This window comes from Manis javanica, chromosome 4 (genome assembly GCF_040802235.1).
Source record: "Manis javanica isolate MJ-LG chromosome 4, MJ_LKY, whole genome shotgun sequence".
Taxonomy (NCBI): Eukaryota; Metazoa; Chordata; class Mammalia; order Pholidota; family Manidae; genus Manis; species Manis javanica.
The window spans coordinates 14,025,474-14,288,503 of record NC_133159.1 but is presented as its reverse complement, the minus strand read 5'-3'; the positions used below and the strand labels follow the sequence as shown (position 1 = coordinate 14,288,503).

Below are 263,030 nucleotides of genomic sequence, written 5' to 3'. Positions count from 1 at the left end.
ATCTCTTTTAAGTCTTCATGCAAATGTCATCTCCTCTACAAGGCCTATCTTGACTCAACATGCACCTGCGTCTCCAGCCCTCCCAATACAATCAGCCTGCTCTAATTTTCCTTTTGTCCTTAGCATGTCAAACCTATCATATTAATAATTCACTTATGTTTATTTTCTGTCTTCTTCCTTCCTCCATCCACCTCCTTAGGAATATAAACTCTAGAAAGAAAGGGATCTTTGTTTTGTTCACAACTAGAATGAGGAGTGACACATAATAGTAACTCAGTAAATTGAATAAATCAACGAATAGAGAGCATGGTTGGTGGGCTGCACACAGTGACACAGCTCAGATCCAAGAACCAGAATCGGGCTCTGTTCTCAGTTGCTACTGACAAGCTGTGCTACCCATGGGCAACTCATTACTTCTCTTTGAGCCTCGGTTTCCTCATCTGTAACATGGAAGTTACAAAACCTATTTTACGAAGTTAGGAGGATTAAGTGAGCTAGTTAGTAAAGGGCCTGGCACCTTGCAGGTGCTTCATAACTGCTAGTTCCTGGACCCCTCCAGATCTGGAGAAAGCCACTTCCTCCTGTTGGCCCAGGGTCCCAAGGATGCCCGTAAAAAGGCAGGGCTCATGTCCCTCTTCTTTGTCCTGTTCCCAAAAAGGCTCAGAATAGAACCAAAGTCTCCCGGCTCCACTTGGACTTGTAGCCAGGAGACCACACGACCACTTTTTTCCTGTCCACTACTTTCTTTTGAGGTGGAAAGTAGTCATTGGAATAACTTACCCAGGGGCAGGGAAAGGAAAAAACAGCAAAAATTGTTTTAAAAGGGAGTTATATAAGCATATGCAGGAAAACCCCATTGAGGGACATAAATGCTGATTCAAAGGAGGAGGAAATATGAAATCTGACAGTTTTCCAGGCCTTCCCTGGTCCTGAATTTCCTCTCTTCCATCACACATTTTTCTCACCCACAAAATGGGCATTAAGAAAGATGACAGGTCAAAAAATAGACTGTGTAGAAAAGAGGAGGGAGCTTGAGGCTGTCGTTCAGCAAAAGCATAAATGCTATTCTCTATTAGCATCAGCCAGTTCTCTAAGTAATGATGGGGAAAGGCAGGCTTGAGAAGAAGCTGATGTCTCCCCAGGGAAGGAGAATGAATTCTGGATCATTAATGGAAACTGTTTTCCAGGGCTGCTTTGATCTCCTGCCCGATCCAGGGCTGGGGACCAGCAAGTGGGGACTCCAAGGAAAACTGGACTTCACAGCCGTCTCCAACAACTGTCTTCCCGCAAGGGCGTGTGCTTGCAACGTGGGTCAGCCCTGCTGTCCAGCCCAGATTGTGCCCGGCAACTCTGCCCTTGCCCTTCGGCCCCAAGGAGTCCTGCTTCCCCTTTTCCTCCCCATCCAAAACTGAGCTGAGTTGGCGTCTGAAAATGAGTAAGTGTGAAGCAACACTGCACACTAGTTTTTGTTGAGGATTTGTTTTTGCCAAGCAGCTTGGTGGAGAAGATTGCATTTCTCAGTTATTTTTAAACCTGGATTTCTGGAATTTGATCTGGAAAAAAAAAAAAGAAAAGAAAAACCACACACACACAACAAAAACCAGAAACTCAAGGCTCTGGGCGTCCTCTTCAGGAGGCTTCTCACTCTCTAAAGCAGCCAGGAGCCGTGTTAAACTGGCAGAGAACAGAGATGCAGTGGGGTTCCAGGCAGTTCCAGAAAGTGTCCCTGCTCCCCAGCCCAGGAGGAGAACACACCACACCTACATGATGCCTCACTTCTGGTACAGGCACATGGGCACTTGCTGCATGCCAGGCTCTGTGTTGGATGGTGATAGAAACACTCGGTCCCTGGTATGTGGGGCTCCCATCCTTTAGATGGAAAAATTGATGGTTGCAGTATATTTACAGTATGAACTTGAAAGGGGAAGGTACAGGGATGGAGGTGGAGCTGATAACATAGCCTAGAAGGATCCAGAAAGAATCCAACTATGAAACCTGAAGAATGAATTCATGGGAATTAGCAGGGATCAGCCAGAGAGGACTGTGTGTAGGAAAGGGGTGGGGTGGGGTTAGAGATAAGAAAACAGGGGCTTTGAAGGCAGACAGATATGACTTCTAGGTTTCTTCTGCCTCTGACAAGCTGTGCCATTTAGTCAGATTTGCTTATTTGACCTCATTTTCCTCATCTGTAAAATGGAGTTAAACTGAATACTTTACTTCCAAAAGCTAACACTTTATTTAGCCTGTACCGGATGCCAGCACTGTTCTCAGCATCTTACATATATTGACTCAAAGGATAATTTTCAAAAAAGATACAATTCTGACTCTCATACAGAAATGAAATGAACCTGTGTCAAAGATTTTATGGAACCCATTAAGTAATGAGGGAACCAGTAAGATGTTATGACTAGTTCAAAGAAGAAATCCAAGTATCCCACAGTTATAGTGAGACGAGGAACAATAAAGTTAATTTACAGACACAAAGCTGGAAAACCTGGTCAATATCTCCAAGACAATAAATAATAAATTGCATTCCACTGTGCACAATTTGCATTTCTATCGGTAAGAATCATCTACATTACTGTCAGTTTTTTACAACTTACAGAGCTGTAGGACAAAGATAATGAAACTGTAGAGATAACCCTGACTGGTGAGCCATGCAGACACTCATTACTTTCAGGGTCTTTCCAGTTTGTCCCTGTGGCCTCCCCAAACCCCTTATGATCATAATAGTCTCAAAGAAAAATTATTCTTGACCACAAAACAAAGACTACAAATCTAACCTAGAAAAAGCTGAGCATCTTTTCTGATTTAATGATTTGTCCCACTCAACTCTTCAAGAAAATCTAATTATTCCTAGCATCTTTTTTATTTTGGTATCATTAATCTACAATTACATGAGGAACATTATGTTTACTAGACTCCCCCTTTCACCAAGTCCCCCCCCCCACATACCCCATTAGTCACTGTCCATCAGCATATAAGATACTGTAAAATCACTACTTGTCTTCTCTGTGTCTAGCATCTTTTTTTATAAAGGAAAAGAACAAATTTTTTTTTGTTTCCAGGGATCCTGTGGGAAATCTGAAAGATTGTTTTATGTGTAACAGATATCTTGGAATTTTTGCTTTACTTTTTTCTATATTTAGGATCCAATCTGGGAAGGTAAAAATTCAGGAAAGTTATCAGAGAAGATTTGGACATTCAATTAAGATAGGATCCTGTACCTACCTATAAGTGTGATAATGAAGGATTTAAAAATAAGCATAGACAATTAAAAAAAGCATGGACAGTAGCAAGATAGTAAAGAACATTAGCTCTTTTGTAAGTGAGGAATCTTGGTTATTTTTTCTCTTAAATAATCAAGGATATAATAAAATCAAAATAAGTCACAGAAAACTATAAATACGTGGAGTATTTGCTAGTTAAGTAATTATACAGAAAGTAAATAATAACCTTTCATATGGCAGGTAAAAGCTTAATCAAAAAACCAAGGAAGCAAGCCCATCAAGATTGAGCACATTTTGCTGCAATTTTAAACTATTTCATAGCTTCTTTTCAGACTCAGGGATATAAAATTTACTTTGTTTATATACATACCCTTTTATACTGTGGATCAAACTGACACTTTACTTGAGGATCACATTTCTCTTTTGGGGGTCCATGGGGCCAAAACAGTTTTCATATTAATACTAAGATGTTATTTATGTTAACATGAAAGGGGTGCATTGTTTTTATCTTTAAGTGAATCAACAAATACATTTTTAAATTCATTTAAAATCTGTCCTGTTCAAATTCTAATATGGTAAATATTGAGGGTTAAAATTCACATAAACAAAAGCTGTTTGGGGTCCTCAATACGTCTCAAGAATGTGAAGAGGCCAACAGGCCAAAAAGCCCTGAGATCTTCTGCTCACAAGTTCTATTTCTCTGTTACCACTGCTCCTAGTATAATCTCCACCACTCATGGGAATTTTTATTTTTAACCAAACTTTTACTTTTCACTAAAGTAACTACTTTCTATTTCACAGATAACACTGAGGGGTGTGAAGGTAGCTAATTGAGACCTGCCTGCTTTACCCAAGTATCATAGCAGACAAGCAAAGCTTACAATGTGACTTTCTGCAGCCACACATATCTCTTTTGCAACTTTAAAAAAATGCTCATTGACATAACCCAGAATATAGCCTTTACACAGCAAAGAAGCAGAGTTAATTTACAATTAACTCTGGTAAATCACATTTCAGTATTCTTCCTTAGAAGTTATTTAGGTATCAATGATTACTCATTAAATAACTCAGTATCAGGACAAGGTTTTTACTCACCGGACGATCTTGGCAACTGTAATAGCTGACATACCATAAAACATGCTCACTGCTAAAAATGAAGTTTGTCAGAATAATGATTCAATCTAGTTGATATAAATTTATATTTCTTCATTATTGTAAACGTTACACAGGAGTAACGGTAGCTTATCTGACCATTAAACCTGAATAAGTTCAGGATAAACACATCAAGTAGTAGAAAATGTGTACTGTATTACATTCATACTGATAAATCAGACATAGCTATTTTTATTAAAGCAAAAGTATTATGCTAGCCTTATTGGCCAAAGGCTTATCTTAATTATATGCACTTAAATGCTTAAAACATTTCTGAGTTTCTATATTTTTTGTTTACCACACATTTAAAGCATTAGAAATTTAATTTCCTCATTTTATTCAAATTTTAGGAATATTTATAACCAATTTCAAAAGTCTCTAAAAGCAATTCAGAAAAGAAAAACTTCATAACCTAAATTATTAATATCCTCTAAAGATAGGAAAACTTTACACCTTTACACAACAAGAAATAAGGGCCTTTCTGTACTACAGGCATACAAACATATAGACCTACAACTTCAGATCTATGACTTAAACCAAGGATCAAATATAAACTCTAAAAATACAGAAAATTCACTGGCCCAGACATCAAGAAGCTGCTTTCTGTCCTGGTGGGCATTAGAGCCTTAACTGATTTGAGATCAAACAGACAAACAAAAAGACTAACATGCCAGATTCTTTGTCCCTCTCAATAGAGAATAGATCTCTATAATTCATTAACCTATTTACAGAGATGACTAAATGTTCTGACCATAAAAATCAAGTTCCCAGTCATTGCTGCCACTAAAGAAGAGTGATTTATCAACTATAAATGAACCAAAATGAAAAACAAAACACAGACTTAGTAAGGAAATAAAATAGAGAAGCATAGAGTTAGCAAAATTAAAGTTCTATTGCTACTTGGGATTTGCCTCTGAAAGCCCAGAAAAGACATGTGTGTACTTAAACCACCTGCAAATGCAGTTTACCTGGCTCTGTCTAGTCAATCTGTTGGATATCTCAGCGGAACATTAAAAGATCATTTTCAAAAAAGGATGACTCATGACTCTTACACAGATATAAATGAATATTGTCAGAAACTTACTGAATTCATTAAGTAATGAGGAAACCACTAAGATATTAGAAGTCGTTAAAGGAAAATTCAAAGTGTTAATGGCAGACACTAGAACATGGTCCTCTGTCTTGTCCTCCAGTATTGAAAGAATTTAACACCGGGAATTAGGAGTATGCAAGCAAGCAGTGCACTTTATTAGAGAAATAAGGAAACAGAAACACCTTGATAGAAGCAAGGTAGGCTGCTCAAGAGAGAGTCAGCCCTGAGAAGACAGGGTAGCTCCTATTATAGGGAGCAAAAATGCTTATTCATTAGTTTTTAGGTCACCTAGCATGAGCAGGGAGGGTTTCAGTTAGCACATACGCAGTTGGATTGCATACATACATGTTGCAACATCATTTCATGCAGCATCAGCATAAAAAATCTCCAGTGTTATAATGAGGAAAGGGCAACCATTGGACACCAAATTTACCTTATGTACATGTCACAAGTTGTTTGTGTCTTGGTCCATTGATTATCTGACCAAGGGGTCTCTAAACCTAGGACATGGTGACTATAGGTTGACAGGAAACAATAGGTTGACATGAAAACAAGACACATTGGAGCCTTATATTACCAGTGTTCTGAGTCACAAGGCACTTTGTCAGGACTTAGGTATGAAGGGTCAGACTGGTCTCTCCATTTTTTTCCCTACCTATCTCAAAAGCACTACTATTCACAGTCAGAAAAGGAATGCTGAAATGAATTTACAAATAGATGCAAAACTGAAAAAAACTGGTCAATATCCTAGGATGAAAACAATTGCATTGCACCAGATATTTTGCATTTCTATTATCAATGATTATTGCATTTCTATCAGTTTTCTAAAACTTGCAGAGCTACAAACTAACTCAGACAGTGAAAGGTAGCAATAACATTGGAAGTTAATCAGAGGCTCAGTAATGTCTGTCTTTCTTTCTCTCTTTCTTTCTCCCATTACAGTCTTTTACAAATTTTCTCTACATCTTTTACATAGGTATTATTATTTTCCCCATTTTAGATAGAGAGAACTCAAGACCAAGAGAGATTGAGCCCAAGGCCACACAGCTAGTAAGAGACTGAGTTGTTATGAAATGTACCCAAGCTTTTATTTTAATTAGGTACAATAAGATGACAGACATCGAGATAGCTACTTTTGAAAGAATTTAATTCTTATAATTCCGAAGGAGAGAGGAGCATGCCATGCTACACAGGGCCATGTGGGAAGGCACCAGGGTCAGTTAGACAGACAAAAAGGATGGGCAAAAGACTTTAGTGTGGTTTTCATGTGAAGGAATGAGAGATACAAGGTAAGCAGTTTAGGATTGGCTTGTTTGAATAATTTCAGCAGGCTCCAGGCTATGGAGTGATCCCTAGTTGTCTGGTACCTGACCCGGGGGTGATTTACAGCAGGGAGAATATTGACTTGGTGTGTGAGAGTAGATAAAAGAGATAGTTGGATTTTGTATCATTTGCTTTGCATATATGAAAGGCATTATCATAGGCAAGTTGTTTACTATAGCTAGGAGTTAGCTAGCTCTGGGAGGGGTGATCTCTCTGGGATTAGCAAGGCCCCAAAATGTCAAAGCATCATAAAATACAGAAAATAAAAACATGATTAATATATGACCCTGAATTTGAGCTCCAGCAGACTGACTCTGCAGTGTGTTTGTATCTCATACAGCTTACTGCCTTTCGCAGGGTTATTGTGAGGACTCAAGTGGGGTATATAATACACATATAAAGCTTACCACATTGCCTGGCACTTAGTTTTTTATAAATCACCAGGACTATTATGCAAAAGCCAAGAAGTGGGAGTGAGAAAAAGGCATAGTCAGCCAACTAAGCAATGCAGCAGGGCTTTACTAAGGAATGCTAGGGAGTGTGGGGAGAAATCAGCGGGGTGGTGAGGGGAGGCCACGTCCTGGAGGCCTTGTTAAGGAGGCTGGAATGTCCCCAAGAGCCAGGAAGAACCACCAAAGAGATTTTGGGGGATTTTTTTTGTTTTATTGTTTTCTTTTTCTTCCCTTTTTTTTAGCTGAAGTATAGTTGACATATATTATATTAGCGATTTAATAATTAGATACATTATGAAATGCTCACCACACAGAGTTTAAAACAAGTCTCAAATTTGTTTGTTTTGGAGGGCCTCTTTCTGGAGGCATAGTGACCAAGAGAACTGGATGAAGGATTAACTCTCCTGCAGCCACACAGCAGTCCCAGATTTTCATTAGGCCCTCGGCCTCTCCCCAACCTCCCTGACTCTCAGTCCCTGGAATGGGGAGTTGGATTCTATCCCATGAGGGGCGGAGCACTTGACCAACCCAGGCCCAACTCAGCCCACTTCTTGGGCCACAGTGACCCTGGTCAGTGACAGCTCCAATAAGAGGGATTATTGGGACTTTGGCCCAGACTACTGGGAAACAAACTGGCTTTTGTGTGCAGAACTTGAATCTGAGTGGATCAGAGGGCTAACCGTGCTGCGACCAACCTGCCACTAAAAAGAGAGAGCCTGGAGCTGTTGGGGACCATGACCTAGAACAACAGAGTAAAGCCAACCCAGTGGAAGACAGAAAATGAGTTCCAATGTCAGCATTTGAGCCCTGAATCCAGCCGTGCCTGAAGCCATTGATCTCACTTTCCAGTCAATTTTTTTGCATTTGAGTTTGGTTTCTGGCTGATACAATAGAAGTAAATGAAAGCAAAGAGTTCACTGTAATCCATCCTCTAATACTGATGAAATAATCAAGAAAAAGAAAAGGCGCACAATCCTGTTGTCACAGACTGAATGTTTGTTTTCCCCCACACGTTCATTATTGTCATCTAATCTCTAGTGTGTTGGTATTTGGAGGTGGGAATTGTGGATGGTGATTAGGTCGTGAAGGCAGAGCCCTCAAGAATGGGATTAGTGCCCTTATACAAAGCCCAGAAGCAGCCTTGTCCCTCCCAACATGTGAGGGCAGCAAAAAGATGGGGATATATGAACTAGGGAAGCAGGTTCTCACCAGACACCAAATCTATCAGTACCTTGCTGTTGGACTTCCCAGCCTCCACAGCTGTGAGAAGTGAACATCTGTTGTTTACAAGCCGCCGGGTCTATGATAATTTATTATAACAGCCAAACAATGTAACACACCTAAGGTTTTTATTAGTAAAAAAACCACGCTTATCCTCCTAAGCACTCTTATACACTATTTGTAAAAGCTGATATAACTTTTGTAGGGGAAAGTTAAACACTAGTTATCAAAATTTAAATGTTTAGACCTTTTGTCCCAGCAATTCCACACTTAGAGATAAATGCTACATGCAAACAGGAATACAAATATTGCATTGTTAGAGCAAAGATTAGAAATAACCCGAATATCCATCCAAAAGAGAACAGAAAAATAAATTATGGAATTTCTATACAATCAAAGCTATCACATGTTGGCAACTCAGACAACATACCTAGACCTGCACACAATCAAATAAGACGCAACCTTTTAAAAGATTGTGATAGTTCTTATGTAATGACCTAATGACTTGCCCATGATATAGCAAAGAGAAAAGTCACAAACAATGTGAATGGTATAATCCACTTGTGTCTAAGAACTATGTTTTAGTATATACTTAAATATCCCCTAAACTGTCAGTCATGGTCAATCTCTAGTCAGCTCATGGGGAAATTTATACATCTTCCTTTATATATTACTTAAATGCTTTTTGAAAAGACATTTATTACTTCACTAAGAAAAAAAATGATGAGATTTAAGTATTTTTAAAAAGTAATGAAGATAGTCAATAATATTGTTATATCTCTGTTGCCATATGGTAACTACACTTATCATGGTATTAAGCAACATACATAATTGTCAATTATGTTGTGTTGAAACCAATATAATATTGTGTACCAAATACACTTCAATTTAATAAAATTTAAGAAGTAAAAAAAAAAAAGTTATGAAGATACAGTCTAGATATGTGTCTACTTCTGTTGTTTTAACATTAAAAAGGAAAAATAGCTCAAAATACTCTAGAAACAATGAATCACTTAAGTAGATTAAGGGGGAGTTGTACCAGTATTTCAGCAAATGTATTTAGGGTCCTTCTCTCCCAATTCTGCACATTTGCAAGACTTCAAACAAATTCTAATGTCTTTCAGTTCTAAGGAGAGCATGAGAATCGGGCCCTTTGGCATTTACAGAGCTCCAAAATTACCAGATCAAAAGCTAGAAATTCTGTCTTTGTGTTGACAAGCATCCAAATGTTTGGAAACATGGGGAAAATGGGCTGACCTTTCCCCTGCTCCATCCATTTGTTTTGGCTTGGAGCAGGAAGTGCTTTTGTATCCTATCTCCGAGTTCTGTATCTGCCCTAAAGATACAGCTCTTACTAACAGAAGAGGAGCTAGAGGGGATGGAATGCTCAGTGAGTTGGGAGGAAGAGTGAATGAAAAAGTGAAGATCCCTTAGTGGCAAATAACAGGAAATCCAACTCAGGCAGCAGGTGTGGGTGGATCCAGGGGCTGCATAGTATCAGGACCAGTGTCTCTCTGTCTCTTTGCTGTGGAACTTCATACAGGAAGGCTCTGCCCAAGCTGTGGCACTAGCATCAGCAGCTCCAGGCTCAAATCCTGTTCTCTCTTAAAACCATCAAGAAAAAAATGCTCTATTTCCCCACAATCCCATTGACTTGATTTGGTCCTGATTCTCTTCTATTCGAACAGGGACACATGGCCTTATTCAAAGCAGGCACTATGGCGAGGGGGATAAAGTAGACTGACTACCATTGGTATGGTCCACATGCCCCTGCCTGAAGCTGGGTGAGTTATGCCAACTAAGTCATATGGCCTTAGAGTGGGGAAGGGTGGTGTCCCCAAGACGAAGTCAGAATAAGGAGAAAATTTCAGAAAGAACAGATGTAAAATACAAGAACAGCCAAGTGACTGGATGGGGCTTCAGCTCCATTTTAAATAGTGACAAATGCTATGAAGAAAAATAAAGCAGGGTGACAGGGATAAGAAAAAGAAACTCTTTGACTCTGCTGTGGGACTAGTACCCCATTCTTTGCTCTTGAGGCATTTTGGGGTTTAAAAGGTCAATGCCTTTAGCTTTCAGTTTTACAGTCTGAAGAATCCCCCAGTGTGAAGTGAGGGTACTCAAGCTCAACATTCTGAAGGGGGATCAGAGGTTCATTTCACACTATCGGGGGCTTCCCAGGATTTGATGCCCTTCCTGGGTCAGGATTCTTCAGGCAGGGTTCTCAGTGATACAGCAGCCCTCATGGAGTTTTCTCTCCAAGAGGAGGCACAAGCCATGAACAAATAAATGTGTGTAACATGTCTGCTGGTGAGCAAGGCTAGGATGAAAGACACAGGGCGGCGAGGGAGAGGGAGGGCCACAGGTGGTCAAGGATGCCTTCTTTCTCGAGAGGACATTTGAGTAAAGACTGAAGGGTTTGAGAAGTAGAGCCAGGCAACTGTCTGGGGGAACAGAGTTGCAGGTGGAGGGAAAGGCAAGATGAAAGGCCTTGAGGCAAGAGATCACTTATGTTCTTGGGGGAACAGCCAGGAGACAGTTGCGGCTGGAACAGCGTGAGCGAAGAAAAAAATGGTAGCACATGAGATCAGAGAGACAATGGGAGGACAGACGGTCCCCTGGCAGGCCGTGGCGATGGTTTTGGCTTTTACCCTGAGTTAGAGAGGAAGCCACTTGACAGCATGAGTGCAGGTGTGGCATGATGTGACTTTGAGTTTTAAAGATCATTTCACAAACAATAGAAGGAATTCTCTGACAGCTGTATGGAGAACAGAATGCAGTCAGCAAGGCTGGAAGCAGGGAGAAGGATTAGGCACTTGTTGCATTAATGCAGGGAAGAGATGATGTTCGCCTGGACTAGGGTTGCCGCGGAGGGAAGGGCAGGGGGTGAGAAGTGGCCAGGTTCTGAATTGTGGGGCATAACAGTGAATGAATGATCCAGTCATGTCTAACTTGATGGGTCATATGACAATGATGGTGATATTTGTATTTATGAGGACATTTGTAGACTTTTAGCCAGTCAGCATCTAACTCCCACCTTCCTCCTATTGGTACCTAAGCAACATCTCTAGGAACTCAATTGGAGTCTTATAGGAGGGGCTATTCCTGGCACCCTTACCAACCCTTGTAAGTATGCCAAGAGGACCAGATCCTTCCACCCTTTGTCCCCACAAGGATGGGCCCTAAGGATACAAAGGGATACAGGGGTTGGAAAGCCCAGATTCAACAGAGAGGCAGCATTTGAACCTGACCTGTCTTGTAGCACAGCCTTAACTATAGTTTTTGCTACCCAGTCTTCCTCCAGGCAAGGCCTCCAGTGCATTGCACAACTCCAGGGGGTGCCATTTCATTCTATTCCATATTAGTGGATGATAGGGATCAGCAAACTTTTTCAGTAAATATCTTAAGGCTTTTCAGGCCATATGATTTCTGTCAAAACTACTCAATTCTGCTGCTAAAGTGTGAAGACAGCCTTGGACAACATGTAAATTTGGGAGTATTCTAGGGGCAGTTATTGTTCTCTGCAGTCCTGATAAAAGAAATTAGCAATGTTGTAAGGGGTAGCTCCAATAAAACTTTATTTGCAAAACCATGGGTGGGCTAGAATTGACTAGAGGGCCATAGTTTACTGACTCTTGGTTTGGAGTACTGCCTTTTGCACCGACCTGGATGCACTGATGAGAGCACGCTTTGTTCCTGCTGATTTTCCAAGCTGACCTCACAGCTTGCTTCCCCTTGATTCTATGAACTCCAATAACCTTTGTCTTAGTCAACGCAGGCTGCCATACAAAATATCACAGACTGGGTGGCTTAAACTACAGAAATTAATTTTCTCATGGCTCTGGAGGCTGGGAAGTTCAAGATTAAGGTGTCAGCCATGTGGGTTTCATTCTGAGGTCTCTTCTCTTGGCTTGCAGGTAGCCTGCATCTTGTTATGTGCTTGTACCATGTCCTCTTTGTGTGTGCTAGCACTCTGGTGTGTCCTCTTACAAGGGCACTAATCTCATCATGAGGCCCCTACCTCATGAGCTCATGTAACTCTACCTACCTCCCAAAGGTCCAATATCCAAATACCATTACACTGGGCTTCAAAATATGAACTTGGGGGAGGCAGGTGGACACAAACATTCAGACCATAACATCTTTCTAATGAGTTTGGGTTTTGTTCAAGCTATAGTCAGTTTCTGTAGGTTGCAACCAAGAACACTAACTGATGCAGTATGTACTCAATGTCACTTAATTGCATGCTGTTCTTAGGAAAGGTGATAGCTCAAAGTCCCTCATTGCCACTACTGGAGGAACAGCTCAAAGCAGATCACAAGTAACAGAAATCATTCGCATCATCTTGACTTATGATACATCTGTGTGTTTAAGAGTTTCCTCACTGCATAGTTTTAACTACCTACCTCTTCCTTAGAATGCTGCTGGTTTCTTTAATCAGGACGGCAGTGAACAATAACTGCCTCCAGAATGAGTTCATTCTCACTAAGCCAGCCTTCCTCCCCACCTTCTCCCCACATCAGCTGCTTGGCTGTTAGAGCTGGTGTTTCCTGTTTACAAAGAGATATGAAACATATTAGTTGAAGAGTCCACCCCTAATGCTTCGCTGCTTTCTTCTGCCTTATTCAATGAATTTCACTTGGCCCTGGAGTCCTATTTGTCCTTGGAAGTAATGGATTTGATGATCGTTAGAAATTCATGACTATGCAAGACTGTGTTCATAAGGTGCTCAATTCACATTACGCATTTGTATTTTATTTATTTATAAACTCACCATGTTCCAAAGAGGACTTACTGAATGTGGGTTGCACAAAAGATTAAAAAAAAAAAGTAAGTGTGAAGCTGGGGTAAAACAAAAATTAGGGGAGGGAATAAATCAAATGAATTGAGAGGCAAATCAGAACACGAAGTTGCTTGAGCACGTATCACCTGAAGTTCTGTGTGGAAGTTAGAGATGTACTGCAAATCTTGTTCTGAGCTTCCTGGTTGGCAAAACAAATAGGGAAATACTTTCGATATACAATTGATAGTGCCTTTATGATCGAAACTAACTCATTACACAGACCGCATGGCTGTTTACACAATAAGTTGTAGTTGGGTAGCTGCATTTTGTTTGACTCGGAAAACTGAAACACTTTTAATCCCAGAAAATACTATATACTTTTCATGCCCTAAGAAAAGCAAGAAGAAATATTTAACTCTTTAGATCTGATAAATTAGAGTTGGCCACTCTTACTGCAAAATAATCATTTATTTCACAAAGAGTCCTTTTAAGACACTTAAAAGATTTAAAATTTAAATAGTAATAATATGGCATGTTTAAGTGTATACTTACAGACAGATTTCTAGTAGGATCTGGTGGGACCTGAAAAGCCTTTTAGTTCATCATTCCAGTCCAAGATGGAAAGATCATTAACTTTTTAACAAAATTGTAGTCAAAAACATATAACATAAAATTTATCATCTTAACCATTTTTAAGTGTACAGTCAGTAGTGTTAAGTACATTCCAATTGTTGGGCCACAGATCCCTTGAACTTTCTCATCTTGCAAAACTGAAACTCTATACTGATTAAACAACTCTCCATCTCTCTCCCTCCAGCCTCTGGCAACCACCCTTCTACTTTCTGTTTCCAGAAATTTAACTATTCTGGGTACCTCACATAAGTGGAATCATACAGTATTTGTCTTTTTGTCACTAGCTTATTTCACTCAACATAATGTCCTCAAGGTTCATCCATGTTGTAGCATGTGTCAGAATTTCCTTCCTTTTTAAGGCTGAATAATAGTTTCACTGTATGTATTTACCACATTTTCTTTATCCATTCATTTATCTATGGACATTTGGATTGCTTCCACCACTTGCCTACTGTAATAATCTTGCCATGACCATAGGTGTGCAAGTATCCTGCTCTTAATTCATCTGAGTATTAAATTGGTGACCTGTGACCAAATTCAAAAGTGGTGGGGGTTCCCCTCAATCTCCACATAATACAAGCAATCTGACACTATCTAGCTGGAGATAGCATCAGATTCCACAGGTTGAGGGCTCAGTTCTACAAGATTGCCCCTCTATCCCCCAATTTCAGATACCAGTTGCAAGCCCCAGGCAGTTACCTGTGCTTCTGATCCACCAGCTACAGATTGGAGGTTCCAATGTCCTACTCCTTAGGTTTGATTAATTTGCTAGAGCAACTCATAGAGCTCAGGGCAACACTTACTTATATTTACTAGTTTCTTAAAGATATGATAAAGGATACAAATCAACAGCCAGACTCAGAGATACACAGGGTGAGGTCCTGAACAAAGGAGGTTCTGCCCTTGTGGAACTTGGGGCCCAATTAAGGGGCATGTGGAAGTATTCTGATCCCCCAAGTGTGGAAGCTCTCTGAAAAAGGAAAAGAATAAAGGGCCAAAAAGCACTTCTTTGTTTTTTTATGAAGACTTCATTATATAGTCATGATTGACTAAGTCATTGCCCATTGGCTGATTCCACCTCCAGGCCCTCTCCCTTCCCCAGAGATTATGGGGGAAATCTCACAGGGGATAGAGGAAAGTTTCATCCCTTTAATCACATGGTTGTTCCTCCCAGGAACTCATCCTTGCTCTTGGGTGGGGCCCAAAAGCTACCTTCATTCATAACAAAACACCCATTTCATATTTATGGCTATAAAGCATTTTCAGGGGCCATGGATAAAGACCAAATATATCTGAGAATGATATTTTGGTCACCTGAATGACCAAACATATATGTCTTATAAATCATTAATATTGGAGGTATATGCCCAGAAGTGGAGTTGCAAGATCATATTGTAATTCTATTTTTAATTTTTTGAGGCGCTTCCACACTATTTCCATAGTAGCTACACCATCTGACATTCCCACCAACAGTGTACAAGAGTTCCAGTTTCTCCACATCTTTGTCAACACTTGTTGTTTTCTGTAGGATCATTAATTCTGAGGAACAAAGGAACAGAGATTAACACACTTCAAATTTTGTGTCTGACAGCAGAGTGCCTCAGCATATCAGCATTCCAGGTATCCCCCAGGTTTTAAAATGAAATATTTTTCGTAAAATAGTACCTTCATGAAATAAAAAGTAAACGGTATAAGTTGCACAGATTGGGAAAGAAGATATAAAACTTCCTTTGTTCCCAGATGATATAATTATCTACATAGAAAATCCCAAAGAATCATAAAAGCTCCTAGAACTAATAAGCAATTACAATAAGGTTATAGGATACAAGTTTCTTATACAAACATCAACCATCAGTCACCTTCCTATACACCAGTAATGAACAATTGGGATTTAAAAACATATATGTACCATTCACATTAACACCCTCCAAAATGAAATACTTAAATATAAAGTCTGACAATAGATGAACAAGATGTATATGAGGAAAACTATAAAATTCTGATGAAAGAAGTCAATGACTAAATAAACAGAGAGATAGTCTTTGTTCATGGATGGGAAAACTCAATATTGTTTAAGTGTCAGTTCTTCCCCACCTGATCTGTAGATTTGATTCAATCCCAGTCAAAATCCCATCAAGTTATTTTGTGGATATCAACAAGATCAGTTTATATGGGACGGCAAAAGGCCCAGAGAAATGGAGGGCTGACATTACCCAACTTTCAGAGGAATAGAGGGCTGACATTACTCAGCTTCAAGACTTAACTATACAGTACAGTAATTAAGGTGGTGTGGTATTGATGAAGGAATAGCTGGATTGATGGAACAGCATAGAGAGCCCAGAATAAGAGCCACACAAGATAGTCAGTCAACTGGTCTTTTACAAACAACAAAGTAGTTCAGTGGAGAAAGGATAGTCTTTTCAACAAATGGTGCTGTAACAACTAGACATCCACATGCAATAGAAATGATTCTAGATATTGACCTATACCTTTCACAAAAATGAACTCAGAATGGACCATACCCCTAAATGTAAAACACAAAACTATAAACCTTCCAGAAGATAAGAGAGGAGAAAATTTAGGTGACCTTGGGTTTTGGCAACGTGTTTTTAGACACAACACCAAAAGCACAAACCATGGAAGAAAAACTGATAAGATGATCTCATTTAAACTAAAAATTTATCTGTGAAAGACACTGTTTAAAGAATGAAGGGACAAGCCAAAGGCTGGGAGAAAATATTTGCAGAACACACACTGAGAAAGGACTTGTACCCAAAACATACAGAGTCAACAAGCAGAAAACAGGCAACCCAATTAAAAAGTGGGCTAAAGATCTAAACTGACACTCCATCAAAAAAGATATATATGGTGAACAAGCATATGAAAAAATGCTCAATATCATATGTCATTAGGGAATTTCAAATTATAAGCACAATGAGACACCACTGCCATCAGACCCTTATTGAAATGATTAAAATCCAAACACTGATAACATCAAATGCTGAGGAAGATGTGGAGCCACAGGAAGTCTCCCTCATTGCTGGTGAGAATTCAAAATGTACAACCAGTTTGGAAGACAGTTTGACAGTTTCTTATAAAGCCAAACACCATTTTACCATAAGACTCAGCAATTACATACCTACAATTGCATTTTTATCTACCCAAATGAGTCAAAAACTTATGCTGTGTAAAAACCAGCAGAAGAATGCTTATAGCAGCTTTATTCATAATTAAATTGCCAAAAATTAGATGGAACCAAGAGGTCCTTCCATAGGTGAATGGATATAAATAAAACAGAGGTACATCTGGGCAATGGCATATCATTCAGCATTAAAAGGAAATGAGCTGTCAAGCCACAAAAAGACATGGTGAAAGCTTAAATCACTTGTTACTGAGTAAAAGAACCAATCTGATTAACGCATGCTTTAAATATCCTTAATTTTGATCACTTAAAGGGTGTCAGATGATCGGCTATGGAGGTACACTTTTCTGATAATATTCCTTTCTCTTAATAAAAAAAAAAAAAAAAAAAAAGCAGTTCCTGTGTGGTGACCTCCAATGAGTTCTACACAATGGTATAAAGGGCATATCAAAGTGTGGGCAAAGGGTCTGTTAGTTTTTATACAGAAGATCAAAGCCTAATTTGGCTACCCAGATAATGAACTAAGATACGATATGAAGAAGAACTTCCAACATCAGCACTCTGTGGAAGACTCATACCAGAAGATGATCATCAAAAAACCTCCACAAAGATCCAGGCGATGCTGCAGTTGTAGCTGCATCCATCCCACCGTTTCCTGGATTTGCCATTGGAATGAAGAAGGAGATATCTAAGCTGGCCTGTACATACAGTAAAACAAAAAATTTGACTGGATCTATACTGTCAGAACTCAACCAAGAATTAGGAGAAGTGCAAGTTGCAGCGCTCCAATATGGAATGTGAACAGTTCCCAGAAATGGGTTGCTTTAATTTGTCTGATTTCTCTCAGACTGTTCAAGTACAGTTGGACAATATCCATCATATCATAGACAAATTTTCACAAATGCCTAGGGTGCCTAACTGGTTTTCTTGGCTTCACTGGAGATGGCTGGTAATTATAGATCTGCTTTGTTTATGTAACTGTATTCCTATTATGTTAATATGTGTGTGCAATTTAGTTAGTAGTTTAAAACCTATACATGCTTAAGTTACCCTACAAGAAGATATGTCAAAGAAATAATCAGTCCTCCCATGTTTTCTTCCATCTGCTACCTCTATAGTTTTTCTTCTTCCTTCCTAATTACAACCCTTAAGTAGAATTTGTGCCTCATATCGAATTCACCGAGTATCATAATTCCTCCAAGTAGTAAAGATACCTCAAGACAAATGCTGGGCATAGAAGCCACAGGGCATAAATCTGCAAAGAAGTAAAAAGCTAACCTTTTCAAACAATATGACTTCTCTCTCACTTACCAACTTTACATCTCCCTGTATGGCCCTGGAAGATGACTGGTTAGCCAGAGACGGGTAAGATTCCTCAAGGGAGGAACAACCTAAGATAGGCACAGTCGCAGGGGGGCCATCAGGTGAGAAATTGGGGATCAACAGTGGTGAAGCTTAGAACCTCACCCCCCCTGTCTTGAGAGAAATCTCCTGCATCTGTGGATGTTTTATTGCCCTTGTCTAGCTCGGATTAACACATAGTCTACAGGCACACACCTGATCATCTACAATTGCTCTCTTACAACACTAAACTATGTTTTCTACCTTTATCTTGCATCTACCTACCACTTTAGCATTTTATTAAAAATAAAAATAATGATAATATTAATAAAGGGAGAAATGTGGGATCCACATATAAATCAAATATAAAAATCAAATGAATATTCATATTTGACCTGATTGTTTATAGTTCAAAATGCGTGATCAAAACCGAAAGTTTCTGTGATGACTGCCCTTGCACTGTTCACCATATAAAAACTTATTCACTATGTAAGAATTCGTTCACCATGTAAGAACTTGTTCGTTATGCTTCAGAAGATTGGAGACTGATGAGAATTAGGCTTGAGATGGATTAATGATTGTGCATTGAGCATTGACTCCCCCATACAGAATTTTATTGTTGTTAACAACCATTTGATCAATAAATATGAGAGATACCCTCTCAAAAAAAAAAAAAAAAAAAGAACCAATCTGAAAAGGTTACATACTGTGTGATTCCAACTGTATGACATTGTAGAAAGGTGAAACTATGCAGACAGTAAAAAGACCAGTGGTTGCCAGGCCTGGTCATGGGGCATTGGGAAGTGAGTTCAGGGGGAGAAATGAATAGGTGGAACAGGTGGGATATTTAAGGCAGCAGATACTGTAATAGTGGATACATGATATTATACATTTGTTAAAACCCATAGAACTGGGTAACACAAAGAATGAACCCTACTGTAAACTACGGACTTGGAATAGTAATGTATCAATATTGGTTCATCAGTTATAACAGGTGTACCACACCGCAGCACGGTATTAAAAATAGAGGAAATTGTGTGTGTGTGGTGTGGGGACAGGGGCATATGTGGAAGCCCTCTGTACTTTCTGCTCAATTTTTCTGTTAAACTCAAACTGCTTTAAATAATGAAGGCTATTAATTTTTAAAAAAAGAAAAAGAAATAATACTGTGGCAGACAATGCCATGTGTCTTCCTAGGAAGATCACATTTCCCAGCTCTCTTAGCGTTACGTTGGGCCCCTGAGACTGAGTTCTGGGCCGCAGAATGTGGGTGGAAGCCATGTAAGCCATTTCCAGGCCTGCCTTCAAAAATATCCCACCCTACCCTTCAGCTTTTTCTTCCTTTTCCAGTAAGCTTGTTCCAGATAATGGAAGATAGAAGAGCGTTCCCCAGCCCACACTGGATCCTGTAAGAATGACGACAAAAACCTGTTGCTGTGTAAAGCCACCGAGACATTCTGTGGATTTCTTACTGCGCCATAGCATAGCAGAGCCCTACCCAAAGGCTGGTAACAAAAACAATGACGGCAACATAGCAGTTCCCCTACCTCACCTCTCCTCCCTCCCCAGTCTCATTCCCCAGAGGACCGCTTTCAATGTTCTAGCAGCTTCTTTTGGCATTTACGTCCATATTTCTCTATATGATTGTCTTCTATTTTTTTTATTTATCAATTTTAGGCATTTTCTATTAACTTCCTATTATGGCAGATGGTATTGTGGCATTCTTAAATCATCAACGACCCTGCTCCTCCCCCTTCCGTCTTTGCAATGTGCTAAATATGAAATTTGCAGGTTCAATCCACATTTGGGATGCACATTATTCAGAATATGCAAATACAGAACACCATGAGTCCAATAGTATACTATCATAGTGTGTTACTATGTTTTCTTTCCTGAACAACTTTCTATTTTATTTTTATTGGCATTTCTTTGTCTCATTGTTTTTTTTCATTTGCTTAGTTTTTGTTTCTGTTTTTGTTTTAATTTACATACCACCAGCTCTTCCCATGCCTCAACAGAGGATATTTGTCATTCTTCCTTGTTGCCCTGATCTTAAACCCTTCCTGTACGTGGGGAATTCCCCTTAATGAGACTTTCGGGAAGTAGAACTTCCACCAGAGAAGCAGAAGATTCTAGATGCTCACTTTTCTAAGCTCTTGCAGCTAGGACATGGGCACTTGGCTTGGACCCCACCCATCAGCTGCACACTTTTGAATCAATAACTAATGGCTGGAGAAGCTGAAAATGCAAGAAGCCTTGTTTGGTATAAGTTTCAGGGGGCAGTGATGCATGCCCAGGGACCTCTTGGTGGCAGTTCTGCAAGCTTCAGTGCCTGGTCCTCAAGGACAGCTACAGTGTCACTCTCACTCTGTCAGTTCACAGCCTGGTTTGAGGAGTTATTTCTAGGTGGGTGGCTGTGAACAAAGTGTTCCAGTCCTCATGGGATTTTATGGGCCACCTCATATCCTTTTAGTAAGTCCTCTTTCTCCTTATGTCACCTAAAGCTCCTTAAGTTAAGAAAAGCTATCAGTACAGTTTTCCACATGGTCACATGCAGAGCCAGCTATCTGGGTGTATGACCTGTGCAGTAGCACAAGACCCCATTTTCAAGAAAGCCCACCATTTGCTTTAACATTCTGCTTTCACACTTTTGAAGTTGTTAATAATTTTTAAACAAGAGGCCTTGTGTGGGTAAAAATGGAATATTTCCAGAATCTCATGCCTAGCTTTAGGGCATCTGCACATCAATAGGTGTTTTCAAGGGGCGGAGAGATTAGTTCATCTACATATCAATAGGTAATTACAAGGGCACACAAGGGTTTATTTGGTCTGGAGAGGTTATGTGGAGCTCTCTTCTGCTGCAGCCTGGTCAAGAGAGAGTTGAGACGACTGCTTGAAAGAAATAAATGGGTTTCTTAACTTTATTTCTCTCTTTGACTGATTTCGGTTTTAGAGGTATTTTGCCCCACGATTTCCCCCCTCCGAAGTTACATTTTGCACTGGGCCCTGCAAATCATGCAGGCTGTCCTAGTGGCATGAAGTAGGTAATGTGTGAATTTCCCTATTTTCTGGGAGATCGGAATCCCAGAGCCCTCTGCCCTAAATCCATCTGGACTGAGCCCTCTGCACAGGTGTCACTCTAGTCCCTTCTGCCATCAACTTGGAAGTCTTCCTTGCCTTTCTCCTGGGTCAGAGCCACTGTCTTCTGGATACATGCCTTTTTCTTGTGCTTTTCTCTCAAATAGTTGCATAACAGACAATTTTTGAGACTTTGTGTATCGGAAATTATTTATTCTACCTCATACCTGATGGATAGATTGACTAGATATAGAATTCTATGTTAACATTATTTTTCACACAGTATTTCAAAGGCATTGTTCCTTTGCCTCAGGCTTCTAATGTTATTACTTAGAAGTTCAAGGCCATTCTAATTCCCAAGTGTTTAAACACAGCCTGTTTTTTGGTTTTTCTTCTCTCAATCTCTTTCTGTCTCTGAAAGCTTTTTGACCTTTAGTCCAATGCCTGCAGGTTTCCTGGTGATGCCCCCTAATATCCCCAAAACATTCCAAACAGTTCAAGCTAGGAATAATAACTATAAAATCTCCCTGTTTCTTTCTTTCATTCAGCAAACTATCTATTTATATACTCAGCTTTTACTGAGTGCTGGACAGTCTTTTGAGCACTGGATTTACAACTGTCGATAAAGAAGCCGGGACTCTTGTTCTCAGTGGAGCTTGTGTTAGAATGAACAGATAAGTATGCGGAAATAGATCAAACAATTGCATATTTTGGTACTTGTTATGAAGAAAAAGGAGTGTTGTACTAGTGAAGTGTGAGGATGGTCAAGGAAAGTCTCTCAAAGATCTGAAAGATGGGAAAGTGCCAACAATGTAGAGAGTCAGGGTGGAATGTTCCAGGTAGAGCTTTCAATAGATGCCAATGTTCTTGTGCCAGCCTTATATTCAGATGAGCCTCTTAGGATCCCTGTTACCTCTCAAATCTCATCTCTACTCCCCACCAGCTCCTCTGGCCATATTGGGCCTTTGCACATGCTATTCCCTCTGCTGAGATGCTCTTCCTCACTTTATCTGCATGACTTGTTTCCTCATCCTCTTCATGTCTCAAATGTCACCTTCTGGTTGAGACCATCCCTGGCTACCATGTTGAAAATTAAAGACCTGTGCTCAGCTTTCTTTCTTTTGTCCTTATTACTGATTCCTACCCAATATACTGTATTTATTTACTTGTGTTATTTACAGTCTGTCTTCCTTCATGAAAATATAAGCTTCCCAAAGGCAAGGATATGTGTACATTTTGATGCCTGCTGTATCTTCAGCACTAAGAACAATGTCTAGAACAGAGAAGGTTCCTGACAAATACGGTTTTAATGAATGGATGGCTCTGAGTGGGAAAAAGCTTGGTATATTTGGGCAACACTAGAAGGCCAGTGCCTGGGACAGAGTGAGCAGGTGGGGCAGGGCAGGAGAAGAGCTTGGAAAGGTGAACAGAGGGCAGACACATGGGCCTGGTCAGTCATGGAAAGGACTGGGTTTTATCCTAATAGTAATAGAAGACCTTTCAAGGATTTTAATAAAGCAGGGGAGTGACATTGTCCAATCTGAATTTTTTTAAAGGGTCACTGTGGCTGCCATGTGGGACCTGGTTTTGGGGTAGAGATGGGGAGACTACTGCAATAGTCCAAGCAAGAGAGTATGTTGGCTGCAACCCAAGTGAGGGCAATGCAGATGGAGGAAGTGAGCAGATTTCAGATTTGACAAGAAATCTGCACTCAACTCTTATCTCAGGATCCTTGCAACAAACTGGTTGTGGATGTATGGATCTTGACCTCTTTTCATAAGATTTTCCTTTACATTTCAAGTTTAGTTTGATGGCTAATGTTTGAGCTACACTCTAAGAGGGATTGGAAGAGGATAAATTAGATCCCGCCAGCCCTCAGAAGTTATGACCAAGAATTTAGAGGAGTCCTTGTAGTAGTCTCCAAAGTCTTCAACCCATGATTTACTTCTCTTTGAATTTGGATCATGGCTGATTCTACCCCTGAATCTGTCCTGAATCTGTCCTGTCCTCTCCATCCCCAAGAAAGGAACCCTGCCTTGCTCTCTCCAGCTCTGTGCTCTAGTTCATGTGGTGTGTGGATAAATCTGAATGTACTTCTCTTAATCATAATTACTGATTGGTCTGCCTGTCTTTCCCACCAGGTCAAGAGGTCCTTGTGGGCAAGGCCTTGTCTACTCATCTTTGTGTCCTGGCCTTGTCTACAGTGACTGGCACATAGCAGGTGCTTAGTAAAAGACTGTTGAGCTTGATGGCCGTAGCCACACTGGCAGTGCCCTCAGGACAGCCTGATTTGTTTGCTAATGTCTTCACTGTGAAATTAGAAGAGCTGGTTTATCTTTGCTGGCCTGGAGCCCTCAATCTTGTCAGGCACAGATATTCCTTATTTTCCTTGCTAGGCAGAGACTTCCCAGACGCAGTAAGTGCAGAGACTTGGCTAGCCAGGGAAAGGATTCTGAAGTTGTCTCCAAATAAGGTGAAAGGATTAGCTGTTAAAACAGCATGGGAGCTATTAGTAAGGAAATAGTTTCTCTGAGATGGCCCCTCCTCTGAAATTGACAGTATAATGCTTCCAAATATGAGCTACTGACTAGATGGATGCCTGCTTGTCACGGAGCTCCACTCTTCCTTCCCGGTGGGGGATCTAGTATGGCCAATCCCATGGAGGACTGGTGTACGACCGGTGTCAGGATGCAACCCACCTGAGATCCTAGGGGGCATGGGGTGTTTAATTAGTTAGCAGGCATGGTCTAGCAGTAGTGATGTCATAAGTAAAGTGTAGATTCAGGCTTTCTGAATAGTGTTCAAATAGGGAGAATGAACAGTCAGAAGTCTCTGCATGCCAGTATTGTTAGAAAAGTATACGTTCAACCTCTTATTGAGAATATTCATACAAAGTGAATTAGTTATCTACAGCTGTGTAACAAATCATCCCCAAACATAGCAGCTTAAAACAATACTTACTATCTCACAATTTCTGCTGGTCAGGAAATTGGCACTGGCTCAGATGGGTGGTTCTTGCTCATGTCTCTCATGAGCTACTGAGGCTGCAATATTCTGAAAGTTTGACTGGGGCTGGAGGATCTGCTTCCATGGTACCTCGCTCACATGGCTGTTGGCAAGAAGCCTCAGTTCTTCATTACGTGCACCCCTCTGTAGAGCTGCCGGCGTGTGTTCATGGCATGGCAGCTGTCTTCCCCCAGAGCAAGCCATCCAGCAGAGAGACCACGAGGGAAGCCTCATGACTTTTAAGATCTGGTCTTGGAAGTTGCATGCTGTCACCTCTACGTATTTTGTTAAAAGTGGGTCACTGAGTTCAGCTCACAGTAAAGGGGGAGGATCTAGGGTCCATGTTTTGAGGGGAGGGTCAAAGTTGCGGGCGTATTTCAGACCACTTCATCCATTTAAGAGGAAACAAGAAAATTCAAAATCTTGAGGCTGCAAAAATTCCTACTGCATTAAGTTAAGGGGATTTGGCATCAAGAAGAGGCCTGGATTGAGAGGGATGGCAAGTTTGTTCAGTAATTCATCCATCCATTCCTTCGTTTAGTCATCCCTCAGCTATTCACTGATCATCTACTGTGTGCAGTTGGGAGACTGGACTATATGCTGTAGTGTCCACGAACAGGCACAATTATAATTCAAGTAACAATTGCAGACCTTTCTAGAGCACTTACTGTGTGCCCAGTGCTGCAAATAGCTTTTGATCCAATTACCTCATTTAATCTTCCCAATAACCATTTGACGTGGGCACTAGCTCTTATTCTGCATTTTACAAATGAGAGACTTGGAGACAAGAGGTCTTGTACTATAAGGGGTTGGAGCCGTGATTTGAACCAAAGGAGACTCTGAGCCCAAGGTCTTTATGCCTCTACTACCACACTGTAGTAATAGTGATCACAAGTATTATTCCTGCTCTAATTATATGTTCCTATTACCGAGGTGAGACCTCTGAGGTTCAGAGGGGTTGAGTCTGTACTGGCAGGGCTGGGCTACAAAGCCAGTTCCTGAGAGTTCCATGTGTCTGCTCTTTCTCCTACACTTGCATAAAACTGAACCCTTTCTGTCCTGCCTCCTGCAGAAACACAGCTAAGATGCAAATGGACTCAGGGGAGCAGGGAGGGGTGTGGGAAGGGGGGAAATTATTGCTGAGGCCTGGAAGCTTTTAAAAGCGTGGATCTCCCCCAGTTGGTTGAAGAACACATCAGAGTCTCTGCGGAGGCTGCTGTAAAGATGCTGTGGAATTCCTGGTGCACCTGATGAGGTGTCACCACACTGAGGCTGTCAGCCATCTGGCTCTTGTAGAGACAGTCCCTCTAGGTCTGGATGCTGCAGACCCTGCTGCTGCAAGAAGCAATGATGTCAGATGGAGCTGATCATTATGGAGGCTTTCCCGAGCATCAGGCACATTGCTAAGGTGTTGCCATGTCTACTCAGGGCAATCTCACAGTCAGAGACAAAGCAACACTGTTTATTATCCCCATTTTACAGAGGAGGAACCCGAGGCCCAGGAAAGATCACTTGTCTGAGTCCACACAGATATCCAGTCTTAACGTGGCTTACCCATGCTTCAGAAAGTCGGTAAGCTGTGATGGTTGAGGCCTGGTGGCTGGGAGTTAGGGGCCTGGACTCAGAGGTCCTGATGCCAGGGCCTTATGTACTCTTGCCTTGGGGGACCCCTTCCTTCCATAAAAAATATAAAACATTATATTTTATGAGTATGTGGTAATAATGACTCTAATCTAGATGAAATTCATTATTATTATATATTCACTATTGTTATGTTCATTTTTCTTCTGATTTCAAGCTAAATGAAAATTAAAACAATTTTGTGGACCCCTACAAGTATCACGGGTCCTAGACACTGTGCCTCCTACGCCTAGTGGAGAAGTCAGCTCTCTCTGGACATGAGCCCCGATTCCCTTGCTCACTCACCGTGTGGCCTTGGCAGAGTCATTTTCCCTCTGCGCCTCACTTTCCTTCCCTAGAATACAGGAACACATGGTAGGCTATCTGATATACGGTGGTAATGACACTGAAATGAAGTAACACCTATAAAATGCTCAGCACAGTGCCAGCTATAAAGGAAAATGTTCAAAAAATCGATAAATGTTAATTAATTTTTAACATGTATTTGACATATGACATTGTGTACGACATATTATATTGGTACATTTATATATAGCAACATGATTGCCATTGCAGCAATAATTAGTTCCATCATGCTACATAATTATTCTTTCTTTTCAGAGTTGAAACAATTTAGTTTGTTCCAGCAAGTTTGATGATTATAATACAATACTGTGCCCTGTATTCACTCTACTGTGCATTAGATCTCTAGGGCTTATTTATGACTCTAAGTTTGTACCCTTAGATAACATCTGCCCCATCCTCCAATGTTACTTGACATTTTTATGTTTAAGGAACTTGTGCTGGTCCCACAGTTAGCAAGTGGTAGGGTTAGGAGTGCACCGGAGGTTTGACTGTAAGACCTCTGCACTTAACCTTCTCAATGTGATGGGACAATACATGGCAGAACGGCCAGAGCTGAGTGCACTGCAGTGAAATCTGTCCCATGAGTAAAACACAGCCAATAGAGTGCGCATTTTCCAAGATAATCCTTTTTTTAAATATATTGTGGTAAAATAGTCATAACATGTTATCATTTTAACCTTTTTGAGTGTACAACTCAGTGGCATTAAGTACATTCACATTACTGCACAACCATCACCACCATCCACCTACAGAATTTTTCATCATCTCAAAGTGTAACTCTATGAGCATTAAACACAAACTCCCCGTGCCCTCCTCTCCCCAGCCCTTGGTAACCACTGTTCTACTTTCTATCTCTATGAAGTTACATCATACCAGTTTTCTAGGATCACCCTCAGCATTTCTGCCATTTCCTAAGTGTATGCAAAAGGCAAAACACCAGTTTTTTTGTCTACAACTACTCATGCCAACAGCACTTCTGACACCGAATATGCGAGTCTTCCCACACCAAGCAATTCTCCAGTTCTCAGGGGACCAACATTTTGAGGTGTTCTCAGTTCAGTTTGCACATTAACTGCCTGAGCCCAGATCCCACAAGTTAAGGGCTCATTCACACTGGACTACCCTCCCCCTGTCCCACTTTGGATTCCAGTTGCTCCAGTCTGAGCCTCCAGGACTTGACAGCCTAACTGTAAGTAGGGGAGTTCCTACTTACAAAACACCCGCCTCCTTGTGTTTTGTCGCTGCTGGAATGGCTCACAGTACTCAAGAAAACAGTTTACTTTCTGGGTTATCAATTTATTATAAAAGGATATATATTTTTTTTTTTTTTTGAGAGGGCATCTCTCATATTTATTGATCAAATGGTTGTTAACAACAATAAAATTCAGTATAGGGGGGTCAATGCTCAATGTACAATCATTAATCCATCTCAAGCCTAATTCTCGTCAGTCTCCAATCTTCTGAAGCATAACGAACAAGTTCTTACATGGTGAACAAATTCTTACAGAGTGAATAAATTCTTACATGGTGAACAGTACAAGGGCATTCATCACAGAAACTTTCGGTTTTGATCATGCATTATGACCTATAAACCATCAGGTCAAATATGAATATTCATTTGATTTTTGTACTTGATTTATATGTTGATCCCACATTTCTCCTATTATTATTATTATTTTTATTTTTAATAAAATGCTGAAGTGGTAGGTAGATGCAAGATAAAGGTAGAAAACATAGTTTAGTGCTGTAAGAAGGCAAATGTAGATGATCAGATGATCAGGTGTGTGCCTATGGACTAAGTATTAATCCAGGCTAGACAAGGGCAGCAAGACATCCACGGATGCAGAAGATTTCTCTCAAAGCAGGGGGGGTGAGGTTCTGAGCCTCACCTCTGTTGATCCCCAAATTCTCACCTGATGGCCCCCCTGCGACTGTGCCTGTCTTAGGTTGTTCTTCCTAAAAGGATATTTTTTTTGAAGGTTAGAAATGAACAATCAGATGAAGACTCACATAGGCTTTGAGTGCGGGAGCTTTGGTCCCTGTAGAGTTTGGGGTGCATCACATCACCCTCTTGGCATGTGGACGTGTCTTTGTTCACTGACCTGGAAGCTCTCAAAACCTCTTCACTTAGGGGTTTTTTAATGGAAGTTTCAGTAGGCAGGCATGATTGATTAAATCCCTGGACATTAGTGACTGAGCTCAATCTCTAGCCCCTCTCCCCACCCTGGAAGTTGAGGGGTGAGGCTGAAAGTTCCAACTCTCTAATAAAACGGTTGGTTCCCCTGGCAACCAGCCCTCCAACCTTAGGGGCTTTCCAAAAGTCACCTCATTAACATAAATTCAGCTTCATGCTGGCTGGTCTGAAAACAGATTGTATTAATGAGGTCTTTGCTCCTTTGTAGCAAAGGTCATTAAAGAAGCCACATCGAGGAACTGTGTTCTCTTGTGCCATGAGTGGTGGAGAAGATTTTGAGCAGTTTGGTTGGGATTCTTGGGTAATTAGAACCTTCCTTAATATGAACTTGGGGCCCAACATCCATTACATTGCTCCCTTATTGAGTGACAGCTGGGAAGACTCAGGGAATTGATGGCAATTCTGGACCTCTGATTAGTCCACCCAATCACGACAATCCCATGCCCTTTACCAATGATTGGTTCAAGGATGGCAGGTCTGAGCCATAAGGGTCAAAAAGATATCAGAAGATGTTTGCCAGATTCTCAGCCCTGTTGAACATGAACTGGGAACACATTGCTCTGGTTTCTACGGGAAGTCCTCTTGTAGCTATGAAGAAGCCAACCCCAGAACTAGATAATATATGTGCAATAGGATAGAGAAAATCCCAGGGTCTCGATTGCCCAGACTGTAGGCCTGTGCTGTCCAATATGGTGTCCTGGACACATGTGGCTATTGAGCACTTGCAGTGTAGCTAGGCCAAATTGAGATGCACTATAAGTATAAAGTACATACCAGATGTTAAGGACTTATGAAGAAAAAAAAGAATGTGAAATATCTTGTTAATAATTTTTATATTACAGTTGGAATGATATTTCAGATATATTAAGTAAAATTGTTATAAACATTTATTTCACCTGTTTTTTTTTTACTTTCACTAATGTGGGCTAGAAAACTGTAAATTGCATTTGTGGTTTGCATTCTATTTCTGTTGGAAAGTGGTGGTCCAGACTTTGAGTTTTGTGATCTGGGAGAATCACACTGATGTGCTCATTTATAGGTAAATGTGACTTTGAGATACAGAATTTCTGTGCTCTAGAATAGGTGATTCTTGGGGCTTACAACAGCAAGTTCTCATCCTTTTGGCTGGAGGTAGAGGTGAAAAATTGGACATTTTAATGGAAAAATGTAAACATACACAAAAGTAGAGAGAATAATATAATGATCCCCCACCTTTTAGCCCCAACAGCTACAAACATATGGCAGACCCACAATGTGTTGGGTTATCCTGAAGTAAAGCTGATATCAAACCCTTACATTTGTAAATGCCTCATTACATATTTCTAAGAAACAAGACTTCTTGTTTTAGAAAGGATGACCATAATTCTATTAACACATTGAAAACAAACCTTGATATCAACTAACACCTGGTTAATGTTCAGATTTCCAATTCTCTCATAAATACCTTTACAACTGGTTCATTCAAACCAGGATCCAAGCTTCCTCAAGAAAGGGGCAACTCTCCAGCAGACTGCCTTCAGACTGGAACTGCTCCATCAGCTCCACTGGGTCTCCAGTCTGCCAGCCCACACTGCAAATTTGGGACTCACCAGCCTCCACAATTGTGAGAGCAAATTCCTTGTAACCAATCAGTCCTAGTGATTCTGTTTCTCTGAACAAACCTGGCTAATACAGTGTCACAATAAATTTTTAAAAAAAGTATCTTCTGCTACAATAAGAGTAATACATATTAAAGAAAATACCCTGGAGGACATTATGCTCAATGAAATAAGCCAGGCAGAGAAAGACAAGTGCCAAATGATTTCCCTCATTTGTGGAGTATAACAACAAAGCAAAACTGAAGGAACAAAACAGCAGCAGACTCACAGACTCCAAGAAGGGACTAGCGGTTAGCAAAGGGGAGGGGTGGGGGAGGGCGAGTGGGGAGGGAGGGAGAAGGGGATTGAGGGGTATTATGTTCAGTACACATGGTGTGAGGGGTCATGGGGAAGATAGTGCAGCACAGAGAAGGCAAATAGTAACTCTGTGGCACCTTACTACACTGATGGACAGTGACTACATTGGAGTATGGATGGGGACTTGATAATATGGGTGAAATTTTTCATGTGAAACCTTCATAAAAGTGTATCTCAATAATACCTTAATAAAAAAAAAAAGCACCAAAAAAAAAAGAAAATACACCAAGACAACCACTGCTAACTTTTGGGTTTATTTCCTTTCCACCTTTTCAAAATAGTTGTTAAAACAGTTGAGATCTCTCTCTATAGTTTTGTCTTCTGCCTTTTAAATTTAACATAACAAATTCCATTTTCACATATCATTAAAAACCTTGTAAAAATTATTCTTTTCTGACTGTAAAATAGAAATAATACATGCTTATTGTTGAATATTTGAAGAATACAAAAAAGTGTAGTGTGAATGAAAAGTTTCCTAAATCTGTATTGTGTTTTTTCTAATATATTCTAGTCTGTTTTCTTTTCATATAAATCATTATAATAAATTTATTATATATTTTTAACTTGTTAATCCCATTAAATATTTTTCAAAACTTAATTTTAGATGGCTTCATAATAAAGTATCATATAAATATATCAGTACAAAAAATATTCTTTTGTACACATATTACCCTACTTTTGAACTGTAAATGTAATTTTAAACTAAATATATGACATATAAGCAGAGATTCCATAAATCATTTCACCCTTCCTCTCTGGTTGGACATTTAGGAAGACCCAGTAAATATTAAAAACACCAAATGATTTTTCCTCTCTACCAGTTTCCTGCAAAACTAGTCCATTTGTCCAGTTTACCCCCAATCTTTTTCCTTCTAATCCAATATTCCACACTTGCTTAGCTACACTTGTCTTAGTGTATATATGAACAGTTAACAGTGAGAGATATTTTGAATGCTGATCTGAGGATTTCAGATCTTGGACTTTATTTTATAGGCGATGGGGAAAACGCAGACTTTTGAATAACAGAGGGCCTTGAGCAGATCAGATCTGCTTTTCAGCAAGACCAGTCTCGTAGGAAATGAACAGTAGGTGTAGATGGGAGAGGATAAAGCAGGAAGTCTAGGTAAGAAGTTTTTCCAATAGTTTGAAAGGTGATGAACCTAGCAGTGAAACTAGAAATGAGACAGTGGAGAGAAAGAGCTTGCAGAGAAAGAAAAGACAAGGCTTGGCCGTCAGTGAGGAGAAAGGACCATGGTAGAGAGGCTACTGGTCATTGAGAAAGATGAGGCCATTTAAGTAAAAGCCTTATGCGCAGCAACCCCTAGCAGGGCAAATAGGCAGAGTTCACTCCCAGGAAGTTCCCTCATCTTATAGTCAGGTAACAACATGTTTCAAGTCGAGAGGATGGTGTAAAACATCTTCATTATCCCTGTGCTCTCCACGTGGGTACCTCTGTCCCTCTCTGTCTCCCTCTTTCATCTTCTACCCCTCTCCCCTCTCCCCAGGGCTTCTGGCCTCTAGCCACAACCCCTTGTGATTGAGGCTGTTTCTGTCTTTACAATATCGATAGGCTCTTGTCGACCTCTGGGGCAAAGATCTACCTTCTCATCTCCTTCCAGGGTTGAGAATGGGAAGGAGCAGAGACTGTAGGGCTGTCCTGCCACATAACCAAGAGAGGAAACATGTAAAGGATCAAATTTGAAAATCACAATGCTAAATTCCACACAATGCATTGCTTTTTTAGTAGCACAGGTCTTGTCTGCTGCATCTAGAAGGGAGATTTGGTTGGGCAGAGGGTGAAGTGTTCTCAGCAGGGGATGTCAACGGTGGTGACTGGGGCAATAATGGCAGCCATGCTCCTGAGTCTCAGTTTTCTCACCTATCATGTGGCCTGAGTATCACCAGTATTGCTGCAACTACGCCTGAAAGTAAACTTTCTCTTCAAGATCAAGTTCTGCTTTCTGATTCAAGCATCTGCTGTCTTCTTTGCTAAGAGGCTGTGCCTGGGGTCCCGGGGCGGGCTCTCAACTGGCCTCATCAAGCTGTCTGTTGGTGGAGAACTGCTTTTATCTGGCTTCAAGCTTCCATGTGGAGGTCCATCCCAGGAACATCCCAGCTGCTCTATGTCCCTTCTCTTACAATTCCAGAGGAGAAGGGCATGGATTGGTGGCTTTGGGAGAAGGAACTGGGTGTGCTCAGCCTTCTTTCTGGCGACACCCCGTTTCCTCTGCTCCTCCATGCCTCAAGTTCTCCAGGGACAGGCTCTATCCCTGCTGTCCTAGACCGGGCGGCTAAGCCTGCCTAATGCTGAGGTGAGGAATTAGAAGACCCCTTAGTCATACCCCTAAAGCCAACTTCTCTATAATCAGCTTTATTGGTAATAAGATGTCATTTCATTTCTACCTACTTGGTTCCTGTGTCTTCATTTCATTTTGTTCCAAATTCAAGCAGGAAAAAGTGGCGTGATGTTTACTGGGCTTTCTGCACAACCCAACAGTCCCAGTAGAGACAAATCTAAAACACTTATACTCAAATTAGAGAATTGGACTTCCCAGTAAATAGAAATAACACATAATTCATTTTCAGTCTAACAACAGCAACAACATATAATTCATTTATAAGTCTAGCAATGAAGTGATGGGATTTCAAAAAAAAGTTGTGTTCTTCCAATCTGTAGCTAAAATATTTACATGGGGCCCTGGTGATATGCAGGCGGTGGTTTACAGAGCACAGTCTGTTCAAACCAAACAGTTGCTCTGTTCCTGATTTTGGAAACTCGTCAAGGAATCAGTGTTTACTTAGACAACTTGGGCCCCGAGCGGCTCTTGTGTAGGCTGGATTCAATCCAAGGAGAAACCATGGCCGGGAACATTCCTCCTTCTTCCCTGACCATTGAAACTACAGGCCTCTCAGCTCTCCAGGGCCCTCTGGAGGGCATCTGGTCCAGCCTCCGGTCAACTGTCCAGTCCCCAGGCTGGGCTGAGTAGATTGAGTTCTTTTTGAGCATTGGCCCCCTGGCGCCCAAACTAATGAGTAATCCTATGTGTGAATGTCTTACTCTAACTCCCAAAGAGAGAGAGTAGGCTGCTAGGCAAAGGATTTGACGTTTAATACGTGGATGACTTGAATTAGTCTGGAGCACACAGCAGGGCAAGGGCTAGTTGTGAGAAACAGGCCACAGAGAACCTAGGAAAGTCAAGTCTGAGTGTCTAGGAAACAAAGTATTTCTATCCAAAGTAAGAAAACCAGCCCAATATTATTGAAGGACAACATGTACAAGTCTGAGAGTGAGGATCAACAAAAATGCACAGAACAAGCACATGCCATGGTACCTTGGCTCTCAATAAAAGATAGCAGTAATTGCTATTATATAATTTTGAAAACTAATGAGATCAGCATGTGGGAAGCCAGTGAAAATTATGATGATGAGGGTGAAACAGTGAATAGCAATTGTTTCAGTGGGCTCCACCCTTCTTTCTGTTCTGCCATTGCCTTTTCCTGATCTTAGGTGGTTCTAATGAGGAACAGTAGGGTAGGCGTGGCCAATCATGATAAAAATCTTTTCTTCCAACGTGATTGGTCCCAGGTTAGGCTTGTTATCCAAGCAGGGCCAATCAGAATCCTTCTATGAGTTTTGGAATCCCCCCCGACAAGATGTGCAGTGATGTAACAGAAAGATGTCTGAAGATATAGATTTTGGTTCATGAAAGTGGGCAAATTTATGTATTTATTTGGGCCTCAATATTTTTATTTTCACATATAGTGGAATAAAACCTCCTTTGTGGTGGTGTGAGAATTAACGGAGATAAAATATATACAGTGCTTAGCACGTAGTAGACATCAATAAACGGCCTCTATTGATAACATTTATAATAAAAAACAACAATTAACCCTTCCCCCTTTCTTACCCTGCCTGATCAATCTTCACTCTGTAAAGCATTTTTAAATCGGTATAACGGGGAGACCTCACTTTTTAGTGGGGAGAGGCCATCCTTAGTTTTCCCTGACCCTTGAACTTTCTAGAGAGTAAAGATGCAATGGGAGAGTAAAATCTTAGGGTGGGAAAGTCATGACCCAGCCAATCCACTGAAAATAAATGGTGGAATACGTTTTCTAGAGTTCAAGAAATGGTCTTCAGTTTAGATGCTTGATCAGTGCCATCTAACAGAAACTTCTGCAGTGATAGGAACATTTCATATCTGCACACTGTCTACCAACATAGCTACTAGCTGTGTGTGTCTCCTGAACACTTGGAATATAGTCGGTGAGACTGAGGATCTGAATTATTTATTTATTTAAATTAATTTAAATTTAAATATCCTCATGTGGCAATGGCTACCGCATTGGACAAAGCAGCTCTGGATTGAAGCATGGCATTAGCAGAGAGAAACAGAAGTGGATGATAATAATACCCAGTGGTTGCTTGGGCAGGAACTTGTGTAGGAAGGATGACTTGGAAGCTGGTGGGTCTCCTCAGTTGGAGCATTTGGTAATGGACAGTCAACTATCTAGTTAGCAATTTCAAACAATGCATGCTGGTTTATGTGTTTTATGTGCAGAGCTATAGGACTTTGTAAAAGAGTCTCATATACTTTTTTTTAATTTGTAAATTGCAAAGCGGTTTAACAGCATTGCAGAAAGATGAGTCATTAGAAGGGGGAAAGAAATCTCTCCAAATCCCACCACACAGATATGATCATATGTACATATTCCCTTGCAGTCTTTTGCACATGCATCTTTACACTTCACGTTTATTTATGAATTGTAGTCTCTATGGACATACATTTTATAGCCTAGATTTTCCATTTGTCATTAAGTACTTTTCTATGTCATTACATTGTTTGTATTATTTTCAATAATTGTAAAATATTACTGGCTATACTTACTATAATTCATATAACTATTCCCCTATTTTTGTATTTTTTAGGATGCTCCCAATTTCTTCGGAGTGATGCCGGGATAGGTGTCCTAGTGCATATAACTGGCACCCCCACTCCCATCCCATGTTTTCATGTAGCAAAGGAGCATGAGCTTCGAAGACAGACAGACCTTGATTTAAATCCTGGGCCTTCATCACTTAGTAGCTACATGACCTCCAACCCAATCATTCATCTCCCTGGGTTTTGACTTTTTCATCTATAAAATGGGAATTAGAACATCTGCCTTTCTGGGTTGTTGTCAGGATTGGATATTTGTAAACTGCCTCACACACTAACTGGAACTGAGATGTTCAATGAATTACAACACTATTATATATTTTAGAAGTTATTTTTAGGAAGTTCAATTACTATTAGTATTCATAGTCTAATTAGAGTTCTGAGAACCTCTGAACTATGAGAAATTTACTGATTCGTTTATGCTAATGAGTCTCATGGCCCATCCCACTCCGTTGGACCAGAATCCCCATCAGCTTAGATGCTGGAAGGCTGGAGGTCCCTGAGGCATTAGAAAAATGGGAGCTTGGGGAAAATTGGGAGAAGCCCTGGGAGAAGCTGCAGAATGGGCTGGTGGTGGGGAGCAAAGGGGATTTGTCCTTCACTTAGGAACAAAGTGCACAATCCTCTCCCCAGGTTCCTGTGTCCCTAGACCTCCTTTTTTCCCACAGCAATGGCTGTATGACAACTGAAAAGGCAGCATGTCCAAGCGAGAGTGGAGGGAGAATGCCAAGGCCCTTTTGAGATGTGCTTTCCTGCCAGAGTCACCAGCCTGGGGTGACAGATAAGGCACCATATTTGGAATTCTGCCCCAGGCAGTAGGGCGAGGCATTACTATCCCTATTTTAGAAGGAGGAAATCAGAGCTCTGGGAGGCAAAGGCCCATGCACCTCCTTGCTTTATAAAGCCCTGGGCAGTTAAAATTTGTTATAACCCCCTGGAGTTTTTCTCACTTATTCGCTGGAGATTTCTGCGAGGAAGTTCTAGATGATTGCAGAGTTCATTGAATGAATTGTTTTGTGATGTACTTATTGAGCACCTACTGTACGCTAGTGGTGCTAGGGACCCAGCAGTGAACCCCATAGACAAATTACTCTCAAAGAGGATACATTTTGTGTGACAAGATGGACACAAAGTATATAATAAACCAAACACAAAGTTGGTTTATTGCAGGGTGTAATAAACCATACACCCTGCAATGATAAGTGTTGTGCAGAAAACTTCAGCCAAGGAAGAGGGTTGAGTGTGATTTTATGTCCAATGGTCAGAGAGGGCTGCAAGAATGTAGTCTCCGTAAGGACAGGGCCCTGGGATCTTGTTCATCCCTAGCAGAAGTTCTGGTTGGAGTAGGTATTCAATAAGTATTTGTTGAATGAGTAAATGAACAAACAGTTGCTGTTTCTGACCTGCTGGAGAAATGGCCACTTTGGGGTAGGCACAGGATTTTGGATTCAGTTCCCAGCAGATGGCACTCATGGAGACCTTCAGCATGCCAGGCACTATTCTGCTCTCTGTGGCTGCAGAACAATCCTCTCCCTTGAGGATCTAGAGACAGTGGTGGGGCTTGTGGTTTAGCAGTCTAGAAGAGAAAGGAGCAAAGCGAATCAGGGAAGAACAAGGGGTTAAGCACAAAGCACAGAAGTTTCAGGGTCAGGAAGGAGTTCAGCAAGTGTATTGCCTGATTTTTTCTTGGTGCCAAAAATAGCTAGTTCTGCTTTTTGGACTAGGGCTTGCTGAGTCAGGGGTTCAAAGAGAACAGCATGAAATAGGAGTGGCAGATGTCATCTGTAGCAGATGATGTCCCAGAGGCAGACTGTGGCCTTGAAGATGCTTCTGTCCACTCCCTCTGGCCCAGGAATCAAGGCCAGGGGCAGACAACCAAGCTCAGTTCCCTGGGGTCCCATTCCCGGACTCTCCACGAGGCCAGCCCTTGCCGAGAACATCACCCATGTTCCACCCTTGGACTCGTCACCAGGCTCAGCGGAGTTTCAGAGGCCAAGGGTGCAAGAACAATCATCCCAGCATCTGTTATTAACCATCCTTTGGCTGTGGCTCCTCTTCAGCCCTGCAGACGCCGGGTCCGTGCTTCTTTCAGCACAAGTGACTGCTCTGCCAGGCCTTTGTTCAGCCTCACAAAAGGACAGGATGATTATTAAAAGAACAGCTTTTGCATTCCATGTTTACCCCAGATGACATTGCCTTGATCCCTAAAATAACTCCAGATCGCCTGGGTGGAACTTGCGCGTTCCTTTTCGTCTTGCTTCTTTGCAACTGTTTGTGGAGACCATCACCATAGTGATGTTATCAGCAGCAGTCAGATGAAACCCCAAACCCCTGGGCTGTTCTTGGTTTTTCCTTTGTACCTCAGAACATGACTTTTCCACCCCAAACCAGCTCTTTTATTTCTTTTAAATCATTTGAGTTCTCAGCTCCAAGTCAGCAGCAGCCCTTTCTGACAGATCCCCAGCAGCTAAAACCACAGAGGTGGTCTGTGCTGGGACGAGGGATGGAAGTGCTTGGGCTGTGTTTCCAAACTGGAAACCATATATTTACCAGAAATCTCCTTTTCTTCAGATAAAACTTGGGTCAAAGTTTCAGGGTGCTGAAAGCAGCTCTAAATAAACTAAAAGTCCGAAGGACTTTCAGTGTTTGGTCCAAGGAACATGTATATAGAGCTCAACAAATAAACACAGCTGGCGTGGGGTGAGCCTTCAGCAAACACTTATCTTTTTGATTATTTTTTTTCATAATCATCATCTTGGCCAAAAGCCTTTATTATAGCATTCTCATACACTGCTGGTGAGGTTGTGAACTTGTAATGACTGCTCTAATCGAAAACTTGGCAATGGGAGGGGAAAGCCTGGACAGTGTGCTCTTCTTTTGATGCAAAGTTCTACTTGTGGGTTCTGAGAAAACAATCAGGGATGCAAGCAGAGGAAAACATACAAAGATGTTTATTGCTAATAATGGAGAAAATTGGAATGACCGAACTGTACAACATGAGCAGATTGCTCTAAAAAAATAACGATCTATCCATACAAGGGATACGAAGCCATTATTAAAAGTTATGCCACAGGGGAATCCTGAATAACATGTAAAATATTCATGATGTGTTATTAGGTAGAAAAAAGGTCACAAAAATGTATGCAGTATGACCTCATTTTTGTAAATATCTACATATGTACAATAGAAAAAAGATTAGAAGGGATGGTTTTTAAAAAGTGATTATTTAAGTGATTATTTCCTGGGTATTTTTTTTTCTGTGGCACGTTTATCCATAGTTTTTCCACACTGAGCATGTATTTCTGTAATCAGATGTTTAAATGCTATTTTTAAGGAGAATGCTAAGCTGCCATGCCTTTTTAAATCATCTCTCTGATGGTCCTCGTGGGCAGAAACAGTCCTTAATTCAGGAGCCTCCTTGCATAAAGTTCATAGGATAGGAAGTGCTCAGTGATCTCTTATTGTGGTTGGAATAATGAATGAACAGGATAGTCATGGGACCCATAATATTTAGCAATCACATGAGTTTTTGCCTATTTGGTGCTTTCAGATCAAAGATATACAAGGATGACATAACAAGGTATAAAATATATAGACAAAATAATGAGACTGGCAAATGTATTTACAAAATACTGAGACTCATTTGATGTTTTGTAAGATAGTGAAGATTGTTGGTGGGGGGCACCATCCATAAAAATGAATGGTGTACTATATACCTTCAGATTCTTGCTTATCATATTTAAATGTCACAACTGCATGTGGTAGGTATCATATCCCTTGTAGAGTTGTGGAATTTAGGATATGGAGGTTCAGTCACCTGCGCTTTCAACACTGCAAGGAGAAAGAAGATGCACATATTCAGTTAGGAGAGGCATAGAGCCCAGTTTAGGACTGAAATAGTTGAGATCAGAAGGAAAGAGTGAATAGAGAAGGAGGACCTATACATCTATGGCATGGTCCCAAAAATCTTCTATCAGACTGGTGAACATTTAGGTTGATGGCTAGAGAAAATGATAATAATTCTAAGTACCTTCCTTTGAGCACTTGGAGATGATGTTGATATAAAAATGGGGATTTCAGGGTATCATTATATTCACCCTCACTGGCTTGTGGGAAGTGATGGAAGTTCTACAATAGTATATAGCATGAATGTGCCACAGAGTAAATTACACAGAACCTTAGCATCTATCATCATTACGATCATCACTCAAAACATCTAAAAACCTCTTTGAGGTCATGGGAGGAATGAAAAAACATAGGCTTTGGGATCAGATGGACCTCCACTCAAACCCTGGCTCACCATCCATGTAGTTATGAGATTTTTGTTCAGCCTCGCCAGCTCTACCTTGCGATATGCAGGGAATCTTCACACTTTTATGGAAATCCTGCTTCAGTTGACCATCCCAAACATTTCCTGCTACACTGCAATCGGGGGAAGCTCTTTGGATCTGTGTTAGGCTAATGCCTGCTGCTCAAACAGATAACCCCAACTTTTATTGGCTTACTGCAATACAGGTTTATTTTGTCCCTGAGACATAAATCTGATTAGATGTTTTCAGAAATTCTCCTGGAAGGGGATTCAGACTTCTCCTATCTTGGAGTCTTCCCTTGGGTCCTCTGCATTCAGCTGGCTGATGAACAGAGAGAGAGTATAGGGCAGGTCACAAGGGACATTTCATGGCCATGCCTGGTGGTGGCTCAAGTCACTTTGACCCATATTTTATTGGTCAAAACCCAGTCACATGACCACAATCTAATTCAGCTGAGGGAAATACACTGTGACCAGGAAGAGGAAATGGAAAAGGTGACATGCAGCCTGTCAGTGCTACATACCTGTAGCAGTCACAGGTAAGATGAAGCAGAAAATGAAAGGCAGTTGTCCAGGCAATGGTGCTTGGCAGAGAGAAATCTTTGGCAATTAAGAGTTTTCTTGACACATATAGGTTTTAAACAAGGTCAGACCTTACTGGATCTTAGATCAAGTATGTCTGATCCTGTTGGCAATTTTAAGCTGTCAAACGGGCAGCACCAGTGAATATTAGAAATGGGCTGCCTCACCACCAGCATTGATCAGGGCCTCTGTGCTGAATCACCCTGACCCACTGGGCCCTTTGCTTTCTTGCTTTGCATTTGTTCCCCATCTGCCTACCTTCAGACTTGATTTATTTTCTTTACTTACAGTTGCTTTACCTCTTGGACCAGATATTCTCGATCACTTTTCTGCTTTTGACCTCTGCTTTCCTTTTTGGCCAAAATCTGGAGTCTTTCTGACTATAGTGACATTGATTGCCCTGGATAAATCAGGTTCAGCCTGGTCCTGGGAGTTAACAATCTCAACAAATGTCCTTTTATGCTGTGTGCTCCATTGGTTAGCTTGAACAAAAAAAACAAAGCTAATATTTGTGTTTGCTTTTTTTGAAGACCTGCAGCTTATGTAATGGAGAGAATGTCATTTTCTTTCAAAAATTTTTAAAGTCCTATGTGAGTTTAAATAATGCTTTCCATGGCTCTGAAATCCTTTTCTTAAAAGGTATCTTTGAAAAAGCAGAATTTTTAAATTTTATTCAAATCCAATATATCAAATTTTTTCTTTCTTAGCTAGTGTTTTTGTATCCTAAGAAACTTTTGCTTACCCAATGTTGAGAAGACTTTCATGTTTTCTTCTGGAAGTTTTATAGTCTTAGTTTTTCTGTTTAGGTCCATGATTCATTTAAAGTTGTTTATGTACAGCATGAGGTAAGGGTCAAGATTCACATTTTCTAAATGGATCTTCAGTTGTTCCATCACCATTTGTTGAAAACACTGTTCTTCTCCCACTGGATTACATTGGCACCTGAGTCAAAAATGATTTGATTGCATATATGTGGGTCTATTTTTGGTCTATTCTGTTTTACTGATCTATGTGTCTCTCCTTCTGCCAATGCCATGCTATTTTGATTTTGGCAGCTTTATTGTAAGTGTTAAAATCAGGTGGTATAGGTCCTCTAATTTTTTTCTCCTTTTTTCAAGATTCTTAGATCTTTGCATCTCCATATACATTTTAAAATCAGCTTTTCAATTTCTAGTAAAAAAACTTGATAGGATTTTTTTAATTGGATTGCACTGAATTCAAAGATCATTTTGGGGAGAACGAATATCTTAAGAGTACTGACTCTTCCAATCCATGAGCAGGGCACATCTATTTATTTAGATCTTTCATTTCTCTCAGCAATGTTTTCTAGTTTTCAGAGTACACAGGACTTACACATCTTTCATTAACATATCCCTAAGTATTTTAAGTTTTTGATGTTATGGTAAGTGGCATTTTTTGACATTTGATTTTTTTAAATTGTTGGTTGTGATTTTTCATTTTAGCTTTTCACTAGACTGGTCTCTTTATTGGCTCCTATGGCAGTTCTGCATCTGGTTCAGTTTCATTTGGAACATTGCAATGTCTGATTGGAGTGAGGGATGAGAGCTTTGGGGGAGCTGAAGATGACCCAGGTGTGCATCCTGGATCATGGTGCTTGGAGCTTCTCTGGCTCACCATTTGACAGGTCTCTTTCATAGTACCATATCCCAGGCACTATACTAATTGCTAGTCAGCTGCCTCAAGGAGCCCAGGGAGCAGTCAGGGCAAATTACAAGTGAAAAGACCATTTGCTAAAGTATACAAAGTACACAGTTTCCATGGGAACACAGAGCAAGAAGCCCCAAACTCAGCTTTGAGGGGATTATCAGAGAATACCACTCAGAAGAGGTGGGACAATTCTTCTGAGTCTGAAGGGTCAGCCTGAGACACACTGTAGAGGCCATTCCAATCCCAGTGGGGAGCTGGCTCGCCAGCTTAATAAACTAAACATGTACATTCAAAACTCCAACAGCTGGTCTGCATGTGAGAGGCCTTTCTGTAACTCTGAGCAAGATCCCACAGATGGTCAGGGTACAAAAACTTCTGGTCCAGCAGAAGGCAGCTGTGAGTTCTCCCAAGTACCTATATAGAAAAGCGAAAACAAAAGCCCAGGGATGGTGGTGTCTAACCACAGATTAAAGTAACCTTTTGGCACTGAAGACTTTGAGGATGTATTTAAAAGTGGATTGCAGGTGATCTGTCTACCTCCCCACTTCTTGCTACATGTTCTTTGAAGATACTAAGAGGTGGAAAAAGTTGATCTAAGCTGTCTAGCCAAGGCTACCTCCTCTACAAAGCACACGGAACTTCTTCAAAGTGTAGTCTTCAAAGGAAATCAAGAGATTTTTTTCTTGCCTACACTCAGAGCTGCGTAGGGTTCCAATGACTATACATTTCTGAGACCCAAAAGGAGCCTGTTTTCATTCATTTATATGGGCTTACCAAGAATGGATGCCTGTAGTGACCTTCTGTTTTTTGTTTTCTACTCCTCAATATCCCCTTTTCCCTCTTTAGGTAACAGTACCCTGATTTCTTCTCATTACCAGGGAAACAGTTCCCCTCCTTCATTGTCCAGGAGTGGGCTCATGACCGAGGCCTGCTGGTAACTAAAGCCATGAGCATGGATGAGATTGTCTAAGGAGAGAACACAAAGAGGACAGAATCCATGATGGAACTTCAGGGAACCCCACCATTTTGCGGTTGTGTCAAAGAGAAGGAGACAGCAAAGAACACGGAGAACAGCAGTCACAGAAGTAGTATTAAGACCTGGAGAGTCACCAAATGTCAGGGAAGCTGATGGAGAAGGGTGGTTCCAAGAGCAGGGTGTGACCAACAGTGTCAAATGCTGCTGGAGACTTCAAGTTGGTGAGGACTGAGAATCGTTCACGTGGTTTTGACATGGAGGTATGGGCAGCCTCAGAGTCATTTCAGTGAAGGAATGATGGAGGAGAGCGGGAAGTTAGGAAGTGGGGAGGAAATCCTGACAATTCTGCAGCTGTGAACAGCAGGAGATGGGAAGATAGGCTCAAGGGAGTAGGGGATTCACAGAGGCTTTCTCTTTCCTTTTCTTAAGATGTAAGATGGGAGATACTTAGGCATGCTTAAAACCACAGCGATCATCTAGTTGGGAGGGAGTAGTTCGACAATCTGGGGAGACATGGGATAATTGAAGTATAAGTTTCCTGAGAACATGGAATCCCCAAAAGGGAATCTGTTTACAGCATCTCCCAAACTTACCTGATGGACCAACTCCCTTCATGCAGAGTTTATTTTGATTAGTGTTCTGCAAAAAGCACTGGGCCCCTAATTAAGTCAAGGGCCCATCCCTAAAATGAGTATGGCCAAGGCCATACTTTGATTTCAGCCAATCAGATCATTTCTTCTGGAGCTGGGGGTGAGATCAACTCCACCCAAACTAAGTGTCTGAGAATGAAGAAGGGCTAAGTTGTAGAAATGACAGGTTATTCCTAAGTGAGAGATACCCTAGAAGTGACCTCTAAACCAGTTGAATGATGGGGAAGATGGACTTACCAGGTGGTGTTCCTTCTCTCCTGCCACTCTTGGTAACAAAGATCTTTGAGTCCCACTGAAGCTTTAGTATATGGAGTTCAAAGAATATGGTTTAAACTCTGTAGAATTAAGTATAGCAAGGGGTTAAGAGCTGGCTAATTCTAGGGTTCTCCTTTTTCTCCAAAGACTCAGGGAAACATCTAAAACCACTGTTAGGAATTCAAGAAAATCCCCAACACAGAAGGCAGGCCCATGCCTGTTAAATCAGAGGTGATATAGCAGTTAAGCAAGGTCCAGTCTCCTGGGATAAGTGTGCATTTATTAGCCCAACAGATAGCTGTAGGGACCTAACTGGAGAAGGAAAGATAGAAACCATTCCATTCCAGGGTATGCCTGCTTTAATGTGTTAACGTATTAGCTGGGGAGCATCACTAAAGATTCAGCATACAGTGGAAGGCTCATTCTCCAGGGCCCTCAAGATTCCTTCTTCTTGCCACAGGTGATGGTACAATTTGGCTGGGGGTTTTTCCCCGCCACCCTGCCTCAATTCAGCAAAGACTTATGGGCACTTACCACATATAAGTTGCCATGCTGTATGCTAGAATGTAGTAGCATTGTCTTTTGCCATTCGTTTGATCTCAATTTTGTGATCCTTTCTGAGAATAGACTGAGTCAGAAAGATCAAAGTGAGGGTGGATTCATCTGCTTATTATCTGTGTGACTTTAGATAAGTCAGTTTGCCCAGGCCTCAACTTCCTCTGCTATAAAATGGTAATAGAAGTTCCTAGCTCAAAGGATTGTTGCGAGATATCAAGGAGATAAGAAAAGAGCTTAGTACATAGTAAGCACTTGCTTAAAAGCAGCCATTACTTTATTACTCAGTTTTGGTCCACTTATTCACACAATAATCCTATGATGTTGACACTATGATCTGATTTCACACAACTTCCTTGGGTACCTATTATGCTCTAGGTGCTAAAGATGCAAAGTGACCAACAGACCATTTAGACCCAGAAGAGAAGGAGTCATCATTAGAGAGAGAACTCAGAGGATGCCTGAGCACCACCAACGTGCATCAAGGAGGAGAGCTGCCGACTGGAATGAACACTGCGAGGCCAGTAAGGTAAGAAGAGGCCCCAGCGCAGTTACTGGCTTCTGCAACATGGAGTTTCCAGACTGACAAGAGAATGCAGAAGCCTGACCCAGACTGACTGGAGAAATTGGAGTTGATTGAACACCAACTGCAGAGAATTCGCGAAGTCTTGATACAAAGGGGAGCAAACAAAAACGGCTGGAGGGAGATGTGGAATCATAGAGATTCTTGTTAAAACTTTTTTTTAGGATAGGAGATAAAGGGACATGTTAATTTTAAGCTGGTGGGAATGATGCAGTATCGAGGGACGTTGGTGACTAAGAAAGCAGGCTCCAGAGTGCAAATACAGGAGTTAGCTCTGACAGGTGCACAAACCTTTCATTCAAAAGCAGGGAAGACCAAGAATGTGGGTAAGGTGTAGAGTTGCTGGTAGACAAGAGGGCTCCTGTCTGATTGATTCTATTATCTCTGTGAAGTATGAGGCAAGCTCATCTCCTTGGAGTGAAGGATGGGGAGGGGCAAAGGAGGAAGACTGAACATGTGGGGGGGTTGAATATAGCAGGGAAATACAGGATTGCTAGGATTGAAGGCTCTCTTGAAATTTGTAGACATCAACTTAAAGTGACAGCAGGCACTTTTAACTTGCCAGCAACATTCAGATATTCCAATGTAGGCAGAAAGTAGGGGAATAGTTGGGCTTAACTAGGTTTGGGAAAGTTAGGAGAAAAGAGAGGGGCAAAGGGGTTACAGGTTTTTGCAAGGAAGCAAGCACAGTGTTCATTACTAAGCTGAGTGAGGAGGGAAGGTGAGTGTGAGAGGGAAGACATAAAAATCTGGCACAAAGGTTTTCAGGTCTTGGTGAGGTTAAAGAAATTCTTGTGTGTGATACTACAGTAAGCAGGTTAAAGTCACACTTGAGATATCTGAGATTGTGTTTTCTGAGACACTGTGATTACTGGTGAGAGCAAGTCCAGGGTGAGACCATGGAGGTAGGTACCCAGTTTTGGGGGGTGGGGGTGGGAATCATTGGTCGGGAAGAAATAAGCAAGGAGTCAATAAGATTTCTGATGGGTTAGGCTTATGGATGCTGACATCATGAAGAAAGGTGCAGGAGAGGTGGAGGTCAGTTCATGAGAGCAGAAAAGAGGTGGCAGGTGGAAGACCACGATAGCACGAATTCAAGGGGTTCAGGATTTTGAAAGAGTTGGAGGAGAAACAGTACTAAAAACATTTATGGTTCTTGTCTGCCTACCCAAAGCCCCTTGTAAGCAGCCATGTGTAATGCCACGTGCACCCAGGCTCATAGCAACAGTTGATCAGTGAAGGGGTGGGATCTGACCTATGGGCCAGCCCATCTGTATCCTGGCCTGTGACCTGTCCAATGAGCTGTCATTATTAAAAGATAAGATGGGTCAATTGGATTCTTTGGGATTTGAACTTTGAAAGGCAAAAAGAATTTGCCTATTAATAGAGCAAGGTGATGCAGAGAATAAAGTGGGGGCAATGACCACCAGGATGGATCCCACCCACACAGGCTGAGATGTTGAGAGAGTAGTGCTAGGAGCAAGCTAAGGATGACAAGACAGTAAAAGAATGCAGCAGATTCATCTGCAGAAACAGGGATGTATGACAGAGATGAAGTAGCCTGACCCTGAGCCTCTTATTATGAGGTAACTTAACTTTCAAAAGTTTGTGAGCAGGGAGGCAACCTGATCACACCTGGGGTTATGAGTTGTGGGCCCTGATCCCAGACTGCCTGGCTTGGAACTCATTAGCTATGTGATTTTGGACAAGATACTTAAATTAACCTCTGTGTGCCTCGGTTCCCTCAACTGAAAAATGTGATGATAAGAGCACTACCTTCAGGGTTACAATGAAGATTAAATGAGAATACACAGGTAGTGTATTTTGAAAAAGGCTTCCTTTTAATCTTATTTTCTTCAAGTCAACAGTTATTTTGCCAAACTTTCCCTCATTCCCTCATCCCTTGGCTTCTGAGAGAATGTCTTGCCAATGGGTTTCAGCCCTGGGTAAGTTTGCTATGGATTCAATGTGACCAAAGAAGTGACAATAAAACGTTCTTGGGGTGAAAGAGTTATACCCAACTTTATTTCCAGGTGATAGGTCAGTCACTAAAATCCTGTTGACTCAGAGTGAGTCTGCAGGCAGCAAGCCGGTCTCTCCTCTTGCCTCTGGACGCCTCTGTCTGCACAGCCATCCTCTGGGCCTCTCTGCCTCTCTGTACAGCCGTCCCACACAGCTGTCCTCTGGGCCTCTCTGCAGTCGTCCCGCACAGCGGTCTCTGGGCCTCTCTGCCTCTCTGTACAGCCGTCCCACACAGTTGTCCTCTGGGCCTCTCTGCAGTTGTCCCGCACAGCTGTCCTCTGGGCCTCTGTCCTTAGCGCTGCCACCACTCCAGCCTCTGCTCTGCTCTCCTGCAGCCTTGCAGCCCTGCCCCCCTGTAGAGCCCAGAGCACTGGGTGGAGCTCTTTTTATAGAGTCAACAGCCATATAGTGCCCACAGGTGTTCAGTGAGCTAGTCAACCACAGCCAGGTGAGAATCCTGGCCACAGGAGCTCTCATTTTATCCACAGAGGAGCACAACTTTTCCCGTGCTCAACTTCCATATGCAATGACTTATCATCTCTATTTAATTCTCCAATAGGTGTCTCAAACATAATTTGCCCCAAATGATTCCTATCTCCCACTGACAAAAACAACAAAAAACGAAGCACACCTGCTATTCCTGCAGTCTTCCTTGGATCACTACCAGGTAGTTTTTCGGTGTTGATTAAGCTAAAAACCTTAGCGGCCTCCTTGACTCCTTTCTTCTCGTGCCCACGTATATAGTGCTTCGTATACAGTGGGTGTTCAATAAATACCAAGTGAAAGAATTCCAAGTGCCAGTCCCTTCTCCGAATTCCCCTAATACAAGTCTGAATCATACCTGCATCGTCCTTACAGCTGCTTTTACCAGACTACTCGCTCCCTGAGGATGGGAGCCTAGGATGTGGCCTGACTGTAGTAATTCCTGTCATTTGTGCAACACTTTACAACACCCTCACAGGTGGCCTGATTTGATTCTCAGAAAAGAGGGCAAGCAAGCCTGGAAAGGCAGGTATTATTAGCAGTGCTAGCATTCCAGGTCTCCTGCCTTCTAGACCAAGTTCACCAAGTATTGTTCAATGAGAGGGGTGGGATGAGAATTTGAGTCACTCTGTGGAGTGGGGCAGCCCCACAGGACAAATGGGCTGCTTTTCTGTAACACAACTTAAAATACTCTTAACGCCTAGCATTTATTGAGCCCAGGTTTCTAATCATTACCTGTGTGGTCTTCACAGCTATCTTGCTGCAGGTAGCCATGAAGGCATCTCTACGTCTTCTTCACCTGTTATCTTTTGGTACCTCACACAAGGCTTGGTATATAGTAGGAGCTTAATAAGCTCAATGAGTGGAATGGCCTGAGGTCCTTTTTTTAAAGATTGGGCTCAGGTGCAGCGTCGTGCTCCAGGTCCCCACGTAGCAAGTGGTAACGGTGCGATTCCCTCTCAGGTTCGCCCCACTAAACTCTCTCCGGGACGGGCCGGCTCACGTGCCACGCCAGTTCCGGGTCCGCCGCGGGAGGGAGCGTGTGCACCGGGTGTGGCGGGGAGACAGTGTCCCCTGCCAGCCCCTGTGCCTTCCGCATCCCCGCCCGGGAGGCCCGTGGGCACTGTCCTTCTGCCGCCATCCGCTTCTGCAGCCACAGAGCCATCAGTCAAGTGTATGTACGGGCGGAAGCCTCTTCCCGGCACTGACCCGCAACCCTGCCTAGTTTCCGGCCCCAAGGCTCAGGCCCCAGGCCGCGGGACCCTTCGCCCCCGTCACGCTCACCCGGCCGACCACCGCGCCCGGCCCCGCCCAGCCTGCAGGTCCCGCCCTCCACTTCCTCGTTTGGCGCTCCTCCCCCCGCGCCGCGCTCCATACTTGGCGATCGCCGCGGCCCGGCGCGTTCATTGGCCCGGAGTCGGCTGCGTGGGGGGCGGGCCTCGGCCCGGCCGGGGCGGGGAAGGAAGGTGGCGGCGGCCCGGCGCTGGGGGAGGGGACGCTGACCCGGATGTTCACTCCTGGGCACCCGGGGAAGTGGAAGCGCCGGGCCCTGCTGCGGGGGGGAGAGCCACGGACTCCGGGACCGGGACCGCCGCCGCCGCCGCCACCATGGTAAAGGCCAGACGTCACCCTCCCCCAGGGCCGGTGGCCCCGCCGGAGTTCGTGTCTCCTTCCCCCGTCGACTCCCGGCCCGTAAAGGGTGGGTCCCCTGGGTGGGGGAGGGGAGGGGTCCCGGAGCCCAGGTAGACACCGTCCCTGCCCACTCAGGAGCGAGCCCCCGGGCCCGGGCAGTTTGGGTGGGCAGCGACCCTGTCGCCCCCTCCTAGTCCCCGCCCTAGACTCCAGCTGGAGGCCCACTCTCCACATCCTCGTCTTCCTCATAGCCCAGGCGTAGACCATTCTGGACCCTGGTCCAGGCCCGGCACCCCCTCCGGTCATGCGGGCCTGGTTCCCCGTCCTCCTGTCCACGGCCTGGGCTAGGCATCCTCCCTCCGGTCCTACGGCCCAGTATTGGCCGTCGTTCCTACCTCCCATGGCCCAGGCTAGGTTCCCTCCCCGTGGTCCAAACTAGGCCTCTGCCCCCTTCCCCCTCTTCTCCATGGCCTCAGTCTGGACCCTCGTCAGCCCTTCCTCCAGTGGCCTCAGCCTAGATTTATTTCCCCGCTTCTCCATGGCCTCAGCCAAGGTATTAACCTGGCGCTCCCCTTCTTCCGCCCATGGCCCCCGCCTAGTCGCCCCCCGCCCTTGATCCCTTTCCCTTGGACTTCTCACGACTCTTACCGTAGCCTGCGTTAGCCCCGCTGTGTCCTGGGCATTACCTTCTTCCAGGGCACTGCTCCCTGCCCTGTCCCCGACCCAGGTCGTCCTCTCCTCTCAATCCCAGGCGAACCTTCTTTGCTGCCCCTGGGAAGCGAGAGGAGGTCTTCAGCCCAGGGAGCGAGTTGGGGGGTCAGTCCTGGGAAGGTCAGTCCTTCTTAGGTTTGAAGGTTGCCCTTTCTGGGGAGGCCGCCTGAGAATGAGCAAGGGAAGGTCGGGCTTCTGTGTCCGGAAGGCAGCGCGGTTCTCTGCGGCCCTTCCCACGGGCGCGGTGCTTGCAGAGCGACCCGCAGGGCGGCAGATTCCCGCGGCGCCGGAGCCTGAGTGGGAGATGACGGATGAGGGTGGGGAGCTGGCAGGACTGGGATGAACGCACAGTCGCCCTGTGAGGCCGCAGCCCTTGGCGGGTCCAGGAGGCCCCGAGGCCAACATACGGCCTGAACACCATGCACCCCAGCAGGCGCAGCCTCCCTTTCCCCCTGAACTGTCAGCTAGTGAGTGTTGGAACTGCTGATTATGGAGGTGCTTCGGATCAGGTGAGCCAGACTCGAGGGAGTGAGCAAGTTCCACTTGTGGTGTTTGTTTTGGTAATGAAGGCAGGTTCTCTGCAGCGCTCCGACTGTCCTGAGGTTTTCCCTAGGCCCCCAAACGTGAGCCTGCCCTCCGTCCATTTTGAGACCTTCTGCAGGGCAGGCCTTCTGCACATTGGAAGGGCTGAAGGGCTTTTGCCCACATGGCAAGGAATCTTTGGAGAGTGGGCTGACAGAGCTAAGGCTGTCCACCTGCTCCTCCTGCCCAGGACAGGCAGATATTTTTGCATATGGACTTTGGGCCCTGAAGGGTTTTGAGGATCTTATTTAAGGATTTACTTGTTTAATGAAAGGGATGTTGCTGTTGAACTAGGGTGATTAATTCAACTGATTTTCTTGATGCCTTCCTGTATATTGATTTAAAATGAATGTGGCATTGACATTTTTAATAGCACTTTTGGAGAACTGGCTGCATGGGGTGGTGGCCCAACCCCAGGCCTGGGTGGGGAAGACCTTCTCCAGGACAGTTTGGGGCGAAGACCTTTAAAGTGGAGTGAGGTTTTACAGATTTGCTCTCAGGCCAAAGGCATGGGAGGGTGGGTGGGTGAGCAGGTGTGGCTGCTTTAGGCAGCATATCCAGCAGAGAGGCATCTTGCCTTGGCCCTGGGTGCCTGCTTCTCCAAGTGTGATAGGGAAATGCCTATAATGACCCAGGAGGGGCACGATGACATATGAGGCTTCTCAAGGGTCTTGTATTTGGATCTGATTTGGAGAATCTGAAAGGACTAACTAACATTTCTTCAGGAGCCCCTAGGTGCCAGGCACTCTGCTGTGTGCCTCACCTGTATGAGCACATTTTATCCACACAGAGCCCTTTGAGGTAGTTGCTGTGCAAGGGGCTCGGGGTGTGGAGTACCGTACTCAAGGTGTTGCTCAGTGGAAGCACATCTGGGAGGTGCTTGCTGCTTCTTTCACATTGTCCCAGGCTACTTATGTGTTGGAAGATAAAAAAGGCACTTTAGAAAATAGTACTGGGGTACTTGGAGATGGCACGGGAAGAGCGGCATCTCTCTATTGCTGATTGTGCTGGGGCCTTTATGTAGGGGATTTTGTTTAGCAGAGAAATGGGAGTATGGGAATGCAGGCATATTTAGTGTGGGCCAGAATGGGAGCTCTTGGAGGGCAGGGGGAGTTTTTTGTTTTAAATGGTTGTCCTGTCTCTCTGGGGCCTAGAGTGGTCATGGCACTGAAGGAAATGGCTTAGAGTGTTCTCTTTCGGGTGTGTCTGTGTCTGTGAACCCAGCCACTTGGGTTTCATACTCATTCTCTCAGTAACTAGTTCTTAGTATTCCCTAAGTTTATAAGTAATTTCAGACTGCATATTGACAGGTGTATCCCCTACATGAATACTCTTGACCAGCATAGATAGTTGGGGTAGGACAGAAGTGGTGTTTGTTCTGGGTTGTGTAATGGGAAAACGAATTAAGACCACTAGAGATTTTTCAGTACGTTCGATGATAGCAAAAACAGATCTCCGTTATCCATGGAGGAAAGTAGCATTTTGAGAATCTAAAATGCACTGGCCATTGGAGTCAATTCCCTGATTTTTGTTGGCATCAGTTATGAATGTATAGGCAAATGGCATTCATAGGCAAATGGAATTCATTTGCACTCCCTTAGCAGGAAATAATCTTTACCACTGTAAGTGCTATACAGTGTCAGAGCACTTTTCCTGACACAGCTCTGGCTTCTAACTTAGGAATGATTACTCTAACCTAGAGTGCTAGATGGTGGAGCTATAGCAGTGAAGGGACAGGCAAGCCTCCTGAGGAGTTGTCCCTCCAGCTCACAGATGGTTTTGCCTGACAGCAGCTGAGAGGAGAAGCCTGTCATTGTTACAGGGTGAACAACTCTATTGACGCTAATGTGTCTTGGCTGGCTCCTGGTGTGGTGAGGTATATAGCTCAGCTCTGACCCCACCATATACAGCCTTGTTCTTTAAACCCAGCTGGCCTCTGGTAGAATGCTTGAAAAAAGTAGCCACCAATCAATAGCTTGAGATTGAGATGATAAATCATACATTTGAAAGCATATATTCCTTTTTATAGCTTGGAAGTTTATACTTCTTTTACATTCCATGGGGGAGGGCAGGGGACAGACTGACAGCACAGGGAAATAGGGGCTGGGCAGGTACATTGACCCTTGAGACTTGGGCTTCCCAGGCCGAGCAGTGGTTGCCAAATACAGAGGTGTGGTAGGGGGGTACCTAAAGCCACAAGATAACTTCAGTTCACTGTGTATTAAGTGCCTGTTTTACGTGCCAAGGATGCAGTGATGAGCAAGACAAACAGGTCTGTGCCCCTGCAGCTTACATTGTTGAGGGGGGCACACCACTCATACCTACAATTACAGGAGGAAGAGCCTCGTTTCATGTAACCGCAAGCACATTTACGTGAGATACAGTAGGAGACTCAAGAAAAGGTTGGAGCTCGTGCCACGCATCATTCCGAGACCATTCAGAGTGTGCCTGCGCTTGTCCCTGCCATTGCTGTGGCAGTGAATTGCCACACAGTCTGTCCCTCAGCAGACCAGGCACTCTCCCGCCCAGTAGTGTAACCTTGTGGTGCCACGGAAGTCCTGCCCATCTAGCCTGGCTAGCTACCAGTGATTGAGGATCCCCTGTGATCTGGAGACGTGAGTTAGATTATACTTCATCCCCCATTTTATTTACGAAAAAAACTGAAGCTCCAGAGGTTGAATGACTGGTGTGTGTGACAGGCCTGGGACTTGGATCTTGTCCATCTGACTCCTGTGCTGGATGGTCACTCTGTTTCTCAGATACTGAACAGTAGGGCCTGTAAGTACAGGATCTTGTCCCATTTCTCCTCCTTGCCGCAGCTCCCACCGGTGAGAGTGGGGTGTGGAAGTCCAGAGGATGCAATTGCAAGATCACCTGTATTAAGGCCAGTTAGAGGAATACCATTTCCAAACCTATGCTTTTAGAGAGTAATGTTTGAGTGTAAGGAGGTAGAGACTTAGTTTTATAGGGCACCAGTCATGTGCTCTGCACTCTGCTAACAGCCTGACCAGGAAGGTTCAGCCTTAGGAGGGAGGCACCATAGAATAAGAAGTTAGGACTTAGGAGCCAGCTGCGTTGTCCTCGTTAGGCTGTTAGGAGGAATAAGATGGTATGTGTCAAGGGATTCCAGTGGCATCTGGTGCATAATTATGTACATAACTATTATTGTCATTATTGCCATTGTACAGATGAGGTTCAAAGGGGTCCCTCTACAGGCACTAGGTGGGCTTTCTGACTCCAGAGTTAGCCCCCTTCCTCCACTCCTGACTGTCTTCTGAAGGCCTATTTGAAGTTTGCTTGACTTTGGATTATGCCTTGAAGGAAGAAGTTCCCTAAGGAAACCTGGGGCTCTACTTCCCTGCAAAACGTAAGGCTCCCTGAACACTGGACACTACATTTGCCACAGCTTGATGCTCTATCTCAGGTCTGGATTCCTGATCTGTGCCTGGTGGAACCCCTCAAGAACTGAGTCCTTGCTCAGAGGAAGCAGGGACAGGAGTGGGGACAGAGCACGTGAGTTTCCTGAGAGCAGGGACCTTGTCTGGTTTCTGCTAAGTACCCCTTCCCTTGCACTGGCCCCCTGGTGCCTGGTAAGTGCTTCATGTACTGAATGAAAGCATGATGCTGAGCTCGAGAGGTGGCTGCCTTCTGTTTCCTGCCTGCTCCGCAGAGCATGGGCTTTGGGGTCGGGTCAATCTGGGTTGGGGGCCTGTCTCTGCCACTTAGTATGTGACCTGAAGTGAGGATCCTAATCTCCTTTGACCTCAGTTTTCTTGAAGTGTAGCATGAGGATAACGTTTTACAGAGATACTAGGAGAAAGAAGTGAAAATTGTACTTAATCCAGTGCTTAGCACACAGTAAGTTGCAGCTGTAATTATTATCTTTCTCATGCTGCATACCACAGAGTTGGGGATACAAATAGAAGCCATAATACCTGTCCTTTGTTGTGGAAGGGGAGGCAAGATGTGTCAGAAAAGTTAAGTGGAGCAGGAAGGAAGTAGTAATAATAATAGAAAAGATTTAACAAGGGCCACATGTCTGCCCATCCCTCCAGGCTCAGCTTGAATGCTCCCTTCTCCACGAAGCCCTGCAGCTCGCTCCAGTCCGTTCGGCTTGGGGAGTGCTGTGTGTGAAGCACTCCAGGCAGAGAGGATGGGCGAGGGACAGAGAGGCTGTTCCAGGCAGGGGCCTGTGACAATAGCAGAGGTCAGGGGCACCGTCAGCCTTGTGAGTTTGGGGAACCACCACAGGGTAGACAGGTTGAGTGGAGTGCCTGATTCTCAAGAGAGAGTTGAGTGCCTGAGTTGCTAAGCTAAGGAGTTTGCATTTGATCTGGGACAGTGTGGAGCCAGTTATATTTCTGACAGGGCAGGTAAAAATTTGAGGAGGCTGGCAGAGAAGTGGCATTTTAGGAAGAGTCCTCTGGCTCTGGTGTGCAGGGAAGACCACGAGGTGAGAGAAATGAGCAGGAGGCATTCACGAGTGTCTGCCTGTGAGGTTACGGTTCCTGCTGCTGTACAGCTGAAGGTGTGAAAAGGAAGGGCTGGTTGAGAAAGATAAAGATGGGAAGACAGAGTGAAATGTCGTGATTTACCGCTTCTAGGGCTGACAGGGTGCTTCTGTCCCCAGAACTCCCACGTTGAGGCACTTGATAGGACGCTTTGTCAGTGATCCAGCCACCATTTCTGGTTACCTTAAATCCTAGATAGTTGTGTCTACAAAGCCTTGATATCCTATTAACAGCTGAGTGGGAATTTTTAGTCTGGTTAGCCTAGTGATGCATCCATCAGTTCAGCTATTGTCTGTGGGTAGGAAGAAGAGGGGGGCAAGATTGGGGATACCCAGTATCTGCAGGTTGCACCAAGTTCTGCTCAGCTTGCATGGCACTGGGCCCTGGGCAAACAAATGCCTAAGACAAACACCCCAGCTGCTGTGCAGAAGGGGCCGCTGCCTGGCACCTGTGAAAATGGGAGCTTGTTTTCACTGACTGCTTTTAATACCCAAAGTGCTCTGTGAGGCATGTTTTCACGTTCCCCTTGTTATGCAGGTGAGGAAACCTGCCCTCCCCTGGCAGTCTGACTCCAGAGTCCAGGCTCTGGACCCCAGGCCCCGCTGCCTCTAGTGCTTCTTTCCATTGGGTAATCCATTCCATGGCTGCTCACTGAGAAGTCACTTAAACCTGTTAGACGTGAGTCTTACAGGCAGTGGAGGAGGCAGATGGCAACAGATGAATCTAACTCTGATGACACAGGCATAGCAGAACCAGCTTGGCAGGAGTCTGCAACGCAGGCGGGCTTGGTGGGCAACTACCTTCCCTTCTCCCTGCTTCCTCCTGTTCCCACCCCTTGTATTTCTGACATCTCTGGAAACCTGTGAAAAGGAACCTTCATCTACAACTTTGGGGTGATCAGTCTCCAGGTCAGTAGTCCCATTTCTTCTAAGGCAGCAGCCCTGGTGGTAACCATCCACTTGCCCCTTGAGGGTTATTGCGAGGATTTGAGTGAGTTGATGTGTGGCAAGTGTAGAAGGTGCCTCGCACTTGGTAAGTGCAGCAGGTGTGCTGGCCGTCATCATTATTTTTTTAATATGAATGGTTGATAGGTGATGTTTCATTTAACCCCCCAGCCAGCCTGGAAAGCAAGTGGTAGCCCCCTGTTCTGCTGGACTCCAAGAAGTACAGTCCCTTGCCAAATGCTAGCAATCCTTACGGGCCAGTGTTTTCTGGCCACCAAGATCTTACCATGCTTGCAGATCGCAAGCAGTCATCACCGCTGGCTCAGACCTTGAACTTTTCCATTGACTGCTTAAACTGCTCTGTAAAGCTTCCTTTTCTGGCACCGAACTCTGAGCAGGACCCTTCTGAGTTAGGGTCTGCTCTGAAACCATTATGTTGTTTAGCATTATTTGGGCTTACTGTCTCTGAGATTTCCATAAGTTTGAGGCAAAGGACTTTTTATGTTTACCGAGTGAAATATCTTTAATTAAAAATACTAAGGTTGTGAAAAGATGCTTTTGCACGTACTCTCTGTATTGGGGTAGTGAATAGCAAGCAGCCTCCTGTTGGCACTGAGCGTTTTTCTTGGTAGTACCAAATGCCCAGCCTCTACTCATTTCTAGCCGTGATCAGTAGATGGAGAGTTCAGGTCTGGCTGCTCACATTTGATGTCACTACCAAGGCTTCTTCATCATGAGTCTCTGGCCCTGAAGGAGTGTGTCTGATTTCGTGTGGATGGGCTTTCCAAAGAATGGCAGTTTTATGCTCAGAAGTGGAGAGGCGGAGCTATTATCCCCTCTGCTCTCCTGGTGAAAAGTCCAACTTTAGGCACTATGGCCCCTGAAGGAGCCACTCTTTTGAGTTTCTCTCATCTCTGGCTTTGTTTTTATCAGTCCTGTGTTTCTCTGCTGAGCTCAGCTTGCCAGTGACCTCCTGGTCAGTGTGTAGTCCCTGGGGCTGGATGTGGATCCATCCTTGGGTGGGGAACACAGACCCTGACACAGCAGTGGCCAGGCGTGGCCTCCTTACGTGCTTTGCTCTATTGAGAATTTCCAACGTGATCTGTCCTTTCTGCAGAAGGTCCTGGCTTGAGATCTCTTGCAGCCATAGTGGGTATGGGCCCCCTGGCAGTCCTGCGATTTGAGGCATCTGACCTGGTCTTGGGGAGTGCACTCGGGGAACAGGACTTGGAGGTGCCCTGAGATAGTTTTCGTTCTGTAGATGATTGTTTCCTTCTGGGTTCTGTTAGGCTCGACAAAGCACCTTCTTCCTGCCGGTGTCTCTGCTGGACGCACACTCACTATCTCTAAATCTGTCACTCCAGTCCTATGAGGGCTGCTTCCTTGTGCAGATGAGGAAACTGAAGCCCAGAGAGGTTTAGTACCTTGCTGAAGAGTTCCCAGCTAGTTAGTGGCAGGGTTAACATTCTGTGGCAGGTCCATCCCTGTCACGCTCATGCTTCCTGAATTCTGCCCTCCTGCCTCTTGCATGGACTCACCAGGATGCTTATGCTCTAGATGAGGGAAAGGAGCCCAAGAGAAGTTCACCTGCAGGTGGCTGAAGAGGTCTGGGGTTAGGTTAGAAATGAGAAGGTTTCTTCGGTTCAGGCTGTTGAAAGCAGATGGAGCTTCTGTGCTGCAGTCTCGTGTTAGGTGCCTGCTAAACCGTGAGGTATTAGGTATGTCTTAGCCTACCACCAGGAGGGGTGTGCCTTGGCACTTGGGCACAGCAGTTGTTTTCTCTGCACATCTTTGTCATTCTGACAGCCCCTTGTTGACAGCGGTCAGTTGATGAAGCCTTGCAGGGTCCTCTTGGCTTTTCCCGTAAAGCCCTGTTGGCAGCCCCGGACACTACGTCAGCATCAGGTTGCAGGGCTTCTGAGGGGGAAGAGCATAATGCCTGTTTAGTCGTCCTGTGACCTTGAGCAGATTGAGTTGATTACCCCCATCATGCCTGGTAAGTTGTTTCTTATACTCAGGAGAGGACAGACTTGATAGCACTCCCACCCCCAGAGTGATGATACTGCCATAGTAGTGTTACCACTGTCCCTGGCACCCTGGCCATTACTCTGTGGTGTTTGTTGAATGAATGAATGTCCAGTAGGTGCTTAATAAATGTAAATGCCCCTCTCCTAGTTAAACTAAACTGTGTGAAATTGCTGTCTTCCTAAGTCAAAATGGCTGAATATCAGCATTTCATGTGGTTCAGCTTAATAGACTATGTACTATGTATGGCAGGGCGATTCTAGTATGAGATTTTCCAGATCTCCCTTTGGACTTGAGCTCTCCGCCAGACCGTGCTTCTCATGAAGTGTTGGGCTCCTATTCATTCCAAGTCACTTCAGGGAAGAGTCAGGAGAACTAAGGTGCTGAGCAGGGCCTGCCTCAGAGATTGGGTCAGGACTGACTTTCTGTTGAGGCCACTCCTGGCATTGAAGGCTGCCTGGAGGTGCCAGGAGGTGGTGGTAACTGAGCCGACATTCATTAGTGGCTGTGCACATGGTGGGTGCTGAGCACTTGGCCCAAAGTCACAGATCTAGCTTGGAGCTTCCGAGTGATCCCAGGCAGCCTTGGTTCCAGAGTTCAGGAGCAGTGAAAGGCAGATTGCCTGGGTTCAGGTCCAAGCCTGCAGACTTAGGCAGCTTCCTTCACTCTTGGATTCAGTTTCCTTGTCTACAAAATGGTGAATGAAGTATTTCTGATGGGTTTTATGAGAATTACATGAATTGATACATGTAAAGCTGGATATGGTAACGTTGTTAACATTAGTAATAAAACATTATCAGACAAGGACTCTTAGCACATGGATTCCCAGTGTGCTATTAGAGCGGAAAGAGACTTCGTATGTGGGAATTACCTTTGCTTTTTGTTGGAAGGAGTTTGGACGCTGTCACTGCTTTATTTCACAGAGGCAGCTTCACCTGTCACTCACTGGAGACCCTTGTTAGTTACGGGCCTTGTAGAGAGGACACCTGCCTCTCGGTGGACAAATTGTTTGAAATGGTGTTTTTGTTGCAGGTCATAACACAAGTTACTCTTGGAAAATGGTTTTATTTTTTTCTTTCTTCTGGCATGAGTGACCAACCCTGGAGTGCCAGTTACATTTCATCCCCAGGGCCTTTGACGGGAGCAGGGTATGGTGCTAACTGAAGAACCTCATTACCCCTTTCCCCTGCCCCATATTGTGCTTGTTTTCTGATATATTTTATTCTCATCCTCTACTAACCAATGTTGCATTTGTGAGCTGCCACAGACTTGCCAGACTTATTTGCCTTCGGAACCAAGTTGTATTTTGTGGGCATGTGCTTGATTTTAAGTCATGTAGAGTGTTGAGGTTTAGAGGTATAAGAAGGAGGCAAGATAAAGGAAAATGGAAAACAAGAAAATGATTGTTGGAAGGCAACCTGATAAAGTATAGTGGAGGGAGACTTCCTGGATCTGAATCCTAACAAGGCTGCTTATGAACTATGGGTTTGAACTAATTACTTCCACCCTCTGAGCCTCAACTTGCTGAGCCATAAAATGGACATAATATCCTCCTTTTCACTGGGTAGAGGATTAAAAATAATGTTCATGAAGTGCTATAGCTCAGGCTTCATATGTGGGCCCTTCATGCAGGCTTATTATTAGCTACAGGAATTTCACCATTCATCATGTAAATTAGCACCATTCCACAGGGGAGAAAATTGGGTTGAACCTAAAAAGTCCCTGTATTGAGGAATACTGTAAACCTAAAATGCAGGTGTAATGGTCATATTAAGGAGAAACCCTGACTTCCCAGCTTCCAGGGTACTTATTCTTGGGTCATTTGTCTCTGCACATTTGCTTAGAGGATTATCATACAAGGGGACTTGGATTGGACCTTGCATGGGGACAGCCCCAGTGTGCTGAGCATAATAGGTACCATCTCATGTGGTCTTTACCTTGGCCCTCATTTTGCAAATGTGGAAATAAGGCCTGAGGTTCAGAGGTGTCTTGTAACAAGGTCACACAGCTAGTAAGGGATGGAAGTGGCCTTTAAACTTGGTCCTTCTGATTTCAAAATCCACCTCTTGATACACATTGGAGGCTGGTCCCAGGATGCCATTTTTATATACAGAGGGAAGTGCTTTATGGGGTTGGTTCTAGCAGATGTTCTTCAGCACTTTCTATACTTTTTGCTGCTCAAAGCACACTATGTTAGATGGCTCTGATGACTTGGAGCCCATCTTAAAATGCTACAAGAACGAGCTTGCAGTAGTTGGAGTTCTTTATTTAAATGGGCACCTCATTTCCCACATAGTAACTTCCAACCTTCAGGCAGGATTTAGATCCACTTTTGAGGCCCTGAGTATAGTCCTGTATTCTTCCCTGCTCTGTCCCCTCTTCTCATCTGTGCTTAACTTGTAACTAGCATAGTATGGGGATATAGTAGCTGTCATTGATCAAGTAGCATTGAGACTTGGGACCAACTTACTCTATGCCCTAGCTGTGTCACTTGGGACCGATGTACTCCATGCAGCTGGGGCCAGTAAATGAGCAGAGAGGCCGTAGTTGTCTCCCTGTCTAGATAACCGATGGATAGCTATTCAGTCCAACCCCAAGCCATGCAAAGGTATGAAGGAGGTTCCTGACCTTAGAGAGCTTGGAGTGCTAGGCTAGAGATGTTAGCGCCTGCCCACAAATGGGAAGGATCTCCATGTCTCAGTTCATGGCAACTTGTTTAATTTTTATCTTATTTAGTACTGGATGGTATTTCTGGGCAGTTGATCCAGTGTTACATTTCCTCAACCATCTTGATTCTTCATTGTTTCCTTTAAATGACTTCCTCCAGATGCTATTATCCAACCTCTAGCCAGAAATCCCTTGTCCTTTCGCCTACCATAAAACTGGCTTCATAAGGCTTTTTCTCATGTTGACAGACTATGGTTTCTGAGCTTGCTGAATTCCAAGTGCAGAGCACACAGAAGGATCCTGGGAATTTTCCCAGGATCGTGTTGTTTTGATTCCACGGTATCTGTTGGTACTTATTGTTGATGAAGCATTTCTTGGAATAACAGAGAACTGGTTGCCATGACCCCAAGGAAGGGCCCTCCCATCGTGTGACAAATTGGTAGAACATGGACACATGCATAGGGTGTTGGACCTTTATATGGTGAGCTCAGAGTGCTTTGTGAGACTTGAATCTTATTTCAGCATCTTCGTGGGGCATTGCATTAACTGGTAAAATCCTCTGAACTACATGCTATTATATGCCACAATCTTTAAGGAATGGGAAAAAATGATTTCCAAGCCTTAGGTGATAGACTGTGTATTGGAACAAGTACAACTACATTCCAAATCATCTGAAGCATTCAGCAGGCCCTCATAACGAAAAGAAGGCAGTAGCATTGTTACTGCATGCTTAGTACGTAACATGCATTATCCTATTTAGTTTCCAGAATTCTCCTAAGCATGGGATTCTGTGAATTTAGGATTTTATGTAGATTATAAATTATGTAAATTTGGAGGTTTTATGTAAATTGCTAACAAGTGACAGAGCCAGGACTTGAACTCAGCTGCTCTGACTTTAAAGCCTTTGCCCTTAACCTCTGCTGTGTCTTGAAATTTTGCTGCACATACTGGGCTTGTGGGTTGTCCACATCCCACAGTAAATCACTAGGGCAACCGGGACTAGGGACCTGTGTCTAATACTCTAGAAGTTGGCTGCTACAGTCTTCAGTAGCTAATGTCTTTTCTCCTGCATAAACTTAGCTCATTTGAAAACTTATCTTCTGAATGTATTTTTCCAGTGGTGCATGGAAAGACCATGCTTCCAACATGACCTTGTGAAAGAGCTTCATGGCTGTTGGGTTGACCAATCCAGAAAGCCAGTACCCTGAGTCAAAGAAGAGATCTAGGGACAGGTGTGGATTCAAACCCAGTTCCCTTTGATCTGTAGTTCCTGTTTCGTTGCAGTGTACATAGGAGACATGGACTGTAGTAACAGGACACTGAAGAAGGTGGATGTCCAACAGTAGATTGGAAAATGGTGGTGCATCTGTACTTTGGGCTGCAGTGTAGCCATTTAAATGTGAAATATGAAGACCTTGTAGCAATATGGAAAAGGTTTATGGTAGTGTTGAGTGAAGTGAAACAGAGTCAGTCTGTCCCATCCTCACAACTTTGTAAAATGTTCAGGGTAGAATGTCATCCTCTGGGGTGGCTGAGGGTTAAATAAATGAACAGTTTGCAAGCCCTTTACTGCACCCTGTTAGTTGGAATGAATATCTGTTTCTGTCAGTTTATCTACACACAAATGTATGTGCTTTTCCCCCTCCTTCTGAGTCATGTTGTGACCATCAATCTCAGGAGTGGGATAATAGGGCCCAAGAGAACAAGCATTTTCCCTCCACCCGTTCCTCCCAGCACTTTGCTCTCATAGTGCCACCGTAACAGCCTCTACCTTGCTGGCTGACCTCCGGGCCCTCTGATATGACCCCGTCCTCCCTGCCTAGCAAGCTTCATTTCCTCAGTCTGGCTCCCTGTTCTGGCCCAGTTAAGAGAACTCCTTGCTTTCTTGCAAAAATGTTCTATTCTAGGGTTAGCCTTCATGTTTTCACCACCTCCATCTCCATATTAGAACCATTAATTAATTTTCAAATTGCCTCATTTTTTAACTTCAGCTACTTAGGAGGGATACTGTCCTTATCATCAACGGAAAAGCAGAATCCGTTGCCACAGTAAAAGTACACACTGAAATACACATATTGCTATTGATAAAAAAAGATGCTCCCCTGTGGGCTACTGACTCATCTGCTGATCACCAGTGTCTAGCTCATTCCTGTCGTGGGCTTCAGCTTGCAGCACCCCCCCTTGCCTTCCTCCCTTCTGCCTGAGTCCATCCATTTACCTTCCGGGGCCTGTTCTATGCCTGCTTTCCTCCAGGCCTTTGCTGATTATGGAGCCCTTCATAGCCTTCTGCGCAGCCATCCAGATAAACATTTAACAAGGGTATGTGCTCCTCTTGGGGGCAGGCATAAAAAGGTACCTCCCATATCTACAAGGAGACCATTCAGGTGGGGGACAGCCTGACAGAAGAACCTGTAGAATGAAGATAGTCGCTGTAAGGGGGTGAGTGCAGGTACAGTGAAGCAGGTGTCTGGCTGAGGGGAGTCAAGGCAGAGGTCCAAGGGGAGAGGGCCCCTGGGCCAGGAGGAACAGCAGTGGAGGTGTGGCAGGAGGACAGAGCACTGTGCGCCAAAACCCAAGAGGTGCAAGAGGACAGCGTATTCTGGGAGAAGTCATTGGAACTAAAAGGGCAGGGGTGGGAGAGCTTGATGCGACTGGGCAGGGAGGCAGGGACCACAGGCAGGGGCCACCTGGTGAAGGAAGTCCTGTCAGGAAGGAGGCTCCGATTCCGCTTTTACTCTTGTCTGTCCCGTGCCCTTTCTGTCCCTGACCTGACCTGCCGCTGGGCCTCATCCATGCAGTTAGCAGTGACGTTATTTCCTTGGGTAGTCACTGCCCCCTTTATGATGATTTGCCGAGTGCCTCCTGTGTGCCATGTTCTGTGACGGGTCCTGGGACACTGGGCTGAATAAAAGGGGGTCGCTGCCTTAAGGAGCTCACAGCCTCGAAGGAGATGCATGGCCATCTAGTTGGGTGTGATCACCAATGGCAGGGACCTGGGATGCCTCCTGACCCAATTTCCCACCATACAGGATTCCTTTGGAATCTGACAGTCTTATTTTTAAAAATTTGCCCATCATCTTACCCTCCTGTCAGCTACTGTTAACCTTTTGGTATATTGTTGTCTCAGCATCTTTATCTGTGCATAGTTTTTAGAGGTTTTTCATGTGACTGCATTCATGTTGTCTGTTTTATTTTCATATCTTGCTTTTTTCAAAAGAATTTTCTTGTTACAGACTATTCATGAGCATTAAATGACTAATACTTCTGGTTAGTACTGTCATTCTCTTAACCATTCCCCTGTTGGATAAGTAGGGTTTTCTGATTTTTCCTTATACATTTTTGCCCTGCAATGAGGGTTTTTTGTGCAACACTTTTTTTTATTCCTACTCTTATTTGTATACTGCCTGGTATCACTTTGCTCCTGTAGATAGTGGCCTAAGATCTGAACTCTCTCTCCCTGCCTGCCTATATGTAACCCATTTTTGTTGCTCACAGTTGTCATTCTGTATCTCCACAAACATTGAATTGGGGAATCCTGAACCGCTGCTCCGAGGGGAAATGTGGGCTAAGGTTCCTGGGATCCTCTGCCCACATTTATGTCATTGGATTAATACATAACTAGGAAAGACAAATACTGCAGGGTATCACTTTTATGTGGAATCTATAAACAACCCAAAGAATTCAAACAGTAGAAAAGTGGTTGCCAGGGGCTGGGAGGATGGGGAACTAGAGGTTGGTAAAAAAGTACAAACCTTTAGCTGTAAAATGAATAAGACCTGATGATCTGATGTGAAACAAAAAAAAAAAACCCACCTTGTTTTGTGTGTGTTTCTATTAAAAGCTCCTTATTTGATAGTATTGTTGATTCATTAACGCTGCAGGCACAAGCACCTCGACTCTGCCATTTGAATCGAGGCTGCCTGTGGTTCCTCCATAAGCCACATGACAGCCTTCCTGTGCTTCTGACTGCTAGGCAGCATTATGCTTTGTCCTTTTTATGCAGTGAAATCAACAGGGAAAAAGCACAAGAAGGGTGGAAAACATGTCACTAAATCGACTGTGAAAAGGACTCACACTTGCTGACAGGGTCAGAGCTGAAACAGCAAGGCTGAGCATTGCCTTGTTCCATCAGCTACGTGGGGCTGCTCAGATTTTTGCTGCTCTGTGCATGTCTGTGAGTGACCACGACAGTGCTGCCAGTACCAATTTTGGGGTTGCAAATAAATTGTAGCAAGTAGGTGGGTCTGCAAAAATGGAATCTTCAAATAAGAACTGACCACTCCCAGTAAGCCTGGTGTGTGGCTGTGTACCAGCCTCATGAGGTAGAGGTAGTCACAGTGCTGATGCTTTAGAAATAATAGTTTAGTAGAATCTTTGCACAGATTTTGATATTTTTTCTTGTTGGAGTTGTTGGTGGGGAGCATAACCCTTGTATTTGATTCATAGTTTTCTAGTAAGGAGTGGGTCTTCCTCAAAGTCTGGTAAGACTTGAGTGCTTTGGAGTCACCTTTTCCCTGTCTTAAAACACATGCTTCTGTCCCTTGGGGTGGGTCCGACTGCAGTGGGTCTCAGGCCTTTAGTGTCCCTGGTGATTTCAGAAGGGCGCTGCACTCAGGGTCTGCAGGGGTGGGGCAGGTGCCCTTGAGCGCCTTGCTACCTTGCTGTGTCTGGCTGCAGTTCCTAGCATCTGATGCTGCTCTGTGGAAACAGATGGGTGTTCTGGGAGCCCAAAAGGTGCTTTAAGCCAGAACAGCCCTGCTTGTGAACTGGGAGGCTTTGAGCAGGGACTTCTGGCCTCCCTGCCCTCAAGTTTAAAAGAAGCTTGCAGCAAAGTAGAAAGGAGAGTCTTAGTGTGACATCTGCATCACCGAGGCAGGGGAGTGGAGTACACATTTACAAGTGGCTCAAGTATGGGAATGGAGGGAGACCATCTTGGCAGCTGTTGGGGCAGGGGTAGGGAAGGCAGGACTCAGGCCATCAACCCCTCACTGGGCTGATGCATGGTGCTTGGGGTGGGAAGACTGTTGACCTAGGCTAGGTAAACTTGGGAGTGGGGAGCATTTGTCTGCATTTCTGTTGTACCTCTTGCTCACTCCATTCTCCCTTCTCTTTCCTTTTTTATTTCTTCCTTTAGTTTGATGCCAAAGGGAGCCCAGAATGGTGAAGGATATGTTTCCCTACTTGGCCATCTACAGCATATCTGCCATGAATTTATGCTACCTTTATTATTCATTATTTAATGTTTTCCTTAAATTAGCTCGAGCCTCATGCCGCAGTCTGTTTTAGCCTCTTCCTACACAGAAGCATCTGTAAAATTATGTCTCATGTCCTAGTTGTATTTTTTCTGTTCATTTTAAAAATAGGTAACCACTAAATTACATTCATCCATATCCCCTCTAAAATCTCTCTCACACCCCAGAGGTCTGCGTACCACACTCTGAGAAGTGTTGGAGGGGTATAAAGAGCACTGTTCCAGGAGTCTGGCGTCCTGAGTTCAAGGCACATCTTGGCCCCTGATGTGCTGTATGATGTTGAACAGTTACCTCCGTCTCTGGGCCTCCTCCTCTTCATGTTGGACTGATGAGCACCAGCGTCCCTCCAGGCTCCAGAATTCCAGGGTGCTGTGCAGGGGTACCTCTGCAGCGTTCCAGCCCCTCTGACAGTAGCTCAGGACTCTGGCCTTGACATGTAATTCATTTGCTCAAAGAAAGAGATTTAAAAATACTGCGGCTCAGGAACATTTTGTCGTCCCATGTGCTTTTTATTTTTATTTGGGTCTCAGCTCTCACGGCCTGGTAGCCAAGAAAACAGCTTGCTTGAGAGCAGGGAGTAGGGGTGGCAGCACCGTGAACCCTCTGTCCTTCTGGCTGCTGCTCTCTAAGGTGGGATGGGAGGCCCTCCTGGCAGGGCTCTCATGCTGTGGAGGGGCCCAGGAGTACGGAGCTACCAGGGTGTCTGATGTGGGTCCCTCTGCACGGAGTTGTTCTTGGACATAGATGTAAAGCTTGGCTTCTAGGGCCAGACTGCCTGGGTCTAAGTCCTCGCTCCTCTGTTCCAGCTGTATAGCTTTGGGCTTTGTTTAACTTTGAGAACTGGTTCCTTCTCATAGAGACTCTTTGAGGTAGGTAAAGGAAAAGCAGGTGAAGTGCCCACCATGGTATCTAGCATGTAGGGAGAGCTTCATGCATGTTGGTTTTACCATTATTATGAAATGACACATGTCAAATGTGTAGTAGCACCTGGGACATAGTAAGTGCTCAATAAATCGTGGCTATTGTTTTTCTAAGATAGTGGCAGGAGGCTCAGGACAGGGAGTGCTGGCTTTTGAGAGGAGAGGAGATAGATGGGTTTGTGTGTGCAACTCTGGTTGGATCCGGAGACTTTTCACCACCCCCACAGCCTTTAAGCTTTATGAACCGTAACTCACAAACAGGAATCTGGCACTGGATAACATTGCCCCAGCTGAGCCAGTACAGGGCCCTTCTCTGCATTTGCCTTTGAAGGAATTGTAATTTAGTTTTGGCATAGGCAATACAGTCTCAAGTTTCAAAAATCAAAATGAATGTATAAAACACTGTATGATGAAAACTTTCTCTCCCATTGTGGCCTTCATGTGCCTGTTCTCCAAGATGCCCCTCCCTTCCCAAATTCTGGATCCCTGGGTAACCACTGTTAATATTTCTGGAGTCTCTCTTTGTTCTGTTTTATCTATCAAGGCATTATTTACATACATTAAGATTCACTACTTTTAAGTGTACAGTAATACAGTAATGAGTTTTGATGATCACATTTTAGAATATGAATTCTCATCGTAAAAAGTTCCCTCGGGCCCCTCTGCACACGCTTATCCTCCCCATCCCTAGACGACAGCTGGTCTGCATTGTTACTATGGTGTTGCCTTTTCTGTAATTTCATAGAAATGGAGTCACAGTACATAGTCTTTTGTGATTGACTGGTTTCACATAGCATGTTTTTGTGATTCATCCATGCCGTTGCATGTATTGTTCCTTTTGATGTTTTGTTCCGTTTAATGATGGCTTAGGATTCTGTAGTACTCCATGGTTTGGGAATACCAGTTTGTCCATTCACCAGGAGGTGGAAATTAGGGGTTGCTCCAGGTTTTGGATGTTAGAAGTAATTCTGCTTTAAAATCTTCAAAGGTCAGTTTTTGTGTACACATTTTTTTACTTTCCTCATTTCTTCAGGCCTAACAAACAAATGCAAATAAATTCTATCCCCCCCTTTTTTTACTTGAAGGATAGAATATTATAAAAGTGCTTCTGCACCCTGGATTTCTTGAAAGGGCCTCACTACCAGAAGAGAAGATTCATATGGAATCCTTCATTTGGTTATGTGTCCTGGCATCCCAGGAGCTTAGGGTGTCAAGTGGCCTTCCTGGCTCCTGGAGGGGGTGCCAGCCTGCTAGGACCTCAGAAGTGGGGAATGGAGATGGGCATAGCTGCAGAGAGGGGGTAGGTCTTGCTCCATCTAACAGGGCTTCTGGTTCTGTGGATCATTTCAGCGGTGGAGGGGGGCAAGTGTGCTGGCCCAGGTGGGTCATTGTGACTAAATTGTAAAGGAAATTAGCTTGTGCAGCTATCACACCCTGTTGCACAATCACAGGTGCTTAGCAGAGGTAAGTAACTACTAGCCCTTTTATGGTCCCCCATGTGAGGCTTGGTGAGTGGGTCACTAGACCTGTTTTGAAGAATGTTCAGTTTACTGATGTGGAGGACAGCAGTACAAGTCACATGTTTGCTCAGAGCACATTTTATCGAAGTCCTATTTATTTTTACCTGTCCACAGTCCCCATTGCTTCTGGCTCCCAGTTACCAACATACACCCCCCTTCCCCCCAAAAATAATACACTGTTTTGAACATTTTGAGGGAGATTTGGCTTGGTAAGAATATGCAGATTTGCATAAAAAGGGAAGGCTTGAGGTCTCTTCCTGATCTTCTGGTAGTGCTGTTAGCGGACAATAGTATTTAGGAGCCAGATCCACTGTTGACAAAACTGTATGGTGCTTAAGGATGTCTTCTTTCTCCCATAGCTGTCCTGTCCACTAAACTCCATGATGATAGACATGCGACTATGTGACTAGTAGGGTCAAGGAACTGAATGTTTAGTTTTATTTAATTAAATTTTAATAAATTAACTTTAGATAACCATATATGGCTAGTGTTGGATAGTGCCAGTCCAGATGAAGGTGGACTCCTACTGAGAAACTTTCTCTAATCCAAAACATTGTTCTAGATAGGAGCCATAGGGAATACCATTAAGCCTGGCCTGTTTTAAATGATTTTTAAGCAGATTAAATGAGTATGTTGTATGTTGTTTCATGTGGGGTGTTATTTATATAGTACATTCAGTGGATGCCCATTGTTTATAAGGCACCATGGTAAGTGCTGTATTGGATAATCAGAAGTTATCTAAGTTAACTTCTGAGGGCCTCAGTTTTCCCATCTGTAATGAAGTGTTGAACCAGGTGGGCTTTTAAAAGTCCTTTCTTGTGCCCCCCTTTTTATGGTTTTGTCTATAATAGTAATAGCACTTGTTTATTCAGCACTCCTGTGTGCCAGGACTGGTATTCCAGACAGTAAGTAAATACTTGGTTTAAGTGTAGTGATCTTCATTTGTCCTAACGAGACTAGGTGGTGTCATCCTAGCTTTATAGGCGAGTACACTGGGGCCCACTGAAGTAATTTACCTGCCGTGTTGCTGGCTGTGTCCAGATTCCCAGTCAGGTCTGCTTCATTCTAAGCTTGTTTTCAATTAAATCTTTATTTAATCAGTGGCTGTTTTAGAAATGGATCCGTTTCCTTGAACATTTAAAACCTTTATAAGTTCAATCAGGTTCTTAAAAAATAGACTTTACAGTAGTGTTCAAGTCAGTAGTCAGGGGCTGTGACGGTTTAGAAGTAAGGTAAGCAGGTGCCATGGGTGGAGGCCAGCTCATCTGGCAAGCTCATGATCTCCATGCATATCCATGAAGGGCTTGCTTTGAATGCACTCCTACTGGAATGTCCTCTGAACGCCCATGCAGCTCAAGGCCAGGTGAAGCTCATCCTCTGCCAGGAACTCCAGGGAATGGTGGGGGGCAAGAGGAGAGAGGAAAAGGCAGAGCTTCATCCTACAAGTAGTTCTCGTGACCTGCAGCGAGGCTTCCTGGATTACAGCCTTAAAGCTGGTTGCTGGCTGGGCGACCTGTGCTCCTGTGCAAGCACTTGCCCATTGGAGCCTGTGAGGAGTCATAACCGCATCCGCCAGCAATACTGTGGGGGCTCCCCTGAGTCACGCACTGTTCTGGGTGCAGGGGCCCCAGCAGCGAATAAAGTTCTGCCTTTAGGAAGCTTGCACTCAGATTGGTGAAGAGCTCTCCTTTCTCATCCTTGAAACAGGGAGGCTGATCTCAGTAACCTACCTCATGGGGTGGTTTTGAAGAGTAAATGAGATACCCTACTAACACAGCTCCAGTGCCCCTCCAAGGTGTGTGGGTTGGTTCCTCAAGGCCAGTACTCTGGCAGTTCGTGGATCTGCAGCTAGAGTCCTCGACTGCCTGCACAGGGCTGTAGTAGCTGTTCTGAAGGGGTGGTCCACTCTACAGCCAAGCAGAAGGTGAGTGATCAGGTGAAGCACCCAGCACGGGGCCCAGCCTCTGGTGCTCTTCCAGTACCTGGTGTTTACCTCCCAACCCCTTCTCCCATTTTTGGATAAAGAAATTCCACCACATGGGAACTATGAAGTATTGGGGCTCGGAGGCTGAGTGAGGCATAGTAAGTTTCAAAAAGAAGTAAATCAAAGCAGATCTCCTATTCTTTCTTTTAAAAAACACTTTAATTTCCTTACTGTTTTTCTGACTTCAAAAGTAATACTTATTCTGTTTAAACAACATAGAAATGTGTCATTTGGAAAGTGAAAACACCCCTTAATTCCACCCCCAGAGATGTTGCTACAAGTGTGATATACATATTTGCCTAGATACCTTCTGTGCATGTGCTTTTATTTTTACAAAATGGTTCCACCTCTACAGACAGTTATTCAGTCTGCCTTATTCACCCTGTGCCTTCCTGTCCTTCAGATCCAGTTTTCTGGGCACAAGGAATCAGGGTGCTTCACTAAATAAAATTAGCCTTGTCCTGAGGCCAGAAAATGGAAGTAGACATCCTCTAAGAGCTAGCCTGGAAAAGTGGGTCCTGGTGGAAGATGAAGGAGGCCTTTGGAAAGGTGGGCAGAAGTGAGGGAAAACCCAGTAGGGTAGAACTTTCCCGCCACACCTTCCTACAAAAAAGATCCAACGTTTGACTTTGCATCCTGGCTTTCCTCACTGGTGAAGGGTTTCTGCCTTTTGAATTTATAGCGTAGAAGTGGCTTTTCCACATAGTTGTGGGTGGAGGGCCTGCCTGCATCTTCCAGAATTGGACTTAAATATCGTGTTAGGAACTGGCATTCATTGCTGGTGGGAATGCAAAATGGTACAACCAGTTTGGAAGAATTTGGCGGTTTTTAACAAAACTGAACACACAATATAGCCTAGCCATCATGCTCCTTGGTAATTTACCCAAAGGAGTTGCAAATATGTCCACACAAAAATCTGCACACAGATGTTTGTAGCAGTTTTATTCAAAATTGCCAAAACTTGGAAGCATCCAAGATGTCCTGCAGTAGGTGATGGATAGATGGCGCTATACCCAGACAGTGGAGTAGTAGCACTAAAAAGAAGTAAGCTGTTGAGCCATGAAAAGACATGGAAGAGCCTTTACTGAGTGAAAAAAGCCAATCAGAAATGACTCCATACTGTGCGATTCCAACTCTGACATCCAGAAAAAAAGGCAAACTGTGGAGACCTTAGGAAGGCTAGTGATTGCCGGAGGTCAGGGATGGGGGAGGATCGAGTGAAACTACTATGGTGGATGTGCTTTATTATACATTTGTCCAACCCATAGAACATAACCAAGAATGAACCCTAAAGGAAACTAAAGCCTTTGGGTGGCAATGTTATATGGATGTAGGTTCATCAGTTAGAGCCAAGGTACCACTCTGGTAGGGGATGCCAGTGATGGAGGAGGCTGTGCGGGGGGGTGGGAAGCGGGGTGGGGGGGGCAAGAGGCATATGGGAAATCTGTGTACCTTCTACTCAGTTTTGCTGTGAATTTTAAACTGCTCTAAAAAGTAGTTTATTTGACACAAGACTTGTTCTACATTACTAAAAAATCTCCATAACCATCATTCCTTACTGGCTCCTTAAGAGAAGATAAGACAACAGTAACTTCCTTGATAATCCCATCTCTATGTTACTTCCAGGTTTTTTGCATTATGAACAATATTCCAGTGACTCTGGTCCTTTATGCAGTTTTCCTTTGTTTGGACTCTTCTGTAGGATGGACTCCCTGGAGTAATACTGTCAGAGCGTGAGCACTTTCACAACTCTTGACAGATACTGCCAAATTGTTTTCAGAAGTGTCATGCCAACAGCAATAGGAGTGGCAGTTTATTGTTTCCTTATCAACCTTAATTTCCCTTAATTTTTAATTTAATAAGCAACAAATAGTACTTGCTTTTTCATTCGTAGGATTGAAATTTTTCGTTCAACAGGATTGAATATTTTTGTTCACATACGTGTTTGCTAGTTGAACTCAGTGTCATTTCTCCCTGCCTTTTGAGTTGTGCGTATATATGCTTGTACCAAGTCAGGGAATTACCAGGAAGTAGTGTGGTAAGAACAGAGCTCCCCAGTGAACACGTGGATGATTACACAGTGCCCTCTGGTCCATTGTTTGGGGAATTAGAGGTGCCTAATTAGTGCAGATCAAGACTGGAAGCAAGTGCTGTGGGCCTGGCCTGCAATCCCTGGGGCCCAGTGACGATTTCTGTGCTGTCTTCCACCTTTGGCTGTTCTGTGAACTCAGCTGAAATTTGATCACATTACAGTGTGGCCGAGGGGCCTAATTAGCTGGAAACCAAGGGAAATTCAAAAGTTAGAGTCCATTAATCCCAAAGGCCCTCTTTTTGTGAATGACTCTAATTCCTCTTTGGTTTGCTTGATTTTCCTGCTGTGCCTTATTTCCAACAAGACTAGGATGGAGTGACAGCCTTTTTGCTGGAACTTCCTGCCTTTCTGGGGTCAAATATAACCTTTTAAAAGCCTCCCCGCTCTTTCCTTCCTCAACCTGTTGAGCTAATCTTGAAGTCTGGAATGCTGGTCCATATTGCATTTCCTACATGAAAATCCTCGAGAGCCCCATTCATTGAGTATGGTGACCCTTACTCGTGCCGCTTCCTGTCTTGTGACCTAAGGGAGAAGGATGACCTGTGCACCTCTTGCTGAGGTTGTGTTTGAGACGAAGCACCCCTGTCCCCTTTCCCTTTAAAGTGTTAGTGGTTTTGTGTTGGCATTTTAGATCCCTGTGTTCTGAGCAGTTCTTGTCATAGACTGATCTGTTCCCCCTTCCTAAGTAGATCACAGGGGTAGCCCAGGTGAAATACAGCCTGTTTAAGGATGTCATATGGTTGAATGGGCTGATCTGAAACGCAGGCTGGGCCTGTGAGTTGGAGTAGGCTGTTCAGCATGGTGCAGCCGTACATGGGTGGGCACACTTCTGTGTTTCATCTAAGGCCGTTTATTTATGAACTTAGGGCACCCATGTTTAAGGGAACTCAACACTAGGTCCTTGAGGCTGGTGGCGTTGGAAAGATGTTCTTGTATACCAGTGTCTGCATGAAACTGGAGGAGGGGTGTGTGTGTGTGCGCGTGCATGCACGCGCAACTAGTTTCCTACAGAGTACCTGATCCCACCTTGGAATTGCAACTGACCCTCTTCTGAGAGGTTTTCTTAGGACTCAGATTATTTTTGTATTTCTTTTATTTCTCAAAGCTCTTGCTTCTCTTTTCAACTTCATTTACTATAGCAGCAGATTATTGGTTGTTTTTAAAATGATGAGCCTTGCATGTAAGAACCCTGTAATCAATGCAGGAAATATATCTCTCTTTTTCTCACATAAAAAACTTGCTCTGAGATAGTGCCCTCTTCATGGCTTGGAAAGAAAGTATCTGGTAGTCTCTGTGGTGCTGGGCGTGATGACCGTACTGTGTCTGTGGACTGCGGAGTTTGCCAGCCGTTTTGGAAGGGTTCAAGATGAGCAGCACATTTGGGCACTGGAGCACTTTTTTCCTCTAGCTCCTTAGCAACTTTTACAGAACAGCGTCGCAAACCTGAAGGCTCACCATAGCCAGTAGATGCTGTGAGTGAGTTGGCCAGGCCAGAGACCCAAGACATGGCAGGATTTGGACAGACAGGAGGGCATGTGCTGTGAGTGGCCCTGCTTGCAGTAAACCCCCAGTGCCTTACAGGATAAAATAAACCACAAATGTGGAAGAATAATGATACCTGCCCTACTGTGGCCAGTGGGGATCAGGGATTTCTGCTTGTCCAGACTCCATGACCTGCTTGGCAGACCCATTGAGGGGCATGCAGAGGTGCTCTCATATTGGCCTCTTGTAGAGAATAAAGCTTGCTTATTGAGTTGGAGATTAAAAATGGAAACAGAAATGGAAACAGGCTCTCACTGTAGCCTAATGCCAAAAGCCCTTGGAGTGTCCGAGCGCCCTGGTTAGCAGTTGGCTGGTGTTGAATGCTTTCGTTGCCACACTCCACTCCCATTAGCCCATTCTCAAACCCTCTTTGGCTCTTCATATTTCTTAGATGACCACCTTTGTTTCCTCTTCACCTGGGTACCCTTGCCCGCTTACTGGACAGAGGCGCTAATTGCCTCTCTGCCCCTCAGTTCTGGATCTTGCCTGCTCCTTCCTCCCCGTCTGGCTGCTGTGGTTGTCCTGTGAGGCTCAGAGCTTGTGGTTCCTGTGGGCCCTCTGCTTCCTAGCTGCTTGGTCTGCAGCTTAGCTTCCTCTTTACAGGACGGTTCTGTGAAGTCACAGCTTGAACTCACCCACTCCGCTCCTCCTTCTCTTTACCAAGAGCTGATCTTGATCTTCTCTACATGGTTTCTGCTGACGCCTGCAGTTTCTCTCCAGAGGAGCTTCAAGTGGTGGTAGGATATTTTAAAACATCACTTAGAGGAATAGTATGCTTCACCCAAGAATGCCTTTGTCTTACAGCCTCTAAGCGCTACTCCTTCATTGAGTATTACAAGTCATTTGGAGAGAATCGTGCCAACTGTGCAGCTTATGGCTTTACGGTAAAGTGTGCAAGTTTGCAGTCGGATGGCCTGGCTTTCCCACCTAGCTGCTGTGTGGCCTTGGGCATGTTCCCTCCCCTTGCCAAGCCTCCCTTATCAGTGGGGTGATTGCATGTGCCTCACAGGCTCGTAAGGATCAAATGAAGACTTTGTAAATATGTAACGTGTAGAAAACATTGAGTAGTAGTTCTTTGTAATCGTATGTAGCTTTCCAAAATAAAAGCCGGAGGAAACCCCCTCCAAATGCCATTTGCTTGATTTTCGGTGGAAAAGAGTTTTTAAAAATCAGGTATGACTGTCATGGTGAAATAGGAGGCCTTGTAGGGCAGACTTGCTCTTTGGGGGTGTCTTCTAGGGCCTGTCGCGGCTGAGGGCCACCTCCTGAGTGCAGTGGGGTGATGAGCTCGGCAGCGGGTGCTGCTCGGCACCGTGTTGCCTGTCTTCCACATGGCATTTCTAGCCAGGGCTTCCCTGACTTCTCCCTTTATTCCTAAGATTTTACCTGGAACCTCTTAGGAGGGTGCATGACCCTGGGGAAACTGATGCCACTTAAACATGGTGTATACTTTCCGGGAGCTCCGGTCCACTGTGAGAGGCAAATCCTCTCAACCCAGTAGAGCAACACGGGGCAGTGCCTGGTGGAGTGGGCAGCAGTGGAGACACCGGAGCTGGTGCCTGGGTTTGAACCCTGCATGTCCCATTGTCTTCTCTGTGCCTCACTTCCCTCAGCTGTAAGATGCAAATGTGGTTCTTTGGGGGCTGAGGTAATGCTTCTCACGTTCTGGACACTGGGAAGGGCTCAGTAAATTGTTTGCTATTAATATTGTAAGAGGCATTGGTTCAGCAAACATTCACCATGTGGTGCACAATGAAGCCCCTGCTTTCTCGGGATGCGACAGATCATAAATAACCTTTCCAGTAGTAAGTGCTGTGAAGAAACAGCCAGGTGATGTGCTGGGACCTGCGAGGAGGGAGGGCTGGGCGGGCAGGTGTGGTGAGACTGGTGGGGGAGCTGCCGTGGGGGCCATGAGGAGGGACAGCCGGTCAGGGCGCTGAGGCAAGGAATTGGAAGAGGGTCCACTAGTGAGCAAAGCCCATCCCGTTGCCAGGGTCAGCAGGGCCTCGCGCATGAGGTTTTATTCTAGTGGCAACAAGAAGCCATCAGGGTTTTAAGCAGAGGAGTACCGTGGTTTTATTTAACTAAGAAGAGAAAAAAGGGTTATTCCAACTGCTGTGCAGATAATAGATTCCAAGAGGCCAGAGTAGAGGTGGTGGGGGTGGGGGACGGGCAGTTAGGGTGCTCAGTGAGAGAGGGTGGGGTAGTGGAGGTGGGCAGAATGGGGTTTGTTCAGAGCCCTACGACTTGTAGGTTGATGTCAATTCCAGCCAGAAGGCACCTGGGTTTTGTCTGCGGTTCATTGATGCTCACCCAAAGGCATGGTCACCATCAGGACTCATGATATGGACATGCCCACTCCACATCCTTTCCCACACCTCCTTGTGGCCTCCCACCATCCTTACTGCATTCATGCCGTGGTGGAAGGCTCACCTGGGACTGGGAGCCAGCTTTCAGCCCTTGCTCTTGGTACTCCAGCAGATAGCAGGGTTATTGATGTATTCCATGAACTCTCCATTAAGTCACATGAGTTAAACACTGCCAGCTCCAGGAGATACAGAGGCGACCAAGAGGGACATTACCCTTGCTCTCCCAGAGCTTGCAGCCTAGTGGGGAGGATGGACACCAACCAGATAGTCATGGTGGCCAGAGGGAGTCATGCTTCCACAAGAGGCAGTGATAGGGGGTTTGACAGAGAGATGGGCACTGGGGGCTGGGCTTGAGCTGAGGGAATAGCAGCCTAGGCAGAAGGAACAGCATTTGCAAGGTCCTCTTGTTAGGAAGGAGCTTAGTAAGTATGAGGAAGCAGAAGAAGACAAAGGGGGGGTAAGGAGCAGGGTGGGAAATGAGAATGGAGAGATGGGCGGGACCCTCTTTGAGAGACCCAGTGGAGTTTTTTTGTCATTATCCTAGGAGCCTTTGAAGGATGTAAGCAATGAGAGGGAGAACACAATTGAGTCTTGAAAAGCTTGTTTTGACCCAGGTGTGAAGGGAGGACCTGCCGCAGCTGTGGGTCAATTAGCAGATGACTCTAAGGACCTCTTTTTTCTCTAAAGACTTAAAATGAAAGGAGGACCTGCGGCAGGTTTGGTTCAATTAGCAGATGATTGTGGTAGACCAGGTGAGATCTGGAGGGGGGTGAAGGGATGGATGTTGGTGCTGGGGATGAAGAGAAATAGTAATAAAATAATTATAAATAATTGTTTCCTAGTGTTATTACTGGCACATAGTAAGTGCTCAATAAATATTAGCTGTTATTTGTATGATGATAGGTTTTGGTGGGGGGAACCCTGAGGTTCATTTTGGATATGTTGAGGCCTACATATTTACAAGTCAACCCAGAGAAGCAGAGGCAACAGTAACTACATGATTTTGGGGTGCATTATTTGCTGCTGTTTCCAAACTCCTGTGCAGAAGTGTTCCACCTTCTTGCCCCAGCCTTGACCCTGAGTAGCTATGTGACTTGGGAACGCTGACCTCCCAGAGCCCCTGCTTGCTCTTCTGCAGAGTGGAGATGCCTCCTTACAGCTTTGTCTGAGGGTCTGGTAACTATGGTGGAAACACTTGGCAGGTTCTTAGGTGCTACACACATGTAGGGTGATATTAGTATGATTTTATGTTAGTGTATCTTCTTCTATTTACACTGGTTAGTGGAAGTAGGAAAAAAAGCATTCATATTTTGCCAATTACAGGATTGTCCACTTCCACTCTTAAGGCTTCTTATATGCCGTCTGTGGTGGTAAGTTCTTTCTCATCCATAGTCCTCCTTGTCTTGCCCATGGACTTCAGCCCCGGGCAAGTTCACTATGGATTCAGTGAGACCAAGGAATGACAATGGAACATTCTTGAGGTAAAAAGGCCTGTTTTCCAGGCAATAGGTCGAGCACTAGAATTACATCCGCACCCAACAGTGTGCAGGTCTGTAATCCTCCTTATCCCTGCCTCTGCCCAGAGGGCAGAGCTCTCAATCTAGTGACTCCGTCGTTACTGCCTACTGGTGTGAAGCTGTAGCCTAGCAGCAGGCCAGTTAAACCATCAAGTAGTTTAGGTTCAGGGGAGGATCCTGGCCATAGGAACTTCCATTTTTCCCACACTCCTGTTTCTGCCCTCTGGCTCCACCATGCCCCTGACTTGTGCTGTGATCCATCCTTCAGATCCCCTGGTAGGTTCTCCTTGGGAACTCATGCTGATTCTTTGGGCATTTTTTTTTTAGCAATTCGACTGCTGAGGTTGGTGAGTTCTTGAATTAAAATGTCATTAAGGCTTTAAAGTAAAATAGAAACAGCTGGTAATAATGAGACAAATAATGACAACCCCTCCACATAGCTGATTTGGTGTGTATCATTTTTCCCTGCAGCGTAACACATATTGATTGGGCAGTGATAATGTCTGCAAGCTTTATAATTTAGCAGTCTTTCCTTGGTACCAGTTGAGAGCAGCTAGCATGCAGGAATGAGTTACATGATAGCAAAGAGAATTCTTTCAAATAATAAACATCCCTCTCTATTGTTCCAAAAACAGATATTGGTGGTGGTATCACTGGTGTTTTTCGTGACTTTGTGGACTCTTGGTTGGCCTTTTCCAAAGCAAATGTGTCTGCATTTTAGATACTTCTTTTTCCTTTTAACCTTGAGAAGTACAAGATTTTCCAACACAAGCCTAACACCAGTTGACACTGCAAAAGTGTAACAGGATAGTTCTCAAGGTTCTTGTGCCAGCTTCTCTTTTTCTGGACTCAGCTTTCTTGTTTGTGAAGTGACGGAGTGGACCTTGATCATCTCCCAAGTGCTCTTCCTCCCGTGCCTGGACGGGTCCTGTCAAGGTAGCTTTTGCACTAGAGTGTAGAAACATTCCTGAAGTGTATAGTAAGTAAAATAGACTTCTGTATTAGCAGATCCACACCCTAAGGGACCATATAATGAACTTCTTAAAAAAATTTTTAAAAGTAAGAAAATTCTTCTGCCACATGTGATTAAACCTGGCAGGAAGTTTGTTTGGGAGGTCAGGGGAGGGACTAGAATACTCATCTGTTTGGGTTCCTGAAGCAGGTAGGGCCCACCGCTGCTGGTGAGTCGGGAGGCATCATCCACGCGAGGTCCACTGTCAGGATGGCTTACTGTCACACTCTTTGAGATGCCTCTCTGGAAGTGCTGGTGCACCTGGTTGTGCATGTAGATTCTTGTTTTCCACTGGACCCAACTAACCCACAGCAGTGCCATCAATGTTACCTACCCGAGTCTCCATTCAGTTTGGGAGGATTGAAACTAGGGTCTGCTGGCAGGGTGCATATTTTTAAAGACCACCGCTCTTGCTGAGAGCCTAATGTGCAAAAATGGCAATCATGATCTTTTCTCTGGAATTCAGTGCCAAAAAATAGAGTGCTTCTGTGTATGGCTGTAGGAGGGCTGAAGCTTGCTCCCAAGACTGTCAGCATCAATCTGTCTATGAGCTTAGACTGGTTCAGTTATTCCCCACTGTCCTTAACTCAGGTAGATCAGGTTTCGAGTGTGAACAAAGATACTGAGGACTGCGTTTTAATCATTTCAACATGAGGCTCTTGCTGCCTTCACCCCGGACCGTAAAGAGTCTGAAATAGTCTAAAAGAAAGGGAGCAGCACAGAGAGAGGAATATGGTGATACCCTGCCTGCCTGTCTGTCTGCACCTGGAACTTGATCTGAAAGGGAAGTGGGAGGATCATGAGCCTGGAGTCAGGCGAACCTGATCTGAATTCAGGTCAGCTTCTTCCAGGCACTGTGGCTCTGGGCAAGCTCCTGGGTATCATTTTCTTCCTTTTGTCTACCGGGGGGAGTTAGGAAGAGTTGACTCAATATATGTCATATGCCTAGTAGGGTGGGCATCAAAAAGTGGTAGCTGTTATTATGAATGATGTCTTGGGCCCTGGGAAAGGATGTAATTATTTTGGTGTCAGGTTCTGTGCCAGGAGCCCACCTGTGCTCTCACTGCATCCTAACAAGTCTCTGCGGTTGGGTAGAAGTGTTCCCATTTCACAGGTAGAGAAATGTGTGCGGTGGTGGTGTTATTTCAGTCATTTGTATGAAAGTTCCATTAGAATGGCCAGAGACTGATTGCTGGCAATCCCTAGTGCTAATTGGGTATCTTTTTTTCTCTAAGGACTTAAAATGATAATAGTCATGGTCTCCTCATTTTGTAAATCAGTGTTTTTCTAATTTTCCATAAAGTATAAGAAAATAAAAATTACCTCAATCCTACTACTTAGACAAAACATTTGTTATTTTGGAGTATTTCTCTCTGGCCTTTAATTATTTAAATTTTGGGTGGATATATACAAAGTACTGTTAACTGTTCTATTCTAGGTGGTGATGCATGGCAGTTAACCTGGCTTCTTGGACCAGGCTGTGTGGGTCCATATTCCAACTCTGCCACCTACTAGCTTTGTGATCTTTGCTAAGTTCCTTAACATCTCTCTACCTCAGTCCTCTCATCTGTGAAATAGGATTAATAATAGTGGTTACTGTATAGACATGTGATGAGGATTGAATGAGTTAACATATGTAAAACACTTGGCACACAGAAAACTCTTTGTCAGTGTGACTGCTACTTTATCATAACATCGTTTTTGTGTATCATTATGTTTTCTTTATAAACTCAGTTTTGGCTGTTTCATAATATTGCATTGCATAGATAGATCATAATTCACATCGAAGGCCTGTTATTCTGCTTATTCTCTCATTATCTTGAGCTTGCTAGCCAATGGCTTAGAGACAAGGGCCGATTTCTTGGCATCCTCAGTGTGAGACAAAATGTGTAGGATATTTAAGGTCCCCTCCCTGTTTTCCTCAGTGCCAGTGCCAGACTTTGACTCACATCTTGTCAGACCATGCATTTCTATTTTTTTGGCTGTCATCAGAGTTTTCAAGCATCAAGACCCCACTTGTTCTCTTACCACTGGTTCTGGCTTTGGAAAGCGTGGCCTTTCAGTTCCGCTCAGTGACATACAAATGTACTTTGTGCCTATCAACCTTACATCCACCCCAGGGTCAGGAGTTTGTGGCGGTAGAGCTGCAGGGGTTTCATCTGCAAATGAAAACCACCTGGCCATCTGCTTGGGTCAGATGGAAGCCAGATGGGAGAAGTTAGGAGGGGACTGCGGGCGGCCTGGAGCAGCATCCAACTACAGTGTCATCTTCCCGCCTCTCCGGCCTCTTCAGCCTGCACGTGGTTGTTTTTACCCATCATCTCCGGTTCCCAGATACTCCAAGATGCAGGGTTCTCTCATCCAGGCCACGGCCAACCCAGATGTGACCCTACAGAGGAGCAGCAGGTGGCGAAGTGGCCATCAAGGTAACGGGAGATAGTAAAGAGCAAAGCTAATGGAATCCACATGCGTACAGGTTGGAGAGAGTTCTGGATGTGAGCAATGCCAGTGATTAAACTGACAGACACTGAAAACCATCTCCCTCAGGAAATGTGTTGGGTAAGTGACAACTTGTTGCAAACTAGGGAGTAAAGTTGGTCTAATCACCAGGCTACTTCAAATGTGAATCATTTGCTCTTGGATGAAAAAAAGGAAAGAGCATATATCATAGGGAAGAGATGGCGAAACACTTTGAATCCTTCTTTGGTCCAAATTGCTACCACTGCCACCAAGTGTTACTTTGTGGTTCAGAGAGGGAAAAGTTTGGGAGTTGCTGCCTTGGGTTTTAAGGATTAAGGAGTTTGCTGGAGAGGGAAGTAATGTATTCAGTTCCATCTCTAAACACTCTTCAGTTTGGTGCAATAACAGTAGAAAAATATTAATCAAATACCCCGGAGGGTGGGAGGAAGAGGAGAGGAGATAGCCTATTCAAATTGATTTACAGCTAGGAGTACCAGTTCTGGTGCTTTGAAAAGGAAAAATCCACCACAGGTGAAAAGAGCCAGGAGGGAAAGTCAGCATTCTGGATGTTTACTTCCTGCTTCGGACCTGCCCCACATTATTTGATTGCTGGGAGATTAATTGGCTTCCCATCTCTGTAGACCATGCCCCTTCATACTTGATTGGCCGATTGGTGGCTGGTTGTCAACCCTCCGGAAAAAAGTCTGTCCACAGCTTGCCTGGAAGGCCCTCCTGCACCCACCGCTCCAGGGCAGAGGCTGGAGTTCACATAGCTCCCTGGGTTAGCTCTGTCTCCACCCTTTTTTTCCACTTGAAAGAAAGGTTGTTAGAATGCAGGTGAGTGCCTTAATTGGAGAGCTCACACTGAACCTGTCTTATTAAATGTAAATAAACTTTACACCATAACTATTCATTGCAGATAGTTTAGGTGGTTATTGACTCCTCCCTGACATAGCATCTGGGTTGAGGCCTCTAAGTAAAGTAGAGGGCTTGTGAGCTCCTGGATCACTTAGCTGTGCCCTCTGCCACCAGTTTGCAGCCGAGTTCTGGCTGGATGCTCAGACCCTGACCTTGGGGTGATGTCCCTGAGGCTTGTCTGTTAAATTAACCCGCAAGCTAAATCATTTCACTTGTTGGCTTCATCCACAAAACTACTAGGAAGGCACAAAGATCTCATGGTTCCAAATTCCTGCTTGGTGTTACCGGGGTCCCTTGGCAGTTAGGTCTGGTCCTGCCTGCTGCATGACCCTGTCTAGGCTGTTTTAAATTCCTCAACTATTTTTCTTTCCCACCCTAAAACGCAGCAACAGTTACAAAATCCTTACCTCTCAAAGAATGATAGAAGTTTCACCTGCTCCTACAGAGATTAACCTTTCTTCTCAATGAAGAGACATACCCTCAGGGTGCCCACTCTAATCTCGTGTGTGGCAGTTGTCATTTTTCATTGCTGGGAGTGTAATTTGAGAAGGCATATTCAGGATTGGCATTTTATGTCTGGAAAATAAAGCCTAGTTTCTATGCAGTACAGACCCGAGAGGGTAAAGTTAACGAACCCATTTGGCAGGTGGATCTCAGATTTTTAGAGATTGAGAAATACTTTCATAAAAAATTGGGAAAGTTCAGAAAAATAGGTAGAAGGAGAAAAAGAATCAATCTACAGACCCAGATTAAAACAGCTAACATTTTCATGTAGTGTTTCCCTCCAGGATGTGGGCTTTTTTTTTTCCCCCTTGGTTGAGATTACATTTTTTATATCCAACTTTGCAAATTTAACAATTTTCTCATGTTTTGAAGGATGCTCTGTGTAAATGTAAATGCTGTAATGGTTACAGACAGATTATTTCCCTATTGTTGGGGGATTATTTACAATTTTTTGCAACACAACATCTTTTTCTATAAATTTGATTTCTTTCGGATGGATTCCCAGAAGAGTATAAACACTTTAAAAGCTTTTGATACATAATTGCCAATTACTTTCTAAGAGAATCTACCCATTTACACCCTTTCAGGCACCACGTGGCTTTTGTATTCTGAAGCCATTGTGCCTTTTAAGTAGTGCATCACCTTCCACTCACCTTCTCTTCCAGATGGCTTATTGTCATCCTAACCATCCTTAACTTTGACCGTTTCTTTTCACCTTTGAGTTGAGACTTCTAGGGAGTAGCATCTTGTCAGGCGCAGCTTTAAAGTTTCTGTGGAAGGAGAGTAGTGTTCTGTTTTCCTGCACACAGCCCATGGATTTTGTAAGGGGTTTAGGCACTCGGGCCAGTGCTCCGTCTCCGCCAGTTGTCTTTGAGGCGAGCCTGGCAGCTCAGCTTGGGCCTTGTGAATGGCCTTTCAGGGCCAGTGCTTACCTATGTCCGTGTGCCCTGGAACTCATTCCCCCAACCCCCGCTCCCTGCCCGCCACTCTCTCTCTCATTATCTGGTGAGCCTCTCCATGCAGGTGGTTTGTCCAGTGATTCCTGAGAGGCTTGCCAGCTTCCTTCGTCCAACCACATGATCTTGCCAAGTGCTCTTGAGAAAAGCAGGGCACAAAGCCGCTGGCTGCCTCCCTCGCCCTCCCAGGCAGAGGCGGGTAGGCCAAGGGACTGAGCAGCTCAACACTGCCGGGCCCTCCAGTCCTGCAACTGTGGGGGTTGGTATTTTTCCAAGTGCTTTATGGAGGTATCATTTACATATTGTACGATTCAATTTTGTAAATTTACAGAGCTGTGGAGCCATCACCACAGTCTGATTTAATACCATTTCCATCACCCCAAAGATCCCTTGTGTCCATTGCAGTCACTCCCCATGCACAGCCCCTGCCCCGGGCACCCACTCATCTTTCTTTCTGGACATTTCATATGTATGGAATCTGGGGGATGGTGTTGAAGGAAATTACTTGATTCTGAAAGTAATGTTTGTTGGAAAACATCTGGAAGAATAGAAGCCAAATTATTAGTGGTTACTTTTGGGGAGTAGTTACCTCTGGGTAGTGGGATTAGAGGACAACTTTTCATCTTCTGGCATGCTTCACTTTTTTTACAGGCACCTGTATTACATTTATAATCAGAAGAAAAGGGTAAAGGGAAGAAGGTACAAGATTGATTTGTGGAAAATGCAAAAAAGTATAAAGAGGATGAAAAAATAACAGTCACTCAAAATTCCCCCTCTTATGGATAAAATCACTGTTATTTGTGTGTGTTTTCAGTTTTCTCTGAGCATATTTTAAAAATAGAGCTTACCTACTTTAAATTTTGCATCCTGCTTTCCCTTTTTGGCATCATGTGAGGCTTTTCCCCATCTAATTTCAAACACCTTGCAGACTTCTAGTTGATGGTTGTACGGTGGTTCATTTTATAGTTTATCATAATTTACCCTGGGCTTTAAGCTTGCTTAGACTTTTTGCTACTAGTGTAAATAATGCTGGAACAAGTGTCTGTGCATATGCTCGATGTAAGACCTTTGAGAATTCCTGGCTCCAGGGGGTGAAAAAAATTTTTTTCTCCTAATTTGGGAGAAAAGTTCTACAGTTACTCTCTGAATTTCACCTACTCCTTGAAATTGCCTACTTTGCTCTAGGATTGGGTCTAGATTTCTAGAACATGGCTCCTTTATGTCAGGTTGAGGCAAGGTGGAAGGTGGCAGGGAAGTAAATAGAAAAGCCAAACCAGGGCCTATGAAGATGGCAGTGCCTATAGGGACCAGGTTGTAGTTATCTTAACAAAATCTTATGATCTAGATGGTTTAGGCATATTGTGTTTTCTGTAAAGAATCCCTTTTTGTTCATCCTTAGTTTTCAGTAAAGGTGTGTTTCTTTATATGGGTGAGAAAATGTCTGTTTTCAAACATTTTGGTTGTCCAAACAGATTTTTTGATCAAGTTTAAGCCAGAGTTGCCAAGTAGTGGGGCAGATGGCAGGATGGACACATACTATGAGGGGCGGTTTTGGGGGGCCTGCAGACTTAGGAGAGCTTGAGGCCCTTTACACACATGCCCTTTTCTAATTGGAGACTGTCTTGTCTAAGATCTTTAGTGATCAAAAATCTGAACAGAGGTTTTATAAACTGGGGTGTTTGGGGGATTGGAGGGGTCTGTCAACCCACCAGGTATGTTACTCAACCTTTTGTATGTGTGTGCATTTCTCTGGGGAAGGTCCATAGCTTTCATCACTGTATCTCTGGCCTCACTGAGGGTTGGAACCATGAAGTAGTACCCTAGAGGGTTTTGTGCCTTCCTTAACGAGGGAGGAAGGCAGGCAGGCAGGCAGGCAGGGCCCAGTCTGGTGCACACGCCACCCTGCAGCCACCACACGTCCACTGTGTGCTCTTGGTCACGAGCCTCTTTGCACCTCAGTTTCCTCATTTGTGAAGTGCCAGCACCCTGGAGGCACTCAGATTCACATCAGAGTTACTTGAATTTTGGTTCATGAAGTTTTTAAAGGCAGCCGTGGACCGAAAATTGAACTGAGCAGCCTTGTATTTCTTATACCCCAAGTTGAGTGATGTTACTGTGATTCTACAGCATCTTGTTTATTTTTAAATAAAAAAATGCATTTTAAAAAATCCTTTTATAAAAGTAGACATGCTCATTGTGAGAAGGATATAGTTATTATTTTAAATTTTTGCCAGAAAAGGAAAGATGTGAAATGAACTCAGTGCTACATATCTACACGCTTACCCCTCTGTATGCTGATAGAATGATTGCAAACAGTGAAGACTCCTTTTGGTGCAGTTGGTTTAGAGTTAGTTACCATAGCACAAATAATCTGTTTTTTTATAGTATGTAGAATCCAGCCAAACTAAAGCCAGAAGTGCTGGGACTTTGCTAAAAACAAACCAGAGTTGGAGATTCTAGAGTGCCTTGTGACATCTTTACAGGAAATCCACAAAAGCAAAGTGTTCCAAGTTGAAGAGTTTTTTGGTGATTTTTGAGGACCCTGTTGTTTTTTTCAATTAAGCACCTGGGCTGCTGCAGAGCTTCATGTAGGCTTTCCTTTTGCACCTCCCTTAGGAAGGCTTCGCTGGAACCAAGCACAAGTGGGAGAAAGTTGCCTAATGTCCAAGTAAATACAGATTCATACAGGCCTTGAAGCCTCGAAGAGCCTAACTTAGATGGCAACTGGGGCTTAATGCAAGGGAGTGTTGTCTGATTTACATTAAAAGGTTTTTTGTTATTAAAAATTTCAAGCCTATAATATAATGAGCCCTACTTACCTGTGGCCATGACCAATCTTGTTGCATTTACACTGCCTACTCTACCCCCCCATAGCTTAGATTAGTTTGAATCAGCTCATCTGGTTTAATTTTAATGAACAATTGGGTCTCCATTGTGAGAACAATTGAACACACTGTATTGAGGTCTAAATGATGAGAGTGACTACTGACTTTAGTTATTTTTAAAATGACCATTTAACTTTCTAGACTTTTTTATGATTAAAAAAGTAACCCTTGCGCATTACAATTGGAAATCAGAAAGTTTAAAGATAATAATTCCCCTGTAATTCCACCATCTGGAACTGCCCACCGTGGTGATTTTGAAGGGTCCCTGTGGATGCCTCTTGGGTGCTATTTGCAACACGGGCCTTTTGTTTCCTTCACCTTCTGTCATAGGGGCCCCCATCAAGCCACCCCTCACCCTGTATAACCATTGCCTCTGCAGTTTGCAGGCTGGGGAGGGTCTGAAGTGGTCCTCTCTTTAGTTCTAGAGTTCTGAATGTGTTAGTGACACCCTGGGTGTATGTTGTGCAAAGGGGTGAACATGCCTGTCCCACCCCTCCAGTTAGTGGCTTGTTCTTTATCTGCATGGTGGGTGCTCAGTGGATGAAGATGAATGACTGTGCTCTGCCCTACTCCCCGCTGGGCCAACAGGGATTTCTGTTTCTGCCTTGAAACCGTTCCCTTCTTGGGCTTGCTGGCTGGGCAACAAAGCTGAATCCCAGAGAAAATGTAGTGGTCCTAAGTACATCTCCTGTACTCACTTTACTTCCAGAAGAGTCCTCAAGCAGATTAACTCCTGCTGTGCTTAGGCCACCAGTGTGCCATGTGTACCCACCCTCTGATGGGCTAGACCCTAGGCTGTAGCTTGGATGCACAGGCTGCACAGCCAAGAAGTGCAGGCACACTACTTGGGATTCACTCTTCTAGAGTTTTCAGTCCTGCTTATTATTATATTGTGTTTGTTTTCTAATTTCATTAACTCTTCTTTGAAAGCACAGTATTTAATAAAACATTTAACAGTCTGTCTGAAGGATAAACTACAGTATATTAGTAGAGTTGGGTGAAGTTATTCCTCTCCAAACACTAACTCTGAGTCACTCCACATAGGGGACCTCAACTTGGACGTCTGCAGACTTTTCCTTCTCCCTGAATTGTTCACTGGTGTACATGCCACGTGTCCTAGCAGTGTGGCACCTCCTTGCTTTGGATCCAGTGGTTGCATTCCGGAACAGCTGGTCTTAGGCTGGACTGAAATTTACCCTTCCGCCGTGAGGAAAGGTTGGACTGAGCTGCCAGGGTTGGATTTCAGTGGAAATGCTTAATCTCCATAAGAGAGCAAATTGTCTTTACATCATTTCTCCTAGCCTGTATTTCTAACCCATATCCATTACAAGTGAATCTTTTAAAAAAAGTGTTTCCTGAATGATTTTACCTGGAATTACTTTCTAAGCACATTATTGGACTTGTTAGTAAAATGTGTGTGTTTGACTTCAACTGTGGGAAAACTTGGTAGCAGCCTCCCATCTGGCTGTGCTCTGGCTCAGACCTGCAGTATTATGCCTGGGCACAGGAGAGACTGCTGAAGTTAGAACCTTGATTCCCTCCCCGAAAAAGTCTCCAAGGGCTGAATCTAACAGGAATAAGAACTGGAATGGGTAGTAAGTACACATAAGTCACAGGAATTAATCCTGGGGGAACACCCAGTAGTGAGTGGTTTCAAAATTGGGTCAGCTGCAAGACCCGGGCCGTCCTAAGGATGTTTAGCCAGGAGGTAAGCTGCTCTGTGAGATAGATTCAGTGGCATGCTTTGGGAAGTTGAAGGGATGTTGGGTGACCAAGCCCTTGCCATCTTTGCGATGGCTTTGCAGGACAGGGCTGTCAGTGGGTAGAAGTTGTAGATGTTAAAAAGAGCTATTTTAACAGCCAGTGCTGTGTGAGCACAGGCTGACCTGGGGCACAGGGAGTTCTCCGCCTCTGGTAATGATCAGGCAGGGGTGACAAGGCCCAGTGCTGTAGGGATTTTGTGAAGGGGAAGTTGGATTCTGGGATCACCACAACTCTGAGGTTCTGATTTCTTTTAAGAACAAAAGACTTTAACTCAAAGACTTTACTAGTTGATGCCTTCTTTTCCCGTATTAATACAGATGCGTATGGTTCTGCTTTAGAGGAAGGAGGTAGTAGCTGTCTAAGGTGGTTTTATAACTCTTGTTCCTGTAAATGTAGAACATGACACATGAATGGGGTGCATTTGTACTTTATCTCATCTTTTTGTTGTGGGGAGTTTTTGGAATACCTTCTAAGAGACCTGTTGTGTCCCAGCTCTCCGATGGGCTAGCCCGAGGCCAGAGGACCTCTTACCCAGGATGTGCCACCCCACGTCATACCTCCGTGGACTTTGTGGTCTTGGGTGGAGCTTGCTGATTTTTAAATCCTGCAATGATGAATTCTGGCTGATGAGTAAATCTGTTTTCCATCATTGATTGGAAACAGATTCCTACCCCAAACCCCTTGCTCTGGATTTAATCTTCCTATGAGAATCAATGTAAAACATTTTCCCCCAGTTTAGGGACATCCCAACATTGACCAACTGCCTGCTGTTGGTTATAAGGTAAATAAAGAGAGGGGCAGCCCTTGCTGAGGGCCTTGAAGGTTGTCCAGAGCCTCTCAGCCTCTTGTGGGAGGTGGACACACATCTGTGTTACTCCCTCTTTGAATAGCTCGGTGTGTTTAAGAGCTGAAAACCTCTGCAGCCCGTCACAGCCACTTATTCTTGGGCCGAGTCTCACCAGTGAAGCAGCACAGGAAAATGAAAAGATAGGACAGGGCTGGGTCTGGATTCTAGGTCCACGTATAAGCTTGGGCGAGGCCAGTGGCTTCTCTGGGCTCAGATTCCCCAGAGAGCAGTGGGAAGCCTCAGAGGTCAGTTTTCAGAGTGCCTTCGTGTGCCTCTCTGCATTGAGATGCTTGGGAAAACCTCCTCCTCTCGCTCTGCATGCTCTGGTTTTCCTTAAGTTTACTTCCTAATTGAATTTTCTTATTAAAACCTGCTTTCCCAAAGCCGTTGGGCAGCAGTACACTTTTGAGGTGGTAGAAGAGTGGCTGGCTGTCTGTTTTTTTCCTCCAACTTTATTGAGGTATAATTGAAGTACACTAAGTGGCATGTATTTGAAGTGGACAATTTGCTCATTTCTGTTTGTCTTATGGTAACATATAACATCTGCCTCCCTGCACTCCCCTGCCTCCTGGTCTGACCCTGCACTCCCCAGCTTTCCAGCCTCTCATGAAGCAGCGGTTCCAGCTGGCAGAGCTGTAACAAGTGTTTCCATAAGCATTCCCACGATCCTTTAAGTAAGGAGCGTGACCTCGGAACCATGTGCCCGTTCCCCTCCCCTGATGGAGGAGGAGGTGGGAGGTGAGAACAATACTCGGATGGATGGATTCCCTGTCTGGGTCACTGCCGAAAGCCGAGCATTTGTAGGCCATCCAAACACTATCGTTCTCCTGGGATTCAAGGGCTAGCAGGGGAAAGTGAATTGATTTCTACCTTAATGTAAGAGCAAAACAGCTCCCTCTCCTTTCCTAAGCTCTCCTACAGTGCCTCCCATTCGTTTTGGTCACAGAACTTATGAGCTAAGTATAAGAGAATTGGCAAACTAAAGCAAAGATGTTTTCTCTTTGTGTCATGAAGCTCTCCCAGTGGTGAACTTTGAGGCCCGCTTTGCTGGGGTCCCTGGTAAACAGCTTATTCAGTTTCCCTGGGCTGGTGGGAATTGCAGAGAAGGCACCCCTAGCTTGGGAACACTAGAAGGGTGTCTTGCCGTGACAGTACCTGGAATGAATTCCACTGCCCGTCATGTTTTGTTCCTAATCACTTTTCCAGTTGCAGAGATTCTCCATTTCATATCACGTCTTTAAGACCAAACAGAAGGTATAGAAGCTTTTTAGGCTGGCTGACTGCATTCTGTATTTGCGTGACCAAGAGACAGGAAATAATTGTTGTTACTGTCTATTTCCTTTATTGGAAAATAGCAAGCGTCCCACTCAAAAACTTTTTTAGGAAAATGTGTCTCCTGGGGCTCAGTTGCATCCTGTGTGGCTTTGACTGTAGTTTTCATCTGTAGGTGAGGAACATACTAACTGGAGGTGATGAGGTAATAACACCTTGGCCCCTAAGTCAGTCAGCACCTTGTCCTCAAATCTCCCCCTGTCCTGCTTTCGGCCACAGGCTGTGAGGGCCTTTGGTCTGACCTGGAATGACACTTCTTACATTTGTGGAAGACTTTCTACTTTAGGTCCCATATTACAAGACTGCTTTTAATGAAAGCTGTCAGTCAGTGGATGTAAATGTCTGGATGAGAAACAGTCTTATATACTATGAACTAGGAAAACACTGTTCTGAGAAATCAAGCACTCAGATTCATAAAGAACTGTCACATAAGCCATCCTTGGATTTCTGCTTGGTATAGACGTATGTGCTGAAACCGGTGAGACTCAGATTATCGAACCTGATCTAGCCCTCCTTTGATCAGAAGTCAGGCCATCCAGCTCTGCAGGCCCGAAGAACTTCCTGGTGTTCACAGTCAGCACTGTGCTATGGATGCACAGAGCCCGGCTCTGTTTTCTAGAGATTGGCAGAAGGCCAAAGAGACCTTTATGTAGAAAAATTTTATAGTTATGTCCTGCCCCCTTTTTTTTTGTCCTCCTCATCTAACTAATTTAACAGGTGTAAAGTTGATGAGCAGTGACTGTCCTAGGTATGTCCTGAGTGCTGTGAGAGGAATATTTCCACTTGATTTTTAAAATAACAGTGTAAAGTATGTGATACTATTATCCCTGTTTTATAGATTAGGAAACCCAAGGCTCAGAAGAGTTTAGTAACGTCCAGGGTCACACAGCTGAATCTGGTAGACTCTGGATTTGAGTGCAGACACCTTTACCTAAACCTGTACTCTTAAGTAGAATGCTACACCACTTCCCTGCGCCACCTGCCTCACTCCCTGCTCAACTGTGTGAAAGTGGATGCTAAATACCCAGCTGCTCTCCTTTTGGAAACTCGGAAACAAAGTGCTAGCTGTGGTTCTTAGGAGACAGAGGGAGCGTGGTTCAGCAGGTGCCTGACTGCCGAACAGTTCAGGGTAGTGATTCAGCAGGTGGGCATGGGGATCATACCTGCCTTGAATCCTTCCTCCACTGCCGTTACACGTGGAACCTTGCCACACTCTCTGTTATGGTCTCCACATCTAAGAATAGTACTCATTCTAACCTCTTAGGGTTGTTTTTAAGAGTAGATGAGATATTGGCATAGAAAGCACTCAGAACGATGCCTACTATTAATGTATCTTAAGCGCCTAAGCCTGAGCCACCCTGGAGTAACCCACTGCTCAGTGGCAGTTGTCAGTCATCGTGTATTGCCCTGTGATCGGCCAAGCCTGTGCTAAGTGGTAGTGTGAGAGATGAGAATAATAGCACCGTTCAATGTTTGGGAATCAGAAGGATATTTTGGAACTGGAACTTGGTACTTCCCTGTCTTTAATTCTTTTTGCTCACTGAAGGATTTTAAGTTCCTTACTCAATCACCAACTTTTCGAGACATAGCACTCAGCGTTCAATTGAGGATGGAAGGAAAGATTTCGAGCTTGCAAACATGTCTTGTTGGCATGATGTTTACTAGCTCTAAGGAAAGTCATCTGTTGATGGAGGAATCTTGTTTTCACTTGTAAAGATCACTTTGATCTAGCCCAAAAAAACCAAAGGAGTAGCCTTGACCAGTTTGATTTTCAAGATCTTGTTCCTTGGCTCCTCACCTGCATGCCTTCAGGTAATGGTAACTACAGAAGTGGGGGCGGCAGTGTGTGTGTTAATTATACATAGGAACATTAGAGTCTTGTGCCCTCTGGAATTAAACTCTGTGTAAAAGGATGGTGATTGTATATACTTTTTTATTGTGTACTTAAATATGGTTCAGGAACGGCATTAGTTTCTTTACCTGTACTTCTGATATTGTCCCCAAAACAACACTGCAAGATGAAGGAATTGATGCTCAGGAAGGGGTTGGACTTGTCCACATCTCCATCACAGGAAAAGGCAGATGAAAGAGTTAAACCACTGCCTCCCAAGGTCCTTTTTACCCCCCACAGACTGGAAGGTGGCCTCTTCTAGGCCTTAGATTCTAAAGCCAGAAGGACCTCATTTTTAGGTTTCTCCCTGCCTGGTGGGTTCTGACAGCTGGAATGGGGGAGCTTTGTGGTGGTCTTAGGTTAGATTTGCAAATTTATCACAGATTGGTAAAAATGTTGCATCATGCTTTGCTGTCACTGAAGTATACAGAAGTTTTGGTGATGAATTTGGGGGGTTTGGGAGGCTCTGCTGTGCCATTCCCATGTTGACAGCATAGGGGGTGGTGCCATAAGGATCTGCCCTCAAGTTGGGTAGGGGCAAGCACAGGTCAGAGGAGTCTCCATATTTATTCACACACAGGCTTCTGAAATAGGAGCTGAGGAACCCAGGAAGAAACGGGCCAGGTGCTTTGCTTGATGGATAAGCATTGTGTTTTTCTTTTCCTCAGGCCTTCCTTTGGACATAAGTCAAAAGGCAGGACTGCCACCTTCTAGATGAAACGCTTGGATGGATGGAGGCTTTGTTTATCCAGATCCTTTCAATCTTGCTGCTTTCCCATCAAGACTGCTCATTTGCACTGTTTGCAGGTTGGACCCAGAGTCTCGCCCACACCTTTGGAGGCTAGGCATAGCATGTTATTGGCATAAACCTTTGGCTGAATGTTGAAGAGTTCTTTCAGGCCATCTTCTTTTAAATCAGTTTGGGAGAAAGTTTATGTGAACTGGCTGCTTCTGCTCTAAAAAAAAGGAAGTTTATGTTTCTCCACCTTCATCATTGAACATGTGGACAATGCTTTTTCCACACTTTTTAAAAAACTCTTACTTGAAATAGAGGGACTTTCTGCTTTAATAATCATCCTTGACTTTTGCGAAAAGCTTCTTGAATTTCTTGTGCCATCAAGGTAGAAATGGACAGCATGTATGACATCCATTGAAGACATCTCAGGATTGCCCCTAATTATGTGTCTCACTACCAGTTGACAAAGTGGAGGGAGGGATAAGTCACTTGTTACATGAAACCAGCCAGGATCGTGCAGAGGCAGCAGCTGTAGACATCTGTGAAACATTAATGATCAGACAATAGGTAATGGCGCCTTGCAGATCTTCTGAAGGGGTCCGGGAAACCATCAGCGAGAGAAACTGTCTGAAAAGGGTTTTAGTGTTTTAGAGAAATACACCCATCCATGATAGTGTTCGTGAGAAGAGTCTGTAATCCAAGGTGACAGGAGATTTCAGAATTTACTAGTAGGTAAAATTGTTCATAATTTGCCCAGACTGGGAGAAGAGACTCACTGACCCAGTCTCATTTTGAGAGCTTAGCAAGTTGTTCTCTGAAAGTTACTTGAAATTAATTTTCTTTCAGTTTGGGTTGTTTAACAGCCTCTAGAGAATGTTTGGTCATGGGAGGCAGACCTGTGTTTTTGTTCTGTGTTCTCTGTCCTTCAGTGCTCAGGAGCTGAGATGGGGCACTTAACTTTTCTGAGCCTTGGTTTATTTCCCTGTAAAACTGGGATGCTGGTACTCATCTCCTGGAGCTGTTAGGAGACTTTCCCAAATCCTGGCCCATGGTGGGCCCTAAGCAGATGCTAGGTTTCTTCCCGGTCTCTTGGAAATTTTTGGTGCTCTTTGGGTACTTAGTATTCTTAATAAAGAATGATTAATTTGGAAAGTAAAATTATATGGATGATATGTAACTAAAAATGCCATTGTTAATGCTAATAATAGAGAATTTATTAAAAATAGTGTTTTTCTAGGTAAATACAATCCCAGACTTAAATTTTGACTTATGATCAAATTGTAAGCAGGTGGAAAGCACTAAGCTTTATAATTATATAATTATGTAAGTATAATAGATTTGTTTTCTGGTCCTGGTTCATTTGTAGTTTAGTTATATATAAGTCTTAATTAGTTGTGGATAAGCCAGGGCCTTGCTTTTCCTCATTTTTATTTTATTTTGGTATCATTAATGTACCATTACATGAGCAACATTATGGTTACTAGACTCCCCCCATTATCAAGTCCCCACCACATACCCCATTACAGTCACTGTCCATCAGCTATACAGTCCATATGCTATAGAATCACTACTTGTCTTCTCTGTGTAGTACAGCCTTCCCTGTGTACCCCCCCTAAATTATGTGTGCTAATCGTAATGCCCCCTTTCCCCCCCTTATCCCTCCCTTCCCACCCATCCTCCCCATTCCCTCTTCCTTTGCCAACTGTTAGTCCATTCTTGGGTTCTGTGATTCTGCTGCTGTTTTGTTCCTCCAGTTTTTCCTTTCTTCTTATACTCCACATATGAGTGAAATCATTTGGTATTTGTCTTTCTCTGCCTGGCTTATTTCACTGAGCATAATACCCTCTAGCTCCATCCATGTTGTTGGAAATGGTAGGATTTGTTTTCTTCTTATGGCTGAATAGTATTCCATTGTATATATGTACCACATCTTCTTTATCCATTCATCTACCATTGGGCACTTAGGTTGCTTCCATTTCTTGGCTATTGTAAATAGTGCTGTGATAAACATAGGGGTGCATCTGTCTTTTTCAAACTGGGCTGCTGCATTCTTAGGGTAAATTCCTAGAAGTGGAATTCCTGGGTCAAATGTTATTTCTATTTTGAGTTTTTTGAGGACCCTCCATACTGCTTTCCACAATGGTTGAACTAATTTACATTCCCACCAGCAGTGTAGGAGGGTTCCCCTTTCTACACATCCTGGCCAACATTTGTTGTTGTTTGTCTTTTGGATGGTGGCCATCCTGACTGGTGTCAGGTGATATCTCATTGTGGTTTTAATTTGCATTTCTCTTGATGATTAGCGATGTGGAGCATCTTTTCATGTGCCTGTTGGCCATCTGAATTTCTTCTTTGGAGAAGTGTCTGTTCAGATCCTCTGTCCATTTTTTAATTGGATTATTTGCTTTTTGTGGCCATCTGAATTTCTTTGGAGAAGTGTCTGTTCAGATCCTCTGTCCATTTTTTAATTGGATTATTTACTTTTTGTTTGTTGAGGTGCGTGAACTCTTTGTGTATTTTGAATGTCAACCCTTTATCGGATACATCATTTATGAATATATTCTCCCATACTGTAGGATGCCTTTTTGTTCTATTGACGCTGTCCTTTGCTGTACAGAAGCTTTTCAGCTTGATATAGTCCCACTTGTTCATTTTTGCATTTGTTTCTCTTGCCTGGAGAGATATGTTCTTGAAGAAGGTGCTCGTATTTATGTCCAAGAGATTTTTGCCTATGTTTTTTTCTAAGAGTTTTATGGTTGTATGACTTACATTCAGGTCTTTGATCCATTTTGAATTTACTTTGTGTATGGGGTTAGACAATGATTCAGTTTCATTCTCTTACATGTAGCTGTCCAGTTTTGCCAATGCCAGCTGTTGAAGAGGCTGTCATTTCCTCATTGTATATCCATGGCTCCTTTATTGTATACTAATTGACCATATATGTTTGGGTTAATGTCTGGAGTCTCTATTCTGTTCCACTGGCCTGTGGGTCTGTTCTTGTGCCAGTACCAAATTGTTTTGATTACTGAGGCTTTGTGGTAAAGCTTGAAGTTGAGAATCGAGATCCCCCCTGCTTTATTCTTCCTTCTCAGGATTGCTTTGGCTATTCAGGGTCTTTGTGGTGAATTTTAGAACTATTCCCGTTTGTTGAAGAATGCTGTTGGTATTTTGATAGGGATTGCATTGAATCTATAGTTTACTTTAGGCAAGATGGCCATTTTGACAATATTAATTCTTCCTAGCCAAGAGCATGGGATGAGTTTCCATTTGTTAAATGTCCTCTTTAATTTCTCTCATGAATATCTTGTAGTTTTCAGACTATAGTTCTTTCATTTCCTTGGTTAGGTTTATTCCTAGGTATTTTATTCTTTTTGATGGAATTGTGAATGGAATTGTTTTCTGATTTCTCTTTCTCCTAGTTCATCATTAGTGTATAGGAAAGCAACAGATTTCTGTGTATTAATTTTGTATCCTGCAACTTTGCTGAATTCAGATATTAGTTCTAGTAGTTTTGGAGTGGAGTCTTTAGGGTTTTTTATGTACAATGTCATGTCATCTGTAAATAGTGACAGTTTGACTTCTTCTTTACCAATCTGGATGCCTTGTATTTCTTTGTTTTGTCTGATTGCCATGGCTAGGACCTGCAGAACTATTTTGAATAAAAGTGGGGTGAGTGGGCATTCCTGTCTTGTTCCCCATCTTAGGTGAAAACCTTTCATCTTTCTGTTAAGTATGATGTTGACTATGGGTTTGTCATATATGGCCTTTATCATGTTGAGGTATTTGCTCTCTATACCCATTTTGTAGAGTTTTTATCATGAATGGATGTTGAATTTTGTCAAATGCTTTTTCAGCATCTATGGAGATGATCATGTGTTTTTTTTCCTTGTTTTTGTTGATATGGTGCTGTTCCTCATTTTTAAAAGAAGTTGCTGATTAGGTGATCTCTAGGGTCCCCTTTAGCTTAACATTTCTGATTCTGTGTCCTAAAATCTGGGGAGGGTAAGGGGAGGCACGCCTAAGAGAAAATGCTCCAGTTCACTCAGCCTGGCCCATTAGCAGGGCCAAGAGCAGCGTGTAAGAATACTGGCAGACGACCATCAGGAGGTCTGGATTTGTCTATTGTCATCTGACCTCGGGTGTGGCTCTGCATAAAGGCATTCCCTCTTCTTTGTATGGCAGAGTCATAAAAAAGCGGGTGGCAGTTTCCTCTAGGTGAGTGCTGATGGGAACTAAGCGTCTGCGCAGAAAATCAGCTGGCAAGCTTTCTAAGGTTATTGGAGGTGGATTGAGGTGGAGGATGTGGGAGGAAAGGCGCATCAGATCCTTGAGGGCCCAGGGGGGGAGCGGTAGAAGGGGCCCAGGGGGGGAGCGGTAGAAGAGCCCCAGAATACCCCTGTGCTTCCTCCCTTTGCTAAGCAATGACTCTGTTTTGCCTGTTAGAATGTGCTCCGACAGCCATGCCTCCTATGGGACCCCAATTGCTAACTCTTCAGTGAGAATTTTTGCCATTCCACAAGTTTACCAGGTAAACTTTGGTCCCTGTAAAGAACCCGCCCTGTGTTCAACAGTCAGAGATTTGTGAACTGTAAACATTGAAGTCATTAGCCAGAACCTTTTTAAACCGCCCCAGCAGAACTATAGCTCCACCTCCTGAGTGTGATTCACTTTGGATCTTTCACTGCCTGAAGGGATGTGTAAAGAAAAAATCAGCTGATGGCTGTTGTAGTATTTGACACAGAGCCTGTATGTAAGTTGCCAAGTTTTGTTTCAGAAAAAATAAGCCAGGGAGAGAGGCACTTGAAAATTCTCATTGTTTGGTGGGAGACAAAGTAGTTTGGGGGCTTTCCTAAGGCTGGCCTGTGTTTCTGGGTTTGATGGTCCATATGGCTTTGAGGGCACTGGTAAATAGAAAGCGAAATGATGGAAATGCTTCTTGGTGCCATCCCAGGCTGAAGCAGTGGGTCCAGAGGACTTCAGATGAAAGCTGACCAAAGAGGGAACAGTATAGAACAGAAGAAGGGAGCGTCTTTGGCGGGTGAATATGGAATTCAGTCAACTCTTACTGTTTTGTGGGGGAGCCACTGGTCCCATGCACTCCATCGTAAATGGTGGGGAGGGGTGGGATTGTGTGTGGGGAGAGCTGTGGAAGCCTGCCCTCCTTTGTTGGTACTTAATGACTTGGAAACTGAAATAACACTCCATCTACCTTGCTAGAGACTCGTGGCAGCCTGAATGGAAAACCTCTGCCAAATGAGCAAAAAATCAGAGAGGAAAGGGCCCTTGAACACCCAAAAACCTGTTAGGTAGAAGTCCTAGCAGATAAGCCATGTGCTTTACACTCTGGGAAATTTCTGACCGTCAGTGTAGGATGGGCTCTGGGGATGCCCTAAGGGTCAGACACTGTGCCAGCACGTTAGCTCTTTCTCAGTGGCCCTGCAAGGTGGGGTGCTGTTAGGCCCCTGTTGTAGTTTTAAAAAATAAGGCTCCAGATTTATGTCACCGTATTCCTATTATGTCAATATGTGTGTGCAAATTAGTTAGTAGTTTAAAACCTATACATACTTAAGGTACTATACAAGAAGATATGTCAAAGAAATAATCAATCCTCCCAAGTTTCCTTCATATGCTACATCTATAGCTTTTCTTCTTCCTTCCTAATTACAAACTTTAAATAGAATTCGTGCCTCATATCGAATTTACCGAGTATCATAATTCCTCCAGGTGGTAAAGATACCTCGAGACAAGTGCTGGGCATAGAAGCCACAGGGCATAAATCTGCAAAGAAGTAAAAAGCTAACCTTTGCAAACAATATGGCTTCTCTCTCACTTACCAACTTTACATTTCCCTGTATGGCCCCGGAAGATGACTGGTTAGCCAGAGACGGGTAAGATTCCTCAAGGGAGGAACAACCTAAGACAGGCACAGTCGCAGGGGGGCCATCAGGTGAGAATTTGGGGATCAACAGAGGTGAGGCTCAGAACCTCACCCCTGAGATGGATTAATGATTGTACATTGAGCATTGACCCCCCTATAGGGAGTAAGTAGTGACTAACTTAGTTCCACCCTGCAGGTTAAGTGGGAAAATAGGAATTTTTATTGTTGTCAGATCATACCTGTGCCTTTAGAGTCTAAGACTGAGAAAAGCTGTGGACACTTAACTGTAAAGAAATGTGTGGTGCACACCCCTACCTTCCCACAGTCAGGGTGCTCACAAGCTCTGGGCCTGTGACTCTGGACACCAAGTTGTGCGCCTGTGATTTATTCCTTCACTCAGAGATGGTTTTTTCATTTTAAACAAGAATAGGTTCTTAGTTTGCAGACCCATAGTAGATTAGAAGCAGCATACTAGATGAGGAAGTGTAGCTGATGGCCTGACAGAGCAGGCAGAAAAAAACAGGGCCATGTCCCAGGAATGGCTGTTCCTAATGGTTGTCCCTCAGCCAATTTGAAATGGCTTAACTGTGTTCATTGCTTTGTCCTCTATAAAAATATGGACCTCGTAAAACATTTTAGATGGATTACCATCTTTTATTATTAAAATCAGCTGATATGGTTATCTGGAAAAGTCACTGGGAGGCTCTCCCGGCTCCTCAACAGTAATGGCAGGCCTGGCGGGGGGCGGGGGGAGCGGAATGTTGAATAGGATGGGCCGCCCTTTCCTGTGTGTTTTTTTCTTTGGCTGTCTTGCTCCTTGCAGCCAGGGGCAGCATCTGACTAGTTAAGCTCTGTACCCCCAGTGCCTGCCTGTCACTCACAGAGTTGCTTAGTTGACTGAATTTTATGCTGTGTGGTGTTCACCTAGAGTTTTTCTTACACAACAGTAGTATCCTCAGCAGTGACACAACTCCTTTCAGTTCCCGGACCCAATTCCAGCAGTGTGTGTTGGGGGAAAGGGGTCTTCCCATGCACGCCAAGCAATTCTGGGACACCGGTAGGGTGTCCGAGCTCAACTCAGTTCTGATGCTGTCTGCCTGGAGACAGCACCAGATTCCCCAGGTTAAGGGCTCCGTCCTACAAGACTGCCCTCCACCCCCCTCTCCAGATGACAGTCACAAGCCCCAGGCAGTTCCCTGTGCTTCTGACCCACTGACTGCAGATTGGAGGTTCCCACGACCTCCCCCTTAGGTTCAATTAATTTTCTAGAGCTACTCACAGAACTCAGGAAAACACTTACATTTACCAGTTTAATAAAGGACACTGTAAAGGATACAAGTTAACAGCCAGATGAAGAGATACTTAGTGCAAGGTCCCAAATAAAGGAGCTTCATCCTCTCGGAGCTTGGGACCTGGCTCAGTGGCATGTGGAAGCTTTCTGGTTCCCCAAGCCTGGAAACTCTCTTCAACAGAGGGGCAGGATGCAGGGGAGAGCAGCTCTTCTCATGGGGATTTGTGAGGGCCTCATTGCATTGTTATGACTGACTTCCTCACTAGCCTTTGGCTTATCCAGCCTCCAGCCCCTGCCCTTGGGTGGGGGTCCAAAAGTCTTATTAACATGACAAAATCCCCATTTCACCTTCTAGGATCTGCAGGGTTTTCAGAAACTGTTGATGAAGACCAAACATACCTGGGAAATATGTATTTGGTCATTGGAATGATCAAATATGTATTTCTTATAACTCATATTACACCTTTCAGTTTTTAAAAGATGACATTGACCTAGCTATGATGATACTCTGTAAAGCCCCAAGGGTTGAAGGAGACTGGTTCTGCCAAACAGGCTTTCACCGTGGCATTGATTGACTTGATACATGGTATTGGATTTTCCCATAGGAAGAAAAGTCATTTAAAGGAAATGGTGAGCCATCTCCCTCCACGCCGGCTGTCACCGCTCTTTCCCTCCCAGAAGATTCAACCAGACGGCAGTTAGTGGAAGGCATACTTCTCTTTCTGTTAATCCAAAGTGTGCAGTTTTAAAGAAAGACTTACAGATGAGTCGTTGGCTGCCCTAGCCATGAATCTTCTCTAAATAGCTCCCAGCACAAATTGTTCCTGAGCTGCAGGACAGAGAACAGATTAAACATTTAAACAGAATTGCTTGTTGGGTCACAGATTATACAAGACAAACCATGGTTAAGTTAGACTCCATAAATTTGTGATAAATCAGCCTGGGCTCCAGCGAAGTTTACTTTTGTTCTGTCTGTAAAGTAAGTATTTGCTAAGCCTCTTGAGAATGTAAACGATTGAAGGTCTTGATGAACTAAAGAACAAACTGTAAAGGCCTTGACGCTTTCGTTGGTTGTTTATGTATAGACAGATGCTATTAGGTAAGATCTGCCTCAACCAGTCACTAGAGCAGGCCAGGCAGGACTTCTGCTCTGAAATGCGAGCAGTTTGATTTACTACTTGTCATTTAAATTACGAACACTGTTTTAAAAGGGCACACAAACCATATACAGGCTAACGAGGCTGTGGCACCATCTTCTGGCAGGTGGCCCCTGTTAGAAAACAAGTCTCAGACTTGTGAGCTTCTTCCCACTTCCAGTAAGTAACCTTGTCCGGTGTTCTGCCTCTTAAAGTCTCTAACCCTCCCCTCCTTTTGGGCCATGCAGCTGAGCGCTGGTTGCTATAGAGGCCCCTCTGCTGGCCTGCCTGCACCCAGTCTCATCTCTGGTCAGACTATCTACCCAGAGTCACCAAAGACATCCTTTTGTGCCATTGCTTTCTAACAAAATTACCCCAAAATCTGATGATTAGAATAACAGTAATCATCTCATCATCTCCAGTGACTTCTGTGGGTCAGACTCAGGAGGGCCTTGGCTGGGTGCTTCTGGCGTCGGGTCCAGTGCTGTTGAAGTCAGAACAGGTGAAGCCGGAACAGTGGTCGATGTGGAGCCCCTAGAGGGCTGGCCAGGTATCGCATTTCAGAGAGTCTTGGGGTCTTTTAATGTGGCTTTCCTGTACTGGCCAGGTTGGGCCTCCTCACAGCATGGCTGCCCCAGCACAGTGAAACTGTTTACCTTGCAGCTTGGGGCTCCAAGAACGAGAGTTCATCCAGCAAGGGAGAAGGTGAATTGGCTTTTGAGGCTTTGCCTCGGAAATCACAGAGCATCCATTCTGCTATTCTCTGTTAATAAAAACAGTGACAAATCCTCTGCCAGTTGCAAGGGCAGAGGACATAGCCTCTGCCTCACAGTAGGAGGAATGCAAAGTCACATTGTAAGAGGAGCAGGCGGTGGAGATCTTGTTATGCCATTTTTGGTAAATATAATCTGCTTCACCTTGTAAGACCCAATGTTCTGTCATTCCTCTGTGGAAAAACCACTAGGGGCTCCTGATCCCTGCTGGAGGAGTAGATTTTAAAGTTCTCAAGGCCAGAGGACGTGGCATGGAAGCCTTACCTATAAAGTATACAAAAGCAGGCCTGCCGGGAGGTGAGGTCCCGAGTGGGCCCGGAGCTCTGTGGAACCTTGGAGCCTGCCTAGAAGACCTCTGCCCTAGCCGTTGGGTATAATCCGGCCTCACTGTAGGCCTCTCGTGGCAGGGCCCCATTGCCTCCCAATGCCATGGGCCACTCTGTCCCTTTGCTGCAAGTGTGCCTTGCCCACAGAGCATGATGGCAAGCCTGCTGTGTGTTTATCCCCGGCACCTTCTGCCTGTCTGCCTCGAGCACTTCTCAGCCAGTGATAAGAGCTCCTGCACTCCCCCTTCTGAGAAGTGTCTTGCAGTTTCCCATACCACTAAGTATGTGCTTTTACTATAACATTTTTGCTTCTTTGGATAGGTGTGTCTGTTGTATCAGATTTGAAGCTTATCACAGGTTAGGACATGTCCTGTTCTTTGCATCCCCACCCAGAGACTGAATGAATTACATTTGTTGATGATTTCCCAATCAGTTTTTGCCCTTCTAGTTCATGTAATAATAGGCCTACTGTATGCCAGGGGTGGATGACACTATCAGGTGTCAGAATTCCATAGATTTTATTAAAGCCGTACTGTTCTTTTGACTTACTCTGAAAATTGTTCTCATCTGTATTACAGTTGTTTTACTTGTTGTAGAGTGATTTAAGCAGTTGTGATTTTTTATCCCCCTTTAAGTCATGTGAAAAACTAGCAGAAGGTGAAACATTTCATAGCTCAGCTTGTATGCTGAAAACAAGAACATAACCAAAAAACCTTAACCGACCTCTTGGAATCTCACCAGGTTAAAGTGGGGTGACTGTCCCCACCTTAATTCTTTGACATCCTAACAAGGACTCTTCCTTGTTTAGTTTTCCATATAGCTTTTGACTACACTGTAATTTCCTGAAGACAAGGCATTTGTTTTATTCACCGTTCAGCATCCAAAACAGTGCTTGTCACCTAGGAGACACTCCAGGAATTACTGGATGACTAATTGAACGGGCAGAGAATTCTGGAGAGTGAAGTGGAATGGCCGGTCTTTTACTGTTTACCTTTCACCCAGAAAGCACTCCCAGTGGAGGATAGAGCTGGCAAAGCTCATTTTATGGAGGAAGTGTCAAGGGTCGGTTAGGAGTCTGTTGGAGCCATCCATGGAGAGCCCCGAGACACAGGAAGACAGTGTACAAAATAAATAGAAAGACAGAGGAAGTAACCAGGGCAGGAAATCCTCTCCCCTTCCCTGCTGTCGTTCTATTTCTGGGGTCACTCATGTTGCATTAGGCTGAAGATCATCTGTGTTTTCTTCATTCTCTTGTGCTGTTTCCTGTCTGGACCCGCAGGGTTTGGGATGACTCCCAAGTGATGGGCCCCAGTTAACTTTGATTGTAACTTTTTACAAACGGTCATTAAGCTTTCCCATGTTGCTTCACTGTGGGAAGCTTTTATTAATTTAATGGTAGGCATCCTTAGCCCTAGAAATTTGTACTGAAATGTTTCCTATGAAGATTAATTAAAATTAATGCAAAATATGAGGTAAACCTTTTTGCAGTAGTATTTTAGAGCATTCAGCTAGATGCGGTCAGAGGAAGTCTGTGTGCTGCTTGCACCCTTGGAGGTGAGGCTGGGATCAGCATACTGGGGTGGTGGTAGCGGGTAAACAGGCTCCATGGAAGGGTTAAACAATGTTTTTTCCTGTTGACCTTTTCTAGTCAAGTTTCAGTTTTTCTTTTCCTAGCTAATACACCCCTCAACTTCTGGTTCATCCCTTTTGAGTTAAATATGTTCTGGGTTCTAGGCTTGCTTATATCTAAATTTGTTTTTTAGTTCTCAGGAAGATTGTTAATATCCAGGTGAGAATATTTCCAAAGGCCGGAAATTTTTAGGGGCTGTGAGTGGTTCCTGAATTAGAATTATATGCAAAACATTTCTGTGCATGTGCAGTTTCCTGGAGCCTTGGTTTTGCGATCCCCAAAAATGATTACTTTAAATCAGGGTTCCTCAAGCTGGACTCCAGTGCCATTTTGGGCCAGGTGTTGGGGGCTGTCCTGTGCATTGTACGATGTTTAGATGCATCCCCAGCCCCTGCCCATTCGTTGGCTGTAGCTTCCCCTCCCCCAGTGATAACAACCAAAAATGTCTCCGTATTGCCAAATGTCTCCTGGGAGTTTGTGGGGAAGGCAAAGTCAACTCCAGCTGAGAAACACTAGTTTACAGTTTTGTTTTTTTAACAGACTTAATTTTCTAGAGCAGTTTTAGGTCCAGAGCAAAACTGAGCAGGAAGTATGGAGAGTACCCACGTAATCTCTGCCCCCACACATGCACAGCCTCCCCACTGTCAGCACCCCACCACCAGGTTACAAACTGATGAACCCACGTTGACACATCATCACTCAAAACCCATAGTTTTCCTTACTGGTCACTCTTGGTGGTGCATATTCTGTGGACAACCGTATAATGACATGTCCCATCATACAGATTATCAGGACAGACTCATTTCACTGCCCTAAACATCCTCTGCACTCCGCCTGTCGATCCCCCACCCCCACAACCCCTAGCAACTACTGATCCTTTTACTGGCCCCATAGTTTTGCCTTTTCACAAATGTATAGTTGGGATCATCAGTCTAGCCTTTTCAGATCAGCTTCTTACACTTACTGGTGTGCATTTAAGTTTCCTCCATGTTTTATCATGGCTTGATAGCTCATTTCTTTTTAGTGCTGAATAATACTGTATTGTTTGGAGGTACCACAGTTTGTTTATCCATTCACCTACTAAACAACATCTTGGATGCTTCCAAACTTTGGGAGTTATGAATAAAGTTGCTGTAAACATCCATTTGAAGGTTTTTGTTTTCAGCTCCTTTGGGTGAAGCACTGTTGCCAGATTGTGTAGTAAGTTTAGTTTTAGTAAGTTTGGTTTTGTAAGAAACTGCCAAACAGTCCTTGAAAGTGGTTGTACCATTTTGTATTTCCACCAGCAATGACTCTGATTTCCTGTTGCTCCACATCCCTGGCAGCATTTGGTGTTGTCAGATTCTGGAGTTTGGCCGTTCTGATAGGTGTGTAATGGTATCTTGGTGTTTTAAATTGCATTTCTCTGGCAACATACGATGTTGAACATCTTCTCATATGCTTATCTGCCATCTGTATATTTTCTTTGGTGAGGTGTTCAGGTTTTTTGGCCCATTAGTTTACATCTTCCAACTACTTGGTTTTGAATTATCTAAGGTTTTCCATTTCTTACATGGCCAAGGGAGTATATAGCTATTTTGAACACCTAGCTCCAGGTTAGAACAGCAGGAAAGACTTCAGGATTGGGTTGAGTAGGGCAGATGTTATAAAATATTTACATCTTAAGGTATTTTTAAAAATATTTAAAACAAGTATTTATGTATGTAATACAGAAAATACTCCCAAACATATACCTTCTGTGCATTAGACATTTCATGGGTATTAATTAAATCATCGCAACAGTCCTATGAAGCAGGTACTGTCCCTATTTTATGGATAAACAGAGGCTCATAGAGGGTAAGAATTGCCCAAGGTTTAAGCTAATGAATGGCAGAACTGGAAATTGGATATAAGTCTCTGTAGTGTCAAATCAGTTTATCTGTGTTCTCAATACTAGACATGGTATTAAAATGTCTTCCCATGCCAGTAGGCTAAACCCATGTCACTGTGGCCTTGGATGGCATAGAAGGCATGGCACAAGTAGGGAATTCTGACTGCCAGAATGTTTCACTAAGCAAAGCAAGTGCTGTGTGTGTGTGTGTGTGTGTAGACAGTCTATTGTATGTCCCAGTGGTGTGTGTGTGTGTAGACAGTCTATTGTATGTCCCAGTGTGTGTGTGTGTATGTAGACAGTCTATTGTATGTCCCAGTGTGTGTGTGTGTGTGTAGACAGTCTGTTCTATGTCCCAGTGTGTGTGTGTGTAGACAGTCTATTGTATGTCCCGGTGTGTGTGTGTGTGTGTAGACAGTCTATTGTATGTCCCAGTGTGTGTGTGTGTGTGTGTGTGTGTGTAGACAGTCTACTGTATGGCCCAGAACAAACTGTCCCTGAGCAAGTGCTGTGTGTGTGTGTGTGTGTGTGTGTGTGTGTGTGTGTGTGTAGACTATTGTATGTCCCAGAGTAAACTGTCCTGATAACCATCTAGAGCAGGGGACAGGTTTTTCACACCTGCTGTATATGCCATATCAATTACCTGAAAATGAAATTGCCTCCAGTTAACTTCCTGTGTTATATCTTTGGTGAATGGAAAGTGGGTCCTTGTCCTACACCCTGTTTGTGGTTAATCTACCGGGAGTGTAGGTAGTCATATTCAGAGGTTGTATTTCATTACAACCAAATGAGGCATTTGCAGAACTACTTTGTATATTTTATGAAGATCTTTAGCTTGTTGATTCAGGGCTTTTAAAAATCCTGAAGCTGGTCGGAGCAGAGTGGATCTGGGATATGCATCGGGTGGTGCTGCTGACTGGTGTTGGGTACTCCTGCCTTCCTTATGCTTTGCAGACTGGCATGTGGTGGCCCTCACCATTTGACCCGGCCCACCTTTCTCACCTTTGTGTTGTTGCTCCTGAAGCCTAGTTTTCTGTGTTATACCCCACCAGGCACTGGATTTACTTTGCATCTATTAGTCTTGCCCCACTCCATTCCTTCCTTCCTCCCTCCACCTCCATTATTTATTATGTATTTATAGGTGACTGGCATACAGTGGCTCTCAGTAAATATTTGCAGCAGGAATATCAAATCAGGAGAGCATTGTGAAGCACACAGTGCGTAGCTTCAAGGTGCTCAGTAAGCGAGAGTAATCTTTATCCTCCCAGGCCTGCGTAACAGCCCCAGTGCATTACACTTATAGTCAGCTTTGCTGGCAAAGTGATCACAACTCTGAGTGATCCAGGTGTTGGTCTGCTTGGCAGGGGCCTGGCACCTGGAAGATGTACGAAGCTTTAGTTGAATGACTGAAGCACTTGGCAACTATTGTGTTCACCTTGCCACTTGTTCCCTGCCTGGGCTTCATCCCTGACTTGGATGGAGCTCATCAAGAAACCTGGCCTGAAGATGTGACCTGACCTTATATATCCAGGTTACAGCAAAGGATAAAGCCCACTCCTCTACTTGAGCGTGCTCGCTGCCAACCAGTTGTGAGCTAATACATCTGCATGTCAGTTCCGTGGTCTGTTGAATTGGAAAAGGAAAGCTGATGAGACTTTGAGATGGGGGTGGACCAGGGCAGCTTTCTAAGCTCTCTGGCCTGCTTCCCACCTCTGTGAGTTTTCTTTTGGATGCCTCCACTTGAGATAGATGTTGCTATCAAAGAACGGCTAGCAGTTTCCCTCCAGGAGATGTGTCAGGGGGCCCAGTGTAGGCCTTTATGGTTTTAGAATACCCTGAGCAAGCTGAAACTGCAAGAATGCTTTTTAAAAGGGGGTTTCGGCATTTTTGTTGGCAAAATGACTTAAACACTGTGTGTCTCCTTTCACAGAGTGATCAGCAGCTGGACTGTGCCTTGGACTTAATGAGGCGCCTGCCTCCACAGCAAATTGAGAAGAACCTCAGTGACCTGATTGACCTGGTATGTGCCGTGTTCGCGTGGTTTCACTTGGGGCTGTGGCTCTTGGTTGGTTGCATTTGTGTGCCCTTCTCCGTGCAGAACTCAAAATACATAAGAAACCATTTTTCTCCAGCCAGACACCACCACTGAGTTTCCCGAGTGCTCCGGACAGAGAAGAAGATGAGTTTCATATGGTTTTCTATCCTTCAGAGCCACCTGCATTAAAAAAGCCCAAGATTGGAGTCCTCAGGTTGATTATGCTCTGCCCACTTCCCCCAGCTGCCCGGTTTTCAGTCTCTGGGAGCTTGCTCTTGGTTGGGGAGGAAGAGACCTGCGAGCCAGCAGGTCTGCCACGGTGCATGGTGCCGACCTTAGGAGTGTCATTGCTGTTGGAGGAGTTTCTCCAGCCAAAGCGGGACAAAAATCTACCCTGTAAATGCTTCAGTGGCTTCTTGGAAATGGTGTAAAACACAAAAGTTGTCTTTTAAAGAGCTCATCACATTTGTTTTAAAAATACTTTTTATTTTTATTTTTTGGATTCAGAATGATTGATCTCAAAATGATACCTCAGATTAATTGGTATCATAATATCATTTGAATGCTCAAAATACTGAAAAATATCTATAACACCGTGGAAAAGAAGTAATGTAAAATAAAATCAGGTCTCAAGAGGCCAACCGAGTTACTAGCTTATTTGGCCAGTGAGTTGTGGCTCTGGGTCTGGAGCCTGGGCCCTCTGAGACCGAGTCCTCTACTCTTTGCACTGTGTCTCATGTCTTCTTGGATGCATTTATCAGTTGCCAACCGTGGTTCCTCACTGAGGTATCTTTTAAAATAGTGGTTTGACAGTTTGTTCATGTGCTGTAGTGGTATACTTAATTCCATTGTATGAATTCCAAACAGTTTTACCCGGAAAAAAACATCACTACAGGAGATGTATGTCATTCACAGCTGTCTGAAAGATCCATGGTGCAACTCTCTGTGTACTTATAGGGACACAAACTTCCAGTTGAGAGGCTGCTGCATGAGGCATTTGAGCCTGTGGAAGTTGGGAACTTGCTACCTGTTATGTGTATAATTCAGAGAGTAGGAAGTTGGGGGTTTCCTGAGGTCAGTGGCCCTGACAAGAAAGCCAGCTACGGGTGCTTATGATGGAATTGAAGACAGGAAGGTACATATAAAAGTGCTGGGTCCTGCTAGACAGTTGGACATTGGAGATGGGCATCACAGAATAGAGGGCTGATCTGTGCTGCCAATGAACCCATACATAGCCTGAGCCCAGGGATCTCAGACGCAGAGCTGGATGTAAACTACTGCATTGGACTGAGTGTAGAGAAAGGGTCTGGTGGGCAGGCCCCATCAGAAGGGCAGCAGCCCCTGGGCCCTGCTCACCTATTACCCTGAATATGGGCCTAAAGTGTATGGACCTTAGTCACCTATTCTCTGATCTTCCCAGAGGAGCCACACATCTGGAGTTTGTATGAAAGACCCTGATTGTCCAACATTGGCCCAAACACTGGATGCATTAGATCTGATTTTGTGTAGAATTGGGGCTTGTGTGTGTGAAATGTGAGTTGGGGGAGAGGGTAGAGAAAATGGTCTTTATTGGAAAATAGTGAAATATGAAGTTGGATAGTTAAGAAGTGCTCTTGAAAGTCAGAAGGAGGGCTTGAACTTGAGATGGCGATTATTGTCACCATCAGCCCAGCTTGGTGTTCAGGACATAATACTGAGCCACTTACTTCTGTGGCCTCATCTAACTCTCAGCAGTCTAAGGTAGAGCTGCAGGATACCATCTGGAAAGTGCTACATGTCTGCATTTTTCTTGGGCTCAGATTTTTTGATGGATCATATGTGAAAGAGGTAGGCAAAAGTTAGTGGGGTCAGATCCCAAATTTGTCCAGCTGCAGAGGCTGCTTTTTCTTTTAAACTCAGCGTGAATGTGCTTGGCTGAGTTTAAATTTAGTTTGCCAATTTAGTTATTACTGTATTTTAGAAATAAACCAAACGCACAAGTAAGAAATGATGAGCAAATTTTTCTCAGTAGTCTCTGTGTGGTGTTTAACAGGCTATTTTGTTCTTATGGCAACTGTGTTTTACTACAGCTGCGTATTTTCTCTGTGACTCCCTGGTCACTCTTTATTTCAGAGATCTACACGTAGCTGCATTTGTAGAAACCTGGTCAGCTGGTTCCCTTGTTGCACATGCCAATTTTACTTGAGCTCAACAGGGAAATTGCAGCCTTGATGGTGAATGAAGGAACGCATCAAGAGCTGTCTTTTACCTTAGCCAGGCACTGGGCGAGATAGACTGCAGTTTCATTTGCAGAAGGGTGCTTGGACCCAGGTAAGAAGCACAACACAGTTTTCTCCCAGTATGTGATGTCATGTGTGGCACTCCACAGATTACTGTCAGAATGCACTGCTTTTCCACTTTAACTTTGTCATCTGTAGAATGTGGCTGGAGAGGGGATGGAGGTAGATGAAGGTCGTGGGGTTGACAGCTAACATTTGTTGAATACCCACTGTGTGCCCAGGATGGAGCTCATTGCTTCTTCTTGTGTTTTCTATTATTTCAGCTAATTTTCACAATACCCCATCAAGGTACATAGGTCTACTTCACCTTCTTTAGATGAGTTAGGTTCTGAGAGGAAGAAACCAGGATGGTGGTGTGGCTACACAGGAGTCCTGAATTCCTCCTGCTGAGAATGCTCTGCTGGGTACCTTTGGGTAGAATCACACCCAGAGCGACAGATTAAATATGGCTCATCTTCCTGGTGTGTCTGTCTACCTGTTTGGGAAAAAATTGTTACAAAATTCAATTAATCCGTAATCTAAAGTATTAAAACAGCTTTATTATGGAGAATAATTTAAAAAACAAACTAGAGACTATAAAAGACATTTCCTTCTAGAGGCAGGCCACTTAGATTAGCAGTTCACTTTCGTCCATTGCTTCCTGGGGAGGCTGGGGAGGCTGGGGAGGCAACAGCCCCCCCTTGCCGGGTTGTGTGGAAGCCGGCCTTAGTTCCTAAGGCTGGACAACAGGCCATAAGCCGTGATAGATTCCCGTCACCCAGAATGGGCTGGGGAATAAGTGTTCTCATTAATTTTTTAATTTGAAGTATGATGAATATCAAAGTGGAAATGGAACTTGACTTCTCTGAATTAGGATCTGATTAAGTATGCCTCATTAAAACTATATTGACATGCTCCAGAAGCCACTGTTTGATTAATGATCTCACTTAAAGGTCCTTGCTGTGCGCCATAGTCTAGTATGAGGGGCATTTAGGCTGGTTTTGTGCTGGATCCTGTGACCAGTCCCGACAACTACTTTGCATATTTTCCTTTCATTGCTGCCATTTTTCCTCTAATTGCCCTGGAAATGACAGCTTTTCTTTCTTTCTTTTTAACTAGATCTGCAAAGTGGTTTTTATCCTTGTAAGAGTTGGTTCATGTGGAGTGTACTGCTGTGGCTCTGAAGTTTACTTGCGGTTTTAGTTTCTTTCCAAAGCTGTAATTGCAGAAAACACACCCCATTATGGGTCCACCTAGAAGCAGTGTATCTGGGTCTTTGTTTCATGTAATCTGGAGTCAGTCAGATGTTTTCCAAGCAGCTAACACACTCGGTGCTCAGTCCACAGTGCAGTTATTCTTCCCATGCTCATCTGCCTAAAAAATGAGGGGAGGTGGCTGTTTTCAAGAAAAGTCTCCAATTTTAAGACTGTTAAGAATGTTAGAATTTTGCCAGCATTCTCCATGAAGGGAATGGCCTTGCTTAGATATCAGAGCCAGAGAACCATAGGGGAATTTATCTGGTCCACCAGTGGTCCGATTACAGAGTAGTATTAAAGAGAAATGTGGCGCATGCTTGGCAGCCAGGCCACGGCAGCCTGGTCTATCTTGCCAGATGAGCTTGCTTCTCTCTTTTTTCTTTCCAGCATCACAGTGTTTTGCTACCTTGGGATTATGATGCATGCTGTGATTGGTGGGAGGTGACCTTCCCTTGCAGATGGCCAGAGCATCATTTTATTACCTATTAATCCCATTATACTAAATGAAGACAGCCAGAATCCATTGTTAAGCTATTTCAAAAATACCCACTCATCCACAGGGGCCAAGAATCATGTGACTCTAAGCTGCTCCCCTAGCGCCCCAAACTTTAACCTTCTATGGCTTTACTCGGCATATTGGCAGCAATAGCTGAAACTTCTTGACTGTGATATATTTTGAGCCCTGAGCTGAGGAAGGAGTTTGTTTCTGCAAATTGGCACCCAGCAGACCATCCATCCTTTGCCTTTTTAAGAGCAAACCAGAAATAGCCCTTAATCTGATTAACCAGGCAGGAAAGCCTTTGCTTGCAAACAGTGACTTTGCTTTTTAATTCCCTCTCTCCTCTTTGCTATAGTCACCCAAAGGTCCAGCTCTTGGGTGTCCCCAGACTTTATGTAAGCAAGGGTGAGAACATCAGCTGGAACAGCACCCAAGCCATCCCGGCCAGGCCTGTGGGTTAGAGGTGGAAGACAAATCTTGATGCTCTGACCAGGGAGCTGATAACTTGATCAATTGCCATTTCAGCATATTCCTCTTTCTAGCAGCCAGAATTGCCCTCCCAAAATAGAATGGGCCAGCTGGGTGCAGGGCTTCACACAGCCAGCCTCAGCTGTGCCTGTGCCTTGAATAGCTCACGGAAGTCATCTGCAGAGAGCATGCGGACTGAGCCCATTGGGCTCAGGATGGCTGGGGGCACAGGGGGTGCTTGGGCATTGTCTGCTGAGTGAACAAGCACCGGGAGACCTGCACTTACATGCCTGAGAACCTGCCCCACATGAAGCCAAATTCACAGACATTTGCATATGCGGAAGTTAAGGCTGATGTTCTATTTAATGTTCACTGATATTATGATTATCTGATTTCTGCTAAGCACTGTTAGTTTTCAGTCTCTGGTAGTTGAAACAGTGAAGTCTGGGAATTATTTTTCCAATAATGGCTGTGTGGAATGAAGCCTCAAACTCAGTTCTATCCCCAAGTGTGGAAGACGTGCAGGGCCTGGGGATCTTGAAAGCCAGAGACGACCAGGCTTATCTGTGTTCAGAGTGAGCAGGCTTGCATATTCCTGCTTAGTTTCCCTATTCTTGTTGCCCACTTCAAACATCTCAGACCACTATTTTTCCTCGTTACTTCAAAGTCTTCTCCTTTGTAAAGGGGTCTTAGCTTAAGTAGGTGAAAAGTTAATGGATTTGCTGATGCATGATCAAAACCGAAAGTTTCTGTGATGACTGCCCTTGCACTGTTCACCATGTAAGAACTTACTCACTATGTAAGAACTTGTTCACCATGTAAGAACTTGTTCGCTATGCTTCAGAAGATTGGAGACTGTTGAGAATTAGGCTTAGGGTTGATTAATGATTGTGCATTGAGTCCCCTATACAGAATTTTATTGTTGTTAACAACCATATGATCAATAAATATGAGAGATGCCCTCTCAAAAAAAAAAAAAAGTTAATGGATTTGGTCAGCATTGCTGAAGACCTCCAGTGGGCAGGTGCTACTCAGCTGTGGGAAGAAATATAGACTTTATTCCTTGGCTCCCCTTCCCTGGGAACATACAGAGATCCTAAAACCTGATCCCTGATAAGAGTGACCTCAGTTGGATTATCTCAGCCAGTTGGTCCCCTCACCAGTTAATCAGCTCCAAAGATGACTATCAAAAGCTGCAGGACTGAGTTACTCTTTCTAGGTATTCACCAAATCCTGTGTGTCAGATACTTTCCTAGGTGCTGGGGCTACAAGATGAAAGGCCTTGCTCCATAGAGCTGACATTTATTTAGTGGAGAATTAAGAGAAGAGTTTCCCTAAGAAGGAAGACCCTGGCCGTGCCAGCTTTGCTCTCTGTAACGATTGAGCAGACACTCAGCAGGCATGTTTGTCTTTGCTTTTGAGTAAAGGTGTTACAGGCTCTTTAGTGGCTGTGCCCATCTAGCAGAGAGCTATTGCTGGCTGTCTTTGACCTGGTCTCTTACCGTTTCTCAGATTCTTTCCCCAGAGCATTCTTGACAATAAAGGAGAGCAAATACATATCTTTGGAATTTGGGGGCAAATCCAAAAGTGGTTGTTGCCTCAAGTAGAAAATGTATGTTTCTTCTTTTTAAATAATTACATTCCAATTCATAATATGCCCACATGCAAGACATTTTAATACAAAAAACATTTCCTCCACTAAAAACCTTGAGTCAAGTTGAAGCTCGGTGAAGTTGGCCTCTGGCCCTATGGGGCATTGTTAGGGGGCCTCCCAGCAGTGCTTAGTCTCCCTCCTGCTGGGCACCCAGGACCTGAGCTGGAGGGCTCCCTGCTGCCCCCACTGATGCATGCTGCAGCTGCCATATTGAGCTGTGGCCTCTGGAGCCTTGCTGAGCAAGGAGGGGGTCTGTGCTAGAGCCCGTCCACTGGTACCGAGGGGAGTTCTTGTGGGTATGTGCCAGGAGTGGGGAAGTTTGGTTCCAACTCTCCCATGTATCCCAGGGTGTGCTCAGAAGTTTTCTCTTCGAGGCCGGATATTGTCTGTGGAGCCAGAGCCGGGGAATGGATCGAATAATTGGCGATTGTGCAACAACGCCTGCACTCTCTGTTGTACTGATGTTTCTGAGCTTTCCTACAGGCGACAGTGTGCTGCAGTTCCCATTTTACAAGGGGAAAAAGCATTCCAGCCCAGGGCCTCCAGCAGCATTTTAATGAACTCCATTCCTTGGAAAGTTGTGGTGAGCCTTTTCATGCAAGTGTTCACTCTGAATGGACTGCAGCTGTGGTGATAAAAGCAAGGGGGAGAGAGAAGGCAGACCCTGGGACTCTAGGTGCTGAACTGGCCCCCTGTTCCCGGCCCAGGGATGCTTCTCCAGAGGAGGTGGCCTCTCATGACCCCAACCTGTTGCTCAGGTGAGGACCTGCCCCGCGCATGGTGCAGCCTCTGATAGGTGTCAGGGTGGCAGCTAGGCAGCCCTTCTCAGCCTGAACAGAAAGGTATGAATTGCGTAGAGGAAATGGGACTTCCTGAGTGCCCTCACTTGACCAGCTCCCCAAAGATACTGGGGCAGGGTAGCGGGATTATTTGAAATTCTGATGAGTTCTGTTATATGCAGAATAATAAGCCCTCATTTAGTCCAATAAGGAGATGATTCACCTCCTGCACAGGAAATGAGACAATTAAAACTTGAAACCAAATGAATGAAGTTATCCCATTATGGCTAGGGGCTTGAAATTCTCCAAAGCTAAGTAATTTGAAAGTTAGCTGGGTCCTACCACCTTTAATGCCAGCCACCCAGTATACTTTTGTTATTTTTCAGAGGAGAATATAAAGTTCAAAACAAATTATTTCTTGTTTGTTCTCAGATTTAGAATTTAATTTTCCACTCTTCTCATTCTTCATAAAATCTTTTTCAGTAAATAACATGGAAAAATAAATAGCTTAAATGGTGATCCTTTAGGTGTCATAAACACTAATATATATGGGCCTTGTTCTTAACCACCTTGTTTAATCTTCACAGTCCCTCTGTAAAGCAAGTGGAAGGATCTCCTTTTAGAGATAGGGAGACTGAGGGTGTCCCAGAGTACCACTCCTGACGTGTGACTGAGGGGCAAATAAGCCTACCTACTGATTATAATGAATTTTCCCCTGAACTGCTGTCTTAAAAAATGATAACTTTACAGTATGTCATTTCTGTTATGTCCTGCTAAAGTTAAATCACCCTTGAAGGTGCAACTATAAAAGAAATTTGTGACAAGGGCAGGGTAGTCACCATGAAAGTTGTGAAACAGTTCCTCAGGAAAAAAGGCTTTGTAAACTTCTCTTTCTGCTCCTTCTGGCATAAAGCTCCATCAGGGCTGGATGAGCACAGAAACCGCTGCCTGATTCTGCTCAGCTGGCTGTGAGCCAGGCTTAGTTGAAACAGTGGGGCAGAGGTGGAACCCTCAGCAGACCCCCTGCCTTGACCCCGCGCAGGGAGGTGGGAGGGGGGGGGAGGGCGTGTGTGCGCATGCGCACTGCGTTGTGTGTGTTGGAGGAATGTGCTCCTTTGAAAACCATTCTGCCCAAACGCAAGTAGTGGGTCACTATGTCTTCTTTCAGGTAATAAAGTAAATTTTAAAATTCTAGGAAAAGCAAATTCTTACACTGCAAGAACTAACAGGATGGGTCAGTAAAGTGACGGCCTTTAAATCAAATGTACCAAAATCAGCATTAGCCAGTCAGAATAGGTAAGGTGGCAGGGACAGGATTCTGTCTAACAGCAGAACAAAGTGCCACTGGCAGAGAGCTTCCCAAGGGGCAAGCAGGGCCTGTGTGAGACCAGTGCAGAGCTCTGAACTGAGAGCAGAAGCAGATGGAGTCAGACACAGACACAGGCTTGGTAATGTAAGGACTGAAGGCATATTACAAGTGATGTTCACATTTCAGTGTGAGAAAAGAATTGATTATTCAGTAAAATTGCTGAAACAGTTTTGAAGGAAAACAAGCCAGATATCTATTGTACAACATGTACTCATCACTCCTAGTGGATTGACTGAAGAATTAATGGTAACGGAACAGAACCAGAGGGAAAAACATTGGTGATATTTGGGAGGCCTTCATAAGGCATAGAAGCTAATGACAAAATGATGGCTTTCACTGTATGCAAATTTAACTTAAAGTTGAAACAGTTTAAAAGTTGAAAAATTAAAAGGGAAAGAACTCTGAAAAATATTTGCAGCTTATGACAAAGAATATATCTTCTTGAACCTTAAGAAAACACCTTCTGAGGCTGTTACTGTCATTGCCCCCACTGGAGAGAAGAAGCAGCAGGGGCTTTGACAACTTGTCCAAGGTCACCAGGTAGTACTGGTGGAGGCAGGCTTTGCAGCCAAGCAGTTGGACTCCCGGGTTCTCAACTGTTGGCTCCACCAATAAGAAAATTAGGAATACTGTGTTGGAACAAAGAGCTAGGTACACAGGTGATTCACAGAGGAGGCAAGGCAGAAGCCTAATACACAGACCTTTTTGACCTAGTCAGAGAAGTGCAAAACGAGATGAGAAAGGGTGGCTGGAAAGGTCGCCTTCACTGATGACCCCTTTTTCTGCTAAGTGGATGGCTTTTATTTCCTCCTGGATGCAACCTGCACTTTTCCTGCCTTTCACAAAATGGGGCAGCTCACCTTGGTGTTGAGTCTCTTGAGGAACAAAGTGAGCAACTGGGGAAATGGGGCACACTATGATTGCCCTCTCCTCTAGGAGCTCATCACCCCCATTGTCATAGTAAAGGTTCTGAGAAGTCCTGCAGTTGGAAAAAAAGACATTTTTAAAAGAACCTGTTTTCCTTTAACCCAGTATTTCTCTAATTCATTTTCACAGAATACACTTTGGAAAACATTGGTTCCTGGAAAGATTCATAACCTACACATCAGATGACCTGGATTCTAGATCCTTTTTGGCAATGGCTCTAAGTGTGATGTTAGCCAAGTTTTTAAGTTTTCATAACTGGTAAAATAGCATAGAAAGAAATATAGCTTTTTTTTTTTTTTTTCTAATTGAGAACTGCTTCAAAAATTTATAGCTTCTTCATTAGGAGGGGGAAGGTGGGGTAAAACATTGTGTACATTAGGCAGATGTTACTGGAAGTCAGGAAACCCAGGTTGTAGCTTCGACTTGGCTGCTAACTTGCCTTGTGATCAGCTGGTCTCTCTGGGTCTCTGGCTCCTCTGTGAAGTGAGGGCCAGACGGTCTCAGTCTCAGAATCTGAGTTCTGTTGCCTAGAACTAAAAGAACATCACCATGGATATCCATATGTTGATGTCACTACTCTCAGGATCCCCTTTACTGGAAGAAGAGGCATTACTTTCTCTCAGATCTGAGACTATATAACCTGCCCTGTATGGTAAATATGCACAGGGACCCAAGTGGGCAGGGGCCTTGGGCAGGTCAGTCTCCACTGCCAGACAGCTCACTTCAGTGGGCAAGGCGAGGCTGACTGGGACTTGAATCCTGTCTCAGTCATCTTCCAGCTTTGAGATCTCAGGTTGCTGCACCTCCCTCTTTCTTCTGACATACAAGATCAAGATAAGAAAACTGAATTCCTGGGATGGTTATAAGGATCTGGGAATGTATATAAAGTGCTAACTTGCATGACAGATGCTTAATAAATGCTAGCTGATGCTTTGTTATCTGCATGGGCTTCCTAGAACCAGTTGGCTAGTCCTCCAGGTTCTGCCAGCCTACGGGCTATGCCAGGATGACCCAAGTAATCTGTTTTTCAGGTGAACACAGTCCCAGTCTTGACTTTCACAGGAGGGTTTATAACCCAGTGCATGATTGAGGACTTGGTTTATTTAACCAGGAAGGAAGGAGATAAGAAGGCTCTCCATAGATGGTCATGAAAACCATCCCCCGCCTTCCCTGAACTTTCAGGGTGGGGATTCCTGAACAGAAGTCTGGGAAACACCGCTTCCCTCAACCCCAAAGCAGGTAGAAGAGGTGAAAGTCGGCTTATTGTGACTGGTGTCATGACCAGTAACAGCTTTTGTCATCCTGCAGAGACTGGGTGACCTAATACGCCTCCCACCCCGCCCTGGCAGGGTGCGGGCTCCCGGCCAGTGTGTCTTTTCCACCCCTCTTCCTGATCGCTTTAGCAGGCACTTTCCTCCCTGCTTCAGAATTCTTAGGAAGCCCTGGGGGAAAGGCTGAACAATGGTTGGATGGTCTGGCGAGGTGGGGAGGGGTCTTAGGTTGATCTCAGAGACATTGCAGCCTCACAGGTCACTTGACCTCATCGCTTAATTTTAGCCATCCGGAGGTGCCACACGGGCACCTACCTGTACATCATCCAGGACAGGCCACCTGTGAACTCTGACCCCCTTCCCCCCCAGGTCTCTTTCAGTGTCTGTTTTCCAGCTCTCTCCTGCCTGCACTTCCTTTCAGATCATCCTTCCACCTTATCAGGATTGCTGATCTCTTTTCCAGTCTTGAATCCACATCTCCCCATCCCCATGCTGCCATTGTAACCCGGCACACCTTTCCTCAGCTTGAGAACCCCCAAGTCCATGCCAGGGGGGTCTTTCACAGTGACCTAGCTCTGTTGCATGGTTTTTCCCCCTGGGGCCTCTCCTGAGTTTTTCTCAAGATGGAGAGGCTGTTTTAGCACCTGACCTCTACCACCTGTTCATACCCCAATGCAGAAAGTGCCTGTGAGGCCAATAGCCAGGGTGTGGACATTGGGGGGGTGGGGGGCTAAAAGCCTAGTGCCTGTGTATTTTACTCATTTCCTTGGAAACAGACTGGTTATTTAAGGTCCTGTGCCCCTCCTCCCCCCACCATCCCCATGCTCCCTTTATTTGCCAGGTTAAAGAAGCTTATTTTAGTATACTTGGGGATCATGGTTCTGTCAAATTCTTGGTTCGGTGTTTTTAGTTGTTGTGCAAGTGTACAAGTTTGATGTGGCCGTTGTGCGAATGAATAGAAATGCTGCTGGTGTCCTGGTTTTTAATTGATAACTATCAGGTGTTGAAAACTTTTCTTCATATGTTTAATTTATTTAAACTGCACGTAAGGTTAGTCTTCTGTCTCCATTCTACAAGTGAGGAAACAGAGAAGTTTAATAAGTTGGTCAGAGCCTCATAGCTAATTAGTAAATAGCAGAGTCGGGATCAACCACAGACCCACCTGCCTTGGGTGCCCACTCTTCTCCCACCATGCTGTGTCCACAGCTCTCCAGGAATAGCTTTCCCTTTGTCACTGCAGGAGCAGTGGACAGCTGACTCCGAATGCAGACATCATCACAATACTTAGCTCCAGCAAGAAGTCATTCGGTCTTCATAGAGAGGAGGGGGTGCCTTCCAGCACACCCAGAGGCTCTCTCCCATTGCTTGCATGAAGGAGTCAGTGCTTTGAAAAGAGTGCAAAGGAGAGGAATGAGTCTGCCCTCCTTTTTTGGGTCACTGACCCCCGTCAGGCTGGACACTTTTTATTCATTAGTCAGACGGTTTGCAGTCGCCCCGTTGCCACATCTGTCTCTGCCTTCCCGAGCCGTTGCGCTCACAATTCAGGTTAATCAGAAAACCTGCCAATCACAACATGCACAGACCCTGCCTGTGAGCAGCCTCACGTAGGGCTGTTCAGCCCCATGCCCCCACCTTTTGCAAATGATTACCAACCAAATTCTGGGTCCTTGGTGTAGAGAAGATCTGTGAACAGCCTTGTAAAACTCCAGACTTTCAGGTCCTGGTGGGCCTCTGTAATTGAAATGTTCACCCTGAGACCAGAATCGAAGTTACAGATGGTGGTTGTAGGAGTTTCCTTAGATGGTCGCTTTGGAACAAGTATCTGACAGCAGGCCTCTCAGAGCCCAATACACACAGAAGAGATTTAATTACCGTTAATCTCCCTCTCCCCTCTTTCTGGAATGTTTAGGCACACTTAGTTTCTGTTGACTGGAAGCTAAAATAACACTCTTGGTTCAGAACAAAACCCTTTAGAAGACCTGCCCCAGGCTGGAAATGATTGTCCTTCATTCAAGTGGATTTTCCCCTCTGTGTCCAAGTTGGGAAAAGTGGTGAGAGATATGTGTCAGGCACTTTAAAGCTGCTTGCTACTTATTCCCCAACATTTTCACACCTGTTTCATTGACCGTCCTACTTTGAAGTCTGTGTGTTAGGGGGAGCCACATGTCCAAATTATGTCACTCAACGGCAGCTGGCTTAAAACACTTGCTGTGACTTGTGTACTATAATCTGTAATTTTTTATTATTAGCACCGAAGGACCCTCTGGCTTTCAAACACCTGTGGAATGTAATGAGGCTCATGTATATCTCCAGACTCTGAAAGCAGCAGAGGGTACTCTGCTGATGCTAAATAAATATTAATGATCCAGTAAACCTGCCCACCCCCAGCTCTGAGGGGACGGGACCCTCCATACTGTACTTTGTAAGGTGTGTGATCTGAGGCAGAGATGAAAGGGGCCAGAGATGGGTCAGCTGAGATGTAGGCGGGTCAGCTTCTTCATCAAAGAAGCTGAGATGTAACTCAGGCGACCTCAGTCTCATGTACTGGCTGGTGGCCCCGGGAGGTGGCAGTCTACGGAGAGGCAGGAAATCATTTCAAGTCTTTAATCACCAGAGTCGTGGATCTGAATACCTAGGTCACCTTGAGTAAGCTACTTTAACTCTCTGTGCCTCAGTTTCCTCATCTGTACAATGGAATGAATTACAAATTTACCTCATGCTCTAAGCGGGCATTGTGAGAATTGAAGTTGTGTGGGTCAAGTGCTTTTAGTGCCATGTCAGGTGCAAATAAGTGCTTGGTGGAACAGTGCCAACTGCTGTGACGAGGAAAAAGGAGGTAATGGTGAACTTTCCTTGCAAGTTTTTGTGACCACATGTAGTGAATGTGTTGCCGGCAGCTGCGTCTGGGGAGGTCTCTCCCTGCTCACTAGGTGAAGCACTAGGAGAAACCTCAACCTGGATGGGGGAGGGTTCTTGACTCTGAAGGAGAAAGAATTCTCAACAGGTCAGAAGAGTGTAGGTAAGGAAGGAATTCTTAACGCAGGAGCAGCAGGGAATGGCAGCTGCTTGGCAGGCAGCAGAGAACAGGAAGTGCAGAGGGAAAGTTTTTGGCATAGGGCAGATGCGATTCCCTTGCCAATTCCTGAAACCAGGGTCACCTGGCATCCTGTGTCTGCTCGAATCTGCAGTGTGGGGACTAGCCCCTACCACCCCATTTTTTTGAGGAAGCCATGGAGCACAGGATGGAGTGAGATCATGTTCTGAGAGCTTCCCAAAGAAAGGAGATTTTCAGATAGGCTGCTAAGAGCAGATTGCACAGCAACAGTTCTGTCCAGGTCACCCAGGAGATGGAAACATGTAGGCCCAAATCTGAGCTCTTAGCAGCCCCTTCCTTTATTAGGAGTAAAGTGGGGACATAGTGAAGACATGGAAATAAAACAGCAAAGAGACAAACTGCAGTAATCTGAGCAGTGAGAAAGCTTTATTTGAAAGTATGTACTTAAAGGAGAGTGTGGGTGTCCTCAGAGCAGAGGAGGCATGCTGAAAGTTTGGGGATTCTGTCTTTTAAGGCTTTCAAGAATGCGGCAAAAGGCAGAGAGGGGTTTGTTGGGCATAAGCTTGTGGTCTCAAATTGTTTATCTCTGGTGAGAGACACCATGTCTCCTTTCCTTTATTATCAGTCCTCCAGCTAATTCTGCTAAATAAACCCAACACAAGGGATTTATTTATCCTGTTCTTCTCCAAGGTAGTGGTTACCCTCAAGTAGTGGGGACATATCAGCTAAGACTGCCTGCCCTGCCTTAAGGTAGGCTGTTGGGTTATTGTCTGATTACCAGAGAATATATTAGGAATCTTCTCAACTCTCTGCTTTTTTAAAAATTATTATTATGAGATCAGTTGCTCATCTGCAGTTTTAAGATTAGAGCTGGGAAATGTGCCTTTTTCCTAGATTACCCACGTGTCTGCCTGTCTTTGAAAAAACCCGCATCATTCTTGGCACAGTACCTTGCTGGTTGTGTTGAGACCAGGTACTTTATGGAGCTGCCATTGCCACCTGCCTTTATCTTGGCTGATCTCACAGGGACCTAGGACTTCGCAATCAGATCGCTCAGGCGCTCCTCGGCTCTGGTTGGTACCTGAGGAACTGAAAGTAAACTCCCAACTTCTTATTTTTCCTGAACTCAGAGTTTGGTGGAAGAGGGGTTGCAGTCTGCCCACATGCTTGTTACCCTTGAACCTTAAGATTTGGTGACTCTTCTCATAACTGCTAGGGAATGCCAGGGTATTCATTGGTCCTGTGAACTAGAGTTAAATTACCAGTTTAAAGACTGTGCCCCAAGGCTGCATTGAATGTCGTGATGTCCCAAAGAGAAGAGTCTGGACAGGTGTCAGCCATTTGGAGAAAACCACTGCTTGCACTTCTGCCACTTGGGAGTCAAACAGGCAAGTGTTCCCTCTGGATGAAGCAGGAGGATACCTTGTTTCTATTTTATTATAGATCATCTGCATGTGTCCAGGATATTTAAGTCCACTGAAAATACCGTATGTTCATGTAGAGAAAAAATACAGTCCCTAGGTCCGGGGGGGATGGTGGGAGTGTTTAGTTTTCCTTGAACTGTGTTTCTGACCTAAAACACCTTGGCAGAAAGCTTTCCTGTGCGCTAGCTGTGGGAAGCACTTTTAAGGAGAGAACCCGGCCTGTCTTCTCTCAGGCCAGGTGGTCCTCTTGTCTTGCTTTTTTTGTTGTTGCTCTGAGAAGATGACAAGGGACAAGACTACTTGCTTCATTCTTGGTGAGCATCAAGCAGATTTGAGCTCATTATTACCCTGTTGGTTTCACCAACATTCTTTTCATCCTAGAGACCACAGGGAGATTTGCAGATGCTCCGAGGGCTTTGCAAATCTTTCCCTAGTTGAAGGGGGCTGCCTGGCTGTGTGCACAGCTCTTCTGACTCAAATCTCTGCCCTTTTGTGTTTGTGTTTAAAATTCCATCTTTGCAAATGTTTACCACTCAGCATGTGTTCTCGAAAGCCCCCATTTTTGTTTGGGGGGAATTTTTTCCTTTGGAGTTTTTATTCTGCTTACGTACAGGAAATTTAAGTCTTTTTGGAAATATGTGCACATGCTCTTTGGTCAGTTTTTGGTTAACCTTGGTACATGTATCTTAGCATGGCAGTGACAGTGGATGCTCCAGGTGTCCATGCTGCCATAGCTTCTAGATGGATGGAAACTAGAGTATCCTTTTGGTTTCACCTTGGGCAACATCAAGAGTCCTCCTGGGATTATCTTGAACAGGCAGCAGTGCTACAAGGTCAGGGAAATACTTGAGAAGGAATCTGACCTAGATAAGAATCAGGGTTTGGCAGCAGGAATCTAAGCTCCCCCAAGGTGAAGAGGATAGCAGGTTCTTAATTCATCGGGAATGCCCTAAGACCCCTGCCCCCTGCCTTGGCCTTGCCCTAATAGAATTTTTTGGTAGGAGGTCTGTTTAGCTCATGCATTCAGTGCTGTAGGCTGTCTTGGTGCTGGTAGATGCCAGAGAGCAGCATTTTATGAAATGCCTGGAGGGTTTCCATGGAGGAAGTCTGAAGTTCTCTAGGCTAGATCCTGCCTTCTGGTCCATGAGAAACATGAGACAGAAGAGTGAGTTGGAGAGAGATTCTACTTCCCTAGGACCAGAAGAGGCAGACATTCCTTTCCGAGGATGTCAGGAGGCCCCGTGCAGCTTGGCAGGCCCTGACCCTGGACATGGAGTGTTGGGGTCACCCCCTTAGAACACACTAGTTTGGGAAACAGATTGTGAACACTTGAGAAGATGTAGCATGCCTAGCCTGCTTTCCTGACATTTGAAATAGGTCAGGCATGTGGGCCGGGATGTGGAGGAGCCTGGGGTTTCTGGTGGGTGTCTGTCACCAGCCCCTTCAAGCTAATGTGCCAACTGTGCCGAGGTCCCAGACAAAGGGGACACTGAGGTTGACAAACATTTCTGCCGGGGCAACGGGACAAACTGGGCTTCCCTCTAGTGAAGAGAATTGGGGTGGGGGGCTCTGGGGGAAGGAAATAACTCCTGGAAGAGAGAAAGAAGGACAGGGAGTTTGGATTCTGTATGCAAATAGTGGAATTTCCTAGGAATGTTAAGTTTGAGCATGAATTCAGAGGAGAAGCTCCTGGGCTGTGGGCCTATTGTGTCTGCCTGGTGTGGTGAGCTGAATCCAGAGGCTGTGTGCTTCAGAGGCAGGCCAAGGCCCAGTCAGGTCGCCGTCGGTTTGGGATCTCATACGTGCCTTGCTCAGTAGATGTCTTGTTCTGTTTTAGATTGTCACATACTTTTGAATAGCTTGTAAAGCCATTTCCTTGATGGTCATTGAGATAATAAGTAAATAGACTGCCTTGAATTATAAAGCTTTGTAGGACCTTAAAACCATACTGGTCATTTGATCCAGTGGTTTTCAGATGTTTTTAAAATCACTGCAGCTGTCATTTCAAACTAAATCTTACTCAGAACTTGAATGAGACAGTGATAGGCCCAGAATTCACTTGTGTCACCCTGTGCCCCGCACCCTCTCTCCAAGCCTCTCTTCTTCAGTGGGTCCATTTTAGAGATGAGGAAACTGAGGACTAGGGCAGCTGCAGTTGAGCCAGTGATTTTGCCGTTTCGTTACAGACTCAGCTCTAGCTTCCAGGCTGGTGGTGTGCTGTGTTCATTTATTCTGTAGGAAGGTTCTGGATTGTATAGCTACAGGTGACAGTAAAGAGAAAAAGAACACTGCCCCCCGTTTTTGATGACCACAGTCACTTTTTACTAACCTGAACTTAGGTCACATGACATTTCCCATGGAAAATCTCAGTTTTTTTGCATTTTCATTGAACAGCTCCCTAATATACCTGTGCTCTCTGCCTGGAATATTATCTCTTGGTCCCCTCAACCCCCCTTTTTCCTTAAACAAGAAGTTTATGGAGATAAAATTCATGTTCTGTAAAATTCACCCCTTTGAGGCGTACTTCAGTTCTGTAGAATATTCACAGATGGGGCCATGCATCCCACACTGCATTCCTTTGACCAGGTGGGCCCTCCGTGGCACCTTGGGTCCCGCTGACGCTCTTGGCTTCACCTTTTATAAAATCAGTCTGATTTTTGCTCCTCAAGACATCTTCCTGGTCTACCCTGCCCCTCCTCACCTCCAGAGCTGTCCTGGGCATCCCGCCTCTTCTGCCAAAGCATCTGCTCCCCTGTCCACAGCACATGGCATGTTGGAGCTTCAGTTGAGCCCCTCTCTCCTCTCTTACTAGACTTTGGGGGCTCTATTTAATCCCTTATACATTCAGGTGGATTTTATCTGGAGTCACAAGTTTGAGTTTTACTTCCTAGAGAGCCAGAGTGGAGAAGCAGAGGAGCTCCAGGTCCTGAAACACCCAGACAGTGAAGGGGACGGACACATCGGTTGCTCTTCAGTGGAGCTGCCTGCTTCCCCAATCAGAAGAATTTACAGATTTTTCTTTGTCCATATGCTGTCGTTTTCTCTGGGTGACTCAGTGAAATTAAAACAAAATGCAATGAGATATCCATCCACTGGAAGGAATCCAGTGTGAAACACTGTGGCCAGCCAGCCACGTGATTTCTGTAGTCAGGGAGGAAAAAAAATAAAGCCACGGGCTACTTCTGGGTATCCGTCACATGATGCCATGCATCAGTGCTGCCCCACTGGACTCAGACACGGTTCAAACAAGTCACACTGGAAGGGAACCACCAGCATCACTGAAATTCTGTTAGACATTGGGGTTGTTTTGAAATCTGTGGTCTTGAGAGTTCTTAGAGACTAAGTGGTAGAAAGAGCCAGGACTCTGGCATGTGACTCAGTGGCTGCATGTCTCAGAGCCTCTGCTGCTGTGTCACAAGGTCATTGGCCTCCCAGGAAGGCTGTAAGGGTCTCTGGGGCGGGCATCAGCCTCCCTGTCGGGGTCCCCAGCAGTGGGGGTGAAGTTGCTGTGGCCTCCTGCATGCACCGACGGGAAGTCCCCTCCGTGGGGACACGTGGATGGATGATCATCCGGCAGTGGCTCCCTCAGCCAGGGCGAACCCTCCCAGTCCTGCTAGAACAGCCCCTCTGGCAGCCTGTGTCTCCAGGTGGCATATGCCCTCCTGTCCCAGTCTCACTTTTCCTATGGCCATAGTAGCCCATTCTTAGCTTTCAGGAAGGTTTAAATGTGGAGGTTTTACACACACATTTTATAAAGCCTGAGGCGGGGCCTAAACGGAGCATCCAGTGATGAGGAAATGGGCTGATTTTTTCCATCACCCTCTGCAATTGGACCTTTCTGCTACTTCCCCTCAGATGGGTTTAGCATAGAAGTCCACACCTAATCATGCCCAAACCCACCTTTTCCAAGTACTTCTCTCTGCTGCCACCATTCAGTTGATGGTTCCTTCAGCTTCAATATTTTTGTCCCTGAGTTACTTGCCAGGCAGCATGCTGGAGCCAGTGTTAACACTTAACCTACCTGTGCCTCATTGTCTTCATCTGTAACTAACCATCATTTGGGATAAATTGGGGTAGCAGTGTACCACTGCCTCATACAGGGTTGCCATGATGATAACATGAGAATGTGTGCTACACACTCAGAAGAGTGCCTGGTGCATAGGTAGCACTTAAAAAAAGGTTTGCTGTCATTAGACCATAGCTTCTATACTACCAAATAGCAGAGCCCCCCTATCCTGCCTGCGAAATTACAGTGTCTAACAAAAAGATCATATTATAAATGACTTATTTTCATAATTTTTACCTGGTCTTGTTCCCAGAAAGATTTGTGGTGGGTTGTGAGAATACGGCCAGTGCAGTAGCGTTTAACACCGTAGAGGGGGAGAAAGCTGGCTGGAGGGATGTCCGGGAAAGGGGCCGCCGCTCCGGTCTGCACTTGCCTTCCTCTCACTGGGAAGGCGGTAGGTTCTGCTGCAGGAGGCGCCTTGCAGAGTGTGAGGAACAGGGATCGCCCCAGGCGGGCTTTGGAAGATCGGAACTCAAGCTGAGTGGCCCTACTTTCCTGGGAAGCCCTACCAGCGTATGCTAGGCACGAGGTGGTCCAGAGACCTCATCCCTGCCCTGAGGATGCCCAGTACCGAATCTGGGAGGCCCAAGATTCGAGCCTTGTACAGCGCTGGAGCATAGTGAAGGGCGCAAGCCCAAGGGAATGGCCTCCTCTCTAGAGGCTTTGGGGTACAAGGAAGAGGCAGACTTGGGAGGATAACTGGGGACCATTGGGGGAAGTTTGGACATTCCCATGAGAGAGTGGCTGTGGTCTGGATGACTGTCCAGGATGCTGGTGGAGGGGCCAGTGTGAGAAGCCCATGCAAGAGCAATAGGACTTTGGAGGGAGAATGGACCACATTGGGGTGCCTCCTTGTTAGCGTCTCTCTTGGCCAAGGCCATTGCCTGCCCGGTACATGGCAGCTTCTCATGCCAGCCCAGTAGCTGTGTGCCACACTCAGCACCAAGCCCAAGATGACTTCTCTCCAGTGAGTTTTCCACCTCAGGCTTCCTGAAAGTGTTTGTGAACTGCATTCTATCCCTCATGGACTAGTCCCTAATAAAAGAGGAGCAGGTGGCCTGAAAAGACCCTGACTTCTCTCTGCACACAGATGATGAGTCGTGCTCTGGCTGGGGAGTGGCTAATTTAATTAGGCTCCAGTGCCCTTCATCCCCTTCTGGGAAGCATAAGGTTACGTGTGGACAACAGGAGCTTTGTGTGTGCCTGTAGTGACTCACAGATAGTGATTTTAATTTCTCCTTTCAGTTTGTCTTCTCTTTGTTCTGCCCCTTCCTGACCCTTCCTTTAGAAAACTCTTCTGGCCTCTTAGCTTCCAAAAGGCAAAGCTTTGGAATCTTGAGTATGAATGGCTGAAACCCAGCCTAGGAAGTTTGCCTTTGTTTACTTTTTATCTCTAGGGGGATTTGGGGCACCTGCCTAGGAAGAGAAAAGGAGAAGGGGACTTCCTGTCTCTTGAGAAAGCTCTTTGTTGTTAATGGCATGTAAAAAAATTATTTCCAAGTAGAATAAAATTTTTGTTGGTCATAAGAGATTTCCTAACTTGGGCCCCATTGGCCAGCTTCATTTGTGTTACACCGTAAGTGCCCGTAACCCCAGTTAGCAGTCATGTGCCTGTTATGAGTGAGTACTTAGTTGGCTAGGGGACTTGATGGACCAGCATCTCAGATTGAAGGTGCCTGGTCACTCACATGGTAAGGTTTCTGAAAATTGGGAAATTGCTTCTTATACTTAATGTGCACGTTTAACTGTGTTCTCAGTAGTAGTACACCTAACAGTTTACAGTCTTGCAATGAGGAATAGTCTGTACTTAAAGCATATCATTTTTAGAGTCAGGAGATAGTTAGAAGAGGGCAGGATCTACAATAGGAGGGATGCGAAAGTCAGCCCCCCTTGTGCGTGTGGCTGGGGGGAGGTCCAAGAGACCTTCATTTGAGCAGGTGCGAAGTGCCTCCATCCTAGGCTCTGTGCTGGGTGATAAGCCTGGGACCCTGCCTATAGGCCAGGAATGGCCACAGTGTGGACAGGCTGGGTGTGGACCAGGCAGTAGGGGGGCCTCACAGTGCAGCCCCCTCTGTGTCTGCTCTGGGAGAGAGGAAGAGAGCTGTGGTTCTCCCAGATTCCCTCTTTTCTCACCCCCTTCCTCTGAGCCTGGCTGGAGGTGGGAGCTCCCACCTTGTTGGCCTGGTGGGTTTCATGCTTTGGAAGAGCTGGGTCACATTGGAGTTCACTTTCCAGTTGTACTCCACCCCTTGCTAGCTGAGCCAGGCCGCAGCCTCCCTGTGCTTGGCATTCCTCATTCACACAGTAGGGAGGGCGCCATCGCTCGCCTCAGAGTAGATGCTCGTATCTTAGCTCATGTGGCTTTCATCCTGTGCTGGCATGTTTTGGTGCCCCTCAAGTTCCTCGACTGCTCGCCCGGGTATAGCACTTGCTCGAGTCTCTTGGAACATCAGCTGCTACCCATCCAGAAGGAGCAGGGCCACCTGAGTGTGATTTACAGGACAGGGTGAGGCTTCTGGCTTGAAGGTGCTTTCTCCTCAGAGCAGGGCAGCCACACTCAGACCATTAAGTAAAATCGGCAAAAACTCTTAAGATCGGCTCAGAAAACTATGCTTCCATGGCCCAAAGTGTTTGTGATGACAGACTAACGTCCTTGTCACAAAGCTGCTGCCGGGGCCTCAGGCAGGACTTGGGTTTCCTCCACACCGAGCAGCAGGGTAGGGGTGAAACTGTGGTGTCTGCAGGCTGTGGAGGCGGCGGCCCTGGCTGCTCAGCCGGATGGAACAAGGGGGGATTGGTCCTCAGGCGCACCCTTCTCTACACCTGGAGCTGGGACCTCCATGCTCCATGCCCCTCACTGGGAGGCTGGGGTGAGGCGGGAAGGAAGCTACCCCTGCATGTGCTCTTGAACCCTTTGGAGCACTGACCTGTGTGACTGCATTACCTATGCTAAATAAGAACACTTAGAGGGACTGCAGTGCCTGCCCTGCCTGGGCATGGCCCCACTCCAGCCACACCCCTTACTGCTCTCCCTTAGGCTCACCTTGGGGCTCTGCCCCATGGCCTTGGTGCTGCTGTCCCTTACCATGGCACAGCCTCTCCTTTCCCTCATTTAAATGTCATCTCTGTGTCACCTAGACCACTGGATCCCCACAGTCCTGCCATTCGGTCTCCATCAGGTTCACTTCATAGTGAACCCTGGTGCCCTGTGCGTTTCGGTGGCCAGAGCATGCTTCGTGTCCGTCTTGTCTGTTGCTGAATCCATAGTACCTAACGTGTGCCTTGGGTGGGCACTCAGCTTTTATTGAGTGGAATGAATTTCTCTTTGAAGCAGGCATTGTAGCCTCCAGTTCTGAGATTTAGGGAGGTTACGCTTAAGCCGGGAAGGGGCTGGCAGGGGATTTGGGCTTGTGTTTGATTTGGAGGTCCGTGTTCTCTAGAATGCCACGCTGTAGATTATGTTTCTGACATGACACTAGCATGTGTATTGCTAAAAACACTAATTCTTTTTTATTTTTATGAGGAAAAGCAAAGTTGAAGGCCTTGAAAAACTAAAAGGAGCAGAGTGTAAGCAGAGACCTCTGCTGGCCGCTGCGAGTTGCAGCGTCTACCCCTCTGCTGGTCACGTGGGGAAACCGGCCGCCAGGACTCTGCCCAGCCAGGATTTCACCTCATTGCTCAGCTAGTGTGCGACCCAGTGGACAGGGTCTGTTTTTGATTCTTATCTCTCCGGTGGCGGGCTCTCAGCCAGCGGGTAGATCAAAAGACGGAATGTATTCATTTGGCCATTTTTTAAAAAAACAAGGTACAAGGGTGCACTTCTTAAAGTCGAGGGTGCCATGGATTAGATTATCCATGGAGTTGAACTGGTCTGCCTTTTGTGCTTTTTTTTAAGGGTTCATCTCAAGTTTCTTTTTCTGGTTGAACAATTTTTTTCCAACATTAATAACTAATGGAGAATGGGAAGAGGCAAAGTAGAACCATATGGCGGCACAAACACAAACCTCACTCATGGCCGGAAGCTTCTGATTTGTGTCCCTTTTCATGTATCAGCTGTTGGGTTCGATAGTAGGAAAAGTGTTCAGTTTGGGGCAACAACAAGAGTGGGTGTGATTTTTTTTTAACCTAACCGTACTGTATCTGACATGTCCCTTCTTAGACACTGGTGAGCAGCTCTGTGACTTTGGGCAAGTTATTTCTCTAAGGTCCTGTTTTCCCCTTCTTTAAAATCAGGATGCTAACTGATCTGTAGTATCTAGGGTCGTTCTGAGAATTGAAGGAGGTGATGCAGGTAGAGTTCATATGGCAGTGCCTGGCAGGCACGTTATTCCCCTTTCCCCTCACCTTCCCAGTGGCCCCCTGGGAAGCCAGGTGAGCCAGGTGAGGGCGTGGAGGTTCCTGCCCCCTGCTGTGTTTGTGGCCCCCAGCCTCACCTCCAGAATGACTGCCAGAATGCTCTCCTGACCAGGGCAGCATTTGTTTATTATTCCAAGTCACTTGGGATTAAGGTTAAATCCCCCCAACAGCTTGGATTGATCTGACACCTTTGGTGTTATCTGAACATTCCTTACAAAGGCTGTTCTTAAGCAGTTCAGGTGGGAGTTTGGACAGAAACCATACGGCCCTCTGGTGTCGTGGCCCTTAGGTGTTAGCACCAATCACATGCTCTCCCCAGACGAAGTCCCCCCCTTGGCCTCAGAGGCAGCAGAGCTGATAACACACCCCACAGTGAACTCTTGGCTTTGTTTGGACCTGTCCTTTCATTTAAATTGAATGCAAACTCATGATCCGTGAGACTTAATGTGATTTCTTCCTCTACTCCAAGCATCTGACATGACTAAGGGGTAGGGGTAGGGGTGATGTGTGGAGAGAGCCGTTAACTAATTGACTAGATTACAGAGATAAACTGCCTTTATTCTTGGCTGTAATAAGACTTCAGATCGCAGGATTAATACCCACTTCCACAGAAGTCAGCAGACACCCTGGAGCGCCACCACGGTGTCTGTGTCATTGGGCTGGGGCTGGGGGCCAGTCTCTGCCTCTGTAGGTGCAGAGTCAACCCTTGATGAAGAAGTGAGGTAGCAAGGAAGAAGTGAGATGAGAGATGGCTGATGGCAGCAGCACAGCCAACCCCAGAGTGCTTGGTATTCAGCTGGCATCAGTGGGCAGTGTTATTGCAGGAATTCAGAAGAATTTGGCATCTTGATAAAGGAGCCAGGTTTTGGGCTGGACCCTGAAGGATGGTAGAATTCGAGAGGAATAGGGATAGTTTGCCAAATTTATTAGCAAATAAAAATATATGTGCCAGATATTTGAGATTCATTGTGTATCTGAAATTAAAATTTAACTGGCCAAGCCAGTATTTCATCCAGCAACCCCTGAAGGTGAGGAGGTTTAAGTGGAAGAACGCATCTGCAAGCGGGCATGTTTAGAAGGTGTTGAATAGGACAGTGTGGCTGCGCAGAGGATTCAAGCAGAAGCAGAGGGGTGGGATGGGAGTGAGGCCATTGGTAGGTTGTGCAGATCATGACTAATTCACCCCTGGGTTGATGCTCTGGTACAAATCTCCATGTAGTTCACACTTCTCCTTCCCCATGACAATAATAAGATGATTCTTCCAGAGCATTTTATCTTTGACTAAAGAAACAGGACTGATGGAGGAAATAGAATACAAAAATATGGCCCAACTGGAGAGTTTATCCAATAGGCGAATTGTACTTGCTTGGATAAAGAATCAGTTGGCCCTATCACATCCCAGATGCTTTTCATGGTAGGGCAAGTCACATACTATTCACAAGATCTCTGTTTTTCTGTGTGCTGCCATGATTTGTTGATGATGGTTTAGGTGTATGTTCTTCTGAGGTTGGTTAGTCCAGTCCAAAACCTTGCCATAGACTTTGAAAAGCCCAGGCATGCATCTTCAGGGATGGCTGGGCCTAGACACTCAGAAAATATCACTGTGGCTCTATTGCTCAGAAGCTCAGGCAGGTGTTCTCCCAGTGCCTGCTGCAGCCTGGGACCTTCACCTCAACCCCAAATTGCTGGCAGAGAGAGGGTGAGCCATCTCTCTCTACATCACCCCTGGAGTAAAGTCCCAGAAGGGCTCCATCTCTCCAGAATAGGCTGGGGCTGAGGCTCTCGGATTGCCCATGGGCAGTGGTGTAGTAGAGCGGAGCAGCCTTGCCCAAGCTACATGGAATTGAGGAGCGTTGTGACTTGAAGAATAGGAAAGGTGGGCTTGGCAGGCAACAAGAGTGGCTGTTAATGACAGCTGGTACCTCGGATCAACCCTTGCTCTCTTGCCTTTGTCAGCGCTTTAAGGGACTCGGGAGGAGTAGAGTCCCTCCCTGTCCTTTACACTGGCCTTGAAAGTACCCTGACCTACTTTGACAGGTGGGGAGGGCTGGGTCCCATTTTTCTACACAGTGGCTGCCACATTTTTGTTTTCTTTCACAGTTCAGGAACATTAAAACAACATTTTTAAAGGAGAATAGGTAATTGGGTTGCCAACCTTTGAAACAAAAACAAAATGAACCTATCATTAAGTAAAATTAAGGACATCTTAACAACCCCCCACCACCACCCCCCAAAAAAAACCACAGTCTCTGAATAAAGGGTGGATACATTGTTAAATGGGAAGAACTTAATGACATTTTATTTTAACTTTTCTTTGCCCGAAGTATTTTCACTGAGGCTCGGTGAGACTTACCATGGACCAGCCGCTATCATTCTGTGTGGCTCACCTGCTGAGTTTGACGGATGAACTGCCTTGGGCAGAGATACTAATAGCAGAGCAAGGGCTAGAACCCAGGCCTCTTAGTTCTCAGTCTAAGAGAACTAAGACACAATCTTAGAACACAGTCACCATTGCTGTTATATATTAACAAAAGTGCCAGAACTTTAATTAAAACTCCAGTTCTGTCTGTCTAGTGCTTTCCCACCACATAGCAGTTCATATTTGAGAATGACTGGTTGGAACCACAAGTGAAAATTGGTCATTGGTGGCCATCAAGGTTTAGTTCTTGACAACAGAATCTTTGGTAAAGATTTTTGCCGCACACCAATTTATTAATATACAGATGAAGCTGACTGGTGTTGTTTAGACTCCTCCTTCTCCCCCAGATAGCTGGGGAGCTTGCTGTGTCAGCCATGGCCATAGGCACCAGGGATATAGTACTGAACAAGGTGAAGTCCCTGCCCTGGTAAGATCTGCATTCCAGTTAGGAAGCCAGACAACAAGTAAATTTAAAAGTCATTTCAGTTAGTGTAAGTGCTAGGAAGAAATTACTGAAATACTTTTTGATCCATGGATTAACCTCTTGGGTAGGAGTGAAGTCAAGCCTATTTTATACCAAATCCCATTATCTTGTAAGCTTTCCTCTGCTGGGAGACTTACCTGCAAGCACCATGACTAGTGGGAAAAGGCAAACAGCTGGCTTTATGCAGAGCTGGGGTTAAGAATTGGATTCTCAAGGGCCCAGTTTTTACCCAGTTCCTGCAGCAGTGTAGTGAATTCAGGTGTGGTCTAGGCTGGTGTTGCATCTCAGGATAATAGACCAGCAGGTGGCACTGAGAACAGTGGAGGAAGGAAAATAGGAGTATAGATACCTCAGTTACCAAGATAGGAGCATTCCCGTGCTGGGCACTGGCCTGGATGCTGAATGCTTTGGCTCATGTGATCCCCCAGATCCCAGTGAGGTGGTTTATTATTCCCAATTTACAGGTGAGGAAATTGAATCTTAGTTTGAGAAGTAGAAACAACTTGTTCAAGATCATAAGGACAGTAAGTACTAGACTGGGGAAAGTAGTGAAGTCTCATTTCAGAGTCTGTTTGCTTAATTAATCTCTGCCATAATCCAGGATAAATTGGGCCAATGGTGTCAGGGCCCCACCCAGTTAGAATGGGGTTCTAGGCAAAAGTCAGGGCCCAACAGGTAAGTTAAGGCAGCAGCCTAACAGAATAGTGACACTTAGGGAAAGGCAGGCGCCTGGGTGCTCAGGGTCATTTCACTAGGCTAGCAGCAGGAAAGCAAGACCACTTCCAAATTCCAGGTGCCTTGGGTGGAAGCTGTTAAAATCTAGCCTTGGCCAGGATTTTCTTCCAGGCTCTGTGGCCATCCATAGCTGAGCAGGGGTGAGGACATCAGAATGTGCCTTTGGCATGCACTGTCCTTCGTCTTAGTTGACTATTAAACCAAGGTTATAGTTGTGGGGGGGATTCTATCTGTACTTGCTTCTTGTGTGGGACTTGGGCAACTTAATGACTCTGGGCCTCAATTCTCTAATCTGTAAAATGGGGATAATACATACCTACTTTACAGGATGAGTATAAGCTTTCATGTAGACAATATGCCACACATAAAGCACCGAGCAAAGTGCATAATACATGGCAGGCACTTGGAAATGGTGTGGGTTGATATTATAATCAGCAAAGCTAATGTTGACAACAGCCTTGTTTTTGTTTGTGTGATTATTTGGGGAGGGGGACATATAGGTGGGTGTTGCATGGAAAAGAAATTCTGGAAATAAACATGTGTTTACAGGATTTAATGGTGGGCATCTCCTGGGGGCTAGGAGACTCATGCTGCTCCATGTATACAGAAGCAGATGATTTCACAGAGGCCAGAATGTGTGTAAACTAGCCATCTTAAAGTTGTGCCAGACAGTGCCATACAAGCTGAGTTCTGAAGCACCTCAGGGGTCAGCAGAGGGGCTTTAAGGAGCCTGCGAAGGCTGGGTGGCCTCTGAAGTGCCAGTGTTCCCTGTCCTTCTGGTGGTGGTAAGAATCTCCTGAAGGAACATGGGAACCGCTGTCTGTCAGCCCCTCTGCTGAGCTGGTCTTCTGGGTGTCTTTGCCACATGATTGGACTTTTCCATTTGGAAGGGTTATTGGTGCAGTTGGCAGCCACTTGTCTGGTAAACAATACAGTGGGGCCTCCATAAACCAGGCCCCTGAAATGAGTAAGTCAGCATGTTGAAAATATAGCATGGAAGTGACTCAAGCCTGGAGGAGTCCATTTCTGAAAGTACTGCCATCCCTTCCTGACATATTTTGGTGGAAATTGGTCTTTGAGTTGGGAGGAAAAGGCCAGTGGTCTGGTTGCTAGCAGGGCCCCGTGTCAGCTTCAGCAGCACTTGACCTGGGGTTCAGCCTTGCCTGCCCCAGATCATGGACTGAGCCACCTCAGTGAGGTGGCTCCTGGGTGGATCAACATGACCCACTGAGCGAGCCGGAGCTCAGTCTGTGGGAAGCCGGTACGAAGCGACCTGTGTAGCAGGTAGGGTTGACTCTATGAGCCAACCTGGTAATGCTTGGCCAGGGGCCTGGAAACTACTGCAAACTCCATCCAGCATGAGAGCCTGTGGGAGTTCTCCAGCACAGACAGGTTCTTTTCAGAGTTCTTTGGATTCTGGCATATTTAGAATGTTTACCTTCTTCTTAGGACTTCGGCTTATACTTTGCCCACCAGAGACCAATACCAAGCATACATACTTAAATGTACTAGACCACCCTGGTGACCAGGTAATTAAAGCTGCACGCAGATTTGGAAGGAAAGCTGTATTGGAAATCACGCTCCACTGTAATTCAAGACAAGGTTTCTTTATAGAGGGACACAATTGGTGTCAGACATATGTGGAAAAGAAAAAAACAGACCCATAACTCTGGCAGGGTACCAAGGGCCAGATGTTAACATGCTGACCATAATATGGCTGTAGTAGTCATTGGCCAACCTGGATTTGATGTGTTATTTTAACGCCTGTTTCTGCCTTTTCCTTTCTTTCTGCCAGGTCCCCAGTCTATGTGAAGATCTCCTGTCTTCTGTTGACCAGCCACTGAAAATCGCCAGAGACAAGGTTGTGGGAAAGGATTACCTTTTGTGTGACTACAACAGAGATGGGGACTCCTATAGGTGAGCTGCTGCCCCAGAGTGCAGCAGTCAGAGCCAGGCTGCACCCCAGGCCGTTCCCACCTGCAGCAGCAGGAAGACACTGAGCTTGGACAGGCTGACAGCCGCCTTTCCATTTGTTTTCCCCTCTTCCCCCTCTCCTCCTCTCCCCGCTTTCTCTCTCCCACCTCTTTCTATCTCCCCCTCTGTCTCCCTCTCTCTCTCCCTTCCACCTCTCTCTCCACCTGTAGTCTAACAGGGGAGAGATGCCGTTACAAACCAAGAACATTCATTATAATAATGCATTAAATCCTACAAATGGCAAGGTATAGGATGTGCACATTATGGAGATTCTGAGCTCAGGGAGGGCCTGCCTAGTTAAGACACATTTAAACGAAGCTCTGTCAAACAAATATGCAACTGTCTTCCCATCACCAAGCTAAGAGCTAAACATAACTAAACTGACATCTGTCCCTGTCCTGAGTGATCACTGGTCTAGAACAGTAGACAGCCAGCAGCTGATGACTGTATGATGTGATTTGTGCAGCCAGCACCAAGCTTATTCAGGATTGACTCCAGGAGGACTTCCTGAAGGAGGTGATAATCTGAGCTCATTTTTTTTTTTGGTATATTAATGTACAATTACATGAGGAACATTATGTTTACTAGACTCCCCCCATCACCAAGTTCCCCCCACATACCCCATTGCAGTCACTGTCCATCAGCGTAATAAGATGCTGTAGAATCACTACTTGTCTTCTCTGTGTTGTACAGCCCTCCCTGTGTGCGCCCCCCCCCTCCCCAGCACATTATACATGCTAATTGTTAAGCTAGGTTTTTAAGGGTATCTAGGAGTTCTTCCTATTAAAAAAGATTGGGAGTCCCTAAACCAGTCTGATATTTCTGTGATGGATTGTTGTTGTCAGTGCCTGGAGAATGGTGGAGGAACACAGTCTATTTTAGGTTTGATTTAGAGGCCACAGACTGAACTTGGGCGGAGTCTTAAAGCTTCAGCCTAATGCTCTTTTGGGGTAGGGGTTCGGATCTGAGAAATTGAAACAGAAAGAAATATTTGGAGTCAGCCAGCATTGGCTCCACACCAGCATTACCCCCTGTAGCAATGGGGAGTTTGCTTATTATCTCTGGTCTTCAGTTTTCTCATGTGTAAGATGGAAATGATAGTATTTAGTCTTTCACTAGAATGCTCAGTAACATCTCTTTATAAGCATGTATTATATATGTCAGGCAGTATTCTAAGTCCCTCTTCCATGGACTTTACATCCTAGTGAGGAAGCCAGATAGCAAACAAATGCATAAATAATGTGACAAAAGAAAAAAAGAGGACAGGGGAGGGAGAGGTGGGATGGATAGATAAGGAAGGCTCCTCCATTATAGGTAACACTGGAAATGAGACTTAAGGATGAAATGTTTGGTCATGCACAGATCTGGGAGAAGAGCATTCTGGGTGTAAAGGCCTGGGTAGAGATGAGCTGGTCAGGATCAGGTGAGAAGAACAAAGTGGTATAAGGCAGAACCAGGGTGGGAGATGAAGGCAGTGTGTGGCAGGGTTTTGAGGGCCAGGGTGAGAATGTAGCAGAGAGTTACTGGGGTTTAAATGAAGTAACACTTGCTGAGTGCTGAATAGTGTAGAGCTTGATGTTAGTCACAAAGATTTAATTAATACTGACTTTTTAAGGAGACTAGACAATTATGTTATAATCATGTCCTTTGCTGGCTTCTGAAAGAAGTTAGGTAAAGAATGTCTTTTCACCTAATCCAGGCCACAGACCAGAGGGGAGCTGGTGAGGGTGTCAGACTAGATGTAAGTTGTAAGAATAGGACTGGCAGCATTTGCAGGTGGGTTGAGTGGGGAACGGGAAGAGGGAGTGGTGAAGGGTGAGTGCAGCGCTCTGAGTCTAAGCAGCTAGAAGGTGGGGGTCACCATGCATTGAGGGAGGAGCTGGTCTGGGGGATTTTAGGCTCAAGGTGCCTGTCAGATGGAAGTGAATATGTCAGGTAGGCTGTGAAGCAGTCTGGAGTTCCAGGAGCAGCAAGGTCTGGGTGGGGGTAGACGTACAGATGTGGGAGTCCCAGCATAGACGTGGTGAGGCAGCCCTGAGGTAGATCAAGGTCGGCCTTGAAGGGCCAGTCACTGTGCAGGTTGGGGGCCGAGGTCTAGCTCTGGCCCTCATGGGGAGGGATGTCCATGAGGCTGCTCAATGGTTCCAGAGACAGATTGCTGAAGAACAAGAGGCCTCAGCAGGCACAGGGTCCAGAGGAGACCTGGAATAGATGGTCCTTGAGCTGAGTCTTGCCCACTCAATGTCATCATAATATTTCTTTTTTCTACCTGAAAACTCCAGCTTGCTGTGTAAGGCAGCGGCTCTTCAGTAGCCTGGGGGGAAGGAAGGAGGTGCCTGGGATCATTTCTACATTCATGCTAAGGCCAGGCTTCCCTGGGGACTTAGTACCTGCAGCCCCTGCTGTGTCACCACAGAGGGGCCTGGGGGCTTCGCCAAGGAGGAGCCCAGGTGTCAGGGCACAGGACTTCTCTTTCATTTTACCCCCTCTCGATATAAAACTTCAAGGTTTTCTGATTTTCTCCACACATTTCCATCCTAACTGTGTTTGATCGTTTGCTTAAATAAGATCCTTATGTTGCGACTGTTGCCAGCAGCACTGCTTGAAACCTGTTAGCTGAAACAAAAAGCATTCTCTGAGGGAAATGAAAGGCCTGACTTTTGAAATCTAAGCGTTCCTGTCCATCTGTCTTTTTTCAAATGGCCCCCATTTAAGCTTTTAAATGTGTTCTGAGTGGCCCTTCCACTAAGAATATTCTGGGTAATGTTATGATTTTTCCCCTGGCTACAATTACCTGGCTCCAGGGCTAAGGGCTTGAAATGCTGTCGTCTGTGAGCCAGGAGAAATGTGAGTTACAGGCTTCCTGAAAATCCCAGGCCCCAGTCTGTAAGAGAGATGGGCTCTTGTGTCTAACCGGGTTGCCTTTAAATGAAAGCCCATTGGAGTTGGGTCTTCTAGGACCACGGGAAAGCGATGGCCATTTAACTGGGGAAGTGAAGTGAAGGTCAGACCTCGGAGTGTGCTGAGGAGAGTCTCAAAGGGGACATGCAGTGGGAGGAGGGAATTTGGATTCTCACATGCTTTTCCTTCCCTCTGGTGAGTAGATGTACTGAGCCTAATTTACAAAAAGTGTGGTGACTGTGTGCTTCAGCTGCCTCTTTGTCTCTGGATTTGCTGAGCAGCCTTTGTTTTTTTATTTCTTGGGTATCCGTCAGCATAAAAAACAAGTTGCACCATCCCTTGTTAGTTTGGTGGACCACCAGCAGAATTCCTGGGGCCTTGCTGGAGGGCTTCGGCCTGCCCCCAGCACTTTCTGCCTGCTCGATCCCGGGGTGTGAAGGCAAATGGCACAGATTCTTGAAGAGCTCTTGAATTCTAGGGCAAGGGAAGGATAGGAATGACATCTGTAGGGAGTGAGGGGATGGGGTGGGGGTGCTCACTTTAACATTTTTCCTTTAATGAGCGCATGATTGTGCCAGACACAGTTCTAGATGCTGAGCAAACAGTGGAGAGCAGGACAAAAAATCTTGCCCTCTTGGAACTTAGATTCTAGAGTTGGCTGCCTAAATTAATTGGAATTAAATACAAATAAAAATTTAGTCCCTTAGTCACACTTGCCACATTTCAAGTGTTCAGTAGACACGTGAAGCTAGTGGTGGTGTTTTGGACAACACAGATAGAGAACATTTCCGTCACCATGCAAAGTTCTGTCAGGCAGTGCTGTTTTGAGGGATGACTAAGACATGTCACAAGAACAGTAAAGGAGCATTAGCATCAGTCGTGCTCAGGAAGGGAGGGGGCCTTTTGGGAAGGACACTAGTGTGCCCGGTGTCCGTTTCACACCTGCACTCCAGGCCAGAGGAAGTCCTGGCATGTTGGCTGACCCTCTCCTATGTTGTTTGCACCATCTAGTGTGACCACAAGAGCCAGCTGGTGGTCACAGGGCAGAAAGGAGTATTTCACCCTAAACTTACAGAATCTCTTCCAACAGTGTGGTGAATGGGGTGGAACAGTTGGCCTGGGAAGATAGGCCTTCAAAGGTCCTTTCTGCTTAGAGGTGGTCAGGGCAGGTGTGTGCTGCCTGGAGACCCTCTGGGGGCACCAAGCACCGCTGCTCTTCCCCCACTCATCTTTTGTAGACCACCAGCCAAGAAAGCTGGGACCTCTCTGTCTGAAGGCGGCTCAGAGAACAGGTCACCCAGGTTACTCTGGTTCCACACTTGTGATTTGTTGATGTGTGTGCCTGGTGGGGCACTGGTTACCAAGAGGAAACATGTTTGCACAGAGTCTTTTATAACTGGGGTTCAGAAGGCAGTGATCTCTTTTTACCTTAATATCAATGCCATATCAAAAGGTTCTTTTGGGTCCTTAGTGATGGAAGGTTTGTTGTCAGTAGGGGAAACAGGAGAGAAGCAACATGAGTGTCCCACTGTAGAAACAGTGAGACGTTTCTGCCCAAGAGTGTAAAGCCTTTGCCTAAATCCCATGTTGTCTTCTTCTCCTCCCTTTGATTCCTTTCTCACCTCTTTAATTCTCTTTATCTGAACCTCCAGCTCTGTGAACCCCACCTGCAGGAATTAATGAGTAGATTTTTGCCTTAAAGCCCCCTTTCCAGCACTCTCTCTGATTAAATGCTTTCCTGATGTGGCAAAATACATTTTAAAAAATGCAGCAAGTCTTTGGACTAGAAAAAGAGAGGCTGGTTCTCATTACTTAGCAGTCTATATGTAGGCATGGTCCTTGGATGTTGGGAAAGCTGTCCTCTGTTCATGTGGAAAACTTGATCTCAGGTTTTCTTACGTGCATGTAATCAGTGTTTCCCAGAGGCTGAGTCTCTCACTTGCTTCCGTAAGTGACAGCTCTCTTCTTAATCCTTAATTGTGTAAGAAGGTCTTTGGAGTAAAAGTTTATAGCTGCCAACAGGTCAGGGAGGAGAGAGGGGCATCTGTTGATCAATACAGTGAAGAAAACAAAAGAAAATTAGAAAAAGAGTTTGCAGAATCACATTTTTGAGCACTTACTACATACCAGGCTTTGGTCTAGTCTCTGGTCAATTAATTTTGCCCTTTGCTCCTCACAACAGCCCTGTGTGTAGCAAATAGTATCCTCATTTTACACAAGGAAAATGAGGCTCAGAGAAGTCAGGACACTCGCTGGTGCGAGGTGGAATGCAGGGTTCATACCCAGGTCTGTCTGCTTCTGAGCCCTTGCTCTGCAAACCTCAAGAAAGCCTTGTTCATTGCCAGGGCTTGGAAAAATCTTCTCTGTGGGTACTGGCTTTGCCTCTGAAGTTTAATGCATGGGCTCGTGGCTCACAGGCCCAGGTGTCCCTGGAACAATTCACATTGTTTCCTTTTCCTTCCTGCCTTCCAGGTCACCATGGAGTAACAAATACGACCCTCCTTTGGAAGATGGGGCCATGCCTTCTGCTCGGCTCAGAAAGCTGGAAGTGGAAGCCAATAATGCCTTTGACCAGTATCGAGACCTGTGAGTTGCTTATTACCTTTGTACTTTCTCGTTCTAATGATTCTGATAAGTAAATAATCAGTGAGTGTGACCAAGCCAAGCAGTCTCCCTTGAACCTGTTATCTGGCTCGCCTAACTAAAATTTGGAGCACCCATGGCAGGATGCTGGGCACTGGTGTCAGCTAGATGACTTGATACTAGAATGACATCTTACACGGACTTACCTGCGCGTTAGTCCACTTCATGCTTCGTTATAGTGCTGCCATTGGGAAAGCGCCTACCACATACAGGACATAGTGCCAGAGATTTTCTGCACATCATCTCAAACCCTCACAAACAGTGATCACTGTTTTAATCTCCACTTTCCAGATGAAGAAATTGAGGCTTAGATTAAGGAGTTTGTCCAAGGCAAGAGGCAGAGCCAAGAAGGAAACTCAGGTCTGTCTGTCTCCACCTGTCATGTTTTCTGCCATGTAGCGTGTGTCCCAGCCCAATTCTTACTGGAGCCAGAGAGCCCTGCTTCCTGATCAGTTGAGGCCTCTATGCATTGGGACTTTGGCAGCCCCCCTCTGAGCTGACAGTCCTCCCTGGTTCCTGAGTTGTTTGGGGCTCTGCCACTGCCTTGGAAAGTATTTTGCTGGGTCTGCTCAGATTCCCACCTCCCCTCTCTGCTCCTATCCAATCCTGCCTTCCACCATACCACCAAAAGGCATGGCCGTGTAATCGATCCGTGTGTCAACAAAAGGCTACAGAGAAAGTTATCCTTTGAAGAATTTTTTTCTTAATCAGTAGAAAGTTATTTTAAATTCTGTGCTGAAAATAAAACAAAACTGTAAAACATGCAATTCTACTTCAGTACAAATTCAGTCATTTAAGAGAGGGATTGGCAGATGTTTCTGTGAAAGGCCAAATAGTAAATATTTTTGGTTTTGCAGGCCACATTAGTCTCTTGTTGTGCCCTTGTTTTTTCCTTTTTAATATGTATTACCCTTTAAAATATGAGGACCACCTCTTGGGCCTTGAGGTATATGGCCCTCAGTCTGTAGTTTGCTCACCCTGACATAGGATATCGGCAAGGAAATGGAAGTGAGAGAAACAGTGTATCTGAACTGCTGAAACCGTTGTCAAAAAGTTGGGGGTGTTATACTTCGTGTAGGAATGTCAGGTCTCTGTTCTGTGGACAGTTGGAGTGGTCTTCCAGTTCACAGCAGATTTGGTATAAAGCATCCAATAAAGAATTTCCTTTAGAGGCTGGTTTTGGAGGAAAAGTGACACATCTCAGCCTGACACACAGACACACCACCAACAGCCTCAGGAGATGAAGGGCGTAGCAGACCCCAGCTCTGAGACAGCCATGAACAGCTGGCCCTGAGCGTTCTGGTCACCCCTGAAAGCGTGGCTGTGTGATTCAGCTTCATCTTAGGTAGCTGTCACATGCGGCATTTTATATACATTTTCCTCAATCTTTACAAGAACCTTTGGGGAAGATACTCCCTTTTTTTTACAGTTGAGGAGACTGAGATTCTGAGGGGCTCAGTGACTCACCACAGGACATAATGGCAAAGGAGAGTTAGCATTTGAGTCCGTATTTGCCTGAAATTTCTACAGATTTTTTATTTTTATGGTTACATTTTGAATTTCCATGTTTAAAGAGCCCCTCTCATCTAGAACTTTGCCCTATTGTAGAATAGGTCTCACTCCAGCAGTGCTGAGCAATTGACTTATATCTCATAATTGATTTGTAATAGTTTTTTACTGTCGTCTTTTATCCAGCCATGTGGCAAGAAACGTATCCAGCTCTTAGACAGGAATTCCCAAGTGGAATCAGTTCCATATTGCAGTGGTGATACTGATAGTAACTAGCAGGGATGGTGACAGCACTTAGCAGCCGGGGGCCACACAGGCTGTGTCGACTGCCCCACTGCCTTCCCTTCTAATTTAATCTTCAAAACAGGCTGTGGGAGAGGATTATCCCCCTTTTACAAATGAGTTGACAGATTCAGAGGTGGAATAACTCGCCCAAGTTCACTTAGCCAGTAAGTAGTTGAACTGGGATATGAAGCCATCCTTATCCAAGTCCAAAGCCCAAAATTTATTCATTTACTTGGCCATCCTTTGAATGCTTGCCACAAACCAGGGGCTCACTGAGTTCTGGGGGTGCGGCCTTGGACGTGGCAGACCAAGTCCCTGCCCTCTTGGTGCCTCCGCCGTGGAATGACGGCAGTGTAAACGAGCGCGTGCCGTGATGGGTGATGAGGTCGGGAGCGGCTTGCTGCTCTGAGGGGAGCCACCGGGGCCTCGCCCGGAGGTGAGGCTGGAGCTGAGGTCTGATGTCTGGACAGGGCCAGCCATGCCTGGTCAGGCAGAGGGCTGCTTGTGAGGGCGTCTCTGAGGCGAGGCAGCTCTTGGATTCTCCGAAGATCAGAACAAGGGTGGTTTTGGTTTCTTGCGGACTTAAATGTTTGGGTCATGATTTCCTAAGTGATTCAGACGTGCCAACATTTGCTGCCTTTTTGGGTGGGACCTGGGGAAGAACTGACTCTCCTCCCCCATTTATTTCTCTCTCTGTCTCGCTGGTTCACGTACATAGTGGCACACAGTCAGTCATAGATGTAACGCGTTCTGTGGGGTCTGGATCGGCATGGTATCTTGAGCATTTCCCAGTTATCACTGAAAGTCTTCAAAGTAGTCCTTCAATCCACCCAAGAACTCTGTAGGGTTAAGTAGGAGTTACCTTGTTTAACAAGCAAGGAAACTGAGAGATGCTCAACCCACTGGGAAGCAGCAGGGGCTGGGATTCACACCTAGGTCTGTCTCTCTGCAGAGCCTCCTGAAATGACTTCTCTTTCCTGGGAAAATCTCCACTTTTAAGGTAGCTTTGTAAGTGTTAATGGTTGTGTGTGTTGTGCTCTGCAGGTGAGCTGATCTTCTGGGGGTGACAGGACACCTTCCCGCACCCCAATAGGCAATGGCACTGAACAGACGCAGACCCTGAGGTTCTGTGATGGTTTGTCCCAGAGGACCCCATTGTGTCCCCACAGCATTTGTATGCTGCTTCATGGGAGGAAGAGGAGAGAGAACAGGGCCTCCAGGTGGCACCTGCAGAGGATGACAGGGAGGCCCTGTTCTCTCCATGGGACAGCATCCTCGGGTCACAAGGGTGGGTGGTGGCTGGAAGGGTTGCCGAGGGCCCAGAGCCTCGGTTTCCAACCAGCCAGTGTTGGTAGAGTGTCCTGAGGAGCAGTCTCCTCGGACCACATGTGAGCAACGCTTTCCCCGCTGGACCACACGTGATGAGCCAACCCATTTCTGGTCTAAAAATTATGAGAACAAATTTTCTTTTCCTTTCATTCTTCCCGCCCCTTTTTACCCCCAAGCATCTTGGTACATTGCTCACCTTCAGGGGTCGCTGTTCTCAGAGCGCCCCAGGAGCTGGTAGCCGCATTGGTGCCGGTGGTAGGCCCAGAGTGTGAGCTCTTTTTGCAGTGGTCTTGGAGCAGACAGAAGGCAGCCAGGGGAGGGGAGCGCTTGTCTCCGCCTTGAGTAGCACAGGCCAGGGCTTACCTGCCTTTTCTAGGGACCAGATTGTGCCGTGGGATGTGGAGAGTCAGGCACCCCTTCTCCTTGTCCTTCATCCTCCTCCTCCCCGCCCCCACCCATTGAAAGACTCATTCCATTTCTACAGGAAGACTCAGTTGTTGTCACCCCCAGTGAGTGGAGCCATGGACTCTCCCACTGGTTTTCCCTCCTGTCTTCCTTTCACATTGGTAAGTGGGCTCAGGCAGAGGTAGCCCTGATGGGAGGCACCCCCAACACTGTGTCATGCTGGCTCTGGTCATTCTGAGCTGGTACATGTGGGGCCGGGAAGATGGCCTGCACCCAGGCCTGGGGACAGGTGCCTGGAGCCTCAGACAGAAAGAAAAGGGAGAGCGAAGAAGCTGCCACCACGAGAGCAGGTGGACACACTGTTGTCCCAGGAGAGAGATGAGTAAGGCTGCCACGAACAGGGCACCCTGCTGCAGACTGGCGCTTGCTTGACCTGTACCCACAGATAAGCAGTGTGAAGAGCAGACCCACTCCCCTATACTGACCTCTAATTGCTCTCCCGTACTGCTAATTCCTGGCAACCCCAGATGTTTCTGAGTTCTTGGGTCCTGATGGATCTGAGAGTTGGGACTGGATCTGGCTTGAGCCTTCACCCTCTCAACTGACTGAAGGCTGCCAGGTGCGGCCATCAGGCTCAGAAACCTCCTGTGAGTGCTGTGCTGTGAAGGGCCCTCCGTGGAGCTTGCTATTCTGTGCATTGCTAGCGGGAAGAGGGCACTGAACTCAGCTCACACAGATTTTCCTTTGTCATCAGAAGTACTGGAGATTTGACCCAAAAAAAAAAAAAGAAAGAAAGAGCCTAACGTGATCTTTCATGCCACTTCCCCCACTGCTGCCACCATTGGCTTGTGCCTTAAGGCAGAACTGGTGGGAATTTTTTGTTTTTTGTTGTCATCCAGTAGGCAGACCCCCGTCCTGCCATACCGGCCGTGGGAGTGTACACAATAGTGACTAGTGCCTTGGGGCCCTTTCCTCCCTAGTTTGTTAGGGGCCCTTGGACTTCGTTCTTAGTCCAGACATTCTCCTTAGAAGGATGGGTGGAAGGAGACAGTGAGTGCACAGAGACAGAGCTAAAACAAGATGCAGGCCAGGTGTCTGAGTGCACCAGGCCTTTGCTGAGAGAGAGTGATTGCTGTCCTCCGGAGGCTTCTCTGTGCCATGAGAGAGAAAATCTCCGTTAGCATCCTGAGGGAGAGCCTTGGATTCTGTCCTTGGGCTCGGGGCTTTGGTACCCACTCTGTGTAAGCTTTGACTTTGTGAGAATTAGAGTTAATCACCAGCACACGGGACTGGTAAGGTCAGCGTGAGCAACCTAGGGCCCAGCCCAGGACGTAATAACTAGCAGGCCCTCCAGCTTCCAACTTCTCTGGGGGCGGCCCCCCCTCTCCTCCATCCTGGAATAAATGTGCCAGCAGTTGGTGTGACTACTTGTAGGAGGTGAGTAGTAGCCCAGGAAGATGGGCCGTGTCCTACACCATCCCTCTGAAACCGTTTGATTCTTTGTGTACCCCTACCCTCTCAGAGCTCCCCCATTACACTCTCACCCTTCCATATTTATTGATTTCCTTCTTTGCCATCATCAGTAGCAAAAAGGGTTCATGGAAGTAAGTGTCCCCCTGGAGAATAATTGTCAGCAGTTGTTGACTACCCAAACAACCCTGGTTCAAGATTAAAATAATCCATTTGCTGAAAACGCTTAGGAGGTGACAGGCATGCTCGCCAGAAGGCTGGGCTGGGTGGGGTCATCACCATCTCTTAAATTGCATCACTTCCCTTCCCAAAACCCTCCCACCCCGGGTGCCAACATCTGGGCTCATCTCATTCACCTCTACCAAGGCCCAATATGGTTTCCTCCCTCTGATTTGCAGCCTTGGCTCAATCCAGGGAATGCTGCTGGAACTTGGCTCCTGGGGAGTGGGGAAAGGTGGCAGACAGGGCAGACTCTTGGGTGGCTGGCTCACAGGATCAGTTTATGCTCTTTCTGGGCACAGTTGAAAGTTGGGCCTTGCTCTTTTTTTTTTTTTTAAGGTATTGTGGATATACACTCTTATGAAGGTTTCACATGAAAAAACAATGTGGTTACTACATTCACCCATGTTATCATGTCCCCCTCATACCCCATTGCAGTCACTGCCCAACAGTATAGTAAAATGCCACAGAGTCACTATTTGTCTTCCCCGTGATCCCACACACAGCATGTGTGCCAATCATAATACCCCTCAATCCCCTTCTCCCTCCCTCCCCACACGCCCTCCCCCACCCCTCCCCTTTGGTAACCACTAGCCCCTTCTTGGAGTCTGTGAGTCTGTTGCTGTTTTGTTCCTTCAGTTTTGCTTCATTGTTATACTCCACAAATGAGGGAAATCATTTGGTACTTGTCTTTCTCTGCCTGGCTTATTTCACTGAGCATAACATCCTCCAGCTCCATCCATGTTGTTGGAAATGGTAGGATTTCTTTCTTTCTTATGACTGAGTAGTATTCCATTGTGTATATGTACCACATCTTCTTTATCCATTCATCTCCTGATGGACACTTAGGTTGCTTCCATATCTTGGCTATTGTAAATAGTGCTGCAATAAACATAAGGGTGCATATATCTTTTTGAATCTGGGAAATTCTATTCTTTGGGTAAATTCCTAGGAGTGGAATTCCCGGGTCAAATGGTATTTCTATTTTAGTTTTTGAGGAACCTCCATATTGCTTTTCACAATGGTTGAACTAGCTTACATTCCCACCAGCAGCGTAGGAGAGTTCCCCTTTCTCCACAGCCTTGCCAACATCTGTTATTCATAGTCTTTTCGATACTGGCCATCCTAACTGGTGTGAGGAGATACTTCATTGTGGTTTTTATTGCATTTCCCTGATAATTAGTGATGTGGAGCATCTTCTCATGTGCCTGTTGGCCATCTGAATTTCTTCTTTGGAGGATTGTCTGTTCATATCCTCTGCCAATTTTTTAATCAGTTACTTGCTTTTTAGGTGTTGAATTAAGTGAGTTCTTTATATATTTTGGCTGTTAACCCCTTGTCAGATATGTCGTTTACAAATATATTCTCCCATACTGTAGGGTGCCTTTTTGTTCTGTTAATGGTGTCTTTTGCTGTATAGAGCTTTTTAGTTTGATGTAGTCCCATGTGTTCATTGTTGCTTTTGTTTCCCTTGCTTGAGGAGATGCATTCAGAAAAAAGTTACTCATGTTTATATTCAAGAGATTTTTGCCTATATTGTCTTATAAAAGTTTTATGATTTCATGACTTACATTCAGGTCTTTGATCCATTTTGAGTTTACTTTTGTGTATGGGGTTAGACAATAATTCAGTTTCATTCTCTTGCATGTAGCTGTCCAGTTTTGCCAACACCAGTTGTTGAAGAGGCTGTCATTTCGCTATTGTAAGTCCTTGGCTCCTTTATCTTACATTAATTGACCATATATGCTTGGATTTATATCTGGGCTCTCTAGTCTGTTCCATTGGTCTATGGGTCTGTTTTTGTGCCAGTACCAAATTGTCTTGATTACTGTGGCTTTGTAGTAGAGCTTGAAGTCAGGGAGCATAATCCCCCTAACTTTATTCTTCTTTCTCAGGATTGCTTTGGCTATTCGGGGCCTTTTGTGGTTCCATATGAATTTTAGAACTATTTGTTCCAGTTCATTGAAGAATGCTGTTGTTGGTATTTTGATAGGGATTGCATTGAATCTGTAGATTGCTTTAGGCAGGATGGCCACTTTGACAATATTAATTCTTCCTATCCATGAGCACAGGATATGTTTCCATTTATTGGTATCTTCTTTAATTTCTCTTATGAATTCTTTCTTGTAGTTTTCAGAGTATAGGTCTTTCACTTCCTTAGTTAGGTTTATTCCTAGGTATTTTATTCTTTTTGATACAATTGTGAATGGAATTGTTTTCCTGATTTCTCTTTTTGCTAGTTCGTGTTTAGTGTATAGGAATGCAACAGATTTCTGTGTATTAATTTTGTATCCTTTAACTTTGCTGAATTCAGATATCAGATCTAGTAGTTTTGGAGTGGATTCTTTAGGGTTTTATTAAGTACAACATCATGTCATCTGCAAACAGTGACAGTTTGAGTTCTTCCTTATCAATCTGGATGCCTCTTATTTCTTTTTGTTGTCTGATTGCCATGCTAAGACCTCCAGAACTATGTTGAATAAAAGTGGGGAGAGTGGGCATCCTTGTCTTGTTCCCGATCTTAAAGGAAAACCTTTCAGCTTCTTACTGTTAGGTATGATTTTGGCTGTGGGTTTGTCATATATGGCCTTTATTATGTTGAGGTACTTGCCCTCTATACCCATCTTGTTGAGAGAATTTTTATCATGAATGGATGTTGAATTTGGTCAAATGCTTTTTTAGCATCTATGGAGATGATCATGTGGTTTTTGTCCTTCTTTTTGTTGATGTGGTGGATGATGTTGATGGATTTTCTAATATTGTACTCTCCTTGCATCCCTGGAATAAATCCTACTTGATCATGATGGATGATCTTTTTTATGTATTTTTGAATTCAGTTTGCTAGTATTTTGTTGAGTGTTTTTGCATCTATGATCAGCAGGGATAATGGTCTGTAATTTTCTTTTTTTGTGGTGTCTTTGCCTGATTTTGGTATTAGGGTGATGCTGGCCTCATAGAATGAGTTTGGAAGTATTCCTTCCTTCTACTTTTTGGAAAACTTTAAAGGAGAATGGTTATTTGGTCTTCACTAAATGTTTGATAAGATTCTGCAGTGAAGCCATCTGGTCCAGGGTGTTGGTTTTTTGACTATCAAATCAATTTTGTTGCTAATAATTGGTCTGTTCAGATTTTATGTTACTTTCTGGGTCAGCCTTGGAAGGTTGTATTTTTCTAGAAAATTGTCCATTTCTTCTAGGTTATCCAGTTCATTAGCATATAATTTTTCATAGTATTCTCTAATAATTCTTGGTATTTCTGTGGTATCCGTAGTGATTTTTCTTTTCTCATTTTTGATTCTGTTTATGTATATAGACTCTCTTTTTTTCTTGATAAGTCTGGCTAGGGGTTTATCTATTTTATTTATTTTCTTGAAGAGCCAGCTCCTGCTTTCATTGATTCTTTATATTGTTTTATTATTCTCAATTTTATTTATTTATGATCAGATCTTTATTATGTCCCTCCTCCTGCTGACTTTGCATCTCATTTGTTCTTCTTTTTCTAGTTCCGTTAATTGTGAGTTTAGACTGTTCATATGGGATTGTTCTTTCCAGAGGTAGGCCTGTATTGCAATATACTCCCCTCCTAGCATGGCCTTCGCTGCATCCCACAGATTTTTGCGGTGTTGAATTATTGTTGTCATTTGTCTCCATATGTTGCTTGATTTCTGTTTTTATTTGATCATTGATCCATTGGTTATTTAGGAACATGTTGTTAAGCCTCCATGTGTTTGTGGGCTTTTTTGTTTTCTTTGCATAATTTATTTCTAGTTTCATACCTTTGTGGTCTGAGAAGCTGGTTCGTACAGTTCCAGTCTTTTTGAATTTACTGGGGCTCTTCTTGTGGCCTAGTATATGATCTATTCTTGAAAATGTTCCTTGTGTTCTTGAGAAGAATGTGTATCCTGCTGCTTTTGGGTGTAGAGTTCTGTAGATGTCTGTTAGGTCCATCTGTTCTAATGTGTTGTTCAGTGCTTCTGTCTCCTTACTTATTTTCTGTCTGGTTGATCTGTCCTTTGGAGTGAGTGTTGTGTTTAAGTCTCTTAAAATGAATGCCTTGCATTCTATTTCCCATTTTAATTCTGTTAGTATTTGTTTCACATATGTAGGTACTCCTGTGTTGGGTGCATAGATATTTATAATGGTTATACCCTCTTGTTGGATTGACCCCTTTATCATTATGTAATGTCCTTCTTTGTCCCTTGTGACTTTGTTTTAAAGTCTATTTTGTCTGATACAAGTACTGCAACACCTGCTTTTTTCTCCCTGTTAGTTGCATGAAATACCTTTTTCCGTCCCTTCACTTTTAGTCTGTGCATGTCTTTGGGTTTGAAGTGAGTCTCTTGTAGGCAGCATATAGTTGGGTCTTGTTTTCGTATCCATTCAGTGACTCTGTCTTTTGATTGGTGCATTCAGACCATTTACATTTAGGGTGATTATCAATAGGTATGTATTTATTGCCATTTCAGGCTTTAGATTCTTGGTTACCAAAGGTACAAGGGTAACTTCCTTACTATCTAAGAGTAACTGAACTTACTTAGTATGCTATTACAAACAACAATCTAAATGTTCTTTTTTTTCCTCTCCTTTTTCTTCCTCCTCCATTCTTTATGTATTAGGTATCCTATTCTGTACTCTATCCCTTTTTATTACCTCTGGTGACAGCTTTTCAACCTTAGGAACACTTCCATCTATAGCAGTCCCTCCGAAATACACTGTAGAGATGGTTTGTGAGAGCTAAATTTTCCCAGTTTTTGCTTATCTGGAAATTGTTTAATCCCTCCTTCAAATTTAAATGATAATCTTGCTGGATAAAGTATTCTTGGTTCGAGGCCCTTCTGCTTTATTGCATTAAACACATCATGCCACTCCCTTCTGACCTGTAAGGTTTCTGCTGAGAAGTCTGATGATAGCCTGATGGGCTTTCCTTTTGTATGTAATCTTTTTTCTCTCTCCTGGCTGCTTTTAATAGTCTGCCCTTATCCTTGATCTTTGCCATTTTAATTATATGTCTTGGTGTTGTCCTCCTTGGGTCCCTTGTGTTGGGAGGTATGTGCACTTCCCTGGCCTGAGAGACTATCTCCTTCCCCAAATTGGGAAAGTTTTCAGCAATTACTTCCTGAAAGACACTTTGTATCACTTTTTCTCTCTCTTCTTCTTCTGGTACCCCTATAATACAAATATTGTTCCGTTTGGATTGGTCACACAGTTCTCTCAGTATTCTTTCATTCCTAGAGATCCTTTTTTCTCTCTGTGCCTCAGCTTCTTTGTATTCCTCTTTTTTAATTTCTATTTCATTTATTTTCTCCCCCACTGTATGTAATCTGTTTTTAATACCCTCCATTGTGTTCCTCAACAATTGGATCTGTGTCCTAAATTCATTCCTGAATTCTTGAATATTTTTCTGTACTTCTAGGAGCATGTTTGTGATTTTTATTTTGAAATCTCTTTCAGGAAGATTTATTAGTTCAGTCCTACTGGACTCTTTTTCTGGTGGTGGTGAGATTTTGCTTTGACCCAGGTTTCTTTGATGTTTCATATTTGTTTGTGGCTCCCTCTAGTGCCCAGAAGCTCTACTCTCTGGAGCTGCTCAGCCCCTGGAGTGATGTCAGGGGTTGCAGGGGAGTGGTGCTGGTGCCTGGCGGGAGGAAAGAGCTGTTTCGTGCTTCCAGGCTACTGTGCCTTTCTCCACTGTCAGAATCAGTGGGCCGAGCACACAGGTGTAAGCCTCTATACTTTGCGTTTGTAACTGCTGTAGGTGGAGCTTCCCTCTGGCTGGCCTGACAACAGGGCAGGGTTTGCTGGTTTGCAAGCCAGGTGTGGGTTGGCTGGGAGGAAGGCACAGCAGGCTGTGTATCATGGTGGGGGGCCTTGGAGCTGTGTAGCTAGCCAAGGGGGTGGAGCACCTGAAGATCGTGAAAGTTCCCAACCTGCTGGGCAGAGTGCACCTGGACAATTTTGTTTACCCTTCCTTTCTCCTGAGCAGTAAGCTCTGTGCAATCCTTGCCCCGTTAGCAGCCCTTTCACTTTTAGGAATTCTCTCAGACTCTGCCCACCCAGATGAGCTGGATATGGATTCCCGTTTTCCACAAGCAGCAATCTCAGTCTCGCCAGGTATTCCACCTGTTTTAGCTTTCCAACCCCACTAATCACCAGAGTACTATGCAATGTAGGTTCGTGCTCCCAGAGCAGATCTCCAGAGCTAGGTGTTCAGCAGTCCCAGGCCTCCACTCCCTCCCTGCTCTGTTTCTCTTCCTCCTGCTGGTGAGCTGGGGTGGGGCAAGGGCTTGGGTCCTGCCAGATCATGACTTTGGTACATTACCCTGTTCTTTGAGGTTTGTTCTTTCCTCCAGGTGTATGCAGTCTGGCACAGCCTTTCCTGTTGCTCTTTCAGAATTAGTTGTATTAATTATATTTTCATATTATATGTGGTTTTAGGAGGAGGTCTCTGTCTCACCTCTCATGTCATCATCTTTTTTTCAGGCCTTGCTTTTTTAGTCCCAAGCCTAGGGTAGCTCATCAGTCACAAAACCCCATCACTTGAGCTAAGCAACCCAGCTTTTCTGGGGGAGACATAACAATGTAGGCTAGGCACTCACAGCTGCCAGAGAAGTGTCTCGTTTGTCGTACAATCCACCAGCTGTCTGCCCTGAACCCCATGATCAGTGCCTTGATTTTTCAGGTTCCCAGAGAAGATGCAAGTCTTCCCTGCTCTGGCTTTCACATGGGGTCTAGCTGTTGCCTCTGTCAGCCCCGATTCTGCTGAGACCAGATGTTCTAACCAGAGGGGCTGGCACTGCTTTCTTCCAGGGCTGATTACTCCCATCTGTGCCAGACATCTTGCCCCATGCTTTGCGATTCTTGGCTCTTGGTTTGCAGCATATCATACCCTCAAACATGCGGTTGCAATTTATTGGCCTTATAAGTTAATTTTAGTGGGTGTGCAATTGATTGAAATCAAAGCTTAATGAAGGCCAGAGTCTGGGGGCTGGAGGAACAGGGCGGGAAGGCATTTTGTGTTCTTCCTTGCTTCAGGTCTGAGATAATCTTCAAAAGCTTTAACTAGCTTTTCTAATCAACCCTTCTTGTCTGGGAGAAGTTAAGAGAGTGAAATAAGGCTGGAGTTCCTGTGGCAGTCCTAGAAGCCCATGAGCATCTCTGGGAGCTTAGTTGATTTGGGCCTTCCTCTGGCTCCCTGCCCCTTCACCCCTTTCTGGGGCTTCCATTTTCCATCCCTCTGTCATTTCACATTTGAGTAATACTGTCCTGGGGAGATCAGGGCATCTGCATTCGTGTGCGAAGAAAGTTCATTGCCTTGGTTTCCTGAGTCCTTGAAACTTCATGTTTCCAGCTGCCGTCTGGACTTTGGGCTTGGGGAATTTTAGGGTTTCAGTCCTGTTGGGAATTGTAGGCGGCAGTGGGAGTGTGTCTGAAGAAAGAAGTAGCAGAAGTATAGGAAGGAGGTAAGTGGTGGTGGGTGGGGCCTCCAGGCGGGAGGTGGAGACACCGCCCTGCGCAAGTCTCCCCGCCCCCTGCACCGCTGTGCTGGCTGGGCTGTGACAGGAAGGAACTGGACTCATTCTCTGCTCTGCCCTGCTCACTCACTCACTGTGGGCAAGGAAGGAAACTTTCAGAGCCTATTTCCTTACCTCTTGGAAAGGTACCACAGCCTGGCTTATGGGCCAATGGGGACATTAAGTGAGGTGCTATTCCTAAGGCTCTTCTTGCACTGATTCGTCCTGTCCCTCTGGTGACCTTCAAGCTGTCTGTATAACAGGATTAATCTAACTTGGCAGCAGTTGTCTGATGGCTGTCCTCTATCTGTGGTTTTTGATTGTGGATGTGGCACTGTTTGGGAATGTTTCTAAATTTCAAATGTTTCTAACATCACCAGCCATGTTAGAATGTTCTGTTCAGGGCCCTGTCACCAGCCCACGGTGCAACGCCAGTAAATCCGTCTCACAAGTGGAGTGGGGTAGTTCCCGTGTGTTGGGGAGATGACACTGGGGTCACCCCACAAACATTCCTGGGAGGCTGCCGTGCTCTGAGCACTGGGAGTGCCAGGGGCGTGGTCCGGTGTGGCCACTCAGGGGCTCTTGTTTCAACAGGGTGGGAGGTGCACACAGGACGTGAACGAAGTACTTGCACAACTTGGGTTCTTTGAAGGCCCCCAAACCAGGTCCTGGCACAGGGCCATTGGGGGCTGACTGGAGGTGGGGGCTGTGCGTTGATTTTAGTGGCTTGGCCCTGGGGAGTGGCAGGCCTGGGACTGCTGTCCTTGCACATTGGCCCTTGGCTGACATCTGGGGAGCATTCCCTCTGTTCCCTGATAAGAGTGGTTCCTGGTGCATAAACTGCACACATCCTATGGTTCATGCTGAACTCCTGGCCCCCTTCTGGGAGTCTGGGGTTCGAGTGTGTGCTTGGCAGAGGGTGCATCCCAGTGAAGGGCCTTCACTGAGTCTGGTGAGCTTCCCTGCAGCATTTCACATGTATTGTCACAGCTCATTGCTGAAGTTAGGTTTGTCTTAGGGGAGTCCACTGGAAGAGTCCAGGCTTTTGGCCGCTTGCATCTGGTTTCCTCGGGACTACCCTTTGACTGCTGCTGCCCTGTTTCCTTGCGGTGGAATAACTCTTGTCTGGGATCAGGACACGCTGGGTCCCAGGAGTCCTCCAGGGGAATCACAGAACCTTGGTGTGGTCTAGGAGAGTCAGGCTTGCCTGGACAACCTGGCAGGGAAGGAGATGGCTGAGGCAGTGCTCTGGGCGGTGGGAGTGGCTTGGGCAGAGTCCTGAGGTGGCTCCGGGCTTGCGTGGCCTGCAGGTGAAGGACAGCACAGGACATGAGCAGTAGGGAGACGTACACAGGCCCTGGTCAGACACAGGCTGTGGGTGTCATTGTTGGTGCATTGGGAAGGGCCTGGAGGTGCCCGGGTGCATAGACATCTCTAAGGTACATCCTGAGAAACTCCTCCATAAGCAGTTGGGGAAGTTTGGGTTGGAGAGACCAGGACTTCCTTAGTCTGGCTGCTTAGTCCTGACTCCTCACTCTGAGTGAGCTCTGGAGTTCACAGTTACCTGCTGCTTCCCACCTCCAGCAACAGCCAGGCCCTTAGCGTTGGTCTCTAGATTGAGGCCCCTCTGGAAAGGAGGTGAAAGCACTGAGCAAAGTAAGCCTGAGCTAATGGAAGAATGAATGGGTCAGGAAAGTTCTGGAACTGATGAAACCTGGACCATTTTGTTTTGGTATATCTGCTCTCACTCTCTGCCCTTCAGATAGGTCTGAGGGCTCACAGTGCATAGACTTGTTTCCCCTTGCCCAGACGAGTAGGGTGCCTTCCCAGACCTAAAGTTCTGAACGGATCCATCACTGTCACCACTTGATGCACATCTGGTGCTCTGGGACAGCAGAGTGAAGACGGGGACGTGATGTCTGGCTTTCAGCTTGTCAGCAGCGTGATTAGTATTTGGGTTGTCACATCTATTGTAACTTCAGCCATGCCCACAGAGGGCTTCCAAAGAACCTGCCCTGCCTGCTCTAGGACTCTGGCTTACGTGCGAGTGCTGGAAGCAGTTAAGGGGAAACCCAAGTCCCCTTCAGTGGTGCTGTTTTAATTGACTAGCGTGATGGTTCAGAGAGTCCTGTTTGCTTTCTAGGGCAGGTGAGTCGAGTCTACTTTCTGTTCTCACAGTATGAATTTCAGCCCTCATGTGACCACAGCTCTTTTAGCAGAAGTGTCTGCTACAGTTTCTAGAGCCCCTGAAGAGTGGGTCCAGGCGAGGTTGCTTGTTGCTCGCCAGCCTAGAGGCCAGTGATAGAAGTTCCCACTCCAGGTCCCCTCTGCCTGGCATTCACAGGCTGCAGCCCAGGGGCTGGTTGCCTTGGCATATGCCGTCTGATTTTCATCTGCTTAAAGAAAGTTAAATGGAAAAAAAGAGTGTACAGAAAACGAATTCATTTCCAAACATGATCCCCTGATTTGGCATCAGGTACTGTGGTTCCTCCAGAATTCCTTAGGTTCCTATGACCACATGGCACACAGTTACACTTTGGATTATGCACTTCCATCTGTTAGGGTGAAGACACCCATGGGAATCAGAGGCCAGCTCCCTCCTGCGGTCGGGCTCCTGCCAGTGGAGTGTCCTCCCTGGCTGAACTGCCTCCCAGGCTCCTGGCAGATCCCTTTTTCTGGGTAGCTGCTTTGTGGCAGTATTAAGATTGGTGGTCCTACGACGGTTCAGCCAGCAGGCCCCAGCTGCCTTGTTGAGGTAGAGCACCCTCCTTTCCAGGATTCCCACTGCAGAGTGCTCAGTGGTGTGGCCCACATTCCCAGCCACGAGTGTATCCCTCTGTCCTCTTGACTTCTCTTCCACTTTGAAGCAGCACTGTATACAGTGACATGGTTGCATATGTTTAACTTACCTCAGCCCAACCTCACAGGCTGAACCAGGGCCCCTGAGGTCTGGCCTGCCCTGCCCACCTGCGCTCCATGTGGTAACTTCTGCCACATGGGGCCAGCCAGGCCCCCACTTCCAAGCTGTGTGACTTAGTTCATTCCTTTCTCTGGCTTTCTGTTTTCTTAACTGTAAGATAGTCTGTGCAAAGCCCCTGATATAGAATGGGGTCTCCGCAATGGCAATTCTCAGATGATCATGGTGGCTTTGAGACTGCAGATGGCCTTGATCATTGGTGTTCTCAGGAGGTGGGCTAAGTGGGTCCTGCAGTTTTTTCACAGGTGTCCAGAGGGGCAGAAAATGGCCACAGTCGTGCTGGGTGTGGACAGTTTGGTCAGATCCCAGAGCAGGTCTGCGGCCCTGCGACAGCACCATTCTTTTCAGAGAGGCCCTTTGTTATTCCTCAGCAAGTAAAAAAGTAGAAACCTTATAAAGAGAGACTGTGAAGTGCTGCAGCCGCTGCTCAGATGTGCACTCCTAGTGCCACTGGCATTTAAGTCGCACATGCCTAAGCCAATTGGTATGTTTGCTCAGGGGATTGGTGCACCTGTGAGTCCTAGAAGGAATTTCTGCAGAATACCTTTCCCCTGTCCACAGGCAGACTCCAGGACCATTCAGCATACTGTGATGAAACAGCTGGTCTCAACATGCAAACAAGGGTGATCGGGTTTCAGCAGCAGGTCTGGACATGGCCAGCCCAAAGCCACATGTTGGTTTTTCTGCATTTTGTGCGACGCCATCTCCTGCCCCCAGGGTTATGCATATGGGACATGCTCTCACAGAGCAAGCAGGACCTTGCTCCGTGTAAGTTCAACAGCATGTCAAGGTTAGGAGAAGGGAGAAGAGCTGCCCTTCTTGCCCAGAAAGAGCCTTACAAAAGCTAACAGCCACCTGTGGTTGTGTGCCTGCTCTGTGCCACGCTCCTCGGCCACAGGTCTATTTCCTGTGCTCTTCCCAGTGTCTGTATGAGGTGACTTTACAGATGCACCCAGAAGGGAGGCTGCTACACCATAGTGGAGAGGAGAGCCCACGTTCCCCACCCCGAGAGTTGTAGCTGTCAGCCTGCCTTCTGCAGCTTACTGTGGGCTTTCCAGAAGCTAGACCCATAGGGCAGTGCCCGTGTCGTTCTGTTGGACAGTGGCGAGAGGAGTACATTAGTGTCTCGACAGTGGTGTCTTGCCAATGGTTTTCAACCCCGGGCAAGTTCACTATGGATTCAGTATGTCAAACAAATGACAGTAGAACGTTCTTGGGGTGAAAGGGTTATACCCAACTTTATTTCCACAGTGGTAGGTCAATCACTAAAATCTCATTCACTCAGAGCGAGTCTGCAGGCAGCAAGCCAGTCTCTGCCTTTGGGCCCCTCTTCCCACACAGCTGTCCTCTGGGCCTCTCTACACAGTCGTCCTGCACAGCCATCCTCTGGCCCTCTGTCCTTGGCGCTGCCACCACCCCAGCCTCTGCTCTGCTCTCCTGCAGCCTTGCAGCTGTGCCACCGTGTGCCCACAGCCCTGGGTGAAGCTCTTTAAAGTCAATAGCAATCAATGTGTTGCCCACACATGTGTAGTAAGCTGGCCAACCAGGGCCAGGGGAGAATCCTGGCCACAGGAACTTTCATTTTATCCACACTTCGCCAGTTTGAAGCCAATGAGAAAGGAATGTTGGTCTGCACTGCAAGGGAGGAGGCCAGGTTTAGGTATCTCTACAAGCAAATTGGAGATTTTTTTTTTCTTTTTGGGATGGAATTTAATGGTTCCCTCCTGCAAGTACCAGGTGTGGTTTTTGTGTTTTTTTTTCATGTTGTAATGATGTTGAGGTTAATCAGAAAAACAATGGACTACCAGTAGCTGGGTGGGGGTGGTATTTTCTTTTTTAGGCTGCAGGAAACAAGAAGGTATTGTTTTGGGACAGAACCTCATCTTCTGGTAGAATGGCTCTGCCTCTGGGTTTTATTCTGCCTGTCTTTGCCATAAAAATCAGTCACCAAGCACAGGAGTTCTGTTTGAGTGAGAGCCCGTGTGACCTCCTCGTTACGTTACTGTCATGCCCAAGTGCCAGTTGTAATAAAGAGTGTCTCTCATGGCAGTTTATCCCAGGTCCTGCTCTGCCTTTCAGTGCGAACTCAGATGTAGCACAGACCACAGACATGACAGGAGGACATGAGGAGGAGAAGGAAGAATCTTGTGGAGTCTTATAGCTTTGCACCTTTTGAAGGCCAGTGTCCCTGGCTTGGCACAGGGTAATGGGGGTGGGGGGGTCCACCTCTTTGAACTGCACTGACATTTTAAAGTGTTTCAGTCTGAAGTTATCTGGCATTCCAGCCATCCCGCCTCATACTCCCTTCTCTCCCATCTCTCCCTCATACCTCTCTGACAGCTCCCCTCACCTCTTGTCAGAAATGAGGCCCCCTTGAAGGAAGTGTCTAGGAAGATGGTCACATTGATCATCACCTTCTCCACAGACACCTCACTCCAGCCTGCAGAACTCTTTCTAGGAAGTCTTGGCAGTCTGTGGTTCAGAAAGCTGGTCTACATAATTTGGAACTTGGTTGTGTAGTCATTTAGATTGCATCCTACTTTGATGTATGTTCCCTATGTATCTGAGTGGAAAGTGATTTTCTCCCATTCAGTAAACTAGGTTCTTCAAAGTAGGATGTGGGAGACAACTGCATAACAGCATGTAAGAAAAAACATTCAGCTTGTAAGGACTGCAAGCTCAGTATGTGTAAGTGAGGCGCAATTGCCAAGAAAGCTAATTTGGTCCCGTGTTCCTTGATGGAAAAACAGCCCCTACCCCAAGAGATGTCTGGTCTCCACTGTACAGGGGCCAGTGCATAGCGGGGCACTGGGTCCTATCATGTTCCTGTGTATGGGGAGGATGGCCAGATATGGGGACTTAAAATCATGTCTTATATGTCTTATGATGAATAATATAATGACAGGAAAGCCAGAAGAGAGATCTTGGAGTTTATGTAAGTGATCTGTACCTATTTAAAAGGACTACATGAGGAACAGGCATCAAGTTTTTATGTCATGTGGTTCCAGAAGGCGGTAGATGGAAGTTTTCACTCAGGTCCAGCAAGAACTACTTGAATTGGAAATGTTTGCCTTGGCACTGTAGTCACTGGAGGTGTGTAAGCAAAGACTTTCAACCAACTTGACTAAGATGTTAGGACGCTGCATTGTGGTGCTCATGGTCCACCTCATATAGGCCCTGTTGCAGCCTCCAAATCCTGGATAGTCAGCTAAGACCCTGCCAAGCCTCAGATGCACTCTTTCATTTCACAAATGGCACTACCTCAGTGCCACATTGGTGCCCCCTAATAGTCCTGGCCTTCCTCTTGGCTTTATTTGATAAATCTGACTGCGGAAGAAAGCTCCTTCTCACTCCAGCATCTAAGGGGCTTACTTAGCCAGGGGGTGACTGCCTGTACCTCTACCCTGTAGATGCTGCATTTGCCATAGGCTGAGCCTCCTCCAGCCACAAGGCCCAGCCCACAAAGGGCAAAAGACCACATAGTGACCCCAGAAAGGCCTGCTTCCGGCAGGTGTGTCCTGGCCCTGGTTCTTTTGTGGAGGTGCATGGCATGTGACTCAGTTAACTGTTGGGGCCTCTGTTAGAAGTAGGAATCCAGCCATTCTTCCAGGCGGCAGATTGAAAGGAAGGAGTGAAGGCAGACACAAAGCCCATTCCAGTCCCGTCTTCCTGCTCCATAGGCAGCCCAGGGTTGGCCAAGACTGGGAATGGGGTGATTCACGGTCACAGCTCAGGTTCCTTAAACAAATTTCCATCCTAGGGCTCCACGCTGCCTCCACTTGAAATACTCCGTAAAGCTTTGGGAGCTGAAATATTCCTTCTTCCTTTTGTGAAGTTGGTCATTTTGAGTGTGAAGTGTTTTCCCTTTTCCTTCCCTCCAGAAGTCCTGTGGTTGAAGTTAGGGATGTAGCATTTTATATACATAACTGTGACATTATTCCAATGAAAGAGAGCTTTTCAGGGAGAAAGGACATAGGACTCTGAGAAGATGAGAATCACTGACTCCCTGGCTTTCAGTTGATCCAGGGCCAGGGATGTGATGACAGAGAATAAAGTCAACCAGTGCTTCGTTGTAACTGACTGTTGATAAGTAGCAAGGCCCACCTCAGGGTCTGGTCTTTTGCTCCTGGCTCATCCATTGCCAAATCCATCTCCAAAGAGGTGTCTTTGGAGACTGAATCTTTAGGACTTGGTGAAACCCGCATCTGCCGGCTGTAATCAACATGCTATTTTCCCAAATGGTGGGACTTAGAGAGCCAACCCAAAGTGACCCCATCTTCTTAGTCCTGGCTCTCTGGATTCTCTGCAATTCCATTTGCCTTAGAAAATGTTAATCTCTACAGGGAGTCTTGAAAGCCACCAAGACTGTTGGTGGCACTGATGGCACTCCATTGGAGGAGCTCACTCTCGGGTGGACACCAGCATGGACTTTTACTCCAGTTGCTCCCAGGTAGATTGTCATTTCCCCCAACTCTTGATGTCCCTGGAGCTTTGAGAGGCCACAGAGCTTGGTTTAAGACTTTCCCAGGTGGCTTTTCCACAGTGTCCCTGAAGATTGTCCCTGTGTTTTCGGATCTTGGGTCATTCACCCTCCAGCATGCATGTGGATTTCAGCCTGAGAAACCCACACTTTCATCTTTGGGCCTCCATGTTTTAAAGATATTCTCAAGCTGCCCACTTGATGGGAGACCTCACTGCAAGAACTCTGTGGTCCTTCCCTTGGAGCTCAGCATCAGCTGAGTAGTAGCAGTTGATAATGGGGCCTGGTCCTCCCTGGCTTCCCAAGAGCTGGCGATTTTGAAGGACCCAGCAGGAGCAGAGCCCTGGGCGTGGCTGAATTGGATCCCCTGTAGGCATTCTCAGCGCTGAGTAGTGTTTGATACATCATTCACATTGACGTGCAAGGCCCTAGAGTGGGTTGCTGGCGATGGTAGAGCCACCTTATTGAAATGGCATGTTAGCATTTAAACAATATTAATACTATTTGACTCATTAAATATACAAAAGCCAGTTAAAGTGCTTCCATGTGTGTGCTGTTAGTTCTGGCGGGTGACTCCTCAGATGGCTTTATGTGGTTTCAGACAACATTTTAGCACATTCTTAAAATACCCACAAAAGCCTTTATGTAAAAACTCATAAATTTGAACCACATAAAAATTATTTTTTTTCCTGTTTCATGTCATTATGATCAAAGTACAGTAGGTAAGAATAAATTTTCAAAAACTTGTTGAGGTCCCTCTTTAATTAATGCTTCACTCACAGAGCAAAGCCATAAACCATGTAATGGGGGGCTGTCTGTATGCCCTGCGGTCACCTCGCCGACTGTGCACGCTGCTGTCCTGACAGCACTTGTCGGAGATGCTGGTGTTTCTGGGTGACTCTGAAACAGCCCATTCTGATCACTCAGTCCTTTGCTCCCTTTGTCTCGGAACATCAGGTTGAGACTTGCAGCCACTCAAGTCCTTGGAGATCCCTTTTGGTGGCTGGAATGTGAGGCTATTCCTGAGTCTGGTGTTGGGGCTGTATCTGCGGAGGCTGAGTTTCAGCATGTCCCAGCCGCCTCACCTCAGTTGGGAACACCCTGATTGGAAGAGGAAACAGATTCAAATTGAGATCAACAGCATTGCCTCTGACTCTGCTGCCATCATTTCTTTATTAAAAGAAATGGACTATAAATTAGGATACTTCCTAGTGCAGTACTATCCCAGCTATTAAAAGCAATTATGGAGATCATGTGGCTCTATGGAGAAGTGCTAATGACTGCATGCCAAGTGAAAAAAGGCCGGACTCAGCACAGCACTATTTTTCTGTGCTTATGGTTACATGAAAATTACACATCGGACAAAGACTGGAAGGGAATTTGGAAAAATCAGATTTATGGGAGAAGTTGATATATTGTACTATGGGCTAATTTTTAAATTTACTTTATCATGTTCTTGTAATTTTTTTTTAATTTGGGAGAAAAGAATATTAAACCGCATGGAGGTCAGAATTGAGTTTGCATTTTTACCTCCTTTGTCTCCACCATTTTGGGAGTTGCTGCTGGTCTGTGTGGCCCACAGCGGAAGCTGCAGATGCCAGGGAGAAGCTGCCCAGAGTGGGAGCCGGGCCACGGGGTGGGACGCTGGAGTGGAAACAGCCAATTCCACCTTATAAAACATTAATGCTGTCATCTTATTTTTCCGGAAGAAAACAAATCTAAGGGATGGGACTGAGGGCGCTCAACAGCGGGCCACCTGGTGCTTCTGAACTGGTCCCTGGGTGGTGTCGACAGGGCTGTCAAGCCACCAGGATCTCCCCTGGCTCCTTTCCAGGGCAGCCTGACCTGCTTTCCCTGGTGTTCTGGCACATGGAGGGCGGCAAGCCTCTGCCGAGAACAGCACTGCTCTCTGTTTTGGGGAGACGCCTGAGGATTGGGGCCACAAGCTATGCGGGGGCGGACGGATGACAGTGCCCACTCGGCTTCAAGCCTTCGTTCCAGGATGGCCAATGGGAAGCAGGGATTATTGGCCCATCCTTTCTGCCGGCACAGGAAGCGTCACGGTTTTTAAAGGTGTTTTTGCCTTTCGGTGTGGGCTGCTCTCCCTATAAGCAGACTAAAGGGGAAAACTTTATGTTGGAACCAACAGGACAGGCAGTAGTGTTGGGTGCTGCCTGGTGACCTGTGATCCAGGAGTCACCAAAATCACCAAGACCACGAAGCCAGAAAGGCTCCTGGCCCCTGCTGCAAGCTCCTCCGGAAGGCTGCCATCTGAAGCGGCAGAGCATTCCAGGACAGCCCTCGGGGAGGGAGGCAGAGCCTCTGGTCTAGACCTGAGCACTTACCCTGTGTCCCTCCCCCGCCTCGGCGAGGGGGGTTTGGAGAGAGATTTGGAACAAGAGCAAGAACCTTCATGAGTGCCAATAACGGCTCTTCCCCGGAGGCCAGCCGGGATGGCACTGGTCTGGGCCCCCACAGGTGTGCCAGTTCGCCCCTTGTGCTTCCCCTGGCTGCACCTTGCCCATGCATTTGTCTGGAGCCAGACCACTCCCCACCTTCCACTCGGACCAACACAGCCCCAGGGCTGGCACTGCCATCCATCTGCCCAGAAGAACCTCACTGAGCGCCTCCACTTCTCAGCCCTGGCAGGCCCACCCTCACCTGCCTGTGGGGCCGGGGAAGCTGTGAAGTCATGAGACAGTTTAATCACAGTGGATGGTGCCGGGTGGAGAAGAGGGGACAGGATTTGATGGGGGCAGCAGTAGGCAGGCCCCAGTCTGCTGAGGGCTCCTGGGAGGGAGGGCGGAGGGGAGCTGACCTTGGGGTAGATGGGCCCCTTGGGCCCTTCAGCTCCCGAAGCGGAGGCTGCTTTCCCAGTCTGCTTGTCCCTAGGTCACACTCTGCTATATAGCACATCCCAACATTTATACAAAAACTTTTTAGTTTGAAATAGTTTCAGGTTTACAGTAAAATTACCCAAGAAAGGTTACAAGGAATTCTTATATGCTCTTTACCCACATTCTCTAAATATTAACATTTACCATTGTATGTAACAGCTTTATGGAGATAAAATTCACAGACGTGTTTGTTTAGTACTTGTCTGACCAAAGATTATTAATTTTAATAACAAAAACATTTACTTTCCTATGTTGTTTTGTCTCTCAACAGTCCTATAAAGTAGATACCACTGTCCCTGTTGTATAAAGAAACGAAGGCCCAATTCACACAGTTGGCACCTGGCAGTGTTTCATAAATAGCTTTTGGAAAAAAAGGGCCTGAACATCGCTGGTAACTGGGGGTGGCGGGGCCCATGCCTGTCTGGCCCCAGGCTGCCTACCGGGCCGTCATACTCACGTGTGAGGTCGAGCCTCCTAGTGAGTCCCAGAGTGTGCCCGCTGCACAGTTGCTGTGGGGTTGATTGGGGTCAGAGAGGCTGCACACTCTGGTAAGGCACCTGCTAGCTGCCGGACACTTTTACAGTTTGCGCAGCAGAACTTGAGGCCCACGTGAGCTGGTAACCAACCTTTCTGAGTTCCTGGAGCTGTGCAAGGCAGCCTCACTCCATCAGAGCCACCGGCCTGAGTCTCTTGGGTTTGGGGTCCAAGTCTGATTTCCCTTCTGCCTCTTTTTCCTTCTTGTATTTCATTTCATCTTAATTTGAAATTTTTCCATATTGACTCTGGCCTGGAGACGAAGCTCCACCCCAAGCTTAGCACCTATTTCTGGCTAGAACATTACAAGAAGCTGCTGTGAAAGACCAGCAGAATCCCTGTGTGCCCAGACCCTGGAGGGTTCTAGGTGGAGAGGAGTTTGTTGCTCTGTTTTTGTCTCTTCTTCTCCCCTATAAAATAGCCATCGCCAAAGAGAGGAATATTGAACAGTAGTGATTACTCGATAGTAATGACGCCCACTGTGTGACTGTTTTATGTCACACACTTTGCTGGATCCTTCATCTGGGAAGTTTAACAAGTTTCCTAAAGACCACAAAGCTAGAGTAAGTGGCAGAGCTCAGACTCATCATCTTCGGGACTCCTAAGCCCATGTGCTTTCTGTGCACCGCCCCCACCCCACCCCAGGATGCACTCCCTGCCCAGACCAAACCATGTGGTGATGGGGACACATTCAAGAACCAACCCTGGAACCATTACAGGCCAAGTCCTTAATCCCAGACAAACATGTAGGTGACTCTTTGCTGAATGACAACCCCTGGGACCTAGACTGATGATCTGTAATTGGAAGGGCTTGGCACCTGATGGGCCCGTGGGGCTGTCTCCTACAGATATTTTGAAGGCGGCGTCTCGTCTGTCTACCTCTGGGATCTGGATCATGGCTTTGCTGGAGTGATCCTCATAAAGAAGGCTGGAGATGGATCAAAGAAGATCAAAGGCTGCTGGGATTCCATCCATGTGGTGGAAGTGCAGGTATGGCTTCCCCAGTGCTGGTCGCCCTGGCAGCAGCTCCAAATGCCGTGCCGCACAGTACAGCCCTGTTCTCTAGCAGATGCTTCTTGACGGGGGAAATACTGTGATACGTAAACCCCTGTTAATTCCTAAAAATGCCCCAAAGCCATTTGGATTAAGATAAGTCAAGACTGCAGTAGTCGTTGATGATAAAGAACTGAATACACATGATTGCATATTTGGTCTCTTTAAAAACCTGTTGGGATGTTAAAATAAAGGTAATGTATCAGGAGGGGACCTGTTAGAAGGACACTGAATTCAGGGGGCCGCTTCAGGCTTTCCTCAGCTCAGGGTTGCATCCAGGGTTCTGATCTCTGTCTTGTCCCCCAGGAAAAATCCAGTGGCCGCACTGCCCATTACAAGCTGACCTCCACAGTGATGCTGTGGCTGCAAACCAACAAATCCGGCTCCGGCACCATGAACCTCGGAGGCAGCCTTACCAGACAGGTAGAGTTGCCGGTGCCCATAGGGGCCAGAGCTGACTGTATGTGCAGATGAGCGAGCAGTTGCTCCCCCAGAGGGGTTCTGGGTCAGCTGCTGTGCTGCCCTGCTTGGGTAGGACCTGGAACTCACCACTGGGGAGATAACCCATTCCTTTTCCGTCAGTAACCATGGCATCTGGAATAGGACCTGTCCTCCAGAACGTGCCCAGGATTGCTTTGGGTGGCCCCTCACAACTAAAGGGCCACCTACTGGCACCTCCCCCTCCCTTTGTTTTTCACATGAACCCCTGGGAGCCCAGGGGGTTCCATTCTGTTCTCGTGCAGTCCGTCATTTTAAATTAAGCCTCACATTTTTTTTTAATCCATTTTGCCCGACAGTTATGTTGCATCTTGATTTCAGTCATCCAGGTGTTAGTTGTTCCTTCTGGCTTCAAAAAAGTCTGATAGTCATCTTTCTTAGGGTACTTAGCATCAGACCCCACAGGGTGAGGGCTCAGTCCTACAAGAGAGCCTGCGCTCTTCCCTTCACCCCCCTTACAGAAGCCAGCTGCATCTTGTTACTTGTCGTAACTTCTACTTCAGATGCTAATTTAAGCATCTAAGCAGGTTTAAGACCCTTGTTGAAGGGGCCGTGTTTAGGACCCTTGGCAGCCCCATTCCAAGGGGAGGTTAGTTAGCCTCATGCCAGTGCAGCACGGTGGGCTGCCGCTGTGTGAAGAGACTGCACAGAGCAGGTAGCGCCTGGCCTCGGAGAAGCTGGTGTCCGCAGAAGCACAGTGTCCTCTAGAACTTCTGGAGTTTTCTGGAGGGAGCCTTCTTCCACAAAGAGAATCTTTCCTGTTCTCTGTTCTAGAATGGTTATACTTTCAAGAGCCATTGATTTAAAAAAAACATATGGCAGAAAGGGTAAATTCAGTAACTCTTTTAAGTGGATTTGTATTCTGGTCACAAAAGCATCTACGTATTTTGAAAGTAGTGTGCAAGGCACATGTCTTTAGGCCACCATGCCTGGGATGCATGTCGGAGCCTTAGACTCCATGTAAGAACCCCCACTACCTGTGCCAAGTCAGAGGAGCCTGAAGCACGGAGGATCTTGGGAATTCCTCTCTCTGGCTGCAGGGCAGGGCTATCCCCCTGCCAGCCCAGAACCAAGGCTAGTGCCCACTGAGGCAGATCCCATCCTCTGGCATGGACGTGGGCCCTTGTCTTCCAGGAACCATTGATTGGGGAGGGGCAGCCTCACTCCCCGAAGCAGCCAGTTCTACCACAGCCTGCCTCCCCCACACCCTGCCACCTGGGGAATGGTGGAAAATCCTAAATCTGTATCCGGAGACTGTTTCCTGCATCACTTACTGCTCTGAACTGTTTGTAATTCCACCCAGTTTACAGTGACCTGGGCAAATATTTAATCCTCAGCCTTCCTAATAGTTTAAATCAGAGCTGTCAGCCCATGGCCAGGGCCTGGTTCCGGCTTGCCGTGAGCGGTGCCTGCAGCCAAGCCAAACACAGTCCTGATGAGCGGCTGTCCTCAGCACACCGGCTGGGGCCATGGGCCTTGTTTGGATTGCCTTGTGCTCTTGGGCTTTAATGAGGAAATTCATGCTTCTGTCATCATCCTAACGGCAGGTCACATAACTCATCTGAGGTGCATTAAAGCTGGGGCTGGTTTCCAATGTAAGTAACTGTAAAGGGAGGGGCAGGGAAGCAGTGAGGGAGACAAATCCAAGTTAATGATGCACAACTTCTGAACAAACGGGAAATGAGGGTTGCGGGTTTAGCTATGTGTCCCAGATGAGCCTTGGAAAATGCCCGTGGTTGCCTTAGATGGGAGAGGAAGGGATTCCAGGAAACTTGAGCAAGTCAGTGATAAAGTGTGAATGTGCGCAATTCTGCGGCTGTCTCCTTTGATTAGATTGCAAGCAAGATAGACGTATTCCCCTTTAACAGGTAAGGGAACAGGATCAAATCGTTAAGTTGCCCATGATGACTTGCATAGTAGGAGGCAGAGGCAGGATTTGAACCCAGATTTGTCTCTCCGGAAATTAAAAAAACAGGCTCGTTTCTCCTACACTACATTTTCTTGTCTTAACCTGACCCCTGACCTAGCATTCAGTAGATGCTAAATAAACATTTGCAGAGAAATGCACTGAGCAGTTAGCTCGTGTAGACAGGACGCCACCCTGTGGGTAGGTACAGTGACATTCTGTTGGCAGCCCCTCCTCCTCCAATAGCCAGTGTGTGCAGCTGCAGTGGATCTGTGGGGCCAGAGCTGCGGCTCCGTGGAGGGCCAGGCCTCCCTGGAGTGTGTCAGACGCTGCCCGGGGGGTTCCCTCCTTCATTTGGCTCAAAGGTTGGTTCTCCTGTAGGAAGCAGATCCATCACATGGGAGACACTCACCCTCAGAGGCAGTGAGGAGAGTTTTTAATTTGTAGGTAATCAGATGATCTGATCAGATAAATGTTTCCAAAAGATGGTTCTGCTAGTTGGCATGGAGGACAGGTTGGCAGGAGGAGGCTGTTAAGAGTTGTCCAGGAGAAAGGTGAGCAGAGACAGCCCCAGGAAGACTGAGGGGACGGTTCTGTGCCCAGGTCAGTGAAGGAGCTGGTGTCAGCTTCAGAGCAGGAAATAACAAAGAACGGCAGGGGCATGGGTGATAAAGAGGGAGGGGGCATGTTGGGAGGCATTTTGGAGTAGAGGACTGGTCAAGGCTTGGGTGTGCCCCCCCCCCCCAGGATATGAGCAATGAGGGTCCAGCGAGGTTGTCACCACCTGAGCTCCTCTCTGTGCCGAACTGGAAGGGACCCTTGCCTAGGCTTTTCTTTGGGGAACTAGGTCTTGTTGCAGTCACACTCTCATACACTCTTACCCACCCTGTATGTGTCAGGCAGGAAGGAACCATGTCACCAGGGCCCCAGTGCCAGCTGCCAACCCTGCAGGCCTCCCTGGCCAGCTATCAGAAGTGCTTCTCAGCAAGGCTAACGGGCCAGGATCCAGGCCTCCCAGTTCTCCCAGATCACGTCTAGCACACGGAGGCTGGACAGCCCATAGAGTTGCACGCCCTACCGTTGCCCACGGCGACGGGCCACTGCCCAGGAGCACTGGTGTCTGCGCCTCAGCAGCCGTTGCGCGGGTTGTCATTCCCAGGGCATGCCCTAGCACACCCTCACTTTCCTGCCCCAGGCCCCGTTTGGAGAAGGGCTGTGGCTCAGGCTGGGTGGCGGTGCTCCGCCCGGGGTCCCTTCCCTGGGCATTCCAAGCTTTGTGTCCGTTCTCAGGTTAGACGGCTTATGGGAGTAGAAGTGAAGGAGATGGAGAGTCTTGCTCTTGTTGACTTGTTAATTGTTGGTGAATTTAACAGTGACAAATTACTTGAGCTGCATTTCATACCTGGTCATGACACGCTGTGTGTGGAAATCCAGGGGCTCAGACCAGGTGCACACCAAGCCACACACCCTCGTCGCCCTCACCCTGTGTGTCCTCCACTTTGGTCTTTTCTCCCCCACCCCCACCCCCCTGAATTGTCGCTTAGGGATGTCAGCTGGGAACAAAGCAGAGAGGAAGTGTTTTGGCCTTGCCCTGCAGCTGTGGGCCCTGGAGGAAAGGTGAGCAGCGGTCTTTGTGGACGCTCATCACAGCCAAATTGTACTGTCCTTTGGTGAGAAGAGGATGGGCAGTGGGCTGCCACCCAGGACCCAGTGGCAAGGCTGTGGAGCAATTTTTTAAGTGTTGCAAACCAGGTACCAACATGTTGAAAAGGAAGTTGCATTGAGAGTGACATTCCTTCACGAGAAGTTGCATTCTTGTGTGTGACAGCTGGAAACGTGGGAAAGAGGCAAGGCTATAAATCTCTGGAAAGACATCCAAGGTTTCCGGTCCAGCGACGGGTCCTGCAGATGTTCGTTTGATATTTTTTTCAGAGTCTAAATATTTAGAAATGAAGGTGGAATATTTTTCCGAGTGGGAAGACTAGGCCTGTCCTTTGCAAGTCCGGCCCTCTCCCTTTTCGGATGCAGGCACCTGATGCCCTTCAAGCAGTAAAGCTACCGCAGTGGCACCTACCTGTGTGTCATGGCAGAGAAATTCTCTGTGACTTGCACTTGGCAGTTAAGCAGGGTGGTGCGTTTTCACTCAGGAAAGAGGCCCGTGGCCTGCCTTCCAGATCTGGGAGGAGGGGCGAGGTCAGGAAGTGCTTGCTTTCTCGGGGAGGTAGAGCTACAGCTGCGTGTCATGGAGTTGCCTGGACTCAGAGGTGGGGATGCTTCCGCAGTGTGGCTTCTAGGGATAGTTAGGTTTTGGTCAGATGACCTGGGGTGGTTGAAAAGCAAAGCTGGCACGGGACTGCCTCCCTGGGACAGCCGCCCACTGTGGAGGTTGGGCAGAAGAGGAAGAACCGGAGGTCCGAGGTGGGGCCCTTGAGGGGCAGCGGATGAGGTGGGGATGGAGACTGTTTGGAATTTCCAAGTCTTGGACTGTGGTTTGTCCTTATTTTTCTGGAAAAGGACGTAGATGAAGTTGAGCAAACAGAGAGGTCTCATGGAAGAAAACAGGTTTCAGAATCATCCAGGCCTTGATTCAACCCCTAGCCTAGTTACTTTCCAGCTGTGTGATCTGAATAAACCACTTCCCTTATCTGAAGCTCAGCATTTTCACCATAGAGCTAATAATACCTATTTGGAAAGCTTATTGTAGAGTAGAAATAAAAAGCCATTTGACACGTGGTTTATGCTCAATAAAGAATTGCTATTATTGCTACTACCACATATTTTGCAAGCAGAGAGTTTTCCATCTTCTGGAATATATATGGTTTTAGGCTTAATTAAAATTTTTCTAAACTGGGCAGACCAAACCTTCCTTTAGAGGCTGTCTGACCACTGTCTTCTGGCTTGACAGCGTGTTAAGTCCTGACCTCCAGCCCAAGTGTTACCCAAAGCACAGCTCAGTAGTGACCAGGAAGATGCCACTGGCTTCTGCCCAGAGCCGAGATAAGGGAGTCCTGGGAAATGGAGCTGCCATTCTGTCAGGCACTGTTCTGGGCACTGTGCATATATTATTAGCTCATTGAGTACAAGATAGAGGCAAGGAAACAGAGGCCTAGACAGGCCACAACCCTCATCCCCTGGGCTGCGGAGTAGGAGCCGTGGAGTGGGGCCTAGCTTCCTTGGGCCCCACCCTCTAGTTGTGCTCAGGAAAATGCCATAGGGCAATGGAAGATACCAAGGACACCTTTTGAAGAAAATGGCCTGCTTTCCCTGGTTCTTGCCATCTCCAGGCCATGGAGAAGAGAGGTACTTGAGGGGATAAGCAGACTGGGCTCTGACTTCAGTCTGGGTTGGAACCACCTTGTGGAACATCTGTGTAGCCACAGCACATAAAAATGTTTTCCTCTGGCAGCCGCTTTTATAAGCATGTAATAATATATGCATTACAAAAATAGTTCTGTTTTTGGTGGGTCAGCATTTCCAGCAAGCTGACCCTGACCAGGTGTGGAGGGAGTCAGCCGGGGTGTGGGCCAGGGGTCGTGGAAACATGTCTGTGTGTACCAAGGCCTTTGCTCCTGCTCCCAGCACCTTCTTCCTTCTGGACCCTGCTTGGGCCTTTTCTTTGGGCTCAGATTTCCTGCCTCAAGGCTCAGGCCCCTTGTGTCCTCCTGGCAAGCGACTCTGCTCCTAGAGGGGAGCAAGCCTTCTCACTCTGCCCACCCACTTCTTTACCTTTGCACGTCCAGTGGTTTCAGCCTTTCCATTCATTGGAACGTAGCTCTTGATTGTGAAGCATAAAGATGATAGCCAAGAGGTTGAATTGCTAATTCGATATCGCTTACCCTGATGGCCCAGAGCCCTTTGCCAACAGCCCTGGCCTCACTGTGGGCTGCTGATGCTCATTTAGAGTGGGGCCCTCATTGAGCTGAAAGCCTCATCGCTTCCCTGGGGTTGCCAGGAATCTGCACTCTGCATGGAACTGGGGAGGGAAGGAGACTGTGATATGTGGAAGGACATCATTCATTTGGGTCAGACACCACCCCCGTCTCCCACTCCCAGGCCTCTCCCAGCTCAGATCAGCTCATGAGCTCTCAGTCTGAGCACAGGAACCATTCCCGTGTAGGAGAGAACACACAGTCCAGTGTGAAGGCATTCAGAAACTCCCTTCTAAAAATGGGTACGGAGCGCGTCCTCCTCCTCATGCTCCCAGCTCCTGTCAGCGTGCACACGCTGCAGCTGTCTGGCGGCAGGGGGCGCTCCAGCGGACATGCAGCTCTCCCAGGGTGGGGTGGGTATTAGATCTGAAATGGTGCGGATCAGCAATCACATTTGAGTTTGGGGGCATGCTCACTTCTATTTTGTGGGGACCCGTGGGTTCTCTGAGGATGAAGACTCCCAGGATCTGGGCAGCTCTGGCCAAAGGGTGCCAGTAGTACAGCTCAGGGCTTGGCATGAGGGGGCAGAGAAGCTCGTCATTAACATCTCTCCCTCCTTTGCATTTGGCTTGTCCTCAGCAAGACAGTCTTGCCAGAACCAGTTGTCTTGGTTCCGCCAAGATTAATTATGATAACTTCAAAAGGCTAGAGGTTCCAGGCTGCTACTACCTAGGATCCCGTCTTGTAGCATCTTGACAAATGGCCACCCCATTTCTCCTCAGATGCCTCCAGTGGCCTGGGGCACATGGCTTTGTGAGCCTGTTAGACCACTCTGTCTTCCCATGATGTTCCCTGTCTGCCCTCCTCGAGTGTCCTAGCATCTCTAAAGTGCCGTGTAATCTTTCAAGGACGGCTGTGTCACAGAATCAGGTTTGTCTGCCCCTGGAATCCTACTTATCTAAAATGGCTTGGTTCTCTCCTACCATCTGCTCATCTGCTTATGGCTTTATCTTCCTCTTAACGGGGTCTCTTCTGCCTCCCTGGCTGGAAAACCATTCTGCCTGAGGGAGAAGAGGAGTAAACATGGGTGAGAAGCAGCAGAGGCCTTTGACCTCTGAGCACACCACTGCCCACCCCAGCATCTGTGCTGCTGTGTTGGGTCTGAAGACGCTTAACACCCTACCTTTTCTCTGCTTTTTTTTTCTCGTGTAAATTCATTCTGAGCTCTAGCCTTCCTCATACCGTTCTTATCTTTTCATCCTGTTCTCGATTACCTGTCTCAGCTTCCCTAACTTTTTTCGACATTGGTTCTAGCGGTAGCTATGTGTTCTTTTCAACTTCGTAGTGTTGAGCATTCATTCATGTGGTTCCACGCCACTAGGCACTCTCAGGTGTACAGCAGGCAAATCCCTTCTTTAGGAATTAATGATCTTGTAAGGGAAATAGCTTAAATAAACATAGGAAAAGTTGGAGGATACATGAGCAAGCGTCCATATCAGGAGTCATCATTTCATAATTCCCTCCCTCCTCTCCTTTTATTTTTTTATTTTTTATTTTTATTTTTTTTATTTTTATTATTTTATTATGGTATCATTAATATACACTTACATGAGCAACATTGTGGTTACAAGATTTCCCCCCATTATCAAGTCCCCACCACATACCCCATTACAGTCACTGTCCATCAGTGTAGTAAGATGCTATAGAGTCACTACCTGTCTTCTCTGTGCTATACTGCCTTCCCCGTGCCCCCCTACTATGTTATGTGTGCTAATTGTAATGCCCATTTTTCCCCTTATGCCTCCCTTCCCACCCATTCTCCCCAGTCCCTTGCCCTTTGGTAACTGTTAGTCCATTCTTGGGTTCTGTGATTCTGCTGCTGTTTTGTTCCTTCAGTTTTTCTTTGTTCTTATACTCCACAGATGAGTGAAATCATTTGGTATTTGTCTTTCTCTGCCTGGCTTATTTCACTGAGCATAATACCCTCTAGCTCCATCCATGTTGTTGCAAATGGTAGGATTTGTTTTCTTCTTATGGCTGAATTATATTCCATTGTGTATATGTACCACATCTTCTTTATCCATTCATCTACTGATGGACACTTAGGTTGCTTCCATTTCTTGGCTGTTGTAAATAGTGCTATGATAAACATAGGAGTGCATATGTCTTTTTCAAACTGGGCTCCTGCATTCTTAGGGTAAATTCCTAGAAGTGGAATTCCTGGGTCAAATGGTATTTCTATTTTTAGCTTATTGAGGAAGCTCTATACTGCTTTCCACAATGGTTGAACTAATTTACATTCCCACCAGCAATATAAGAGGGTTCCCCTTTCTCCACATCCTTGCCAACATTTGTCATTGTTTGTCTTTTGGATGTTGACCATCCTAACTGGTGTGAGGTGTTATCTCATTGTGGTTTTAATTTGCATTTCTCTGATGATTAGGGATGCATTTCTTCATGTGCCTGTTGGCCATCTGAATTTCTTCTTTGGAGAAATGTCTGTTCAGATCCTCTGCCCATTTTTTAATTGGATTATTTGCTTTTTGTTTGTTGAGGTGCATGAGCTCTTTGTATATTTTGGATGTCAACCCCTTATCGGATACATCATTTATGAATATATTGTCCCATACTGTAGGATGCCTTTTTGTTCTACTGAAGGTGTCTTTTGCTGCACAGAAGCTTTTTAGTTTGATATAGTCCCCTTGTTCATTTTTGCTTTTGTTTTCTTGCCCATGGAGATGTGTTCATGAAGAAATTGTTCATGTTTATATTCAAGAGAGTTTTGCCTATATTTTCCTCTAAGCGTTTTATGGTTTCATGACTTAAAGATTTTTGATCCATTTTGAGTTTACTTTTGTGTGTGGAGTTAAACAGTGATCCAGTTTCATTCTCTTACATGTAGCTGTCCAGTTTTGCCAACACCAGCTGTTGAAGAGGCTGTCATTTCCCCACTGTATATCCATGGCTCCTTTATCATATATATCTATATTAATTGACCATATATGCTTGGGTTAATATCTGGACTCTCTATTCTGTTCCACTGGTCTGTGCCTCTGTTCTTGTGCCAGTACTAAATTGCCTTGATTACTGTGGCTTTGTAGTAGAGCTTGAAGTTGGGAAGTGAGATTCCCCCTGCTTTATTCTTCCTTCTCAGGGTTGCTTTGGCTATTCAGGGTCTTTTGTGTTTCCATATGAATTTTAGAACTATTTGTTCCAGTTCATTGAAGAATGCTGTTGGTATTTTGATAGGAATTGCATTGAATCTGTTGTTTGCTTTAGGCAGGATGGCCATTTTGACAATATTTATTCTTCCTACCCAAGAGCATGGGATGAGTTTCCATTTATTAGTGTCCTCTTTAATTTCTCTTAGGGATGTCTTATAATTTTCAGGTATAGGTCTTTTATTTCCTTGGTTAGGTTTATTCCTAGGTATTTTATTCCTTTTGATGGAATTGTGAATGGAATTGTTTTCCTGATTTCTCTTTCCGCTAATTCATCATTAGTGTATAGGAATGCAGCAGATTTCTGTGTATTAATTTTGTATCTTGCAACTTTGCTGAATTCAGATATCAGATCTAGTAGTTTTGGAGTGGATTCTTTAGGGATTTTTATGTACAGTATCATGTCATCTGCAAACAGTGACAGTTTGAGTTCTTCCTTATCAATCTGGATGCCTTGTATTTCTTTGTGTTGTCTGATTGCCATGGCTGGGCCCTCCAGAACTATGTTGAATAAAAGTGGGGAGAGTGGGCATCCTTGTCTTGTTCCCGATCTTAGAGGAAAAGCTTTCAGCTTCTCACTGTTAAGTATGATGTTGGCTGTGGGTTTGTCATATATGGCCTTTATTATGTTGAGGTACTTGCCCTCTATACCCATTTTGTTGAGAGTTTTTATCATGAGTGGATGTTCAATTTTGTCGAATGCTTTTTCAGCACCTATGGAGATGATCATGTGATTTTTGTCCTTCTTTTTGTTGATGTGGTGGATGATGTTGATGGATTTTCGGATGTTGTACCACCCTTGCATCCCTGGGATGAATCCCGCTTGATCATGGTGTATGATCTTCTTGATGTATTTTTGAATTCGGTTTGCTAATATTTTGTTGAGTATTTTTGCATCTGTGTTCATCAGGGATATTGGTCTGTACTTTTTTTTTTGTGGTGTCTGCCTGATTTTGGTATTAGAGTGATGCTGGCCTCATAGAATGAGTTTGGCAGGATTCCTTCCTCTTCTGTTTTTTGGAAAACTTTAAGGAGAATGGGTATTATGTCTTCTCTAAATGTCTGATAAAATTCAGTGGTGAATCCATCTGGTTCACAAGTTTTGTTTTTGGGTAGTTTTTTTATTACTAATTCAATTTCATAGCTGGTAATTTGTCTGTTCAGATTTTCTGTTACTTCCTGGGTCAGTCTTGGAAGGTTGTATTTTTCTAGAAAGTTGTCCATTTCTTCTAGATTATCCAGATTGTTAGCATATAGATCTTCATAGTATTCTATAATAATTCTTTGTATTTCTGTGGTGTCCATCCTGATTTTTCCTTTCTCATTTCTGATTCTGTTTATGTGTGTAGATTCTCATTTTTTCTGGCTGGGGTGTATCTATTTTGTTTATTTCCTCAAAGAGCCAGCTCTTGGTTTCATTCATTTTTTTCTTTCTGTTTTATTCTTCTCAATTTTATTTATTTCTTCTCTAATCTTTACTATGTAACCTCCTTCTGCTGACTTTCTGCCTCATTTATTCTTCTTTTTCCAGTTTCAGTAATTGTGGATTTAGACTATTCATTTGGGGTTGTTCTTCCTTCTTTAAATAGGCCTGGATTGCTATATACTTTGTCTTAGAACTGCCTTCGCTGTGTCCCACAGAAGTTGGGGCATTGTGCTGTTGTTTTCATTTGTCTCCATATATTGCTTGATCTCTGTTTTAATTTGGTCATTGATCCATTGATTATTTTGGAGCATGTTGTTAAGCCTCCATGTGTTTGTGAGCCTTTTTGTTTTCTTTGTACAATTTATTTCTAGTTTTATACCTTTGTGATCTGAGAAGTTGGTTGGTACAATTTTAATCTTTTTGAATTTATTGAGGCTCCTTTTGTGGCCTAGTATGTGGATGTGGTCTATTCTGGAAAATGTTCCATGTGCACTTGAGAAGAATGTGTGTTCTGCTGCTTTTGGGTGTAGAGTTCTGTAGATGTCTGTTAGGTCCATCTGTTCTAGTGTGTTGTTCAGTGCCTCTGTGTCCTTACTTATTTTCTGTCTGGTGGATCTGTCCTTTGGAGTGAGTGGTGTGTTGAAGTCTCCTAAAATGAATGCATTGCGTGCTATTTCCTCCTTTAATTCTGTTAGTATTTGTTTCACATACGTAGGTGCTCCTGTGTTGAGTGCATAGATATTTATAATGGTTATATCTTCTTGTTGGACTGACCCCTTTATCATTATGTAATGTCCTCCTTTGTCTCTTGTTACTGTCTTTGTTTTGAAGTCTGTTTTGTCTGAAAGAAGTACTGCAACACCTGTTTTTTTCTCCCTATTGTTTGCATGAAGTATCTTTTTCCATCCCTTCACTTTTAGTCTGTGTATGTCTTTGGGTTTGAAGTGAGTCTCTTGTAGGCAGCATATAGATGGGTCTTGCTTTTTTATCCATTCTTTTACTCTGTCTTTTGATTAGTGCAGTCAGTCCATTTACATTTAGGGTGATTATTGATAGATATGTACTTACTGCCATTGCAGGCTTTGGATCCGTGGTTACCAAAGTTCAAGGGCAGCTTCTTTACTATGTAACTGTCTAACTTAACTCACTTATTACGCTATTATAAACACAGTCTGATGATTCTTTATTTCTCTCCCTTCTTTTTCTTCCTCCTCCACTCTTTATATGTTAGGTGTTTTTTCTGTACTCTGTGTTCCCTTGACTGCTTTTGTGAATAGCTCATTTTATTTTGCCCTTAGTTAGTATGTGGTTGGTCTACTTTCTTTGCTGTGTTTTATTTTCTCTGGTGACAGCTATTTAGCCTTAGGCAATATTTCCTTCTAGAGCAGTCCCTTTAAAATACATTGTAGAGATGGTTTGTGGGAGGTTTATTCCCTCAACTTTTGCTTATCTGGGAATTGTTTAATCCCTCCTTCAAATTTAAATTATAATCATGCTGAATACAGTATTCTTGGTTCGAGGCCCTTCTGTTTCATTGCATTGAATATATCGTCATTCCCTTCTGGCCTGTAAGGTTTCTGCTGAGAAGTCTGATCATAGCCTGATGGGTTTTCCTTTGTAGGTGATCTTTTTTCTCTCTCTGACTGCTTTTAATACTCTGTCCTTGTCTTTGATCTTTGCTGTTTTAATTATTATATGTTTTGGTGGTGTCCTTCTTGGGTCCCTTGTGTTGGGAGATGTATGGACTTCCATGGTCTGAGAGACTATTTCCTTCCCCAGATTGGGAAAGTTTTCAGCAATTATTTCTTCAAAGACACTTTCTATCCCTTTCTCTCTCTCTTTTTCTTCTTCTGGTACTCCTATAATGCAAACATTGTTCCATTTGGGTTGATCACACAGTTTTCTTAATATTCTTTCATTCCTAGAGATCCTTTTATCTTTCTCTGCCTCAGCTCCTCTGTATTCCTATTCTGTGATTTGTATTCCCTTAACAGTCTCTTCCACCACATCCAGTCTGCTCTTAAATCCTTCCAATGTCTGCTTCATTTCTGTTGTCTCCCTCCTGAATTCATCCCTTAGCTCTTGAATATTTCTCTGTAGCTCCATCAGCATGCGTATGACTTTTATTTTGAATTCTTTTTCAGGAAGATTGGTGATTTCAGTCTCACCAAGCCCAGTCTCTGGTGTTTGAGGGATTTTGGACTGAACAAGGTTCTTCTGCCTTTTCGTGGTGATGGGAGTGGTCACCGGCAAGTGGCGCATGTGCAAGCTGGGAGAACAAAGTCCCTTCTTGCTTGCTAGTCACCTTGCCTGTCTCCACTGTCTGTGCTGGTTAACCACACACAGAGAGCAGCCTCTGGGTTAATCCCCTAAGCTGCTGTGGGCAGGGCGCCCTTCTAGATGGCCTAGGGCAATGGCAGGGGTTACAGGTCAACAGCACATGTTCTGCCACAAGAGCAAAGCCCCTTTGTGCCTCCCAGTCTCCATGCCCATCTCTGCTGCCTGTGTTGGTCATCTCCGCACAGGGGGCAGCCTCTGGGTTAATCCCCTGAGCTGCCATGGGCAGGGCAGACCTTGGGATGGCCTAGGACACTGGCAGGGCTTGCAGGCAAGTGGCGCGTGTGCTGCTGTGAGAACAGAGCCCCTTTGTGGTTCCCGGACTCTACGCCCATCTCCATTGTCTATGCTAGTCAAGCGCACACAGGGAGCGGCCTCTGGGTTAATCCCCTGTGCCTCCTGGACTCTGCACCGGTCTCCGCTGTCTGCCAGTCAACCATGCACAGGGAGCAGCCTCTGGGTCTGGGCCGTTTAGCTGCGCACAGGGAGAAGCCTCTGTGCTAAGCTGTGTGGTTGCTGTAGGCGGGGCTGCTCCCTGGCTGTCCCCCAGCAGTGGTGGGTCAACTGGTTTGCTTGCAGTGCCGGTGGGTGGGGTAAGGAATGGCAGGCTGCTTATCACCGCGAGGAGCTTCTGAGCTGCGTTGACACCCAGGGGGTTAGGGCACCTGAAGTTCCTTAAAGTTCCCAGCCTGCTGGGCTGAGTGTGCCAGGGTGATTTTGTCCACCTGTTAAACCCTTGTCCCTTTAAGACTTTTAAAGCACCCGCTTTTCTTTTGTCCCCGTGCAGCCAGCTGTGGGAACCTGTTCGCAGGCTCAATCCTGGACCTTGCTTTTCCGCTCCTCCAATATCCAGTGCACCATGGATTGTGTGTCTGTGCTCCCGGGGCAGACCACCAGGGCTGCTTATTTAGCAGGCCTGTGCTTCCACTCCCTCCCCACTGTGATTCCCTTCCTCCCACCATTGAGCTGGGATGGGGGCAGCGCTCGGGTCCTGCCAGGTCACGGCTTCGTATCTTACCCTTTTCCGTGAGATGTTGGGCTCTCAAAGATGTAGCCTGACTGGTGTACTGTATCTTCTGGTCACTCTTTTAGGAATAGTTGTATTCACTGTATTTTCAAAATATATACGGTTTTGTGAGGAGATTTCCGCCACCCTACTCAGGCCGCCATCTTGAGAATTTTTGGGTCCCTTTTATTTCTTTGTGTTGTCTGATTGCCGTGGCTAGGGACCTCCCTTACTATGTTGAATAAAAGCGGGGAGAGTGGGCATCCTTGTCTTGTTCCTGATCTTAGAGGAAAAGCTTTCAGCTTCTCACTGTTAAGTATGATGTTGGCCGTGCACCTCCTCTCCTTTTAATACTCAAGAGTTTTGATGATTGGGCCAGAATAGACTGTCCAATACTCGAATTGCTGGGTCCCACCTCCTCCAAATCCCCACCCCAACATAATAAGGAATCTGGATTGGGATTCTTGCTCAGTCTCAGGAGCACTGGGCCAACCCTACCCTCACCCTGTGGAAAGGATGCAGGCTCTGGAGTAAGAGGGTTTGACCCCAGTTCTGCTCTTAATACCTGTATGTCCTGGGGCAGGTCATCTTTTTGAGCCTCAGAATCTCCTGTCAGCAGGGTTGGTGGCCCCGTTCAGGAGCTGCCCAGTGTTGTCACAGCACATTAGGGACTCCACCTGCAATACCGGGCCCCAAACCTGGAGGCAGGCAGCCTGAGCCAGTGCCTGGCAAGGGCAGTCACCTTTGCCTTCCCTGCTCTGGGCTGGCTGGGAGGTGCTCCACCAACAAAGGCAGCAGCAGACTGTCCCCTAGAAGTGGGGGTGGGGGTGGGGGGCTCCATGCTTCTGGATGGGCTGTTTGTGACCTGAAACCTAAGGCGTTCTGTGCCGGGTCCCCCACCAGAAAGGTGGCCTTGTTCCGCATGCAGCTGGCCCCAGAGCTGCCAGCAGGAATAGCAGGCCCTTTGCAAACCAGGAAGGTGGGCCATGCCGCCAGCAGCGGCTGCCGTTCTCAGGAAGCACTTGGCTTTCCCACTTGGAGGAATGTCTTTGTCTTTTGTAGATGGAGAAAGATGAAACTGTGAGCGACTGCTCCCCACACATAGCCAACATCGGGCGCCTGGTAGAGGTGAGTCAGCCCCTGGGCTCAGGCTCGCTCCTCTTGCTGGGGGTCACTTCCCACAGCAGGGGACATTTTGCCCCTGAAGTCTGCCATCTGCAGGCTCCCTCCTCTCTCCTCTTTCTTGCTACTCCATAGCAGCCAGCAGTGCGTTTCTTATTTTTCATCTTGACTTCATGTTTTCTGAGCCTTTAATCTGGATGAGAGCAGGGCTCAGCTCCAAGGCACCCCCTAAACTGCCCCCGCCCCAAACAAGCTCCAGAAGACTACTTGAGAAGCCCTCATCCATCTCCCCTAGTCACCCTGGGCAGGCATGAGCAGAGGCCTGATCTCCGAGAGGAAGCAGCCCTGCAGGAGCTTTGGCCGCCCCTGCCCCGGCCTGCCCAGGCACCACGCTCTGCTGTCCTAGGAAAGGGAAGCCCTCTGGCTTCACAGAATTGTTTACAAAATTGGTGGGAAGGCTGAGGGGTGGTGATGTGGTATAGAACAGCTCCCAGCGTGGTCTGACGGTCGGCGTTGGCCCCCAGTACCTGGATATTGGTCGGCTTCCTGGGGAGGGTAAGGTGCTCAGAGCACGAGATACAGGTTGGGTCCTGAGCCTTGGGGCTCACTCACGGCCTCGGCGCAGTCATGTGCTTCCCCCCTGTGGTCACAGCGGGGACTGCAGGGGTGAGCTGCTGGGCGGGGGAGGGCCTGGGCCTCAGGGCTCCTGTTTGCCTTTCACCTGACTTACTCCCTTCCCAGGACATGGAAAATAAAATCAGAAGTACGCTGAATGAGATCTACTTTGGAAAGACAAAGGACATCGTCAATGGGCTGAGGTAATGTATCCAAAAGCACAAGCATTGGAACCAGAAGCTGTAGATTTGAACCCTGGGTTTACTGGTTAATTGCTAAATACCCACCTCTTGGGATTGTTAATGCAGGTTTGGAAAGATAATACACACATAGTTGGCACTCTAAGTAGATGTTGACTCCTACCTTGTTTTTCTGGGGGGATGTTCACCTTAACCGGTGCTCTCATCCCTGGAGTCACCTCCTCTCAGTCCTGTGGAAAGAACCCGCCCAGCCCCTGCGGCCTGGGAGGGAGTGCAGACTTCTGGGCGGCCTGGCCGCCTCTGGCTGACTGCGCGTCAGGGCAGCAGAGAGAGCTGCCTCAGCCTGCCGTTCCGGGAGAGGGCCCCCAGCCCCTCTGTTGTGCTCTGCGGGGGCTCTGTTGGACTGCCCGGGGCCCTGAGCTGCCCCTCCACCCACCTTGTGTCCTCAGTCCTGCAGCATCGCCTGAGAGAAGGCTGGGAAGGGCCCTCTGGGTCCTGGAGGTCTGTGGTGGGCAGAGCAGGAGGCCAGAGCCCCTCTGGGGGGCAGTAGAGGCAGTTGTGGAGCAAGTGCTGGCCTTGAAGTCAGGAGGTCGGATCGCAGTCAGGCTGTGTCACCCTGAGCTGTGTGACATTCAGCCAGGGGCCCCTCTCACCAGCCCTCGGCAGGCCATGGAGGCAGGGCTGCTGAGGGCTTAGATGAGAGGACGAAGTCTGCTCTGCTGCCCAGCACGTCCGTGTGAGTCTGAGAGCTCCTGCTCTGCCCTTGGCCCCAGCCCTCTAATGCCCCATTCTGGGTGCCAATCTTCCCTTTTGGGCCAGAAGGAAGTGGGAAGCAGCTCTGGGGGCTGCCCTGACTTGTGAATTTGTCCAGGAGGCAGATGTTTGGTTTCCTCCTCCTAGAGTTTTAAAATAGCAAGAAGTCCCCTTTGGACCCTCATCTGTCTGATTTCCCGCCCCTACCCCCATCCCTCAGTGGAGCACTTGGTGGTGGCTTGCCCTGGTGGGTCTTACTTCCCACCCCCCCACCCCCATCACTGTCTCTCCTCTGGCTGTTGAGCCTGGGACCTCGAGGTCATCTGTGCCCAGAGCTTCCTGGCCTGGGGCCGGTTGAGAGCCCAGGGGTCCCAGCAGTCTGCCACCTGGGGCCACTGTACCATCCTCACCAGACATACTCCCCCCGGGCTCCTCCATCCACCCCACCTGCACGATCCCCAGGCAATGCCGGAGAGTAGGAGAGACACAAAGAGCCTGCAGGGTGGGGTTGTGAGCCCCTGAAAACCGTGGCCGTTGCGTACGCTCTGCACACCGGCCTCCACACCGCTGCCTGTGCCCCAGTGGCCTTGGTGATGTGTGCCTCTTCCTTCAACCTCTGTGTCCCCTGCATTTCCTCTCTGCTGTCACCGCCTGGTGCCCCCAACCTGTGTTGCCCCACTGCTGCCCTCACCTCTGACCCCTCTCCATAGATCTGTTGACGCTATCCCTGACAACCCAAAGTTTCAGCAGTTGCAGAGGGAGCTTTCTCAAGTGCTGACCCAGCGCCAGATCCACATCCAGCCTGATAATTAGGCCGGTCCAGGTACCCTCCCTGCCTGAGAGGCGTGAGCATCCTCCCCACTAAACAGGTCTCACCGACTCACTCAGACCCTGCCGGTCCGGCCGTTGTCTTGCGGCCATATAAACCACCACTAACCCCTGTGTCCACGTACGGCTGTGAGCGGCCACAGTAACACGTAAGCTCAGCCCCACATAACATGGACCCGCTTGTATCACATGTGTGGTGTGTGTGCTTTGCACTGTGAGGGTGGGGGAAGACAGAGGGGTGGTTTTGGCTTTTGCTCCTGAAGAAGCCCCATCCAGGGGATTAACCTAGCCTCTGCAGCAGAAGCCGCTTGTCTGCACTGCTCTGACTGGCCCAGAGCGATGGGCCATACTTTGCCTTGTGGTCATCCACATGCTTTAAGGCAGCCTCTCTGAATCTCTGTATGTGCCGCCAGGTCAACCCAGCTTTGCCACAGAGGATCCCAGAAGCAGTAGGAGCTCCCTTCTCAGTGGCAAAGTGACTGTCGGTGCTGGCTGTCTTGAAAGGAGTGTATTGCTCCACGTACGGGGAGGGCGCGCAGAGTGGGAGCTCTGGTCCCCCTGGCTGGGCCTCATGCACCCCCAGACCAGCTGCTGCTGGAGCTGCCTGGGCCAGCGTAACCTTCCACTCCTAACCAGCTGCAGCTGTCCTCAGAAATGCAGAACGCTGACAGAAAGGAAAATAGTCTTGCTCGTAATAATGACCGAGAACCGTGACTTGAGTTTGTGCAAATGCAGATGTATGAAGGCAGTCGGCATCCCCAGAGAGGAGGAGGGAAGCTGGCTTTCGTGTGAGGCGCTTGGGAACTCAGCTGGCCAGGGCTCCAGGCCCAGGGATTACCCTCCGAGGGACCCCTCCAGGGTGGGTGGGGCAGAGCCGCTCTTCAGTGCCCACGGACTCCAACCTGTTGGTCTGCTCTGGGTGTGTGTGCCAGCTCCAGGCCTCTGGCACCTGTCGGCTTCCAGCCTCATGCTGGGACTGTCAGGTTCCCAAGACGGCATTGAGAAAATCCCCTTTCTAAGGTATCCCATTGTTGTGCCGTTTTCTCCCCAGCCCCTCAGCTTTTAGGGTAAGTCTAGAGTCTTCTGGCTCTCTAGCCTGCGATCCTCTTCCCACTAGAGACTTTCCAGCGTAGAAACTTTCTGCAGCGGTGGGTAGCCTGGTGCCCCGTCTGTGCGGAGCAGGTCCTTCCCGCACTGAGTTAGCACTTCTCCAGGCATCGGTTCGAGGTTGCTTGGCAATGACCTTCCCACGCTCTGTGCTAAATGAGTGCGCTGCTCCTTACACCCCCAGCTGTTGGAAGCTTCACCTCCTGTCTCTCCCCTCATTCTAACCCTGGTTCTAACCCTGGAACTTTATCTTTTGAGGGGTGCGGGGAGGGCACAGCCCAGCCTGGTATGCTCAGCTTCTTCCCAGAAGCACCAGCGCCCACACGGGAGCCACGGGAGCTGCTGCTTCGCCTCTTGCATCCTCCCCCTGGCCATGCTGACCTCCTACTGGGAGCTTTTCCAGAACCACATGGGGGACTGGGTGAGGCTTGGAGCCCGAGGACCACCAGGGCTGCTGTCTGACCCTCTCTTTGGCTGCCACAGAGCAGGCGGCAGTCCAGGACACACATTCGGAAATCGGTATTTTGGCAGCATCAGCCCCAATGCCAGCTTTTCTCACTGGAATGATTTTAGTTGTATACAGATTCTTTCAAAGCCTCTTAACCATTTTGAGGATACTTTCCGTGTTTTTTCTAGGACCAAGTAGTCAGAATTCAACTTGGGATGCTGACGTGCTGCTAGGTTTTACTTCATCTTACCTTACCTCTTTTTGGCATTTAGGATTATTTTTTTATTCCTCTTTCCCATTCTTTCTCACTGTCAGTGTGTTATCAGACTGAGGTTCCTGTGGAGTCTGGCGTCCACACCATTCCTTTGAGGCGGCTTTCCACCCTTTCTTTCCACTGCTGTGAAACTGTTTCAAGGCTTGTAAATGGTTTAAGAAGTTCTTGGTTAGCCAGCATGTTGGGTAAAGGTGACAGAGTCATTGTAGAGGTCACTGCCAGGGCGCAGTTCCCTGAACCTGCCCCTCAGCTGTCAGTTGGGAATAATACTAAGATTTCTACTTGTCTTGGGGATGCTTGTAAGAGTAAAATGAGGAGAATGTGGAAAAGCACTCAGTAAATTGTCCAGCCTCTACAAAGCTTGCTGAGGAGTGCCGGCGCCGTGCATAACTGCTCTCCCAGTAGCGCGCCCCACAAATCCAGGACTTGATGGCGGGAACCCAGGGCACACCTCTCAGTCCCCTGCTGCCTCTTGAAATCCAGGCTGAGGGGTTTTCTTGGCCGAGTTACCAGGTGATGGTGCCTCACAGCAGAAGCCTAAAGGCACCTGCCCTTCTTGTGCTGCCCTGCCGGTGAACCAGTGTACTCAGACGTCCAGAGGTGCCAGCTCTTCACCCTGCACTTGTGGGGTGGGCAGGGGTGCAGTGAGGGGAGATTTATAGCAGGGTCCTCATGGCCCTGAGGCCGCAGCTGGTCTGCAGCACGGGGTGCGGTCTTTGCTGCATTGTGCTTGGAAGCCCAAAAGACACCTTCTGGTTCAGACTGACCTGGGACCTGTGCCCAGAGAAGCGGGTTAGGGTTCTGGTGGCTATGGCCAGGTTACCCCAGACCAGTGCAGAGGTGAGCATCTGTCCGGTTGGGCTGCATACCTCCCCTGCAGCGCCCGGCGAGGTGTGGTGTGTGCAGGTCTCAGGCTCTGTGCCGCCGCCTCATGGGTGGCGTGTCCGGCCAGGCCACCAGGCGGCAGCCTCAGCCCCTCACGGCCACACTGCCTGTTAAACCTGCTCGTGACAGTTCTTTTCCTCCTTGGCAGGTCTGTGCAGACTTTTGCAGACAAATCAAAACAAGAAGCTCTTAAGAACGACCTGGTGGAGGCTTTGAAGAGAAAGCAGCAATGTTAAACCTCTGCTTCACGCTAACCGGACACGCCATGCACTCGTTAGATTCCTTTCGTAGAAAACTCATTTTCTGCTCCTTCCCTCGTCCCATCCCTTCCCTTCCCAACAGGTCACATAACAAATTGCATCACCGACCACACAGCGCCATCTCTCCCCCAAGAATAAAGCCCAATAAATACCCCTCTCTGTCTCTGAGGCCTACTTCCCACCACGTTTTGCTATCAAAACTCGGTATTTCCATAGAGACCGTGTGTTTTTTTTGTTTGCCTCAGCCCCCGTCTGCCCCCTACTACCCCTTTATAGGCATAAAATACACTGTCTGTCTGCCTCCCCTTCCCTCCCACCTTTTTGTTACATTGGTGTAAAAAATGTAAAACAAAAAAATTTTATGAAATAACTGTGGTGTGTGAAAGATAGAAGAAAAACTGGAAATCTGATACCACGTGTGTTTGGGAGTTGCTTGGGGCTGGGGGCTTTGGGGACGGGGGACAGCTCTAGGAGAAGGGAGAGGTGGCCTTCAGCACTGTCCTGCAGGTGGCCCCTGTCCCACGGAGACCACATGGTGGGGGCGCAGGGGCGGGGCCTGCTGACGGTCCGCTCTTCTGGCCAGGTGCTTTTCTGTCAATTTTTATGGAATGCAAAAGGAGTTTTTTGTTTTATTTTGTTTTTTTGTAAAGCTTAAAAAAAAATCTACATCTTATACTTGAGCTTCCATACTTAAAAAAAAAGGAAAAAGAACAAAAAAAATAAAAAGAAACTGGGACGCAGTTAGCACTGGCCTCGTGTTCTTTCTTGGCTGCCTTATTTTCCAAGCATGGGTGTCCTTGGCCATGAGGGCTGACCCCACGATGGGGGTGCGTCACAGGCCTCGGCAGGGTGCTGGGCAGAGGAGGTGTGGGACCTCTGTGGGCGAGGAGGAAAGGGGTCCTTGCAGAGCCCCGGAGCTGCTCCCGGCCACCACTCCACAGACAAGCTGGAGCCCCTCGAAGCCACCTGGACTGATGAGGTGGGAGCCCCTTGGCCTCTTATTTCTGCTCCTCCGCACCTTGCTCCCTGCCCTCCGTTGGTCTCAGCAAACACCTGTGTGTGGGCTCACACCCCCTACACCGTCCGCACCGCCACCCTTGGTGAGGGAAGGAAACAGCTGAAGTGACACGCCCATGGCCTTGGAGGCAGAGATGGGTGACAGCAGAAACTCCTGTGCTGGGTGCTTCCGAGTACCAGGTGGAGACTGACGAGGGAGGCTGGAAAGAAAGGGCTGCCGGTCTGTCACTCACCAGCTGTGGGACCCTGGTGGGCAGACCCGCAGCCCGTCTCGTGGGGATGGGGGGGTGACAGCCTCGTGGGTTTGTGTCAGCACAGTGCCTGGCCCACGGAGGGTGCTGAGTCGGTTTTTTGTTTTTTTTTTTTGAGAAGGCATCTCATTTATTGATCAAATGGTTGTTAACAACAATAAAATTCTGTGTAGGGGACTCTGCACAATCATTAATCAACCCCAAGCCTAGTTCTCGTCAGTCTCCAATCTTCTGAAGCATAACGAACAAGTTCTTACATGGTGAACGAATTCTTATAGATAGTGAGTAAGTTCTTACATGGTGAACAGTGCAAGGGCATTCATCACAGAAACTTTCGGTTTTGATCACGCATTATGAACTATAAACAATCAGGTCAAATATGAATATTCGTTTGATTTTTATACTTGATGTATATGTGAATCCCACATTTCTCCCTTATTATTGTTGTTATTATTTTTAATAAAATGCTGAAGTGGTAGGTAGATACAAGATAAAGGTAGAAAACATAGTTTAGTGCTGTAAGAGGGCAAATGTACATGATCAGGTGTGTGCCTATAGACTAAGTATTAATCCAGGCTAGACAAGGGCAGCAAAACATCCACGGATGCAGAAGATTTCTCTCAAAACAGGGGGGGTGAGGTTCTAAGCCTCACCACTGTTGATCCCCAATTTCTCACCTGATGGCCCCCCTGCGACTGTGCCTGTCTTAGGTTGTTCCTCCCTTGAGGAATCTTACCCGTCTCTGGCTAAGCAGTCATCTTCCGGGGCCATACAGGGAGATGTAAAGTTGGTAAGTGAGAGAGAAGCCATATTGTTTGAAAAGGTTAGCTTTTTACTTCTTTGCAGATTTATGCCCTGTGGCTTCTATGCCCAGCATTTGTCTTGAGGTATCTTTACCACTTGGAAGAATTATGATACTCGGTAATTTCGTTATGAGGCACGAATTCTACTTAAGGGTTGTAATTAGGAAGGAAGAAAAAAAGCTATGGAAGTAGCAGACAGAAGAAAACATGGAAGATTGATTATTTCTTTGACATATCTTCTTGTAGAGTAACTTAAGCATGTATAGGTTTTAAACTACTAACTAAATTGCGCACACACATTAACATAATAGGAATACAGCTACATAACCAAAGCAGGCCTACAGTTACCAGCCATCTCCAGTGAAGCCAAGAAAACCAGTTAGGCACCCTAGGCATTTGTGAAAACTTATCTATGATATGGTGGATATTGTCTAACTGAATTTGAATAGTTTGAGAAAAATCAGACAAATTAAAACAACACATTCCTGGGAACTGTTCACATCCCATATGTTCTTTTAACAGTAGATAATCTGTAGTCACAAGATTTTGGAGCCCTACAACTTGCACTTCCCCTAATTCCTGGTTGAGTTCCAACAGTATAGATCCAGTCAAATTTGTTGTTTTACTGGTTGCACAGGCCAGCTTAGAGATCTCCTTCTTCATTCCCATGGCAAGTCCAGGAACTGGTGGGATGAATGCAGCTACAACTGCAGCAGCGCCAGGATCTTTGTTGAAGTTTTTTGATGTTCTTCTTCTGGAATGCTGAGTCGGTTGTTTTTATTAGCTGTGTAATCATGTGACCTAAACATTTGAAACAAATTGTGACTTGCGGAATATGCCAGGCCATCGCTGACTCTGCCTTCCGTAGTCTTCCACAGAAGCCAATACTGCTCATTTTTTGAGGCTAAATCCGGCTGGTGAGATTGGGCAGTGGGCTCTGATACCCGGTGTCCTAGGTGAGGGGCGGCTGGAAGCAAGAAGGTGCTTCTGGTCTGGCTCGGGGCCAGCTCACCGCCACTCCTTACTCCCTCCCACTGAGGTAGGCGCCCAGCTGTCTGGCAGGGCCCCTTGAGCATTCTTAAGATGGGAAGGAAGGACAAGAAAATGGCACCCGGGAGCTCTGGAGGGCTAACTAGCCCCCTGGGTCCAGGTGTTGGCTCCCCAGTTTCTGCAGCAGCCAGGCATGCCCTCCTACCCACCCCCCTGCCATGGGCTCACTAGAGGCTTCCGGAAGGTGTCCTCTGGAGGCAGCCTTGGTGAGGGTGGAGTGGCAGGAGCCCTGGTCTGGGAGTTGGGAGACCGCCTTCAGTTCTCAGCTTGGCATAGTTTACCCGGCACTCCTGGGGCCCGGACTTACCTAGAAGTGTGAGGGCTCAGGTGGATAACCTGGGGCACTTCCTGGCTCGCCAAAGCCCTTTCACCCCCATCAGCCTCTTGGAGCCCTTCCAGCGGTCCTTCTGGGGCCCCAAAAACCAAGACTCATCTCCAAACTGTCTCATCCATTCAAACCACTGGCTGCGCAGCTGCTATGTACGTGACGGGCTGCGTGGGGCCCCTACTGCGGGTGGGGAGGGGCAGGCATTGTGGACTTGGCCTCACAGGCCCCTCTTCCTTCTAGGCTGCCACCTCTCCACGCAGCCTGGGTGCAGTGCAGTCCAGGCATCCCTTGCATGACCCACACTAAGCCAATTAAGATGTTTTCTCTTAAGAGACTCTTAAAACAGTTGGAACAGCTTCATTCCCACTGGGAAGCTTTCCTACTCCTGAGATCCCTGGAGCAGCCTCAGCGTCTCTCCCTCCAGCCCCACTGCTTACCTTTTCCTTCCCTCCTGGGAGCTCCCACAGCTTGCCCATAGCTTCCTCTGCTGCTTGCTAGTGAGTGGATTCTACCCCCAGGAACCAGTGACCCTTAAAGAGGCTGGAAGAGAGAGGGCACCTGTGTTGAACACCTATCTGGGGCCAGTCTCTGGGCCTGGGGGCTGGTATTGACGCTGAACCCTCACCACGGGCCAAACAGGTAGACACGTCTGCTCCCACTCAGTAGTAAGCAGGGGCCAGCATATGTGCCCCCATCTGCGCAGTCCACTATCCCTGGCTGGCCCCTCCTGCCCCAGTTTTGATTCCAAGAGAGCTTTTTTTTCCTATTCTCTCAGCAATAGTTTTTTAGGCCAACACAGCAAAATTTTTTTAATTTAATAGTTTGATTCCAAATAATGAGTTAAATAATATAAATTACATATTGTAGAAGTTAAATATCACATTAAAATCTCATAATTTTCCTTTTTCTATATAACTGAAATTTTACAAGTCTAAAATTTGTAAAATTTCAGTAGGAAAACCAGATTAATCACACCTCATCGTTAAAGTCAATCAAAACTTACCTGCTTCGCTACGGTATTTTGAGTCACAGCTTTGTTACTGATTTTGCAGTCCACTTGTAGGTCCTTTGGGAGGCAGATGATTCTATTCAATATTTCTTTAGAATGAGTTGGTAGTATTTTTTTTCTTTTATGAAAAGTTTGGCTATAATTCATATCACTTCTACTCTGATTATTCACTTTAAAAGGATGAAGTTCAGAATATATTTTATATGAACTCAATTTAAAGAAATTAAGCATCAAATATAAATATGGTACAATTTTTTTTACAGTTCTCTTATTTTCAGTCTTAAAATATTACATCATAGATATACACCATCATATCACTGTTTTCTACCTTTTTTGTGATACTTAAGTTTAAGTGCTCAATAAACACTATAGAATGAAGAGATGAGATCATATATATTATATATTTGGCCTAGTGAATGAAATCCCTTTACTTCTCTCCCGCATCTGACTGGCCACAGGTCCTCATTCTGATTACTTTGTTATGAGTAGAAATGACTATAAAGATGTAATATAGTCTCATTATCCATAACTTCCTATTCACATTTTAATAGCTAATTTGATATTTTTTTCAAATAGCTTTATTGGGATACACACATACCATACAATTCCCCCATTTCAAGTGTACACGTTGTTAGAGCCTGTCCCCTCAAGGGACAGTGTTCTAGGCATTCACTTGTTCATTCATTCACTGAACAGTTACTGAGCACCTACTGTGTACCAGGGAGCAGGATGGAAGGCCCTGCCCATGCTGCCTGGTGGGCATGGGAAAGTTCTCGCTGATACGACAGGAATCTTTACTGAGCACTTAACATGTGCTGGGCAGAGCTACCAGTGAGTGTCTGTGTCCTCGGGGTGTCCCAGGGCTGGGGGATCTATCAGTAGTTACCAGTTGAGTTGAGTTAATCTGGAGCTAACATTTACCTCAACCAACTTAGCACCTCTATGTGCGGGACAATTGGGACTAGCGCCTGGCTGTACCCAGGAACCTCTCGGTCCCGTCATCCAGCAGTGATGAAAATCAAGGCCAACAGTAGAAGGGGTGAAGAGAAGGGTGGGTTGTGGGTTTCCCCTTTTTCAGCTTTGGGGTCCAAAGGCCATGTAGTCCAGTGGCTCCAAAACCTCCAGTTCGCTGAAGAACCCTTGCCAAGAGGGCCTGGGACAGTGCTGGGGATGGAGCCCTGTGGCCACAGGGCCATTCCTTCTGCTTTGTCGCGGAATGCACCTGCTTGCTAGCCAGCTCTTCCTGTGCCCCCTGGATCTGGGAGCCCTGGTGCCAGGCATCACGGGAGGCATTTCATTCGAGGGCAACCTTAGGCAAGTTGCTTGATTCCTGAGCACCTGTTTTTCCACCTGTAAAATGGCTATAACAGCACCTCCCGCAAAAGGGGTTGTGAGGCCCAAATGAGAGCATGCCTAGCCCAGCACACAGGTGCTCAATAAAGTCAGCTGCATGCCAGGGCACATGTGGGCCTGCCCTAGGACACGGGTGACAGAGATTGGCTCTATTTGTTCTCACTGACCACCTCAACCCCAGAGGTGCCCCCTCCCTGGTTTCCCCAGACCCTGATTCCCTTCTCTCCCTCCAGCCAAACCCAGTCACCTGCCGTGAGCAGCTTTGGGCTGGCCCTGCACCCAGGACCCTGTCCTTAGCCTGGTTTCCAAGGCTCTTCTCAGTGGTGCTACTTTGGGACAGCCCGGACTCCTACGCCCAGGCCTTTGCCTTTTCTGACCTCCCTCTGCTTTCAAGGTCAGCTCCAGGGCCACTCCTCCATGAAGCTTTCCCTGGTTGAGTGTCCCAGGCTGGTCATAATTCCTTCCCATGGCACTTTCTACCTTCAGGGTCACAACCCTTACCACTGGGGCCAGCAACTGCTTCCCCAAATTGAGGGCAAGGGTTTGTGGCCCATGGTGGCCCTCACGGTGAAGGCTGCAGTCCCACTGCCAGGCTCCTTCCTTTCTCTGGGATGGGAAAAGTAAAATTTTGAAAAGCTGAGACACAGTTTCTGTCCTAGACAAGCCCTCAGCCTCACCTGGCACCAGCTCACGCAGGTGGCTCCCGGGACCTGGCCACACTGTCTTCAGGCACCCACAGGGTCATGGCCAGCAAGAAGGTGGACTCAAAACAGAGTCTGGGGCCCAGGAACTAGAGCTCAGGGCTGAGCCCTGTCCTCTGCCACCTGCTCTTAAGCTTCCTTTCCCTCCTGCCTGCAAAATTTCCCACCTTTCCCCCTGGTCACCTCCTGCCCACTTCTCTGCCACATCGCCTTCTCTGGGAAGGTCTCCCTGGTCTCCAGGGAGATCTGGATGTCCCTGTCCTCCAACTAAAAATACCACACCTCACTGAGCTTACTGCATGCCAGCCTTTGGGGCTAACCACTGTAATCATGCCATCTGACAAGGATGGACGAAGTGACAGTATTGTCATCCTCTTTCCCAGACAAGCCAACTGAGGCACAGAGAAGCTAAGATGCAGATCCAAGACCTGAACCTCAACTATTCTGCTGCTTTCAGAGCGAGAGGTGCAGGGCCCCTGGTGGGGAGTGTCATGCTTGCTGCTGTGTCCCCCCCACCAGGTGTGGGGTCTGTCACACAGCAGGCTGGAGGCCCCTGGGAGGCTGGTCAGCAGACACAGTCCCTTCCTGCTCAGCTAGCCCACATCCTGAGCCTGTAGGCCCCACCTGGGACCAGAAGGTACGGCCCCACTCCCCATCCACTACTGATCCCCAGAGCAGCCTGGACCCCAGCACCCGGGGGAAAGAGCAGCAGAAACGGGCTTCGCTGGGAGGTACCGTTCCTAGGCTGTCTGCAGCCAACAGGACAGCCCAGGGTGTGTCCAGTCACAGCCATGCCCCTCCCAGGGGTGAGCAGCAGATGAGGTAGATGAGCCGAGGGGCAGCCGCACTGTCTCCTGAGACGCTGGGTATTGAGCTGCAGCCCCTCCCCGAAGCTCCCAGGCATAGCTGCTTCAGATCCTGGAAGGTGCATCCCAAATGGGGGACTGGGGGGAGGGGGGTCTAGCCCTGGGGGCCGTCTTGCTCCCAAAAGAGTCAGTCCGGGCTCCTGGAGGAGTCAGCCCAGGAGGTTTCAGAGGCATGGAGGGTGGAGGGTGGGCTCAGAGGTCTAGGCCCCCCGACCCCAGCTTCCTCCACGGCCCAGGCCAGGGGCAGCAGCACCATACTGCCCACACTTCCCCATTCGGGGTGTGGCCCCTGAAGTCCCGGTCATCCGTCCTGGGCCTGACCTGGTCCTGGTCAGCGGGGGAGAAGGGACTGGCGCTCTGAGGCAGTGGAGGTGTTCCTGTACACCAGGAACTGTATGGAGATCTGCAGGGGCCAATGTCAAGGCCAAACCAAGCAGAGAGGGTTGAACCTGGGGGCCTGAGGCTCTGTCTGGAGCGCCTTTCAGCTCCCCTCCTCTCGCCGCCCCCAGGGGCCGAGGTCTCCAGCTGCAGCCCCTCCCCCGGGGCTCCCGGGCACTGCCGCCTCTGGGTTCCAGCCTTCATTCTGCTGGCCTGGATAGGCCGATTTCTCTCCTATTCCCTGGAACATCCTCTCTGCCTTGCCTAACTTCTCCATCAGGACAGTTGAAATGGCGCTTGCGGAAGCTGTGGTTGACCTCCAAACCAAGGCAGCCCCTGGTTACACACCCTGCAGGTCTTCGCAGTGCTCACTCCACTGCAGCTACAGTGAGGCAACGATGTGTAAGTACACGGGTGCTGACTGCCTCCCCCACTGAGCTGCAGGCCTCCTGGGGCAAGGGCCCTTCTGCTCTGGCTCCCGACTAGATCTGGTTCTGAGTGGGGTGCCAGGCACCCAGGAGGTTCGACCCTTGGATGGATGGATGGATGGATGGATGGATGATGGATGGATGGATGGATGGATGGATGATGGATGGATGGGAGGATGGACGGATGAATGGATGGATGATGGATGGATGGATGGGAGGATGGATGGATGAATGGATAGATGATGGATGGATAGATGGATGATGGATGGGAGGATGGATGGATGATGGATAGATGGATGGATGGATGGATGGATGGATGGATGGATGGATGGATGGATGGATGAATAGATGGATAGATGGATGATGGATGGATGGATGCATGGATGGATGAATGGATGGATAGAAGGATGGACATTGATGCCGTGTGCAGGCAGAGGCTGTCGCTGCCATGCCCCCTCATCCCCCACACCTACCCTGAGCACCCTGAAGGATATGATGGTGTCAAGCAGCAGGACACCCAGGCTGCCCACAAGCCAGGGCAGGTGGTGCAGAAGGTAGCTGCCCTCACTCTGGCCCACTTCAGGGTTTTTGAGCAGCACACTAAGCCCATACAGCGTGTTCCCCAGCATCACCAACGCGAACAGCAAGTAGGAGATGCCCTGGGTCGACTTCCGCAGGAACTAGAGGTGAGGGGTGAGAAGTCAGAGACCTCAAACAGGGCTCTTGTCACTCCGAATTATAATTGTCCGCGTGTCTGCTCCATCACACTGTATGCACTGTGCAGATTTTTCACTGTGCCCAGTGGCCAACATGGGCCTGGCACACAGATGGCCCCTTTCGGGGCCTCCCCACCATCGCCACCCTAGTAACCTCTCTGACCTCTTCTACCACCCAGGTCGGCAGGAGACTGTGGCTGCGCCATGCCTGCAGGCCTCACAATACCTGTTCTCCAGCCCATGCTGACCCACGTTGCTCAGCAAGCCTCCCGCACCCAATTCCCCACCTTCTCCTCCCCTCTCAGGCCTCTAAGCTCAACCCCTGACCTTCTACTTCTCTGAGACGCACATGGGTCCCACGTAACCTTCATAGCAGGCCCCCTCATGCCCGTTCTCCAGAAGCAGAAACTGAAGCTTGGAGAACTGGATTAACTTTCCCAAGCCAACAGTGAGTCTGGACGCAGACCTTCTGCATCGACCCCTCTCCCCCACTACCCCTCCCCACACACCATGCTCCTCCTTAACCCAGAGGGCTGAGCGGCCAGGCTGGCTGCTCTTCCACTTGGCCCCACCAGCCCCTGCCTCAGGCTCACGTTGGTTCGGATCTGAGGCAGCCGAGAAAGCAGGTAGAGCACGCTGGAGACGGAGCCGATGACGAAGCCGAGGATCTCCTGCCGAGTGAAGGGCTGAGAGGGCAGAAGCGGGCACTCAGTGCCTCACAGGGGCCGGAGGTGTGGGCTGAGATCCCCCAGACCCTTCTGGAGGGCCTTCGAGCTGAGCCAGCCCCCCAGCACCCCCACCGTCACACACCCACACCTCACCTTACTGGCCGGCTCCACAGACAGGAGCGTCCGAGCCCGGAAGACCTCCCTCGGGGCAGCCGCAGGGCCAGCGCTGCTCAGCAGCGGCGTGATACACACCATCGCCACGGTGAACAAGAGCACAGAATTGATGGGGGCAGACACTGGACGTGAGGCAGGAGGGAAGTCGAGGTTAAGTATCTGAGTGGCAATGGACAGACTAGGACTTGAGTCCTGGCCTTACCACATAGTGGCTGTGTGACCCTGAGCAAGCGCCTTGACCTTTGTGAGCTTTAATTCCTCATCTGTGGAGTGGGTATAACAGTACCCCCTGCTCCTAGGGTTGTAAAAGTGAAACATTGAGGGCAGTAGCGTCATGAAGGGGGGGTTATCCAAAGTAGAAATGCTAATGGACAACCCCACCCCCAAGTGCCTTGACCTGACCTCTGTGATTGCCCCTTCTGAACCCTCAGGGGCAGTGACAGCCTGTGTGCCTCGTCCTTGCTTCCTCAGCTCCAAGCCCAGGGCGGACCCAGAGCAGCAGCTGCAGCCATGTTTGCTGAGGTGATGGAACACCACGTGGTCCTGCCCGGATGTGCTCACTGCCTTCCAGCCTCTATCTTGGCCAACCGGGCTCAGGCTTTCAGATGAGGCCCTAGGAGGCCTTTCTGAGGGTGTGTTTATCACCCAGCAGTGGGAAACCTGCTTCCTCCCAAGCTCCTGGCCCTGCTGGTTGCCCCCAGAGCACCCGACACAGGGACCATCATACTCACACAGGGAGGGGCGCTTCTTAAACTTGTAATGGAAGTACAGCGACAGCATGAGCAGGTCCGCCAAGACGTAATACACCGCCGTGTAGGTCTGCAGGAGAAGCAGGGGCCTGGGGCATCAGCTCTGGGTCTCAACACTGGGGACCACAGCCCAGCACCGGGGCAGTGTTCGGCCACCACCCAGCTGGGTGACCCTGAGCAAGTTCATTGCACGTCTCTGAGCTTCTGCTTTCTCATCTGGAGAGCAGGGGCTCAGAGTTCCTACCTAGCAGGACTAGAGATCAGCCGGGCAAAGGGCCTGGCTAAGTGCCTGGCCTGGGCAGATGGAGGAAATGGTGGCTAGGATTACTAGTCAGGGTAAAACAGGATTCAGAAGTTAAGTGAGGGCTCTGGTTTGGCCTGATACAGGAGCAATTTAGATTCTACAATCTTGCTTGGGAAGACGATGGATTCCTGGTTGTGATTCCCAGCTCTGCACAGCCACAAATGATGGCACCTGGGCCTCCCAAGAGAAAACATTCCGCCGCCACTGCCGCCGCCGCCTCCTCCTCTTCCTCCTCCAGGACCCGACACCCTGAGAACTTAATCAGGATCAGAGCATTTCACATGTCCAAGACTTCGCTGATCCTCTGGTTTGATGCACTCCTTTTGCAGGTAGGGAAACCGAGGCCCAGAGAAGGGCACTGACCAGCCTACTGGCTCCCTGTGCAGTGTGGAGCCCTCACGAGATGGAATGATGTGTCAGCTATAGAGCCTGGGCCTCTTCTGCTGGCTGCCCCGAGGCCTCTGCCATAGCTGTCCTCAGGCAACCCACTCAGCCCGGGGGCCGGCCTACCTGCAGGGGCAGCTGGTCAGCAAGGAAGGAGCCGATGAGGTTGCAGGAGTCTCCGCCGATCCAGCCCAGGAGGAACCACAGAGACAGGGCCTGGTCCATGTTGCCCGCTTTGCAGGCCTTGATGTACTGGCTGTGGACAAGGAGGAAGAGATGCCCAGAGGCTAAGGGCTGTGATGCTAGCTCGGAGTGTCAAGGACGGAACAGGCCCTGGACGGGACAGCCATGGGAACTGCCTGGGAGGCAGTCCTTCCCAAAGTCCTTCCCGCATGAGCCTGTCTTGACCCTCTGGGGACTCTTGCAAGGATGAATCCCTTGCAACCCAGGAACTCTAAGAGATGTGCATCTTCCCAGAGATCCATAGCATTATTCAGATGCTGCTCCATAGCACCCTGGGGTCTCCCAGTGCGGACCTGGGATTTTTACAGGGCCCTGAAGTTTTGTGTCAGGCCCTGAGAATCACTCTATAGAGACCCTGGAATCTTTCTTCTGTGGAGAGGATGGGGGTTTGAAAGAATGGTAGCAGTGGCCACAAGGCTAAGGCCAGAGCGCTGCCCTGTCTCCAGGAGGGGTGGGTGATAAGTGGGCCAATGCACTGAACCACAGCCTGTTATCTTCGAAGGGGAAGAGGAAGGGCGGGCTGTGGCCCCTGCAGCTCTCTTTCAAAAGCCGGTGGCCTCTGGTGCCCTGGTTGCTTTTCCAAAGGTCCTCCTTGGTCCTCTGGCCAGGTCTCAAGGGACCTAATGCGGACAAGAGCTAAGGGGGCCTCAGGCATGGTTCTGAGCCCTTCATGTGCATCGGCTCACTCAGTGCTCACAGCCCCCCATAAGTCAAGTCTATTTGACTGTTTGATGATCCTCCTCATTGGGCACCAAGCAAGTTGTGCCAGGATTCACACCCAGACCCTGGGGCTCCAGTCTTGCTCTTAACCATTACACAACTGCCATTTACTGTTTAAGTGTCTTTTTAATTATCTGCATGTATTTAAATAAGTAAAAGGTAACTCAATGGCACCTCATCGCCCCCATCACCCAAACCAGAAATTAAGAGATCTGGGCATGGCCCTGTTCTCCCTGCAGCCATCCTTCCAACTCCATCACGATTGAGCCCCACTCCACCCACCTCTGTGGGTCTCCCAGCCATGCCCTGTTCCCCTCCAATCTGCCCTCCCCCTCAAGGATCTTTCTAAAACCCCAGTCTTGCCAAAACCTTTTAGCGCCTCCCACTGGTCCTCAGCGGGGACCCACGCCCTTGCTCTGCCCCACCCCCTCCATCAGCACTGCTGCTCCCTGTGCCAGGAACTCCAGCCACCCCTGGCCAGCCCATGCTCTCCTGTCTTCCATGACTTGGGGAATACCAGTTCCTCCAGGGCCTTCCGAGCCTGCCAACATCTTCTACTTCCTCCTTTGTAACCCAGCATCCCCGTCCCTGCTGGACTCAAGCTTCCTGAGGGCAGGGACAGTGCCCAGCACAGGTCTGGCACTGAGAAGGCCCTTAAGGTTTATCCCATGACCCCTGAAGGTCCTTCTAGGACACTGTGACGTGATGTGCTTCTACAAATGGCAGGGCAATTGATTCTGTCAGAGCCAGGAAAGGCCAAGTCCTCAGGAGGGGCAGGAAGGTGGCTGCCCTCCCTGGGGTCCCTCGCACTCTCTCCCGGGCCTCTGCCCCCTGCACTGGTTCATCAGCCAGGCTCAGGCAGGGCCAGCATTCTGCTGCAGCCCCAGCCAGCTCCTCAGGTGGCCCTAGAAAGGCTCTCACCCTGGGACAGGGTTTTGCTTTCCCTTGGCCTCCATCTGTCACCCATGCCTGTCAGCCAGCCTCCTACAGGCCTCTCCAGTGCCCCAGGACATCACTGCTTGCTGGGCGGCTTGTACAGCCTCCAAACTCTCCTTGTCCCTCCAGGCCTTCTTCCCTGGGACTCCCAGATTGGTTTCTAGAGGGAACCAGAATGGAAGTTCTGCAGTGGCAAGGGCAGCATGCTTAGTCTCCTTGCACTACGCCTCGTACAGCACCGGGGACAAGGTGACCCAGTACAAATGTCAAGCCCTCAACAGTCTGCTAGGACAATTCAGTGGAGGAAGGATAGTCTATTTAACACAAGGTACCAGGACAACTGGATATCCCCGTGTGAAAGAATGAGGTTAGACCCCTACCTTATACCATATAGAAAATATAAAACTCAAGCTAGATCAAAGACCTAAATGTAACAGCCAATCTGTGATACTGTGATTTATAATCGGAAATATATATTCAATCTTCTTCCCAATTCCTGGCACAGAGCTCCTAAAAACCTTGGAATTTCCTAAGTGACCAGAGCGGTAAAGGCGCCTTCTGTTATGTCAGTGAGGCAACTTTCGCAGACTCTAGGTCACCTACGGATCGGGGCTGGTTGCCAGTACGTGATTAGAGGGCTGAAACTTTCTTTTCCCTCTAGGAGGAGACAGGGGCTAGAGGCTGAGTTCAGTCATCAAGGGCCAATGATTTCAATAATCAGGCATGTGTAATGAAGTCTCCATAATAACCCAGAAGAGCAGGTCTGGAGAACTGAGTTGATGAACATGTGGAGACACTGGGAGAATAGTGTGCTCAGAGGGCATGGAAGCTCTGTGCCCCTTCCCTGTAACTTGCTTGCCCTCTGCATCTCTCCCATCTGGCTGTTCCTGAGTTACAGCCTTTTATAACAAACCAGTGATCTAGTAAGTAAAATGTTTCCTGAGTTCTGTGAGATGCTCTAGCAAATTTGTCACACCCAGCGAGGAGCTGTTGAAAACTGACATGTATAGATCAGAAGCACAGGTGACAACCTGGACTTATAATCGGCATCTGAAGGGGTCGGGGAGCAGTCTTTTGAGACAGCCCTTAAGCTGTGGGATTTGATACAATCTCCAGGTAGACAGTGTCAGAACTAAGTTAACTGCTGGTGTGGGGGAAAAAACACACATTGGATAAATCTATAAACCTCTTAGAACAAAAGAGAACCCACAGAATGGGAGAAAATACTTGCAAATAATTTATCTGATAGGTAAAATTGTGTCTAGAATATATAAAGAACTCTTAAAACTCAACAAAGTTTTAAGACAAATAATACAACTGAAAAACAGCAAAGGATCTGAATAGATCTCTTTCCAAAGAAGATACACAAATGGCCAATGATCACATGAAACGCTGCTTAGCATCACTAGCCATCAGGGAAATATAAATCAAAACTATGAGATAACACTGTGAACCCGCTATAATGGCTATAAAACAAAAAAGGTAGAAAATGTGTGTTGATAAAGATTTGGAGAAATTGGAACCTTCATACACTACTGCTAGTGGGAATATAAAATAGTGCAACTGCTTTGAAAACAGTCTGGCAATTTCTAAAAAAAGTTAAACATTGAGTTACCGTATGACCCAGCAATCCCACTACTTGGGTATATACTTAAGAGAAGTAAAAACATGTGTCCCCATGAAAACTTGTACATGAAAGTTCACAGCAGCCTTAATTATAACAGTTCAGTGAATAAACCAAAGGCAGTATTATCCTAAAATGGAATATTACTGGGACATGTAACGGAAGTACTGACATGTGTGACAACATGGATGAGCTTTGACGCCATTATGTTAAGTGAAAGAAGCAATTCTTTCATATCCTATGTGATTCCATTTGTATGAATGTTCAGAAAAGGCAAATCTATAGAGACAGGAAGCAGATGGATGGTGGTTGCCAGGAGCTAGGAGCCTGAGGGAGAAATGAGAAATGACTCATTTCTCTCAGGCTTTCTTTTTAGGGAGATGAAGACAGTCTAAAATGGACTGGTGATGATTACACAACTCTAGATATCCTAAAGCCGTTGAATTATACATTTAAGTGGGCTAATTGTATGGCAATGTGAATTATCTCTCAATAAAGCTATTTTTTTCAAGTAAATCCTTTAAAAAATTAAAGATAACACCTTATGTTTCTCCCTCATTATAAAGAATAAGTTTCCCAAGGGTGAAGAATGCTCTTATATTACAGGGCCCTTGATGACCTCTTTGACCTCTCCTCATCCTGTCCCCCTGACCCTCATACACTCTGTCCAGCCGTGGCATCGTGCATACATTGTGTGAAGGCCCTGAGCTGGGTGCTTTATACACACTCCATCATGCCAGCCTATAAGGTAGGGGACAATATTCCCATTTGACAGATGAGGAAACTGAGGCACAGAGCAGTGAAATGACTTGCCCAGGGAGGTGTGCCTTTGTTCCCCAATGACAGCAGTGGCCACATTATTTTGTAATCGCTGCCTATAGCCACCACCAGACTGTCAACATGACAGAAGCTGTATTCGGTACATCCCAGCCTCACACTCTCTGCCTCCTCTCACTAGCTGTACAACCTAGAGCAAGTTGCTTAACCTCTCTGGGTTTCTGTTTCCTTGTAAAGTAGAGATAGTAATTGTACATGTCTCACAGGGTTGTATGAGGACTAAATGAGGTAAAAACAGGTCAAGTGCTTAGAAATGAGCCAGGAACATAGTAGACATTCAATGAACAGTAGCAAATATTATTATCTTGTGTGTGTCAGCATTGCCCAGCACAAGGTGGGGCCTAGGTCGGGGTTCGGCCAGGGAGAAGGGGAGGACCCTCTACGTGGGCTGGGAGTCAGTAAGTCTGGGTGGAGGAGGGAGCACACTTGGCCTTGAGTCTGGAGAGGCGCTGGGCAACCCAGGCAGCCCCTCCTCTGAGCAATCCCAAGAGCCCCACCTCTGAAACCCTGCCCTGAGCACACCCAGCGACGCCCCCCTCCAGGACTCACGGGAAGGTGGCTGCAGCAAAGCAGAGAATGGAGATCAAGCCCAGCCCCACGCTGGCCTCATCCCAGCCATCCTGGGCACATTCGCCAAACACATCCCATATCCACTGGAGGGAACCATTGGGGCAGGTGGAGAAGTTGCCAGAGCTCAGTTTCTTCCAGACCATGGCTGCTGCAGGAGGAAGAGGAAGAGAAAGGTTGCTACAGGGAAAAAGAGGGGGGCGTTCAGCCTTGGGAAGTCTGGATCTAAGTCATGTCCCCCCAACCTAAGCTCGTCCCCAGCCTTATCATCCATTTCTGACCAAGCCCCTCAACCAGACTGCTCAACCAGCTCCGGGCCCAGAGCTCAGAGATTTATGGTCAGGGCCGAGTATGATCAAATCACAGCTTTACCACTTTCTGGCAAGCGACTCAACCCCTCTATGCCACAGTTTCCTCATCTGTAAACACAGTGCCTCCCTCTTAGCTGTTCTGAGGATTACGTGAGCTCCTAAATCTAGGGCAAGAACTCAGCCCTCAAACAATGGCGCTTTGTTTTAACTCGTGAACATTTGGATTCTTTCCAATCTTTTGTTATACTTCACGAGGTTCTGCTGAGACCAGGCCCGCTAAGTACATCACCTCATTTGAAGGAGTGTGGCCCCTAACATGGTCGGATGAGGTAAGTGGAGAGTGAGGACCGAGTGAGCCCCGGGGCTGCACAGGTGGCTGGGATTCAAGCTCGCATGTGTGGGACACCTGCTGGCAAGGAGTCCAGAGCCACTGCCCCATTCTCGCAACGACAGCCAGAAGATGATGGCAGAGGCAGGCAGGGAAGGCCCCTCCAGGTGCCCAGGCACCCTGCACAGGGACCGGAGCAGTCCCGGCTTGCGGCAGCCCCGGAGAAGGGTGACAAAGCAGAGTGGCCGGCTGGTGCCGTCTCCACCGGGAGACTCATCATAGCTTCTGGTTTCTGAGCTCTCGGCCAGCTCTGGGCTAAGCACCGTGCAGCGCTTACCCATTTTGTCCTTACATTAACTCTACGAAGTGGGGGCTGCTGATATGTCAGGGGAACCAGGGAAGTGACTTGCCCACAGCCAGGAAGCAGTAGAGCTGGGAGTCAAGGTGAGGACTGGGGCGCAAACCCCTGCTCACAGCCCTGCCAGGCTGCCCGGGTGCTTCTGTTCCGGGCATGGCAGACTCCTGTGGTCTGGCATGGCTGCTCAGCTTCTTGAGCAGCCAGCAGGTGGGCTTCCCCTTTTCTCGCTGCACTCAGGGGGCTTTCCTGGGTTGAGGCTCTCTCCATCCACCTTCAGTTCCTCCTCCTGGCAGGAGCTCCATAAAGCAGCGCCCTGCGCTACAGACCGAAGGCTTGTGTGCCCCCGAAGTCCATCTGCTGAAACTTGACCCCAGTGTGTGGTTTGGGAAGTGGGGCCTTTCGGAGGTGCTTGGGCCAGGAGGACGGAGCCCTCATAAGTGGCATTGGTGCTCTTAACAAAGAGACCCACAGAGCTGCCCTGCCCCTCTGCCATGTGAGGACACAGTGAAAAGACAGTCACCTATGAACGAGGAGGTAGATCTCACCAGACAGTGAACCTCCCCCTGCCTTGACCTTGGACTTCCAGGCCTCCAGAGCTGTGACAGAGAAATTGTGGTTTATACGCCACCCGGTCTATGGTGTTTTGTTAAGCAGCCCTAATGAACTAAGTCACTCTGATTGGACCCGTGGAACTGCTGAGATCGCAGCAACCTGGGAGCTTCAGGGACGGAAAGGAAGCGACTCAGCTTGTTTGGTCAGGGAACTCCAAACTCTCAGCTCTAATGTGACCAGCCGGGGGCAGAGACCCAGAGCTGGGATCAGGGCGCCCCAGGTCACTGTCTGCCTGCTTCACTGAAGTATCTCCAGGGCCTGGTAAGAGAGGCTGAATTACTATATCCTAGCAACCCATCTTGATGACCTTCAGCAGAGCTGATGTTGGAACCTTTTATCTGATGTCCTGCTAGCAGTACCTGTAAGGCCACCCCAGGTCAACAGTCCAGGTAAGAACTGTATCTCTGCAATGCTAAAGGCATTTCAAATCAAGTCCTTTTGTCCACCAGACCACCCCCAGTTGGACTGCTTCCCCCACCCTAGCTATGGATTCTGAACGTGCCACTGTGGTTCATATTAGCACATTGCCATTCTTGTAGTTTCCCTGAGGTGGGGGATACTGTCCCCATTTTACAGATAAGATTGCATGGCCTTGAGCAAGTGAGTAACCTGAGTCTGTGTGTAAATTGAGGATAATGACACTCTTTGAGGTTGTGTGCAGATGAAATGCACATAAGCTCTTAGCCCAGAGCCTGACCCAGTGCATGACAGTGACCCTTTTGAGGAGGAGTCCAGTAGTGCAACCACCCTGAGGCCATTCTCTCACTCCCTCTTTTCACCAGGTTAGGGAGGACAGGGGGATACATGCCAGACGAGGGGAGGGGTGTCTGCAGGAAATTACTTTGGATCACGGGGTCTAGGGCATTGGGTGGTGGTTCCGTCCTTGCACAGGACACTCAGAAACACAGCTGAGCCTTGAACTGAAGGGGCCTTCCTCTGAGGGCCACTGGGAAGCTCAAGGAGGCAGCCAGCCTGGGCCCCAGGCCCGGCTTTGCGAATGGGCCCACCACCTGGTCAAACAGCACGGAGCGAATGGATGTCTAGAGTTGCCACAAAGCTTGACCATATGCATGGGTGTGACAAGGACCACAGCAGGAGGATACATGTTCAAAATTCAGGATCAGTGCCCTGGACTGGGGATCAGGGACCTGGGTTTAAGAAGCAACCCCAGCTGATTCTGGTGTACATGGCCACACTTTGAGAAAGGCTGTGCTGGAGAAGGCATCTCCTGTCACACCCAAGCGCCTCTCCCAGATCCCAAGCTGAGTCAGGGAGACGCTTCCAATGAACCCGGTCAAATGTCCACCTTTGCCTACCAGGTTGAGTTCAAATGCCTAGAGGCAAAGCCCGCATGTATTTTAAGAATGGCCCTTCCCACCTCATCTCCTGCCCCTTGCCCAGAGCTGCAAAAAATCATTCTCAGGCCTCCAGGCTCAGCACATGCTGTCACTTCCCCTAGGACGTCCTCCTCCTGGAGGGCCTGGAAAAGAGACACTAACGCCCAGTTCTAACCTGCTCTCTCAGAGAGGCCTCACAAGAGTTGGCTCCGCACACAACACCTGTCACCTCTTCTGCTCCCTCTGTTCACACACCCGAAGGACAGGTATCACTGTCCTCAGCCACCACTGTTCCTCACACCCACTCTTCTCCCTGCACTGTAGCTGTGAACTTATTCTCAGGGCCTATACACACCAGCTGCATAGCTAAAGTTCAGAAAGCATTCGGTGAGAGACAAAGAAAGGGTTGGGGTGCCGGTGGGGGGGGGGGGAGAGAAAGGGAGCAAGAGAGAAAGAGAGACAGAGAAAGTAAAGAAAAGAAGAAAGATCTAGTTGTGAGCTAGGGTGGCCTAGGGTTGAGGAGAAAGCACTCTGGAACTGACCTGCCTACTGCCTACAAGTGTGGCACTCCTGGGCGAGTGACTGAGCCTAGGCTTCCAATCTGTACAATAGGGGAATAATGCAAGTATCCACCTTCTAAACTGACTGCAGAGAATCTAGGCTAAGCTATTAGAATGGTACCTGCCACAGATTAAACACTCAGTACTGTTCTGGCTGTAGTCCAACCCGGCGTCTCGGGCACACAGCAACCTTCACTAAGTGTTGAATGGACAAGACCGTGCCAGTCCTTACATTTCCAACCCAGCCTCTCCATGTACATACCCAAAACTTGTCCTAGGCATGGGGTAGGGAGGGGGCAATACCGGCTCTCTGCAGACCTGGCAAGTACTCAAGAGAGGAGGAGCGTCCCAGCCTGTGGATACCACCCACTCCTGGCCACCTGGTGACTCGGCCAAGCGCGGGGCCGCCTGTTTGGCGGGCGTAATGACAGGGTAGCCGCTGGGGTCAGCGCTCAGTCACCCTGTGGTCCCCTCCCTTGGCCCGCCCAGGGAAAAACAAGGCAGTGGGAAGCGATGGGGCCCGTCAGCCAGAATCAGGAGGTGAAAAGGGGACCCAGAGCCCAATCTCTTCCCAGGCTGGTCCTAGAGGTCATGCTGATCACCTCTGAGTAGTGGGGACGACGATGACACGGGCTCCCGAGGACCACCCAATCCTAACCCAGAGCCTCGCCCAAGATCTCGCGCCCCATGGAGGGAAAGGAGCCCCAGCACGGTCCGAGGGCTGGAGAAGTGTACTGGAACGATGTGGTAAGGAAGCCCCAGAGTCTCGACCCACAGCCTGCGGGTTTGCCCCCAGCCTCAAATCAGACTCACCACGTCAGAGGCCACCGCCGGATCCAGCTTCTCGGTTCTGTCTCCAAAGCCTGAGTCAGCTGACCCGAAGCCCCGCCCCGCCCTACCCCGCCGGGGAGCCGGCAGTCCCGGTTCCTGCGCCGCGCACTTGGCGGGCGGTCCCTGGGGGCGGTGCGAAAGAGCCGAGCGTGCAGGGCGGGGCGCCGAGCTCCTTCTCCTCCCTCCCTTGCGGCTCCTCCCCAGCCACGGGTGGGCGGGGCCCGAGGCGCCCCAGTGCGCAGGCGCTGGCGTCATGCTGAGCGCTGCGTCCCGTGCGGTGGTTCGCTCCGCACTCCGATCTGCGTGTCGCCCGGGACCGCTCGGGGCTCGAGTTGCCGCAGCTGCTATGTCTCTGCCGCCGCAGACCGCTTCGGGCTCCCCAATTCTGCCCGCCACTGTGCTGGGCACCATGGAAATGGGGCGCCGCATGGACCTGCCCGCCAGTGCCGCGGCCGTGCGCGCCTTCCTCGAGCGCGGTCACGACGAGCTGGACACGGCCTACATGTACAGCGACGGCCATTCCGAGAGCATCCTGGGCGGCCTGGGGCTCAGGCTGGGCAGCAGCGACGGCAGAGGTAACGCCTCTGGCGCCCGCGCTCCGGCGCCCTGCTTTATCCCTGCACCGGGCAGCGCCCACCCAGCCCCAGTAGTACACCGGCCGCGGTCAGGACCCACAGCTTCACCCCTTGCGTAGCGCCGATCTTGCCTGGCAACCCCGCCCTCTGTGGACCCCCAGCACCTCAGTCTCCGTGTTCATCTCGCCCCGGACAGCCAGACAGTGCTTTGTTCTGACCACCTTCCCCTCCACTCCCTGTGGGGGTCGCAGCTTGGGAACCCCTAGTTTTGCCCTGAGCCTGTCCGGTCCTTGGCTTTCTAACACCCCTTTACTTTGTTGGTGCACTTTTCTGAGGCACTTGGCTCCAGAGCTCTGCAGAGAGCCCCCTCCAACCTTGCTAGATACCCATAGCCCCAACCCAGGTGTTCTGCCTTAGCCCCTCTCCCCATTGCCCTCACCGCTCATGCGCTCCCCGAGCACCCTTTAATCATCCTGGTCTTTCATCTGTCCCTAGACTTTGCTCTGTTTTAGTTGGCGGTATCCCTGACTTTCTCGGAGAGAGCCCTAGGGACACCACAGACTGGGTTGGGGGAGCAGGGCTGGTAGGGTGAGGAGGTGGGAGGTGGGAGACTCCTATAGCTCCATGACAGACTTTGTTAAGGGGTTTATAGGAGGGAAAGCCCTACCCCCGGGGAGCTCAGAGTCTAATGAGGAGGATTGAAACAAATGATCGCTGGGGAGCTCAGAAGAGGAAGCACTTTGGTGGGGATGGGGGGCGGAGGGAATGACAGGCTAGGCTGGGGAAGGCACTAGGGAACGCTCAGAACACTGGAGCTGGGCCTTAAAGGACCAGGAGAAGTTTGCTGGGCAGAGCATTAGAGGCTGAAGGCATAGCTGTGCAGACTGGGCTTGGAAATGCAAAGTGCCTGGTGTGTGGGAGGATGGGCAGTGGGCAGGTGTGGCTTGAGTGGAGCATGTGTGTGGGTGGGACTGTCCCTCCTTAGCCTGATGCCATTGGAAGTGCCTAGGAGGGTGCCTGTCACATGGCGGGGCCCAGTAAACGTTAGCTATAATCATTACTACTACACTGTCTCCTCTTTTCCACCCTGGCACTCTTCCTTCCCTTGTGTGGGGTTCCCTCTGGGCCCTCCTTGGATTCATACATAGCTTGGTGGATCTGAAGGAACTGTAAAGGGAACATGCATGGGAATATGTATCTCCGGTCTATACTTTCTGGTTCACTACCTCTCCTTGATAATGCAAATTTTGTTTGTACGTTGGTTTTTTTCCCCCAGCCCTTCCCTGCTTCCTTCTTTGAGTCCAGGTGCTCACTGAGCCAAAGTCCTCAGGTTGGACCTGAGGCAAAGTTCACACCAAGAATGCAGAGAAACTGGGCAATGTGGGGGAATGGAGAAAATCTGCATGAGAAGCTGTGGGACTGTTTTCTTCCACAACCCAAGTGGTCTGATGACTCGCCTCTGACCTGCTGACCTGCCTTTGCCAAGTATGAAAAGTGCAGAAGCCGTCCGCCCATCAGCCACCCACCCACCAGCATCCTTTGTAGCCTTCTAAGCTGCTTGCATGGCAGAACACTCTCTCGTTCTCGTGGGGGTTGTGTCTCCACAGTAAATGTGTGGATGTGCATGCTTCAGTGAGTCTGGAAGGGGAAGGGGAAGCCATCATTACCTTCTGCTCATTTTGCCTTCTACCTGTCTCTCAAATTGATCTCTGCCAGCAGCCCCTGCTCAGGCAACTACATCTCTATCCCGAATTCTTGCAGTAGCCTGTTCACTGTCTTCCTGTTTCCAGGCCTGCCCCTCAAGTTCTTTGTCTATACTGCAGCCAGAGTGAGCATAGCTGACCAGTTCAGTCTTAAAACCTTTGAATGATGGTATTTGAGAAAACCCTTTGGGATTCAGTCTGTGCCCCTTCTCTTGTCTCATCCCAGTGCTCCCTGCCTGGAGTCTGTGCTCTTAAAACTCAGATTTGCAGGTATGGCCCTTCCCATACTGTTTTCTTGTCCTTGTGGCTTTGCCCATGTTCGCATGCTCTGGCATGTGCTTCCCACCCCTCGTTGGCTGTGGCTCATTTTTACAGACTCAGCTCCAGGATCATTCCAGCCTTTCTTGGAATTCCCAGGGTGGCTGCACACCTCTACTCTGGGCTCCTTTAGCACCAGCTGATTTTTTTTTACTGCATTTACATGCTAACATCACCTTCTGGACTTTGAGCTCCTTGAGGGCAGTGATTGCATGTATTTAGTTCATCTCTATTTAGTTTAGTGCATCTCTGATGCAAGGTCTGTCATAACCAGCAGTTTGATGACTAGTAATAGTGATTTACATAAAAAGCTTACATATAAGACATTATTTAATCATGATCTTCCTATGAGGACAGTTCCAATGGTATACCCCCCATTTTACAGATTAGAGAACAGAGGCTCAGAGAATTTAAGTAATCTAGCTAGGGTTGCATGGCTGGTAAGTGGTTATAAGTCTCTTACACCCGTTACATTCTCCCCCCAAAGTGAAAATCGCTACCAAGGCCAATCCCTGGGAAGGGAAGTCGCTGAAGCCTGACAGTCTCCGGTCCCAGCTGGAGACATCCCTGAAACGATTGCAGTGTGCCCGGGTGGACCTCTTCTACCTACATGCACCGGACCATGGCACCCCTGTGGAAGAGACACTGCGTGCCTGCCACCAGCTACACCAGGAGGTGAGGCCAACCCCCTGAACTCCAGAAGGTGGTCTCCTCTGGCCTGTCATCCAGGACAGTGGTGTCGCCAGGGTAGTCCTGGAGGCAAGAATGTCCCCACCTCTCAGGATCCCCCACCCCGATCTGTTCCTGGTTCTGACCACTGCTGCACTGGCTTCTGACCACTGTGTCTTCCCTATAGGGCAAGTTTGTCGAGCTTGGCCTCTCCAACTACGCCTCCTGGGAGGTGGCCGAGATATGTACCCTCTGCAAGAGCAATGGCTGGGTCCTGCCCACTGTATACCAGGTAAGGGTCAGGGCTGCAGAGACCTCAGTCCTGCTGGCCCTCTGATTGCCCCTGTGCCCTCTCTGCTCCCCTCCTCACAGCCTGTAGATGGCTCCCAGATGACCCCAGGGTGACATGCAAGCTCTTTAGCCCAGCCAGCGGGTACCCACCTGCCCTGGCCCTGGTTCCCCATCCTGCCTGTGTGCACACCTCTGGCCCTTCCTTCCCGCTCCTTCACTCTGCGCTTGTCAGCCTGGAGCTCCTCCCCCTCTCTGGTGGAAGTGGCCAGGTCTCAGAGGGCCCTTCCTCTGGGAGCCTTTCCCAGTGCCCAAGGCGAACCTCCAGTCTCCAGGCCTCATCTTCATACATTCAGTGAGTGGGAGCATCTGTTGTGATCACAAAAGCCACCTGTATTGTGATCATCTGGCTTCTGGCTGCATTTCTAACTCGACTCTTAACATGTCTTGGAGGCAGAGGCAGAGACCTTGCTGGACTTGATCATATTTGGAAATCCTGTGTCCAGCCCACAGTTGGCGCACACACATTTGTGGAATGATATATCCAGTCTGGTGTCCCTTGGGCCCAACACCATCTCCCCATCCTCTCTACCACTAGTGGTTTTGAAAATCATTGCTGAAATCCTAGGCAGGTTTTGACTGAAGGTTTTAAAAGAAGAAGGCTGGGTTCCCTTCTCTTGGCATATGCACCCTCTCCATCAGGCCCTTTCTTCCTGCAGGGCATGTACAACGCCACCACCAGGCAGGTGGAAGTGGAGCTCTTCCCCTGCCTCAGGCACTTTGGACTGAGGTTCTACGCCTACAACCCTTTGGCTGGTACGGGCTGCTGTTGGAACAGGCTCCCACCGTGGTCGGGGGGGACATTCCTGGCCATCTCTGCCTGTCCGAGCCAGTGCATGCCCAGCCCCGGACCCGGGAAGCAGGGAAGGGTTTGACAAGAGGCTGGGCTGTGCCCTCCGTCCCTCGTACCCCAACAACAATCCCCCCAGGCCAGAGCAGTCTTTGGGGGCAGTGTGGGCCAGTGGATCTGATGGCAGCCGTCCTACAGGGGGCCTGCTGACTGGCAAGTACAGGTATGAGGACAAGGATGGGAAGCAACCTGTGGGCCGCTTCTTTGGGAATAGCTGGGCTGAGACCTACAGGAAACGGTGAGCCGGGGAGTCTGCCTCAGGATGGTGGGGTGGGGGTCCCCTTTATTTGAAATGGTGAAGTTCTGGGCTGCTTTCCTGGGGGCCTTAGGTCTTCCCTTGCTGCCTGGACCTACCCCTCTTGATTCCTACAGGAATTACCAAACCCTCTGTGGCATTCTTCTTGTTTTCTTGGGACTTCCATGAGGAAATAAGGATCCCAGGACCTTCCGCCAGGTCTTCTGTTTTATAGTGCTTCCCTAAGACGTGCTTATCACCAACCAAGAAGGACAGAGCGAGCCCTGGATTGAGGCTCAGGAGGCCTGGGTCTGAGTCCCTGAAGTACTGCCTTTGTCTCCCTAGGGAAAGGAAGGGCAGGCTTGATGAGTTCTTAAGAATAAAGGTGTCACTGGGGCCTCTGGTGAGGGGCTAGCATCCTGGGTGGTTCTGCTGCCCAATAAAGGAGGAGACCTATGGGTAGAGGGGACACCAGCCCCCCTGTACTGCAGGATTGGGGTGGGCACAGCTGCCCTGGTTGGTACTGACCCCTGTGTCACCCCGCCCGCACCTGTCCAGCTTCTGGAAGGAGCACCATTTCGAGGCCATTGCCCTGGTAGAGAGGGCCCTGCAGGCCACTTACGGCCCCCGTGCCCCCAGCATGACTTCAGCCGCCCTGCGATGGATGTACCACCACTCACAGCTCCAGGTAACCCAGCCACCCCTGGAGGCTCTGCTTCTGCCCTTTCAGGGGAGCCAGATGACCATTATGTGACTTCGAAATAGTTTTTCCTCTGAAATTTCTCTGTTCTACTTCTCATGGGTTCCACTTCATTGTCGCTGTGTAAGTGCCAGGCCCTGTGATGGGGGCTTGCAAACATGGAATTAATTATTACTTAGGCCATAGGAAGTAATTATCCTAGTTTTACTGATGAAGAACCTTGGGTCTGAACAACAGTGAAAGAGGTAGAAAATTCATCAAAACCCATTAGTCTCACTCCTCTCTTGGGCGCTCTAGTTTCCCTCACTCTTTGGGGTTTTCCTCTGTCTTTCCAGCTAAAGCTTTTCTTCTGCTTCAGCCTTACACAGCTGCAGTGTCTGGTGTGTATTTGGTAGGTTTTCAGTAAATGGGAGCTAAGTGCTTCACATGATTTCTCATTCTCATAACCACAGAAGATTGAGTCTCAGAGAGGTTAAGTAATTAAGCCAAACTTACACAGCTGCTGAGTGGCAGAACTGGTCTCTGAACTTAGGTCTGTCTGAGGATGAGCAGCGTTACAGCTAAGTCATAGTTGCGATTGTTGAAAGCACCATAGGTTCTTTGTAGAATGATATATGGCATAAACAAACACCAGAGCCCAAGTCTCAGCAGGGTCAAGGCTGGGAAGGGGAGTGTGTGTGACTGAGTCACTGTAGTGTGCTAGTGTGTTGACATCTGGCCATCTCTCCTTGCAGGGTGCTCACGGGGATGCGGTCATCCTAGGCATGTCCAGCCTGGAGCAGCTGGCACAGAACCTGGCAGCATCAGAGGAAGGACCCCTGGAGCCAGCCATCGTGCAGGCCTTTGATCAAGCCTGGCACCTCGTCGCCCATGAATGTCCCAAGTACTTCCGCTAGGCCTCGACACGGCTCGGCCTGCCAAAGGTTTCTTTCTTATCTTTTTTGCCACCTTTCCTCTTCTCTCACCCTGGCTGGTCTTTGCTTTAAGCTCATTTAGTGTGGTCTTTCTTGGTTGTCTGGATCTAAGCATATTTTTCTAGGTTCCTGCCTGGCTCCCAGTTGACCTCAAAGGCTGGGGCTAAGCCCTACTTTGGCAATTCTGGTCGGAATAAAGCAGGCCTTGACCTGGCTGTAGCCCAGGCCCTGAGTGAGCCCCACAAACTTGTCTCCTTGACTGTTGGCAACTTGTTTCCATCCTGCTGGGGACCTGCTGCCAGAGGGGCAGAACTCTGAGCTGGAGTCTTCAGAGGGCAGAGGTGGTGAGCGGGTCTCAGGGTGCACTGCTCTCGGGAAGGGCTCTCCAGCCTCCTGTCCTGAATCCAGCCTGACCTCTCATCACAGGGCTAGAGGTGGCCCTCATTCTCCTACACACAATAAAAAGAAGAAGAAATGAAGAGAAATGTACGTGAGGCTATATGCCCTGAACTCTTATTTAGAACTACCTTATAAAATGTTTAGAAATTGATTCATTTGGGCAAAATCCTACCATAGCTTTACCACCAAGAAGAGTAAAACCTGAGATACTGTGGACCATTCTTCACACACTCAGTTTCAGCACTGGCTTTATTTTTGTCTTAGCTAAAGCCTCCTGGCTTGTCAGCCCTAAGATTTCCAGCCCTATTCCTGGGCCTTCTATAGCTGGGAGTGGGGGTGGGGCATGGTCAGCCAGGTTCCCCCTTCCCTGGGCAAATGCCTACTCCAAGCAAGAGGCACTCAAGGCTGGAGGAGAAAAGAAACCCCAGGTCTAGTGGTTGCTGATTAACCATTCCTCGTACAGAAAAGTCATTCCATCCCTGGACAGGAACGGAGTGGGCGGGGAGAGTGGGGGCCAGTCAGCACGTGGAGCTTGCTCGTCTGGAAGTGAAGGAAGGTGCTCAACTTGGAAATCCAGACAAAACCACCTAACAGACTCTTTGTTCTGAGAAAAGTGCCATTTGCTCTCTAGAGGGATGACACCTTGCAGACAAAATTTTACTCTCTATATAAGCAAGTCAACGTCTTTTGTCTTTATCCATGATAAAATGGAGGCTTTCCCCAAGCAGGGTGGTGTATCAGTTATCATTGCAGAGCATACCACCCCATAATTGAATTGTTTAAAATGACAAAATCCCCCAAACTGATCTAAAAATTCAGTGCAATCCTTATCAAAATTCCAGCTGTTGTTTTATTTCCCTTTTTGTTTACAGAAATTGACAAACTGATCCTAAAATTCATATGGAAATCTAAGGGATACAGAATAGCCAAAACAAACTTGAGTAAAAGGAATAAATCCCCCAATTCTTGATTTAAAAACTTACTACAAAGCTACAGTAATGGACAATGTGACACTGGCATAAGAAAAGACATATAGATCAATGGAATAGAAATGTGAGCTCAGAAATAAACCCTTCTTTCAGTTGGTTTTAGAGAAGAGTCAAGACAATTCAATGGAAAAAGAATAGTCTTTGACAAATGGTGATGGGACAACTGGGTATCCACACACACAAAAATGAAGCTGGACCCCTTCCTCACACTAAATGCAAAAAATTAACTCAGTGGGTCATAGAGCTAACTGTAAAGGCTGAAACAAAGCTCTTGAAATATGAGTAAATCTTCATGATCTTGAGTTGGCAATGGTTTCATAGACATGACACCAAAAGCACAAGCAATAAGACAAAATAGGTAATTTGGACTTTATCAAAACTTAAAATGTGTATTTTTCAAAAGATACAATTAAAAAAGTGGAAAAAAAATACAGAGAATGGAAGAAAATACTTGCAAATCACATAAGGAACTTGTATCTAGGATAATATAAAGAACTCTTAACAACTCAATAATGAAAGAGAAAACCCAATTTAAAAACAGGCAAAGGATCTGAATAGACATTTCTTTAAAAAAGATATACACTTGGGCAATAAGCACATGAAAAGCTACTCAACATCATTACCCATCAGAAAAAAAATCAAAACCACCATGATACCACTTCACCCCCACTAGGGTGACTATATTAAAAAGATGGACAATAAGTGTTGAGGATTTGGAGAATTTGGGACCTGCATGTACTGCTAGTGGGGCATAAAATAGTTCAGCAACTCTGGAAAGCAGTCCGGTAGTTCCTCAAAAGATAAAACAGTTACCGTTTGACCCAGCAATTCCACCCCTTAGGTATGTACCCAAGAGACATGAAAACATGTTCACACAAAAACTTGTATGTGATTATTAATAGCAGCCATTATCCTTAATAGCTGTTAAGTCCAGGGAGAGGAAATTCTGGGGCAAAATACCTCTAAAACTGAAATCAGTCAAAGGGAGAAATAAAGTTTAAAATCCATTTATTGCTTACAAACTGCAGTCTGGGGCCATTTTTCTTTCCTGCTCTGGCAGAAGCAAAACTGCACCCCAACCCTCATCCTTCAGGTACAGGTAAGCCCTCAGTTGCCCAGGTAATTCCCCATTTATATGGAGATGAACTTCTCTCCATCCCTGAGGATATGCAAATGCACTAAAGCCAGGCAAGATACTCTGGAAATACTACAATTTTACCCACAATAGCCAAATGTCAATCAGCTGATGAATGGATAGATAAAAAGCATATTCATACAATGGAATACTATTCAGCAATAAAAAGGAATAAAGTAATGAAATACTGACAGTGTGACCCAGCAATTCCTTGAAAATACTATGCTAAGTGAAAGAAGCCAGTCTCAAAAGGCCTCATATTGTATGATTTGATTTACATGAAATGTCTGAAATAGGCAAATCTATTAGAGACAAAGATCAGTAGTAGCCTGAGGCTGGGACAGGTGTTGGGAGGAAATGGAGATTAATTCCTAATGAGCACAGGTCTCTTTTTGGGGTGATGAAAGTGTTGTAAAATGGACAGTTGTGCAATTGAATACACTGGAAAACTTTGAATGACACACTTTAAATGGGTATATAATATGTGAATTATGTCTCAAGCCTTTTTTTCTTGAAATAAGCATTTAGGTCCTGAATCTGCTGTTTGGGCAGGGAATGCTCATCTGAGAGGTGACCTTAGAAGACCACCCGAAGGCTAATTCACTCACGGGTCTGACAGTTGATGCTGATTGTCCCCTGGAATATCAGGGGGTGTAGTCAACTGGGAAACTTACATGTGACCCCCCTCCCTGTGGGCTGGGCTTCCTCACAGCATGGCTGCTGGAAGACCATAGCATCATTCTGGCCTCATGGGAGGAGAGTTATGTCATAAAAAGGATATGAGAGAACAGATGGTCATCTTTGCAAGAAAACCTCTGTCGAAGGGCTCAGTGGTCCTGAGTGTCACGTCAAGAAGACGAGCCTCTTGACGAGCTGGGAGAACGTCAGGCCTGAGCATCCCCCCCAGGATGCGTTCTCTGCTAGGTCATATCTCATGGTGGCAGCTTTCAGACAGTGTATCTCATACACATGTGATGAGCACTTGAATTCAGCCATTTCACACCATTCTCAAAAGACTAACAGTTGGATCTGGAAAATGGACCTCAAATGAGAGAAACTGGTCTGCAGTGTTTAAAAGTCTGGAGAATGAATGGGTATAAATTTTGCATGATTGAATCAGTGTCAGGAAGGGAGCTACTGAAGCTAAGGGCTCAGGGGAGGATATCTGGGCTGATCTACTTGCTTGATTTCCATTCTGGCCTGCCGACATCACCAGTATCTCAAATTTGCATTCTGAATACATTTTGGAAGCAATAAGGAAGGTAGGAATGTCAGGATCCATAATTGCTTCTGAGAAAGTACACTGCTACTCCATAGGTTTTATTAATTTTTAAGACTTTAACATGGCACTATAGTGCACACCAAAATTTTGTTAAATGTACATTTCACTGCAAAGCCTTTTATCTTTGGTGTTGCACTTTATAACAGCTTAAAACAGCATTCACGGTAGTGTCAGAAGATTCATCTTTGACAAAATGAACTTCCAAAAGCTTTTGTTCCATGAACTGGATGAAAAAAATTTTAGTTATGATTGGAATTAACTGATTTTCTATTTGAAGTACCTGATACTGATACAGAACTGGCATTATTTTCTACTTCTGAAGTGTTTATTATTGATACCAACACATCAGTGGCTACCGCTTTACTTTTCTGACATGCGTAAGAAAACTTGGAATGAAAAATGAGCAAATTTAATTGGTAAGAACAGTTATTTAATCTAGATCAAAAGTCATGTGTCAGTGATAAAATTGACCTGCGTTGTACAAGTCAAATAGTAATCTTTCATATGCAATCTTCTATTTCAAAAATTAGCGATTATTTAAAGACACTCATGCCAGTTGTCTTAAGTCTATTCAGGCTGCTGTAGCAAAGTACCATAGACTGGGTGGTTTAAACAAAAGTTCATTTCTCAGTTTTGAAGGCTGGAAAATTAAAAAAACAAGGTGCCAGCATATTCAGTGTGTGGAAGGAAGGGAGGGAGGGAGGGCTGTGCTTAACTGGGCATCTGGCCTTTCCAAACTGGCAGTTCCTTTGCTTCTCTGGCTCACCCTGTTAGAATGATAGCTCTTCTGTGCTGATGTATGTTCCGCCTTCAGGGAGGAAACACAAAGAGTCTGGGAAAGTAGCTTAGGTTTATGATAAGGTTGAGGGTACACTTAGGTAAAGGTAGGTATGTTGCCATGGCTTGTGGATAAAGGGATGATATCTATGGCCTGAAATGGAAAGTATGAGTGCTCTTAAGTACTTTGTCTGGAGTGCAATGGCCATCCCCTTACTGGACTGCATAGTTGATATGTCCATTTAGAATTGTTTGGGCAACGTCGAAATGCTTTGATCTGCTGCTTAGATGCAGTCATGGTCCCCATGGAATTGCTTCCATAAATTCTGCAGAAAGCATTAAGAGGAACTGCCTATATTCCAAAGGCTGCACAAGTCAAGGACTTGTGTCAGTACACATACAGGAAAGAAAAAAGTACTCTCCACATTCGGGGATTACTGCAGTGCTGTCTCTCGGCTCAAAAGCCCTGTACTGACCGGAGGTAGCAGCGCTTGGCAGACCACTGCAGACGCTGAGGTTTAAGTGAAAAGTGGCCAGTCTTACTCCGTCAGCTCTGAACTCCAGTGACTGAACTGTTGCACTTGGTATGTGGCCTTGGACTTGCTGGTGCCTTCTTTTCAGTCTCCATTTGGGCAGATATGCTTTCACATAGCAGGATACGTAGTGCACAATCTCTTCTTTTCACTGGGTTATCAAAATTCTCCTGGATTATTGCATTAATGGGTCAAACACATATTAGTATAATAACACCTGATAGATGGGCAAACATTCCATTTTAGTAGTGAAATTAAGAAGTATATTCTGATACTGGCTCCCACGGAAGAAAATGCTCTCATTGCATGCTGTCCAAGCACAGCTGAACAAAATGGACAGGTCTTGAATGAGGACAAAATCCAAGCCATATCTCTTAAGTAATCTTTATGTGGGGCTATTTAGGGAGCTTCTAAAGGCATTTCAAAACTTGTGTAAGACAAATTGTTTGTGGCATGAACATCGAAACGTGAAAGGGGCGTCCTAAAGTAAGAAGCTTTGGAAGTGGTGCAGGTGGCTGTAAATCAGGACTTTCAGGCCCACCCTCCTATTCAGACCTCAAAGAATTGTAGTGTCTTTAATAATTACCATAGCTAATTAGTGGCTTTGGCATTTAGACGCTGCTGCTGTTTGTTGTCCCGTGAATTTTGAACTTGATTATACTGCTGCACAATGTTTATCCTTGGAGCTCATCTACTACCAGGCCCCAGTAGACAGATTGTCACATTTCAGAGGTCATGTCCAAAAGAACTATTGTGGTATGATATTAGAGGATCCAATCAAAGACAAAGCCTGGTCCCCAAGGCCTTAGCCATGTTCACAAATAAGTGGTTGTCCACCCCTTAGAGACACAGACTATCTCAACTGCTGCTTTACCCAAATCAATGGCTCTATAGAGCCTTGTCAACAAGACTTACGTTAAGAAAGCCTGACTCGGTACAGTGGTGTACTGTAGCCGTCAATCATTAAGATGATAAAATACTAGTTGTTTTAAGTTCTTTCAGTTTTACCTATTTTCATGGAAGAATGAAATGGTATCTCATTGTGGTTTAATTTACATTTAGGAATGATATAAATCTTTAACAAGCAGGTTTATTGGGTGGCAGGAGCCATGCTACTCAGGCTGTTTGACAAAGTCCAGGCCCGAAGAGGGCCTCCGCCAAGGGGGGGTCCTGGCAGCCGGCTCCCTCTATCACCTGCCTTCACGTTCTTGATAGCTGTAATAGTACTGGCTGTTTTCTTACCTGTATTCATAGCCGGCGCTCAATCTTCCTTTGATAAGTTAAGTAGAACCGATGGGGACACTGATTTCCCAGTAGTCTTGCGGGAACAGTAATTCTCAGGAACATAATGAACACAGAAAATGAGATGGCAGAAAGAACAAAGTAAAAGGTTAATAATTATAGAAAAGCCTTAAGAGTTATGCCCCCCCGTTTTACAATAGCACTGATGTGAGTAATGAGGAATTTTTAAAGAAAATTCAGCATAAGGAAATCATGGATCCAGGCCCTTGGAGGGGCCCCCTGATGCAAGAGGCTAATAAAGACCCAGATAAAATAAATAGAGCTGTTCCCACTGTGGTAGGACCACATGGCCCCACTTACCTCGTAGGAGGAAGATTCTGGTATTCCCCTAGAAGAAGAAAATTCATGCGCAAAATAGAGGTTTACTTTGTTACCCACAGTACCCTATGAAGGAATATATGATGAAGATATGAATTTGTGGTATTGGACTGATTATAAGATGGTTCGATCTAGTTCTGTTTCATTATGGGAAAGGATTAAAAGAGGAAAGAAATCTTGGTGTCTTTGGACACGCCAAGCACGTAGAGTGTGGATAGAAATGTGGAATAAATGACAGAAAAATTAAATGTAGTTATTGTATTAGGCCTTTAGAAGATGAGAATAGTAATGTGAGTTGCTATGGTGAGTGAACTTTGAACTCTTGCACCTGCCCTTTCTCGCTGCACACATCATATATTTCTCAGAACTTGCTTTGCATAAGAATGAGACATTATCAAAATATCATCCTACTAAGAAAAGCACGTACAAGTAAATAGAAAGGCCATCTGTGTATAATTAAAGGTAGTCACCTGGAATAAGAAAGAAACAGAAAGGAAAAAAAGATTGTATCATCACTGATCAAAGGACAAATGAAGATTGTAACCTTACTGATCAAAGGACAAATGTCTGGAAATAATCACATATAAATAAAACACTGCTAGCAGGCTAGCTAGGAGATGCCTCCAGCCTGACTCTGTGTCCGTTTCCTCATTCGCCGCCGCTGTCTTCATCATTCGGGCATCCCACCCCTAGCGGGAGCTGGACTCCAACAATTGGGGATATAATTTACACACAATAAAAAATATTCACCAATTGGAAGTATATAGTTGCTCCCTTATGCTCCTTTATAGCCAGTTACACCCCCAAACTGTTTTTGGCCACCACTGCTCTGCTTTCTGTCACTATAAACTTGCCTTTCTAGAATTTTATGCCAAGGGAATCATGTCCTGTGTAGACTTTTATCTGTTTTCTTTCACTTAGTGTAATATTGCTGAGATTTGTCCATGTTGTGTGTGTCAATGGTTCATTCCTTTTTCTTGCTGGTGATACTGGGTTCCATTGTATGGATAGAGCACATTTGGTTTCTCCATTCGCAAGTTAATTGGTTGTTTCCACTTTGGGGCTATAATGAATGAACCGCTATGGACATTTGTGTATGTCTTGAATTTTTCTCTATGTATGTTTTTATTTCTCTTTGGTACACATCTAGAAGTGGGATTGCTGAATCATGTGCAAGTATATTTGTATGCTGAAATGACTTGCTGCTCTCAGGAAGATGGAGTAGACCGTATTTTCCTTATTCCTCCTGGAAAGTACAAATAAAAACCCTGGACATTATGTTTAATACAAATGTAAGAAGACTCTGAAAGGTGGAGAGAAGCAGCCAGACCAGCGAGGGGCCTCAGGACCCAAGGAATGACACAGAAGTGAGTTTCCTGGTTTCTTATTCCCTCATGTATGCCAGACTTGAGGTGAAGGCAGCAACCTGGAAATGCCAGCTGGTGCAGACAGAAAAACCTGCTTTCTGCAGCCCCAGCAAAGAGGCACACGACCAGGAAGAGGCAGCCTGGCAAGACAGGGTTTTGGGGGATAGCTGTTTCACTCCCACCAAACGCCATAGAATAAAAACTCTGACCTCCATCCCCCTCCACCACCATCACCACCCACACCAGCGACAAGTGAGTAGGGAATGTAGTCTCCTGCCCTTACCAGGCTGTAAGGAAGCATCCCAACCCCTGGGATTGGATGGGGAAAGGCCGACAGGGAGCTGGGATGTTCATCCCCACCAGGCAGTAAGAGGCCTCCCAGCACCCCGCCTGCTGCAGTGTAGCGGAGACCACATGGAACCCGGACTCCCACCCCCACCTCGCAGCAATAAGCCCTTCCCCTTCCCCCCTGGGGTGGTGTCAGAGCAGCCTCGGGGACAGCCAGGACCTTCACCTCTATCCAGTGCTAATGAGGCTCACCCCTCCTCAGTGGTGGCAGTGGAGGCCATGTGGGGAGCAGCGAGGAGGCACTTTTCCTGTCCTGGCCAGGGAGGCAGTGGCGAGCCTGCCAGAAGGCTGAATTACTAATCCCACTCGCCAAGGTAATGCCCAGGGCAGTGTCAGAAGAGACCCACTAAAATGGAAGAGTCTTACAATAACTAAAATGTCCAGGTTTCATTACAAAATCATTCATTATACCAGGAACCAGGACGGTTTCCTGAATGAAAAAGATGATGCCAATACGAACAGGACAGAAATACTAGAATTATCCACCAGAGATTATTAAAGCTGCCATCATAAAAATGCCTCAGTGAGCGATTACACACACCTGAAACAAATGAACAAACAGAAGTCTCATCAAAGAAATGGAAGATAAAGAACCAAATGGACATTTTAGAACTGAAAAACATAATAAAATACTCGGATGGACTTGATAGTAGAATGAAGGGGGCAGCAAAAAGAATCAATGAATTTGAAGGAAGAATGACAGAAATTACACAGTCTGAACAAAGGAGAGAAAAAAACAAAACAAAGAGATAAAAAGGCGTTGGCCCTGTGGGACCAGAACAAATTATCTAACATTTATACCATCAGGGTCCTGGAGGGGGGAAACAGGGCAGACAGAAAACGTACTCAAAGGCTGAAAACTTCCCAAATTCGATAAAAGGTATACTACACATTCAAGGAGTAAATGAACTTCAAATATGATGAACGTGCAAAGATTCACACTAAGACACATCACAAACTTCTAAAAATTAAAGAATAAAACCTCATGAGATTCATTCACGTTTTTGTGTTTCCCAGGAGTTTATCCTACTGTATGGATTCAGTTTATTCACCCATTCCACAGGTGTGGGACATATGAGTGGTTTCCAGTTTGGGGCTATTACAAATAGAGCCTCTTTTCGTATGAACATAGGTTTTTGTTGAATCATACAGAAAGCAAATGTTCAGTTAACTTTATAAAAACTCAGTGAGCTTTTTAGAAGGTTAAAAATGAGAAAAAGCCTTTTTACTTACCCATGTTTACCACCCCCAGCACTTTTTTTGTGCATAAATCTAAATTTCCTTCTGTCTGAAGGGATTTTGCAAATATTTCCTATAGTGAAAGTTTGCTAAATATTCTCCACCTTTGAACAAAGTCTTCGTGGTGCCTGCGTGTTGGGGTGTGGAACACGGGGTGGACAGGCATTTCCTTGCAGTACTTTGTCACTCCACAGGGACACTGGCTGGAGCCTTGACGAGTCTCCCAGGAGAGAATCACACGGCTGACCTCTGGGACCACACGGGTTGGGGCAGCCTAGGGACTGGTGGCCCTGAGACAAGCCTCATTTAGGACCTTCTGCACTTAGGGAACCCTCCTCCTGACGGTCACAGGGACCCTGGGAAAGTTCAGGCACAAGGCCAAGGGAGGTGGGGAGATGTGGCAGGGGTGTCCCGGAGTCCCAGCCCTCAGATCTTGGATTTGCTTGCAACTCTCCCGACTAGCTTCTGCCCTATACGGCCTGGAATTGTCACCCCAAGCGCCAGTGGACACCGCCAGTGCACCGTAGAAGTGATGCCTGGCACCTGTGCCCTGGCCCCCCACCCTGACCCCACCTTGCACCATGAGGCATCCACTCAGCCCCAGCTGAGCACCATCCGTGGTCAGCACCTCCCGGGGGCCGACCTGGCTACGTCTCAGCTCTGTGGACACCCAGCTCCTCAGGCTCCAGGTACATCTAGCCCTAGACAGCCAGAGAGCTTTGTCCAGACTCCTTTCTGGTGCTGGGTAGCCCCAGCCTTCTGGTCTGTCGCAAGGCCCTGGGCAGGTTTCATTGGCAGGCACTTGCCGCCCCGGCCTTCCCTGGCACAGCCCAGATCAAACTTTGCAATGGGCAGGGGATCTGCTTCCTCCCTGCTCCGGGCCCTGGGCCTTGCTCAGTGGAGCTCCTGGTGCTCTGTTCAGTTGGCAGTGCTTCGCCAGGCGGCAGGGCCTGGCAGGCACAGTAGCTCAGTGGGCAGGGATGGGATGGCGGTTTAAGTGTCCTCTCTGTGCCAGCTTCTGTCTGAGGCCACAGAAGGGAAACTGACACCACCCCACTCCAGGCAGCTCAGATTTTAGAGATGGCTGGGGAGCCCAGGAGAGGGAATGTCCTGGGAGGGCCACTGAGGAAAGCTCAGAGAAGGGAACATCAGACCTTGGTAACTGACAGGAGTTTGCCAGCAGTAGAGGAGAAAGGGCCTTCCTGCTGTGGGCCCGGGCAGTGGTGTGCAAAGCCAGGGAGACCGGGCAGTGCCCAGGGTGTTGAGTGGGTAGATGGAGCTCAGTCAAGGGCCCTCGTCAGGCGGCTGCCATCTGAGGTGCTTAGGCCGCTGCCTGGCAGGCACACAGCGAGGGCTCCCGGTGTTGGCTGCAGTGTTGGTGCTGCTGTTAGCACACAGCCCCGGCTTTCCCTCTGGGCCTTTTTCTTCTCTGGGTTTCTCCTGGGACCCACCCACAGCTGATCTGCAGCAAAACAAGAATGTGCACTCGTCTCAGCGCCGCCCTCTTTCTAGATCCCCCGGCTGCTTCTCAGGAAAACTCTCTTCTTACTTCTGATCGGTTTTTCTTCCCCTCCTCCTTTTACCCCCTTCAGGCTGGAACCAGCTGGGCCAGTGTCCCAGAAAAGAGGGAGTTACAGAGCTGGAAGAGGCCCAGGGTTCAGATCCACATTCCCAATCCAGGCCCCCAATCCCTCCCCAGAGACTCGGGATATTCAAGGAACGGAGGCGGTGCTTGGTAAGGCCCGTGGTCTGAGCACCAGGGAGAGGTCCTGCCCTGGGAAAGCAGCCCCAGGGACTCCCCATTTCAGACTAAGAGGACCCACGCCACATCCTCCCCTGACGCAGGTTCCCAAAGCGGCGGCGGCCCACAGGTCGTTTCCCATCCCTGTCTTCATTCTTGCACTTGCCGTCAGCAGGCCTTCTGCACAAAGGCTGCCATCAGACCCGCTGGCCCACACTGCCCCGAGAGGTTTCTCTGGACTGGAGGCATTTCTTCGGGGCAAGGAGATGGAGGGCACAGCCCAGCCTCTTGTCAAACCCCTCCCTGCTTTCCAGGTCCTGGGCAGCCACCAGGAAGATGACTGAACAAAGCGTGAAGAATCTAGGGGGCAGGTCTGGAAATGAGGAGACACCTCCCCTGCCCCTGGAGACTATAGCAGGAATTCAGGAGATGTAAGGGGAAGGAAGGGCAGGGATCGATCAGAGAAAGACCTCACTGAGAAGAGGCCTGTGCTCTGCCGTCTCTAAGTCAGGAGTGACTGACTTCTCTGCATGCCCTGTTGGGAGTCCCAGATGGCCTGGACTGATGGACGAGGGGAGGGCCCTCTGCACCTCTTAGGCTTAGCAAGCCGACCGTGCACACAGGAGGGCAGTCACCCGACCCCGAGACGAGAGCTGGGTGGACCACCCTCCGGAACCTCCCTCCCAGCCCCTCCTCAGCCCCTGGCTTGCTGTGAATTAACTTCAGAGCTGAGCCCTAAGGACGCTGAGCAGTTAAGAGGAACCTTGGACTAGCACTTGGGGAAACCGGCTTGCTGCCCCCACAGTATACTGGCAAGCTGTCACTTTGAGCAAAGGAGACTAAGTTTTTCAACTTTCAGCAATAAAATTTTTGTGTTTATGAACAGCTATTGGGACCAGCCTTCTTACCTTTTTCACTTTTTAAAGCTTAATCAAAGTTAATACAACATGCCCATGCTTAAAAGCAGTCCTTTCCAAGTCACCTTCCTCAGTGATGTTTAGCTCTTCCAGCATTCTCTCTCTCAGACATCATCTGTGGGCAGCCGCAAAGCTTCTAATCCTAGATTCGCACAGACAAAATCTCCAATTGCTTTTTTTTTGTTTTTCCCCGGTGGAGGAGGGTGACGAGCCAAGATTTGTGTCATGACCCTAATGCTTTTGCTGAAATGGCCAAGGACTCCCTTGAGAGGAGCACCTGGCATTTGGGACGGCCTTGCGTGCACTGCTGTTCCAGCACTACACCAGCTCTGCCCCACGGCTTGGCAGTCCTGGTCAGGTACGGGAACTGCGGCCCTAGGCACTTTCTCAAGGAGCTTTCACACTAGGGCCTGGGCTGCACCCCTGAAAAATCAAGGTTGATTTTCACCTTGTCTGTGCTTTGGAGCTTTCAAGGCATGATCAGGCCCCTCCTCTGTACACTCGGCATGCACTGTATGGGGCTGGTAGTGTTTCCCTTTCTCACTGAGCAGGTAAGAAATGAAGGTGGGAGGTTCAGCCAGGACCAGAGCCAGTATGGGAGCCAGGACTTGTGGATCCTGTGAGAGGGGTGTATAGGTGGGTCCCCACTCGGGGGGTCGTGCTGTTCACATCACGTGAGCTTGTTAAATGCAAGGATTCTTGCCGACATATCCCCTCTGCTTCCAGCACGGGTGGAGGGTGGGACTTGCTCAATATAAATTCTTCTCAGAACATTTTAGAAGAGTAGACATCACATCTGAGCATCAGTGGGGCTGGAGGGCGCGTGTGCGACCAGAGTCACCATAGTGTATTACTGCGCTAACATCTGTCTCCTCGTGCATGTGGTCATCCTGGCCATGTCCAGCCTGGTGCAGCTGGTGTAGAACTTGGCAACCAAGGAAGGGCCCCTGGAACCAGCTGTCATGCAGGCCTTTGACCAAGCCGGGCACCAGCTGCCTATGAATGTCCCATCTTTCACTCTCTTACCCTGGCCAATTTCGGCCTTACACTGCTTTAGCCTCATCTTTCCTCATTATCCTTGTGCACAAACTATTTCCTGTATTCTTGCAGTGCTCCGTCACCTTCATGATATGTAAAGGCTGGGGCTTCAATCTTCTCAGGCAACTCTCATCTGAATAAAGCAGGTACTAGACCTGGCTGTAACCCAGGCCCACAGCAAACCTGGCCAATATTTCCTCTGCTGCCTGTGGCCTGTTTCCAATCCTTTCCAAAAGCTTGGTGAGAAGGGGGCAGGAGTATGGATTAGTTTTTCAAGGGCAGAGGCAGTGCGAGGTTGTCCCCAGCCTCCTGTCCTGAGTCCAGCCTCATTTCTGAATAGCGGGGCTAGAGGTGACCCTCATTCTACTGCATATAACAGAAAAAGAGGGCCACGTGCCCTGGAGTAGATCCCCTCACTCAATCACCTCCCAGAAAAGCATTTACAAACACAATTGGGGCAAAAACCCACTATCAGGGTCACCACCACCAAGAATAACCCCCTGGGATGCTATGGAACGTTTTTAGTATCTGCTCTTTCAGCGGGGCTTTACCTTTGCTTGGCAAAAGCTTCCTGTCTACTGGCCACCCCCAAGATTCTTGGCCTTAGTTCAGAGGGAGCGCAAACGAGCACGTGTGTGTACCTGCGCAGCGGTAGAGGGGGCAGCCTGGATTCCCGGATTCCTCAGCAAATCCCTTCTTCAAGCAAGGGACACCGAGGGCCAGAGAAAAGGAGCGGCCCTGGCTCTCGTGGCTGCTCCCATGGCCCTGGAGCCACACGGCCATGGTGGTCAAATGGGAGCCACCACGGTGGTCACGTGGAAGCCAGTGCTGGAAGCTGCTTAGAAGCTGCGAAAGGAATTCCGGGAATCAAAAAAGCCCGAACCCAAAGGCCTTCTAAGGAAATTTCCTTTGGCCGTCTCTAGGGAGACACCCTGCTGACAAAGTTTTATTTTTTATAGAAAAAAAGTCTGTCCGTCACCCTCCCTTGTCTTCATCCATAGCACAATAAAGAGCTGCTCCCCAAGAGTGCGGTGCAGTGCCACGTGTCTGGTTAGGCCTGGAATGGGCTGGGAGGCCTCCCCTGTACCCATCAGTCATCTTCTTCTTCCTCTGAGTCTTCTGACGACTCGGGCGCACTCTCTGGCAAGTCATCTCCCATCTGTTGGAACCTTCCAGACTGTGCATCCCACATGTACTTGATGGTCACTTTGAATTCAGCCATCTCATACCCAAACAGCTTCTGCAAGAGACCATGGAAACGAAGGCCAGGAGGCGCAGTGTAGTCAGGAGGGTCTGCAGTCCCTCCTGCCAGAGCCCACAGGCTGCTGGAGGGGCAGGACTCACCAGGATGCGGGCCTGCTCTGGGGTCAGCACATCTCCTTCCTTGCACACCTCATAGTCAGACAGCAGGGTCACCACACCTAGAGAAGGGGACCCCGAACAGTCACTTCTGGCACACAGACCTAGGTGGAGCTCTTGGAGAAATCCAGTAGGCTGCTGCCTCCAAGAGCTCCAGGACACCCTCGGACAGGCTGGCGGCCCAGGGTTCAGCTGCTTGAAGGGTTCTGGGTGGGGAGGGATTTGGGCGGTGACTGCTTCCTTGTCCCTTAGCTGCTATACGCCGGCTGTAAGTTACTGTCCTCTTTCACTCAACTGTGTGGTAGGTACTCTGAGCCCCATTTTCACATGGTAAAGTGGAGGCTATAGACAGAACCTCAGCCAGAAAGGGGGCAGTGTGTCTTGCAGAAGCCTATGGCCACTAAGCTATGACCCTTCGGCTGCAGGGACTTCCCTGTACCTCTCTTGAGAGCAGTGGGCAGGCCCAGCTGCCTCAGCTGTGGCTCCATGGAGTGGGGGAACTGCTCCAGGGGCCCTGGGTCCAGGCTAACGGTCAAAGTTGCTTTGTTCCCAGCTCGGGCATAGTCCATTTCTGTGTATTTCACGAACCACCTTAAGGGAAAGAGAAGTGGTGGGAGGGCAAGTCCCTGCCCGCCCAGCAGCCCCGAAGTCAGGCTCCCTGGGCCTCTCCTCCCCTCCCTGTCCACTGCAGCTGCTGCTCTGCTGGGCGCACTGGGCGGGAGAGAAGAAAACTCAGAACAGATCCCAGGGCCCAGGTCTTACTTGCTCCCCCCACACTGTACAAAGTGTCCGGGTCACTCCGCCCGGAGTCCTCATCACTCCACGGGAACACTTACTCATTGACTTCCTCTTTAGTGCGATTGGTGAAAAGGAGACCAACTTCACCCCTCAATTTCTTGCTGACCTACAAAACAAGTGGCGTCAGCTCGGTCGCCTTAGAGGGGTGGTTCTCAACTGGAGACCCCTGCCAAGCCCCGCAGCTGGCTGCGTTTTTGGTTGTCACAGCTCGGGGGGAGGTGGGGACGCCTGTCCGGGTCTGGGAGTTAAGGGAGAGCAGAGCTTTAGGCCAGGCCCTGCTTTCCTCAGGGCGGCTGGATGGCCGCAATGCGTGTCACGTGAGAGCGGCAGGAAGGCAGAGGCCCTGACCCCAGGCCCTCCTGGGGAGGCCCAGAGACCCACCTGATGCAGGTTGTCTTTGTACTCGTCAGCTGGGCTTCGGCCCAAGGCCACCATCATCACTTTGTTTTTGCCAAAGAACATCCTAGAGAGAAGAGAGGGGTCTGTGAAGTGCTTCGCCCAGCCCTCCCCTCAGTTAAGTGTAAACCAGCTCCAGGCCTCAGTCCTTGGGGGCCTGGCCCAGGCCCAGGGCCTCTGGCAGCAGGTGGGGCGGCCAGAGGCTCCCACTTCTTCCACGCAGCCCTGCCTGCTCTGTGTCCACAGCCCAGAGGCCCTTTCATTATTTTCCTGCCACAGACTCTGACATTCACAATATTTTGTCCACCAGCCCGCTGTGAATACGATCCCACTACATCCCCATCTGGATGCATGGAAAAGGCATTTAATGGTTTGAACCAGAGCAGGCGCAGCAAGAGATGAGCAGTCACCACTCACACTGTCGTAAATCCGGCCTAATGACAGGTGCTTGCCACTAGGCTCGTGGAGCCTGCTCTTGGGTCACTGTGACCATCCCGGAGCACATGCTGACATCTGAAACTGATGGCGTGTTCCTGAGAGAACCAGACTCCAGATGTATGGAGCCTCTCCTGCTGGAGGGATCACTGCTCAAACATTCCCTGAGCAACTGCTCCCCAGGGAGCTCGGTGTAAGACCGGCTTTACCAGTTAAACAGTGCCTTCAGCACTTGTCCTTATTTAGGTGGTATCTGGGTGAGCCAGGTAGCCAAGGGTCAATAACTGCCCCTGTGCACTGAGAGCGTCCTGACCCCTTCCCCACTCACAAGGGCCCTCTTCCCGCGGCCCCCTCACCGACTGTGCTTCCAGGCATTCCGGATGTCCTTCAGCTTGCTGTTCCTCATGTTGGCCACGGAGAAGATGAAAAGGTACTTGTATGTGTCCACACATTTCCGAAGCTGTGGGACAATTCAGGGCTCTGGAGGTCAAGGGGCTGCACAGGTTCGGCAACACTGGCCTCAGATGGAAAAGAATCTGCTCTAGGTCCCTTACAATTGTGTCAGTTTATAGCTAGAAACTTCTGATCAGGTTCGTTCTCTCTTATTTCTATTACTGAAGCCAGGACCACTAACTCTAGGGGCTCCCCTGAAGCAAAGCAGGTATGACCTCAAAGAGCAGGGAAGACTGAGCAATGGGTCCAAATCCCACGGTTTTCCCACGTTCTTGACTTCTCTCTGGCTAACAGTGGGAAAGACTACTTCTCTTTGCTGTGCCCGTTGTTGGCAGCCCAGACACGTTCAGCTACGTGAAGGAGGCCATCCAGCAAATGGAAACACAAGCCTCATTATTTACTCAGGAGGGGAGGTGGTTCATCTGCCCTGCGCTGCCCACGTTGCTGGCCGTGGCTGTGATGAAACGGGTCTCAAGGACACGGAATCTTGGTGCAGGAGGAGACTGCTCTCACCCAGCCTGCAGCCCCGACGCAGTGCAGACGGGTGGTTGGTGCGCTTGCCCACATCTGGTAACCCCCTGGCTTTCCGACACTAGGCAGGCTAACAAACCTCTGTAAACTTCAGTTACACAACTGCAAAACAGTGACAAGGTCGCCTTGTATCTACCTCACGGGATGTCATGAGGGTGGAGTGGAATGATGCTCATGAACACTTAGCGGGGTACAGAGCCTGGGTAGTTCAATCGAGCTGGAAGCCACTACAGTGGAGGTAGGTGCTTGCTGCTGCTACCGGAGGAAGATGGGCTGGATCAGCAGCTTGCTTTATTTATTTTTAGTAATGTTTCCCTGACAAACACCCACCTTTATAAGCCAAACCTAAAGTCTACAAAAATAGAAAGCAGCAGCTCTTACCTCTTCTATCAGGTTCTGTTTCAGTTCCAAGCCTTTCTTGGCAGTTTTGGTTAAGGAAACTAATACAAAGAAGAAAAACAAGAGATGATAACAGACACATCCAGATGCCCTGCAGACTCATTTTCTTCTCCCCTCTGGTAGCACAGCTGGATCAAGCGTGTCTGAGAAAAGGCAGCAAGGCTATTCCCAGGGTGCTCAGTGCCTTTCTCTAATGTTCCTGGGCCTGGAAATCCCTTGATAAATTTCCTGTTACTTAGACAAACTGGCTGTTCCTTAGAGCCTCTCAGGCTAACCTAAAAACCCACACTAAAGTATGGGAATGGGGCTTGTTCCTGCTCTTGGCCATGGTGCAGAGAAACCACCTATGGATGGTCTATACTGTGGAGTGATGAGTCTGACACTATCTCCTCTGCTACCCCTTGTTTTGCAGTTTGGACCCAAGGATGCAGCAATGCCTCTTTGAGAAGGGCAAGCACCTCTACCCTAACAACAACTGGGGCCTAATCTGCTCCTTACCCAGAAGGGTCTGGCATTCACCAGATATCATCAGGCCTCCCACTACAGAATCCATTCATTCCACGAAGGCTTAACAGAGCACCAAATGCAAAGTCCTGGGTGCCTCCAGGAAGGTGACACCTCTTAGTCATCCTGCCTGGCACTCAGTCCCTCTTTACAAAGTATATATACAGAAAGACAATCACACCAGTCAGGGGCAAATGCAGCACAGGATGGCAAACAAAATACAGTTGTCCACTTCCCGTCATTTCCACTGCTACCACTATGGACCAGGCCAGCATTATCCTTAGATTACTGCTGGTCCCACTGTTTGCACCCTGCCCCCGCCTCTGCCTTCCCCAGTCTATTATTCTCAACAAGGCAACCAGAGTGATCTTTTAAAAGGTTTATAAAGTCCTGCCCACTCTGTTCAATACCCTTCCCGACTTTTGGCTCACTCTGCTCTAGCCACACCAGCTTCTTGTCCCAGAACATTCAAGATGCTCCCACTTCAGCCCCTTTGCACTTTGTGTCTCCTCTTCCTGGAACACCATTCTCCCAGATAACTCCATGGGTTGCTCACTTCCTTTCTTCAGGTTTCTGCTCTTTGTCATCTCATCAGAGAGACTTTCTCTAGTCACGTTACACAAAATAACATAACCTCTTTGTCTCACTTTTACTCTATGGACTCATCAGTACCTGACTTGACTTGGTCGATTTTCAGTATTTGGGAGGAAAATATTTCCCATGCATAAAATGCTAAGCTTGATGAGGGCTCTAGGCCTTCCTTGTAATTGCTCAACCCTCAAACAACTACAGAGTGCCGGGCCCCTAAATACTTGAGTGAACGTGCTAAAGAGCCGGGGTGAGGGAGACCCCACCATAGTAAAGGTAGTCAGGAATGGTCTCTTAGGAGATGTCTTACAAATTGACAGCTGCGGAAGAGCCTGACATATGAAGTATCTAAGCACGCTAGGCAGAGTCGTAGATATACTGTGCTCAAGAAAAAGGGCAGCGGGAGCGCAGACAGCTAAGGGAGATGGCTAAGGTGGAAAACGTGGACCAAGGCGGGAAAGGTGGCCAAGGCGAGATCGGGCTTAGCTTGGGTGCTGAGAAGCTGTTTCCCGGCCCAGTCGGCCTTGGAGGTATACTGGAGGCCTGACAAAAGTCTCCGCTCCCTTGACCCGACCAGGCTCCAGCCCTCACCCGTGCGCCTGCCGTCCGGAAGCCCCCATCTCAGCTCGCAGAGAGCCCGTGGAGCCTCTCACGGAGGTTCCGGCGTCCCGTTCCGTGGCTCTGAAGCCCCCACCCTAGCTCCCTGCCAGGTTCCAAAGTCCCCTTTGCCCACCTTTCTTGTCGCGCTTGGATTTGGGCATCGCGGTGCAGCCACGTGCGGCGGAAGGAGGTGCTGCCTATTAGGACCCCGGCGGCGAGGGGACCTCTGGGACGGCCCTCGGGGGCTGTCCTCGCGCGTGCCTGACCCAATCTGTGCTGCGGCCCTTTTCTCCCCGCCGCGACACCTTCCGCAATCTCCCTGGCGTCTCTAGAGCGACTTTACCAGTGTCCGGGGACCTCCGAAGCCTGGTTGCCGCACCGAGGTCTACGCGTGCGGTTCCACCTCTATGGTTTCGCGGAGGCGGGGCCTGCAGCGCGGGGTATGCCGGGCCGCCGGCGGGCGGGCCCAGGCTGCAGTCATGGCGGCGGGGGCTCTTAGGTTTTGGCTCTGGGCTGCCCTGTGTCTCCCTGCGGCTGCAGTTTATGAAGACCAAGTGGGCAAGTTTGATTGGTACGTACGTGTGGCGCCTGTTCGGGATATATGTGGCTATTTTTGGAGTATCTGCCTTGTGCTTGCTAAAGGGAGGGGTGCACCGTGCAGCAGGACCCGCTGCATAACTTGCGGGGCCCAGTGCAAAATGAAAACGGGGGATACCTTGTTCAAAAGTTAAGTTTTAAGATGGCGATAACAGAGCTTTAAACCAGGTGTTGGGGGCGCTTCTAAGCCGGTCCCTGTGTGACGGCATGCAAGCCCATGAAGCCGGCCCTGACACTCAAGCATGCTTGGGCTTCTGGTCAGAGGTCACTCTTCCTCCTCCTATCAGGCCCCATTCCTGTTACTGTCAGGTTTCTGTTCTACCCTTGTCAGAGGTCGACAGCCTTTATTGAATTAGCATTCCTTTTCGAACTGCTATCTTTTGGGCATGTCATCAGGGGCTTGGGTCTCAGTAAGTCCTGAACTGAGTCCTCTTTCATCTCGATTCTAGCCCAGCCCGGCCCTGGGCTCAGAACTTGGTCTCTCAAATCTCGTATCAGCCAGGAGGTCCCGTTCACTCACCTCCTACCCCTACCTCTTTCCTTAAGGCCCTGGAGTGGGCTTGCTTTTCTTGGGATATCAATTTTGCCACTTAAGGGTTGTGTGATCTTGGGAAAGTGACTTAACTGCTCTGTGCTAGGGTTTCTTACTCTGTAAAATGGGCTTATTAATAGTCCATTTTCTCTTAATAGTAGTTGTGAGGATAAATGAGATAATTCCTTTAAATTAGAGCAATACTTGGCTCACTGAGTGCCATCAGTATATATTACCCATTATCATTACTTCAGAGAACAGTTTATCCATGTACAGATCCCAGCTCAGATAGCTACTCTGTGAAGTCTATTCCACGTGGGGCAAATTGATTCACATATTTGTTGAGTGCCTGTTGTGGGCCAAGAGTTGTTCCAGCTGCAGTGGTTGGATACAGAGATGGGAAGGAGCTCAGTCTAGTGGGGCATGTACAGAAGTGTGTGATACAAGACAGTGTGACAAATGCAACCCAAGGCACATTTTTAATGATGTGGGCAATTGCTTGCAAGGTAGTGTATGTGTTATGCATATACGGCGTATGTGGTGATTACAATTTAGCAGAATACTAGTTATATATAACTTACAAATTAGAAAATAAATGGAAGGTTTATTTTTACATTTACACATTAAAAAAATATTTAAAACATGTTTTATATTACATGTTAAGTTTATGGTGGTGGTATTTTAGGCATTTTTTTATTTTATTTTTTATGCTTTCATGCATTTTTCACATTTTCTACAATGAGAAGGCATTGCTTTTATAACCCAGATAAGAGATGATGGTATTTTAAAAGAGAGCATGGGATTTAGAATCAGAAGGCCTAAGTTGTGCATTCTAGTTCTGACAGTAATTAGTTGATCTCAGTGGAGTTCGGTTTGTTTACCTGTACTGAGAGGAGTAATATTTAGCCTGTATACATAGAGTGTTCTGTAGATATAGTGAGAATAAAGTATGTGAAATTACAGGTAGGAGCTGTCAAATGTCAAAGAACTCTGACTTTCTACTAACAGGTTAGCTTCTTCTTTATTTTAAAAAATTAGACCAAACAATATTACAAGAGAAATTAATGTAAGTGTCCTGTGTAATTTGTTAGAGATTGCACTACTTCATTAACAACAATGTACAAGCACTTCCTATCTACTTGGTAGTATGTCATCTTACAGTTTCCTTAGAAATTCCTGTATTCCTGTAGAAAATTTCCAGTATACTTAGGTAAGAGGGCCGGACATGATGGGATATAGGTTTCCCCTACTCTCTACAAGTAGAGTGTTCTTTGGAAAACCTTCTATAAGCTGAAATGGCATAAAGTGAAGAAGTAATTACCATTAATTTATATGGGAAATTTTTGAGCATTCTCATGTCCGAAAAATAACCTCTCATAGGTTTTTCTGCTTTCTTAGGACACATATTTCTAACAATTAATTTTGAACAAGGTAAAGGGAGATACAGCACAAATGCTCACAGACGCACTTCAGAATATATGGTGGCTTGATGCTGCGATGTTGGGTGGTTCCTGGGGAAGGAGCTTGGTGGCGCTGCCCTCTTGTTGGTGGACGCTGCCCTCTTGTTGGTGGACGCTGCCCTCTTGGTGGCGCTGCCCTCTTGTTGGTGGACGCTGCCCTCTTGTTGGTGGACGCTGCCTCTGTAACGGCTCACTGCAAAACAGATGCCGAATGCTGTTTTCCCTTCATGCTTGTTTTTTGTAAAAGTGAAAAACCTCTTCAGATTTCTTTCAATTCGTGAAAACAAGAACTAATGTAGGTCTTGTGTAAAAACGAAAAGGCAGAATGTGAACTTTCAAAAGATGGGGATTCCCATGTAGTCCAAGGAAAGTATGAGTAATGAGTAAAATGGATCCTGAACGTGGTGTGGGCTGGAAAGGGCTGTGAAGAACAAGGACCTGACCCCATTTATGGAGGTTTGTGGGAAGTTTTGCATAATTTTACTCCAGAGGCCAGTGGAAATAGAAGGGGAAGCTGTATCATCTGCTCATGGACAGCAGGGCTTCTGTCTCTTCCCTCATGTGCAGCGATGACTCTTCCTACTGGTAGGGAATGCAGAGTGGACGGTAATGTTTGTTCTAGTGGGATTTAGGCCAGGTGCCCTTTGGGTTGTCACTTGGGATAAATATGTGCTTGCCTTTAGAGGGAAGGTTGTATTTCTCATCTATTGGGGTGCACTTTGTCTTCTTCCGTTTGCTTCTGACCACAGTGCATAGAAATCTTGCTTTTGGTCAGATCTCCTCAGTAGCAAACAGTCCTCCTGCGTCCTAGGGTAGGTTGGACGGTCATAACCTCATGTATTTGTGGAGCTGTTTTTCTGAAGCATTTTCCGCGGTGGCTGTTTGGGCCCCTTGCATTTCCCTGTCCTCTTTCCTCAGGAGACAGCAGTATGTGGGGAAGCTCAAGTTTGCCTCCTTAGAATTTTCCCCCGGATCCAAGAAGTTGGTTGTGGCCACAGAGAAGAACGTGATTGCAGCATTAAATTCTCGGACTGGGGAGATCTGTGAGTGAGCTCTGTAGCCCCGTTAGCTTGGCTGGAATGGCCGACCACCGTGAATCCAGGATGGCCTGTGGCTTGAGAAGTCTGCTCAGCTGATGCCCGAGTTAGGGACAAGTCGGCCAAAAGATGCACATCTTACAGGATTCTCCTTTTTTTAGGTCATGTCATCTTTGAATAATATATTCCTATAATTGGCCTTTGTAGTTTATTCCCTCAGCCTGAGTGCTGAGTATTCTTAAATAAGATATTGTTGCAAAAAACACATTCTATTTGGATACCTCCCTTAAGTTAGCTCCTTTTATGGATGATTTTAGGCACTAAAATCGTGGAAATACAATTTACAATTACTCTTTTTCTTGGGAATCGTACGGATTTCGTTAGTTTTGCCGTTGTGTGTATGTCTGATGGGGTGGTGGTGGGGATGGGGTGCCTTGGGACGGTAGTGGCTTCTCTCAACCCCTCCACCCCTCGAGCAGAAGTGGATCATCGCCAGTAGGCTGCGGTCCTCTCCCTCGAAATAAAAGTGGATACTGCTCTGCAAGCAAAGCCCTCTTCGGTTCTGTCCTGCCCTCTTCTTGGGTGCCTGTCCCTAATTCACAGTAATGTCTGGCTCTTGTGTCTCTCAGTGTGGCGCCATGTTGACAAGGGCACGGCAGAGGGGGCTGTGGATGCCATGCTGCTCCATGGACAGGGTAAGCAGAGTCCTGCTTTGTCTCTGTCATGGTGTCGGTTCTGTCTCCCCATTGCTTGGTTTCTTCTTTTGTATGGGGTCTGGCAGGGAAAGGAGAAAGTGTGCTCTCAACAGGGGAGGACAGATACGCAAATAAATTCCATTTGCACCCGTCTATCAGCAGTGCAGCCACTGCTCGCAGACAATAGGAGGCTACAGAGCACCTGTTTAGGTGATAATGTCCCCATGATCTTTTCTCTTCCAGATGCAATCACTGTGTCCAATGGAGGCCGAATCATGCGTTCCTGGGAGACTAACATCGGGGGCCTGAACTGGGAGGTCACCCTGGACAGTGGCAGGTATAAGGGAGGAAGCTGTGTGTCATCTTGGTTCAGGGCTTTGCTGGAGCACAGGACTGCATCGACAGCAATTTGGGGCCTTACGGCTTTTTTCCCAGAGACCACTAAGGAGCCAAAGAGCATCCGACACCCAGGGCTTGATGTTCTTGAGGTTGTAGAGCATGTGTTTCCTCAGGCAGCATTTGTTGAGCACCTGTTAGGTGCAGAACTCTGTGCTAGGTGCACTGCTTACTATTGTACTTGCATGCTTCTCCTGATTTCTCCTAATTCCTCGTGACTTAAGAGCTTTTCAGTATTCTAGAATGAGAACATAACATACAACTTTCAGTGTTTTAATTCTATGTTTAGAGAACATCTTGAGCTACTTATATCGTGGCTTGGGTTGTTTAAATTATAGGGTCATTTGTGTTGGCTTACGCATGTTCTGATAGTAATTCACTTGGTAAACACTTGGTGAGCTCCCAGGCAGTGGGAACACACATATGAATGTAGGACAGTTTCTGTCATCATTCTGTCTTGTCAGCTGGGGGAGGCAGGCATGAAACCCAGAATAGTTCTGGGTAGTACTGGTGGGACCATGGTAGGGGGTTGGCCTGGTTGCGCTGAAGTCCCAGGGGAAGGAGGGAACGGCCCTTCAGAGGTTCAGGAGGTTTCAGGGAAGCAGTGTGGTGGAGTGGGTGAGAGTGCGGACTGTCAGGTCAGCTGCCCAGAGGCAGAGCCGGGATTAGGATCCTGATGCCTTTGACCCCAAGCCTGGCTTCTTACCCACCAAGCTATAGTGGTAGCGCTTGGATTGTCTTCTCTAGGCTGGGGTTCTGGAGGTGCCAGGCAGTGCTCACCCCTGGCCCTGTGCTCAGTTTCCAGGCACTTGGGCTGGTAGGCCTGCAGGAGTCAGTGAGGTACCTCGCAGTCCTGAAGAAGACCACCCTCGCCCTCCATCACCTCTCCAGTGGGCACCTGAAGTGGGCGGAACATCTCCCGGAGAGGTAAGGCTGCCTTGCCACCAGGAGACAGTTGCCCCGTCCTGCCCGCTGAAAGCCCTCTTCCTCCCTGAGGGCCGAAGCATTTGCTCTGCCCAGGCTGACCCGATGTCGGCGCTGGCATCGTGGGGAGTGTGCTGGACTCATTAGATCTGCCCTGAGCTCAGAGGCTGTGCTACTGTGGGAGCTTCCTTCCCAGTGAGGAGAAAACCCGAACTGGGCACTAGAGCCAGTCAAGCAGGGGGAGTGACTCACTTGCTGAAGGTCATAGTACTTTGGGCTTTTTGGCTTCTAGTTGAAGTCAAACTGAGCTTTTCATTGATACTAAGAATTAGAACAGCTCAAGAAGAGCCCAGAGTAGGAGCTGAGTGAGGTTTGAGAGTCTTTCCAGAGGGCCTGGTGGTGGAAAGCATCAGAGCTGGGAGGAACAGGGAGGAGAGGAGAAAGGAAGGACCTGCTTAGATCACCTGTGGCCCTTTTCAAAGTTTAAGCAGGGACCCGAAATACAAATTCTTGTGGGGCCAAATGCATAGCAGCCATTGCAAGCAGGTCCAATGAGGATTGTCAGAATTTGCAGTGTGACTGGCCTACCTCCAGGGGGCAGCCTTACTCCTCTGATTGGTGTCCGGTAGGAAGGGACAGGTGTGGCCTAGTGTTGCCACACCTTCCTTTTTAAGAAAAGAAAGAAAGATTTTTCCATGCAAAATCTCAGTTTGGAATGTTGACAACTGATTCATATTGAGACAGATAAAACTTTGAGCCAAACAAAACCTGTTGGAGGACTTAGTTTGTGACATCTGGCTAAGAACCTAGTGCCTGTTTCTGGAGGACCCCTGAGGATGGTCCCATCCTATGGCTACGTCTTTAATCCCTCCTTTTTCTTCCCTCTCTTAGTGACAGCATCCATTACCAGATGGTGTATTCTTATGGCTCTGGGGTGGTGTGGGCCCTTGGAGTCATGCCCTTCAGCCATGTGAACATTGTCAAGTTTAATGTGGAGGATGGAGAGATTGTTCAGCAGGTAAGGTCCGGCATCTGGTGTGAGAAGCCTTGTGAATTGCGGAGGGGAACAGATAGAGCCTTTTTTGCAGTGAGGACCGGGGAACTTGGTGGGTCAGGGGCAAAAGCCTGATTCTGGTCACTTGGAGGCTGCTTTCTCCTCATCAGGCATTTATCTAAAGCCCTCACATTTGCGCGTGGGGCTCTCCTGGGATGGCTTACAAACTGCATAGATCTATTTTATTCATCATTGTCTGCAAGTAACTTACAAGATAATATTATGAAATAATTACAGGAAACCTTATATGACAAATAGAGTAGAGAAATGCTTATTGGAAGTGTCAAGCATTAAAAATGACCTGGTATATATTTCCAGGGACCAGAAAGAAAATCCTGATTTTCTCCAGCTTTGGAGTTCTTTGGAGGTTGGGAGGGATGGGAAGAGCTCCTTTGGAACCAACCGTGAGGAGCTTTTGAGTGTAGGCCTCCCAGTGGGGTTTGGCGGTGACCTTGCTGATGAGCTGAGAGGGAGATGCAAAAGCCCTATAAGCCTTCCGTAATGATGTCTCTCCCTCAGGTCAGGGTTTCGACTCCCTGGCTGCAAAGTCTCACTGGATCCTGTGCTGTGGTGGATGAGGCTGTCCTGGTATGCCCTGACCTGGGCTCACAGTCCATCCAAACCTTGGCCTTGGAGACAGAGTGGGAGTTGCAGCAGGTCTCATTGCAGGTGAGAGACCAGTGCCTCCCACCCCAGCCCGAGGCATCACCTTTGCTGCTTAGAAATGTCACCCAGTGTCACTGTTTGCTTCCTGGACTGTGGCAGCCACTGGGAGAAGGTCAGGCCTCTAGCTGAACTAGTGTATGGGAAAGTGGGCCACTCACGTCTTTGGAGAACCTGAATGGAAGCTTCTGCAGCCACATACCATGGCCTACGTACTTCTGCTGCAAAGTGGGGCGGAGGATGCAAACCCAGGATGGGTCAGGGACTCAACTACTTCCAGCCCTAATCCTTCTCTTTGCCTTCCAGTCTCTGGACTTAGAATTTGCAAGTGGATTCCAACCCCGGGTCCTGCCCACACAGCCCAGTCCAGCGGATCCCTCTCGGGCCCAGTTCTTCCTACAGTTGTCCCCAAGCCACTATGCTCTGCTGCAGTACCATCACGGGGTCCTGAGTCTGCTAAAGAACTTCCCACAGGTAACTGCAGGCAGTGTGGTTTGCTAGGATTGAGGAGTTTCTAGCTAAGACATGGGTGCTAGCAAGCCCTGCCTTTGAATTGGAGGCATTTGCTGAAGATAGAAGACATCTTTCCATAGGTGATTTGAGGGGTAGCCATAAGCAGAAGTGGAATACCTTTTCTTCTGAGAGTTTGTTACAAAGGATCTTTAGAGTAAGACCGGCTCCTTCCTCTGAGTTCACAGGAAAGTGGGGATGTTAATTAGAGCTTCCCTGTATATACTAAGAGCAGTCTGGGGCTTGGGATTGACCTGGGTCTGGTTGAATGTAGGGCAGAGGCCTGTTTTCAGCTGCGGGTGGAACTGGGGCCTCTCTCTGCCCTCAAATGCCCTGTCTGTCATGCTCCACAGTTGTGAGCACTTTCAACTCCATGGCCAAGGGGTTTCCCTGTAGAGGTGACCTTCTCTGGTGCTTGCTGGCTAGCACAGGCCCCACTGAAGAGCTGGCACTGTACTCTATCCTGCAGACGGCCCTGGTGAGCTTTGCCACCACGGGGGACAAGACGGTGGCTGCAGTCATGACATGTCGGCATGAAGCGGTGAGCACTGACAGTAACTCGGCACCTGGGGTTTTCCTTCCTTCTGCCAGGGGCCCTGAGAACCAAAAGTCTGGGCATATTGGCCTGGTGACTTTGAACCCGGGACAGGAGGCTGTTGAGAAGTAGGTTCTCACTTATCTCTAGAGCTTTCTGTCCTCCTCTTTGGTCCCCAGGAATGGGACCCTAATATAATGATGTCACTTTCACCTGGTGCTTGTAAGGGTTGCAGAGGCTTCGTGGGCAGGAATGAGAAATGAGGTTGGCCCCCCCAAGTGCTGATAAGACAGAAGCGAAAGCTCCGTTTTGGTGATGGGGAAATGACCCTTTGGCTGAATTTTCTCCTTCTGTCTTACTCTTTTCTCTAGCAGAAACCTAGCAATTTGGAAGATGGGTCAATGGGGAGCTTTATGGAGAAGTCCAGTCCACAGGTAGGGCATGGCATCAGGCAGGGAGCCGTGGGGGGCCATCCAGGGAAGTTGCCGAAGCAGCTAAGGCTACGAGCACATTTCCAAGAGTTCCCAGCCTCAGACAGGGTTTTCTAGGGTCTGTAAATTAAGTCATGTTTCTCTTGGTCACTTTTGGTTGGGAGACTAGGAGGCAGGATCCCTAGAATCGGTTTCAGCTACTTTTTCCTCTGGGCCTCCGTTTCCCCATTTCCTTTGGGATCCTGGCTGGTGCTGTGGTGATCTGGGCCGTTGCATGGAAGCAGGTTTCTGCTGTGGCTTCCGTCTCCTAAGTGTTCCCAGAGGGCTGTGGAGTCCTCGCTTACAGCCTTACAGCCTTAGCTCTCTTTCAGAAGTCTCACTGTACTGGCTTCCTTCTGAAACAAGTGTAGTTTTATTTATTTACTCAGTTACTTTATTTCTGCCTTAAGACTTTGCTTTCTTTTTTATTCTCCTTTGCATGTATTTCCTGTCTTTGCCTGGGTTCTTCTCTAGGGTATTTGGCCTGAATCTTGGACTTCCTTTGTGGGACTTCGCTTTGGGGGGTGCTCCTTAGTTGACCCATCTGTCTGTACCCATAGGACTCACTGGCTTGCTTCAACCAGACCTACACCATTAACCTCTACCTAGTGGAGACAGGTCGGCGGCTGCTGGACACCACCATCACCTTCAGCCTGGAGCAGAGTGGCTCTCGGCCTGATCGGGTGAGTGAGAGCCTTTGCCTTCCGGTCCCATCCTGTGGGCTTCTAGCACGGGCCTCCTTTCCTTAGGGCCTGGTCCCAGCCATGGGGCCTGGTGATGGCTCTCTGGACATGGCTGTAAGTTCTTCCTGAGCCACCACTTCCCACAAATCCCATGAATAGCAGTAGAAGCAAGCGCCATTTATGCCAGGTGCTGGGCCAGGCGCATATGAGGTTCTTCGATCACGCACTAACCAGCTCTCCCGACTGTCCTGTGGAGTGGTTATCGCTGCCGCATTTTACAGATGAGGGAGCTGCGCCTGGTGAGATTCAGAACCCTCTTAAGAGCCACAGACCTAGTAGGAGGTCGCTGACCACACAGCCTGTGCTCTTAATCACTGTCAACATGGCCTCTATCCTTTAGTGGTGTGCCTCAGTCTCTCTGGGCTATGGCTTCATCTCCAAAGTAGAAAGCCTCCTCCTGGCCTGCTCACTTTGCGGGGACAGCTGGAGTGGAGTGAATGACATGGTGCTGGGGAAGAACTTACATTCCTCTGGAGGGGTCTGAGCTAGAGCCTAGCGCCACGGGTTGTGTTGGCTCCTGAGAATAACATGTTATCTTACCGGAGTCTAGGTAATAGCTGTATTGTTTAGACATCAAATAACGCCATGACCTGGACCCCAACAACTCCCAGTGCTTTGAATCTTGGGGTCTGGTGTGCTAAGAGGCATTAGGATTCTTGCTGACTGGGTCTCAACTCTTGGGCGTACAGATGTACATCCAGGTATTCTTGAAGAAGGATGACTCCGTGGGCTACCGGGCCTTGGTACAGACAGAGGACCATCTGCTACTTTTCCTGCAGCAGCTGGGTGAGTGGGCCTCATCCAACCCATTTTTTCTTTTTTCAGGCCTTTCTGTGAGTTCCAATCAGACTATATTTTGGGGGCTATGAACATGTTTCTGAGAAGGACACAAGCAGACTATATACCCTGAGTATTTTTTTTTTGGAGCCATATGTCCTCTGCTTTCCAGTAATTCTTCAACCTTCTAGGGTGGGTTACAGAACTTTCCTCACTTAACCTGGTGAATCTAGGCCTCTGCTTCTACCATTTCTCTTTTTTACACAAGAGCTGCAGGGATTCCTGAGCCACCTGGCAGGGTTTCTGCAGAAGACGGAGGAGATGGGCTTAGCTTTTGTAACCCTGGTTTCTCTAGCAGGGAAGGTGGTGCTGTGGAGCCGTGAGGAGTCACTGGCCGAGGTGGTGTGCCTAGAGATGGTGGATCTCCCCTTGACTGGGGCGCAGGCTGAGCTGGAAGGAGAATTTGGCAAGAAGGCAGGTATGAACCGCGGAGTTGGGACAGCAGAGTTGCTGGCGGAGGTTGCTCTGGGAGTGGGCTCGTTAGTTGGCCCATAAGTGGTGTCGTCTTGTGGCATCCCCAGCTCCCTGGGCGCAGCTTGTGCCAGTCTGTTCTCCAGCTTGTTCAGGCTCTGTGGTTTATGTAGCCATTCTTTTTTCTGAAAGGAGTGGACTCTGAATCCCTCCAGGGAAAGATCCTGAGGAAGAAGAGTCTTCACTTAGTGTAGGAATAACCAGCATTGCTGCGTATCAGATCTCTCAGGCACCAGGTCTGCCACTGCACGTTGTTCCCGGAGAAATAGCCATACCTTTCTAGAGACAAGGACTGGATTGCTCTGGTGGTAACCGGCCAGGGCCCTCACAGGCCTGCCACAGCCCAGGCCCGGGAGGAACTTGGTTCACTCTGCTCTGATTCAGTCCTGTCTCCCCGCCTCTCCCTTCTGTCCATTCATCTCATTGTCCAGTAGGTATTTATTGAGGGCCTACTCCGGGCCAGGCACCCCACTAGGCATTGCAGGTTTTCTTAAGCTGAGGATTAATTTGATTTTACTATTTATTTCTGCTGCCTGGATCCAGCAATTCAAGGTAAAATCTGCTCTCTGCTGCCTTGTTGCTCATTGCGTGTCCACATGGCTAGCGTTTGGTTAATGCTTTGTTTTTCCTGCTTTGCATCAACGAGGCACCTACTGTGTGTGCGTGGACTACTGTGCCTGTGACTTGTCCTGTTTCCCTCTCACCTCTCTCTCTTCCCTGAGCTGAGGCTGATGGAAAATGGGATAAACAAAGGCACTCTTCCTTTCCAGTGAGCACTTGCCACGTACTCCGCCTTGTGCAAAAATCCTGTATGTTCATCATGTGGTCTGGTCTTTGTAACAGCCCAGCAGGTTACATGCCATTTCATAGATGAGGAAGCAGAGGCCAGAAGATTAAGTACATTTGCTAAGGTCCCCAGCCAGGAAGTAGCAGGGCTGGGATCTTGATCTAGGTCTGCCGGGCTCCAGAGGCTAGGCTCCTTCCTTGTGCTCCCTTGCTTCATGGAGGAGATTTGAGGGTGGGAGCCATGTGATGGAGTCAGAGGGAGAGTGAGTGCTGACCCTGGGAGCTGGTTGCAAGGAGGTCTGTTAGGTGCAGGGTGAGCCGATGACAGAGTAGGAAGGAAGCAGTGGGAAATGGAAGTGCCCGTTGATGATACACACACATCTGCACCCCTGCCCCTCCACGCCCCTCCCTCTCCTGGTTTGTCATGGCACCCAGAGCCTTCCTCTGGCCATTCTGGATGTGGTGGCGCTGTGGTGGAGACATTCACAGCATGGCTGTGTCCTGCATGGCTGATTTTTGACCTTTTAGTCTCTTATTCCAAGATTCCAGGCAGGCGAAGTACTAAGAACCAGGTAAGTAGGGTTGGGAAGTTTCTGCACGGTTGTACCCGAGTATGAGACTGTTGGCTTCAGACACGGGACTGGCCCTTGGGCTTGACTGCCACGCAGGAGAGGGAGAGACCCCTCAGTAGCAAAAGCAAGTAGCCCTTGCTGGGAACCCTCGTCTGCGGAGGGGCGAGGCTCAGCCGCATCACCTTTTCCTTGACACCAGATGGCTTGCTGGGGATGTTCCTGAAACGCCTCTCGTCCCAGCTCATCCTGCTGCAAGCGTGGACTTCCCACCTCTGGAAAATGTTTTATGATGCTCGGAAGCCCCGAAGTCAGATTAAGAATGAGATCAACATTGACACCCTTGCCAGAGATGAATTTAACCTCCAGAAGATGATGGTGATGGTGACAGCCTCAGGCAAGGTGAGAAGGTGTTAAGCCTCAGGTACCATGCCTTCTGAGGCCCCTGGAGCGGGGAACAAAAAGCCTTTGGTAGGGAACAGTGCTGGGTCTAACTTTCAAGGATAGAACCAGTTCTTTGGTGGGTCTTTCTTGTAGTAAGCTAATTATTTGTTTATCTTGCAGCTTTTTGGCATTGAGAGCAGCTCTGGCACCATCTTGTGGAAACAATATCTCCCCAGTGTCAAGCCAGACTCCTCCTTTAAATTGATGGTCCAGAGGACCACTGCCCATTTCCCCCACCCGCCGCAGTGCACCCTCCTGGTCAAGGACAAGGTGAGGTGGTCACCTCTGATTTGAGCCAAAGTGGGTGTGGCCTTTGAGTGTTTTGCAACGTAAATTTCTCCTGGGCCTTGGGAATTCTGTTAAGAGCTGTTTGTGTTCTATTTTTTTGGCCTGAGTAGAGGAGTCCTCCAGGACTGATGGGTGTGACTTCGCCAGATCTCTAGTAAAGCAACTCTCCTTCATAAACAGAGGCAGCTGTCAGTAGCTAAACAGCTGTTTTCTCTAGATGAGGGGGCATGGGACACAGAGCTATTTATATCTCTCTCCCAAAATTAGATGGATTTTTTTTGTGTGTCAATACATTCTAGCCTTATTAGAAAGGGGGCTTGGTAGACATTTAGCTGGAATGGCTAACCTAGACCTGCTGAGTTGGTTGCTGAACTTGATCGTTTTATTTCTTCCTCGGCATGTCCAGTTCTGGGTTAGCTTTGGAGCCTGAGGCAGTCCGACTGCTTTCCTTCTGACACATTAGCCTTGGGGACCATCCACTTTGAGGCAACACTGTCTTCCACAAAGGTGGCAGAAACCAGGCAGGCTGACCCCATTGAGCTGAAGTCCCAGCTTTCCAGATTTACCCTTAGGATTTGCATTCATCTCCTGTGGGTGGAGTCTGACAGTCTGCCCATTTCAGGAGACGGGACTGAGTTCTCTCTACGTCTTCAATCCCATTTTTGGGAAGTGGAGTCAGGTGGCTCCCCCAGTGCTGAAACGCCCCATCTTGCAGTCTTTGCTTCTCCCCATCATGGATCAAGACTATGCCAAGGTGCTGCTGTTGCTAGATGATGAGTACAAGGTACGACATCTTCAGGGTGGCTGGAGAACATGCAGGTGGGTGTGCGTGGGGGAGGGGTGGTCAGCGGCAGTGAGAGGAGAGGTGAGGGAGCTGTCTGCCTCGGGACATCGAAGGGCAAGAGGATTGCTCTTGCTGCACGTGTGAGAACGCAGGTTAAGCTCTTAGCAGAACTGGGGTTAAGCCCTGAGTTCAGTAACTGTTTTAAGATTTGCTATTTCATTCTTCAGAAGGTGCTCTGTGATGGCAAACAGTAGTGAGTCTTGAGAAACTCTGCTTAGAGTTTCCTTTCCCTTTAACTCTTTTCCTGCGCTGTCTGGGGTTTTCAAGGTGACAGCATTCCCAGCCACTCGGAACGTCTTGCGACAGCTGCATGAGCTCGCCCCTTCCATCTTCTTCTACTTGGTGGGTGCAGAACAGGGACGGCTGTGTGGCTATCGACTGCGAAAGGTAGGGAAGGGGTCCCCTGGGCTGTCCTGTGGGAGGGTGGTGGGGGTTCCTGGTCGTTTGGTTGAGAAATGAGTTATACTAATTCTATTGTAAACTTAGAGCAGCATAATCCTGATGTCTGATGCAGAGTCAGTCATTTTCCTACTCACTGAGCAGCTGTTCCATGACAGACGCGGCTCTGGGTGTTGTGGAAAGAGCAGTGCATGAGAGACGGAGTCTCAGCCCTCGTGGAGCCTGCATTCCGCATGCCTTTTCTGTAGCAGAGAGAAGGGATGTTTTTCTCCATTCTTGGGAGCATGAAAATCAAGTGGGGGTTGAGTAATGAGTCGTACTTTGTATGCAAAGAGGATCTTACTGACTCATTCTTGATAGAATGTGTGCTTTGAACTTCATTTCTAGAAATAAGATCAGTTTGCTCTGATCCTGACATATTTTGAGTCCTTGCAAATAGTGATACACACTAGCTCTGGGGTCCACAAGGGGCTGGCTTTCGCCTCATTAGGGCTGCACAGAGGAGTAATTTGTGGTGCACACACACCAGAGGACCCTCCCAGCCCGTCCCACCAGGCTTCGGAGAGGCAATGTAGCACAGTGGCTAAGAGCTTGGGCCCAGCTGCCTGAGAGTGAAGCCTGGCTTTATCACTTACTAACTCTGTGCCCTTGGCTACATGATTTCTCTGGTTCTCTGGCCCTTCTTATCTGTAAAGTGGTAGTAGCACCTACTTCATAGGGTCCCGTGAAGCAATACCTGGCACAGTTAATGCTGTCTGAGTTTTAGCTGCTGTTTTACAACTGTATTTCTCTTTTCTGACATTTCCTAACAGCTAACCTTTAGAATAAACAATTGAAAATGGTCTACCTAGGAAACTCGTCCTTTACCCTTTTGGGTGAAACAAAACTGTCCCTCCAACTTGACGAAAAGGGGACCTGGAAAGAGACAGTTCTTTGTGGATAGACGGGAGCGAACTGGAGTGTGGGTGCCGTGAATCACTGGAGTCCTGAGGATGTCATGGCCAAGGGAAGACAAAGGAGGCAATGCTTATTATATGGGAAATGACCCAAGTGCGGTCTTGAGTCTGCCCTCCAGTGATTTACTGGTGACCTTACCCTGGGGGTGTTTCTGTGAATTCTCATGTTTTCACATGAGCCTGTGGCAATGAAACCTTATTTGTTCTCAATTAGAAATAGTTATTATTTCAAAAAAGTTTATACAAGGAATACATGCATACATTTTCTTTTGTAAAAGATGAACTGATACAGAAGTACACAAGCAAAATGTAAATGGATCTGTTGAGCCCCATGCTTAGCTGCCTTCTGCAGAGGGAACGCCTGGCAGTGATTTGTTGTGCATCCTCACGTTCTCCTTTCTGTGTATTTACAGGCCTGGAGAACCAGCTGTATTGACCACATATATATATAATTTGTATTTATTTTTTCCTACTGAAATGGGAGTGACCTATCTTTATTAATGTGAAATTTGCTTTTTTTACTTAATGTGTTTTCTACCTCATTTTGTTAAGCCCACTTTTTATTAAAGTATAATATTGATAAAAGTGCAAAATCATGAAGTTATGGCTCAGTAACCCTTCACAAAAGGAACACTTGTGTACCTGGCGGTCTGATCAGGAAGCAGAAAGGCACCAGCACCCCCAGAGGCCCTTGTGCCCCTTGCCAGTCACTCCCCCCCGACCAGGGCTACTCAGAGAAACTGTAGGGTGCTATTGACTACTCCTCTCCTTTCTTATTGGCTTTAGTCTTTCTCCATCAAATTGTGAGTTCCAAAAATTTTTTTTTTTCTTGAAGTATAGTGGATATACAATTTTATGCTTGTTTCAAGTATACAGTGTGGTGGTTCAACAGTTACCCACATTATTAAATCCTTACCCCAACTAGTGCAGTTACTATCTGTCAGCACAGGAAGATGTTACAGAATCATTGGCTGTATTCTCCATGCTGCACTCCCACCATCCCTGTGACCAACTTATATTATGATTGAGAATCTTTATGCCCCTGTATGTCCCTCCTCCTCCCTACCTACCACCATCCCTCTCCCATGGTAACCACCAGTCACTTCTCAGTGTCTGTGATTTTGTTCATTCTGTTTTGTTTTGTTTTTAGATCCCCCAAATAAGTGAAGTCATATGGTGCTTGTCTTCCTCTGCCCGGCTTATTTCACTTAGCATGATACCCTCTAGGTCTATCCATGTTGTTGCAAATGGCAGGATTTCTTTTTTTTAATGGCCAAATAATATTCCATCGTGTATATGTACCAGTCATCTATTGATGGACACTTTGGTTGCCTCCACATCTTGGCTATCATAAATAATGTGGCAATAAACATAGGGGTGCATACATCTTTCTGAAGAGGGATTTTGTTTTCTTTGGATAAATTCCTAGAAGTGGAATTACTGGGTCATGTGTATTTCTATTTTCAGTTTTTTGAGGAACCTCCATGCTGCTTTCCACAGTGGCTGCACCAGTCGACAATCCTATCAACAGTGTAGGGGGTTCCCAGTTCTCCACATCCTCACCAACACTTGTTCTTTCTTGTCCTTTGGATGGTGGCCATCCTGACTGGTGGGAGGTGGTATCTTCTTGTGGTTTTGATTTGCATTTCCTTGATGATTAGCGATTTGGAGCATCTTTTCATGCGCCTGTTGGCCAGATGTATTTCTTTGGAGAAATGCCTGTTCAGGTCCTCCACCCATTTTTTAATTGGGTTATTTGTCTTTTTGGTGTTGAGTTGTATGAGCTCTTGGATGTTAACACCTTATAGGGTAAATTGTTTGTGAATCTATTCTCCCATACCGTAGGTTTCCTTTTTGTTTTGTTGATGGTATCCTTTGCTTTACAGAAGCTTTTTAGATTGATGTACTCCCACTTGTTCACATATACATTTTTTATTTTGTTTCCCTTGCCTGGGAAGCTATGTCCAGAAAAAAATTGCTCATGCTTATGTTCAAGAGATTTTTGCCTATTTTTTTGTGAGAGTTTTATGGTTTCATGTCTTACATTTAGGTCTTTAAACCATTCAAATTTACTTTTGTGTCTGGAGTTAGACATTAATCCAGTTTCGTTCTCTCGCATGCAGCTGTCCAGTTTTCCCAACCCCAGTTATTGAAGAGGCTGTCTTTTCCCTACTGTACATTCATGGCTCCTTTATCCGATATTAATTGGCCATATGTGCAGGGGTTTATATCTGGTCTCTCTTTCTGTTCCATTGATCTATGGGTCTGTTCTTGTGCCAGTACCATACTGTTTTGATTAACTGTAGCTTTATAGTATATCTTGAAGTCAGGGAGGGTAGTCCCCCCAGCTCTGTTCATCTTTCTCAGGATTGCTTTGGCTATTCAGGGTCGTTTGTGGTTCCATATGAATTTTAGGATTATTTGCTCTATACTCAATTAAGAAATACTGTTGGCATTTTGATAGGGATTGCACTGAATCTGTAAAATGCTTTGGGCTGGATGGCCATGAGAGTTCCAAAACATTTTCACAAACTAGATCCTTATTGCTGTTTTTCTAGGAGCTCTGGTCTCTGATTCTTCCAGCACAAAGTCCCAAAATAATGCACTGTGGGGTGGGTCTAGCTACAGCTGTTGTGGTCCGAGTGTACCCCGCTGATTCTGAGTGCTGGCTCTTCTGCCCTTGCCCTAGGACCTCACCACTGAGCTGAGCTGGGAGCTGACTATTCCCCCAGAAGTGCAGCGCATTGTCACGGTGAAGGGGAAGCGCAGCAGTGAGCATGTTCATTCCCAGGGCCGTGTGATGGGGGACCGCAGCGTGCTCTACAAGGTACGAACAGTAGTCTTGGGGAGAGCACAAAAGCAAAGGTTTGAATTTGGGCTCTAGGATTTGGGAGGTACATGATCTTGAGGGAGTCATTTAATCCCTTTGAGCCTTAAATTACTGTGAAGTGGGCATAATATGCCCTCCTCCTGGGGTTGTTGTGATGATCACATGAGATACTCATGCTTAGCACAGTGGCCACCACACAGTAGAGGTCAAGCGCTTAGCATTAGTGGCAGTACCAGTAGAACTTTCTGGGGTTAAATCTTAGTTGATCCATCAGGAACCGCATGTCTGTGATCCAGCCCTCTAGTTAGTGGTCCAAAGAGGAAGACTGAGAGGTGGCTAGTGGGCTGCAACTGTCCTATGAGAGAGTGTTACGACTGCAGCGAGTGGCATTAGTTACACCCTCTGGCGGAGCAGAGCCGAGTCGGAGGAGGACATGGTACCACCACGGAGGACCTTGACAGGGACACCATTTCCCCAAGTCTGAGGCAGAGCCGCAGAGCATAAGCCGTTGGAATGTCCAGTGCAGACGTGGCTGTACCGCAGACCAGCTGTTCGTTGTGGGTAATTGGCCTAGGCTTCCTGAGGTTCTGTGTTCCCCAGAATAACGGGGATAATGGTACCCACATCATAGGATTGTTTCGAAGATTAGTGATAATGTAAGTGATTAGAACAATGCCTGCTGTGTAGGTAACATCGTTATTAGTGCCAGGGACTTGAAATCTTTCTTGATGGATGCATGCGTGTGGCTGCATTTCTGCTTGTTCAGAATGTCTCAGTTTTTGGTTTGTCTGATGTTTTTCTCATGGTTAGACTCTGGTTATGGGATTTTGGAAAGAACACCAAAGGTGAAGCAGCAAAAAAAAAAATTGTTTCTGAGTGCCAGCTGGATCCAGGTACTCGTTTAGACACTGGGCTACATCAGTGATCAAAATAGACAGAACTTGCTGTCCTGAGAAGGCTTTCATCGTGTAACGGAGAGGATAATGAAGAAAATTAATAGATAAATTCTGTAGAATACCAGAGGGCGACCAGTTCTATAGAAAAATGCAAAACCAAGCAGAGGGAAAGGGGTGCTGGGAGTGGAAGGGGTACACTGACTGAGGGTGGTTAAGGAGAGTCTCACTGTGAGAGTGGCCCTTGGCCCAGACTTGAAGGAGAGTGGAAATAATACCACATGAGATGCGGGGGAAGAGCTCCCAGATGGAAAAGCCAGAGCATGCCTGGAGTGTTCCAGAAATAATAAGGAGGACAATGTGCCTGGACAGGGTTGAGTAAGGTAAGTCTGGGCTATTGAGATCAGAGAGGTGACGGGGCCCAATCACAGGCTACCACTGTGGCCTTTATTTTGAGAAGAGCCACTGGGAAGTTTGAGCAGGGACATGACATAGATGACTGAGGCTGAACAGGCTCCCCCACCTGCCATGTTGAGACTAGACTGTAGAGGGCTAAGGAGCGTGGGCAGGCCCATCAGGCTGTTGTAGGCATGCAGGGGAGGCCGTGGCGGCTCGAGGGGGTTGGCAGAGGTGGGGAGAAGGCATCAGATGCTGGATCCTTTGGAAGGTAGGGCCTGTAGAAAATGTTGACAGATAAGGTGTTTGTGTCTGTTAGAGAGAGAAAGGAGTTAGGGATGACTCAGAGGTTCTAAGATCCTGACACCTGGGGAGGCCTGGGGGAGCAGGTTTTAGGTAGGGGTAGAACAAAAGTTGAATTTGGGGCATGTCAGGTTTAAAGTGAGACGTCTGAGGAGGTACTGGGATTGCAGTCTGTAAGTCAAGTCTGGAGTGCAGGGGGAAGGCTGGCTTAGATATGTAAGCTCGGGCATTGCCAGTGCCTGGAGATGGTGTGAAAGCCATGAGATTGGCTGAGATCACTAGGAGAATGAGTGCAGATGGAGTGCCCAAGAGACTGGGAGATGAGAGGAAGCTACAGAAGATACTGAGAAGGGAATGGCCAGGCAGGCAGAAGGGAAACCAGGGAGGGGTGTCCGAGATGCTAAGTTGAGGAAGTGTTTCAAGGAGACAGTGATGGCCTGTGTCACTTTGTACTAGTGGGTCAAGTAAGAGCATCGATTTGGTGCAGGGAGGGTGTTGGTGGAAAGAGCATTGCTGGAGCAGTATCCTCGGGTCAGTGGGCAGGCAGACCTGGATTGTGTCTTGAGTCACTGTTCACTGTGTCTGTGACTTGGGCAAGTTGCTTACCTACTGTAAGACTTACCTCGTCTGTGAAATGTAGGTAATTAATAATAGTTGCTTTGTTCATGGGATTCAATGAAGTGATAGAGGCAAAGCACCTGGCATGGCACACGGCACCCAGTGGACGCAAAACACAGTCAAGATGGACTCTCCTCCATAGGGAGCTCTTCTGCCCAGAAATCCTGATGCCTCTGCCAGGCCAGCAACTCCAGGTCTGCCTCACAGCCCAGGGCTCCCAGTGCAGTGGAGCCATCGTGGTTGTGAGGGAGCTTTTCTGTCCTTCCCAGAGTCTGAACCCTAACCTGCTGGCCGTGGTGACGGAGAGCACCGATGTACACCATGAGCGCACCTTCATTGGCATCTTCCTCGTTGACGGCGTCACCGGGCGCATCATCCACTCCTCCGTGCAGAGGAAAGCCAAGGGCCCCGTCCACCTCGTGCACTCAGAGAACTGGGTGGTGGTAAGGAATGCAGAGGAGCTCATGTCACTACAGAGGACATGGCACAACGTATGGCCTGCCTCCCCAAGTCTTAAATCCATTCATTGCCTCTGATTCCAGAAACCAGTTGCTGCTTTGTGTTTTCATAGGATCCAGAATCTTGGATGGCAGCAGAGGGTGCTGGTTAGGGGCCTAAGCTCAGGAGTCAGGAGCCTCGCTTTCACCTCAGCTCTTCTTTTTCCTGACTGTATAACCGTGAACTAGTTATTAAAACTCTTTGGGTTGCATCATTTGTGAATTAGCGATAATAATGGTGTCTAGTGTAGCTTAGAGCAATGCCTGGCACCCACCAAGCACCCAAATGTTGGCTGTTACTATTCTGACTTCTGAGTATCTTAAGAAGCCCTTTGTCTGATGGTGATCTTTGGATAACCTGGAAAAAACTACCCTGAGAGTTAGTAAACTTGGTGGCAAGGAAGAACGCTGGGGTTGGGTGGCTTCTTTCCTTCCTGGCTGTGCAGCTCACTGGAAAGGTGCCTTCCCAGGTAATCTCCCCTTTCCAGCTGAACCAGCAGCCAGGTCCCGAGCTGCTACCTCTTCTCTCTGCAGTACCAGTACTGGAACACCAAGGCCCGGCGTAACGAGTTCACTGCCCTGGAGCTGTACGAGGGCACCGAGCAGTACAATGCCACCGCCTTCAGCTCCCTGGACCGACCCCAGCTGCCCCAGGTCCTCCAGCAGTCCTACATCTTCCCGTCCTCCATCAGTGCCATGGAAGCCACCATCACTGAGCGGGGCATCACCAGCCGGCACCTGCTTGGTGAGTGACCAGGGGAGGGCCTCTGGGGTGACCGAGTTCCCACAGGCAGCCATACTGACGGACAGACCGTGTTGTCAGCACAGCCCTGTCTGACCCTATAAGGGAGGATTAGCATGGAGGCTTTATTTGAGCAGAAGTTCCTTCGTTTGCCTTTGCCACCCATAAAAGATGGCACATTGCTCTTAGTCCTCATTTCTGATGAACAACTTCACTTCTCTGTTCTGTGTTTTCACCTTGCTTAGTAAAAAGAGCCCTGATATCATTCCTAAGATAGTCTTTGTGCTGATGCTGCAGAAACTGGCTAGGTTTAGGGTCTCAGCTGTATGTGTAGGTTTAGGGAGTGAAGATGTAACAGGCTGCTCTGTCTTGTTGATTTTATCAAAGATTTTTGGGACTCAGCTTTCCAGGCACTTGGTATTAGTGTTTTAGTCCAGATATGGGGAAGGCAGCTCTGCCGGCAGTTTCCCAAGTTGAACCCCCACCATTCCTGAAGCCACTGGGCTCTGATGTTTCCCGGTCCTCTGGCCCTGGCTCGGCCTCAGTACTGCATCAGTGCACCCAGCTGTGTTAGGCTAGTAGCCAGGAGGCTTGCTTGGTTGGGGCAGGTGTTAACGGAGGGGAGGACAGGGATGGAGAGACCAAGCGACTTTCCACGCTCTTCTCTCTGTTACCCATTTCTTGATTGTAGAACTTTATTTTCTGATGTCGTGGATGGTATGTGAAGAAACCAGTATCTTCAGGGAAATCTTCATTCAGACCCATGTGTGCTCTTGGATTACTGTATTTGGCCATTTAAGGGAGCCTCAGTGATGCATTTTTTGGTTTTAAACTCTATTTTAAATTCCTGTGGTAATGACATTTTTGTAACGAGCCCTGAGCTGGGGTGGGATCCCTGAACACTGACTTGTGTCCACTTGTTTCTGTGTAGTTGGGCTACCTTCCGGAGCAATTCTTTCCCTTCCTAAGGCCTTGCTGGATCCCCGCCGCCCTGAGATCCCAACAGAACAAAGCAGGTGAGACCCTTGTGGGCAGTGCTGACGGCTGTGACCCCGAGGACCTGACCTCACTGGTTAGGTCTGGTCCTCAGGGTGCTGTGCACTGTCCTGCTGTGCTGAGAGCAGGGGCATAGCAGTGACAGTCTGACAAACTGCCTTCATGACACACACGTTCTGCTGGGAAAGATGAGATGGATAATAAATGAGATACACAAGTGAAGCACTACTTTTTTAGGGATTTGTAAATGCTAAGGAGAAAAAATTCAAGGTCGGAGGGTCTTTGGGGGTGAAATTTGAGAGAGTGGCTTAGGAAAGATTCTCTGAAAGGGTGATTTTTGAGTAAAGACTTGAAGGAGGTAAGAAGCTAGCTAGCCTTGTGGATATCTGAGGGAGAACTTCCCAGGCACAGGAACACCCAGTGCAAAGGCCCTGAGATCATGTCTGGAAAGTTAGGGGCAAGGCAGAGGCCACTGTGGCTGGAGCAGCCAGCACTGGGGATGCTAGGAAATGAGACTGGGGGAAATGGGGAGCCTGGTTGTGTGGGAAAATCAATAGCTTGTCACTATTAGTATTAATCTTTGTATTTCCAGCCATCATCTCTGCATATTTACCTGCCTCCATCCTGAATTCTCTTTCCTTTGGGTTGAGGCAGCATGAGGAACAGCAGATGTGTCTTTGCACACGAGGAAAGGAGGAGTATGGCTTGGAGACATGGGAGATTAAAGCTGGGGAAGCACAGTGATAATAGCATTTTCAGAAGGGTGAGGACCGAGGCACTTTGGAGGGAAGAGCAGGAATTGGCCTAGAGGCGCAGTGTTTCGGTTTTGAAGCGGCCCTGACTTCCCTCCTCTCGTGTGAAATACTGGTGGTCTGTTACCTTTTTTAGAGTAAGAGCAGATAGCAATCCAGATCTGCCTTGCTATCCACACAGCTTTCTTTCCTACAGCCCTTCCTAAATTTTTAACTATGTAATTCCAAGTAGACCTTGAAGGAAGATTTGAGACTAGTTTTGTGGCTTGGAAACCTCCCAGGACTCAGAAAGGGCAGCCAAGAGATCCCCTCGCAGCAGCTCTGAATGCCAGTCCTGGCTGCTGTTTTGCAGAGAGGAGAACCTCATCCCATATTCACCAGATGTACAGATACATGCAGAGCGATTCATCAACTATAACCAGACAGTTTCTCGAATGCGAGGTATCTACACAGCTCCCTCAGGCCTGGAGTCCACTTGTTTGGTGAGTAAAGCCCACAGCCACCCTGTGTGATAGCTGCTCTGTTTCACCCTTGGGGAAACAGCTGAGGGTCCCATTTGCTTTCTTACCAGCGTGGAGCTAGTGGCCGATCACTTGGCTGCCTTCCTGATGTATTTCTCATTCCCTCTGCTTTCCAGGTTGTGGCCTATGGTTTGGACATTTACCAAACTCGAGTCTACCCATCCAAACAGTTCGATGTCCTGAAGGATGACTATGACTATGTGTTAATCAGCAGTGTCCTCTTTGGCCTGGTTTTTGCCACCATGATCACCAAGAGACTGGCACAGGTGAAACTCCTGAATCGTGCCTGGCGGTAGAGGCCCAAGACCCACTGCCCAGAGCAGAGAGCCGAGGGGGAGTGAGGGTCGGTAAGAAGGTCCAGCTGCAGTTTGCCGGTTTGGTGGGATGTGTGTTGGGCACTCACCCCAGTTAAGGGATGTGGGGAAGATGGACTCTCAGCGAGACTCCTTTGGAATGTGTCTGACGCAGAGTCGGCAGTGGATGGAGGCTGAACCACTTTCTCAGCCGAGAATCTCAAGGCGTCTTGATGGACTTTCCCCTGAAGTCCAAAGTCCATTGTCGTTTCCTTTTCTTGCTCATCTATGAATGTTGTTTTTCTTATAAGGCCGCCAGTGGATTTTTCTCCTTTGTGAGGCCTGTTTAAATTGATATTGGTTTGCCTTCTGTGTTTCCCAGGTTTATCTAGAAATCCTTCTGTTTCCTACCCTCATGCTTCAAAGTCAGAAGGGAACTCTTATTGTAAAATAACACCTTATAGGTGTATTTGCTGGCTAACATTGGGACAAAGGCCCATGCTTAGCTGAGGTTTGAGCCATGATCCAGCCTATCATGGCTTTTCTCCAAACAAACTTAAGAGTTGAGGACTCTTTGTGGTGTCAACACTTATTTTAACTAAGCCTTTAATTTAGAGGCTCTCATTCATCCGCTTGGGCCACCAGTCATTGCTTCAGTTTATCAAAAGCCAAGTATGTAATAACAATGTCTTGGTTTGCTGGTTATTGTCCATGCTTTTCACCTAAGATGTGTTCTAGCCGAGGCCTTTTTAATACCACTGAATTGTCTGAACCTTGAAGAGGAATTCAAGGGAGGAGAGTCTGCCCCTTTCATAGTACCTCGTAATCTCTGAGTTCACCCACAGGCTGGTCTAGTCATCTTTTAACCTAATTAAATAAAGTCATCCTTGTTTAAGAACCTCATTATTTATTTTTAGTTTTAGGTAAACTAAAGTGTGGATCACTGTATTTCTCTTAAAATGAGCAGATTTTTAAATGTTACTGATCTAACTTTTGCAGCTTTAAAAAAGAGGGGAGGAAGGGGTGGTGTAGGAAACTGGTGTGTTGTGGTGTAGCCTTGCTGGTTGGCTAGGCTGTTGTCTCTGCACAAGTTAAAAAATCGTAGAAGTTCTCCCTTGTTCATGCATTTGGGGAATGACAGCTTTTTTCTTTACTGTGAAGAATGAAATATATAGAGTAGACCTTGTCTTGCCCTGTTGGGGGAGAGATACACTCAAGTCTGAATAAAACGGGTGACCAATGACACTGATGTCAGCCCTTTTTTGTGGCTTGGGAAGGTAACTTTGAGGCCACTTTTGCATTAGAGGGGACAAAACACTGTGTGGAATGGAGTGTAGTTTTAGTTGGAAAATATGCCAATTTAATCATATTAAGAGTTCTGTTATTTAAAAAGAATTTACATCTGTGGTCATATGGTGATGGTAGATTATGGCAGAGAAGTAAGAAAAATGAGACTAATTTTATTTTAGAGGTGAAATTGATATTAATGAATGAGTGAATGTCTCAGTATCTCCAGAAAACACAGGCATCTATTCATCCTGACTCAAGGCATACTTTGTTTAAAGTGAGCTGGGAGAAGGGAATAAATAGGAGTTACAAAAATTGTGCCCTAGTTTTGAGAAAGCCTGGCTGGAAGCTTGACTGTCCTACCTAAACATGTGCTGTTGCCCTGCTGCCCAGTCAGCTCGCACGGCCTGGTGGGCCTGGCGGCTCCTAGTTTTCATTTACCTGTGTACGTGCCAGACTCTGAAAGGAACAAGCTAATGGGAGGGAAGTTACCTGCCCTTTTGTAAAGTTCTCGTCTTTCAGCTTTAGGCATTACTATAGTTGACCCTTGGACAACACAGGTTTGAACTGCACAGGTCAACTTCCACACACAGACTTTTTTCCCATAAGAGGATTTATGACAATTTGGGAAAGCATTTTTTTCTCCTCTAGCTTACATGATTGTAAGAATAGTTATATATGTAACATACAAAATATGTTTATTTTTGTATGTTTGTATGTAATTTTTTACTGTTTATTGGTAAGGCTTCTAGTCAGCAGGAGGCTATATGTTTGTATGTGATTTTTGACTGTATATTGGTAAGGCTTCCAGTCAGCAGGAGGCTGCTAAGTTTTGGGAGAGTCAAAAGTTATGAGGTGGGTTGGCACCCTTAACCCCCACGTTCAAGGGTCAACTGTATTTGCCGAGAGTTACCATAAAGCAGGTGCTTCAGATAGCTAATGCTAAGGCACGGTCAAACCTAGTCTGTGAAATTCCTGCCCTATTTTATTTTATTTTATTTTATTTTATTTATTTTATTTTCACTTCATTTCATTAAATTTTATTTTATTTTATTAAATTTTATTAAATTTTATTTCATTTTTTATTTAATTTAATTATTTAATTTTATTTCACTTCACTTCATTTATTTTATTAATTAATTAATTAATTGTATTTATTTTATTTTATTTTATTTTATTTATTTTATTTTATTTTGGTATCATTAATCTACAATTACATGAAGAACATTATGTTTACTAGGCTCCCCCCTTCACCAAGTCCCCCCGACATACCCCTTCACAGTCACTATTCATCTGCATAGTAAGATGCTATAAAATCACTACTTGTCTTTGTGTTGTACAGCTCTCCCCGTGCCCCACACACACTATACATGCTAATCGTAATGCCCCCTTTCTTTTTCCCCACCCTTATCCCTCCCTTCCCGCCCACCCTCCCAGTCCCTTTCCCTTTGGTAACTATTAGTCCATTCTTGGGTTCTGTGATTCTGCTGCTGTTTTGTTCCTTCAGTTTTTCCTTTGTTCTTATACTCCACATATGAGTGAAATCATTTGGTACTTGTCTTTGCCCTTTCTTAATCTTAAAAGTGGCAGTTGATTCTGAGCAGCTATGCTCAGCTCTATAGCTTTTGAAACGGTTTCTTCTCAATTCTGTTTTCTTAGCTTCCTATTTTTTTGTGCATACACCTTTGAGCCATCTGTTTCCCTGTGATTAAGTTAATTTTGGAGCTGTCTGCAGTATTTCACTTAAAAAAATGGATTCTTCAGTATTTTTTATGTCACTTTAAAAAATTAGTTTGGTCAACATACAAGATCTTTTGGTGTAAAATATTCAGCTAAGTAGTATTTAGTGATTCTCAGGCCCGGTTGGGAATAATGTAAAATGGACAGTTATCAGTTATTGGGGAATGTGCATGAATTAAGTACAGAATTGCAGTTAGAACATTCAGGGTCAGTAGGAATCTTTTTTTACTTTGGTAGTTTTTTGGGGGAGGGGGTTAAATAGGAATGTATTATGCCTCACCTACCCTCTTCTTAAAACAGTAACTTACTGATTTAATACCACTTTTGGAAGAGGTTGATGCCTGCTCCCCTTCTCTTATCCCTAGGAAAGAAAGACGAGCAGGCTAATGTGCAGGTAATATGGTTTTATTGTCATAAATTAGGGTGGCTCTAACAAACAACTGACTCTGCAATAATAATAACTACCAAAATAAGTTACAGGGTTAAACTTCTCTGAAACAATAAATAATTTTTCTTAGCAGTCCTCTAATATTTATTTTGTCCACAATTCTAAGTTGTAAATTAACTCATTTTGCCATTTCCTATGAAGTAGAGTTCCAGGCCTTGACCACCCTTTTGTCTGCACTGGAGCAGATGTAAAATTCCCTGAAGACATTCCTTTGACTCTGTTTTGCCAGAAGTCCTTGTCAGGCTCCCTCATTTTGATGGGGTTGCTGCACCTCTCCTCAGCTTTCAGATTGCTACACTGTGTAGCTCCAGGCTTATCTAGCACCATAGAACAGCTGTGCTCCAGGAAGTTCAATGTACATCTCCCTGGTCAGTATCTCACATGGTTAAAAAACACACTTGGAACAGCTTACACAAATGCAAATTATACATGATAAAAGAAAACACAACTGGGTGAAGGGACAGCAACAAGAGACTAACAGACCTAACTCAGAAGGAGATTGGTCAAGACATATTTGTCGTGGAAACCTCCACAATCATACAATCCATCTTTCTTCAAGCTACTCTAAAATCGATCCCTAAATTAAGCCAGACCAGAAGAGAACTAGCTGTGCATCTCAACTGAACTTGAGGGGCAGTATTTTGTGATAGCCTATTCTCAGGAATGGATTTTAGAACTTGCTACTGTACTTAGTCTAGAGATGTTATCACAACATTGTTTATCACATTACCCAGAAGACCAATAAGAACTTTCTCTGGTTTCAGTATCAGTAGTCATGTCTCTCCTAAGTCACTTTAAAACTTTTTTCCTTAATTGTAAATAGAACATGCATATTGTAGAAAACATTAACAAACAAAAAAGTTAAATTATAAAAATGTGGACTAGTATGAATGTTAATTACTCATATGGGCATTCATAGCCTGAGTTTAGTGTTCTTGTATACAAATTCTTAAGGGGATCATGAGACTTAATTCTGCTACTTGTTTTTTCAACTAATGGATCATGTATTCACAAAGGTGCCCTAAATCCTTTCTGCAACAACGTATGACAGAGAAACACTCAATTCCTAAAGTATGTTTTTGAGACTTTAATGCAAGTCACCCAACCTGAGTGTGCTGCATTATTTGTGGGTGGACACAGGTTACATGGTCTGTGTCTTTTAGCTTGAAAATCTCAGATTTGTAATTTCACTGCCCTTATACATTGCTGTTCATTGTCA

The 263,030-nt window shown here is 46.7% G+C and overlaps 5 protein-coding genes and 1 long non-coding RNA gene across 27 annotated transcripts; 3 read left to right on the top strand and 3 right to left on the bottom strand.

Moving 5' to 3' along the window:
• Nucleotides 1-47,098: 47,098 nt before the first annotated feature.
• Nucleotides 47,099-48,632, bottom strand: LOC140848830 (uncharacterized). Its single transcript, XR_012130034.1, has 2 exons — nt 48,345-48,632; nt 47,099-47,479 (listed from the first exon to the last, which is right to left on the bottom strand). It is a non-coding gene; the product is annotated as an uncharacterized lncRNA (long non-coding RNA).
• Nucleotides 48,633-48,770: 138 nt separating this feature from the next.
• Nucleotides 48,771-188,826, top strand: CAPZB (capping actin protein of muscle Z-line subunit beta). 4 transcript variants are annotated; one of them, XM_073233307.1, is made up of 10 exons: nt 48,771-49,220; nt 108,017-108,106; nt 136,937-137,058; nt 142,489-142,602; nt 167,123-167,264; nt 167,634-167,750; nt 182,653-182,718; nt 183,454-183,530; nt 184,991-185,103; nt 187,971-188,826. In XM_073233307.1, exons 1-9 carry the CDS (start codon nt 48,786-48,788, stop codon nt 185,091-185,093), a joined length of 1,266 nt encoding a protein of 421 aa, XP_073089408.1. In that variant the 5' UTR covers nt 48,771-48,785; the 3' UTR covers nt 185,094-185,103; nt 187,971-188,826. The 4 variants fall into 4 exon arrangements, with proteins under 4 accessions (XP_073089408.1, XP_073089409.1, XP_073089410.1 ...); XM_073233309.1 differs by lacking the exon at nt 48,771-49,220 and adding an exon at nt 50,357-50,461; XM_073233308.1 differs by lacking the exon at nt 184,991-185,103.
• A 904-nt stretch (nt 188,827-189,730) lies between these two features.
• Nucleotides 189,731-208,627, bottom strand: SLC66A1 (solute carrier family 66 member 1). Of its 13 annotated transcripts, none has more exons than XR_012130029.1 (10): nt 208,508-208,627; nt 204,171-204,339; nt 199,388-199,517; nt 198,556-198,643; nt 197,804-197,946; nt 197,576-197,668; nt 196,740-196,946; nt 191,969-192,597; nt 191,372-191,510; nt 189,731-190,954 (listed from the first exon to the last, which is right to left on the bottom strand). XR_012130029.1 is itself a non-coding variant. In XM_036999916.2 (9 exons), the coding sequence occupies exons 2-9, from the start codon at nt 204,332-204,334 to the stop codon at nt 192,063-192,065; spliced, it is 897 nt and encodes a 298-aa protein (XP_036855811.1). In that variant the 5' UTR covers nt 204,335-204,339; nt 208,508-208,627; the 3' UTR covers nt 189,731-192,062. The 13 variants fall into 13 exon arrangements, 5 of the variants coding, with proteins under 5 accessions (XP_036855811.1, XP_036855812.1, XP_036855809.1 ...); XR_005056393.2 differs by having other exon boundaries at nt 189,731-191,510; nt 191,969-192,071; nt 192,535-192,597; XR_005056395.2 differs by lacking the exon at nt 191,372-191,510 and having other exon boundaries at nt 191,969-192,071; nt 192,535-192,597.
• Nucleotides 208,628-208,754: 127 nt separating this feature from the next.
• AKR7A2 (aldo-keto reductase family 7 member A2) lies at nt 208,755-222,861 on the top strand. 3 transcript variants are annotated; one of them, XM_036999912.2, is made up of 8 exons: nt 208,755-209,100; nt 211,609-211,796; nt 211,978-212,082; nt 212,798-212,894; nt 213,127-213,226; nt 213,782-213,911; nt 214,658-214,846; nt 222,723-222,861. In XM_036999912.2, the coding sequence occupies exons 1-7, from the start codon at nt 208,779-208,781 to the stop codon at nt 214,817-214,819; spliced, it is 1,104 nt and encodes a 367-aa protein (XP_036855807.2). In that variant the 5' UTR covers nt 208,755-208,778; the 3' UTR covers nt 214,820-214,846; nt 222,723-222,861. The 3 variants fall into 3 exon arrangements, with proteins under 3 accessions (XP_036855807.2, XP_017496131.3, XP_017496129.3); XM_017640642.3 differs by lacking the exon at nt 222,723-222,861 and adding an exon at nt 214,963-215,083; XM_017640640.3 differs by lacking the exon at nt 222,723-222,861 and having other exon boundaries at nt 214,658-215,083.
• Nucleotides 222,862-229,142: 6,281 nt separating this feature from the next.
• On the bottom strand, nt 229,143-234,689 carry MRTO4 (MRT4 homolog, ribosome maturation factor). 2 transcript variants are annotated; one of them, XM_036999921.2, is made up of 8 exons: nt 234,419-234,689; nt 232,576-232,634; nt 231,567-231,670; nt 230,761-230,842; nt 230,418-230,485; nt 230,021-230,172; nt 229,567-229,643; nt 229,143-229,462 (listed from the first exon to the last, which is right to left on the bottom strand). In XM_036999921.2, exons 1-8 carry the CDS (start codon nt 234,444-234,446, stop codon nt 229,313-229,315), a joined length of 720 nt encoding a protein of 239 aa, XP_036855816.1. In that variant the 5' UTR covers nt 234,447-234,689; the 3' UTR covers nt 229,143-229,312. The 2 variants fall into 2 exon arrangements, with proteins under 2 accessions (XP_036855816.1, XP_073089412.1); XM_073233311.1 differs by lacking the exon at nt 234,419-234,689 and having other exon boundaries at nt 231,567-231,729; nt 232,576-232,611.
• On the top strand, nt 234,598-259,581 carry EMC1 (ER membrane protein complex subunit 1). Of its 4 annotated transcripts, none has more exons than XM_036999909.2 (23): nt 234,598-234,856; nt 237,793-237,917; nt 238,541-238,606; nt 238,850-238,943; nt 239,801-239,929; nt 240,818-240,944; nt 241,500-241,649; nt 241,950-242,117; nt 242,623-242,694; nt 243,060-243,122; nt 243,719-243,841; nt 244,591-244,687; nt 245,037-245,156; nt 246,767-246,966; nt 247,129-247,278; nt 247,919-248,080; nt 248,408-248,527; nt 252,185-252,322; nt 254,805-254,978; nt 255,567-255,777; nt 256,706-256,790; nt 257,875-258,004; nt 258,160-259,581. In XM_036999909.2, exons 1-23 carry the CDS (start codon nt 234,693-234,695, stop codon nt 258,337-258,339), a joined length of 3,048 nt encoding a protein of 1,015 aa, XP_036855804.2. In that variant the 5' UTR covers nt 234,598-234,692; the 3' UTR covers nt 258,340-259,581. The 4 variants fall into 4 exon arrangements, with proteins under 4 accessions (XP_036855804.2, XP_036855803.2, XP_036855802.2 ...); XM_036999908.2 differs by having other exon boundaries at nt 234,601-234,856; nt 243,063-243,122; nt 245,034-245,156; XM_036999907.2 differs by having other exon boundaries at nt 234,601-234,856; nt 245,034-245,156.
• The last annotated feature ends 3,449 nt before the right edge of the window (nt 259,582-263,030 follow it).

Coding starts and splice junctions, on each gene's coding strand:
- SLC66A1 (XM_036999913.2), bottom strand. CDS start 204,334: ATGGTCTGGAAGAAACTGAGCTCTGGCAACTTCTCCACCTGCCCCAAT. Junction 197,947..198,555: donor TAAGAAGCGCCCCTCCCTGT/GTGAGTATGATG, acceptor CCTCACGTCCAG/TGTCTGCCCCCATCAATTCT. Junction 196,947..197,575: donor TGCCTCAGATCCGAACCAAC/GTGAGCCTGAGG, acceptor CCTCACCTCTAG/TTCCTGCGGAAGTCGACCCA.
- MRTO4 (XM_036999921.2), bottom strand. CDS start 234,446: ATGCCCAAATCCAAGCGCGACAAGAAAG. Junction 230,173..230,417: donor ACTAAAGAGGAAGTCAATGA/GTAAGTGTTCCC, acceptor CTTTCCCTTAAG/GTGGTTCGTGAAATACACAG. Junction 229,644..230,020: donor GCCCACTGCTCTCAAGAGAG/GTACAGGGAAGT, acceptor CCCCTTCTCTAG/GTGTGGTGACCCTGCTGTCT.
- CAPZB (XM_073233307.1), top strand. CDS start 48,786: ATGTACGGGCGGAAGCCTCTTCCCGGCACTGACCCGCAACCCTGCCTA. Junction 142,603..167,122: donor TTTGACCAGTATCGAGACCT/GTGAGTTGCTTA, acceptor TGTCTCCTACAG/ATATTTTGAAGGCGGCGTCT. Junction 182,719..183,453: donor ACATCGGGCGCCTGGTAGAG/GTGAGTCAGCCC, acceptor CTCCCTTCCCAG/GACATGGAAAATAAAATCAG.
- AKR7A2 (XM_036999912.2), top strand. CDS start 208,779: ATGCTGAGCGCTGCGTCCCGTGCGGTGGTTCGCTCCGCACTCCGATCT. Junction 213,227..213,781: donor GCTGAGACCTACAGGAAACG/GTGAGCCGGGGA, acceptor GCACCTGTCCAG/CTTCTGGAAGGAGCACCATT. Junction 213,912..214,657: donor ACCACCACTCACAGCTCCAG/GTAACCCAGCCA, acceptor CTCTCCTTGCAG/GGTGCTCACGGGGATGCGGT.
- EMC1 (XM_036999907.2), top strand. CDS start 234,693: ATGGTTTCGCGGAGGCGGGGCCTGCAGCGCGGGGTATGCCGGGCCGCC. Junction 241,650..241,949: donor TGCAGCAGGTCTCATTGCAG/GTGAGAGACCAG, acceptor TTTGCCTTCCAG/TCTCTGGACTTAGAATTTGC. Junction 248,528..252,184: donor GTGGCTATCGACTGCGAAAG/GTAGGGAAGGGG, acceptor CCCTTGCCCTAG/GACCTCACCACTGAGCTGAG.